At 33.9% G+C, this 241352-nt stretch overlaps 18 protein-coding genes and 1 long non-coding RNA gene across 39 annotated transcripts; 11 read left to right on the top strand and 8 right to left on the bottom strand.

The window, feature by feature from the left end:
- Positions 1–5508: 5508 nt before the first annotated feature.
- Positions 5509–7938, top strand: LOC143917384 (uncharacterized). Its single transcript, XR_013261055.1, has 2 exons — positions 5509–5654; positions 6187–7938. It is a non-coding gene; the product is annotated as an uncharacterized LOC143917384 (long non-coding RNA).
- On the bottom strand, positions 6337–7404 carry RfC38 (replication factor C subunit RfC38). Its single transcript, XM_077438877.1, has one exon. The coding sequence runs from the start codon at positions 7402–7404 to the stop codon at positions 6337–6339; it is 1068 nt and encodes a 355-aa protein (XP_077295003.1).
- A 1894-nt stretch (positions 7939–9832) lies between the features above and the next one.
- On the top strand, positions 9833–12998 carry Cdk8 (cyclin-dependent kinase 8). 4 transcript variants are annotated; one of them, XM_077437553.1, is made up of 7 exons: positions 9833–10176; positions 10312–10563; positions 10631–10820; positions 10892–11105; positions 11186–11354; positions 11432–11602; positions 11697–12998. In XM_077437553.1, exons 1-7 carry the CDS (start codon positions 9973–9975, stop codon positions 11949–11951), a joined length of 1455 nt encoding a protein of 484 aa, XP_077293679.1. In that variant the 5' UTR covers positions 9833–9972; the 3' UTR covers positions 11952–12998. The 4 variants fall into 4 exon arrangements, with proteins under 4 accessions (XP_077293679.1, XP_077293681.1, XP_077293680.1 ...); XM_077437555.1 differs by having other exon boundaries at positions 9860–10176; positions 11683–12998; XM_077437554.1 differs by having other exon boundaries at positions 9860–10176; positions 11709–12992.
- Positions 12999–14705: 1707 nt separating this feature from the next.
- Positions 14706–26766, top strand: Cln7 (CLN7/MFS domain-containing 8). Of its 3 annotated transcripts, none has more exons than XM_077437427.1 (7): positions 14706–14829; positions 16651–16718; positions 17870–18164; positions 24159–24402; positions 24674–24985; positions 25055–25659; positions 25737–26766. In XM_077437427.1, exons 3-7 carry the CDS (start codon positions 17979–17981, stop codon positions 26004–26006), a joined length of 1617 nt encoding a protein of 538 aa, XP_077293553.1. In that variant the 5' UTR covers positions 14706–14829; positions 16651–16718; positions 17870–17978; the 3' UTR covers positions 26007–26766. The 3 variants fall into 3 exon arrangements, with proteins under 3 accessions (XP_077293553.1, XP_077293554.1, XP_077293555.1); XM_077437429.1 differs by having other exon boundaries at positions 14771–14829; positions 16651–16724; XM_077437428.1 differs by lacking the exon at positions 16651–16718.
- Positions 26767–29667: 2901 nt separating this feature from the next.
- On the top strand, positions 29668–33274 carry Snx3 (sorting nexin 3). The gene is made up of 4 exons (XM_077437382.1): positions 29668–30010; positions 31225–31320; positions 31489–31591; positions 31674–33274. The coding sequence occupies exons 1-4, from the start codon at positions 29834–29836 to the stop codon at positions 31799–31801; spliced, it is 504 nt and encodes a 167-aa protein (XP_077293508.1). The 5' UTR covers positions 29668–29833; the 3' UTR covers positions 31802–33274.
- Positions 33275–35639: 2365 nt separating this feature from the next.
- LOC143917306 (uncharacterized) lies at positions 35640–36422 on the top strand. Its single transcript, XM_077438790.1, has 3 exons — positions 35640–35878; positions 35966–36289; positions 36363–36422. The coding sequence occupies exons 1-3, from the start codon at positions 35810–35812 to the stop codon at positions 36420–36422; spliced, it is 453 nt and encodes a 150-aa protein (XP_077294916.1). The 5' UTR covers positions 35640–35809.
- A 651-nt stretch (positions 36423–37073) lies between these two features.
- On the bottom strand, positions 37074–95734 carry LOC143916341 (popeye domain-containing protein 1-like). Of its 9 annotated transcripts, none has more exons than XM_077437376.1 (8): positions 95668–95706; positions 94181–94938; positions 48338–48495; positions 42260–42362; positions 42034–42186; positions 41801–41936; positions 40865–40967; positions 37074–38677 (listed from the first exon to the last, which is right to left on the bottom strand). In XM_077437376.1, exons 2-7 carry the CDS (start codon positions 94760–94762, stop codon positions 40891–40893), a joined length of 1209 nt encoding a protein of 402 aa, XP_077293502.1. In that variant the 5' UTR covers positions 94763–94938; positions 95668–95706; the 3' UTR covers positions 37074–38677; positions 40865–40890. The 9 variants fall into 9 exon arrangements, with proteins under 9 accessions (XP_077293502.1, XP_077293498.1, XP_077293504.1 ...); XM_077437372.1 differs by having other exon boundaries at positions 40929–40967; XM_077437378.1 differs by having other exon boundaries at positions 42046–42186.
- A 5938-nt stretch (positions 95735–101672) lies between these two features.
- On the top strand, positions 101673–141297 carry sev (receptor protein-tyrosine kinase sevenless). Its single transcript, XM_077437666.1, has 36 exons — positions 101673–102207; positions 112704–112742; positions 128982–129041; positions 129117–129204; positions 129298–129518; positions 129606–129848; positions 129921–130068; positions 130150–130266; positions 130340–130667; positions 130743–130952; positions 131030–131219; positions 131345–131547; positions 131625–131722; positions 131795–132135; positions 132214–132400; positions 132488–132603; positions 132688–132895; positions 132968–133134; positions 133216–133412; positions 134615–134813; positions 134934–135206; positions 135295–135509; positions 135583–135896; positions 135977–136492; positions 136568–136735; positions 136820–137075; positions 137162–137367; positions 137440–137811; positions 137985–138206; positions 138284–138612; positions 138685–138879; positions 138964–139183; positions 139260–139467; positions 139546–139709; positions 139882–139962; positions 140100–141297. The coding sequence occupies exons 1-36, from the start codon at positions 102079–102081 to the stop codon at positions 140690–140692; spliced, it is 7821 nt and encodes a 2606-aa protein (XP_077293792.1). The 5' UTR covers positions 101673–102078; the 3' UTR covers positions 140693–141297.
- A 1855-nt stretch (positions 141298–143152) lies between these two features.
- On the top strand, positions 143153–144601 carry Tbcb (tubulin-binding cofactor B). The gene is made up of 4 exons (XM_077437641.1): positions 143153–143412; positions 143498–143841; positions 143913–144074; positions 144151–144601. Exons 1-4 carry the CDS (start codon positions 143311–143313, stop codon positions 144266–144268), a joined length of 726 nt encoding a protein of 241 aa, XP_077293767.1. The 5' UTR covers positions 143153–143310; the 3' UTR covers positions 144269–144601.
- Tango4 (transport and golgi organization 4) lies at positions 144593–146785 on the bottom strand. 3 transcript variants are annotated; one of them, XM_077437638.1, is made up of 7 exons: positions 146505–146785; positions 146155–146291; positions 145832–146080; positions 145664–145750; positions 145312–145592; positions 144916–145236; positions 144593–144846 (listed from the first exon to the last, which is right to left on the bottom strand). In XM_077437638.1, exons 1-7 carry the CDS (start codon positions 146615–146617, stop codon positions 144655–144657), a joined length of 1380 nt encoding a protein of 459 aa, XP_077293764.1. In that variant the 5' UTR covers positions 146618–146785; the 3' UTR covers positions 144593–144654. The 3 variants fall into 3 exon arrangements, with proteins under 3 accessions (XP_077293764.1, XP_077293765.1, XP_077293766.1); XM_077437639.1 differs by having other exon boundaries at positions 145832–146071; positions 146505–146720; XM_077437640.1 differs by having other exon boundaries at positions 145832–146065; positions 146505–146720.
- A 1362-nt stretch (positions 146786–148147) lies between these two features.
- LOC143916375 (uncharacterized) lies at positions 148148–155083 on the bottom strand. The gene is made up of 5 exons (XM_077437448.1): positions 154997–155083; positions 151640–151914; positions 150496–150725; positions 150275–150401; positions 148148–149698 (listed from the first exon to the last, which is right to left on the bottom strand). The coding sequence occupies exons 3-5, from the start codon at positions 150716–150718 to the stop codon at positions 149017–149019; spliced, it is 1032 nt and encodes a 343-aa protein (XP_077293574.1). The 5' UTR covers positions 150719–150725; positions 151640–151914; positions 154997–155083; the 3' UTR covers positions 148148–149016.
- Positions 155084–181069: 25986 nt separating this feature from the next.
- On the top strand, positions 181070–188776 carry LOC143916371 (potassium channel subfamily K member 1-like). 4 transcript variants are annotated; one of them, XM_077437443.1, is made up of 6 exons: positions 181070–181133; positions 181757–182346; positions 186080–186220; positions 186764–186973; positions 187059–187247; positions 187320–188776. In XM_077437443.1, the coding sequence occupies exons 2-6, from the start codon at positions 182025–182027 to the stop codon at positions 187613–187615; spliced, it is 1158 nt and encodes a 385-aa protein (XP_077293569.1). In that variant the 5' UTR covers positions 181070–181133; positions 181757–182024; the 3' UTR covers positions 187616–188776. The 4 variants fall into 4 exon arrangements, with proteins under 4 accessions (XP_077293569.1, XP_077293567.1, XP_077293568.1 ...); XM_077437441.1 differs by having other exon boundaries at positions 181070–181137; XM_077437442.1 differs by having other exon boundaries at positions 181113–181211.
- Positions 188777–192251: 3475 nt separating this feature from the next.
- Positions 192252–200410, bottom strand: LOC143917419 (uncharacterized). Of its 2 annotated transcripts, none has more exons than XM_077438925.1 (7): positions 198939–200410; positions 197559–197674; positions 197306–197472; positions 197060–197230; positions 196535–196863; positions 195481–195598; positions 192252–195403 (listed from the first exon to the last, which is right to left on the bottom strand). In XM_077438925.1, exons 1-7 carry the CDS (start codon positions 199929–199931, stop codon positions 195306–195308), a joined length of 1992 nt encoding a protein of 663 aa, XP_077295051.1. In that variant the 5' UTR covers positions 199932–200410; the 3' UTR covers positions 192252–195305. The 2 variants fall into 2 exon arrangements, with proteins under 2 accessions (XP_077295051.1, XP_077295052.1); XM_077438926.1 differs by having other exon boundaries at positions 196565–196863.
- Positions 200411–202094: 1684 nt separating this feature from the next.
- Positions 202095–204484, top strand: LOC143917418 (protein PBDC1). Its single transcript, XM_077438924.1, has 4 exons — positions 202095–202146; positions 202279–202431; positions 202512–202610; positions 202910–204484. Exons 2-4 carry the CDS (start codon positions 202429–202431, stop codon positions 203291–203293), a joined length of 486 nt encoding a protein of 161 aa, XP_077295050.1. The 5' UTR covers positions 202095–202146; positions 202279–202428; the 3' UTR covers positions 203294–204484.
- Positions 204485–204505: 21 nt separating this feature from the next.
- RpL26 (ribosomal protein L26) lies at positions 204506–206013 on the bottom strand. The gene is made up of 4 exons (XM_077438922.1): positions 205910–206013; positions 205520–205695; positions 204986–205126; positions 204506–204728 (listed from the first exon to the last, which is right to left on the bottom strand). Exons 2-4 carry the CDS (start codon positions 205685–205687, stop codon positions 204579–204581), a joined length of 459 nt encoding a protein of 152 aa, XP_077295048.1. The 5' UTR covers positions 205688–205695; positions 205910–206013; the 3' UTR covers positions 204506–204578.
- Positions 206014–208196: 2183 nt separating this feature from the next.
- egh (beta-1,4-mannosyltransferase egh) lies at positions 208197–214964 on the bottom strand. The gene is made up of 3 exons (XM_077438921.1): positions 214663–214964; positions 212787–213596; positions 208197–212703 (listed from the first exon to the last, which is right to left on the bottom strand). The coding sequence occupies exons 2-3, from the start codon at positions 213585–213587 to the stop codon at positions 212131–212133; spliced, it is 1374 nt and encodes a 457-aa protein (XP_077295047.1). The 5' UTR covers positions 213588–213596; positions 214663–214964; the 3' UTR covers positions 208197–212130.
- A 2349-nt stretch (positions 214965–217313) lies between these two features.
- Positions 217314–228765, bottom strand: ZnT63C (solute carrier family 30 member 1). 2 transcript variants are annotated; one of them, XM_077437586.1, is made up of 9 exons: positions 228429–228765; positions 222766–222949; positions 222466–222688; positions 221445–221678; positions 221164–221339; positions 220971–221083; positions 220113–220236; positions 219912–220016; positions 217314–219843 (listed from the first exon to the last, which is right to left on the bottom strand). In XM_077437586.1, the coding sequence occupies exons 2-9, from the start codon at positions 222940–222942 to the stop codon at positions 219679–219681; spliced, it is 1317 nt and encodes a 438-aa protein (XP_077293712.1). In that variant the 5' UTR covers positions 222943–222949; positions 228429–228765; the 3' UTR covers positions 217314–219678. The 2 variants fall into 2 exon arrangements, with proteins under 2 accessions (XP_077293712.1, XP_077293711.1); XM_077437585.1 differs by having other exon boundaries at positions 217321–219843; positions 221164–221354.
- Positions 228766–229650: 885 nt separating this feature from the next.
- Positions 229651–231633, top strand: LOC143916488 (mitochondrial inner membrane protease subunit 1). The gene is made up of 2 exons (XM_077437619.1): positions 229651–230039; positions 230115–231633. Exons 1-2 carry the CDS (start codon positions 229947–229949, stop codon positions 230463–230465), a joined length of 444 nt encoding a protein of 147 aa, XP_077293745.1. The 5' UTR covers positions 229651–229946; the 3' UTR covers positions 230466–231633.
- A 685-nt stretch (positions 231634–232318) lies between these two features.
- LOC143917305 (post-GPI attachment to proteins factor 2-like) lies at positions 232319–236959 on the top strand. Its single transcript, XM_077438788.1, has 9 exons — positions 232319–232373; positions 232987–233038; positions 233088–233112; positions 233186–233332; positions 233878–234009; positions 234136–234297; positions 234443–234548; positions 234628–234834; positions 235589–236959. The coding sequence occupies exons 1-9, from the start codon at positions 232319–232321 to the stop codon at positions 235723–235725; spliced, it is 1023 nt and encodes a 340-aa protein (XP_077294914.1). The 3' UTR covers positions 235726–236959.
- Positions 236960–241352: the final 4393 nt, after the last annotated feature.

Below are 241352 nucleotides of genomic sequence, written 5' to 3'. Positions count from 1 at the left end.
CCTGTGACCGGTTCACATTTGACTAGTAATCGCCGAACCCAATTAATATCCACGAAGGCATATACATACATATGGTCAGATTTGTAAATTTTCAGCATTTTAAAAAATTCGGTAAATACATATCAATTAATATCCACAGAGACATTTATGGTCAAATTTGTAAATTCGCAGCATTTTATACAATTCAGCGAAATTCGAGATTACTGAAAACTCGAGATTTTGCGAGAAAATGGGTAAGGTTGCAAATTTACTGGAACCGTTTCAATGAAAATCAGATAAATTGGCAAACTCTGATAGGAAACGATCGACTTCACAAATCCATGGTCTGGCTAGCAGAAACCAGTGGGATTTAAGCCCGTGACCACTCTTCAAAGCATTTTATACTAACCACTAGTCTATCCTGCTGATTATTTATAAATAAATAATCTTCGTGCACTATAATCTAAACTCCTCACCTACATAATATTCAGTGCTTTATTTATAAAAACTATGTCGAAAGTTACTTTTTATTTCACTACTCTGTTCTTAAGATTTATTTATTTTCTAAAATTGCCCTTTTGTTCTCTATTTTTTTGTCAAGTCGACTATCGGTGCTTCACTAAAACGATCCTACCGGCGAACCTGAAAATTCGGTTCCGTTTCTTGCTATAAAAAAAATTAGAAGATCGACAATTGAAAAGATCGAAGAATGACGAGCCCTGCCAACATGTGGGGGTCAAAATTTTTGGATATTTCACAGATAAAACATTTATTTTAAAAATCGTTGAATTTTCCTTATGTCTCCCTAAATTTAACACCCCCATTGAACGAATATTTTCATTAGTTATGCATATACATATGTACATCAGGAGCATGCATTTATACCAAATGCAACTTTGAAATGAGGTGTATACATTTTTTTTTAAAACACGAGCCCGCGTTTTTAAAAAAAAATCATTCTTGTGCAAGATATCAAAATTAATGTCAATGAATAGTAAATATGATTGTATAAAATTCTAAATTTTGTATGCTAACATTTTATAATAAATGCTATAAACTTTTTTTAAGTTACAAAACGATTCTTTATATGTCCTTTATTTTCACCAATAAATATGTTCACCGTACTTGTAACACAGAGCGCATAAAAATTAAACATAATTTATTTTATTTTTTTTATAAAAAAGTAAAAAGATGCTTGTTCCAGTGCGTTACATCCAGAGAAATGTTATAATAACATTTCTCTGGTTACATCGCAAAAAAGCATTTCTATATCATTACATGAAAATCCCGATGTCCGGTTGGTTAGAGATTTGAAAGATTTTTACCATGTACCAGGGTTACATTATAATGAAAGAGATAGATAACCTCGACCTACGTTAACGACGAATCGACAAATCAATTTAAATTTTTTCCATCTTTCGACTTTCCATCAAGTCACTTTCCTTGCAGTGACCCAGACCCGTTGATGATCATGATCATATACACATATAAGTAAATATTCGTAAATTAAAATCGATTTAATTCCGCCATTATTTCCATTATTCTCTTACTGCTAAAAAATGAAAGTGAAAAAATAATGTTTTATGTAACAAAATTATCAGATATTCAAATTATTGTTTAATTTCAGCATTTAATCGAATATACAATATTCGGAAAGCGGGTAACTACCTATAACACTACACAAAAACAAGAAAAAACATTCTGCGACTACATATCTATTGATGAGATAATTAACTCGAAGCGTTCAAGGTGTTCTGCCGTCGACACAATTGTACATATGTACGTTTGGAATAATATTATACGGTTAAACATAAACATCAATTTCGAGATAGTATTATATACGAATTCGGCTTTTTTGGTCTAAAGATAAACCGTTGACCTATAAAATTACATACATCGTTTACTGCAGCCAGTTATTATTAGATGAATTTGTATTATACGCCAGTTGCTCTAAAAACTGCTATTATCTATTATGATTTTACTAATTTCAAATTTATTATATTCATATGTTACACTGAATATTAATTTTCCAGTGAAATTATATTTTCGCTAGTGTAAAACTTCACTATGTCAGCCAATGAAAACGTATCAAATAATCAATTTACTATTTCATAAGTCAGTATCCGTGAAACTTATCTTGAAAATCATTTTTGTCACAATACTGCGCTTCAAGAAAACGGACACTTAATGAGTTATTGAAGTGGGGTGGGGCGTATTTTTGTTTGGACGCAATTTTATGGACTAAATCAAACACTGATTTTCAAATCAACACATATTTGAGAATAGTTGAATCACACAGATTTGTAATTGAACTACTATACCTACCAGTGCTGTGCTGTGGAAATCTCTGTTGTTATCGCACAGTCTTACTTACGTGTGCGCAAACAGGATACAAGGGGACTCGATATGACGGCACCTAGCCTCCTTGTATCCTAATCTTACACGTACGTAAGGCTGTGCGATAAAAATAGAGATTTCCACGGCACATGTACTTGTACTTACATATACGGTAAATGGCTTATTAGTCATATTGCGATCACACAAAAGACAATTTTTACCCTGAAAATCGCGAATACAGAATATTTGGCACTCGAGTTCTTGTTAGTATGATAGTTATCGTTAGTATGATGGACTTTTCGGCTGCCAAATGTTCCGTTATAGAGATTTTAGTGACTTTTAGGCGAGCGCTTTGTGACCAATAATCACCGAGCCATAGGTGAAACTATATTTTCACATGTACGCTAACAGTGAAAATGTATTTAAATGAAATGAAACTATAAATATAGTATTACTGGAAATACAATTCTACTATATGCTATTACCAAATAAAACGAAATAAATGTACCGATAAATTTTATTTAATGTCTTAAGAAAAAATGGAATTGTATCCAAACGATCAATCTAATAAAAATTTATACATAGGACAGTAAAATTATTATGACTAATTGAGACTATAATATTTCCAATTAATATATTCTAGTATTTTTTTCTTGCAAAAATACCTATCCAATTTGAATTTCGTTTGTCGATGGCACGTTAATCATGCTAGTCACGAAATATGTAAATGTTTTGCACTTGGCTGTTTATCGATGTATGTAAATATATTGATCAAACTTTTTAGTCTCATAAAATTTGTATTACATAATATTCGCGTACAAACGAATGCTGAAAGTTCAAAACTGTAAACCTACGTACTACAATAATAACAACTATTTATTAATACATTTTAATTGCCTGTATTCTATATCTATTCACACATGTATTGTTGAATAAGAGAACAATACGATTTTAAGTCGTTTGACATACGACGTTGAATATAAATTTATTAATTTGAAGTCGTACTAATAATTTGTATCAGCGCATCAAAACGACTTCGTTGAGATGTCATAATTTTTCGTTTTGAAAGTAAGTATGTATGTAGATATGTACATACATACATATGATTGAGCAAGCAAGCTTATGTGTCGTATTTTGAATTTTATAATACAACGCTTTGCAATAGTGCAATCATATTTTTATTTATTTAGATATATGTATGAATACATTAAAATATTTTATTTTTATTTTAATAAACATATACCACAGTGTCTTCACAGATTAGCCCAATATGACACTGTGGCCAGATAATATATAAATAACACACATTTTATACAAACATAATATTGAAATTTTTTAAAAAATGAACAAAATTTAGTAGGTTTAAATTGAACTAAAAGTAAAAAACAATAAAAAAGCGAATAGATTATTTGATGAAGTATTGAAAATATCAATGTGATTGCTGGCCAAATTCAAACAACGTAAGGTCCGAGCAATTAGTGAACAAGTAAGAACATTAGTTCTCGCTAATATGGTATGGAACAATGGGCGCAACCGATAATCAATTAAGTGAGATGGAACCCATAACTTAATTTCTTCCAATATAGTTGGGTTTCAAATATCACCACTTAATAATTTGAAAAAATGACACACAAGAAGCATATCCCTCCGACAAGATAGGGAATTATAGCTAATATATCCGAACTCTCTCATATATACAAAGATAGCGGAGGAATTTTCTTTAAACTCTTTCAATTTTTAGAGAGTGTGTCACTTCCCTGGGACTCCATATTATGGAACCAGATTCCAAGATGCTTCTGACTAATGCGTTAAAAAACGCAAAACTCTCATATTATTAAAATTATAAGCATTGCGCATAACGAAACCCAACATCTTTGAAGCCTTATTGCAAATATTGGAAATATGGCTAGCAAACTTCCATCTATTTTCAAATGTAATACCAAAGTCATTTGTGGATAGTTTTCTGCACAACGTAGTTCCACCAAGGTCTTACTGAAATAATATGGGTTTAGAAGAACGAGAAAAATATATAATATGGCATTTACTAACACTGAAAAGTAAATGATTATATCAGTCGCCCAGCTTCATAAAGAGTTCAAATTACTCTGAAGTACCTCACAGTCAGAATTATTTCTAATTTTCATGAACACTTCATGCATATATGTATTAAAAAAATCATCAGCATTTATGTATTAAAAAAATTGAATCTGAAATTACCGTGCCGATATCATTTATAAAAATTAAAATTTGCAGTCGTCCCAGATTAGAGCCTTAAGGCACACCAGATGTGAGGTACTCATTAGAGTAATGGCTATCAAAATAAACAAACTGACGATGATTACTTAAATAAGAATTTAAAAAATCGGTGAGATTATTTGATAGACCAAAATTGGCTAATTTTTGAATAATTATTAAATGATCAACTTTATCGAATGCTGCATCCAGATACTTCGTAAGAAAATTCGAGAAAGACAAAAGATTAGTAGTCGTAGAGCGTGCTGAAATAAAACCAAGCTGTTACTACCCCCATCGTCGTGAATACACTTCTTAATTCAGTTAGTTAATAAATCAAGTCTCTCCTATTAATAAAAATGGATGAAATATCTCCCAGCAGCTTTTTTTTACCTTTACTTTAAATGTAAAAATCGAACGACTTATTAGCAAAAATAGTACGAGTAGATGAAACCAGTTTCTAACAAAATATTCTTCCATTACTAGTTATGACATTTACATTTAAATTAAATCACATCAATATCACGATTTATTATTGGTTCGGTGATTACTCCGCACAAAGCGATCTCGCATACGTCCCTAAAATCTCGAACACGGAACATCTAGCACCCGAAAATTCCACATACGCTACTATCATACTAACGAGAATTCGAATGCCAGATATTCGGTATTCACGATTTTCGTGGCAACAATTGTGTGCATGAAATAAGGTTCGGTGATTATTTCGCAAAAAACGATCTCGCGCACGCCACTAAAATATCGGTAACGGAACATCTGGCACCCAAAAACTCCATCAATCGAAAACCACAAACGTGAAATATTGTACTAAGGAGAACTCGAGTGCCAGATCTTCCGTGATCGAGATTTTAGTAATCCGTTTACCGTGAAATAATCCATTTGCCCGATTTATTATATGTATGTATATGGTCGTATTTTGTATTATATAGACCGTAAGTTGGAGCTAATATTATACTGACAGCTCAAACGTCAAGTGTATAAATCGAATCGTGCACCATGGATCAAAGGCACTCTAAGGCTGCTATTTATAGATATCCTATCGTTTTTGGAAGCTTTTTTGTGTGTGGGGTTATTGCTTTCGTCTATAGGTTATTTGTTTTTATTTTCCGCTCTTGCATACTTTAAAAAATATTGGTTATGTTCTGTAACTTACGACGCACTCTCTTATCTAACCGTCATGTATACATCTAATTTGAATAGATTTAAAAACATATGTCCTGTGCCTCCCACCAATCGATTTATCTCGACAAATATACACACTGTCTTTGGATATACCGTCTTTCCCTGAAAATAAGCCATACCATAATATTAAAGGATTTGATGAGAAATCAGTGTATATATGTACCTAAAGATAAGAAGATACACTCGAAAATAAACCCTAGTGCAGTTTTCGAGTGAAAAATTAACATAAGACGGTCTTATTTTCGGAGAAAGACGGTGTTTATGTACAATATATAGATACATGTGTTATATAGATATATATATTATATGGATATTATTTAAATTAAAAATTATTATATGTTTGAATTCAACTAAGAAATATTTATTTTTACACATTACATACAACACAATATTGTCAAATTGAAATAAAAAATAACAAAATACGCTTTTATTTTACAGACGTTCCTTATTTAGCGACACTGCTGTAGAATATCGAAAGCTACACAAACAAGATGAAAATGGCTTGGCATTATTTGCACAACACATGAAAAATCCTAAAGCATAATTTGTTATAAATTACTAGAATGTTATATTAAATAAAAAAAGCATTTACATCATATCGGCCATACTTTCTTCCATGAACTTTTTATATATAGACATAAATTTAGCTACAAATGCCTCCAAGTGGAAAATCAACTTTGAACCCATACGCATGCGATGTTCATACAAGGCAGCCAGACTGACAACTTCACTTTTAATCTGCATATCACAATTTTTGACCAACTCATCCAATAGTCCTTTGAAAATGATGTCTGCTGGTATTCCGTGTGCCAGCAATTCATACAACTGCGTCCTGATTTCACCGAGATTCTTAGGGGTTTGTTCGAGCAGGATAGCTTTTGCCATATCTCTGATGAAAACTTGCCACTCCGGTTCTGATATTGGTTGATTTGGAGTGAAGGGATACTGTTGAACTTTGCATGCTTCACACATAAGGAGAGCCCTTCGTAAATTTCTAGATGAAGACTGAGCAATTCTAACAGCTAATTCGGTTGGTATAGCCAACCCTTCTTTTTTACAAGTGCTCTGTAAAATGTTGACTATATCATCTTGGCTAGGGGCAGGTATTCTTATGCTCAGGCAACGAGAGCGTATGGCAGGAATTACTCTGGAAGTAGAATTAGCACAAAGGATAAGTCTGCACGTTGACACATATTTTTCCATCGTACGCCTCAAAGCGTGTTGAGCGTCTTTAGTAAGTTCATCCACCTCGTTGAGGATGACGACTTTGAAGTCTCGTTGGCCTTGGGAGTCCAGCTGGTGTGTTTGAGCAACATTCTTGATAAGATCCATTATGACAACTCTGTCGTAAATACCCACGTCCGAAGGATTTACTTCAATGTGGTAATTGGAGCTGATGGTGACTATATCAAGTTTTTTGTTGGAAGGTGTGGTAAAGCTCATGTGTTCCTGTCGTAACCTTTCGACTCCGGGTCCGTATAATTCTCTCAACAAGCACATGATTCTTGTTTTCTTACCAGATCCACTGGGGCCGTAGAACAGAAGGTGTGGGAAGTCACCAAGTTTGATAAGCTGCTTTAGATGATCAGCTTGTGGAAGATGATAGTCCAGCTTGGCTAGCTCTCGAGGTCGATGTTTGTCTACCCATAGACTCATTTTGATCAATGTGTTATTTGATTAACTACAGCGACGAGTCTAAGCCGATCGAGTTTGACAGTTGACGTTTGGCGCCAAGCCGTCAAATTACACCGGTGAGTAAGCACCGCGAAATCCGACCATTACACAATACCGTGTACATTTTAAGTGAAAGAATATAATGAAATGTACTTATTTTATTTATATTGCATATAGTGAAAGTATTTTTCTGGAAAAAAAAACAAATATTTGATTTGGTTTGATTAGTAGATACATAGAATATACATATGTAGTAGTTATAAACTTTTGATCCAAATATATATACACAAAACTAATACTAGTAGATATTAAATTGGTTTTAACCCAATTTATCAAGTAATAATGTACTCGACCATTTCATCAATTAATAATTGTTGATTTTGTAGTCCTAAACTATGCTGATTACATCTCCAACTAACCAGACCAATATCAAAAAACCAAAATTATACTTGTAAGACTAGTACACATGGTTACATTCAACTATAAAAAAGTTATTTATTTGGGGATTATTGTTACAAAAAAAAAAATAAAAAACATTTTTTATGCGGGGACGTTATTTGATTGGTTCGGTGATTACATTCCAAATGTGAATCACCACCAGGATAACCACCGCTACGAAAATTGCTAGTGCGGTCTCCTGTCGCACAGAAATATTGCCGTACAGAAAACTGCCCAAATATTGCAATTTTCCTGTGTGACGAATGACCATTTATATTATCCATATATTGTTTATATTGATGATAGGGATTGCACTATTCTCCCTATCGTCTAAAATAAAAATTATTATTAAATCGATTATTCGTAACCAAAAGTCAAAAGAAACTGTAACAAGTTTAAACATGTCTATCAAAAGCTTCTTAAAAAAATGGTATTAGAGTACAAACACAAAATAGTCAACCCCCCCCCCCACCCCACCTGGGAAAAGCTGAAATGACGTCCATGTTTTTAAGGCCCATATTTATAAAATATTATTTTTTTTAGCGAGTCATGAATTAGAAATTAAGATAAGAAGACGTTGTGAATGGAATATACATAGCTTGCATTAATACTGGGTTCGGTGATTACTAGTCAAATGTGAACAGGTCACAGGACAACCGGTCGCTCTAGATCGGTCACACGTGATCACCCGTCACACAAAAACTGGTCACGAGAAAACTGGTCACAACCTTGTAGGCGGGGTAGCGATGTGTGTTGACAGCGCTGTTGGATGATCAGAAGGTTGCGTAGATCACGTCGGGGTAGTACCAATGTAGGCGGGGTACATGTGTGTTGACAGCACTGTTGAATGATCATGTTCGGAAGGTCTCTGGATATGGTAGTGTCGCTGGCTCGGCATTCAGCTATGTTCGGCAAGTCGCTGGATATGGTAGAGTGTCGCTGGCTCGGCATTCGGCTATGTTCAGCAAGTCTCTGGATACGGCAGTGTGTTGCTGGCTCGTTGTTCGGCTATGTTCAGCAAGTCTCTGGATACGGCAGTGTGTTGCTGGCTGGTTGTTCTTCCAAGTCCGCGTAGTGAAGTGGTGGCTGGTCAGGAGCTGGATGTTGACTGGTCTGCTGTTGTGTGTCGACGCTTGCTGCTGTGGGTCGACTGGTCTGGTGCTGTGTGTCGACGCTTGCTGTTGTGGGTCGACTGGCGTTGTTTGGGTTGTACCTCCTTTTATAGTGTTTCTGGAATCGCCTGACCGATGGTGGTGGTTTGTTGATGCGTAAGAAAGGAATGCACTGTTGTCGAGGCGTAGTATTTTCTGGAATGCTTGATGGTGTTCCGCTCGATGTATTTTGTTGTTGCGGAATATTCTCGAAGGTTTCGATGACGATGACGACGACGAGACTAGTTTTTTCGTGACCAATTTTCAGTTGTGACCAGTTTTTTCATGACCGATTTTCAGGTGTGACCAGTTTTCTCGTGGCCAGTTTTAGGGTGTGACCAGTTTTAGTGTGACGGGTGATCTCGTTTGACCGATCTAGAGCGACCAGTTGTCCTGTGGCTGGTTCACATATGACTAGTAGTCCGTTTACCTTAATACTGTATACACACCTTACAATTTTAATTTCTTAATACCTCCAGGATATTTAAAAATCCCACCCCCACCCTTGTTTCAACAGTGATTGATTGGGGTTTTGAACAGATATATTTATGAATAATTTTAATCATTGCAACGAAACGGTATTCGTCACATTGGGGTGGTCGCAAAGACAATTTTTGCCATGAAAATCGCGAATACACAATCTTTGGCACTCAAGTTCTTGTTACTATGATAGTTATCGTTAGTATGATGGACTTTTCGGCTGCCAGATGTTCCGTTATAGAGATTTTAGTGACTTTGTGACGAGTAATTTGTGACCAGTAATCATCGAACCCAACGAAACACATGTCTTTCCTTTTGGTTTTGGCCCATAACGTACGTTTGTCGTCCACAAGCGTGTTTTGACGTTTAGTGCTGTAGCGGCATCCCCAGCGTTTGTATTGAGCTCGACGTGTCTCACGTCGATCTCGATTCAGCTCGAGTTTTAAAGTAAAAAGCAATCATTGATCAACACCGCGGTGTCATGATGGACTACGAATTCAAAATGAGGACCCAGAGCGAGCGATGCAAGGTGGAGGAACTGTTCGAGTTTGAGGGGTGCAAAGTGGGGCGAGGGACGTATGGACACGTATATAAAGCTAGACGTAAAGATAGAGAGCAAAAAGATTATGCCCTCAAGCAGATCGAGGGTACAGGATTATCCATGTCGGCCTGCCGAGAAATCGCTGTTAGTACACCTATTCTATATATAAATATATGAGAGTTTTGTATATAAAATACAATTATTGTAAATTAGATGACAATCAACATTAATTTTTATTTATACAATAAAAATATATCGAAATTTTCGTATGTATTTCAGTTATTGCGTGAATTGAAACACCCCAATGTGATCAATCTAATCAGAGTATTTCTATCCCACAATGATCGGAAGGTTTGGTTGCTCTTCGACTATGCGGAACATGATTTGTGGCACATAATCAAATTTCACAGAGCTGCAAAAGCTAATAAGAAACCTGTGATGGTTCCCAAAGGAATGGTGAAAAGCTTACTGTATCAAATATTGGACGGAATACATTATTTGCACTCGAATTGGGTGCTGCATAGAGATTTGGTAATTTTTGTACAAAATTTTTTTTCTACATTCTATATGGTTTTAATTTGAATGTCATTTTCTTCAGAAACCTGCTAATATTTTGGTGATGGGCGAAGGTGTAGAGAGGGGACGAGTGAAGATTGCAGATATGGGGTTTGCTCGGTTATTCAATGCTCCTCTAAAACCATTAGCTGATTTAGATCCTGTTGTGGTAACATTTTGGTACAGAGCACCAGAGTTACTTCTTGGTGCTAGACATTATACAAAAGCTATAGGTATTTAATATGATATTATGTAATTTATTCCATTTAAATTTTGTATTTAAATTTCAATGATTTTCCTTTAGATATATGGGCTATTGGGTGTATATTTGCTGAGCTTCTAACTTCTGAACCGATATTCCATTGTCGACAAGAGGATATCAAAACTAGTAATCCGTATCATCACGACCAACTAGATAGAATATTTAACGTAATGGGATTTCCTTTAGATAAAGACTGGGAAGACATAAGAAAGATGCCAGAACATCCTACATTGATGAAAGATTTCAAAAGATCAAAGTTTGTAGAATATTTTTTAATGTTTTATTAATTATTAAGTTTTATCTATTATACGTATTTCAAATGTGTTTATATTTCAGTTATCAAAGTTGTTCTTTGAGTAAATATATGGATAGGCATAAAATAAAACCAGATAGTCGAGCTTTCCATCTATTACAAAGATTGCTATTGATGGATCCTGCTCGTCGTATAACTTCCGAACAAGCTATGCATGACGCATATTTTAGTGAAGATCCTTTACCGACTCAAGTAAATTATTGTTTTGATAATATTCATAATTTGTATTAGCTTTTAAAAAATACTATCACCATTTTATTTTGTATAAGGATGTGTTTGCTGGTTGTCCAATTCCGTACCCCAAACGAGAGTTTTTAACTGACGATGATCAAGAAGACAAGTCGGAGTCTAAAGCGAGACAGAATCAACAACAACAGCAACAGCAGCAGCAGCAGCAACAGCAACAGCAACAGCAGCAGCAGCAACAGCAACAGCAAAACGTGTGTTTTAAATTAATATATATAATTTTTATTTTTCATTTATAATAATGCATGGTGTGTAAATATTTGAAAATTGAAAGAAATTAATGTTCAGGCACAACAACAGGCAAGTTCACAACACGATCATCATTCCGGCGGAAGCTCTGCGAAGAGGTCCAGAGTTGGCAGTGGACAGACGAGTGGTCAATCATCGCAACAGCAACAACAGCAGCAGCAGCAACAACAGCAACAGCAACAGGACTTTCACCAGCATCAGCAGCAACAGCAACACCAGCAGCAACAAATGATGTACAATTCTTCGCAACAGCAGAACAACAATCAGCAGAATAACTTTCAACAAAGATTTTAAGTCTGTTTTTAGTGAACGTTGTTCGTGTGTTCGTTGCCTAAGTCTGTCTGAACTTGCTCTATTAATAGCAGATGTTGTGCATATTTATTTATGAATTTTTTAGATGGAATGTCTTAGATTTTGCATTTTAATATTTTAGTGATTGTCAGTATTAATGACAAAATATGTACTTGGATTAAATTCATTTTATTTGCTTTATGATGTACTTATAATAAAGCGTGTGTTAAATAACAATAGCAAAGTGAAACTAGTATAAACTTTGTAAAAATTTCCGATACTACATACAATAAATTGTCATTATAACTACCCATTATTCCTGATTAATATAATATATACATATAATTAAGGAAAAATCAATGTTTAGCATCCATATATGTATGTATATTGTGTCCTAATAAATATTTTACTATTGTGTTTATCATTAAAATATTATTAAAAATAGTTTGACTTCAGCGGGTTAACCTAATTCATATAAAATGTGATTTGTTTACATAAATTTTTTACAAATCCTTTTTTTTTGTCATATATGTATTTATTTAAAATACATATAAAACATTTAATACACATAAATTTAACAGACAGGTATTTAATTCTGATAAACAAAGGGTATTTATTGTATATTATCAGTGTCCATGGCTACTCATTCTATAACATAATATTTGTGTAATATTTTATATATTTTATAGAGTTATTGAAAGCGAGTAGCAATGATATAATACTAGCAATTCATAATATCAAACTATGCCAACTTTGGTTAGTAATATTATTTTTCTATCAAAGTTTGATTAATGATAGGTTATACTTAATTAATCAGTGCCTATCTACGGTAATTATTCCATCTCGGGCCATTTTTAGTCGAAGTCATCATAATAATGCTGACCTGTTGAAGAAAATGTGCAGTAAATCGAACATTTAATTTAGACTGAGATATTGAAAATTGAACTAAACAATTTTACTGTAACTGAATGTATGTACTAGATAAATAAACTAAGAATCCAGTACTATTTTATAATAATCAGTGTTTACATATATTAAAATATAAATTTTAAAACAACTTTATTTCATTTTTACTCGGTAATAAAATGGTTGCAATTTTGAAAAAAAAGTGAATATAAAGCGAGTTGAGTTGAATGTAATTCTTAGCTCATTTTTAAAAATTATATTGTATTTATCTTTATAGAAAATATGTAGATAGATATGTATTTGTTATAAAAGAGTATCATGTTTATTTTTATTTACATGAAAAATCTTTACGAATAGATTTTATCTATCATGATTTTAAGCATATGCTAATATTTTCTTTTTATTTTTAAAATTGCTCTCATTGAATTCACTAAACCCTATATGAAAATTGATTATGAGAAGTGTTGATAAAATAATTGCGATAATAAAATACTTATGAAGGAAAGTTTCATAAAGGTATTTGTGTAATCCATTCGAGATAACTATGCATTAATTAATTAAAAGTGAATTTGAAAATTTTGTTCATAACAAATATATTATTGCGATTATTTCAATGTCAATGCAATTAAAATTAATGTTTATTGTATAATATTGAGGTTTTGTATTACATATTCGATAAAAACTGAAAAGTAATATAATTGCGTGTGTTTCGCATGTATTTATATCAACAAGTATGAGGTGCGCGCAAGTGTTCATGCAATGAGTAATTGTCATACAGGACGGGTTTTGAAAAGCGAGAGAAACCAGAGTCGATTGAGTAAATTGGGTAAAAGAGCGATAACGCTATGAGAAGCGTGCGTTAGACAAGGATAGCTATTGTTTGTTTGTTTCGCTTGATGGCCGTTAGTAAAAGTTATGCGGTATAAAAAACAATTGAACGGCGATCCCATATCTGAAGATATTTTTATTCAAAAATGTAAAAGATATTTTAAAATTTTTATGGCTGCTTTTTTACAATACAAATTGACCAACTTTTGGTTCAATGGCCATCATAGTTTGACATTGACCTAAGTTTTGCAAACTTGATTTTTAAAACTGTATTAGAATACTGTTGTCTATTACTTGTAAAAAGTATCTTATTCAGAATGGCAAACAACACTGGTACAATTTTTTGATTTACAAAATCCAAGTGAGCAATTTTGTACTATAGTTATTTTTTGTTAGAAAAAGTAGTAAGCTAATACGGATTTAGACGAAATTGGACAACTATAAAAAGGGAAATGACTTGAGATGGGGTCTACGTGACGAGCCAGAATGTTAAATTACAGAAAACACAAATATCGGAAGGCAAAGATCGAAAATCGAAAGATCAAAAAAAAAAAAGGGTGCATGGTAAACGGTACATACTCACTTAATTTGCGCGAGCAGGGTACAACAGGAACAAGAGGAACAGGCTTTTCCTCCCGTATTCTGCGCGCGCACATTTATACGTGCGCACTTACACTAAGCGAAATCTACCCGAAGTCCCGACATGCCTACCCTGTATACGTTCTGTGCTTCTGATAATTTAGTTCCGAATTTTGCCTTATTAAATTATTAAAAACTCGCCAGAAAGATCCAACTCAATTTTAATAATTACCATTTTAATAATTGCATCTGTGCACATCGAAAGGTTACTCGTCATCTGATGTGCAATCTATCATTCGTGAAGTCGAGAATTGCGTTTAAAGCAGCCATCCAGTTAATCTGTCTGGCGCTTTTCGATCGTTTGCACCAAACCCACATTTTTGACACTTCCGTGATTTTACAAGTATTTCAGCATTGCTTAAAAAAGGTTTGCTATCCCCCGCCATTCCAAAAGTCAACGAGCCAGCCTACAATACAGCTGATGCATCAAAACAAAGAAATTCCACATTAGTTGAGGGTTGACTGCGAGCTGGATCGGTCCTCCATTCATATATCGTAGATCTGACTGGTCAGTTGCCAAACAGTTCGTGTTCCCCAAACAGTGTTGCGCGCCACCTTTCCGTTTAAAAGTGGGCCGCGAGCCAATTTCGATGACGACGCAAACACTGTTGTATGTTGACAATGAACACAAATTCACGTCAACAAACAACTTTGAGATGCATAATACAAATTATGCACAATTTATTAATAGTGCAACGACTATGTTGCATTCGATGCTGAAACCGTGCTTATGCTTTCATTGTTCCGTTTGGCCTTCGTGTGTGCTGCACAAAGGAATGGGATTTGTTTCAGAATGACTCACTTCGTGTGATTACAGTTCGAAGGGTTAAAGTGCTCGTTTTATCGACTTGCTGAATTTCTCGTTATATTGCGTGAAATTGTTGTGGCAAGTGACAATTTGCAGGAATGCTTAAATTTGTGGCTGAAATTACCGGTGACACATTCTCGTTATGTACATATTTATTGGGTTAATTTAATGCTTTCCAGACTTCACGTGTTGAATGCTCACTCTTCTTTTAATGTTTTTGTTGTAATTTTCGGTTATATTATAACTACAAAACTTCAGCTTCCCTTTTTTTGGAAAATATATATGGAAAATATTCTTTGATGCAAATATTTTATCGATTTTCTTCGCTCATTACCAGAATGTATACGAAAAATATGCGGAAGCTGGATTTTTTTAACAAAAATAAATTTGCATATATGTAGTATATTATAAAAAAATGAAATTTTTTTCCTTAAAGCCTATTTCTTAGCTTGCATTTGCATGCAACCTTTTTTTTACTTTACTAGGCTATTTTTTTATTTTATTATTAGTTTCACTTTGCTAATCGGTCAAGCAATATTCCTACATTTTTCCGATCGATTTGAAACATTGCTATTTTGCGCGGTTTGGCTACCGATAGAAATTTAAAAGCGCTTCCGCTATTCGATGGTGAAAAATAATCGTAATAAACACGTTTAAGAATCCAAAAATTTTGGAGACGATGACAACTCATGGCCTTGTTTTTTTGACATTCCGCCCCCCACTCGTATTGTCAGATTTCAATTGTTTAAACGCCTATAGCTTTATCTTTTTCACACTATATCTTATTTGAGTCTGCATCTTTAAACACATACAGACATTTTTGTTTTTAATCAATTTTATAAATAGGGATGCTTCCAGTGGAGTCGAAATGAAAATGATCAAATTCCTTAATATTTCATAGTTTTGCTTTTTTTTTTGTAAAAATATCGCCATGACAACATTTTCCACAACTCATTTTAGGGAAAATACGCTTATAATTTTCACGGCGTTCTTTCCTGAAAAATTATAGCGCTTAGTTTTAAAAATTATTCGTTCGAAAGCAAGATATGGAGTATCCATTATATTAGTGTTTGGTAAAATAATTCGAACAAATACGTAATGGAAAGCGGCATTTTCGAACAAATTCTTTGACGTTGTGAAAAAGAGCAACCGAAACTGAAAGTATTCACTGTTTCACAGTCAGCGTCAACCTTGTCAACTTTCAAATTCAAACTGAATTCCTATTAATACGTCCTTCAAGTTTCTAGAAAATTTTCATAAATGATATAACGCCTCTATATACTACTGGTGTTGTGCCCGATGAAATATCATCGCATAGGTGTTGGCATATCAAGATATTAAATAATAATAATAAAAATCCGCACGCGGTCGAATTTTTTTCAAATACCTTTTAAATATATTTAATTTAATGTTTATATTTAATTGTTTAATATGAAAAAAAGGTAAACATACCTACCTTCCTACATATAAATAATATAAAACACCAATAGAAAAATTAATAAATAAATAAATTTTCAATAGATGGTGCTAAATGCTCAGAGACTAATACAGACTTATACTACTTCTAGAGGAAACATTGATCGCAAACGGTATATGTATATAGAAGTTTTTTGTTGATTTGTTATTATGTTCGTATTATATTAATACGTTTTGCTGGCAGTGTTTTAACTGTGACGTACATATTTCGAATCTAAATGACTATTATAGTACGGTGAGCGTTATCTTACACAGACACACAGAATAGCGCTATTATCTGTAGATATAACAAAATACCTAATCGCTTAACTTGTTTTTGATTGGGCTATTTGCTATAGATAGGTTGACAAAAAAAAGGTCAGTACCAAGTGGTCAGCTGAGCAACTATATACATACATCTTCTATATATGTACCTATATATAGAAATGAATGTATCTTCGTCTGTTTGTCTGTCTGTCTCGTATAGGCTCCTAAACCACTCAACCGATTACGATGGAACTTTCAGGATTTGTTATATACATGTCCGAAAAGCTTACTGTAAAAAAAAATCGCCCAAAAACAGGAACGGAAACGGGAAAAACGGGAATGAGTGGCATTGCAACGCAATAATTTCAAATGTTTTCGCGTTGCGACCTGCGTTGTTGAGGTAAAATTAACAACCAATTGAATAATTTCAAATGTGTTCGCAGTTGTTGCCTGAATAATCATTAGTCCATATTTATGGTCACATTAATTTTATCTGTGATTGAAACATTGTATTAAATGTGTAGTGTTTAAACATTGGCAATAATATATATGTACATAGAGCTGCTTACATAAATCACAATGAAACATACAATAATGTTATATAAATTGTGTATTATAAGAGCTAATATTTTATCTGCAATATTCTTTCTCAATTAGAAATGAGTCTTCATTGGCAAATTTATATTGTACATATATACATATAATACTGATTGTTTTGTTGCCGGAATACGATCATTATATATGTACATCTGCGATGTACGTGTTCATTCATAGTGTCGATCACAACTAGTCGAACATTTTCGTGTTATTTTTATCGTTGCGAAAAATTTGTGCGATTGTGTATTATAATATTTATATTATATCATCGAGATAAGATGCCGTCCTTGGAGCGGATCGTGTAATGTGTTGTAATTTGTCGTAACTTTCTAATCCGGTTCGATGTATTCAGAATAAAATTGTATATCTCTCGTAATGCCCCGTCTATTCTCATCTCGTTATCCAAAAATTTGTTTTTCAGTCAAACTCGAATATATAAAAATAAATTCAACATGCGAGGCGACAGCGGCATCTTGACTTGTTGCTGAATGATGTTGGCTTAAAACGAAGCCACACCGAAAGCAAATCAAATGGCGAGCTTCAAACAAAAATTTGTTAACATCATCAAATCGTCGACAGAAGATGATGACGAGTTGGAATCACCGCAAGAGACGAAGGAGAGGTGGATGAGCATCAGAGTCATCTATTTCACCATTTTCATGATGTCGCTCGGCTTCAGCATCGTCCTCACTGGAGTATGGCCCTTTCTAGACAAGGTAAATACAAATATTATTTTGGATTCTACACTTATCTCGTAAGATTTTAATAGGATTTCGTGAAAATTTGTTTATGTAGGACTAACATTATAATGTTGTGTTTATGTAGGACTAATCTTATTCTGGTGATTAGAAAATAAGACACCCAATAAGGTTAATATCAAATTAAAACATTCAGCCCGGCGCATGATTTCATACATTTGCCCGTGTGGCGATACACTGTCACGCGTATCGGCACCCAATTATGCGTGACAGCATTAAATCACTTTATATAATGAGTTGTCCCTAAATCTTTAGAGCTTTATAGGAATTTTAGTGTTGGGGTGCTCAATGAAGTGGAACCGTAAAATTATAGTCTGCTATAGCACTATCCGCGTGGCCACCGGTGGTACACGCCGGGTTGAACGTGTTAAGTAAGTTTTTAGACTAAAACAAAATATTTTTATAAAAACCAAAAATTTGCAAAAAGTTTCACTTTTGGAAAGAAAATCTAGTCTATCGCAGCTATCAATTACATCGGTCTCCGAAAACGCAAATATCGGAAGGCAAAGATTGAAAATCGAAAGATCTTAAGTCGAAAGATAAAAAAAAGGGTGCATGGTAAACGGTACATACTCACTTAATTTGCGCGAGCAGGATACAACAGGAACAAGAGGAACAGGCTTTTCCTCCCGTATTAATGTGCGCGCGATGAATACTGTATGTGGTATTAATGTGCGCGCGCATAATAGTATATGTATATGTAATTGGGGTCTACCCGTGAGGTAAACCCCAATTACATATATGTATGTATACTTTATTTTTATACCAACAGTTCATTTTAGCTTTCAAAGAAAAAAATCTAGAGGCCAATGAACCCACTTGCATTTTTTATTGGGACCTTTTGTACTCATTCGAATGATACGTCGGGATCATTTATGAATGTTTCTACATTCTATATTTTTTTTATGTTTCGGTGATTATTCCGCAAAAATCGATCTCGCGCACGTCACTAAAATCTCGATCACGGAACATCTGGCACCCAAAAACTTCATCAATCGAAAGCTACCCACGCGAAATATTGTAATAACGAGAATTCGAGTGCCAGAATAACTAAAATTATTCGCAATTTTGTGGCAACGATTGTCGTGCGCGCGATTGCAATTTGCGCAATTATCCGTTCACCCAATTATATATATACTTTATTTTTATACCAACAGTTCAATTTTAGCCTTCCTATAAAAATCAAAAGGCCATTGAACCCGCGTGTATTTTTTGTTGGGACTTTTGTGCTCATTCGAATGATAACTCGGGGTCATTCATGTTTCTATATATTTTTTATAAGATGTTCATACATATATCCATATTCTGTTTCACGACTGTTTACATTAAAGAAAAAATACGCGATTCCTATCGGTCAACTAAGATTTTCTCACTAGTAGGAATCGCGGAAGCTCATAACAAAACTCTTCGATCAATAAAAATCAAGATTTGAAGCTGGTGGGCCACAAGCTAAATACTAAAATACAAAAGCTTTATCAAAACGTCCAAAAATCCTCACAAAGCTGACGTTTGGTAACCTTAACTTATGCCACCCTTCAATGTGCAACAATTTACAATAGTTCGACAGTAAGGGTGAAAGCACACTGAATAGTACGGAACATCATGTCCTTGGCTCTACACCGTGATAGTGGATGTTCCGCAAACCGAATTTGGGTGTAGTTGCACGTGAAGAGTGCAAACGATTGATAAATTCTGTTGAATACATTAAATTTAGCTAATGGTCCACAGACAAACTGGTTTTGAGATAAAATTTTTGATATGCCTCATTTCGTGCTAACTTTTTCAACTTTTCAGAAACATATAAGCATAATAAAGTCTACATATGCGCCGTTATATTTGAAATTGGAGTAAATCCACTTTCCTTCATATCTCGCAAAACATTAAATTTATTTTTTTGCGTTTTCCAATATTTACAAATGCTGTTGGCTTGTAATAAGTTTATTCTACCTTTCCGAGATTCTGGACGGTTCGGCGATTATTCCGCACAAAGCGATCTCGCGCAAGTCACTAAAATCTCGATCACGGAACTACACCCGAAAATTCTATCAACCGAGAGTTGCGCACGCGAACTATCGAACTAGCGAGAACTTGAGTGTCCGATATTTTGTACTAGCTGTATTACCCGGCTTCGCTCAGTGTTTATAATATAAACCGCTTAAACATGACTAAGCTAATTTAATTAAAAAAAAAATAAAAATAAAAAAAAATTTAAAAATTAAAAAAAAAAATAAAAAAAAATAAAAAAAAAATCAAAAAAAAAAAATAAAAAAAAAATTAAAAAAAAAAATTTTAAAAAATCAAAAAAAAAAATCAAAATTTTTTTTTGCCTTCTAGGGCTTCGCCCTCGGCGCCCCCCTGAGCCTTTGCCTTCTAGGGCTTCGCCCCTCCACGCCCCATGAGCAATTGCCGTTTAGGGCTTCGCCCCCCTTAGTTAATGCCTTTTAGGGCTTCGCCCCTCCGCACCCCCATGATTAAATGCCGTCTAGGGCTTCGCCCCCCTTAGTTAATGCCTTTTAGGGCTTCGCCCCCCGCGCCCCCAAGATTAATTGCCGTTTAGGGCTTCGCCCCCCTTAGTTAATGCCTTTTAGGGCTTCGCCCCTCCGCGCCCCCATGATTAAAAGCCGTCTAGGGCTTCGCCCCCCTAAGTTAATGCCTTTTAGGGCTTCGCCCCCCGCGCCCCAAAGATTAATTGCCGTTTAGGGCTTCGTCCCCCTTAGTTAATGCCTTTTAGGGCTTCGCCCCTCCGCGCCCCCATGATTAAATGCCGTCTAGGGCTTCGCCCCCCTTAGTTAATGCCTTTTAGGGCTTCGCCCCCCGCGCCCCCAAGATTAATTGCCGTTTAGGGCTTCGCCCCCCTTAGTTAATGCCTTTTAGGGCTTCGCCCCTCCGCGCCCCCATGATTAAATGCCGTCTAAGGCTTCGCCCCCATGATCAGTTGCCTTTTAGGGCTTCGCCCCCCGCGCCCCCAAGATTAATTGCCGTTTAGGGCTTCGCCCCCCTTAGTTAATGCCTTTTAGGGCTTCGCCCCTCCGCGCCCCCATGATTAAATGCCGTCTAAGGCTTCGCCCCCATGATCAGTTGCCTTTTAGGGCTTCGCCCCTCCGCGCCCCCATGATTAATTGCCGTCTAGGGCTTCGCCCCCCTTAGTTAATGCCTATTAGGGCTTGCGCCCCATGAGGCTGGGCCCCCCGGGCCCCCTTCGGGGCCCCACGGGGCTGCGCCCCTTGTGGCGCCCCCTTTTGAGCCTCATGGGGCTGCGCCCCATGAGGCTGGGCCCCCCGGGCCCCCTTCGGGGCCCCACGGGGCTGCGCCCCTTGTGGCGCCCCCTTTTGAGCCCCATGGGGCCGCGCCCCATGAGGCTGGGCCCCCCGCGCCCCCTTCGGGGCTTCACGGGGCTGCGCCCCTTGTGGCACCCCCTTTTGAGCCCCATGGGGCTGCGCCCCATGAGGCTGGGCCCCACGGGGCTGCGCCCCTTGTGGCGCCCCTGGCGGGGCCCCATTAAACTACTCGCCTTGCGCCCCCGCGGGGGTGAATCCATTGAATCGAAAAAAACAAATCGGCGCCCATGGATCGAAAAAAAAAAAAAATCGAATCACGTGTTCGATGACGTCACCGATCTACGGACGACGACGACGACCAAGGATACATACATACATACAAAGTCTCTTTCCAAATTATAGATTAGATTCGCGATTCGCGATTTTCGGAACAACTATTGTCGTATGCGCGATTGCAATTGACGTATCCAATGAGAAACTGTGATAACAATTTGTGAATTAAGTCAAACTGAAATAATGTTTTTGGAACTTAAAATTGGAGTTCCGCAACTTTAAATATAACGGCTCATATGTACATATATATAGAGGTACATATATTTTTATTTCAATACCGGTATAACGAGTGGTGGTTTTTTTTTTTTTGAGAAATTATTGTCAGCCCTCTGTTTCTTATAATAATAATTCAAGTTCAATTATATAAAATTAAGAAATTGTAACAATAAAATTTTAAAAAATATCACTTCTCATTCATCAAGCCTTGAAGCTTTTTTATTCAGTTATCATTTAGATATCGCATTTCGAATTGTTTTCTTATCGGTGTTTAATCACAATCAACGAAAACTGTAGAATAGAACATACATATTTATTTAAAACGTTTCGGTTGAAACAAACTTTAATCATTGCTAGATATACACAATATGTATGTACGAAATGTATATGCCTATAGAATAAATATGATAATAATAACGGCAATTTAAAATTCCCATTTAAACGTGTCGTATATTTGGTCTGTCACACTGGTGTGACTGATAAGGCTTTATCGTTTGTTTGCTGTTTGTTTGAGTTCTACATAGACTGTCATTTTATTACAACTAGACCTCTTTTCCCCTTGCAATTTTTTAAAATACATATTTTTTTAATTATTTACATGTATCAGTAGCGTCGCTAGGTGCGTGCGGGGGGTGCGGGGGGTGCGGTCCTCACCGGGTTACACCAAATTGTTCAAATTGAAAAACCCTAATTCGACATATTCGTTGTATTACGGTCCTCGAGTGGCTACACGCCTCATTGCAATTTCTGTATATATACAGCTTTCTATATTTATACAGCTACCGCGACATCCGTCTAGCTATATATAGCATAAAAGAGAACGGGAAAAAATAGAAAATAGGGATTAAACATGGAAAAATTCATCCACGAAAATGTTTTTCCCGGAAGTAAATTGGGAATTTTCCCATCCTTGCAGAAAATGAATGTGTGATGAGTAAAGAGCGGACCCAGAGCGCGCTGTTCATTGTTCACATGTTGTAAATGCATTGTTAAAGGTTTGCCGAACCTTTTTTAGAAACCATTTACAATAATGGAACAATAGACGGCGCGCTTCCGGTCCTACCTCTAGTGATGAGTGATGACTAAACACGTTTTAAACATATAAAACACGTGTTTATCATTTTTTCTCATTGGTCGTTTGTTTAGAGCTCCTTAAAAACAACGAATGTAATTTACCAAAAAAAAGGTCTAAAATGAAAGGATTCCATGGGGAAGTTGATAGGGGGAGACACAATTGTTTTACCACACCAGGTGACACCACCCCTAGTGACGCCAATTTATATTTTCAATACCGTGTGTTGAGGTTTGTACGATATGTATACAATATGCAAACATAAAATGTAAATCTCAATTGCAAATTAATTGCATCAGAATTTTATAATATGCAGTGGTGTCGAGTACAATTTATTATAATTTATAATTAACGTTATTGAAGTTCGCCTTGAATCGAATAAATGACCAAGCACTTGAAAATCGCCTACGAGTTCTCTTCCTTTCATATACATATGTTTTGCAGTTTATATTCCTAGTTAGGGCAATCTGTACTTGTTGGAATTTAATTTAATTTGTGTTGAGATGTGATTATAATAAATATTTTGTTTTTTTCTAAATTACTTATGTACAAATTTAAAATTTCAAAAAATATAATGGATTTGTATTTTTTAAGTTCATGCCATTAGTATAGTACATACATAACTATTGTCCATTGTGTATTTTTTTTTTCTCATTGTATAATCATGATAGCGTAGCGTATTTAATCTGTAAATCTAAATCTGCATTGTGCAATTGTTAGTCAACTGAAACGAGAAGAAAATTAGAATTTTTAATCATGCTATTGATCATGAATTAGTTTTAGCATACATACATACATATGTAGCTGGTCAAAATAGTAAAATTCTAATTTAAAGTTTATCTAGAATTTTTGTCTAGATTCTGGACAATACTACCTTTGATATGTGTACATATGTATGTATGTATAGGTACAATGTGTGATTCAACAATACAAATTGATAAGCCTCTTATATTATGAAATAAATAAGAACTATTCGTTTATAAATATTATCGGACTTGCTTTTGTTAACATTTAGATGTGATAATTCATTTTCAATTTAAATTATGATTTCAGTTGGATCCCACGGCCGGAAAAGAATTTATGGGTATCATAGTAGCGGCGAATCCTTTGGGACAACTTATGTTTTCTCCCATTGTAGGTTGGTGGGCGAACAAGGTCGGTTCTATCAGATGGCCAATGTGGACTACTTTGGTTGTTTTTGTCATTTCCAGCGGCGCTTATGCTACTTTAGAAGTGTTCGATAACAATCAGAAGTATTGGATGCTTGCTAGTAGATTTTTAGTTGGAGTAAGTTCAGGTAGAATGAATTTGTAATTTTGATACATCATATTGATTATACAACAATTTAAGACGGTTAAATTTGATAATAATCACTTGAAATGAGCACATAAAGAGAATTTTTAAAAGTGCTTTTAATCAGATTCAAATTGTAATTGTCTATTAACGTGGCAAGTCAAATGTGAATCATGTGCACATTCAGTACAAAGTTCACTAAAACTCGTTTATGCATATCAATTGTTATTGTGTTTAGATTTTCTGTGTTAATTAAATTTAAATTATAATTTTAGCTAATATTGCCGCTGCTCGTTCGTACATATCTGCTGCAACTCGAGTCAATGAAAGAACATGGGCCATCTCAATAGTCTCGCTAGCGCAAGTTTTGGGTTTCGTTGTTGGACCAATATTACAAGCTGCGTTCACAATTCTCGGAGAAGATGGTGTTGAAATAAGCGGACGGCTTAGATTCAACATGTTTACTGCTACCGGTTGGCTTAACAGTGTTTTGGGTTTGGTGAATCTCATATTATTCATGCCGTTCATCTTCAAGGAGCATAAGATAGCTGTCAAGGAAGCTATGATATTACAAGGAAAAACTGATGGTATGCTTCATCCATGATGCAAATTTTAGTTTCAAATATTTGATAGTAATATTTTTGAAATATTTTTAGAAAAAGAAACATGGCAAGCAATAAAACCTGACTATGTCGCCAGTTGGACTCTCATATACGCATTTTTTGTGTTGGTTTTCAATTTCGTCCTGGTCGAGACTTTAGCAACATCTTTAACGATGGATCAATTTGCATGGTCGAAAACTGATTCACTATTCTATATGGGTATTCTCATGGGTGTCGGAGCTCTTGTGGCCATTGTTGTATTCCTATTTACCGGAAGACTGACTCATATCTTTAAAGAAAGGAAACTCTTGCTGTGGGGAGGATTTATGATGACCAGTGTAGCTATCGTATTGCTGTTACCATGGGGGCCAGATCCTCCGAAACTTGCAATCCCTAATAATCTTACTATAGAGTCTTTGAGGAACTTAAGCCTCCAACTTAATTTGACTGACATTACCTTTGACGAATTGATTGCTAATTTGACCAATGAGGGAGAACAGTTGCTGGGTTGTCCACTAAGCCAACCTTGGTGTGAATATACTCCAGCATTAACCATAACTCAATTTTTGCTGTCGTATTTCTTCGCCTCTATCGGATATCCATTGGGTGTGACCCTTATTCAAACCTTATTTTCCAAAGTATTGGGACCAAGACCACAGGTAAATATTGAAAGTATCTTTATATGTATTCACATGCATTCAATTGCAATAAATTTTAATGCAAATTTTTTTTTCAGGGTGTTTGGATGGGTTTTTTAACGGGTAGTGGTTGTTTGTCGAGAGTTATGGGTCCTGTGTTCGTTGGCTACATTTACAGTCAACTAGGAACTATTTGGACTTTTTCGATAACACTGTTTTTAGACATTATTTCGATGATTTTAATATTTATAGTTAGCAAAAGACTGATTCCCGCCAAATTGGAAAAACCGCTAAAGCCGACTGAGACTGAGTTGCAAGAGTATGTTTGCAATGGTGAAAATGGTGGAGCAATGTACATTAAAAAATGATGATAAAATTGATGAAAATTCAATTATTAATAGTCTAGATATTATATAATAATATGTTGTGCGATATATGTACTCGATGAGACCAATGATTTTTGAAATTAGTGGTCAGTAGATGTAAGACGGTGGTCCCTCCGATAATACGCCCAACCTGATATTGTATTTGTGACGTCTTTTAGATGAAAGGAGAGTAATGGACTTATAAGTATTTGGACCATAATTATTATGGATGTTGGGACTTTTGATTGGGGCGTAATTTAATATTATAAATATGCCGTGGTGCCCACTGCCATTTTAGATTACGAATTTTGTCCAAGAACTGACTTAAACCATACTTGGATTTTAAGATATTATTTACAATATGTTATAGTTTTGTATAGATATAATATTTTTCATATGTGCGAAAAAATATTAGAAGTTTTCAGGGAATGTGTAATCAATTGGAAGCTTATTTTTTAATAGTGAAAGTTCTATATTTTGAAATTTTATATAAATGAAAAACAATTTATTATGTTTGAAATGTTTATAATTATGATACATATTATATATTGTGGTTTTTTTATGTTGTTAATTGGTGTAATATAATAATAATTAATTCGAGTAGGAAAAAAACATTCACTTAAAATTGAAAATTGAAAATTTCACTATTAAAAAATTCGCTCTCCAATTTTATGATGGATGGTGTGATGCAATGCAGTAAAACTTTTAATAATGTGTTATTTTATAATCAAAGAATGTTTTATACAATAAAAAAACGGAAATGAATATGTGGTGTTTATTTTATTCCGCTTTAGGTTTTTCAAAGAAATGTACGCTTGTTTTATCAACAGGTTCATTTGCCAAACAAAACGTTTCCGCTATTGGTTTGGCAGATTGAATTTTTTATCTGTAATAAAATGTAGAACCTATTTACATACATGTCGAATCTTTCAAGCCACCCACAGAATAATTTCCATTATTTTCACTGCAAATTTATATTGAAATAAAAATACGTGTGATATTGACTAGTGGCTTCGAATAAATAAAATTCAGTATAACAATTGACTTGAATGTAATAATAATATTTTTATCTAACTTAATATTTTAATAGACACTTATCTTAATATTTTAATAGCCACTTATCTTAATATTTTAATAACCACTAATGTGTCATTTTTATTTTATCTATGTTTTAAATATAATAATCCGTTATATAACTCCACAGTCACTTTTCTATCGAATTTGTTGGAGCCAATTTCTTTTTTTTTTAGTTATGAAAAATATTCATATTCATAAATATGAAAAGTAGGGTAAATTATTTATGCAAAATTATTGTGCAAATTGCGAAATATTTATGAAATTTACGAAATATTCAAAATTATTTATGAAAAATATTCATATTCATAAATATGAAAAGTAGGGTAAATTATTTATGCAAAATTATTGTGCAAATTGCGATTGCGCAAGTTGCCATTAAAATCGCCAATACGAAATATGTGGCAATCTCCATACAGAAATGAAATGACTAGAGAGTTTCTTAATAAGAATAACTGATTACTTTCGAAGAAGTTAAAGAATTTCTGCTAATGAGAAACCTTTTGTATCCCATACAATTTCATACAAAAAATATTTTGGACGCATTACGTCGCTACAGTGCAGTGTCACCTAGTGCAGTCTAAGCTTTAGAACACATTTTTCTTGCATAAAATCAGGGGTGTCATTTTAGCTTTTCCTGAAGGGGGGGGGTGGCAAAATTTTTGACCAGTAAGGAATGACTTTCTAGGAGGGGGGGGGGGCTGAATTATATACTAAAAAAATGAATTTTAACTATTTTAATATTTTTTTTTGTTTATATATTTTTATCAATAAAATTAATAGTCAAATAATTAAAAAAAAAAACCTATAAAGAGATTTGGTTTGTTGGTTTAGTATTTTAGTATTTTAATTCATAATAATACATTAAACAACGTGGATAGCCCCGTTCAAATTTAAGGGAGGCGGCTGCCCACTCCATCCCCCCCCCCCCCCCACCAAACGACGCCCCTGCATAAAACGTTACTAAAAATGTATTAAGTGAATTTGTTTGGAAATAAAATTTTGTACAAATAATATTTTGACCTTAACGTGCCTCACCTGTTTTTGATGTCACGCACCACTCCTGCTAACTACTAAATAATTACTATTTTAAAAACTAACAGCGTTACGAACGGTAAACGAATTTTTTCGCATATTGTGATCGCACACACGAACGACAATCGTTGCCGCGGAAATCGTAAATACTTAATATCCGGCACTCGGGTTCTCGTTAGTATTGTTGCGTAGGGGTTTGGCGGAGGATCCAAGTAGAAGGCCAAAGTCGTGTCACAGCAGTTATTGATGATTAAGGAGATACACACACCGCCAGTGCTCCGTCCAGAATGTCTTGATATCGCCTAAGTGCCGCCTTATAAGGGGCAGGTCTCTCAGGGCATCCGGTTACTTCCCTATTGTTTAGGCATGTACCCGGATATGTATTCCCACGACACCCAGTGCCATGGTATCGGTCACTTCTGCGACGGGCAGTGGCGTAGCGAAGGGGGGGGGGGGGTTCTAGGGGGTCTTGACCCCCCCTTGGCGGAGTGCAGTCGGCGGCAAAATATCCCACTCCTGTCATAATTGATATTTGTACCATTTTTGGATAGTTTTCTATCCCAAATCCAAGACAGATTTTTAGGACGTAAACATATAAATTTCCAATGTTTGCTTCCTGATGGAAAAAGCTCTCAACCATCAAGTGTTTTAAAAAATAAGATAAAGACTTCGGGGGAAATTTACAACCAAGATATATTTTGTGGGCCTTGCATTCTAACTGGAGAGTTGGAAATGTGGTGGCAATATATAAGTACTAGTGAAAATCGACCAAAAAATGCACTAGCTGCAATTAAAATTTGCAATCCTTTAATATTTACATACTTCTAAAAATTCTAGCAACACTTCCGGTGACAACACCCACAAGTGAACGGAGCTTCTCCACACTACGATGACTAAAAACATATTTAAGAAATACGATGTCGGAACATCGACTAAATTTTAGTGCAGAAAAAATATTAGATAAATACGCGAAGATTGGATCTGTGAATTTCGTACTTTTTTAAAGTATTCATTATTTTTATTTTATTTGAATTTTGTTCATACCATATGTTTATTACGTATTTACTTTATTTTTATATGTTGTGATTTTATATTAATTAAATATAAATTATCTTGCCTTTTTTCCTGTCAAACCCCCCCCCCCCTTGACAAAATCCTGTCTACTTCACTGGCGACGGGACCAAATAGCGGCCATTGTTTAGCCTACATGCACTTAGAGTCTAGATATAATCCTTGAAACCAATTATGACGGTCACACAGTCTCTGGGATGCTACTCGGCCTAATCCGATTGCAACTACTCGGCGGTGTACGTAACAGTATGATAGCTCGGGTGATGGAGTTTCCGGGTGCCACATGTCCCGTGATCGAGATTTAAGTGACGTGTGCGAGATCTCTTTGCGCGGAATAATCGCCGAACGGCTACGAACAAGTACACCGTAGCTGTCAGTCAATTGTCCTATCAATCAATCAATCGAGAGATAAAAGTCGAGAGCTAAATTTCGAATTTCGAATAATCGAATAAATGCGCGAACGTACGTTGCGTGAGTGGGCGGTGTAGGTGTTGGTGTAAGTGGAGGTGCGAGTGTTGGTTGCAGAGCTGAGAGTCGGCTGTCAGTGACAGTGGTGTCGAAAGCCTCGTCCACTGGTGTCGGTGTCGGTGTCGGTGTCGGTGCCGGTGCTGGTCGTCGGAAGTAGTCGCACTCCACTCCTCGGCAGAAGCATGCTGGGCGGCAGCGAAGGCGCTGCAGACGCCACCCGACGTCTGCACGTCAAAAAACAAACCCTGGATGACGCGTACGCAGCGCCGGCCAACTTCCTCGAGATCGACGTGCTCAACCCCCTCACCACTTGTCCCCCCAACAAGAAGCGATACACCGACTACGAAGTCCGCATGAGGGTCAGAACGCCTCTTCCCTCCCCACCCCACCACACCGCAACGCACCACTCCCCCCCGCATGACGCATGCACTCTAATGCAATTGTCAACGTGCGCTTTGTATTCTAGTCTAATACTACTACACTACACTCGTTGGATGCACTACTAGCCATTGGGATATCAAACCTAATCAAAATATGAATATTGTAACATTTTCGAGTACTTATGATGCTGCTGTTCGCCACTAATTGATTCCAATATATTCATTCTATTGCGCTATACATACATTTCCTCTCAAATTGTTACCTTTTATGACTAGCTTTCTGTTAGAAGAAGCTCTGGCTGATTTTCCTATAATACCACATACGTATATTAGAACATTGCCTTGTGAAATTTGATATTGACTCAAGTAGTGAACGTTGACTCGGAATGGTTTTTCTCCAGACCTACCCGAAAAGATAAATAGAGTTGATTATGTTATAGAAATTAGTTGTCTTTCAGATGTACGTATGTAAGGCTATGTTTTTGAAAAATTTATGCATCGTTTCATTTAGTTTGTTAATTGGATTGACAAATTATGCAATTCCTATTAGTCTGCTAAGATGCTCTGGCTGTTTACCGAACTTAAAGTTCGGTAAAGCTTACCGAGCTAACGGTCGGTAAAGCTTACCGACCGTTAGAAGTCGAAATTTAAAGTTTGCTTACTGCCAAGCTTTAAGAAATGGAATACAGGATTGTCTCACTATATAGGAAAATAGTTACTCGCCTTTCTATTCACTGCACTTCATTTTTTACATTGTGGACGCGTTCTAGAAAATTCCATATATAAAATGCTTGTAAATAAAATACAGTGCGTATATGGAAAAGAAACAAAATGACTGTTTTGTATCAAAATTTTCCGTTTAAAACTAAAATTAGATGTATATTTATGTTTATTATTTAATAAATTGCGTAAATAGCCTTGTAAACATTTAGCCAACTGTAAATCTAGTAATCTAACGGTGGTTTAAAATATGTATAATACTCGAGACGATTACCAAGTAATGCAAACGCATCCGATGATGAACTCGGTGTTTAGAAACTACAACTTTAGTAAATATAATTTATTTGAAAATTCACTTTCACATAATTTTCTAATCGAAATGATTTTAACTTGAAAATTTACATTTTGTACACGCGTATATGTTTTATTAATCGTATTATGTTTCTAAATCTTTTCAACTCTTGACCTTTCAGACGAATTTGCCCGTTTTCAAAGTTAAAGAATCCACTGTTCGCCGTCGATATAGTGACTTTGAATGGCTTCGAAATGAATTAGAACGAGATAGTAAGGTAATGATGTTTAATAATAATGACTTATTACAATGTTCTTTATAGTGGAAATTTTATTAACAAATGATTGGTACTATTGAAAATAATAAAATTGTCAGGGAAAACGTTGATGTGACCTTCTATATAATTGATATTTTTATGGTTAATTATCAATTTTATTGATTTTAGATTGTAGTACCGCCTTTACCTAGTAAAGCTTGGAAAAAGCAACTGCCTTTCCGTGGTGATGATGGTATTTTCGAAGAAGAATTTATCGAAGATCGCAGAAAAGGTATGTTTTAATGATAAAAAAATAGTTTTTAATGTTGTTTGAAGTTATGTTGCTAATATATGATTGTTTAAAATGCTTTTAGGTTTGGAAATATTCATTAATAAAATAGCGGGTCATCCGTTGGCCCAAAATGAGCGATGTTTGCATATGTTTCTTCAAGAGCCGATCATTGACAAAAATTATGTGCCTGGTAAAATCAGGAATACATAATTATTGTTTTGTGTTATAGCTACAATGTCCAACAATAGATATTGAGTTTGTGCCGATCTATTATGTATCTCACAGGGTAGTTATAAATTTGAAACGTGATCTTGAAGGGTTGACGTTATTATACTTTGATTTTTTCGTTAAAATTTAGATAAATTTACTATTGAAATTTTAAATTAATCTTTTTCAATTATGTATATGAAGTTTAAATGGACGATGAACTTTTCATATTTGAACTTGTAGAATGAACGACGAGTTTCCGTTTAAATTTTAACTACCTGAAAATGCAATTCTCTTTTCTCTATTGGCAATGTTTTCCAATGATTATTGTTATTTTTCGAATGTATTATATATTATCAAATTTGTCTATATATTTCAGTTTATACATACATATATGATGCGTAAATATTATAATATACATAATACATATTTTAATTATATATGTTTCTCATTAGTTCTGTATAAGATAATCGAGTGTATCACAATGTGACACTATGCCTATTTACACCGATGTAATATTATTTAGTTCTAGTTTTTAAGTACATAATCGCGTACAATTGAAGAGTACGCGCAACATTTGTATATCGGCCCAAATTTCACTATCATTTTTCGTTAACATAAATACTGTCTTATCTGCAATTGAGCGGTTTGTGATTTTACAATTGTCATTTTTCTCAATAATTTAATTTAACTGTGAGTATTAGATAAACTATATCACCCTCTTGTTTTGATTTAATTTTTGAAATTGTTAAAATCTTACACTTTATCGTGTTAAAAGCTGTAGCAGCATGACTATAAGTCACATTATTCGATTTACTTTTAATTTCCATATTAATTCATACAAATATATCCAAATACGTATATATTATTTATTTAGAATAAAAATTTTATGATATTTTTATAATATATCTCAATATGCCCAAAATCTTCCTTTTTCGTGATGATAATGTATTACAAGTTTATATTATAAGCGCATATTAATTTACATTGCATTCATTTTGGATAATTGTTTTGATATGTAGTTTCATTTTTAACTTGTGTCAAAGAGCAAAATTTTTATAAGCACCGAATTTTGGATTAGTATGCATATAATACATACGTACGTTTCGTTTGAAATCATTCCTTTAATAATTATTTTAACATTTGTAAATATGCTGTCGATATTTTAAGTTATTTTTAATGAACTTTTTAGAACAAATATCCACCTTGGTTCGTTGAAAATGCAGTATTTTTTTGAAAATATCATATTTTTTTTTCGACTGCATATTTACTTACTTTATATTATTATAAAACATACACATGACGGATAAATACTTGTCGAAATCAAAGATTTGTTTTTCTTGTTATTGATTTTGATAAACATCAAGCAATTTATGTATATACATATATGTAATGAAAAATCCACCCATTGTGTAAAATCTATACTTGTAAAAGTACTATGTATAATTATGTTAATTAAATTTATCTGATATATTTATTCTTTTAATTATTATTCATTTCGATTTATGTAGTAAGAACACTTCTGATTTTTTCTGACATTCAGAATGTTAAAATCTCTTCCCAGTCATTCTTTGGGCCTTTTATTTAGCTACTAACAGTCACCAGGAATCGAGTGATTTCTTTCTCAAATGGATTATTTTTAAATTTTTGCAACCAGCTAGTTAAAGAGAATCGTTTCTATTAAAATGAAAGTATTTCTTCCTCTCTGTTCGGAACATTTCCAATAATATTTTCCTTAATATGTAAATTGTAATACGATATCTACATTCATTCATCCTTTTGATTTCAAAATCCATATTTTTAGTACTGGGAACAAAAATGTACCCATATATAATTTACAATGGTATTTCAGAGTAAATAAAAAGTATTATAAATTACCCCAATATTGAAATTTGTGTTTCACTGTGGTATATTGATTGTATTATAAAAAGTACCATTCAGTAATAAAATCTTTTTTGTTCGTTCATTGTAAATGAAACTAAATATTATCAAAGCGAAATTCACACGAATACACCCATTTTCGAGATAAATATTTATGCATCACGATTTATATGAAGATTAAAATTTATCATCAGCGATTCCCAACCCGAGTACGCATATTCCCAGGGCCTAAGGAGTACGTAAAAATAAATTTGTTTTTTTACAAGTCTTCTATCTTTCACTTCGCTAACGATTCAGTATTTTTTCCTACAAACTTCCGATCGTTTTGAAACTTTGCCATTTTTATCTAACTTTGACGAATTACACTTGTGTAGCCTGTCACGCGTATAGCGATTTGTATTGATAGTGTAATAGGGCTGTGGAATCTGAAAATTAAAAAAATAGCTGAAAATTGACATGTAACCCAATTTATTGAATTATTGGCAATGGAATAAGAATAAATAAAAAGTAAACGGATTATTCCGCAAAGAGCGATCTCGGGCAAGTAACTAAAATCTCGATCACGGAACATCTGGCACTCGAGATCTCGTTAGTACAATATTTCGCGTGGATAGCTTTCGATTGATGGAGTTTTTGGATGCCAGATGTTCCGTGACAAAAAAATCAATTTATAATAACAAAAAAATTAGAATAAAAAAAGTATGAGACGGAGAAAACAAACGGCTTTGGCCATAACACTTTTAAGTTAAATTCATGATTTTAATGAAGAAATTATTAAATTTCAATTAGTGGATTTACTTCAATAAAATTGGAGACCTAGTTGAAACATCTCGTAATAAATAAAATAGGAAAAAAAGGAGTCGGAGTCACTTGATTTTTGCGACTCCCGACCCCGTTTGTAATGCTCCGACTTCACAGCCCTGGTAATAGGTCAGTAGCGAATCCGGGTTGTTTTGAAATCCGCGATACTAGAATCACAATCCGTATTGATAGTGTAATAACCCTATTGTCTTAGTCAAACTCAACGCGTCAATTTACAGAAAAAATGACAACATTTGTCCGTCTTCTTACTATTTTACATGTACAGAATGGGTTCGGTGATTACTAGTCAAATGTGAACCGGTCACAGGACAAACCGATCGCTCTAGATCGGTCACACGTGATCACTGGTCACAAAAAAACTGGTCACACCCAAAAATTAAAAATTTTTTGATTTTTTGATTTGCCGAATTTTTGGGTGTGACCAGCTTTTTCGTGACTAATTTTCGGGAGTGACCAGTTTTCTCGTTACCAGTTTTAGTGTGACGGGTGATCACGTGTGACCGATCTAGAGCGACCGGTAGTCCTGTGACTGGTTCACATATGACTAGTAGTCCATTTACCTACAGAATGCGGATTTTATTACAGAGCGAGTAAGATATACGTTGGTTAGTTTCGAATCCTTTTGATTAAAATTATCAATCAAGGAAAAGAAAAACTCGAAATTTTATGTGATAACACTAAATTTTGATTAAAAAATACTTGTAATTTTCTGGTCAGATGTTAGTGATTAAATATGGAAGACATTAGAGGAAATAGAGGAGACATTAGTGATTAAATATATACCGAGCGTGTAATAATCATTATGTTTCAACAAATAATCTTTTTGTATCAAGTCTTTACCAAGGATCAGAGCCTTATTTGCTTGCACGCTCCTTACTATGCAAAATTCTATATTTATATTATAATTAAAACAAATTTGAAATTACAGCAAGTTTGTACATGAAATACAAATATTTTTGTAATTTGGGAAGGGGAGTACAGTTTGGCAAAATTGGCTGCCAAGAGATACGCGAGTTAAAAAGTTGGGAGCCGCTGTATTCTACCATATGGTAAGAAATACACTGGCTTGCATTTTTACGCATTTAGGCCAACATATTTTGACAGCTAACTGTTATGAGCGCGCTGAAGAGATGTGACCGTTGAGTTTTGATCGTGAATTTGAAATTCGTCTTTTTATATTAAAATGACGACGCCCATCCTTCATCCTTACTCTTCAACGTTTAAAGAAACGCATTTGACAAATTCAAAGAGATCAAGTCTCCGATTATCGACAAAATTTTCACATTACGCGCAGTACGAAACATAAACATGTCTTCGATTAATCTATTATATCCTGAACTTCTAAGTACTGAAACTCTTCTACAAGTACTGCTAGAGGTAATGTATAGATAGTGTGGATTTAAATATTTTAATTCATTTGTTTTATTTGAATAGTTTTGTATATAAAAAAAATATATGTTCCAGAGACGAGTGAAAGTCGAAAGACTTGAAAATATGACCAGAGAACGGTTAATAGAAATATTCACACAATATTGCCTACCATATGGACAAAGAAAATGTAGAAGGGCAATGCAAGAGAACGCTATTAAAAGTAGCGAGTCGATTGTTGGAAATTTGAATGAGCGTTCGACAGATTTCAATAAAAATATTAATAATAAAAAGGAGAGTGATCAAACTGAATGTGATTTACATTTGAGGAAGAAGCCAAAACTTGACGAGACCAATTCAGACTGTGTGGACGTCAATGGTGCTGTAAATAATTGTAAACGAAAAACTTCCTACAGTCTCGTAAGTGAATTTGAACAGTCGTTACTTCTCAATCAATCTTCTTAAAATAAATTTGGAATTTTTTATGTTGCAGGAAACTATTGAAGATGTACCTCCAAAAAAACAAAAATGTACATTGGATGTTCTGAGATAGTCAATTAATGGAAGAATTCTATTCGATGAAATTTAAATTTTGATTTAAATTAAATACCATTTATTTTTATGCATATGAATGAATTATTTTTGTAATTTAGTTTATATTATAATGTAAAAATTTTTTTTTTGTAAATATTAATGTATAAATGTATGATATGTGTATGTATTATGAATTTTATAAATTTAATATATTACATACATGCACACTTCACCATAACAAATTCTTTACTGCTTGTACACTTAGTCACATATGGCGGGCTGACAACCAGACTGGTACAAGTGACATTTTTCAAAAAACCTGTTTTAAGTGCTAAAATAATATGCTATTATTTTAGCACTTAAACCAAATTTCTTTAAAAATGTCACTTGTACCAGTCTGGTTTTCAGCCCGTCATATTATCCCATGCTTTCTTGAACGGATGGAATTAAATACATATAGGTATATTTGATGAATATTTGAATTTCCCTTGCTTGGATCAAATTGAATAATTTTTCTTAGTGTCATGGGTTCGTAGTTTGTACCCTTAATAGTGATCCTATAGACCCTGGTATTCCACTTACCGAGTTTTTGCTTTTGTTTACAAAATATATATGTATTAGGATTAGGATAGAAATAACAGAAGAGTTGGTTCGTTTTTATTTAATTTTTATATATTCAATATACTTCCTTGATTTCGTCAAATCACAAATGCAATTGACGTGCAGCAATTACATTACAATTAATCTTGATTGTTATTATATAAATTTCTTATACAACACTTTCATAAAGATATTGTCCGCATTTGAGATGCATCATTTAATCAACATGTACATTGTATAACAAATATATAGATATATATGTATATACATTTTAATTTACGCAACAACACAAAAGCAACAGCCCGTTCAATTTCAAAAAGGAAAGGAACAACTCCCATCAACAACATCACTCTTAACTTTAAATACATCTCTCAGGCAAAACATATTCAAAAAGGCAATGCCGCATCATAACATACATACAATATTTCGTATAAATATATCAAGAGAATCTGAATAAATACAGCAATTATCGTTGCAAAAAATGCAATATGTGACACTCGGCCATTAATAATCAGTTTAAACACGTGAATATTTATTTAAATTATATAGCAACGATACATAACAAAGTTGAAGGTTTAACGTTAATGCTTTAATGATATTCTTAATACAATATTAACCGGTTAAATCACATCTGATACAATCTATTATCAGGCTGTATATTATATAATATAAACTGGACCCTAATGTTTAGCTTGTACACTTGTGGTATCTTTTTTTATTATAAATTTGTATTAAAAAAAGGCTTTGATGAAACTCTTTACTGAAGATACGTAATAGTGTAATTTTCGATTTAAAAAAAATCTACATGTAAATGATATTTGTATTTACAGACCTAGAAATAAAATAAGTTTGTGTATATTTGATTAAGATTCAAGATGTAGTAAATATTTTATGTATGAAATATGTAATTGAATTAAGATTATATGGATTTTTGAGGTCACTTCAACTATGTATGTATGTATATATTTGCATTACATTATTCAATTTTTTTTTAGTATAATGTATATAACTTTAATCGAATTCAAATTACACGATTGATTATTGTACGATTCATGTATGAAAATAATCAAGCAAAATTACAGCGTTTTGCGAATAGTCACTTTGTAAATCAATAAAATACAAAAGTACAATTTAAAATTTAATAATTTCAATTGGTAATATCACAAAAAAAAAAAAAAACGCTTATCAATTACATTAGTGATGGTAATATGATAAAACTTCAAACTCCGAGTAATATGTATATAAAAGGCGTAAAAGTGGATCATCTAGCCCACTTGCGTCTGAAGTTTGATCTCACGACCAACACCGAGTTTAGATCAATGTAGATATGATTTGTTTCGTCTGATATACAAAATACAAAAATTTCCGTTGTAAATTTAAATAAGCAATCGAGCAGTAGTGATATGCTCACATCAATATTTTTACTACAGTCAGATTAAGTGCCATCAGATGAGCATCAGAGATTATACTATTGTTCCGTATTGTGCATATTCAGACTCGTAACGCTATACATATGTATGTGTGTATCATTAACTCGACTAGATATTGTAATATTGATAAGAGTCTTAGCACTGTCGATTATATGTTATAGTCTTTCTTTGGTTTGTCTTCAAACGGGGGTCTCATGATCGGCCTCCTCTATTCTTCCGAGCCTCCACGCATTTGGATCACCTGCTGTTAAAAAAGAACCGTTATACAAAATGATAAATGGACAAAACTAAATATTGAAAAAAGTATTGTAATATTGAAACAAACGAACGTGTACAAAGCTATGACAACAAGTGATTGTCTGTAATATAAAGTGAATATTGTATCATAAAATAAATAAATATCGTCGATGATATGAATCATTTTAACGAGAAAATAACTATTGGATCATTAAAACAATTGTAAAATGACAATGATAAGCGAGGGATGTGTACATGCACTACCCAACATTTTATTTTACGTAACGAACCATCGAATACATAAAATAAAATTTATCAAAACTATTCAACAGTGCTAATATATATATAACATATTATTTATCATAATTCGTAATATGGAATTAAATGTGTGTAAAAAATAAAATGTTTTCTATGTAAATCTAAATGATCAATTTATATACTAAATATCATACATATATATATATATTATTGAGGACTCTTACCGCAGTAATAATATTTTGTGATCCGTGGTAAAGCTACACACAAGACAGAAAGGTAATGCATTGTAATCTACGAGTAACACATATATGACAATTCTATGTACACGAATATCTTCAATATTGGAAGTTGTTATTAAAATATGGCATTAATACGGGGGTTATATACAATATATACGAAGCAGTAGCATTTCGTGATGGATAGATGTTTAAGTAAATTATATAAAATAAGTATTTAAAATAACTATACTTCGTTTAACTTTAATATATAGTGCTGGTCATACGAGCGAACTACATATGTACCGACAAAAACGAGAAATTTTGAATGAAAACTGTATTTCTTAAGTCAGAAAATAGCAGCAAGTCGTAGAAGTAATTACTGATGGTCAGATATTGGTGCAACATCCTTACAACTTGTAACATCATCGGCTTCTGACGAGAGAAAGACAGTGCAATAAAGTTCTATCAAAACAGCATAATGAAGAACAGTCTAAAATTCGTATTATACTTTTACGAATGAAAGAATTCGAAAAATAGAAAGGTAATGTGAAGTAAAGAGGTAATAAATAAAAATATATTTATTATTCAGTTAGTAAAAAAAAAAAAACAACATGCGAATAAGTCAAATAGAGAAATTGTTACAAGAACCAATTGATGTGACCAAAATGCAAATTATGATATAGGAAGCTACAAGGTGAAATTTTGAATAATGTTAGTTAAAGGAAAATATGTATAAAATAGAACTGGACAAATTTTAAAGTAAAAAAACCCATTCATATTATATAAAAATTTTATTAGTATTGCATTTAATATGATAACTACATATTTGCATTATATTTGTCCAGCTCTTGACGATAGCATTGATAGATGAAAATGTATAATTTCTTATTGTCAATTGATTTTTTATATTGTTTATTAAAGCTTGCATATGATTTTAAAATAACTGACGAATTTTGCATGTGATACTATTTTATTATTTAAATTTCATTACAATTTCTGCATAAAAAAAAAAGTTTTTAAAATATCTATGTATTTTATTATTGTGAGGCTTAAATAGATCTTAAATAAGCAAAAATATAAACTTACCTTGAACTTCTTGAAGAATTGATCATGTTAGTGTTTTTGTTTTAAGAAAATAGAAAAGAAATGACACAAAAATCATAAGAACATTCATTCCATGAAAATGCACAGTTACTATTTATTAACATTAATTGATTTACAACATTTAAAAAAACATGCCGACATAAATGACTGTACACAAAATGGGATATTCGCTTAAATTTAATTTTAATAGCACAACTAATATGAAAGTTAATTATCATTACTTAAAAATTAAATTAAAAATATGATATGATTGTTTGAATTGAAAACAGTTGAATAAAGTTTGACTTGTAAAATACTTTTTTTAAGTATTAAAATCTAGTATAAATAAAATAATTTCTGAATAAATAAAATCTTACAATGAAATGTGAATAGAATTCAAATTAACAAATGGAATTTTTAGTCATATTAGTTATGATTAATATTTTATTTTAATTGAGTTTTAGTATGATTAATGAACACCAAATGCAGATTAGTAATGTTAGGTAACATCTAATTAAATAAATAAGTAAAAGAAAAACACATTACAAATACATAAGATCACAATGCAATGGATTAGTTTGTGTATGTTTAAAATGAGTGGAAGCAAATGATTTCATAACACATGTCTGGCATACTGAAATATCATGTCTATTTGGTATGTTTAGCAAGCAGATGTTCTGATGGGCGAAGGCGGCATACCGAGCGCAGTCCGAGGGTTTAGCAATGGCGCATGCTCCTCTAGTGTTACCGACCATTGTACCAGTAAATACGGCAACCAGCAACGACCAAACACAAATACGGGGAGGGAAAATAAAACAAAAAAAGAAAAGAACAAAATATTAATGGCAACTAAACAATTTTACATGACAAGAATAATGATACGGTGTGGTATTTCATTGAGAAAATGAATGAAACGCCGTGAATACTCAGCGGCATATTATCGATTCTTCTAATTTGTAACGAAAATATTAAACATCTTTCAATGAAAATAAGCCATGAATATTCACAGCGTAAGTTACTCCAGAATTGAATAACTTTCATGTTTCATTTTCACTAAACAAAACATACAATGAAATCAGTGATGTAACTAAGTATATTATCAATGAGTTTGCCAAAAATATTGCAATTAGTTACGCCACTAAATGTAGATAAAATGAAGCACATATATTATCAACTGCATTTTACAATTTATGTATGACTATTTAATCATGTCTATAATCAAAAAATTAATGTGACATCAAATTTAGACGGTAAATATGTATGTATTTTACACCAAAAATTTATTTAAGAAATCTCAACAGAAAAATTAAAAAAGCCCCACAACGACTACATAGAACATTATTAAGTTGATTATATTTATTAATGAATTATTTTCGATTAATATAAAAAACTATATATTTTGACTATATGTATATGATGTACATATGTATGTATCTATATATTCACCAATAAATATAATTCATTAAGAAAATTTTATTAATCACCAACAAGTTCACGGATATCCATGGTAGATTTTATCATGTATGAAAACTATTTTATAAGTAGTAAATAATATTAACATTATAATTTACCTTGCAATTGTCTATTGATAAGTGCAGTTATTCCAGGACCATCGCCTGATTTTTTTACAATAAGCATAGGTTTGTCTTCTCCCTCTTCATAGTTATTAGGCAGATGACCGTTACTAGCGGCCATTGTTTCACTGACCTAAGCGTTGAAATATAGAGTAAACTTATCAAATATTTCATAAGTCAAATTTCAATTAGTTTATTAATTTTATGAATGTTACGCAACGATGACTCACAACACAATTTACCTGCATCAGTTTGTGAACGACGTCCCTACCGAGTATGTGATCGAACACGGCCTGAAGAAACTGATCGGTCATTATCGACAGCTTTAATTTGTCCCTGTGCCATATCAATACCCTAGAATCTTCCATAGACATTATGGACACCTGAAAAATGGTCGATCGAAACATTAGATATCGTATGATACATGGCGTGAATGTTGATATCACCGACACTCACTTGAAAATATTCATCTGTCGAAACTCCAAACCATTCCGGTGAGTCGAGGAAATGGTGAGGAAAAACAATATGCAGCGCCCTTTGGTTTTGTGAGACCACGAGTCTGAAAAGAAATTTAATTTTGTGTTAATTTCATATAACAAATTCACAACGCATAGTAGGAATAAAAATATATTTGTATCATAAGATATTTTAGTTTCATTAAATCAGTGTTAATTAGCTCAACGATGTTAAGTAAATAAAGAAGTTTCTCAATCTAATCTTCTTCTCACATCTACATAAATATGTACATACATTTGCCATTCCTATTAATAATTGACTTTCAGTTTAGTAAAACTTTTAGAAAGAGGAAAATATTCATAGCTAGCCAAAAAACAATGGGAATATGTCAATAGATTCAATAAACCCTAATTTATAAAAGTGTCTGCAAGAAAAGAAAAAGAGAAACCGTTAGTTTATTTCGAAAGAAAAAGAAACCGAACACAGAAAATTGAGGTAAATTTGTATATAAATATATATACGATATAAATTTTGAACAAAATATTTATAAGAAACGAAAATTAATATGTAAAATATGTAGTGCATTACCGAGTAAAAAAAAAAATTATAGAACAGATGTTGAAGATATTTAGTTACAATAATATATGTAATGCAGTCATATCAAAACTATTTAAATAATTCGCAGAAATGCTAAATAAGATAAATCATAAAGAAAATTCCACAAATCAACCAACAATAGTCATGACAAGACTTAGGGCGAAATCACACAGGGAAGAACGGCACATCGTGTGCTTGGCTCCCCTCTGTGGGGGTTCTCCTACATTTCTTCAAATATGGGATGCACCGTTATCGATCACTGTCAAGCAAGGATAAATACAAGGGTAAAATTTTACCGAAAACACTCCAGGGGGTGATTTTGGGATGGTGTGTGCTGGGCGTGCCATGAATATGTGCAAGGAATGCCACATTTTTTCACATTTTCCTTCCTGTGTGATTTCGTCCTTAGACTAGGGATCAAAGCACTATTGTTAATTTCTTAGAAAAATCGTTTATTTACAAGTTTTTTTGCTCTCTCGCTTTAAACACTGATTTTAAGCAACATGAAAATGGAACACTTAGAGCTGGGCCACACCGGGTGACTTTGTTGCCCAAGTGTAATTGCTCGTGGTCACTCTTGGTCACCCAACTCAGGCAACCAGAACCGACCAAGAATCCGCTTACTAATACCAATTAAGTGTTTTCAATACGTGACAATACAGTCACACGCGTTCATAGTTTTTTTTCGCTATGTAGTCGCCGGCAACTAATCACCGAACGTGGCACCTCCCATCACCACGCTCAAGTAATAAAATCACCGTGACCAGACCCAACGCCGATAACCGATCTCGCTGCTCGGGTGACTTTACGACTTTGACAACCAGTGCGTTGTCTGGTGTAGCATGATCCATACTGCATACATTTGATCTGGTCGTGCAACAAAGTCCCCGCTTTTGCACAGAGTTGCCCGCAAGTCACCCGGTGTTGTCGGGTTCTTATACACAATACGTTGGTAAATTTATACTAAACTTTTTAATCAAATCCTTAAAAATTCAAGAGAATTTCAATTATGCTAAGAACGTAAATTTTTAACAAGTAAAATTTAAATTTATACGATGACAATATTAAAAAATCAAAACGACGCAGTCAGGTGACGCAGAGTGGGAAACCAGCCGCGGCGGCATAGGGAGAGGGAGAGACCCCTTGGCATTTTGCGTGCTGGAAAAGGTCTTGCGCGCATAGAAGGGGTATTTAAGAAAAAAAATAGTAAAAAAACAAAATGAAATAAAATTGACTCTCAATATGCTAAACGGAATTGCTGAAAAAGTCCCGCGAGATATAGAAATCCCGCACCGTGACGAAGTGGAAAGGTTACAACGAAAGGGTAGAGTTGCCAAGTGCGTCAACACACGTACACCAACTTGACATTACATTAGAGACTGGAAAGCCGCTAAACGACACTTGAATCGTAAAATCGAACTAAAAAGTCTTAATCGCGAGCAATGGAGTAGTCATTAACGCGAACTCGAGCCAAGACAGAAGTGCCTCTAGGTTCCAGAAAATGCCAGACTACAATAAACGAAGATGGCGAGATAAGAGAGAGACACCAAAGCCTGAACGCATTCTACGAGCTAAACCAGAGTATTTCTCGCTGGCCAATATGACCCAGTACTGGTGACTCGCACTCAGTAGTGATGACTCACGCCAATAAAAGAAGCATGCATTGTGGCAGGCGATATTAAACAAAGGGGTTAAAACTGCGTTCAGGGTCGTCGAACTAAGTACGACGCAACTTACGATCCCCCTTTATTATAATCTACTATACAACTGCTCGTTTGTACATATGTACAATGTACTTCTTTAAAAAAAAGATATACATACATATATCCAGGGCCGAAGTGAATTCTCAGACTGTGTTTAAACGTAGAATTGTGTACATATGTCCTAATTTAGATTTTCTTGAGTAAATGAACGTAGTAGAATCGCACTAACAACTATTCTTTCTTGTAGATTTGCTATTATTTTATTTTACATAGATACATATATATCAGGAAGACCCGATGCGCGGTTTCTAGACAATTAATTACAAACAATGCAGCATTTTTATTATTACATAAATCACTGAAGAACACGAAATTAACAATTAATTAATTAATCCATTGAGACATCTATGAATTTAGACTTGTACATAATTTTACAATTTTAATAAGTACAGAAGATTTGGCAGTAGATGGAATAATTTTTTTTTTGCCAATTTTTTGAGGAACCGTTTCAACAATGATCAGATAAAATTGGCAAACTCTGATAAGAAACGATCGACTTGGAGTCAGAAATATCCAAGTCTAACCAGCAGTATTAGAGATTAGCCCGGGATCGAACCCAATAATCTCTTGGTGCTAAACATAAACGCAACCACTGAGCCATACTGCTGGCTATGTGAATATCATTGAAATTAGCAATAGTTCCATTTACTTTAGTCATTTACGGAACTTCATATATTCGAACTTCATAAAAGTTCTGTATAAATATGTGCTATTTTAATAATAAAAAATAGTTCAGAGTGATATTTTAATAGACACAAATCAGAATATTCTTAGTGAAAATTCCATAAATGTTTGAAGAGACGAGTAAATTAAAAAAATGTCTTCGACGGTTCGCCTAAAATGACCGGAACTGAATTGGACGGCGAGTCCGTACAAGCAAACGACGCGGCGGACCATACCATAACAATACCGATAACATAATAATACATAGTGCCGATTTCGGTGTCTGAACTTCGCTAATGCGAGTGAACAATATCAATATGGAAAATGATTAGAATTTATTGTAATTAAATTATTGATATTTAAAATTTTTAGATAAAAGATTTTAGGAGACTAGCTTCGTCCATCTAGTCCAATGACGGCACGCCACTGCTACGTATGTGTGTAATTATTGTTATGCAAGATTGTGTGCTACCGTTTAATATTTACTTTCAAGAATATACATATGTCAAGAATTGAAGAAGTGAAGAATTTTAATCCAAGCATAGCATAAATATGATTGCTAGAAAAAGTCTCAATATTGTTACGTACCTACTCGTAATTATGGGTACGAGAAATGAGCCACCGATTATTTTTTTATAAGAGAAAAGCATAATTTGTAAAAAAACATGAAAAATGTCAAAACTTTTGATACAACATATGTACTTTCACGATAAATTTTCCACATGTGGCAATCGGTTTTGATTGCCTACCCCGAACTAAATAATTGTGTACAAACATATTATTTTCCTGTGCGATTCAAAACTTCTCATATGCTTTCCCAAATATTACAATATATTAATTACATAAGTCAGCCTTCTGGCAGAAAATAATGGGGAAACATTGAAGCTTGAATAAGCAATGTAAGAACTACGATAGTTTACCGAACGCTTTTATGAACATAAAAATTAAAGACCTAAAGTAATAATCCTAAAATTGTGAATATTCACCAAATGTGAACGTATTCATTTAAACAAATATTTCTTAGTGTTTTTTTGAATCCATTTTATTTTTAATAAACAATCGAACCATATAAATGCCTTAGAAATGTGGTGCTAGAAGCGGATGCTATATATTTCATGGACGCACGAACATCCTCAAAGAGCTGGCAATTTCAAACAGACCTTCCACAAAAAGTAGAACAAGGATTATTTCCTACTTTGGCCACGTTATCACCGGAAAACTAGACAGAAGGCGAGCGAAAGGACGGTCTTCTATAAGATGTTCAAAATAAATTAAAAAACTGACAGGATCATCCCTAAACGCTGTTTTCAAATTGGTACAGGATGGGAAGAATGGTGGCAGATTGTCCACCGGATCACAGATAGAAATAACCACGAATCTCTGCACTGAGCAAACGAGAAGTTCCTCCGACATAAAATCGTGTTCTGTCTTAAGTCAGCAAATACATCATATGTAACACTCTCGCTAGCATCTTATGACTAGAGGTAGGATAGCCAAGGGGCCGCTCATTGTTCCATTGTTGTAAATCCTTTGTAAAAAAGGTTCCGCAAACCTTTAACAATGCATTTACAACGTTTGAACAATACGCGGCACCTTCTGGGTCCGGGCATTACTTATGACAAACTTACATATTAGCACTGCATTAGCCACAGCGTAGTGCACTGGTTATTGCATACTAGTAGAGAGGTCGTGGGTCAAGTCACAGCTAAATACGCTGCTGGCGTGATCCCATTGGTTATTAAAATATAGATCGATCGTCTCCTGTCAGAATTTTCCGATTTTTATAGCTTAATTATTGTGACGGATCCAGTTGGTATTCTCTACCCCAGTCTCTCGCAAATTCGAGTTATAAGCATCTCGAATTTGTTGAATCTTATAAATGCTACCTACATAATGTATTTCTCGCAAATTTGCTGTCTATAGATGTCTCTATTGTATTATATGTACTGTTGTTTGAAAAATTGTTATTACTTATGTACAAAAATAATCTAACCATATGTGTCACCTTGGCGTAATTCCTGTCATGGCACAAATGATGTATGTATATAATAAGAATAAAATAATGAAATATGTACATATATAAAACGCTTATTTCGTTACACTGATTGTTCGTACAACAATGTGCAGTTTTTAATCGGTGCTCACTTTTAATCGAGTGCAGGAATGCGTGCACCTGGTTACTAAATACTCGGTTTGACCAAATGATTTGGAAATTTTCAGTAAAAGAATACTGTAAGCACACCGAGTAAACACCTAAAGTGAAGAGTGAACACCCAAAGTAGTACTTTAGGGCGAAAACCCACCGAGCGGTACGCGGTACGCGTTTTTTTTTAGATACCTTTAAACATGCGAAAAAACGCAACCCTTCTAGCTCATATTCATGGTAAAATTCCCAAAAATCACCCCCTGGAGTGTTTCCGGTGATATTTTATCCTTGTTTGACAGTGATCGATAACGGTGAATCCCATATTTGAAGAAATGTAGGAGAAACTTGTCGGATGTATATATATGGATATGCATACACGTGCGATTTTCCAGACATATACATTCTACACGTGCAAGAACACCCGAATTCGGTTTGGGGAACGTCCACTGTCTATGATTACAGCGGGAAGCCAAGGACAAATGACGTCCCATACTACTCAGTGTGTTTTCGCCTTTAAAATCATCAACAAGTTGTGGGTTATGAGTAGACTTAGGCATTGGCTTGGTGCTCGTTAAATAACAATAGAACGCTCCATCAAAATGCAAAGCAAGAGAGCAAAAAAGCATGGTTGACAATAGTGAACCATTTTTGTACCAAAATCATCGTCCCAACGCTGATCTTTGGTTATGAGGAAAAATGATGAACGTTGTAGCTTTCTTATCTATTAAAACTACAACCTGAACTGCAGGGCCAGACTTGGCAACTCCAGCAGTCAGAAGCATTATACCTACATAGTTATACATGATGAAACACGTATTTGCGAACAATACCCAACTACTGTTGACGAGGTTTATTTTCTTGGATATAAAACGAAATGAAGTTTAAACATAATGCATATAATATACTGACTTGCCGCTAAGCACGAGTGAGAGGCTGTCAACCTTGGTGACCTTCTCCATGGCGTAGACCTCCTGGCACTTGAGTCTCCTGATGGAGCGCATACACGATAAAACTCTCCGGAATTGGTGGCGGGACACGCGCAAAGGTTTGAACAACGCTTGGTATACCTAAAACAAACAAAACCCAGAGTAAGCATAAAACGTAATCAAAGTCAATTCAAAAATGTTAAAGGGGCTCGTATCGATCATCCCCCCTGGTTAAACTTCCTTTGTCTTCATTGTTTTCATGTCAATTTGGCAAGAACACTCCCCACTTCGGTTCGATGCTCCTCAAGGATATGTACATACACCCAGTTTGACCTCTGACATTTATAAAGTGTATTTACCGCTCCAAGGACCTCTCCAAATTTCAACATAAAAAATATATGTATTTCGCAACATCGGTAAACAAACGCTACCTTTTCGATTAAGGATTGGGATATGAATTCGTTGTGAATTATCGATTTGAGAGTCATAATCAGCGAAGAGGCCTGAACTTCTCAAAGTGGGTATTTCTTTTATCAGGATTGAGAGCAAAAGTTACACAGTCGCACGATCAGATAAAGAAACTATTTCTGATTCCGAATATTGTTACTATTATTTTGTATGGGAAATAAAATAAAAGTACGTGTGAAGTTCTGAAGTCAAAAAGTAGCAGATGAAAAAAAGTTCAAAGGTCCTCAAAACTTGATTATTTTGGACGACTTGCGTAGAATAAAGCAATTGCTAATCCGAGTGTGACTAACGTGGATTTCTTGACTGATAAGTTTGGAAAACAAAAATAAAAACCCTAATTTCAAGCAGCGGCGGTCTAAAATTATCAGTCAAAACCTTGAGGTCGCATTTTCTTTGTGTACGTACATCGTAACAATAAATGAAGTTTTGTAAAAATTCGACCTCCAGATTTTTTTTAGCGTCTCACACTTTGAAAAACACTGAATACGAATCTTATTATGCAAACGATATATCGACCTCTTCTTTCCAGACGTTACGCGAAATGACTCATCGAAAAGGGATCTCGTCAAAAGATTAAGAATTCTCGAGATATCGACAATCAAAGAGATGAACACCATTTGAAATTATAATTTGGCTGACGGCAAGAATTTTTTCTATGCATACATAATATAGAGTACTCAAATGAAAATTATTAAAGCGAACCCAATATGTACTAAGTTATTACATAAAATATTAAAAAACAAATTTATTATAATATAATTACGATAATATGAATAATACGTACATAAATTCAATTTCTAATTTGCATTCATTCATTATTCATCATGAAGTTTTATTTTATTTTACATATAAACTATGTATATACCAGGAGGCCTAACAGGTACATCCCAAATGCGCCCTCCTGACCAATTAAAAACAACGATAAACACTTTATAGCAAGGCTGTGGAGTCGGATCAAAATTTACCGACTCCGGCTTTATTTTATGATTCGACTCCGAATACGACTCCAAACTCCAATCCCAACTTGAACAATTTTAGTAAGATGATCTTTTCATGCCGACGAATAAAATTATAAGTAATAAAAATAATAGCGATTTTCAAAACATAAAAAATTAAAGGAATTCGAAAAAAATCACTAAAAATTGACATGTAACCCAATTTATTGAATTATTGGTAATGAAATAGGTATTAATAAAAAGTAAGTACATTCATAGTATATGTATATGAATTCCATATACAAACAAATCAATTTCATAAAAAAAGAATGAGACGGAGGAAACATCGCTTTTGGCCGAAACACATCAAAATATGTGCAATTTAACCATTTTTATTTATATAAAGTAATTTAAATTCACGATTTTTATAAAGACATTATTAAATTTACTTCAATAAAATTAGAGACTCTAGTTGATGAATACAGTAATACTATTAATTAAAAATAATAATAAAAAAGGAGTCGGAGTTGGTTGATGTTTTACGACTACGACTCCGTTTGAAATGCCCCGATTCCACAGCCCTGCTTTATAGAGTAATTTTACAGAGCATCATATAGATATCTATGGATGAATTTGACTAATAATTATTTTTGAAAATCAGCGAATTCGAGATGCTAAAAAATTCGAAACTTTCGAGAAACGGCTCAAGTTTGCCAATTTGTTGAAACCGTTTAAAAAAAAACAGATAAATTGGCAAACTATAGATAGGAAACGACCACCTTGAGACATTTACTAAAAATATTCAGTGAGTTATTAAAAAATATTCAGACAAGTCAGAACATCTGACATCTGACATCTTTATACACAGTTCTACGCGTTTCTCAAGTTCATCGTTTCAATATTAAGTTCGACTTTCAAGATCAAGTTCAAAAGCGCTTTTCGAATTTACTAGAGAAAACAGTAATACGTATACATTTAAAAATTTAATAAAAGATTCAGTGTTAAAATAATCTCTTTGGTTATAACTTGTAGAAAAATGTAATTAAATAAAAATAAAGAAGTATTGATTGGGATGTTGCCTGAGTCGACCATCATGCTAATCAACTTTTTGAAAAGACAAACAACCCCTGGAACGTAACAATACGTACAGCTTCACTTATTTATTTGTATATTTATTTGCATTAAAGGCGATAAATGATGCATGCATTCCTTTTATTTTTTTAGATAATTTCAAGATTAAAACCATATATGTACATATCTGGCTTTACGTATCTTTACGCGATATTTTACTACAATGTTTACAAGAAGATAACATAGTGACGGATACTGGTGAGAGATTAGTCCCATATTTGCATATACACGTGCACTCTGACCGAGTCGGATATGTGCACACCCGGTCGACCCGCTACGGTGTGAGGATCCGCTTTCACAGCTGGAGTTCCTCCACGCATTTATCTCTATCCGTTTATCACGTAAAAACTATCCAATTCGCGGAACAAAAACACAATTAGTTCATTCAAATAAACTCGTTAATCATCAACTAATCTCGAACTGCTTTTTGAACAATACAAATTCGTTAAATTGAACGTCACACGCGAAATGTTTGTCACACTGACTCTCGAAACGCAAACTATCGTATGTTATTATGTATATGTACAACCCGTCATTTTTGACGGGGCGTTACACTTATTTTACCATATTTCTTGTAATACATAACTCGGCATAATTCCTACATCATAAATCACTGTCTAGATTTGATAAGAGATTGAATTGGAATCGTTTTTTAAACCAACGGCGATTCGTCTTCATAAAACGCCACAAGAATACAACGACCGCTCGTTCACGAACCCCAGTAGATTCACATTACGAGACAAAACGACCATGTGCAAATTTTCATTTTACGAAGCGATGCACTACAAATCGATCCGTTCGATATATAATACATATGCACATAAAAATTGCGAAGTGATTGACGCGTACCACTTATTTATTTCACTTTCGTGCCATTAAAAGCCGATGGACGACTTCACTTTCAGAACAATTTTGAAGAGTTGTCATATCATATATACGTCGACCTCGTTTTTTTTTTTCAATACGTCCACTTTTGCCGCTTCGTGAAGAAAGTGTGAGGGAAAGAAGTACGAAATTCACGGTCGAACACGCGATTAGAATTTTCCACGTGTGACCGAAATACCGAAAATCGCGTGAAAATGTCACAACAATACCAGTAGTTCAATTATAACAAGAATCAAAGAAACCATTCATTATAACGTGAACATATACGTATGTATGTGTTTAAATTTCAGCTGAATTTGTACGACACGCCACTAATCAATATAATACATTCTGTTACAGTGTAAGCGTGGGTCTGGGATCGGAAAGAACCAATGTTTCATGGAAATTGTTACAAGCGATCGAAAACGTAAAAATATGACTTCGTCCTTATCGGTCGATCTTTTCATCATTCGCCCTGTTTACGGGCAGGATCAAGAATACTCAGTCGTCGCAATGGTGATGACTTGGGTGCGAGGATGAAATCTTTTTGGGACAATGTATTCAAGGCCGAGTTGAATTTATTGAATTTTGTGAATCTTACAAGTTTTGATATTATATGCATAATACATATGTATATATATGTATATATATATATATATATATATATATATATATATATATATATATATATATATATATATATATATATATGTATATATATATATATATATATATATATATATATATATATATATATATATATGTATATATATATATATATATATATATATATATATATATATATATGTTTTCGTCCTAGTAAATATTTTTTCCTTTAGAAAAATTATCTATAAATGTACTTAATATATGTATGTACATATGTACATATGTAAAAGCAACATATGTACATAGATCAGTGGTTAGCATGCAATGCTTTCGATTGTGTTTGCGACAATAGCCTCGGGCGTGGTTCATGTATCAATTCCTTTCGAAACCACTCGTCGAAATATCAACGGGCACAACACTAGTTACATACATATATTAAGTACTATAATAAAAAGATCGAACACGCTAGTAAATAGAATTATTTTATTACATTATTTACAATCGTCAAAATTTTATTGTTTTCAACTTAATAATCCCTCCCGACCTTGTTCGCAATCACATACAAAATTTCAGCTGAATTTAAAATCTTGAAAATGCGACATGCCACTAATCAATAATCTGTATTGTATTTTATGTCGTAATTGGATGATCGCTGGCGTGTATTGAAACGACTTTTGACAAGAGAGAACAAAATTGACGCTTTAATTTTCTCGATGTAATTTCAGGTGGGCGGATAATACAAAAGCTGAAAGGTAAATTTTCAGATTTAAGTGAATTACTTATTATTATTTCGACATTTTAACTTCAATTAATACGTGACGAGAGGTGAACCGAGCAAATTGAATCGGTTCGATTTTTCACACGTTTAACTATTACGATTAACTTAACTTATCGATTAGAAGTTAGCTATACATAATAAAAAAAATGGATTTATTCGTGACGTTTCATATAAAACTAAGATCCAACTACTATTTATGAATATAATAGTTAGGGGCGACATTTCAGAAAATTAATAGTAAAATAAATTCAAAAGATAAACGAGTTTTATAAAATGTATTTGGGAGTTAAAATTATTTTATATGGGAAAAATCGACGTGTTTATTACGAATTTCAATATTCTATTTTTGTTGGTTTAGTATTTTAATTCAAATTCATAATAATACATTAAACAACGTGGATAGTCAGGTTCAAATCTAGGAGGGGCGGTTGCCCACCCTAGACCCCCCCCCAATGACGCCCCTGATAATAGTCTATTCTGCTGGTTATCATTATGAACAAAGTGGTCACGGGTTCAAATCCCACTGGTTTTGTGACTCCAGGTCGATCAGGGTTTGCTAATTTATCTGATTTTCATTGAAACGGTTCCAATAAATTGGCAATCCTGTCTTATTTCTAGAAAAATGAGTTTACAGCATTTTGCAATTTATAGATAATAAATATTGATATAAACTTTCTCAGAAATCTGGAGTTTTCAGCAGTCTCAAATTTCACTGAATTGTATAAAATGCTGCAAATTTACAAAAAACCATAGATGTCTCTGTGGGTATTCATTGATATGTATTTACTTTGTATAATACTAATAATACTTGTATCAAGTGTACAATGTTTCTCGCCAGGAAAATGCATTGGGGTTACCTGTTGGGTATAAATGAAAAAATAAATGAAAGAAAATTATATATTACATCTACGTCTTCTTAATCGCATTCCTCATGAATTATAATTAAATATTTACATACATCGTATATGTATAATCAGTATGTAAGTTTGTTCATTTTTACACCGCATGACCATATTATATTTTCGTGTATCTATATTTTTAATATCTACATATTATACATTTGAAACTTCTCTTTTCTAAGAGCAAAATTTTACGTAAAATAACAGTTTGAATTATAGCTGCGATGATTAATAAAACTAATTATTTTTAATACTTCGCCAAGAACATTTTTCAAAGATGCTACCATTATTTTACGGAAAACATCTTCATATTATCGAGCGTTCGGGGATTTGAGTTTGAAAAATGTTAATAAAAATTACAGCGCAGATAAGTGCGTAGTGATTTATGAACTGAAATGTTAATCGTTTGGTCTCTCCTTGAAAGCTTCAATAGAAGATTTCATTCATTCTTTTTAACGATTATTATATTCCAATTCAAATTTTACTAGAATTTACATACATACATAAATAATGGATGTACTCGTGCGTATCAGTTTTGTACGAAGTTTCGTTTTATATATACTAAAATATCATTCCTTTCACTTTCAAGGACGAAATGTGACATCGAAAAGTTGGGAATTTCATTTCAAAAGTTCGGCATCATCTGAAAGGACCGAATTTCGTACGAAAAAGGATGTATTAAGAAGGAAATTTCGGGTTTGGGATTAGAAATGATAGAAAATTACAATTTTCTCAGACAACTACGGCAGATATTAAATTTGAAGTATGATTATTCAATTCTAAAAAACAAACTATAGAGAGATTTAAGCACAGAATTTCAAAATAAACATGGATTTTGTTCACTTTTATGTTCAGAAACAGACATACATATACTGTAACAATAGTAAAACGAAATAGAAACAGCACAGAGGAAGCCAACCAATGAGACGTGGGTAGAACAGGAAGCCTTCCAGGCACGGGATTTTATTCAGAACGGGTAAAATAGAGGATTTACCTGCATACATACATATGTATGTATAAAGTACGATATTCGGCAACATGTCGACAATTGGCTCCACGGACGAGTTAAAACACAGAAGCCTTTTGATCAAAAAAGGCAACCGGCATACTCAATGGCTGGAATAATTTACGATAGCACTTACGGGGAATATTAGCGAAAGAAAGGACAGGTAACGAGCTCGACCCAGGGTTGTAAATTTATTGCCCAAGCGGAATTCTCATACGTAATATTTTTACTTTTTTTTTTTAGAGCAAACGTATATCAACAGCGAGGATTACGACCCGAGAACGAATATTTGATGACCTGCTTTTTATCCCATTTTCAATTTTTTCTAGATCAATTTTAAATTCGGTTTTTAATATTCATTTGAAAATGTAAATGCTCGATTTGATTTGAATAATTCAAAATTGACTTTGTACCATGTTAGGTCGATGACTTCAACTTCTTTCTCCTTATCAATTATTTTCTATGCAATTTTCCTTAAGGAAATTTCTAACAGGAATAATATACATAAAAATCAATCAAACAATATAAAGATAGACACAAACTGTACGTATATGGTAATCACATTCAACTTTTTATTTCCTGAAAATCAACTTGTACGGAGAAAATGAAATTTAAGAAGCTTTCGCTCAACAGTAAATTTACTCGCAATTTATCAATGTCATCGAACACTTTAGGAAACAATATTTTGTATGTGTATACATTATTATTAAAATGAAACTCGGTCGTCAGAGAATCTAGCCGAGAATAAAATTAATAACATTATGTGTGTGCGTTTTAGACGAGATCCCAAAATTAGAATGCTGGAAAGTAATTATTTCCTCAACGCCGAATGCAGCGAATGGGGTGAGAAGATAGGGTGTTGCCGTCAAATTTAATTTCAATTGAGGTCACGAGCCAATTAGCAATCCTATTTACATAGTCTAAACGTGTACGTATAAAACTAAACGATTGAAAAATATTATTTTTTACCTCTTATATTATGTATAATATGTACTACTATACAAATATGAAAATCTAAGTCGAAATTACCATTCCCTATTCTGGAAATCACCTTGGACTAAATCCTCCCTCTTAGATAATATAATCAGTAAAAAGTAACCACACGCATTCGATTCCTTATAAAGTATTATAAATTATATGTTGCAAATATATATTACAAGCCTTTTATGGAGATGTGCAATAGTTGTTGCATAGCTAGTTTCAACATGCATATACCGTTTGAAATATTATAAAAAATTCAAAAACGCCTATTGGCAAATCAACGACTAGTTTATAGCACATTCTACAACTAAAGAGCCAACTTAGTCTTGTTATAATAAAAACAAAACTAAACTGAAACGAACTGCAGGCAGTTTTGAGATGTTCAAGAAAAGCACTTAAATGGAAAGTTAAAAGTTTGGCAAACCACCCGATGAAATTCCATAGTAAAAGTTCACTAGTCGAATTATAGTAGTATGAGTGACAAAGATACATATATAATTAAAATGTTGAATTCCATTCATACATACATATACATATACATAACTGTCTTAAAATGTTAGCAATCTTTATCATAATCTTACTATACTCAAAATTACAAATGGTCTCAGACTGTATTTTTTGAGGGGTTGGTGGCCTCATGTCGAGGGTTTTATAGATTGACTTCGTTGACCTTTAAAATGGCTTTAATTAACGGTATAAAAATTGATTAAACAACTCATTTGTACAGTGGTGTAACGAGGGTAAATGGCGCCCGAGGCTAGCATTTTTTTCATCCCCCCCCCCCCACCCTCCTTTTGTCATATTTGTCGACTATAAATAAAATTTGATAATAAAAAAACCATAATACATATTATAACGGTACATGTCGATGTCCTCTTGGCTGAAGACAACGAAATGACCTCGATCATATTGAACATTTTGAAGTGAACCTAAGCTACTACAAAATATGTCATTTCGATATTTTGAACATAAATTAAATATATCGCCTTTCCGGCATCGATACTGAAATATATTGCCCGGGACATCGATACTCTTCATTACCCCCCCCCCCCCCCAGCTTGTTACGTCATTGCATCTTCTATTAGATAATTACTAACAAAAACAAACAGGAAATGGAATCCATAGATATCTCTGCTTTGAAAAACATGTAGTTACAAGTGGGATGCGTTGAAAATCTCCCTGTTTTTATTGCACAGCCTTACTCACATGTGCGCAAGCAGGATACAAGGAGACTCGGTATGACGTCACCTAGTCCCCTCGTATCCTGCTCGCGCACATATAAATAAGACTGCAACAAAAACAGGGAGAATTTCACGGCATGCCACTGGTAGGTGAAATGTCTTTATCTCACGACGGCATATTTCATATCACGATTCACACTAGTAAGAGAGACATATTTTCTCCCATCAAAAAAGTCTGCATCAATGTAATCAATGTGATTTTTTTTTAAATAATTGATCACTAATACATTTTCAATATATGGGCATGTAAATATTGATCAAAAAAATTTCATATTCATGTAACTTACACATTAAAAAATAAACGTTCCGACCTGAATAAAGTAAACGGGTTATTATGTAAATAAGTAAATGAAGATATCATCTTGAACGAGTCGGGTCATAATTTTGTAAAAGCGATATTAATTTGCAAAATAAATCTTCACAACTGTGATGGTACAATTCGGCCGAACTGGCACGGTGAAATGAATTACACACAGACACATACAAAACAAGATTTGCATATTGCAGCAGTGCGGCCTACTTTCAGCTGAAAGAGCCCAATGCGGCCAAATTGTGGCGGCAAAGCGGACTTGGACAAACACGCCTTCCAAATCAATAGACCACACCGCATACGAACAGTTCCAATCCTCAATCAACGAGTATCAAATAGGCGATTTTGGATTTGGATCTACAGGCACGAACAGATCAGCGAGGTGACGTACATATATACATATACATATGTACACAAACCCCCCCCCCCCTTGTCCCATTGAAACGCGGACTCTGCATTCAATTATTTGTTCTTTGAGAATGTCCCAATGGAAAATGAAAAAAAAAATAAAAAGAAACGGTTGCACGATACGGTTTAAAAAGAGAATGCCACCACTGAATGAAAACGTCAAAGCAAAAATGTATTGAAGACAATAAAATATGTAAGCCTTTGATCAAATTAGTGTATAGATTGATGATCGATCATGCGAAACTATCAATATTTAAGATTACATAAATGGTTATGAAAAGGTTGGTTATAACTGGAGCGATTTTCAATGCGTAACGTTTTATATCATATATGTATATGTATAATATCGCTGTTCTGTGTGTCTGTCTTTCTGTCTGATATAACGCTCGCCATACTATAATAGTCGTTTCGATTTGACATATATATTTACATATGTACGTCACAGTTAAACCACTGCCAACAAAACGTATACGAATATGATAACAAAAGAAAAAAAAGCTTCTATATATACTGTTTGCTACCAATGTTTCCTCTAGGTAAATGGACGGCGCAAAGTCTCTGAGCGTTTACCACCATATACTGAAAATTGATTTTAATTAATTTTTCTATTGGTGTTTTATATTGTTTATATATAGGCAGGTTGGTAGTTTTTACTTTTATTTGCATATTAAACAATTCAATATAAATATTTAATTAAGTATATTTAAAAGGTATCTGAAAAAAATTTGACCGCGTACGGATCAAACACAGTACCGATACATTATGTACTTCAAGATTTACCGACTCCGACTCCGATTCCAACTCCAACTTGAATTATTGGTAATGAAATATGTATGTAGGTATAAATAAATAGTAAGATTCTATTTGACGCATACCGTGATACTATTAATTAAAAAAAATAATACAATTGGATGATTTTTTTTACGACTTCGACTCCGCTTGATATGCTCCGAGTCCACAACCCTGAAAATTACTCCTATGATACAATCTACATAATATTTATTTATAAATTTCGGTTATGATGATCTGATTGCTAATTATTTGTGATGTAAAAAAATCGCCTGTAGCAAATTTTCTTATTTAATATTTAAGAAATCGCATCCCACGTCAATTTGCAAAAAAAAAAAAACCATTGAAATTGCCAAGTTATGGTAGTGAGATTAGATATTTCTGCACTGTACTACATACATACATACATACATATTATAATACACTTTATGCACCAAGTTTGACCATATGGACGAAGATTTTGCAATGCGAATTAAAATCAAGGACATGTTTCCTACGAATGATTATAATTCCCATAAGAATTAGTTGCGTCCAAAAACAAAGGCATTTTAGAAATGGCAAATTTGGCAGACGGCTTTTAGCAAAATGAACAAAACAACACGTGCGAAATGGATTGCATACAAAATGAATGAAAAATTCAGTTCGTACCAGTTTGGAACAAATAAATTAGATTTTTATTCCATTTTTGGGGCGATTGCCAGAAATCGGCCGAAGGACTTTGCCAGGACGAAAAATAAAAACTAATTTTAGCAAACATAAAAAAAGGAAACAAAGGACGTCGATAAATATGAAACCATGTAACCCAAAAATGTGTATAAATAATATTATATTTATTATACTTCAAACGATATAAATAATCCTTTGCCCTTGCGAACGTAAAGGTCAATTCACATAGTACATACATAATATGTACTACAAAGTGACGAAATTAATTCGTTTTTATTATATTTAAAATAACACTATGTACCTATGTATGTAGATATGTACATATGTTCATCTGCATTTTCATAATAAAACGATCTGAACATAATAATTATTAATAAAATACCAAACTTTTCTTTCCAGTCTACTAGTCTAATTTTCAATTGAAATTTTATCAGATGGAATAGAATTGGAATACAAGCGGTCAAGTTCAATTTTTTTCGACCGTATAAAATGTATACAAATTTCTCCGCTGCTAAATAAAAACATACCGCAAATTGAAGCGCGACAGTTGAATCGTTTAAAATTTGCACATTTAGCCATTTACACTATAATACGCTCATTCGACACGCAATCAGTGCAAAAATGTAGCGTGTGCTCGCTTTTATTCCTCCTATTTATTTTTTTGTTACTATATAAAACACATAATATTTGCGCGCGAAAACATAATTGCGCGAATTAAATTTATACGTTTTCGTACAGTTAAACTCGCATAAACGCCCCATTTACTTTTCATATATACAACCTGGCCCCTTCCTCCCCCCGTAATGTTAAATCCCGACGAGTTGCGAGTTTCGCGATTCGATTTTATTTACTTATTTTATTTTATTTTATCCGAGTTGTTTCGCTAACGAGGGACACACACACACCGGGAGCAAAATATCAATTTGAATTCGAGGGCAAATGTGAAACAGTCGTAAAACGTACAAACGTATGTATGTGTATGTATGTATTAGAAAACAATCTAGCTGTAGAAGTCCCTTTACATTTGTACGCAAACATGCAGAAAGGGAACATACACGTGCTACTGTTTACCCCCGAGACGAAAATATAATCCACCTGCTTGTAAACAAAGTCGTATAAGCAGGGTTTTCCAGCAGGGCAATTTTTTTTAACCGATTCCTTGCTTATTGAAGTGGGCTCCAGAACTCTACATACTCTGGAACATGACTCAAATATGATCGTTGCCGTTTCATCACGATAAAGGCATTTAGTGGTTGGGAAGAGTCCCTAGTGAGCGTTTAAGAAAATTTACTGGATTGAAGAAGGGTGGGTGGTTGAATAATGCTGTCAAATGATGAAAAACTACGCTAGTGATAAAGGTAATAATTTTTCTTATACCGAAAATATTCGCTACATTATTGAACAGAGGAAAATTTTTTTAAGAATAAAAATAGCTCGATGAAGTTATTCATAAATTTGTGAAATACCATAAATATCCGTAATAAATTATTAATTCCAAGAGTGTTCATAAAACAAATGTACCAAACAATTATTATAATACTACAAAATAAAAAGATCTTTTTAATATAAAAACACAAATTTTCCAAAAATATACATATTTTTGGTTTCATTAATTGCTTTTAATTGCAAAAATACAACCGAAAATTTCTTTTAATTTCGTTTCTTCTTTTGTTAAGTAATATAATTTTTAACAGAACGCACATTTAATGTAATATGATAGTGTTTTACAGTTATTTAAAAATAATTATGATGAAAATAATAGCACATAGTGATTTTTTTTTTCCAGAAACATGTAACAAAATATTCATGCAATAAAATGTTGTAAGAAAAACAAGGAAAATATGGAAATATATCTATGTACATATGTATAGTAAAATTCTTATGTGCATCAATGAACAAACAAAACGGAAATTTTACGAAAATGACGGGACTTTCCCGGCCTAAACGGGACGCGTGGTCACCCTACTTTTAACCTAACTGAAGAAGCATACAATATTTTTTGCAGAATGAAAAATGTTTGAATAGTAGTATATGTAATAGTTTTATACCAAGAGTTGAGTATTTTATTAATAAGAAAATAAAGCAAATAAATGATTCATACTAATCTGTGAATATAAATAAAACAACCACACTTTAGGTAATACAGCTTTCGCTGATGAGTAATATTACAATAACCACAATGTGACTAACCCAAGAAAGAATGTGCACAATGACCGGTCGACATGCGATTTTTGATGCAGCCGGTTTTACAGCTTCTCAAAGCGTGTAACCGAAGCATTTTTTATTTAAAGTATGCAGGTTTATATTTTAATCACTTTAATATAAATTTCCGACGGTAGAGAGAGAGAGGGAGAGAGAAGGTAATTCGATATCCATTCGGGGGTAGAATTTCATCAGGACCGTCCGTCCCAGAAGCGATGAAAAATGAAACGAACCGGTATGAAACTCCGCAGAGAGTATGACAAATTGTATTAAAAGCTACGCACAATCGTATCTCTCTTACATTTTGTATTTCAACAGGAATAGCAAACGAGGGGGGAAGACACTAAAACATTTTACGAGTGCTGAAACGGTGAAAATTTATTATATTATGCATACTTGTATATACTCCTAAGCTGGTGTTTGCGCACTACGGTAGAGGAAATTCGCAGAAGCGACACTACACAATTTAAAACAGATTAGCATTATATTATGCCTTGGAATTAAATAACATTAGTGCGGACTTGAGCTCATGCCGTCATCCAAGTCATCCAAGATAGGCAAATGTGAACTGAAGATTATCAAATAATTTTTATTATCATCACATGCACATCATAAGAACGATATGTAAGTACTCAATAATATGAAGGTTCCAGAATATAACATATGAATTGGAATTTGTTCAAAAAAGGGTACAATCGGAACAGTTTTCCACGAGAAGTGTTGATGGCATTATCTTCAACTGTCTCATCAGTAACGAAATTTTCAGTTGAATTATTTATGTAGATAATTTGAATACAGTTGTATTGCATATATGTATTTACATACATATAAATTCTGAATAACAGTAGGAATACTTTATTTATTAAAATTTATATTTTCCCGTGATACCATTCGGGTTGCCCTTCAGCGACACCTATGGTATTAAACTTTTACATACATATATAAATTTGTAGATTAAAATTTTGAAATAATTTTATAATAGTGGTGACATAGTGGGTAGGATGGTGTTGCAAATTTGAAGAGGAACCGTTTCAACAATGAAATCAGATAAATTGGCAAACTCTGATAGGAAACGATTGACTTGGAGTCACAAATATCCAAGTCTGACCAGAAACACTGAAGAATTACTTCCGAATAAATTCTTGTCAATCGAGGTCAACCTAGGTCAACCTCGTATAGGCTCCTAAACCTCTCAACCAATCGGTTGAGAGGTTTAGGAGCCTATACGAGACAGATAGACAAACCAAAAGATGTTCAATTATATATATATATATATATATATATATATATATATATATATATATATATATATATATATATATATATATATATATATATATAGGTAGTGTGAAAATGATAATATTAAAAGCTTTAAACGACTAAAATCTGACAAAACGAGTGGGGGGCGGAAAATCAAACAACCAAGTCTACTGGAAATTGACAATGGCTTAGCCGTCACCGTCTTCAAATTTTTTGTATTCTTAAACTTTTGTAAACGTGTTCATTACGATTACATTTCACCATCGACTCTAAATTGAAATCCCTATCGGCGGCCAAACCTCGCAAAATGGCAAAGTTTCAAAGCTTTCTGAAGAGTGTATGAAGTCTGCCAGACAAACTGACGAAGTGAAACTGATAAAAAAAACCTTGTAAAAATAAAACATAGCATACTTTATAAATTAAGAATACCTACTTTTCATTACAACAATTCGAACATGATACAAGAATAGATCTTGCACCTATTGAACTCGGTTTAATTTTGCGTGGAATGTTCGTCGCAATTAGAACAATTTGTCGAATTGATATTTAGTCATTCGCTCTCAATAAAAAAGTGATAAATCGTCAATTATGGTACCATTTTAAAACATCGACTTGCAACGTAACCAAACAGAGGAGAATTTATATGTATGTATGTATGTACATATGTATGTATAGGTCGAATGAAGAAAAACAAACGGCTTGTATGAAATGACCCAGTTCAGTATTTGCATCGAAACGAATAATAATACAGATATAATTAAACTTGTACGTCAAATGTAGAAGAGCAAATCAATTTAACAAAGGCGAAAATATATCCGTTCGCAATCTGACATTTAATATCGTTGATCGCTCGCTTTCAAAGTATACAACATCATTATAAATTCTAAATTACTTGCTCTCTCGAGATGAGTTTCATTGTTTCCCGTTAACAAAGCATACAAGTAGTTAAATATTATCACAAAATCCAACGGGCGAAATTTTGAATTTTAATATATACAATACATAATATTATAAATTTAAACGACGACAAAACATTGATAAAAAAGAATGTGGGCGATAAAATAAAATACAATATAAATACACAAAGAATACAATCCCGGTTCGAATTCTTATATTATATTATACCCACACTTGTTGAAGATCCCATTGCTTGAATAACAAAAGGAAAACAAGACCATTCGCTGAAAACATACATATATACTCGCATATAAAAAAAGAAACTATTTCCATAAGTCTCATCCATATTTATAGACGTTTTGGAAAATGTGAAAGATACACAGCTTGAATATTTTATCATATTTTATTTTGTTTGTTCGACAGTCCGAAATTGTAATTAACTCAACGGCCGAAGAGAACTTAAATATTTACTGAAAGACTCTCGGTTCAATCTAAAAGGCACGAGAAGTTTTAGAATACCAATTATGGGTACGGAAGTTGAAGTTTAATCAACCCCTTATCTGCGGTCGATCGACGTTAAATTGACGGAAAATTGAAGGAAACTTTTATATATATACATATATATGTATGTATATATACAAAAAAACATACGAAAAAAGTAGAACAATCGATGAAATATACTCGAACACACTTAATGTATCGACCGACACATTAAAAAACATTAAAAGTTAAAACTCCACTAAATAATACACATTATCAACGAATATAAACCTCTTTTAAGGGGTGCCCCTACAATGTAAGGTTTTGCTTTTCCAGAGTGCCAAAATGAAGTGTGGTATATTAAAACTCGTTAAAACTGCGGTATCCAGCAAAACTTTTGATAGAGCACGCCTCGATTAACTAAAGCTAACAAGTACACAGGCACAATGTACAAAATTGCGTGCGAAACGAGTCAACCTGTATACCCAATTAGTGTGACACGAAATAAATATAGAAAAGTTGTGAAGCTTTTTCTGGAAGATCAGCGTCCTCTTGTCACTGTTTAGTATCGTGTAATTGGACCAAACAACATTGGCACGCAAGTGAAAAGGATTCGATTCCCCACAGAGTTCGAACTGACTGGACCTATGCAAATATATCGACATTGTACGGATTTCCTGATAAAAATAAGAAGATGCACCTGTGCTACTCCAAATGTTCCCTTGTTATTTTGTGTTTATTTTTTAAGTATTTGTACATGTATTTGAACAACCTTACCGCACCACACAAGCTGAAGTGTCTTTGAAGGAATATTCCCAAGGGTTTCCCTTGGAAGTACATATGTACATACTTATGTACCTACATATGAGCCCTTATATTTGAAAGTAGCATAAGTCCACTTTTCTTCATTTCGAGAAATATTTCGCAAAACATTAAATATAACGTTTTGCATTTAACAATATTTAAAAATATTGGTGGCCTGTAATACGTTTATTCTGCTTTTCCGAGATTCTGGACATATCGAATTAAAATAAGTGATAACAAATTATTGTTTCTTTATATTTCACTTGTTTTGTTACCCAGCTTCGCTCGGTATTTGTAATATAAACTGCTTAAACATGGTCAATCTAATAGTAAACATTTTATTAAATTTATTTGAATAGTTTTATTTTATTTAAATTTATTTTTTAATATTCGTTTGTTTTTTTTATTAAATTGAACGTCACGGATTCTACGAAACAAACAAACATACAAAGTCTATTGCGAAATTATATATTGAATTATTGCATATTTAAATTCCAAACATAAATATTATTTTTGGAACTGAAAATTGGACTTCTGCTACTTTCAAACATAACGGCTCTATTTATATATACATAGTATATGTATGTTCATAGTATAAAAAAAAAACAGCGTAGGAATTATATTAGCAAATTACTACATAAATATTATATGTACATTGTACAGCAAAAGCTTTAGACCCAGCAAATGACAAAAGTCAACATTTTGAAGGTCGCTTAAAAATAAAAATATTTTTAAAAAAGACGAGAATAAATGTGATTGCTAGAAAGGCATACTCGTCTGTCATATTATATTTCAATTACTTAGTGGAGTTTTAAATAGTTAAAAAACATAAATATTTTTTTACATAAATAGTATCTTTAATCTTATAGATTTTATATGAAAGCAAATCAACTTTATAAAAACTGACACTGTCGCGATCTAAACATAGCGTAGTTTAGAATCTAGGATTACATAATAATAAAAAAATTTCATTCCAGATGATAGGGAAATAGTGCAATCCCCATCCCATATGATAATAATAATATATTTACATATGTACATACATATAATAGATAATAAATAATACTAATTAATTGATCAATTGAAAGTCAATTTATGCGGCAACAAGAAAACAATTGACGATATAAATACACGACGACGTAGGGAGGCCGCTTCTACCCTGAGAATGGCCTCAAAGTGAGGCACGTGCCCTTCTACAAGCATCTCCGACGCGCTGCAACCCCTTGGTAGGCCAAAGGTAGCAGTTTTGTATCGTAACTTTATCCTCTACATTGTCTCCTGCCTGTATTTCGTCCATAGTTCTCCAATATAGAAGCTAGCATAAAAGCACATAAATAATTGTCTCTTTACCTCTATGTATACTGGAGAGGTAAAACCGTCTTGCTAGCATTTTTGATCTTACACATATTGCTCTTATTTCGAGATATTTCCACCTACTAGCGGAGGCCGTCCATTATGCCGACTATTGTCATTGCATCTTATATGAAACTAATAAGATTCACTGAATAAATGAAACAATGAAATTTAAGTTTTGCTTTTGAACTTAATACTAGTTACTAATACACTACTAATGTAGGTCATTGACTAAATTTATATACAATAACTGTATTACAAAGTTTGTGAAAACATCATAACATCCGACGGATAAACAAACCTGACCACATACATGATATGTGCAATAAATAATAGAAAACGGAGAATAAAATAAAGCATTACGTACTCATTGCGGATACGAAGCTTTTCATTCGTTCATAAGAATAGAAAATTTCCACATTGGTTATTATTGACTGAACATTATATGTATGTATTTCCTTGAAAGAATATGGCGAATGCGTCACACGCAACACATAAATCAACCTTTGGAAAATTGAGTTATCGACAAAAACGTCGATCTTATTTTAACCAGTGGGCGGAAGTTGGCGCGTTTTTTTTCCTGTTCGTATGTGATGTTCAGTACGCGAGCGAACCAGGTTTTTCAGCAAAAGAAAAAAAAAAGTTCAAGAGTTAATTATCTTGTGTCTATCAGCATGAAGAGTGTACGAGTTTAACCCTAAAACGAGCCGAGGCAACGAAAAATATTACGCAAATATACATAGAAAACTATATAAATTTCGGTGTGCTGAAAATATTACGTCGTTTCATAAACGCGATAAGTCGGACAATAATTTAAGCAATAAAAATAATTTACAACACGAGACTTTACGAGAAAATAATGCATGAATCTGCATAGTGACTCGTAATTTAAAAAAATGTTTGCTGGCAGTTTTAATGGCGTGGGAGAGCGTGGGAGGTGGAGGCAGGAAATTCTGTAACGAATTCTGAACCATAAATGGACACCGTTGTATGTACTAGCGTACGTAAATAGCGTATAAATGTAATATATAGAAAAAATAAAGTGAAGAGCCTTCGTATTTCCATATACATATAATGTGTAATACTAAAACGTAAAATGACAATCGATAATAAAGAAGCCTGAAAGATGTTGAAGGATCGAGTTTCAGACACGCAATATTAACATGTCACATCAGTCTTTAAGACGTATTACTTACAAATTAATTCCTTCGAAATAAATTCGTTTAGGAAAGTATCGTTATACATATAATATAAATATATTATAGTTAAGTGCGTCAGTTTATCTAATTATATAGAAACGATATCAATTTATCTTCGACATTTACGTACATATTATGTATGTTTTATCATTAAATAATTATGAGTTTATGTATCAATGTAGATATTTATTTATTTATTTTATTATTATAATAAATACATAAAAATGAATGAATAATAATAATAACATTAACAAATTAATTAATCAATTAATTGTATACCATATTATATTCACATATGGTATACAATTTCTTCATCATTTAACTAATCAGAAAAAAACTTTATATATGTTTTTTGTTTGATGTACTGTTGAGGCAAGTTCAATTTAAAAATAAAAGAATAAACCGAAAAAATTCTATTTGGATGAATTTATACATATGTACAATTCATCCAAATAGAATTATATGTATAAGCACATACATATGGAGGCACTTTTTTACCTATGTATGTACCATATAAAATACATATTTTATTATTTATTTATTTATTTTTAATATACAAGTATACCAGTGTCTTCACAGGTCACCCCAATATGACACTGTGGCCAGAAAATATACATAGGAACATGTTTTACTTTTTTAAAACAAACAAACACAAAGCGTTTTCCGTGTACGTATGTATGTATGAACATACCTATTTATATTATTTTTCTTGGTCTGCAGTGTCTTTTTTGGGCATTAGCAATTTCCCGTATAATTTGGCAATTTAGTCATACCATTTGACATCAAACTCTGTGTACTATTACATGATTGTACGTGATTGGTTATAAATAATCATATAGCAGAAATATATGTAGATGATAATTCATAAACAGCCACAGCGTAGTTCTGTCTCGTCACATAGACCCCCAGAATATACATATGTTCAAGTCCCGGCCAAATATGCTGTTGGCGAAGTCTTGTGGTTATTAAAAAATACAGATCGATCGTCTCCTACTGGAATTTTCCGATTTTCCTGGCTTAATTATTGGGACGGATACAATAAATAAATCGGTATTCTCCCCCTCAATTTCTCGCAAATACCAATCAGTTTTTCGCGAGTTATTAGCATCTTGAACTTGTTGAATCTTATAAAAATATGCTACCTTCATAATGTATTTCTTGCATATTTGCTGTGTATCAAAAATAATGTTGATTGTCCATAGATATCTCTATTTTTATTCTACTGTACGATATGTATTATTATGTTTGCAAAATAGTTTTGCCGCCTTGGGGAAATTCCTATTATTGTACATATAATTTATGTACGTAAATAATGTAAAATAAATAAAAATCAAATGATGGAAACTGTCACAAATCGAGACACATTTCAAGTACATATCGTCTGCCTTTTTCACATTTGAGGAATGCCACTGCGAAGTTTCAAAATGTTAATCAATCAAAAGTTAAATTTAATTATATAGTCCGACAGTCATCAAGAGTTTTACCGACAACATGTACCGAAATATTTATTTCATAGTAATAAAATGAATATATTCTCGGTATTAATCAATGTAACGAGGAACATTTCCAGCTGAAAGTTACGACAACGATAAAAAAGGGACGCTGAAAAGCTTGCATACGTGAGAGGCCAGAGAACGACCCACGAATTTATTATGTAAAAGGGGTAACAAAGCGTGAAACGCACGCGAAATCCAGCACTGAGGGGTGTAGGGCCCGAAATAGGTTTGGATGCGACCGCTATCACTTTTTAGGGACCCATCGCAGAAACCAAAGCTACATAAGTAGGTCGTTATAATCGACAAAGGGCCATCATTTCGAATTTCTCTCGAAACCGGACAATTCAAACTATAATACAGGTAAAAACGAACAACCCGGCCAAACTATTCCGCAAAACCGCAACTCCGAGCAGTAAGTGAGTTGGACGACAATGCCAAAAGCGGGCAAATCGATTAGGAAGTGATAAAAGTATCGGCAGATGTGGAATCCATTAACGATGTCACGATAAAACATACCATACATGGCATGTTGTCAAAATCATGATGTTGCAGAAACCATATTATCAATAGGCTAAAAAGCAACAGTGTTCTGAATTCATATTGGACGTTCGCCAGCGCTAATCCCTTTAATCTCCGTACAAATCGAAAGACCCTCATCCTGTGTGATATGCGAGGATGAGGGCCGATCGAAAGGACCATTAGAACGTTAAGTCTACGATAAGGTTATCGGGTTTTAATGTCGTCGAAAGTGGTCGTTGGAAAAAAGTGACGACGAGACCTGAGTGTTTAGTGCCCGGAAAAGTGCTGACATTGTATAGAGTTTTATTTGTGCTCAAGTTTGTTGACTGCGAGTTTTAAGTGTGTACTAAATTATGAATCGAGAGTGCCACAAGTGTGCTCGTAATCAGTGTGAAAATTTCAACGTATAAAATCATCGGAGCATAAAATTAAAATCTTGTTTGCGTCGAAATTTTTTACCTACTTATCTCGTTCAATTAACAGGTTGTTTACGACGCCTAATATTATCGTATATTTTTCACGCTACGAATAAAGTCCCCCGTTACAATTTTAGGTGTCGTCGACGGTGTTTCTGAAGGAAAATAATAATCAAAAAAAAAATGTCAAAGTCACTCTCTAGCTACGTAAGCCATTTTCCAAGATTAAAAGGAGGCAAAGTCGCGTTTGACGAGCTTACGCCTGAAAGTGCACTTACACAAGTCACCAAAGCCTCTTACTATTTTGATATGGAAAAGGGGATGTTTCTCAAACATTACACGTATTATATATTGTATAATGTTGGAAAAACTTAATATTTTAATCTTAATCGTTAATTATAAAATCAAAGATAATTATTATATGTATGTCAGAACTACATATTTTACAAAATTTTTATTAGTTTCACTAGATGTTTGTTTTCACTGGATATTCACAAAATTTGTGAGCTGATTTTGAAACACTTCCATCCTTTCGATAACTTTGATATTTTACCAAAATACGGAGATTAGCTATCACAAGTGAGCAAATGTCATTATATCAAATCAAATCAAATCATTCACCAAATCGTCTGTCAGATCGACGTGATGACAGCCGGCTTTACAGACGACGATCTCGCCACCCTTTCAAGAGATACGTATTTGAACTTTATTTCATATAACCTATATTTTTAATTTACACGTAATTATTTGTGCTACTTTGTATTGGAAAAATGCGAAAAATATTTCAAGTTAACAAACCATACATTTATTTATAATCGACTATTTATAGCGCTCTACATGAAAATTGTATCAGGGTGAACGTATTTTTCACATTGTATGTATACATACATATATCATATAAAACTCTTTCGTTATTCTGTTAAAACATTTCTTCCGATTACGATATTTGTTAATTGCTAATTTTGATCTTGTTCGAAAATCTTATGTATGTAAATATCACCAAATTAAATATAATAAAAATTGTGTGATCAAACTAAAAAAAATAACATCATAATATCAGGATAATGATAACATAAACATTTCCAGAGATCCGTGGATGTAAATTATATACATAGGTAGATTCAAAATCTCACGAACTCAAAATTTAGATTTATGAAACTTCAACAATACAAGTGACAACCGAATTAAAAGTATTAAATATAACAATATCAAATACCCATTTAGTTCATAAACCTATATAATCAGTACACAAAAAACAAACATGTGCGTGTATTTTGAAACCGTATCATTGACAAGTAATTGTAAGAATCTTATAAATTACGTACACCGATGGAGACTTTTTAAAGGAATAAAATACGTCTCAATCGTGATAAAAAAAAAACATACGCCTTCATGAGATAAAAATAGTACGTCTTGATTAGAAACTTGAAGAGGCGTTGTACATGAGATTCTACAAATACATGCTATTGAAACCAACACAAATAAATTAGATCAAAAAATATCACATGTACATAAAAAGCAATGTAAACATATAATAATACATATGTATGTATTATGTACATTTTAACCGTGTAGAAATTTTAATTATGGACGAAGGTTAGGAACATACATAACCGCATTATGTAAAGCTAATATCCCGGATCATAGTCGAATTGGAATTGCAGCCAAAGGAGGGAAAGAGGACTTTAGAAGGCTTCTACGGGAGTTGGGTGGAGGTGGGGTAGTATTGTGTTCCAAGAGGACCAAACCTAAATTGCGAGCCGTGTGCTTCCGTTTTAGAGGGGAGGGAGAGCGGCCATTAATTAAAATCAGGGAGTAGGGACGCTTAAACGTCAGGTTCAAAAGCAAATTTATTTAACACAAGTGTTGCTTGCACAAGGTGTCTCGAAAACCGTGCAACATTTTTGTGCCAAACGAAGCAAACTAATATACTGTAAGTGCTGAAAATATTGCCACGTTCTCTTCGACGGGGAAGTACAGAAGGGAAAAAATAGAAACGCGAACAATTGTGTTGGAAAACAATCCAGAAAGCGGAGACGGAAAGACGTCATTACCGCAAGCTGCAGCGTTTCATTACCGTTCTGTGGAAATGGAAAAATTCTTTCCATGGACCATGACGCGTTCACAGCAATATATTAAACCTATGAAACAACTTCAAACTACCCCAGAGGCTAGAGAATATAAAAAAAAACCCCTTATTCACATATACCGACTTTATTTTCAATATGAAGTTTGAAAACCGTTAAAACTATATACATACATACATAGTACGATTTCGTTTTTAAACCATAATCGTTTACGTGCCCATTTAAGCATGAGAAAGATATGGAAAACTCAATACAAAGCAGCTTTCAAATGTAATAGTATATGCATACTCAAACAATATTCATACCCAAGAGGAAAAACTAAATACATGTGTATTAATTTTTTTTGGGAACGATTTCTTTTTATTAAAATCATTCAATGAAATTATAATTTAAAGCAGTAGTATAGCTCAGTGTTTGCGTTTAGAGTTCCTGGGTTGACCTCGATTAAACAAAATTTATTCGGAGTATTTCTGCAGTGCTGATGGTAAGACTTGGATATTTGAGTTTGCCAATTTATCTGATTTCATTGTTGAAAAGTTTTCTCATCAAATTGACAAAACAATCTTACCCACTATGACACCACTATTTGAACAAGTTTAATACCATTGGTGTCGCCCAGGGGTAACCCGTAATGGCATAATGGGAAAATATGTATATATGTACATACTACATACATCAAACCCAAAACTGTACGTAATAATGCTTCAAATTTTATCGATTTTATACCGTTTTTGCGGAGCATTTCATATTGCGGTTAAGTAATTTCAGCTTAATTCGATATCGATGCACTTTCCCAATATCGCCGTAGCCGCACAATGGGGGGTCACATGCTAGGCAATCAATTTTCTCTCATCCCAGTAATAACGACCTGATGGTGCATGTTTGATCAATATATAAATTATATATCTATATATACCCAGATATAACATAGACGTTTCCAGCTACAGCGGGGGTGAATAACGGGGTGTATTACCCCATTAGAGTACGCGTCTACAGTTGGCAAACCGAGGAATTTCGGACGAGATCAAGTCTGATTTATAACATAATACTAACCGTGGAGATTTAGCTGGAGAATGACTGGTATAAATAACATCGAGGACATCATGAATGGTTAATTAGCGCCGTCCGAAATCATCCGGAATTGAGTCGTCTGATGCCCGACGGTGACATAAATGGACGATCTCGCGAGATAAGATAACACACAGTGTCCGTGATTACGTCAACGGCTTGGTAGGTACCCTCGTCTCGCGGTCCCGGATAATATGCAAATCAAAACTGGATCTCTGAGGGATATTTTAACGTTTTGTTGGGGGATAGCGTGTCCGAAAATGGCGGGAAGGTTCCCACAGAACCGAGGCTGGATTCACACGGGAAGAATGAATCGCGAAGAAGTTAAGGTGGCCATTGACCCAGAGATTTGTCTGCAGACGAGTATCTCGAAGGGTATCTGACTACGACATTTGTCGTAGTAGCTCGAGACACAACGGCAGACTGCACAAGAGACAAATGGAAGAGCAAATTTTCTTAATCTTCTATCATTGTGCTGACAAAAAAAAAACCTCGACTAGAATCACCCAATTGATTGCAATATGTTGATTTATTGTATTGCATATGATAAAAGACGAGTTGTTGATCGTTCAGAAACAGCTATGACAGTTACTTTTCTGCCAATTTGTTAGCAAAAAAATGCCTACGTCAATGGCTACCTTTATAAGACTTTGAGAAAGTCAGTTTTTAATGCCTGCATTATTGTAGTTGAGTATCGAGGCGCGAACAATGGAAGGATACGCGAAACTCCCACGACAGAACAGATCGCTCTTCCAGAACTCGATTACATACCCAACATTTCAATGTCGAACGCTCTTATAGTGTAAATATTTAAACAGTACGCGTTATAGATAATGGTTTCGATTTTCATTTGATATATATCAGTAGTTCTTGGCATTTTTATTTCGTTAAACAAGTAGACTTTTTTTTTAATCTGATAAAACGACATGAATTTCTTACTTTTATAATAGTATACCAAATAACTGCAGCTTAGATGATCCAGTTAGCAGGTTTGCGTGACTAGGTATTGCAATATGGGTATAAATGTGTAAAAATTTCGCCGTCGGTAAATACCGGTAAATTTTAAAATTTACCGGTAATTACCAGAAAGTATTTTATCGCAAAATAAGTGTGTACATATACACTCAGTATTGCATAATAATTTAATTTTAATTACATTAAAAGTCGGTGCAAATAGCGAATTGTGGATAAGGTTGTCTGGAATTTGTTTATTTTCAGTAATAAATGTGGCAATTTCAAATTGGTAAATTCACTGGCAACACAGACCAACCAAATCGAAATAAATACGATCAGACGGTTGTTTCAATTATGAACCAAACTTTCAAATGGTCGAAATTTTAAATAAATAAGTATAATTGGTTAAAAAATAAAAATAAAAGATTTATTCAATCTAGCTTAACGTTATGAGGAAAAGTAACCATATATGTACAGTTATGTAATTCACGTAAAAACATGTTTTCATTTACCGGTAAATACCAGTATACCGGTAGTAGGAAAAGTCATTTACCGTTTACCAGTTTATGAAATTTGACGGTAAATTGCAATCCCTAGGTATAATTAATTTCATTAAGTAAATTAATTAATTATTAAATATTTCTTTATATTAGATATGCAAATACTCGTACAATGTTAACTTGTTACTATTTAGTAATCACTAAGCTACTTATTGATAATATTAATAGGCCACGATGACTCAATTAACTTGTAATAAATAATATACTTCATATTGAAACGATTTGAATAAATTTAATATATTGATATATAGCTATTCTGTTCCTGGAAAAAGGTAAAGTTAATGATTTATAGTTTAAAGCTAGCTTATAAGCCTTAGTTCAATGTAGTACATACATACATACATACGTATACCGTTTTCTGAAAAATCGGAAAAAAAATCAACGCTGCACTGCACTGGCAAGACTTTCTAACATACGATGTAAAATATAATTAAAAAATACTGAAGCTGTTTTATTTTTAAAAACTTCCTTATACGATAAAAACTAATCTACATGTCTACAAACATTCTACATATGTACAAACATACATACATACGTATATGATTACTCATTAGGCAGAATTGAAAACTACATAATAAGTTTTATAATAAATGAAGTGGTAAACTTTAGTAGACTAAAATGTTAGCTTTGAACGAACTGCAGTAATAACGCTCGAAGTTTTATTTAATTTTAAACTTTTTAATGGCACCTGAGATACGTAAGTATAATAAAATAAACAACGCCTCCGCATAAAATTTAAATAATTAAAAAAGGTCCAATTCCAAAAACCGATAAAAAAGTTTATCGTGACGTTCAAGTTTAAAAACGTTGTAAATGCTGAAATCCATTTTTAAGCCAGTGTGAAAAAATTAGCAATTGTGACGTTTTTACTGCACTAGGCATTTCGTCACATAGCGTGAATCGCATTCAAAAAATTAAGCACATTTACCCCGTAACTACTCAAGTGGAATGAACCACTCAAGTAAATAAGTGGAGTCTGCAAATTTTCTATTCTCCATTAGTATCAACACTATTTAAGCACAGTATATGTACATAATACGTATGTATGTACATATTACTACTTCCAAGAGTAACATAACACTCGTATAAATGCTAAACGGGTCGTAAGTTTCATACATTTTACATTCATATGTACATTCGTATGTATGTACATACATTCACTGCAGCAATATGTGTTCACGAAATATGTATGTATGTACATAGTAAGCGAGAATAATACGATCTAAAATATGCCAAGTAATGATAAATTCGCAATACACATACAATTTAATATGCGTGTAAATGATTAAACGCAAATATAATACGCAAATGTCGGGCGAATACGACTTAGCATTAAGGTCACGTTGAATCTAATGTTAACCATAGAAAAGTTGATACAAATGTTCATGATAAATTACCGGCATTAATTCAATGATGACACACACACGAATTATTACGATACACATAAAACCGATACATATTTGGCTATACAAGGTGTAAAAATATTGGCTGAAATTATTTAAATATCGATTAAATATTTTAGGCATGTCACGGTGTTCTTGAATTTTAAATATTTGTTGGTTTCGTTACCATGCCAATCGAATTTTTTTTCTTCATAAATTTCATTATTTAATACACTTAAAAATTGTGATATATTTTATTTCGAATATTGAACAAAATTTACTTTATTTATGTATTAAAATGAATACCGTAAGCAATAGAAATTCTTGTGATTAAATTATCTTAATTTGTTCAAAAATATTTAGTCAATATTTCTACGTATGTATGTATGTATTAAGTATATAGCACAGAGATCTGGAGCGGATCGTGGAGCAGGAGTGCGGAGCAGTGGAGCAACGAGTTGGAGCAGTGGAGCACTACAAATTTCCGTGCTCCGGCTCCGCTCTTGCTCCGCTATTTTGTTTTATTAGAATTTCATTCAGAATTTAAAAATGAAATGAATGCGTTTTTTTTTTCAATTAGTTTTTCAATTTATAATAAATTCAATAGTTGACGGTTGATTATCCCGGAATCATTTGACGTGTGGCGCGTCATGTTGTTTAGTTATATTATTTGTATTTAATATAGGTAGATAAAGTAAAAATATAATAACTAAGCAGACAGATCTATTCCAATTACTATACATATGTATGTATGTACATACATGTATTTTCTAAAATTCTACCTGAAATAAAATTCATAAATATATGTATGTACATATGTATATATATATATATATATATATATATATATATATATATATATATATATATATATACATACATACATACAAATATTATCTTCATCATCATCTACAGCCATTCACCATCCACTGCTGGATGAAGGCCTTTCCAACACGGTTCCATTCGTTTTGCGTAACTCTCATCCATATTACCCCACACATTTTCCGAATTTTATCTACCCATCTTTCCTGCGGTCCCCTTTTGCCCCGATAGTAAGTGCTAGAATGGTACCTCGAATTCATTCTAGCACTTCTTTTCTTCACCTTTCGTCTATTCTTCTAACCACGTGACCCATCCATTGCAATTTCAATCTCTTCACTATATCCACTACCCTTTTAATACTTCTCACCCACATATTCCGTTTCCTATCTTTACTCGTTATACCAAGCATACAGCGTTCCATACTTTTTCGAGTGCATTGGAATTGGCGTTCTATGTCCAAGTTTCACATCCATACGTCATCACTAGCAAAACACATTGATCGAAGATCTTTATCTTATGGCAAAGTGGCATTTTTCATTTAGAAACAACATTCATTCGTCCAAATGCACTCCATCCTAATTGCATACGTCTCTTTATCCCTTCATCTTTACTACCGCACATAACTATTATTTGACCTAAATATATTTAGATAACATAGAACCGCCCAATTTAATATACTATCACTGAACTTATTTCAGTCTTGAACGGGTTCTGGATGAGGTCGGGGCATTTTTGACATTTTTTTTATTCATAATTTTCATCAATAGAAATAATAAAGTGAAAATATAAAATACACGATGCGATTAAAAAATTCCAGCAGGTAGGTATGATGAAAACCCTTTCACATCATCAAGTACTGTTTTTTGCGAAACGTTCAAAATTGAATACCACTGGATTTGTAAGTGACGTGCGAGTACGGATCAATTATTTGGCGACTGCAATGCGAATTGCATTAAAATATAACGAGGGGAACGACGCCTAGTACCATCGATCTGTCGTCTATGAATGGTCGTGCCGAGCTTCTAAACTTGGGTTATTTGCAACAAAGGAAATATTGGAAATAGTGGTGCACATAAAATATGAAAGAAAACGCTCGTCACGACTTAATAATATATTAGGCATAAAGGGGGAGTTCACAAAATATTATATTTTACGAGGGTATACCGTGCCAACGTATTCAATATATGGTTCGCCATGAGACATATTATATATGAATAAAACTTGATAGTACCGTCGTCATTGCTTTTGTACACATAATATAATATTACATACATACATACATATATGACTATATTTATGTATGTACATGCTTAGAGCAAATACAGGGAAGATTTACATAAGGGATAGGGGTGATATAAATATTTGAGAATGAACAGGTTGAACAACCTTTAACCGACGATTTCCTTCGGTGAGACTGAATAATTGAGACGGGCTCGTGTGGGGTCACCGTTCTAAGAACTTGCGACGTTCCTCATATGCAAGTGGAAATTCAAGATTTCCGATTTTGTACACAAACACGGTTTCTTAACTCAATCGCCTAAAAGAACACACTCTCGAAATAAATAAAAGATAATAGAAGAGGGACTTGTTGAGCGAGATTGAATCCCACTTCTGCCACCATTTTATTTTGATGAATCGTATTATAGACTGTATCAACTTTGTATGTTGATGCAAATTAATAGTTGAAATTCTGAATAACGTTTCCGACAATATTTAGTTTTCCGACAATATGACCTGGAGTCACAAATACTAAGGTCTGGCCAACAGAAACTAGTGGGATTTGCATTATATGCTAACCACTAGTCCATGCTGCTGGTTAGAAGTTATTATCCGGAGCAATTTAAGGTGGAGTTTGTGGTGAACACAATTTGTGGGAAATACAATTTCTGGGAAATTCCTGGGCTGTTTGGACTGCTGCGTATCCGAACACTCGACCACCTGACTTTAAAGGAGGGACAGACGATGGACTAAACACTCCGAGCGAGCGGCGGATCCATGTTGTAGAATAAATGCTGTGAATGTAAATGCCTATTATTTCGATCCCTAAACCTATTTATTTATTTACATATTAGCCAGTGACATTACAGAATACTCTAACGCGTCACTGTGACCAGACATATAAGTATAATACAAATACTATATAATATGTAAGAAAATTAGCGAGAAATCTATGTATTTTATATACAATAATTTTTGAAATCATATTAAAACAGTGGTGACATAGTGGGTAGGGTGTTTTTTTGCCAATTTGATGGAGGAACTGCTTCTACAATGAAATCAGATAAATTGGCAAACTCTGATAGGAAACGGTCAACTTGGAGTCACAAATATCCAGCAAAATGACCAGCAGCATTGAAGATTATACTCGGAATACATTATTTTAAATCGCGATCAGCTCACAGGATCGAAACCGGCGAACCTCTCGGTGCTTAGTATCAACGGAACCGCCGAGCCATGTTTTGATTATTGATTACTTGTTGCACACGATTTTGCTGGGTTGTGATAGACTTTGATGGTGCCAATTTTTTTTAAAGAACCGCCTCACCAACAATAAAATCGGCAAAGACTAACGAGAGACTATAAATCTTTCTAGACTTTTTTTTTAATTTCAGATCATAAGATTTGAGTCCATTATCTCCCTATCGACTTTCAGTACATTTATGTACATATCTCAGGTATATGTAGGTACTGGTATGAATTCGGGAAAAGTTATTGTGTGGGTATTCGAGGCGGTTCAAATGTCGGTTTTCCTTTTCGATAAATATAAATTGTAAGGGAGTATTTTTCAAGTTAAATAAATCTAGAGTGGTTCGGTAAATTTACAGGCGAGTATTTTCGGTTGGGTGCCGCTTAACTCCCGACAATTCCCGCGGGATTTACAATTTACATAATGTCGCACTTTCGCGACACGAAAATCGGGTTCGGTGTTTAGGCGAATAGATTCTCCCCCGCGTGAAAATTGCGGACTTTTTCATTCGAAACGTTTTAACGAAGACTTTTGTGCTATCGGCAAATTTTCAGAGCAAAATACATAATAATGAAGATATGTATTTTAATGCTCGACGAAATGAGGACAAGCTGACTGTTTAGCATTGAGGGAAAGAGTGGAATTTGCATTGCACTCTACCGTAAATCACAAATTAATTCAAAAACATTTTAAAAGCACTCGCTGGCAAACGATCTATGTACATAAATATGTATGAATCAAATTAACGCCATTCATAAAGAGAAAAAATAAACACGGATTTAATTCAACAAGTATGTTGTTAAATTGCCAGGAAAGTTGAAGAATCCGGTCGTAATAGTTAGTTAATTTAGTATGAGAAGATTAAGTATTATTATATTTACATAAAAGAACATTAGTAATGGAAGCATCAAATGTGTATATGGTAATAGCTAATTAATAATGGTGTAATGAAAGAAATGGTGTAATGAATGACTATTTGTTTTACCCGGCTTCGTTCAGTATTTGTAATATAAACAGCTTAAACATGGAGAATCTAATAGTAAATATTCATTTGTTTTTTTATTAAATTTATTTGAATCGAAAAATATACATATATGTATATGTACATACAAATCTCTTTGGAAATTATATATTAGATAAGATTTAAATACATCACATAGTATTTTGACAAGACAGATATTCATTCCGATACAACATAATTGATTTATATAACACTATGGAAAACGATTTTTTTTAATGTAGTATAAATAACGCTAACAAAAGTAATATGAAACTTACCCGTTATTGAAGATGTACATATGTAATATTGAATTTGAAAATAAATAAATTAATTCACAATAATTTACATAAGGGGGGTTTGATTGGTTAAATAGTTGGGGGTTGGTTTCTACGAACTTGTAACTTTCTAATAAAATATCGAAAGAAAAATCAACAATGAAAAAAAAATAGAAACAAAAGAACGGATTTTCACTTGGGTTTAAAAAAACAAAACATTGAAATAGAAAAATAATTAAAAATTGAACCTTTTCATAAATTTTTGTATGGATCTTGACCTTTAATCTTTTTCAAAAACAAGATACTGTAAATTTGATGGTTCTAAATTGAAAACTGCGGTTTGCATAGCGATTAAACAAAAATTAATCTTTATATATTATTACAGGTGTTAATTACCGACTAAATAAACAACAATAAATTAAAATAAAATAGTCAGTTTTTTATACAAGTTGTAAAAATACATATGTAAATTATTTCTAAACACATTTCTAGTCGTAAATTTTGATTCATTTAAAAAAAATTAAATCGAAGTCATCTATTTTTTTATTCGATATACATACATACATACATATAAAAAAAACAAAATTCAAGATTCCAGAGCCCCGGTTTTCACATACAATTTGTAAAAAATTGGTAATAAACTTAAACTCATTTTTCAGGGATTCATAATTCGATAACAACTGGTATGAAAAATTTATTATTACGTTATACTTTTGCGCAAATATATAAGCCGGGTTTGATCCATTCACTCCACACTTACCAATGCAGTGCTTTAGTAAGCATACTTTTTTCATGCAACTTAAAAGGAAAAATTTAATTTCACACCCTGTACAGAATCCTCAGAGTGTGACGAAGCTTCTGAAAAGTTCAAAGGTAGTCCTCCTAAGACCGGAAAGAGTGTGTGTTTTACGAGGAAAAGAGGGCGGAAAGGTGGGATAGGGTAGGTGCCGTTTAATTGCGTTCGAGGCGTAAACGTGCGCGGTGACCCAGCGATAAAACAGTTTGCGCACCGCTGATTAAAAAATATATGTAAAAAAAAAACAGAAAAAAAAATCACCAATGGTTTGCGAATTGACAAAAAAAGCGCGAATTTCACGATATGTCGCGGTTAACACTCTAACGGCAGGCACTATCGATTTTAAAAAGGCATTACGTAAAACAATAGCAATTAGGAGGAACGTAACTGGTGGGGGGGGGGTCACGGTCTCATCACGCTTGTTCCAAAGTGCTATTTGGTCGAATCGATATGGTCAGTGCACGGTTATATGATCGTACTGTTCGTACTCAACCTCGGTATTTAACGCGGTGCAAAAACCGTTTTATTGCGTCATCGGCGCAAAGCGACCAATTAAGGCGTCCGTCGCACAAAAAGCAAAGACAATTCGAGACGTGCTACTACTGTAAAAGCGCACACGTTTTCAATATATGGATGTATGTATGTATATACAACTCAAATGAAAACACAACAAACTGTTTTAACCTTTTGGCATTTCTTCGATACCGGAACCAAGCCCATTTTTTATTATTAATACTTTCTCCTATTGGTATTTTAGTTATAAACAATAAGCAATTTGTAAACAAACAATAAATAATTCAAAGAGATTTCTCGACTCATTTTCATAAAATTTCAGAAGGTGATTCATTTTGACAAATAACTATTAACAAATAACTAGAATACATACACAAACAGCTGGACAGGGAAAGTAGAAAAGTAGGATTAAAATTAACGTAGATAAGACCAAACTAATGTTCAATAGTTATTACAAGCCTGATAGCATTTCATTAGATGATAAAATAGTAGAAGTAATAAATAATTATTTATATTTAGGTCAAATAATTGACATATCCGGTAGTAAATAAGAAGAAATAAAGAGACGTATGAAATTAGGATGGAGTGCATATGGACGAATGAATGCGGTTTATAAATCAAAAATGGCACTTTGCCTAAAGAAAAAGATCTTCGATCAATGTGTTTTGCTGGTGATGACGTATGGATGTGAAACTTGGACATTGAACGCCAAGTTGCTACACAAAGTCCAATGCACTCAAAGAAGTATGGAACATTGTATACTTGGCATATCGAGAAAAGACAGGAGACGGAATATGCGGGTGAGAAGTATGACAACGTTTGTGGATATATTGGATAGAGTGAAGAGATTGAAATGGCAATGGGCGGGCCACGTGGCTAGAAGAATGGACGAAAGGTGGAAAAAAGAAATACTAGAATGGTACCCGAGAGAATGCAAAAGGGCAAAAGGAAAACCGTAGGGAAGATGGGTAGACGAAATTAGGAAAATGTGTGGAGTGACATGGATGAGAGTTGAGCAAAACAGAGACGAATGCTGTTGGAAAGCCTTCATCCAACAGTTGATGGCGAATGGTTGTAGATGATGATGATAATGATGATGATGATGATATACACACGAACATACCTTTAATGTCGCTTTAAATATCTCTCACGTACACATCTCACATTAAATCGCAGAATAAAGTTCCATTTAAATATTATACATATGTATAAACAACAAATGTCGATAAACGTGGAAATATAGTTGGTATGTACATTGTCTATGAGCGTGTTCACATATAACTTTTATTAATGCACTCATAGCAAATGTACAAACTAACGATATTTAAATGAACCTTAAAACAAGAAAAATGCTTTGTAATATTGGTGACTTCGGTCAGTTATGCGAAAAATGTATAAAATTGCATATTAATATTTTTAGATTGAATTTATTCTGTGCAAGTTTTGAACTAAATTTTGTATTTCTCCTTATTAATATTATAGCGCGTAGCAACCCCTACTCCCACTTATTGACCATTGAACCTTTCGGTCTTTCGGTCTCGTGGGTAAAATACTTGAAAGCTACCCAAATCTTTGGAAATCAGTACAATTTCATGCAATGACAATAAACATCATAATAAAGTAAAAGTTACAGTATTATATGTAGAAACCAAACGTTTTCTCTCGCCCAACACTTGAATATTTAAATAGAAAATAAATCGCTTCCAAACCAAGAATGCATTGCGCTTTAAACATAGTTCTATCATTGCGATTTTTAATCACGCGACAGCAAATCGACAATGCCTTCTCGTCCTTGAAGCGTAAGAGCTAACTTGCTGGGAGATTTTGTTGCGCGACCAGATCAGGCCAGTATGCAGTTGTATGGAGCATGCCACACCGGACAACTCACCGGTTGCTCAAATCACCCGACCAGCGAGATCAGTTGCCGGAGTTTGGTCTGGTCACGGGGATTTTATTACTTGAGCAACCATCGCGATCCCTCAAAATGTATAGCGTTGTTTGAAGGGGTGCCACACTCAGTGATTAGTTGATTATTGACCACATAGTGAAAAAACTATGAACACGTGAGACTGTATCGTCACGTAATGAAAACTCTTATAGATGTTAGTGAGCGGATTCTTGGTCGCTTCTGGATGCCCGAGTTGTGTGACCAAGAGTGATCACGAGCAACTACATACGTTTGGGCAACAAACTCACTCACAAGTCACCCAGTGTGGCCCGGCTCTTAATGTTTATAAGAAAAACTCATCAATGCCTTCTTTCTTAAATCTCTCGAGTCCGTGAAAGAATGATATACAAATACCATCTGCTGAATTAACTGGTTAAGCACCAATAAGGCAGAAGTTGTTAAAGCATAGTGAAGCTTCGTAAATAAAATTAAAAAAAACACAACGGCACATGAAAAAAATATACATATATAAAATACAGCGTTTGGAATTCAGAGAAAGCTTTGAGAAGACGAAATAAGGCTTTGATCTTCCATCTGTACTTTCACATTGTGTAATTTTTCACCCCAAAACTCAAATATTATACGTATGAGGTAAATAATATGTATGTAGGTATATGAGAACAGTATATTATTGCAAGTGTTGTTTGCCTAACTTGAATGATCAAATCTTAAAAGCAAAAATGCTTTTTGCGCAAAAAATGGTTCACTATTGTCAACCATGCTTTTTTGCTCTTCTGCTTTGTACACTAATGGAGTGGTCTACTGTTATTTAAAAAGCACCGAGCCAACACCAAAGTCTTTTATATTGTACATAATATATTTGCCAAGTTCTAGATGTCAAAAAATTACTCACGTGTATACAATTAATAAGAACTACATATGTACATATTTACGTGCTATTCTCGAAAATCGTTTTTTTCCACTATGCACTAATCGGATCGGTTGACAATTCCACAGCGGATTTCAACAACAGAACAAGCGTTAAAATTTTCAATAAAAATTTAGCATTCCTCTTAAAATGAATTTTGCGTAAATAAAAACAGTTGTCACATTCATCTCATCCATAATTTTTAGCGGAAGTACTCGACAGCGAGTGATGAAATACATGGAAATACTCGACAGCGAGTGATGAAAACGCACTGTGCGTACGTTTGCTCTCTTTGTCGCGAAAGGGATTTTCAGATTCAAAATTTGTCGGAATTCAAAAGTGGAGTGGAGATTAACTTCGCAATCAAATACGATTAAGGCTCTTTCGGCCAAATTAATTTTATAATTAAACATAAATACACAAATGAAAAAGAAGACCGCGTAATCTCGTCAGCTCGGGGGACTTTTATGCGAGTTTTTAAAATGGGCGAAATTTTTTTCATTCCCATCCACAACTTTTAAAATTAAATATTACGAGAAAACTTTGAATCGAGATCGCTACGCAACGCAATGTATGTATACAAATTGTGTGTAAGTTTGGCGTATGAATATTTGAAATACAACTTGAAATTCGGAATACATACACACACACCTAGTTCCCGAAGTTGTTCTTCAATGGACCGCTTGTACTCAATTAAGTTGAACGTGCTTATGTTTTTGACGTGGGTTATATTGGATCGATACCTACGATTTCCTCGATGACTCCATTGGAAAATTTTCAAAGAAAAATCCTAGCTAAGCCGAAAAATCAAGGCCAATCGACAATATTTTAATTAAGGTCGAACTCATACCAGAAAGTTCGGCACGCAAAATCCAATTTAAACTTCAATTTAGGAATCCATACTGCTCTCGCCAAAATGTAGGGAGCGTGCAAGAAGTAGGGGGAATAAATAAAACATCCCACTTGTAATATTTATGAACTTTATATATAAATCTCGAAAAGAAAAAAAAAAGACATACTCGCTCATACATATTTTCCAAATGGAGCATTTGATTCAAAAGTTTCACGCATTACATATGCATTTGAAAATATTCAAATGCTCACCGTTTCGAATTGAATTTATAACACTGTGGACAAGTGAGTTTTACCTGTTACCCACACAATTTATACCTGCTCACATAAATTATACAAAGCCGTATAAAAAAACGTTCAACGCAGGTAGTTTCGGAGCACAACATCTTAAAATTTCGGAACACAGCGCAAAATTGACCGGTAGATCAAGTTTTCTAATGAAAATGAGAACGGCAACACATTTAATCGGTGCTTCGAACCGCATTATATTACTTATATCAAAACAATCTATTAGAAACGAAGACTAGTTGCAAAGAAACTACATAATTATTATGCACGTGGCGAATCAAAAAAAAAAAAAAAGAACACCGTTGCAAAATAACCAAGAAGCGGATGATTTATGAAGTTAGTCCTCCTGGCTGGAGCTGCGCAAGAAAAGCCGCTATGAATAATACAAACGGCATATCTCCAGAAAGGGGTGAGTGAGCAACCGGTAGATTTGGCAACGGTCAAACCAACGTCTACCAGAAGGGGAATAAAAAAAAATTGCTGGATACGATAGGGCAGTTAGAGCGTCGTTACCCCATACCCACAATCTGGCTGTATATCTTAGTTTTTTAGTAGCTGTAGAATGTGGAATAAGTGCTCTCTCAAAGGGTGAAAAGGAAAGCACCTGACCCGTGTAATTCAATATATTGATTTTTACATCGTTTTGTATGTAGCGGCATATTTCAAAGTCTGCACATATGGGACTCGGTGTTGTAACAGTCAATGATATATGTATGAGGGAAAGTAAATTATTATGTTTTAACGGAAAAATCTTTTTTTCCATATTCCATATAGAGTGCGATAATATTATGTATTAGATGTATTATGAGAATTTATAAGAATTTTAAATGGGTTTTTTAGCTCTTTTTTCTATTATGCTGTACAACATTAGAATAATGTGTATAGTATGATTACTAACAAAATTAAATTAAAATTATAAAATAGAAAATGATCAGTAGATCAGTAGCTATAAAAATAGATGATTAGAAATACGATAAATCGAACTCAATTGTACGTACACACACCAAGCGAATTCAGTGATATAAATTGCAAATGATGTATAGCATGCGGTCCAAACTCCCATAGATTATTTTGTATCAATCATCTGGCTGTTTACGTCCCATTTAGCATTTGTTTTCATCTTGCGCCAGGCCTCTTATTAGTAAAGGAGGCTAATTAGAGCAAAATGCTTTTGCTTTTGTTAACTTCGTCGAAAACCTTTTTTTACAAGCTTTATTTTTGTTTGTTTTTATTTGATATTTGCAAATGCCCTAATTTTTTTTTAACATGGTGCCAATACAGGTTTTACCCCTGAGCGACACCTATGGTATAGATTATATGGTAATAGATTATATATGTATATATCAAATATCCAAGTCTGACCAGCAGCACTGCAGAAATACTCCGAATAACTTATCTTCAATTGAGGAAAACCCAGAGCTTGAACTTAGAACTCCATATGGTGATGATCTCAAATGAGTTAGATTTTCTTGACATTTAATGTTGTAAATTTCTGATCCACAACATACATATGTATGTACATACATACATACTCGTACAATAAAAAAAACTTTTTAAAATATTGATAGAAAATCAAAAAACATGAAAATATTCCTATCTATTTAAAGGTCAAGCTAAACTATTATATTATATCAAAAATAACCTAAGCCAATTGTTCTGTCTAGACATTGCGTCCATATATACACGTTATTTTAATGAAAAAAAAAAACAAATTTTACGACTTTTCCGAGACGTTGTGAACTTTTCCCATTTTTACAAATCAAATGATTGTTGCTATTACTATATGACATGAATGTTTCGTTTTAAAACAAACCACATACATAAAACATGACCACTCAACTTTCCACCGGAATTACAGTACTTAATTATAGAAAACCACAGTGTTTTCAAATAAAACAACCAAATAACAATAAAATCAGTGCGGTGTTCGGTATGACAGGAAAACGCTCCCGCAAAATTACCGCAATACAGAACATAAATATTTTATAGCACTCGTACACACATCTTGTACCAGTTGTAAATATTTGGTTTCTTTATTGAATGAGCTGTGCGAATTTCTATGAAAATTGCATACGAACCGACTTCACATAAATATAATGCGAATGAGCGGACGGATGAGAGGGAAAAAATGGCAAAATCAACTAACAAACAAACTTGACCCAGCTAAAACGACCTTACACGACTATAATAGTCTGTGGGAAGCCTGAAAAGTGCAGCGACTCAGTGAAATTACAGGCAATAAGCGCACAAAAAAAGAGTCATACATCAAACGAAACATTTCGGGCACGCCAACATCTACTTACAGGCGAAACGAAAATATGGAACGCTTATCTGAAAATTGGATCTGCTGCCCAAAAATACTACATAGTAGAGGGATTAGTATAAGGTACCACGTTTATTTGAGTTTTTCTGATATTTCAATACAATAAATGTATTCATTTTCTTATCGCGATAGATGGTAACTTTTGGGTTCGAATTATCAACTTGAGTCATAGTTCATAACTAGCACTTTACTGGTCGAAATTTTTATACTTGATATATTATCTGACGAAACCCCTTAACGGTGTAATTTGCATAAAAGTAAAATGCTTTAAAAATAAATTGTAATATTTTATATAACATGTCGGTTTAAACGGCGGTAAAATTGCTATCCAGTATCGAATTACATATACATAAATACAGGTTTCGCTCTTAAATCATTCCATCCTCATAAAATTGGTGGCCAATAAAAATACATTTGCGGCTAAAATTGAAAGGACTTTATCCCATATAGGACTCCAGCATTTTAATATTTCAAATTGGCATGAATATCCGACAGTTTTAGCAAGATGCAATTTAAGAATGAATAAATAAAATAGATGCATTTGGAGGACTAGTTGTACTCGTAATTAAGAAGAACTTAGGATAACTTGCTAAATTATGCATCAGTCCAATAAGCCTGGCTCGTATAGACAGGCTTTAAGATGTTCTGACCAATAGGAATGGCATATTTGAAGGTTCGTGTGTCTTAAAGTTTCGCAAAAAAACTTATTGATAGTTGGAATCGAGATTTGACTACTGCCCAATTGACTGGAGTGAGGAATAGAACTTATACTTAAAACTATTCCTAACTAACTAACCGTATTGATATGCACCTACAAGTACCATAGTAGTGGGATTTATTCATTCAAAACATATCAAGATCAACATTGCATGGTCACTGTTTAATATCCTGAAATAGGATATTTTCCATCGGATATTATATGTACATAGGTACAATCCTAAAAAAAAAGCAAGGGCAAAATCAGGTTTATTACTTAATATAATGTACATATGTACATATTTTAATTTGTGCGTTTTGATCCATTTCCGTAAACGAGGAATTAATAATATACATAAAAGTTTTTCTGCTAAACTCAAACACTCGTATTAAAAAAGTATATTTTTAGTAAGCGACGGTAGTGAAAATAAAATTGTATTTATTTTTTTTACTCGGAGATTTTTTCTCAAAGCAAAATTGAGGAATATTAAACAAAAAGATAAAAGTTAAAAACGTCTACTCGAGTCTTTCAACGCTTTTCCAACAACGGACTCTAATCTACTTGCCGGTGCGAGGAAAACCTTAGAGTTTTCCCGTCAAAGCGAAAAATCAAAAGAAAATTGGAGAATGGCGTTGACACAAATCACATTTTCACCGCACAAAAGTGATTAAAATATAAATGTCGGATAAACGTGTTCACTTCCTCATCCCAATTCAGTCATTATTCATACGAAAAAAAAATATGTACCTCCAACCTTGAACTCTCGAATCGATTATGTCTTTATACTCGCAAAACCGCACTCGCAGACACGAGCTTCTCAAATAATTACCCTCTTGGCTAAGTATAGAAGCACTCTGACGACGATTTATTATGAACGATATAGCACAGTGCAGCTTTTAAAGCCTTTATTTATACCTATGCATGTATTATGTATACATTGTATGCAATATTTATGGTGAAAATGGATGGTTAACGCGTTGTCAAGATAATACAGGTAGAACGTACGCTCGATTAGTTCTGGTGGAAACTAGAATTATCAGTTCACTTCCAAAACGGCGAGTTTTGCGAAAGTTGGGTTTGTCACAGTTCTGTGCTGTGCAATTGCGCAACTACGCGACACAGTTTAGTTCATATCATTTAAACATACAATACGAGAACTTTAGTTTATGTTATCTTTGACAAAAGTTAATAACAAACATAAGGAATGAATCTACAAAATCAGGAGATTAAAAACATCATCGCTAAATATGGTAACAATAGCTTAAAATCTAAAGAAGAGACATGTTGGCTCATAATGTACTTATCATATCATTCTATTGCAGAACAGAAGTCATCATCATCATTCACAGCCATTCGCCAACCACTGCTGGATGAAGGCCTCTTCAACATGCTTCCATTCGTATCTGTTTTGGGCAAGTCTTATCCATCTCATCCCACACATTTTCTGATTTCATCCACCCATCTCCCATCTAACTGCTATCGGGTACCATTCGAGCACTTATATCTATCGTCTGTTCTCCAAGCTGCGTGACCCACCCATTACAATTTTAATCTCTTTATCCTCTCCATTAAATCAATCACCATTGTCATGCTTCTAACCCACTCTTTACGCCAAGCATGAAGCGTTCTATACTTCTTTGATTTAACTGGACCATATGCAGCATTCTGGCGTTCAATGCTCAAATTTCGCACCCATACTTAATCACTAGCAAGACACACTAGCCGAACAACTTGTATTTTGCAAGGGCGAAAACACACTGAGTGGTATGGGACGTCATGTGTCCTTGGCTTCCCGCTGTGCACGTGCAGAATGAATATGTTTGGGAGGTCGCACGTTTATGCATATGTTTTCATATGTAACCGACAAGTTTCTCCTACATTTCTTCAAATATAGGTTAACCGTTTTCGATCACTGTAAAGCAAGGATAAATACAAGGATAAAATATCACCGAAAACACTCCAGGGGGTGATTTTTGGGACTGTGTACCATGAATATGGTCTAGGGGTGCTGCGTTTTTTTCGCATTTTGAAAGTATCTAAAAAAAAACACGTACCACGTACCACTCAGTGTGTTTTCGCCCTAAGTCCTCTAAGTATGGATGTAGGCAGTGACGGTTTTAGGGTGGGGGGCTGGGTCGGCGCCCAAACTTATTTGGCCCGAGGGCGCCAAATAAGTTTGGGCGCCACTCGATGCGTCAAAGGCGCTTTAAATTTTAAAATTAGAGCGCCAAAAGCCATACAAAATTTTAGATTAGAGCGCCAAAGCCGAAATTTTTTTCTAAGGGTGTTTAGAAAAATTGCGCCGAGGGCGCCATTGGGTGTAAGGCCGGCACTGGATGTATGTATGTATGTACATCTCAATATCGAAAAGGTTTGAGCTAACGCAAAAAAAAACACAATTTCAGTCTTCAATCAATGTAACATATCAACCAGTTTTGACATGTTACATCGAAATGATGTATCTCTGTGGAATATTGGGAGGAAACGAACGTCGAAGCGTAAATACGAATGAACACGTTTCGAGGATACTTTGTAGAATACTGTATCACAAAGAAGGTATTCACATGAAAAGTGCAATTCACATGGGTAGACGTCCAATTCGAAGACCAAAAAGAATCTGGAATTGGCAGGTCCGAGGACCGTTTGTAGACAGACTTCAGCTAAATTGGCACACTGAAGAAAGGCCGTAGTAGTGCTGCAATACCAATCCTGTAGTACAAAAGGTAGAGAAGGCGTAATGAATAGACGAAGAAGTCTCATCTGAAGGAGATTCCACTATGTTATATGTAGAAGTATTAAGTGGTGCTGGTTAATTGTTGAATCTGCCTTTTGTACCGGAACACGTTTCGGTACGAAAAGTTTGAGGAGCGTGGCGATGAATGAAATTCATACAAGATAGAAGGCCTTCTATCGAATCAAATCGATACACAATACCGCTGAGAACTCGCGTATATACCAACAATTTCAAAAAACTATCGCGAATAAGTAAAGACGAATGAATATTTCAAATGGTACACAGGAACTATCATAGTGTTTAATACTTTCAATAGGCCCGTTGTTCAGTGTTCGACACACAAAGGCTTGCGAAAGCAAACTTTTCGCGATTGCTCCTTCCGTTTTTCATCATTTTCCTTCGGACGTGTACGCTTTTTCGCTTTTCAATGAAAAAATGCTTACCTTTTTCGCACACAATAGAAAACGGAGCAGAAATTCGAGAATAGAAACGTAGATAGCCCAGAGCGGAAATCACAACCCAAGTCTCTTACATGCCGTTGAGCTGTTCCCTAGGTATTGAGCGCAAATGCACAATATTCCTTACCGGCCCGAAACAAATATTATACTCCGGGATTTTATTGGCGAGTCGTAAAATTCGTACGGAACGTGCCATCGATACAGTTACCGGAAAAGCCGAGTATAAAATAATGACAAAGCCCGCCGAATGAATGGAGTGAGAGAGATCAGGGAATATTAGGAAACCACACGCGAGATGGGTCGACGAGATCAATACCATGTGCAAAGGGACACGTGGATGCTACTTGCTCAAAATAGGAAAGAGCCGAAATGTGATACGGAAGGTTTTATTTCCGAGTTCTTTTAAACGCATAACTTTTCAGCTCGAAGTCAAATATGCCATAATAACTAATGATGTATTGAATTCATGGTAGATACTCAGACCCGAGAAAAAACTCATGTGTAATTTTCAGAAAAATTAAAAAAAAAATCATCCAACAGGGTAAATGTGTTTATAAAATATAGTATCAAAAAAAGCTGTGCGTATTTAAATTACAATCAGTTATAATTAACAAAAATATATTTGATAATATTACTATTAATAATATTTGATAATACAAACAAGAGTATTATTTTGAAATGCAAAATATCGATTATTGCTTAACCATACTTTCTAAAATAATATAAAATAAAATTTATCGAATATTACGACCGGAACCTTCTCATCAGCCCTGTAACTATTTGCATACACATATAATACTTCTCAAATATAAACTTTCCTCGTATATTCTAAAAAAAGTTGTACATATGTACCAAAAAATACTCATGGGTTGGTTCTGTAAGGTAGACCTATCAATACAACAATGTAATGCATCCGTTACACTAGGATATCTATTAGGGCAATCCCAAAAAAAAATACGCGTAATAAGCAAAAAGAAGTTTTAATGCGAGCTTAACAATAGGAAAAGAATATTGACCTGATAAAGAATATTATCCGTAGTCTAGTCATGAGTAAGAAGGTCAGGTTGCTTTTCCCCAAAAAAAAAGGGTTCACTATTGTCAATTTCTATTTTCAATCTTTTTTTTGCTTTCTAGCTTTGTAGGACAATAGTAGTTGACAATAGTTAAACCCTTTTCTTGGGAAATGAAAACTCTGCCGCCGAAGACTAGTCATGAGTAGAGAGCTAGGCGCGAATGAGCTATTTTTTAGGAAAGAGGGCAAAATATAAAGCGAGAACACAAAAAAAAAGGTTGGCTATTGCAATTGACAATGGTGAACCCATTTAGCGCACTGAGCGCCTATCTCTAGTCATGAGTTTTCAAATTTGGTGTTTTTTTTCGCAATTATTCTCAGTTTATATAGTAGTTAAACACTAAGATTTCAGCCCTTTCACTGCGGATGACCGCTATAGACGTCGTGTGTAAAAATCCAGTAACGCAAATGGCGTAATTCACTGTGTAAACATAAAACTTCAAGTGTGATTCACTATTAAAATAAATACTTCAGGCGTCAATTGACATATTCGGTCACTTGAACAAATCATAATAAATATATTTATGGTCGAAAACTTGATTTATAAATTCGCTAAAAAATATATACGTATGTACTACTATCGATTAGTAGTAAACGAGCACCATTTTGGGCACGCAATTTTTCAAGTAATATTATTTTTATTCTCTCTAGTATGATAAGCATTTTCTTCAATCGATTTCAATTTGTATTTTAATTTGAAAATTCTTATTTGAGACAATTTATGTACATATATACCTCAATAGTGTTGATTTAAAAAAAAAACTATACCTGGAGATAAGTCATGAATATTAAACTAAAGTTCATATATATAAAATGTAGAAAAATTTATAGAATTAAAATAGAAGTTATTTGCATATGGCAGATTTAGAATCAAATGATGTTCATGTTTCAATAAAATATCAGTCATGTGCATATATATTAGCAATATAAAAGTTTATTTAAAAGTGTACATACCTCTTCGACCTCCTTGGAGAACTTGATGGGTCTCAAATAGAAAAGTAATACTGATATATGCACCATATTGATGATTATGAAGACAGCGTTCCATACGACGGCGTCTAGGAAACACTCAATAGTCCACGCCCATAGCGTGGTAAATCCACAGCCTATGAGGAGAGTACAACGCAAAAACAGCAGTCCGTACATGCCGTTGGGTGCTAGGTACGACAGGAAGAAGAAGGCGTTCGCCAATTGAAAGTATATGTGATTCGCCTGTCTCCATCTAGTGCAATAGTTCACACCGAACACGGCCGATATGAAACTCTTGTCGTACATGGTGTAATTGGTCCAGTCGTCTATCGGCGGGATCGCATATGTCTGAGTGTCCGTCAGCCCCATGTCGGAAGTCACCAGGTATTCTTCGACGGTGGATGAGACGGCGTATTCAGTTGTGTTAGGTGTGACTGTCGATGCTGGGACTGGGGTGGTGTACGAGCCATTGGATACGTCTTCCGTGAGACCAATTGTTAAGGCACTTAAAAAAAACATCACCAACTGCACCGCACTACCATGACCAGGCACTCTTACAAAAAACATTAATGCTTAAAGTTTATTTTAAACATTTGAGTACGTTTTTTTTTGTTATCACATGTTGAACAGTTTAATTTTATAATTTATTATTCCTATTGTATATATGAAACATATATTTGTCATAAACGTTGTTCCTTCATCATTTTGTCAGCTGAAGAGGTTCGAGGGAATTTTTGTGAAATCTGTAATAATAAAATTAGGAATTATTTATACATAAGTCAAATTTAAATTTACTCAATGATAACAGGATTTACAAAACATTCTAAGATAATACAACAATCAAATGAAACTATGTATATGAATCCAATATACAAATATGATATAAGACAATACATGATAATATAAATACATAATCTATATTTAAATATTTCTTATACATTATATTTATTAATGATTATTTTCCAAGAAATTAAATGTTGGTGTATAAAACTATTGTTAACTCTGTAATTAAAATTTAAAAAACGACATTTATTTCCCTAATGAAAATAATACACTTGGCGATTTTACAATTGTTTAAAACTTTGTTTAAAATATTTTTTATAAAAACAATTCAAGTTTGCAGGAAGCTTTGACATTTGACATTTTTATCGTTCATTGATCGCAAACCTATCCTATCCCAATACGAATCAAAAACTCCATTTTGCTACAGTCCAATTTTTTCGATCATTATTTTACGAATCTATTTGAATTTCGACCACAAATCGACAGTTGACTGTCAAATTCGTTGATTGTGCAAAATAAACATGATCGATATGCATAGTAAAAAACTTCTGTTTTAGCCTGAATTGCCAAAATTTAAATGAATTATTTATGACGAGGAATCATAACTAATGGTCACAATGTTTAAATTTAAGTTACATCTTTTAAATGCAACATATATTGTTAAAATAAAGTAATGGAGCGCAACTCACCGACACACATCCTAACCATGCACCGCCTAGGCGCGTACTGCCGAAGTGCCGACTGCCGAACGACATTACACTTGGCCTTAACTCATCATTTTCTCGCCAGCACCAAATCGACAAATACAATTTTCACTAAATATTTTAGTTATATTTCTCAAATTACTTAAATATCACTATAAAATTTAATAATTCAAATAATAAACATATTTTCGTTTTTATAATTCAACTTTAAAAGTAGGTCAAATTCTATTTTCTGTAATCACACACAAATTGAAATAAAAAGATGAAATATTTACTGAAACACAATATGCTGTATGATTTCTTAAAAACCACTTAGAAAATTTGCTAAATGATGAACGGATAAACCCAAGATGTTAAAGTTCGAATTAAGATAACATTAAGTGTTTTTTTCATATAAAATCTGTACTGACATCCAATAAATTAGAGTAAATGTATTTCTTTTACATGAAAAATTATTTAAAACATAGATAATAAAGAGATTAAAAACGGCTTTATGTAGAATTTAATGGCAATGCTATGCCATCAATACCTTTACTTTTATAATAAAGTATTAATATATTTTATTAAATAATGATTACATAATTTAATACTTTAAATTAAAAAAAAAACAAAAGAGGCGTAAATCCTTTATATATATATTATTTAAAATGTAATTCAAAATCATTCATATACATTTATTCTATATATTATATGCAAGGCTTTTTTCCCATGTAATGCGGTGGAACGGCGTTCCGGCACCTTTTTGTCTCAGAATTTTTTATCTTTCAAACGAATATTCTATATAATATAATTTGAATATAATCTTTTCCAATAAAAACTTGACAAGAAGTGAGTTCCGGAACCTTTTTTTTTCAAAAAAAGCCCCGATTATATGTATATGTAATTCAAAATCCTTCATTAGTATAATTTAAAATATAAGGAGTTTATTATTAATATAAGAAATATATTGTAGATTAATCAATATACTAACACTCGGTTCATAAATTTTACTAAAATCATGAAATGCTATTAACAAGAAAGAATTTCATGACTTCAATTGATACAAATTAATAAAAAGAATAGGATCCACATATTACATTGTACATATGTATTATTTATTAACAATTAGTACACTATCCTTAAAAAGATAACGCATATTGTTATTTGGCAAACTTATATGAAAATTATTTGTCAAAATTGATATTTACCATGCAAGTATTTCCTATCTATCTTTCCAAATGTTCAGTTATATTCACCTACGTTATGTTGAAAAGAGATTGTATATTTAATTTCATTTACTATTCACAAATACATTTCCTTATTATAAGAATTATAACATATTATGTATGTACATATGTAAGTATATTGAATATAAATAGTTCTAGAATCTATGCATTGTTCCATCGATAACATATTTTGTTCTGAATTAACTTTTGGAAACTTTAATGAACGAGCTAGGTGTAATAAAACTTTTATATAATATAAGTCTTAACAATAAGAAAGTGAATTTAATAAAAAAAATATTATTTGGATATTTTTGCATTACATTTTCATTGTATAGGTATATAAAATGTATCACAATCAAGTGTATCAAACATGATATGTGTAAGGTTAATCTGAAACAAAAAGAAAACATTAATTTGATATAAAATTTAATTAGCAATACAATTTATTTAATTACGTACAAAACTTTTAAATCACTATTTATATAGCGATAAAATGAAAGTATGTTTCAATAAAGATTAGAAATTAATTATCTGCTATTTTTTTTCAATATTTAGTCGTATTTGCTTTAAAATTTGTATATACATAATAAATTATGCACGTCTATAAACAATATTTCACTAGTATGTATTTAGATTATATTTATCTTTTGGTAAAATTAATTTACATGGTATGACAACATTTTTCTTTTTAATAATACATATCAGTTTAAAATATTGTATAAGATTTATACTCTCCCATTTTGTTATTTTAACATATTTCATCAACGGGTAGATCAGGTAGATCCTATCACACCACACCTAATCATGGAGTACAATAAAGTTGCATATTTATTAGATCTAGATATATAAGTTTTATCATTTATGTAAGTACATATTTGAAATTTTAGATTAATGATTTAAGTTTTTTTTTTTAAATTAAGTTTGTAGAATAATTTGTGCAATTTAAATAATTTAATTTATATGTAAGATGTACGGATATGTACGTACGTACATATATGTACGATGTTTTCACTTAACAAAGGTATATTTAAAAATTTCTATTGAACAGGTTTTAAAAGTATAGAATACAAATATACACATATGTGTACTATGTTACTGTAGTTTCTAATAATTATAAATATATATTTAAACATTTTTATGTTGAATATTTGTAAGTGGTTTATAAATGATTTATCGACAAACAGTTTTTTTTTTCATTTTAGGGCTTTTTACTCTTTTAAAGTCCTGTTTACACTTACTCGTCTAATCTAAACACTAAGTATAGAATTCAGAAGAATGAAATGAGCGAGCAAGTGATTAATGAAAACCGTTTCTATTCACTATTCTATTATATTCAGCTGAATATAGGGTTGCCAGATGGTATCCAAAAGGAGGACATGTCCTCCTTTTCCATGTTTTGTCCTCCCGTCCTCACTTACCTACTGTAAGTCCTCCTTTTTGCTAAACATCGGGCGGGACTTATTTATGATGATTTAGTTTCATGCATTGAGTTCTTGAGCATCAGAGGTGTAGAGATTGACGATGGTAAGCTACACGATCAATTTTGTAACTTGATTTCATTTCTTAAATCAAAATCAGATGAAGATGAAGCATATTTTTTATACTTTAGTTTAGTTATGTAATGTGTTTAATCATATTATAGCTTTCATTCTTTTCCTTTTCATTTGTTTATTTTGTATTTACCTTTTTCATTTGTTTTATATTTGTAAATTTCTAAATATTCTATTTTATAACCTTTTTCCAATATTTTAATACTATAGTTTAATTATGCAATGTTCTACATATTTTGTCATGTTATAGCCTTTATTCTTTTCTTTTTCATTTGTTTTCCTTATATTTATCTTTTTCATTTATTTTTTATAATTTTTGTAAAAATCTGTAATTGGACTCGGATGTTACATATATTATATATTTACTATTTTTTTTTTTATACATATCTATGTACATCCCGTTGTCTGTTGATTTTTCTATAAATAAAATAAATAAATATTATGATTTGAAGTTGCACGAGCAGTGGACAATCTACTTCAAAAGTGTTAAAAACATTGAATGTTTCTCAGAACTGCTCAAGATCTGCGAGTTTTATTTTTGTATAAGCGCACATAATGCAAATGTGGAAAGAGTTTTTTCACTGATTAATACTCAGTGGAGCAAAGAGAGGAATAGACTAAGTGTGCAGTCAGTCAAATCTTTAATTCTTACTCAATACAACTTCAAAAACATGACATGTGAAGATTTTTATAATTGTTTATTAAAAAACCAAGACCGACTTTCCAAAATTGGCAGCTCAGCTTAATATGATTAAAATCAAGTAAAATAATATAAAAAATTCGTTTAATATCTGAATGTCCTCCTTTTTTTACAGAAAATCCTCCTTTTTAGACCCATCTGCCCTCCTTTATCAAATTATCATCTGGCAACCCTAGCTGAATAGCTATCCCCACGATTATACTATATATAAAAACGGACTGTCGCTAAATATATTTGTATATTTGTATATTTGTATATTTGTATGTGACGGACGATCAACCATCAACCAGTATGGGGAACAAATTTTTTTTTTTTTTCATATTTTTCAGTTTTTTAATTTTTTTCATTTTTTCAGTTTTTTCATTTTTTTCATTTTTTCAGTTTTTTCATTTTTTTCATTTTTTCAGTTTTTTCATTTTTTTCATTTTTTTCATTTTTTCAGTTTTTTCATTTTTTTCATTTTTTCAGTTTTTTCATTTTTTTCATTTTTTTCATTTTTTCAGTTTTTTCATTTTTTTCATTTTTTCAGTTTTTTCATTTTTTTCATTTTTTTCATTTTTTCAGTTTTTTCATTTTTTTCATTTTTTCAGTTTTTTCATTTTTTTCATTTTTTCAGTTTTTTCATTTTTTTCATTTTTTTCATTTTTTCAGTTTTTTCATTTTTTTCATTTTTTCAGTTTTTCATTTTTTTCATTTTTTTCATTTTTTCAGTTTTTTCATTGCCGGGGGCGCTGGCGGCGCTGGGGGCGAAGCCCCCGGGGTGCCAAAGGCATCGGGGCGCTGGGGGCGCCGGAGGCGTCGGCGGCGCTGGGGGCGAAGCCCACGGGATGCCGAAGGCATCGGGGACGCTGGGGGCGAAGCCCCCGGGGTGCCGAAGGCATCGGGGGGGCTGGGGGCGACGGGATGCCGAAGGCATCGGGGACGCTGGGGGCGAAGCCCCCGGGGTGCCGAAGGCATCGGGGGGGCTGGGGGCGCCGGAGGCGTCGGCGGCGCTGGGGGCGAAGCCCCCGGGGTGCCGAAGGCATCGGGGGTGCTGGGGGCGCCGGAGGCGTCGGCGGCGCTGGGGGCGAAGCCCCCGGGGTGCCGAAGGCGTCGGGGGCGCCGGAGGCGTCGGCGGCGCTGGGGCCGAAGGCCCCGGAGCGACGGAGGCATCGGGGGCAAAGGCGTCAGGAGGTCGGCGATGCACAAAACGTAGTTCGTAATTCGTAATCACTTCGTAATTCGTGCATCAATTTCTTTCCGAAACCAGTCGATTCAATATCTTTAACTTTATTTTTATTCGAGTTTCAATTCCTTTTCGAAACCACCCGTTGAAATCAACGGGTCCAACACTAGTGAACAATGTAATTGCTAACGTACTAAGCCTATCTACCTATATACCCACAACTGAGCATCTAGTGACGATTGGGAGTAGGCCTGGAACAACCATAGACTCAAATGGCAACCTCAGACCACTGGCGGGTTGCCATTTGAGGTGAGGGGGTAGGGCATGGAGCTAATGAAATTACATACTGTACAAAATTATATATTTTGTGTTTTTATACTTCAGTTAAAATAATGCATTACAAATAAATAAGCTTATACTAATAATTTTATAACTGATTTAGGTCTGTTCATACCTATCTAGCACGACCCGTATCCTGCAGGTGTCCTGCAAGTGCGGATAGTATTCTTTGGTACATTATATGGACGAATTCATACTCCATTCGCGCATGCGCATTTACGCATTCATGCGCGTCCATATACAATGCACTAAAGAATACTGTCCGTACTTGCAGGATACTTGCAGGATTCGGGTCGTGGTGGATAGGTATGAACAGACCTTTTAACGTTTTATAATTGAAAAAAAAATTGTGTTTGTATTATAAATTATGAATGGCCCCCACCTTACCAATTTCTTAGATCCACCCCTGCCTCCAACTGGCGGAAAAAATAGCTAAAATTATAAACCGACGCGGAAAAAAATACGTGAAAATCGCGGCGCGAGACTCGAGCTTTATCAATGATCTTTGATCGTTTTTTGTCAACTAATCAGTAAGGATTGATCGTCCTATTTTTATGGTGCCATCACTCCAGGACCGATGAGAAGGGGGGTAAACGGGGTAAAGTTCTAGGTCCGGGACTACTCGAGGGGCCCTGCTCTTTCTTATTAAATTATTTTAAAAATAGCAACCAACATATAGGTATTTTTTTTAATAGTTCTGATAGATTTTTCGCATATTAAAAATGTATTAATAATAGGTATCTGTTTTTATTTTAATTTGTTATAGGGATATTTTTCCCAGGGCCCGGTATTCCTCTCGGCGGCCCTGGGCTATCAGTAAATATCGATCATGCTATAATAGAAATTCAAACTTGTAAGATTATTTTTTTATCATTTTTTTACAGAAAAAAGTTAGTTTTTTTGAGTGCTTTATTTTTTTCGCGACAGGTGAAAATCAGTAAATTAATAATAAACCAATGGTAGGGATATATGTATTTGTGGTCTGGGTATGCACGTACTTTCCACTTACTAGCTAACAACGGCAAGTTGCTAGTTCGTCATGGATTCCCCGCGTGCATCGCGGTTCGCGGATCGCGCGCTATTCAGAATTTGGTAGTGTCGGTTCGCCTGTCGTGGTGGATGGACGCGACCCCTGTCATCGACAGGAAGCTTTTTCTCACTTTTTCTTTCATAATTATAATAATTCGCGGACAAGTTTCCATGTGAATTGCGTATCACGCTAAATTTACTTGCTGTTCAAAACAAACTTTTAAACGTCAACGATAGAATCGAAATTTAAACCAATACACTTTTATATTCATTCATTTGTTTTCGATAATAACATACAATTTAACGGCTTTGATGCGCTTCAGTATTGTTATACACCTGTCAAATCAGTCGGGACTTTTATTCAGAATGGCGCACAATTAAGAATTGCGTATTGCAAAACGCGTTGTGATGGCGGGGTCTCTGTGTCCGAGACTCCTCGTCGTCCTGCTGTTGTGCATATCTTCAGGATGGAGCCAAATCAGCAGCGAGCTCTCGCAGAACGTGGTCGAAGAGTGCGTCAATAAGTGCTCGTTTCAGGTGCGTTTCATTTCACTCTTTTTTACAAGGCTCTTTTATTTCATATTAATATCATAGTGTTTATATTTTGTGTACAATTAATAAAATTTGCGCAAATATAGAACCATGATAATGATAATTGTGCAAATCAATATGTATTATTTATTAAACAATATTTTTAAACATTCGATGATATCAGCTTAATTGTCACGAGTTATAATTTTGTGCCAAAAAATACGGTCGCACAGTTATTTAATTTCATAATATACTTAATTATCACGCAATACATTTATATTGTTTTCGATGTTACTTGTGTTTATAGAATAGTTATTAAGTATGTACATCATAAATATCGATCTGATTATATAAAATGTATATCTTCTTACTCTATTATAATACATGTTAGCCTTTTCTGTTAGTTTTTTTTTTAATTTAGAGTAGAATTACTCTATTTAATGCACAGAAAAAGATGGATTTTTTACTTATAGTCTACTTTACATCTACTACATACTTTATTATTTATGTTTTTGGCCAAAAATAAAAAAAAGTCGATTTCGTTTATTTTAATTTTATATAATTATTAATAATAATTACAACACAATGTTATACAAAAATTATTCAATGTTTCAAAAAGTACTCATATGATTTGTTTACATTTCCAAAAAATAAAAACTGGAAACATAAGTGATAAATTCCGAGTTCAAATCAGCCAAAATTCGAAATTCGAAATCCGAAAAGTCGATTTTTCGAATAGTCACAAAACTTCATAAGTATATCATAACTAAATAGTACATAAAAAAAAAACTCAAAATCTTACCATGTCTGTGTTTAATTTTTCATTTCAAGTACATGTCATTATCATTATTTACAACCATTCGCTATCAACTACTGGATGCAGGCCTCTCCAACACGCCTCCATTCGTATCTCTTTTGGGCAAATCTCATCCATCTCATACCACACATTTTACGAATTTCATTCACACATTTTCCCTATGCCCTTCCTAGCACCCAATTCCAATCTTTCGGGTACCATTCGAGCACTTATTTCCTTCATCTATCGTTCAATTCTTGTGATTCTCATCCCTTAATTCGCATATACGTATTGTAAAATATTCAAAGCGAAAAAGAGCACATGCTAATTGTGTTAAAATCAGTCATTGTATTGGCATCAAAAGAGGACTTGTTCAATAATAAAAACATGTAATATTTCCAGGCAATGGTTAAGTCCAATAAAATTTATATATATATATTATATGAAATTGTAATGTAAACAAATCGAAGTTGAATATTGTTTACGGCAGTTAAATGTATTGGCATACCCAAAAGATCTGACCGCAGTTCGAGATCAAACGTTTCTAAGTATACATATTTTGTATGTGGTCGAATATATTGCATCTTTTAAATTTAGATTGATCTCTATTTGCCTCGAGATCGATGTCCACTTGCCAAAAATGTATGGCTCGTCAGGTCAAGGGTCGGGCCGAAGTGTTCCGGATTTGCGAACCCTCACCGGACAAAATCTAGCGTTCAATTCTGTATCGGAACGGTTGATTACATCTCACAAAGAGCGTTTACCAACATGAAAATTAACTGGATAATGACTGGCTGAGCCAATTGGAGCGTCCTTCGCAGCCCGTTGTGTTCTCATTCAGCTGGTGTGCGACGCTGGTCGAGTGCACCAGCCTCTGTCATTCACAGCCAAAATCTGACCACCGCCTTCAATTTCTCAGATTTCACCGAGGACCATGGCTGGACTGATTCCACACAAACGTCCACTGGAATCGCTCGTTGCATTGGAAGCAATTAGTTGGAATTAGAACTGACTTCACGCTTAACTATGTCGACTGATGTGTGTCTTTCAATCTTGCATGTTTTGCCATTCGCTGTCGAACGTATGTATGTATGTAATCCTGACAGACTGAATCCCAACCAGATACAAACAAGAGGACTGTCATTATATGCAAATATGTATCAGACTATTTAGAATCATGGCGATTGAGGGCTAGTTGAGTGATGGCTTTTTGGCTGGATTCATTAAAAATCGAGCGACTCCGACTGTGTTACGTAATAACAATAGTTGAAGGGCGAAAACACACAGAGTGGTATGGGACGTTATGTGTCCTTTGCTTCCCGCTGTGCACGTGCAGAATGAATATGTTTGGGAGGTCGCACGTGTTTGCATATGCATATGCAACCGACAAGTTGCTCCTATATTTCTTCAAATATGGGATTCACCGTTATTGATCACTTTCCAGCAAGGATAAAATATCACCGAAAACACTCCAGGGGGTGAAAACACGTAGCATTTCCCACTCAGTGTGTTTTCGCCCGAAGTTTTGTGATTATGCGAATATTCAACCTCGTTTCACTTAAAAATGTATTTTTTTTTATTTTTATGTTTAGACAAAATTGAGGAGAGGAACGATATTTGACAAATGCTTACATTTGATTTGTTTTATATACAACTTCATAAATTAAAACAAAAAAGATAATATTAAAATAATAAAAAAATGGTTTAGTTAAAAGTTGAACATTTCATTTGACAGGGTTCAAAATTTGTGTATATGTATGTATGTACACACATTGGTACACTCTATATAGTTTAATATTGTCGAAAATATCGAAAAATCGAAAGTAATCATATTTTGCTTCACCATGTGAAAAGATTCTAGCAACTATTTGGGCTTGTATCGTTGCAGAACATAAAAAGCCAAGTGGGATAATTAATTACGTAACGCCAATATTAAAAAAAATACTTAATTGAAAATATATCCATAATGACAAAATTTTGCAAACCTTAAATCGAGAAAGATAATTTTTTAAAATCGGTGAGCAAAGTTAAATTTTGTTTTTGAGAATTATTATACTAATACATAGTCCCTTGTAAATATGTATCAACAAACAATTTTAATTATTACATCTCATATTTTTAAAAATCAAATTAAGGGGGGGTGAGGGGGCCTTAGATAAATTTTACATGAGGGCTAACTTCGCCACTGCTACATATTTGTACGCCAGAGATATTAGGAAATAAGCTCATTCGTCGTATTGGTTCTTAAAATTACGACTGTTTTGTACCTGGAAATAATCTTAATATAGGAATAAACGTTCAATTTGACATTTTAAAATCGGAATTGGTTGTAGGAAAATGTTGGGAGTCCTGTTTTTTTTTAACAACTCCACTGCCCTGCGAATAACTAACATTGACTATTCCATCTTCTTGGGATCTTTATCTAATTTATCACTTAATTGTGTAAAAAAGTCTGTTGACTACAAGTAAGTATAGGTGAAAAATCTGCTTAATGAATGTCCGACAAGTTTCTATCCCATATTTTTAGAATAATACTAATTAATTGATTACATTTTTTTTTGCGGAATGAAAAAATATACGTTGCATCGAAATTATAAATCGCTCATTCAGTCTCAGAGAAGAATGCCAAATATTATATATAATACATCGATGTGTCAAAGTCAGATAAAGTGTAATAATTATAACCTAACATATTTTCATTTCTATAATGAGTATAATGGAGCAATTAACGACACAGTTTCCATCGCATCAACTATTTACAAAACATATCTAAACTTTGTTCAGACTGACACTGTTTTTGTATTTATTGATTTGCACATTTGAGGTTAAACGATTACTATCAAAGGTCGATCCGTGCAAAAAAAAGCAGCTCAATAGCAAATCAGCAAGATAAGTTGACGGATTTAAACTACATACTACGAATCGACCTACCTACCATTATTTTGAACTAAAAAAGTCGTTCATACTAACTGATATTAACGATAGTATGCTCACGTTGAGAATTGTGCGTAGGCACACGCAAACAGACAGAAATTTCTGACCAAATCCTTCGACCAACGTATGGCCGGCCACGTTTTCGTTTATTTTTAGTCAAATTTTCAACAGCAGCTTTTGTCGTTGCACCTTCATTCAACAAACCGTCACAGAGGTTTCGCATTACGTCCTGGAAACCTTAAAAGTCCCACTGTTCTGTTTTTTACGCACTGCAGCACCTAAACCAGTTCACATCAGTTTCCTACAAGTTTGAATTCTGACTTTAATCTTAAAGCAGACATTTTTCAAAGTACTATGTATGTACCTATAAAGTGGCACCCGTTTTCAGAGCCGTAGCAATGTTTTTGGGGTCCTTGGCAAACATCTAATTTGGCGCTCCTTTATTTTTTACTGCATCATTATATAAAATAAAATAAAAAATATTACAAAAAAATTATATTTATCAAAATTTAAAGATGAACAGTCAAAATAAAATTACAAGAACCAAAAAATAAAACTTTTTTAATATTATAAATACCCTATATTGCCAATTTCGCAAAAACAATCATATTGTAAAAATTATCACTGCACTTATACCAAGTGATGTAGTGCTAAAAAAGGAAATGCCGGAGCGATGAATTTATCCCCCCCCCCTTTTAATTTTTTCAAACTAGCTAGTATTGATAAAAACATTTTTATTTTTTCTAACCTCTTATACGTTTCATTAGAAATGTATTGTGAAAAAAAAAAATGTAAGGTGTATTTCCTTTTAAATTTATTTATTATTTGTACAGTGTAAGGAAGAAAACGCAACGCAACGAAACGAAGTGTTTTCAAATAAATACGTAAGTTTATCGGTTTTTGGATTTTGAGGATTAAAACAACGTCACGAATTAAAAAATGTTTCTGAAAGTGATAGGTAGGTAAAAAAAAAGTATAATAAAAGTGTCGGATTGATGGTGAAGTTCCAAGTTGAGAAGATTTAAAAATAAAACTTAAATATTTTTCCGTATTCTATTATATTAGAATCTTGATGAAAATTCTTGAAAGTTTCAAACGAATAGCTTGAAATGGGGATTCATATTTTGAAAAAATAAATTTACAGCAAGAAGTTATATATTTTTATACTCTTTTAATATCAGAAACGTGAAATATACATTTTAGATTTAAAGCAAGAGAGGCGCTCCCAGGCTCGAAAAAGCCTCAATACATTACTGATTATACCACATTATACCAATATATTATATTAATTATACCAATTTCGTACTTTTTATTTTCTTTTATCGTCTTTAAAGTCTGTTATTATAATATGTTATCAAAGTTTATAGTATTCTTTAAATCATATTATATTGTTAACATGCTTAAATTTTATGTCCCATCTTGACTGCAAGTCGATATTAAATGGTTTTTGATAATTAAAAAAAAATAGGTGAGGGGCACCTAAGGCGCCCCTTGAATCCAGCGCCCATGGCAACCACCCTGTACAGCGCTGCCCGTTTTGCAACCTCTGATGAATTGACCGGATAGTCATTTTCTGCGTTCAGAATTTCAGCAGCAACAACAGATCAGTAGATTCGCTCCGATGAAACAAAGCATGGTTGATGTGTCGTGTATTGTTTTTTGCAATTAAATTGCAACACCATTGATGTACACAATAAATACGACGCGACACGAACTATGTATGGCTGTTATATTTTTAAATGTGGCCCCAGGTTAGTCGAATCGACATAATGGCCCCAGCGCTCGAATTAAATCATCGTCAATGGCCATTGTGATCATTCAGGTCTATCCATTTGCGGACGTTGGTTCCTGTCGACCCAGAAAGTATGCTCTTGTCTACTCGCGTGTCGTTCGTATCAAAATGAATGATTACATGGGTATGTTTCCTGGCTTGTGTATCTTTACAAAAGTCGCACATCCCCTCACTCGACACCAATAATTTCTAGTTTTAGCTAGTTAAGCATATGTTTCGACAGAAGCTCAAATTGATTCTTCCTAAAAAAACATGCGTCACGTTAGCAAAGTATACAATTGAATCAATTTGTGCTACTTCTAAAATATAAATCGGCACAACTTTTCGTTTTACATTTTGTGTGTGGTGAATATTACTGTTACACTACATTTTAATTGAGAACGTACAACACTAAATGTGTAAATTTGTTTTGAAATATTGATAAGAAGGTCTCAATAAAAACCGTTTGCCTATTATCATATGGTTTTTTTTTCATTCGTAGATTTTGACTATTTAATGTTTCCATTCATGAAGTTTCGCTTCAATGTCACTGATATTGATAATGCGGTAGATCATACTTAAGTAAAATTAACATTTACCAGACTAGTACAAAGTACGGGTTGAATCAAAATCTTGCTAAAATAGTGTGTATGAAAATCAAAATAGCCACAGCGCAGCTGACTGGTTAGATAGGTCGTGGGTTCGAATCCCGACTGGAATCGAAAAAATTATTTAATTTTCTCAAAGTTTACGATCACTGTTGGCAAGGCTATTATTAGAGGTAGGACCGGAAGCGTGCTTTTTTCAGGAATCAGGGCGTTTTGGGTCTATTTACAAAGCTAGAGTGCAAAAAAAGGTTCATCATAAAAATGATCAAAGCACGACGAACAATTAACAATGAACGGCACGCTTCCGGTCCTACCTCTAGTTATTATCAGACTTCGGTGGCCAAGATGCTTTTACCCACGAAAAAATGATTTACTATTGTCAACCTTTTATTTTGCTCTCTTGCTTTGTAGGACAATAGTAATGAACAATAGTGAACCATTTTTTGTGGGTAAAAACAATCTGGCCGCCGAATTCTGGTTATATCAAAGATCGGCGTTGGAAGGGTGCTTTTCAAATAACAATAGATCACTCCATTAGTGTTCAAAGTAAGACAGCCAAAAAAAGCATGATTTTTCTAAAAAATTGACAAAGTGAACCATTTTTTGTGCGAAAAGCACCCATCGACCGCCTAATACTGGTTATTACATATATCCAGATCGACAGTCTCCTGTTAAAGGATGCCAATTTATCGAACTTAATTGTTGTGGCCGAACTAATACAATCAGCATCCCCACCCTCTCTCGAAAATTCAGATTGTTGCAAGCATACGTATGCTTGCGGTTTGTAATTAATTTCTGTACACCTTCATTGTATAATGTATTTGGATATTATTATATTATTTTTATACATATGTGTGGGAAATGTTTTATAGCTTAAAATGATGCCCGTATGAATGATAAGGTTGGCATGCATGAGTTAAAAATGGTTGAGTTGGTCATCTTTGCGGATGACGCTTAATGAGCGATCAGTTCGCTGCGGCTCTCCTCCACGTAATATACTATTAAAACTGCCTATCGAGTCTCAATTAACACCACCGTCCATGTCTTCTAACAACTAGATCTTATATCACGGAAAACGGAACGCGCAATATTTTACGATATTTAGGTTTGATCGTCAAAAATATCGGGTTCTTTTTACTATTTCGTTATGTAAATACACACCCCATCTTCGATTTGAGCTCATTTTTTTTTGTGATTTCGGACTATAAACGACAAATTTTCGAGATGTAAATACATATCAATTAACACCCACAGAGACATCTATGGTCAAATTTGTAAATTTACAGCAGTTTTAAAAAATTCAGAGAAATTTGAGATTGCTGAAAACTCGAGATTTGCGAGAAAATGAGCATGATTGTCAATTTGTTGTTACCGTTTCAATGAAAACCATATAAATTGGCAAACTTTGATATGAAACGATCGACCTGGATTCCCAAATCCAAGGTTTGGCCAGCTGAAACCGGTGGGATTTGAACCCGTGACCACTTTGTTCAAAGCATTATTTGCTAACCACTAGTCTATTCTTCTGGTTATATAAATTAATTTAACAATCATTTCAGTCTAATTTTTATCATTTAAAATTTCGTTGTAGAATCAGTCAGTTTTGACGAGCGCTAGGGGCTTCGGTAAAGCAGACTGGAATAACAATGTAGATTTTTATTTTGCCCGACAGGCTGTCACATTCGGAGTCCTTTATATGGATGTTTTACTCTAGTTGTTTGGTATCGTTTTTCGGAGAAATTTTACTGTAAATTTACCTATGTACATGTACAAATGTGATGTGATAAATCGCGATAGTGCAGGAAGTAAGCAATGACCTACCGGTAGACAACTTCGAATTCAACAGGTAACGGATGAGGCAACTTAAAAAAAATTTACCCCTCGTCAGAATGTACGAACGTGAAATTAGTGTGGCGTGTCGCATGAAATATTTGTCGTTTGATTTCTATTTACTATCGGTATTTTAAAATTGAACAAATTCGACCTTTCCGGTCGCCATTGCACCACATCGGAAATTGATGTAGTAATAATTGCTGGAACGGGCTCCGATCTAAAAATAAATCATTCAATCGTATGTTTATTATGGCACTGTACTAGGTACCTACATAGATATGTATGTACGTAAAATATATGTTCATGTGAAAAATATACATATGCACATATGTATAGGGACACATAACTTTGAATTGGACATGGAAGGCTAATTAAAGCTAGAGAATTTACTCTAACTTGATTGGATTTATGTAGATTTTGCAAAAGTTTGGTTTTGATAGTTACGTACGTGACGATGTTTGCGAATGTAAGACACTTGCTGAAAGAAAAAAATAATAATTCTAATGGGTCTACGTGACGAGACAGAATTTTAAATTACAGAAAACACAAATATCGGAAGGCAAAGATCGAGAATCGAAAGATCTTAAGTCGAAAGATCAAAAAAAAATGGTGCATGGTAAACGGTACATACTCACTTAATTTGCGCGAGCAGGATAAAACAGGAACAAGAGGAACATGCTTTTCCTCCCGTATTCTGCGCGCACATTATAACGGGAGGAAAAGCCTGTTCCTCTTGTTCCTGTTGTATCCTGCTCGCGCAAATTAAGTGAGTATGTACCGTTTACCATGCACCATTTTTTTTTGATCTTTCGGCTTAAGATATTTCGATTTTCGATCTTTGCCTTCCGATATTTGCGTTTTCTGTAATTTAACATTCTGTCTCGTCACGGAGACCGATTTACATATATGGTCATATAGTCATCGAGAGCGAACCCGGACTCGAACTAATTTGGATTATTTTAAAAATGAAATATTTCCTATAAAAAAAAATCCTTTCTAAAATTATATATTTCAATGTGAGATATCCAACATTAGTAGACTCGTTATTAACGATCGGTTTTTAATTTTCGTTATTTTTTAATATATTCTAATGATTTTCTCCAGAATCAGGGCCTTTCGAATAATATGGCTTCCAGCAATTTGTCCCTTCACCACCACCCCTTCCCTTTGTCAGCCTTGTTATTTTTCCATTATCATCTGAAAAGGATGCGTGGGATGAACAATCAATGTGGCTAATTCAATGCTAATGTGCTGAAAAGCTTAGTTTTTTTCTTTTACACGGGCGCGGTTCGTACATAGGGAATGGAGCATTGCAGCATCCAAACTAAACTGGTTTTGATGTGAAGAAACTATAAACGGATACGTGTAGTACCTGCAAAAAATATTTTCAAGAGCCGTCACTGTTTTTACTGAATCTTTCAGTATACATGTACATAGATCTGAAAAAAATGCTACAAAAGGTGGTCTAGATTTATTATCATCCATATTTTACCAGCAGCCTTAGCGATTTAGTATATAAATATATGTATATGTGTACACATAACAGTAAAAATGTAATGTACCATTAGAATGGCTTGATTTTTGTTGTAAATATTGGTAGATAGTGATTGTCGTTGGGAAAACAATACAATTTGATTGTGACACACGTGCACCTATACACAAAGCAATCTCCGCTGAACCATTAAACTGGGTATGCTCTTCCTGTCGATTACAGCAATTTTCCATGACGATTTCGATTAATGCCTAACAAAACGGAAAGGGTTCAAAAGGTCCAACCCCCATGGGGACGCGCAGGAAATTGCTACCTGTTCCGTTGTTACTTTAATGCTGTGCAACAAGTTAGATAAAAAAAAAAAAAACATTTATCCGACCCGCTTATTGTCGAAAGTGTTAACAATCGTTCCGATAAAATCCGAGTGTCGACTAATTAAGACCCGCATCCTTAACGGTCTTTGTCGTTGGGGAATCCTTGCAGCAGGTGCTGACCTTTATCGCTCGGTTCATGACTGGCCAAATATCCCTGCCTACCGTCGCTCTGATATTTTATCTCTACTTTGTTTTTGCTTTAAATGGTTTATCCCTTCTGTAAATTGTTCTGGATTATCGGCTTCCGAAAACGTCGTCGTTTGCGTGGAAAAAACTCCAGTTTATTGTCGCATCTCCTCACGTACTCGACGGGAAGATTATGATTATTAGGTTTGCCACGGCTATTTTCAGCTTCCTTCTTTTTATATATATGTACATATGTAGTAGTAATCGACCTCACGACATTATTTCCAGTCGTGTCGTTGATAGGAAGTTTCACTTCCTCGTTTTCGATCAAATCCTGCGGAAGTACAGCGACGATCTTGCACTTCATCCCCTGCGACGATACGACCCGTTGAACTCCCTCTTCGATGCATAAAGCGTGTGTCCGCTTTTTTACGCGAGTTAATTGCCGTTAAATAGATCCTTCCTCATATTTTAACGGTTAAACTGCTATTTTTATGTAACTTGCCAACCTTGAGTGTTGTCTTTCATAAATCTTGTACTCATTTGAATTTCTAATTTTTCATTTCAGAACCGCACCGATGAAAGCGGAAATGAATATATCACTAAGGTGAGTTTTTTTTTTTAAATTAAATACATTTCTACGTAATAAATGTACTACGGTGTAAAATATAAATTTAACCTGCTGATTTTGATACTCAAGTTGTATACAAAGCTTTGTTTTACTTTAGTTGTCAATATGTATGGAAATTTTAGTATAGAATCTCATTTAATGATTTTAATTATTTGAAATCAATGTAAGTTCTGTATTTTTTGTTAAAAATAAGTACTTGTTTGATCTGTAAATTGGTTCTCTTGTTGTAAGTTTACTTTTGCTCAAAGGAGAATTGGGTAAATATGTACTAAAAAAAGGGAATGTTCAATGTATCTTTGTGAGGTTAACCACTAAAATAAACACTTCGACTTGAAGTGTGTGCCGTGTTTGCACAAGAGTCGTTTATTATTTTTCGGTCCTTTATGGGTCACAGGACAGGTACAACTCTTTACGCTGTGATTCCTTCATCTTGGGTGGGCGTAATTCCTAAAAATCAATAGTACTCAATATACATAGATGTGTTTGTTTGGCTTGAATGAATTATTTAAACTCTAAGCTCTGTGACGTCAAAATCAGCGCTAGAGCATATAGTGGAATGCGGCCATTGTGCATATTTCCGGTTCCTGTGAGGCTTTTCACAACGAGTCACCCATCTACCATATTGTGCACGATTTTTTTTTTTGTTCAATGAGTGTTTTGATTTAGTGCGGTTTTTGAAATAGAAGAATATTTAGATTTCATTTCATAAACTGTCAATATATTAGTAGAGAGTAAACAGTGCCTGACTCGAAAATAGTTATGTATGTACATAGTTCCCAGGCTGATAAAGGAAATAGAGTGCGTTCTTATCCCATAGGAGGAGTCAGTAGTAATTAATTCGATACGAGTATTACACTGCTGTGAAGAGGGACGTGTTGGAAACCAGAATCGTCATTGCTAATAATAAGTGTAATTGCTTTTTTCGGAATGCGTTTCATTTGTGGCTGGGGCCGCTAATTGATGGAAGTCAATGGACCAAGCCGCGGATTAACGGCGCTCTAGATCGCAAAGCGTCAATCATAATGATGCCAAGACATAACGACAACAAGGAGGTGTCAAGGAGATTTCATAACACCCAACCACCCCTAAATAATAATAAAAAAAAACTAGCAACTTTTACGCACCCACGTGTGAAACCTCGGCAGTTCCTAAAATGTAAATGTAAACCAACCAAATTCTTTCCTCGCATTTGTTTTTCTTAAATTTACCCTAAATGAAGGGTTGTTTAGTTCAAAACTGTGGAATCCGTTGTTGTCGCCTCTTGACGGTTGTTCTCCCATTGATGCATCTGCTCAAGTGCATCCATCAGGGGTTTGTTTGGGTGCCGACGCCACTCTAGAGACATCAATTGGCGCCCAGACGAGCTGAGCTAATCAACTAGCGTCCCTCTCCAGCGCCATCGTTAGTCCTTCAGTCCCTTTTGGCCGCCATGTCTGGCTCACTTCAACCTTAATTGCACATTTGCGTGAGACAGCTTTTGCATGATATCGCCAATCTTCGCCTCTTAAAATGTCCTTCCACTTCTCTGAAATTCAAGAAATCATTTTTAAATTCATGACCATCAAAAAACCTCTTTGATGATGAATACGATTCTCTATGGTGTGAATGTTGTATTGTGCGGAACATAAGGAAAACTTATTTCATTCAATTTAACCACTCCGGCGTTTAACAGTACGTAACAAGTATGTATGTACATATATATTTTGACTCGAGAAATGAAATGAGCATTTGTATAAACTTTTTATTAACTTACCCTCTTCTTGTTTTTGGAGACTAGCTGGTATGAAATGTTTATTACTGAGCTAACACTGCCGCTGCGCTAACACATCTTCAGAAATACATCATTACTAGACATAAACTAGGGATCGGGGCAGAGGGCCTTTTTCCATTGTTAATTTATTAGAAAAACCATTTTTACAAGTTTTTTTTACCTCTCTTGCTTGTCACTGATGAAACAGTCTATTATTATTTGCGGTTCTGTGATAATTTCGCATTCGTCACGAATATATCGAATAAGAAATATTTGGCAGTCGAAAATCCCACCCATCGAGAGTACCCCACAGAATTCGAGTGTCAGATATTCCAAATTCACGATTATCGTGTGCGAAATTTTTCGATTACCGTTATTTGCAATTGCTCCGACGACTATCCAATGTTTAGTCATTACTAAGTTGTCTGAATGTTGATCATACTATAATGTATTAATACATCCCTTCAATATTCAATATTTTAATATTAACTACTAATTGAATTTGAAAAAAAGTGTCCAATACCCCTTCCCTTAATATTGAACAACAATGGTTTGCATTCAACGTGTTCTATATTTTTATGAGCTCCTCAATATCAAATATCAAACTTAATGTCATAAAAGTTCACGAGGAATTCGCCACTAGGCGATGGGGTTTAACCTCTGCGGGTCTGGGAGTGTCGAGAAGTGTCAAGTGAAGACCAATCGTATCCGTAAACTTTAACCCAAAGTCCAATTTCAATAAAGTCGTCAACGACAACTGTCAACCGAATGCGACGGCATCGTTAGGAAAACGTCAATAGAGTTGACCGCGTGTGAACGTTCGGGCCAAAAGTCGTTTTTCAATTATGGGGTCCCAAGCGCAGGGGTCCCCATCACGGGACCCCATTACCCGGCCGCTTATTCATGTGCATCATATGAATAAACATTTATTTAAATTAAACGTTTCCTTCCGACCGAATCGTAAATACACAGCGTACATGTGGTTGGACACTGCCAGTAGATATCACTCCCTATCGTTCAACCCAATGGTTGATTTTTCACATTCTGCATTGAACACTTGCTAATTTCGTCCACCTGACTGCCTCGAAATGTTTCACAGGTGGGGGGATGCTTACTCGAACAACCCACCCCCTCGTTATTATCCCATGAATTATTCATGATTGAATAGTTAATGGTTACCAACGAATGAACAACGTGTGAATTGACCTGTTCGCCGTTAACGAATTTCTACCCACCCCAACGGGTATCAGTTACATACGCTTACTTACATATGTACATACATACACATATCTCGCTTTTGTCGAAGATTGGCACCGTGATCCTGCGGGTCCCTGCTCCTGCGGTTCTCGCTCCACTTGCGATTTATTAATACAAAACGGTGTATGCAAGTGGTGTGCTCTTTTATGATGTCCCGTGAACATCGCGTTGTTTTTAATGAGGAAGTAGGAATTAGCCCAGCACAAGCGGTGGGCTCGCCAACCATTGGTGTGCCATTGACCATTGACTGTCTAAAATAGTGTGTAAATATAATTAAAACGGATAAAAACACGGTGCGGTAATTTAGAGAGCATGATCTTAACGTGTAGTCAATGGAGTGAGCGATATTTTATATTGTAAAGTAATGGTTTTGGATAAAAGCTGATCGCCAAGTTCTTCAAATGTGCATCTTTTGTTTACGGTCAATGTACATATGTTGGTATGTAGCTTGCTATTCAGACTGAATAGGAACTAACTTTTATGGAATTGGGCAGTTTTTTTGTGACAATTGATATGAAACATAAAACAACGATATGATATGTCCTTTGCAGCGGCGGTTTATCATACATGAACATGAAAATAAGCGCGCGCTTGCGGCCCCTGAATTTTGGGCCCCCCGAAATGGGCCTTTACTACCAAAGTTTACAACTTACAAATTATTATCATTGTCCACAATACGTTCGTAAGCCAAGAATCAATAAAATTAATACATAGTCCACGTATTAATATAGGTTCAGATAAAAATATTCAACAAATATTAGGTTATAAAATTTATAATTTCTATTACATGTAAAAAAATTCAGTCCGATTCAGTTAGCGGCTTGGGAGATAATTGAATTCAATAACTTAAAAAAGAGGACAACTATAAGGGGAGGTACAATTTCCGTTCAACTTTAAAATTTGAAAAAAAATTACGTCGTGACGATAAGAATTTCAGTAACCGATACTAAGTTTCTGTTCGATAGGACTAACGGTGTTCAAAAAATCCCCAAAATACACAGACACACACACATTTTTTTCTAGATCATGGAAACGTGATCAGTGATCGATTCTGAGTTAGAATCAGTCAAAATCTCGAGTTCGAATTTTCTCATGATCACAAAACTTCAACTATTGCTACGTACATAGATAAAGTAAAAACGATGTTAACTTTTTTTTGACTGAAGCGGTCCGCGGCCCCCCATTTATTTGATCCGCCATTGGTCCTTTGCTCGGAGATATGAATTTGATATCAAAATACTTTTGACTGAATGTGTCATGGGACTTGCCGCACTGTGATGGATAGCGAGTGACCTGTACCTATATTTTATTTTATTTCTCCAAACATACTGAATGGCAGGGTCTTCATATTTTATGTATTCCTCATAAAAACCTCTATTTTTCAAAAAACTATTTTAAAACTATTTTTCAAATTATGTCTTTGTTAAATTTGTTCAATATCAACATAAATAAACATTTTCGCGGGAAGGACCTTGTTACACACGCCTCACAGATACGAGAAAGAGTAATGAGTAATTCAGTACGCGCCGCGCTCAACAGTCAGTGTGAGAATGATATCCGTCTTGGAATGACAACTCTGCTTCAGCATTTATTTTTTTCATTTCTTGTACTTATTTCTTTCTTTCTTCGACGTGTAATACACGATAAAGTGATTGTTATAGCTAATTACAATAATTAACCTCGCAGATTTTGCATTATTATAACTTAAAACTAACATTTTAACTGGACGCTCCAGTACAGTGACTAGCGGATTTTTTTAGCCCAGTGAATCAAGTGTTAAACAATAAAAAAATATATATATCCAAACGTAATTATAATTTGTATTTCTATAGTTTGTAAAGGTGTGTAAGGGTTCTACGACATGGTCGAATTTGGGTTGCCATCCTGCGAGTTGGGACCGATTTGACCATGTTGGTGGCTACCGCCTTACTTCCGTCCCGCCCGTCATATTAAACAGCGTATTTAGACAATACCATAATTTCATTCCATTCGCCCCCATAGATATATATACTGCCATCCCTCACCGAAAATAAGCTTAAGCATACGAGCTCCTCGAGAGGCATACCTAAATTCCATACAGTAAAATCCACCTATATCTATAGCTTTTTGATAGTATTTACCTTTTTTCTTCAATTTCCTTCATTAGTTTTGTTTTAATTATATAAGTACTTACATATGTAGTATTCGGACGTGCTTTTATTTTATGCTAGTAATTAATACTTTCTTATATTTCTCAAATAATGTAAATTTATGGAAGATTTTCAGCTTACGTACAATGAATATTTATGTAACACGTGTGTTATAAATTAGAAGTTGAGATTATTACATGCTTGACTCGATTCTTGCTTGTTTTGATCGATCAATTTCAAATCGGCAACAATACATTGCTAAACAAAGTCAATCTGAAGAGAGAGCAAACGTGCAAAATTGCACCGAGTTGCAATTTTCAGAGAGTGCATATCAGTATTAGTCAATAAACGCGTAATTAAACGCACTATCTTAATGTGTAATTTTTTCGCGAGCGTTAATTAAATTCACGCCGATTGGAGTGTTATTTTAGTGTATCACCTTCGAAATGCGTACGCTTAAGCCCGAGATAGCATCTCATTTTGAATTTAATTGAAAGTTTCATGACCTCTCCGTCGAATGGCATGATTAAACCTTTCGGATGAGGTTATCTCTGTTTGTTTTTCATTGTGAAAACAGGCGCCGTAGCATGTCTGAAAAACACAATAATACTCGCAGTTGATGTTTAAAAATAAAAAAAAAATGGCGTACGCACTATTGGGCCGTTCAGACGAAGTTCTAATTAAAATTAATTTGTAATAATTATGCATCCGGCCTATTCGTTGAAACGGGAGCACATCCTTTGCCGATGATTCCCATTTAGTGACCGGAATGGCAATTGTGCGACAATGAAGCTTTTTATGCCCTTCCGTTTTCGCCCTTTCGTACTTCATTGTTCGCTCTTTCCGCACTCGTACATATACATACATAATTGACCACATTTTCGTTTAGAATCCAATTATTCGAGTAAAAAAATCTCGTTCGAATTCCATTCGAATGACTTCTCAAGAATCTCTCTTGGCTAATCGTCTAATCCAAGGATTAAAGCTTAATTGAAGTACATATGTACGTGTTCAGGTTCTTTCAAATATCGGGATATCGAATAATACTCACCTTTTGGAAAATTGTCAATTTTGATATATGTACATATGTATTTACTTACATATGTATATATTTTTTTAATTTTCTTATCAACGTATGACACAGATTGTCAACTGCTGGTCTAGTTTATATCAGGGCTCGAAATGGACAGGAGCGCGTGGGAGCGCCGCTCCCTTTCGTGAAATGCAAAAACGTACTGCTTCCTATAATAAAAAATTCAAAATTTCCGTTAGCTTTCGTAAGTTTTAAAAAAAATTGAAATTCAATAATTATTGTTGAAAGCTGTGTGCACTAATGTTACTTGTAAATAACGGATTCCAAATTTTATTCAATTCGAAGTTTTTATGATTTCGTGTATTTATGTCGATTTTTTTCTTTTAAATTGTCGGCGTTCTTATTTGAACTAAATTACTAAGGAACCAAAATCTGAAAATTGCTCAGTCTTGCAAGTCCCTCTGATGAGAATTTAGCGAACGCAAATCAGTAATGATTAATTTGAGAAACCTTGACTTATTACAAACAAAGATCTCAATGTTTATAAATACATGTGTATAATATATGTGTACATATATATATACATACATGTGAACATTTTTGGAGATACTCTTCTTCGAACAGTGGCCCATTGAGCTCATATTCTACACTAGGCTTTCTCAAACATCCGAAAAAAAATTCTCCGATTAGTGAACATTTCACACGGTACATTCGTTCTTTTGTTTTTGTTTTAATATACGTATCAATTTACATATGTATAGTATACAATATTGGTGCGTAGGGTTGGGTTCAGGGATCCAAATTATAGGCCAAATAAAGAGTAGACTTGCATAGAAAGGAGTAGAAGAAAAACCACTCGGAAAAATTTTGTTCTCGTCGATATTTATCAATAGGATTTGTTGTCTTATCTTGGCCATTGCATACATCTGTTTCAATAACTGTTTAGTTTAGGTGTTGTGTGCGTGTTGTTTTCGATGATCTCTCTCTGGTATTGAATTAACTTTTAGTAATTTCTCAAATGTGCGTGTGCGTACGATCTCAAACAAGTCGCCCGTCGTTATCTGTCACAATAAATTGTAAATGACGGGTCGTGTGTGAATAATGAAGACGTAAATTTAATCTAGGCACGCCCTTCACACCGCCAGGGGGTCCATCAAATTGAGGGATGCAACGGCATAGTTAATAATTACCAATTAGCTCGTGTCAGAATTATATAGAGATTAAATACATATCTCTATTTCCCGAAATTGAACAAAATATGAATTCATAACTGTTTTAATTGACGATCTTATTCGACGCGTTATTTAGATCATTACACGCATGCTCGAATTGGAGGCCCATTAATAAATTCAATTCTCTTACTCAATTTCGGCCAACGGGCAAAAATCAACATGGCCTAATTTTACAACATCCTTACCCTTGACATTATTGAGGCTTTGGTATAGAATTTCAAATTTTTATTTTTGACATAATCATTTCAAATATTGACCATATGCTGTAAAAGCTCAATGCGAAATTCAACTCTATCCGGTCTCCTTGAAAAATTGAGATTCACTAGCTATAATATATCGTCGTGTATATGTTACAGTTGAAGTGTACCTTCCAGTTTTAATACATTTTGACTAGTTAGAATATATTAACTAACCTGGTACCAACTACCGTTATTGTTGAAGTATATTTTCAATTGTAATATATTTTGACTAATTGGAATATACATATTCCGTCTACCCAACGTAAGTTGATTCATATGGCGAACTACATACATTCCAACTGGTCAAAATATATTACTGAACTGGAAATACAGTTCAACTATGAGTTGGTACCAGGTTAGATGTAGAGGTTAGGTTTTCGTGAAAACGTCACCCGACTAGTAAATTGAGTTGAAAAGTTTTTTTTTGTTTTGAACTCATTATTAGAGTTTTCATAACATGGTACTCATTATCTTTATTCGTATATTAAATTATTCAATTCTAAAGCATTCATAAAAACATCACAGCTGTCAAAACTCAATTGTTATATTACAACTGGCGCAAACTGTTGAAAGTGTATTTGTTGTTGTATAGATATAATTTACTAGTTAAATTGTATTCGAATATGAACGACCTTAAACGCCAGTTGGAATATATGCATAACAACTGGAAATACACTTCAACTGAACATATACACTTCTGGCTAATGGTTACATGTATTTTTTTTTACAAACTAGTCTCCTTATAGATGAGTAAGGCACAGACACACTGATAGACGTACAGCACAGCCACACTGATAGACGTACGGCACAGCAGCTGTGTAGACGTATCCTTATGTAATTGCTAATTCGTACGATCTTAGTATTTCGACAAGTTTATTTTACATTTCTTCGAATATGGGAATCATCGTTATCGATCACTGTCAAAATATCACCGAAAACATTCCAGGGGGTGAGTTTTGCCTTGGATGGCCATAGCATAGAACAAACGTGCTAGTATATTTTTACATGTGCAAAACTATCTAAAAAAAAAAAAAAAAAAACATGCCGCTTACCACTCAAATGCCTGCGCCCTATTTTAATCTCTTTTAAGCTCCTTTTCTTGACAAGCATCTTCCACTCGATGAAGACCACAAATACCTATATGCCAATAGTTTCATTTACCTATTTAGTCTACACTTTATAAAATGTGTAATACCGGCTTACCGGTAAATCAAATTACGAGCTATTCATTTTATTTTCTCCATACAGTCTACTTTTTATAACTTTTGCAAAAATGTACTTTCACTTCTTTACTTATCTTCAAAAATTACCGTTTTTTCAGTTTATTTTAACTTCCTAGAAAACACTCCTATATTCCTTCATACATATTTTTAACCAACACTTCAGATTTTATTCTATGGGAGCAAATTTGTTCTTGGAATAAGCAGCAGAAAAACAGTAAATAGTCTATAACTAATCCCCTATTATTTTCTACATACATATGAAACACACTTACATATGTACATACATATAGTATACCAATAAGTAACATTTCCACTAAAGTTTCTAATTCAAATTTCGATTAAAATTGTTAACTCAAATGTTCTCCACATCTTCCTCTCTCACCTACACTCGTACTGTTGTCATTTAAATGACTTCTGAAGAACACTCGATCAAAGATGACTGATGTGGGGTACCACTCTTATTCCCCTTCGGTTAAATCAGATCATCCTATCAGTTGCTCATTCGGCTTCCAGCGCTGGTTAGCCAAACCCAGTGGGTGTCTCCCCAGTTTTGTGTACACGAGTGCTCGTGTTTTTAATCAAGTTTAATTAGGCAACTAGACTGTGGCTCTGGCAACGCTCACCGATCAGTCCGGGGTCTCGTCGGTTAATTTTGTTTTGTCACTTTGCGGATTGCCCGTACACAAAGACCCGCTAGGCAAGGTCATAGTTCAACGACGTGGAAAGCATGCGAGAAGTTTCCTGATTAGCCTCAATGAATCAAGTAAAAGAGGAGAAAAGAAATTAAAGGACTACCGCACACAGGAAAGTGTCGGCATCTTTAATTTTACCAACATGGCCGACTTCGCTTTGTTTTGTAATTGTATGTATAGGTGAACTAACCAATAGCAAAGGTGAACTGGTCTATTTAGCTCTCGCTCGACTTCTGGTTATTTTCGATTTTATTCTAAAGGGGAAGCTGCACGCGTAAACAATGAATTCTAGTTTGCGTTCAGACTGGTAAATACCGGGAACTCGAAATGCATTCGACAAATGCACATTTCCTCTGTGAGTAATGTGTAGTTATTAAAACGATACGATTCAACGTGTGCTAGGTCAGTTCTCTGCAATGCACACATGTACATACATATGTGAATGATAATAGCAATATAATTGAGTCAAAGTTTTAAACAATGTTTCTTAAAGAACAATAATATCCTAAAGTTGTTGAGTCTGTTATTCTCCATCAAGCACAACATCCTGAGATTGTCAAAAGTATAATATGAATTCACCGTTAGTGATGATGCTGCTTTGCTAACTAATATTTATTCAACTTTTTCAATTATATCAAACGTATGTCTACCATATTTAGATTATAAACTTTTTTTGTTAAATATTATTTAAAAAAAAGTACAATCGTAAAAAATATTCGTTGATTTGTGAATGACCTTAAAGTCAACTGGTATATCTGAAACTTAAATTAAATTCGTTTAAATTTTATTGCTATTGTGATAACACATCATCGATGAATTCTCATTGGATCGTATATATGTGTATAGTCTATGGTTTCAAATCATAACCCTCTCGTAGAGACGCTCAACTTGGGAGGCTATTTATAAAAATCTTAATGGGTGAGTATCATATTCTAAAAATTCTGGTTGACCTCAAGCTTGGATGTCCGAGAAGCTGGCAGAATTTTGCTCAGAGAGGCTTCTGACAATTCTGATCAGAACCAATGTGCTTTTTGACTCACCCCTTTCTAAGGTCATTCTACTACTAAATTGTCTGAGCAGCTCGACATTCTCACTGCATCATACAGTTGTGAAGTTAGGCAACAACTTTTGAATGGCTCTAAGTTACAAACCCTTGTTTTACATTCATATACATATGTAAATTTTATGTACAAAGGTACATGTATATTTCTGTAAACTGGCCAAGGAAGGCACATTGGGTTTCCATGCTGGGTCTTTTTGGTAAAAATTTAAATAAAATAAAATGATATTTCACCATTGACTTATCGGACCAATTCTATCGGCGGCTCTATAAGTTTATCAGACTAATTGTCGAAGTGAATGCAAAATGCAATTTAGGTTTCTATAATTTTCGATATTTTATAACCTACTCAACTGACCACTAGTCTCTGAAGGTGAAGTTTAATTGTGCTGTCGTTCATCTATAATTACCGTTTGAGATAAGGCATCTTTTCATTCATCACCGTAGTGGGGGCGGAGATCCAGCAGCACAGGAAATGGTAATTCAAACGCGGTGGTAGCTCGAGGGTGTAGGAGGAGGAGGAGGAAGGGGGGACAGCTTCGCCCTTAATTGACAGTTTTCTGATCATGTTGTCCCGCCTGATTGATACAAATTGGATTTAACGAATGTCGTTAAACAAACATTACATGAAAAAAGAGGAGAGAACAATAGGATTGACTTTGACGAACGGATCATGGGAACCCAATTTACATCTCCGCCGCTCGCATTTAACTCGTTTCCTCTCGGAACAAATAATACAAACTCTTCACATCGATACGTGCGACGTTGAGCGATAATCTCCACTTTATAGTCTTTATTTTTAAACCTAGCTCGTCGACGGAGATATTCGAATTAACCCAATCTCGGAAGGGGATGACTCGAGGATTTGTTTTATTGAACGCGAACAATTTTTCAAGTTTTAAGTTGTCAAGTGGTGCGCACGAACCGTCTATCTTGTTTATCGTATAGATTTGTTTCCCACACCAGGACAGTTTCCACGGTGGTACGTTTCACCACTTGAATGGTGGCTTCTGGAAAATGTCTGCTAGTTAATCTCACTCCTTTTTTTTCGAATGCATGTTATATTGTTCGTATATACACCCTTGTGCATAAATAAAGTTCGATGTTTCAAAAGTGTACGTAACCAGTTGGGTAATGGTGATAAAGTCCTTATTATTAAGCGTGGGACGTTCAACGGTCTCAACGTTACGCATTCGACGATCATACAATTGATTTAATTCAACACGAGTATAATAATATTATGGATTTATTCCTTCAATATTTAATTTCATTAAAAACTGCATTTGACTGGCTTCCAAATTATCTTAATTAATAACTTTATTCACATTCTTATTTATGGATATAATATTTTTAACGGTCACTTTTGTTCGTTATCGGGTAACTGCGTAAACAAGTGCATAATCAGTGGTTCCGAAAGTTACAAGCTAATTACATATTGCGAGTTCATGTAAGCGTAACCCACCCCTTTTAAAACTTTGTCTACATTGGACGAACCAAGGTGTTTTTATAGTGATTTGAGATTGGATCTTTAATATACAAAAATACTCGCAAGCCCTAGGTTCCTTTTTTCTGCTTCATATTCCATGACTTTTAGCAATAAGCATTCCCAACTGGATTTCTTAAATTGGATGCTATTTATTTTATTTTTTTAAGTATAAATTTATATTTTTTACCATAGTGCCATTTTAAGTTGCCCCCAAAGCAACAAAATTTATAGATTATAAATTTGATTTTGTATTCAAATAGTAGTTGCCAATTTTGTGACGAGTCATTTCAACAATGAAGCCAGAGAAATTGGTTAACTTTAATAAGAAACGATCGACTTGGAGTTAGTCTAATCAGCAGCACTGCAGAGATACTCCGAATAAATTATTTTCAATCTAGATCAAATCAGGGCTCGAACCCGATACTTATCGGTGGTTAGCATTAACACAGCCACCTAGCTATACACTACATTTTTTTAAACGACTCAAACATACGTAGAAGATACAATTGAAAATATCGCCATAGCTAGATAGATTTCTGGAATAGTCTTCCAAGCTCTCAATATTTCTTCTTCTACAATATTTATTATTCTTCATTTACTGATGAAGTTTTGCCCACAACTGACGAAATTGTAAATCTTTCGCATGCCAGCAAATTTTTCAGCAGTACATTGCTTCTTATACTTAGCAACAATCATTCATTCATTCCGACATCACTCATTAAGTTGATATAATTGAAAGTATACTTATTTTCACAATAATTTTGTCTGCAACGCATTTTTTGCAGTTCTATAATATTATTACATAAGTATAATATATATTTTGAATAATTTTCGTTTAAAACATATACACTAACTTCATTTGCCGCACAATTCCATGATGCTGTGTTGAAGTTTCAAGCACGTATTGTATCGTTTTGTTTCCAAACAAGTTTCACAAAATTTATGTTCCTTCTACAGTTAAAAGAAAAGGGTGATATGTGGATATATCGTACCTTCGCAAAGTATCGTCACGCATCGTTGATGAAACACAATGAAATCACTTGCACTTGTGGAATCCTCCTTGTGAAGTTTAACGGTCAAGGTGTATCCTGCCGCTTGAGTGATTACAATTACAACCGAAAGCGAATAGGATAAAAAAAAACTGGTTTTAATTTTTAGACGGTCGGTGTGCCCTCCCTTATTTTCCTCAATTTACGTCCCGACTGACTAATGGTTCGAAATGTTTTACGGGCGGAAGTTTTGACTCTTCTCACTTTGGACCCAATAGAAAAGACGATAGACCAGGATGATGACTACGTGGATTCTTACGAGTGTAGGCTGGACACAAATTAGGTTGATGAAAACTGACCTCTTCAAGTGAATTCGTTTAACACGTTCGACCAACAAAGGAAAAAAAGGAAGTAGAAAGAGAGGCAATTTCCTAGAAAAGTTCAAAAGTTCAATTTTTTACTGTGGTCGGATGTCGAACGGCTGTCATACATAGGTGAGGTGGTTGTCTGGTTCGACGTTGGAGACGGATTCAATTTGAACGTCTGGAGTCTGTGTGGAGATGTGTTTATGGGGCCTCATAAAGTTAATTGGCTAGGTTGGTCGCGTGCCTGACGAAGGAGCACGCAGTGTACGCGCACCACAGATCCGGAAGCGGGGGCGGCTATTCTTCTCTGTCATCTTCGAACGTCAAGGAGCGTAAGGTACTTGGATCGATAAATTTATATCATCGTCCGAGTCAATTAATGAACATCACCCATTGCAGGACTGCTCACTTGAGCAATACACCTCAGTGACCGAGCTTGAATTTTGAATTGTAATATATGCATACATATGCTACAGTTGAACTATGTATATCTTCCAGTTGCAATATATTTTGACTAGTTGGAATATATTCCATCTAACCTGGTTACCTAAGTTTCTAAGTTTCCAAGTACCGTTATAGTTGAAGTGTATTTTCAGTTGGAATATATTCCGTCCAACCCACGTAAGTTGATTCATATGTAGGGTTGTCAGGCGTCCCGATTAATCGGGATTGTCACCAGTTTTAAGTCTCATGTCCCGGTGTCCCGAACAAACCTCTCGGGACGCCTAAATGTCCCGGTTTACTACTTTTTAAATTCGTACAGAAGTTTTTAACTTAGAATTAACATAAACTATAAACAAAAAGTCGATGTCTGGACCAGACAGTCTGGTAAAAACCGGTGCGGTGCAAGCGCTCGACAATCACCAGACAGACTGAACGACAGATAAACTGGATGGCAGCTTTAAACGCAATTCTCGTCTTCTCAAATGATAGATTACACATCAGATGACGAGTAACCTTTCGATGTGCACAGATGCAATTATTAAAATTGAGTTGGATCTTTCAGGCGAGTTTAATAAGGCAAGATTCGATAAGTTCCGAATCTTGCCTTATTAAACTCGCCTGAAAGATCCAACTCAATTTTAATAATTACCATTTTAATAATTGCATCTGTGCACATCGAAAGGTTACTCGTCATCTGATGTGCAATCTATCATTCGAGAAGACGAGAATTGCGTTTAAAGCTGCCATCCAGTTTATCTGTCGTTCAGTCTGTCTGGTGATTGTCGAGCGCTTGCACCAAACCCCATCCGAGGGTGCCAACCTTATTTTATGGAATTCTATTGTGTAAGTTATTTTTGAGCGCTGAAAATTAGGACTTCTCGAAACTGCGCTACTGTTCAGTGCAATTTAGTGCATTTTTCCGGGAACCTTGTAAGTACAATAAAAAGTTGAATCAACCATAACTTTTTTTTTTTTTACATATGTGGCTTCACTGATTGTATATTAATTTATGATAAATTGGATCCGATGAGAAACACATCGAACATCATACTTAAAATCAGGTCGCTGTGGTTATTTACATAATAATAATTATAAAAAAAGTCTTGTAAAAACGGTTGGAATGTAATATGTACGTATGTTTTTTTCGTGGACCTGTGAAGAAATTTCAAAAAATAAATATTACATTTATCGGAAGTTCATATGGATGCAGAGGATCACACACGAAAGCACATATGTACATACGTATACACGCATCCACTTTAAATCAATCTAATTTCATGCCTTTGTATGCTTGTCCATTGGAATATAATTGAAAAATAGTTAAATAATTATAACGTCATGTTTATATTTTAAATGGTGTATTATTTTATTACATACATATGTATATATAGCAATAGCATTGAAAAAATGGTTTTTGTAACTATAGAAGTGTTTTTTGTTGAAAATCCGTTGTTACGTAAATCAATGCTAGGAAAGCACTGCAATTTAAACAAACTCAACCGTGAAATACGTATACGAAAAATTACCTGGAACAAATTGAGCGTGTTTGTTGTCTTGCGACAGCAAATGAATAAAATTGAATAATAAAAATACCAGATCAACATAGCATATGTATATATTATACTATATGTATATTAAGACTTCAAAATACGAAAAAAAAATGTTAGCAATGATAAAAAAGTTTTTGAAATACCGCCTCCTAGGGGTAGAAACTTCAAGTAGCAAGTCATAACATCGTAAATGCCTTATTAGTTCCACTCTCACTTCTTGTACTGTCAGTTTAATTTCAACTGGGTGAATATTGCTAAAAAGATGACTAACACCAAAAAGCTGATGATATCTTCAGCCACCATGATCTGAGCGACATCTGTGAGTTGAGAGAGGCGACGTTATAGATATGAGTTGTCCATTTATTATTATGAAAGTAGTACACACAGCATTATGGTGGCTCTTAATTATGACACAAATTATGGCACTTAGAACTTTTTTTTTCTAATATCTAAGATTTATTGAATTAGTGTAATAACTCGTAGAAGAATTATAGTTTATTAAAAAATGCTGCACGAATGAATTTATGCATTATTTATTTAAAAAGTTTTAAGTCTCCTGAAAACTTAATTTTCTGGCACTCGAAACGTTATGGTTTGGCATCCCTCATGTGTACATTATCATTAAGGATGACCAAATGACAATAATAACTTTTTTTAGCACACAATTTTTTTCTTCTAGAATAATAATTTTAATAACAAATAATAATAATTTTAAAATAACAAAATGTATGTAAAATTATAAATATGTTTTTAATTTATTTTTTAGTGTACGCATGGATGTAAATTGTGGAATCGAGCTTTAGAAACATCTTGTGAAACAGTTTGTGTGAGTTATCGACTATTCTTATTTGAATTTATCATGTTTTATTTAAATGTACTTTACTTTTTATTATAATTACAGAATGCTACAACAGACATATTACCGCCAAAACTGTACTGTGTTATGGGATGTAATGAAGCATTCAACAATTATTTCCAGATTTTAAAAAGTACATACATATTACATACACTTGCCCCAAATTATGTCACACATTCATTCGTATAAAAATAGAATATCATTGTTTGATGTTTTAAAATTTTAGTTAAAATTGGAACTCCTCCTGCGCCCGCTCTCGTGGCAGATTCCTTGACATCAACGTCGTTGTCTTTGGAATGGGAAGGTCAGCGACACTCGAACCTGAGCTATCTAGTCCAATGGCACTATGAAGAAATATCTGGAGCTTGGCAATATTGTCGCAATCAAACGTGGGGCGAACATTCGATAGTTCGCGTAAATAATCTCCAACCTTATACCAAATATAGGGTAATTATTCACATTTTTTTTAAATGCCCAAAAGTATTTTTTATTATATTATATGTAAGAAATCGATATATATTCAAATATGTTCAGTTTCGAGTGGCTGTTCTCCTATCAACACACCATACTGATCCTATTGTATCGGCTGCCAGTGTTGTGATAAGCACAATGGCTTATGGTCCGCCTTCTTCTGCACCGGTTGAATTGAGAGTTGCCGCAGTCGACTCTAATCGAATTTCTTTGTCGTGGGAACCAGGTCCATTTCCAAATGGACGGATTTTATCATATATATTGACAATTTCAGAAATTGGCCCTAATAGATATTCTGCTTTAAAAGTATTGATTTTTTTTATATTTTTCATAATTGTTATTGAGTTTATTTTTTTATAACTTATTTTTTCTCTATAGGATCTTCCAGAATCGGAAAAACTTCTATTTTATATGTTTCAAAGTCTTTCACCGTCTTGTACTTACACAGTTAGCGTGGCTATGCGAAATGCTGCTGGAAAAGGTCCTGTTGCATCTGTAAATGTAACTACGCCTGCATTGCCAATAGGTAATTATATATTATACTTATTGTAAACTTGAACCTGTGATTCAATTTGCCAAATATTTTAACACGGTTTATTTATTTTAGCTGTAGCTAGTAAACAGCCAATCTTAATACTAAGTGGAAGACATGCTATTTTTCAACAACCACCCGATATAGTTGCAGAACCCATATTACTTTTTAAGATTTCGCATCGTATTCTAGGTAACTATTACAATATTCCAAACCATTGATTATTATCTTAATAGTACATAGTTTTAACCTGATTTTTTTTTAGGTATCGGCATCGATGTCGATAGAGATCTGTTGTTCATATCGGACTCTAATAATTCCATTTACAAAACTTCCCTTTCTAAAGGTGGTCCTCCGTTAACCACAATTTTGACATCTTCCAAAATAACATTCAAACCGTTGGATCTCTCGGTTGATTGGTTGAATGAACATCTTTATATTTTGGGCGAAGTTAAACGCGATGAGTTGGGAGAAGGTTCGGATGTAACGCGGTGGCAAATTGTCAGATGCGATTTTGATGGAAACTATCAAACCATTGCGTTCGGCGGTTTGCAATTTAAACCGATTCATATTGAAGTTGATCCTTACAATGGGTATTTTTTTTTAAACTATAAAAGAATAAAGTTTTACAGTATGAATAAATCTAATTCGATTTTTTTTATTTTTAGCTATCTGTTTTGGGTGTTGCAAGGTGAAGTCAATGGCGGTTTATATCGTCTGGACTTGGCTGATATATCAAACGGAGTAAAACATAAAATTATACCAAATAATATATTGAAAGATTCCGACTTGGGAGCGTTCACCATAGATCACACCAATTTTAGAATTCTTGTTCCGCATCTTAAAAATAATACAGTACTTTCAGTTTCCTTGGACGGGTAAATATACATTTTATACTTTATATGAATTTACATGATGATTTTTTTCTAATCTTAAATCAAAATTTGACATCCAGACAAGAAGTCGTCAATTTTCGAGCGAACACGCAAAGTCCAATGTTTCATTCTGTCAAGTCTTTATCATTTGTCAATGGATCGTTTTATTGGACTACCGGAGAAGCAATTTTCACTGAAGAATTTCATAATGATGTTTATTACCATAATCAGTTTCGGCTTGCCTCTGAAAAGGAGAAGAGCTTCAATAATGTAAGTTCATTATTTATTACATTATTGTTCATATTCTAATGTAATGTATATCATTCATTGTAGGACAATACTTATGTAATTAATAATTAATGTGCCTCACCGTTTTGATATATTTTTTTTTTTAGATATTGGTAGCTTTGCCAGCTTGTCAACCAATTCCAATTGCTGTGAATCCTCCAATTGGTTTACAAAGCGTAATGGGGACCAATCATGCAAAAATCACATGGCAACCACCTCACTTGCTTGGACATCAAGGAATGGGAGCTTGGCATCAATGGCGCTATCGTCTTCAAATTACTGATTTTGAAAATAATTCAACTATTCATCGGTTTGTACCATTTCACATAACCAGTCATTTGTTATTGAATAATATCCATAGTATAATGTTATCAATAATTATTTTAGATCTGATATTGAAAAAGTGACATCATACACAGCAAAAGATTTAAAAGAGAATACTGTTTATGTAATAAAAGCCGCTGCCGTCACTTCATCCGGGACAGGTTATATTATAATCAAAAATTATTTAGACCCGTTTTATGAAGCTTTGATTTTCATTCAGATTATGTTTTTAGGTCCATGGTCTTCCGAATTCATCGCTAAAACATTATCATCGCCTGAAAACGGCATCAACAGCTCATTGCTCTGGTCCACAAATGATGGTTTGCTGAAATCAGACTTAACTGGCGACAATATCGAAACTCTTGTTTACAAATCGGATATAAACAATTCACATGTAACCGATATCTCGTATTATAAAGATTTACTATATCTAGTAACGAACGACTCGAAAGTTTTCATTTATAACATTACTTCGGGTAGATTGGAAACGATGACGGGTATGAATAATGTTGGAAGTTTGGCTATCGATTGGATTGGAAATAAACTGTATTGGACTAGTCCCAAACAACAATTGGTATTTTTGACACTACATATGTATGTATTACATAAAGTGTGTATATTTATTTCAATGTTATAATATTGTTTCCTGAAGGTAACGAGATCCAATTTTACTGGTGGTAATCGGGAACCCGTGCCAATAGTCACAGTCGGAAAAGAATTGAAAATAGATCCTGTTGAAGGATTTTTGTATTGGAATACAGGTCATGCTATTGAATGCTCTCGTTTAAATGGAGAAAATAAAATAATTTACTACCCAGCTCAGATATTTAGAAAACAAGGTAAATAAAACTGTTTTTTATTACATCTCACATTCCATTTTTGAATGAAACCAAGTGTATAAATGATGACTCGATCAATATTTACAGTAATGGGTCTGACTGTAAACTTAAAAGGAAAAGTACTTTATTGGATTATTCATGGCTATGAAGGTTCCAATCTTTACAGAGCTCCAACAGCCGATCGCCTCACAAAAAACTCCAAAGTATTTTCATTTTGTTATTAAATTCTAAATTGTGTTTGTACATACATATAAAATTTCGATGTAAACATTATTTGAAACGTTTAGATTTCTGCCGAGCTAATTTCTTCGGTGTCCAATGCGGCTACCTTGGGACCATTGTGCTACTTCAGTGACCGTCTCATCTGGCTCCAAGACGATACTCATGCAATCATATCAGACATAACTGGCCGCAATAAAGCCAAACTCAACTCTTCGTCTATGACCAACGTCAATACAATAGCAATTGTTAGCCTTAGCTTAGAAAATGAACAAAGTATGTTGTTTTTATTGATGTGAATAATCAAATTTTTAAGATACAATTGACTATTTATAACTTTTTCAACAGAGAGAGAGATTGGAAACGTTATTCCCGAACAAATAGATCAATCGTCCATAATTATAAACGGCAAACACAGTTTGTTCAATATTATTTGGCTCCCTACCACCATAATAAACTACACTGTTGTGTTTTATGATATTAAAATTGAATTTAACAATCAATCTATTTTAGAGGTACTTCAAAATAATTTTATATATTTGTTTGATTAGATTTATTACGTCACTAATCATATATTTGTTTTATTTTTTATTTAGCTCATTACAAACAACACTCACATAGTTTACACAAAAGGTGATGTACCACCTTTTAGCGAAATCAATGTTTCAATACGACCGTACACATATTGGGGTTCCGCTCCTACCGTTCGTATTTTTTCCCATTCACCACAAGCGTCGCCTTCGAAACCACTCAGACCTCGTATCTTCATTGTTTACGAAAACGACCCAATACGGTAATTATTGTGCATATTTTAAAATTACCAAATACACTAATAAGTATTATACATACCTATACGTTATACATATGTATTGTTTTGTTAGCGACCAAGCTAGAGTGGTCATTAGTTATTAGCTCCTGGTATTCTTTTTTTTTGATTTTCAATCATCATATTGTTTTTTTTTTGTGTCTGGCTGAAAACGTTAATTACACCGAGCAACAAAAAAATCAATTTTTTCTCACCGGAGCGGAGACTTATCAATCTTTACTGAGTTTAACCCACTAAATTCGAATATGACAATGATTTTTGTTGGCTTCTCCTTTATTATGAGATATAAGCGTTTAAAAAAAAAGCGCGATTTTTGGCTTTTACAGTATTAACTCAAAACTTAGTATTGCTGTGTCAAAAGTGAGTATTGAAATTAAAAGTCGAATGCTTTTTCTATTGATTGATTTTTTATTGCTTTAAAATACTTATAATTAATTATCTAGCGAATTTTAAAAGTCAAAAATATATTTATTTTTACAATTTTTTTCTCGAGCTATTGTGAATTTGTTGGACCAGTTCTATATTTCACTACGTTTGCAAGGGTTGGTTTTCAATCTCAAAGTATATTTTTGACTTTTAAAGAATTTTAAAAGCAATGAAAGATCACAATCAATAGAAAAAATATCTGACTATTGATTCCAATACTCACTTTTGGCAAAGCAATACTAGATTTTGAGTTAATTAAAGACTGCAAAACTAAAAATTGCGCATTTTTTTAAACGCTTATCTCATAAATGAGAAGAAACCAACAAAAATCAATGTCATATTCGAATTAAGTGGGTCAAACTTAGTAACGATTGATTAGTCTCCGCTCCGGTAAGAAAAATAAGTAATTTTTTGTTGCCAAGTGTTATTAAATTGCTAAAGATACTCTCAATTGTTTTTTCAACTGTGTTTATTTTTAATATTGCGCGTTGTACTGTGTTTTTTTTTTCTCGTAAAACAAAGCAGTGATATTTTTATTTCACTTTGAATTCAAACAAGTTGTAATATGGAAGAGGTAAAAGCTCTTCATATTAAAATTCAAAGTGAATTATCCCATAATAAAAATATATCAAAGGTCCGGTGTTCGAACATACTTATTGCCGATGAACAGATTGTCAAACTATGTACATATGTACATCTGCCTGTGAAAAATAATCAAAATATCATATAATATCTCTTTACAGATCTGATAATGTGATCAATGTCGTTCTCCGATGGGATATACCTAAATATCCCAATGGTCAAATAAGAGGATACCAATTGTATTGTTGGTATGAAGACGGCGATATGATAAATACAATTTGTATGGATGTGCAATTACAGTTCGATACATTAGAATACATTGTTGAGGATGTGTTTAGAAACGTGACATACTATTTTCAGGTAAACTAATTTCTCGTTATATGTATTATAATTTCACAATTCTGATTTAGCTTGTGAACTATAATTTTTTTATATTAATATAGATATGTACATACATAAATTCTGTATTATCTTTATTAGGTTCGAGCGTTTACAGATGGCGGAATCGGACCCGTGACTGATATAGTTTCAGCTAGTACTAACGACGAATTGCCTATACCCAAACTTGCGATATCATATCGTGACTCCGTTAAAATTATCGATTTAGATTTAGGAGATCACAATAGCAACATCACTGGCCACATTGGAAGACCAGTGGATTTTGCTGCCAATTTAAGAGAAGGAATTGTCTATTGGATATATGATCCTCAAGAAATAGTTTATTCGAAAATAAATGAAGCTGGATTCACCAGAGTAATTTTTTGTAAATTATGTAATGGATATATATGTATTCTTATTTTAATTATTATAATAATGTGTGTACTACATTATTTATATAAAGCTGCTGTCAATAAATGGTACCGGTGTTAGTATAGCAGTGGATTGGATTACTAGAATGTTATACTGGTCTCAAGCTGAAAGTTTGTCAGGTCAACATGTATCTACTATATATCAATTCGACCTTAACATCTATGAAATTGAAGGCTCTAAACAATTCAAAAGGATTCTTTATAGAAATACTCAAATTCAAAGACTACAAGTTTCACCCACCACAAAGTATGTTCAATTATAGTAAATATTGATTTAATTTTATAACATTATATATTTACTATTTAATTGTTATCAACAGATCCCTGTATTGGCTTGAAGTGAATCACGATGACATCGGAAAATTGATGACCGCTTATTGTAACGGTTCCAGCATTCGATTATTTTTCCATAATTATCCTAAAGACAATAATATTTCGCGTACAAATCAAAACCATCACAGTCAGTGCAATTGTCGTGAGAATCCATCAGTCGGTAGAAGTTTTTCTCTGGATTTGACTCGTAAGGATTCTTTTAATGTATATTGGACCGATATTTGGCTTCAACACATCTCTGTGTCTGACTTGAAAGGTTGCCAATGTAATTTAGTGGTTAATTCCAGCAGAGTTAATAGTGGTATGTAAAATAACTTTCAGATGGCTTTGTTTTATACACTGATTTTAATCTACTGATACCTTTATGTCTTATTTTATCAGATTTACCAGCGCACTCTATGACTATTGACAGCAAGTATATATATTGGCTAAGTTCATCAAAAAGAAAGTTGAATTACATGCTTAAAGATTCTTTAAAAGTCGGTGATATACATAATCTTAATATCATAACTGGCCCGAAAATTCTCGCAATAGGAAACAAAACTCAACCGTATCCGCCCAAGAGATGTCTAATTCCTAAACAAGTTCCACTGCAACTGAAATTATTGAATAGCTCGTCGGATAGTTTGATTTTTGAATTGCCAGAACCTATTAAAAATTATGGTTGTGACGCATACGACTTAGCCACGCCATATTACACGATATATTATCAACCGCTTCATAAAAGCGATGCAGAACGTACAATTATAACTACTTTTGATAGGAAATTTTATTTGGATAACCTGCTTGCATTTTCAATGTATAAATTCACTGTTCAAATCAATAACTATTATGGAAAATTATTGAATATAACACCAGTACTTGGACCGCCAACTGAATTCAAAACGAATGCCAAAGGTATTATATTGAATTTCAAAAGAATATCTTAAAACGCTATTTGCTTCATCGCCTTGATAAAATTATATTTTTCAGCCCCAGCACCAATTCGAAGTTTGAAAGCTTTTATATTGTCTCCCAAACATGCTGTGGTGGAATGGATTACAACATCACTAAAAGGCAGTGAAGATAACGTCGATAACGATATATGGTATGAAGTCCATTGGAAAACTGAAGGAACACTGCCCAGTGAAAGATTTAAAGGTATTTTGCAACTTTTTATACTAATGCAATGAATCATAAAATATAACTAAGATAATTACATAAACTGTTTTCAATAAATTTTAGCATACGATAAACTATTCCCGAAAGACAACACATCTCAATCTAATATATTTCAAGCGCACTTAATGAAACTTATACCTTCTCAAGACTATCGGATTTGGATACAAGCTCACTCAAATAATACCAATGAACATACAAACAGCGAGGAAGTTTCCATTAAAACTTATCCTGAGCCAAATAATATTACTCTCATATCCAATTCACCTTATGAGATGCGCGTTTCATGGATGCCTTATAAAAGAAAACACATTATCCATAAGTATGTTTTTTGTGACTAAATAATTTTGATCCTGTGTCATAGTATGCTCCCCACTATGTACTATATTTTTTATTTCGTTGTTACAGATATTCTTTAGAGTTTTCCGACAGAGAATCCAGTCATTTCAAAGAGGTCGAAGATAAAGCTGTAAAAATACTAAACGGCTCCATTGAGTATATCGTTCGAAATTTAAAACCAAAAACATTGTACAAATATAGACTTAAAATAATGTATGCGAACAATTCACATCCATATTATTGGCCTGATACTACGTTCGCTTTCGAAACACCTGGTATTTTTCACTAAAATTTAACATATGATAATATTTATTGTAGCGTGAAGATTCAACATCTTTCTTTTTAAGGTGATCATCCTTCTGCGCCTGGAAAGCCCATAGTTCAACACCTTACAAATCAAGTTTATCAATTACATTGGACTGCTTCAGAACCACACGGCAGCCCAATATTAATATATAGCCTCTATGGTCGTGTTGATATTCCGGATGATGCTAAAATTAGAATTCATAGGAATACTAAGTCTTTCGAAAGATCGAACATGTCTTCTGCGGTGAAATCAAAAGAAGATATATTTTCGCGACATGCACGCAATGCAAATGATACCCAATTTCAGTCCGACATACCATACTCCAGTATTGAAGAAAATCCAGAATCCTTAGTATCGGAAAATGAAAGTCATTCCATTTCAGACGATTGGATAATGCTTTATAATGGATCAGGTATAAACTATATCTTATTATTATCGATTACATATAATTTATGTTACTAATTTTATTTGTGTTTTGCGTGCACAAATGGACTATTGATTGTTTATATTTATAACAGTAAGTTGGGATACTTTTTTAGTTGGAAATATTTTCTATTCATTTACTAATCGGTGTCATTTTTGTAGATACTTACTGGATTATACCGGAAAATAAATTGAGCGACGTATACATATTCAAAATTCGGGCTCAAAACATTTATGGATGGAGTGATTTCTCCGAAACTAGTGAAGGATTTGATTTTTCGGACATAACCAAAATAACACTCACAACTGATATACTCGCTATCATATTGGGCGTAATAATATCTATTACTTTCAGCATTATTATTGTGTTCGTCTGTGTACGGTGTAAGTTTATTTTAATTTAAAATGAAATAAATTACAAAATTTCCATTTTATCAAAATTTGTCACATTATAATTTCAGATATAAAGAAGAAAGATAAAAAAACCACTTTTGGAAAACCATTAGCATTGAATGGAACACTCAGAGGTCCTGACGTTGAGTTAGCTACACTCCGAGAACTACCTCGGTCTCGAGGTGGAGGAGGGATGTTCCAACATTCAACAAATATTTTGTATAATAATGGATTATGTAACCCACCTACGGATGCAGAGATAGCTTTATTACCACATATAAGAAGAGATCAAATTACACTAACGAAATTTTTGGGATCTGGTGCTTTCGGTGAAGTTTTCGAGGGAAAAGCTAAAGATTTAGAGAGCAGTGGAAGTGAAACTCGTGTTGCCATAAAGGTCATTATCTTTTTATTGATAGAACTGTATGATGTTTCAAAATTTGGTGTCTTAAAAACTTGTATCTTACAGACTCTTCGGAAAGGTGCAACGGATCAAGAAAAAACAGAATTCTTACAAGAAGCCCAACTTATGTCGAATTTTAAACACGAGCATATACTCAGTATGCTGGGAGTGTGCTTAGATAACGATCCTCATTTTATAATTATGGAATTGATGGAAGGTGGTGATTTATTGAGTTATTTGAGAGCCCGTCGGCCAATGCTTGTAAATATTTTTTATTAATAAATTTCTTCTTTCATATAAAAAAAATTACAATTTGAAATTTATAGTCAATGTTTTTTTTTTCAGTATACAAATGATTCTTTAACACTGCATGATCTTTTATCGATGTGTATGGATGTAACAAAAGGTTGTAGATATTTAGAAGAAATGCATTTCGTACATCGAGACTTGGCTTGCAGAAATTGTCTTGTGTCTCAGCAAGTAAACGGAAGAATAGTTAAAATTGGCGATTTCGGTTTGGCTAGAGATATTTACAAAAACGATTATTATAGAAAAGAAGGCGAAGGTATACTCTCATTCTGCATACATTCAATTGATAAAATGATTAACATTTTATTGATAATATATTCATATTTTTTTAGGTTTACTACCGGTACGGTGGATGGCCGTAGAATGTCTGACTGACGGTGTATTTTCTCGAGCTTCTGACGTTTGGGCTTGGGCAGTGTTGTGTTGGGAAGTAACAGCTTTAGGTCGTCAGCCTTATTCTGCGCTTCCAAATCATGCCGTGATGCGTTATGTTCGTGGAGGAGGCAAACTGCAGCGTCCAAACAATTGTCCAATCCCACTGTTAGTATTTTTTTATTTGATACAATCGCCTATACGTTTTCAATTGTAGGATAATAAATATGAAAATCTTATGTTTAGCTTTATGCTTCTTCAAAAATGTTGGAGCTACAATCCTGATCAACGGCCTACCTTCAAATATTGCTTAGAGGTATTGGAAGAATTGATCAGCTATGTAGATGAAGATGTGCCATTGGCTGCAACTATTGATGAAGAACCACAGTATATCACAGTTGTGCCAGACGGTGAGATATATAGCTATGGTTTAATTTGCTTCAGCATTATTTACATACATTGTTAATTTTCTAAACATGCAATCTTTATCTTGCTCTTTGCCATTGTATATTAATTTCTACCATTTATTTTCAATCAGTTCTTTGCACGATTCTTTATTTTGCATTTCTATCATTTTGTCAGGTGCATGCACTGAAATTACAGCTAAAGGAGTTACTAACAGAATTTACTTTATGGATGAAAACCAGAATGACGAATGTGCAGGTAAATGCAATGATGCACCTTTTAACATTTCGCTTTCATACTAAAACTGCATTATTTCATATAGATTATTAGTTTATTTAAAGCCAGATCACTATAAAAGTAAATTTTTAAGAAATTTTATTTTTTTATTTTTATAGGGCATACAAACGTTGAAGATATAAATAATCAAGATATATCTGTGGTTTCTGCACAACTTCAAAATGTAGCCATTGCTCAGCCACCAAAATATTTAGAACTCCTTTACGACAGTGATACTCCAACCACTTGTGCCGATGGCTATGAAGTTCCCAGATCTAGTATTAGGAGTAACGCATCAAGAAGAACCTTAGAAAGTGAGAATCACATACCGCAAGAAGACGACGCTAGGATATCTAATAACAATTTATCGTCACCACAGTCGATTCCGGGTGATAATAATATAATCAAAGTGAGAGTGATTGAAAACGACATTAAGTATAATGGGTGTGCGAAGCCCAATGTCGTATTCGAGTCCGGTGGTGAAAATGACAATGAAATGAATAGTTTACAAAAACTCATTCCGAATAGAAATAGTTTTACTAGTTTGGCAAGACAAAACAGTGTTGTGAGTCACATAAGTGATGATGAAAAATTGTCGCAAACCAACAAAGGTGAAGCGAATAGGTTGTTAAATGGCAATGGTTTCGTAAAACGAAATTCAAGATTAAGTTTAAATTACAATACGGAATCCACTAGTAGAACGCAATGCTAATGAGTCACATAGTCGTTTTTATTTTTTAAACATACATAGATGTGGATGTTATAAATCGTAGATAAAAAGTATTATAATGATATTATTTAGATCAGTTATGGTGATAATTCATTTATTTTTATAAATAATTCTTCAGCTGCCAAGTTGTCTTATGATACATGTGCATTTACAAACAAATTTCATATAATAGTTTTAACGAGTCCCAAAAATAATGTAAGTCAAATACCAAACTTGATATACATATGTATTGTTTTAATTTCTTTTCTTGGTGTTGTTTTGTGTCAACATTAATCTATCCAATGTAGTTTATTTGCAGATTTATACAAAGCTACCATGTTAAATTACAATTACTCGAATTGTGAAGGTTCCTATATTAATTAAGTTCAATGTTTTGTTTTTTGCATTAAAAGACTTATTGTATAAGATTTTTATAAATCCTTCATTTCATTGTGTACAATTCACTAACATAAATATATCTCCATTTAATAGTAATGGTTAAATTAGTTTGTTCGATTGGTTTAAAATGAATTTGAATGAATCACAATTAATTGTATATACCTTATAAGAGACTTACTCGATAGAAATTTGTGACATTAATTTTTATCAAAATCAAATTATCATATACCTTAAAATGGTCTTATTTGTGTAAAAGACTTTTATCTATACGACCTAATTACAGTTAGTAAAAGTAAATTTTGCTAACGTTTTTGTGCTAAACTTAGATATTAATTACATACATATGTACGATTTTTCTATGGTGTAAAATTATATACTTTTATAAAAACCACATTTGAGTACACTGAAACGCTTTTAGTGTTTGTTATCAACTTTTTCCCAATCAAATTATTCAATTTTTTTACAAATAGTAACAAATACTATTATTAAGTTATTACTAATTAGATTTTGCATTTATATTTATTTATTTTTTTATATGATGTAATTTTTTGTGCAATTATCGAAAAATTAGAATATCGTTAGATTCTAACAAATTGCACGAGATCATCTCACTGTCTCAATTATCGTTTGTAAGATGTATAGAATGGGATTCAATTATATTTTATAAGACGGATTCAATATTTGTAAATATAAATAATTTTTGAGGTCATTTACAATGACTATTTATTTATTAATGTGTACACTTATTTTTGTTAATTGATATAAAAGTGTGATTTTAAATATAGTTGAAAATTTTATTTGTTAAATGTAGATTCGATATGTGCGAGCAGAAAGTACAAAAAAATGTTAATATTGTTATTGGGTGTGCGCAGCTCTCTATCTATACTCCGTTGTGTGTATAAATTCCTGATTATTTTTGTTGTAAGACTGTATTTTTTTTTTTCGTATTTTATGTAAATAGTTCTTCAATATTTTCAGTTATTTATAGTAAATTGAAAAATTTACAAAATAAAAATGTCATCATTTATATATGAGTTTCATTCTATTCTACTTTCCAGCTTAAACAAAAAAAAAACTATATCTACATATAACTATATAAAACCATAGTGTGGTTCCAAACTTGTCATGAAGAGCACACACAAGGGGTCGAAAAAAAAGCGAAGAGTAAACTGCCCCTTCCAGTAGATAGATATTCACTTAATTTTATATTACTTCGTATTGAGCTTAAACTCATGGATATGAAATATCAGCTTAAAACATTAAAGTTTTCGGATAAACCTCTAAAGCAATAGTACTACTTCTGGTTGAGATAAAAATATTTAAAATAATACTAGTGTATTAAATTTGTAATGTAAAAAAATGTTAGTCCATTCTATTGTGCAGATTAGGTAATAATTTAAAAAAGGAGATATTTGAGGGGAGGTACCACTTCCGGTCAACCTGAAAATTTGGGCTATTTTAAATTACTTAGTTTTTAATATGAAAAAAATTGTCACCTTAAATAACAAAGAATATAAGCCCACTTTAGACGTCAATGAAGTCAACCAATAAAGCCCTCTACATGAGGCCACCCCCCCCCCCCCCATCAAATACAGTCTGATAGACCCTTTCGGCGGAGAATGCGACGGTTGTCCAGCAATATAGCAATAACAAAGAATGACGACATTGACTAATTCAGTCAGATTATCAAGACGGATTCATTACATCGCAATTTATCATTAAAAATTTTCTAGTGTGTCTACAACAATACCGTCATTTTACTCCTACCGTCCTTCATAACATGTTTCCATATATTTTAAGGATGATTCAAACACCATTCGATTTATATTAAATTGAAAAGTGAAATACTGACCAGTAGACGTTTCATTATGTTCGTACTTACTCTAATCATTACACATTCTCTCCACTGGCTTTAATAAATGCTTCACTTCCCGTATAGATTATATTTCTTAATATGCGAACTTATACTACTGTTATAAAAATTTTCATATTAAATAACATGAATGTGCCAAAAAGCTAACGAATACAATGTTTTTCGTCGATGTCCATGTTGTTATCGGTTAGTAGTAAACAAAAGCACTATTGAGGATAAAAATCCATCAGAATTATTTTAAATATTTAGTATAAAATCAGAGTGGCCAAGGACCGTCATATGGTCAATAATTCATCTGTTACGATTCATCTGTCAAAACCGGCAGGACTGAATTGTCAGTGTCAATATAATGTCTGGCTTAGTAAGTCTAAGTGTAACACGATCGGCAGCTGAAGATGCTGCTCCTGTTGAACGTCGGTTTGATACAGATCTGACGATACAACAGCTCAAGGTCACTTATTTCTCGATTACATTATTTTTCTAACCTCAAAACACATAAATTGCGCATCCATTTCGAATTTCTGTTGTGCTTTCAGATGAAGCTCGAATTAGTCACCGGTGGAAATTCAGCAACAATGCAGCTGGAGTTATATGATGCGAATAACAAATTTATTTCCAAACTGGACAATAACGACGTACAATTGAGCACTTACCCGATCATCAGTGGGATGAGGTTGCATGTAATCGATAAATTTCTAATGTTGAATGAATTCTCAGACACGTCTAATGTAGAAAAGTTCACTTTGAGCGAAGAAGAATATAACAAAAAGAGTGACACGGTTAAAGCCTTCTTACTAAAAAATAAGCTCGGTAGATATAACGAAGAAGAAATGAAGCAACTGAAGGAACAACAAGAATTAGAAGAAAAAGAAGAACTAGGGTATTTTAATATGTGCAAAATATGTATCAATATTCCTAATAAGTTAAATAATGTTGGAATTTGCATATCAGGTTAGCTGCATTAATAAATATTGGAACCCGTTGTGAAGTTCGAGTTCCAAATCAGCCATGCAGAAGAGCTACTGTTATGTATAATGGTCCTTTGGAAGTGAATAAAGGCGGCACTTGGATCGGTGTGAAATACGATGAACCACTCGGGAAAAATGATGGATCGTAAGCTTATATTTTAGACATATTTTGTACAATTAATTATACCGCAGTGTTTAATCGATTTTTTTCATGATTTCAGCGTCAATGGGAAGAGGTATTTCACATGTCCACCAAAATATGGCGGTTTTGTGAAACCCGTGTACATCACCGTGGGTGACTTTTCAGTGGACGAGTATGACTTGGAAGATGAAATATGAATCGTGTGCCTTTGAAAGCCAGTAAAATATATTATTCAACTTAACCTAATTTGCTAACTGCTTGGCTTACTCCTAAACGGAACCATCATCTTTGGTGACCATCCAGAGTTGTAATGTTTGCTATTTCACAAACAGAAGATGAAATAGATCTCTTTTCTATACATACTTTCTGTATTTTAAAGAATGTTTTAATCATACTCACTATGTTTATATTTATGCTCAAAAATTTTTTATGTATTTTTTTTAAATACTCTAATATGTATCATTAACATTCCACAATGTTGCCATTTTATAAACAAACTTTATAAAAATAAAAAATCCAAACTAATTTTAAAAATCGTTATTATTTAATTAAAATATCGTACATACAAAATTAAACTTAGAGTCTAGAATTTTCTCCTCTTGATTATATCTGGTTTCCAGTTGACTGGATGCGAGTCTTCTGTTGCAGAATCGTCTTCTTTATATACTTTGATAGTTTTATCAGCTTCTGTTGTGATCAATCTTGTTCCCGAATGATCATACGTCATTGCAAATATACCAGCTTCAGAGTCCATTGAACCAGGTTGTACAGCAGCCTGCATATGACGAATAAATTAAATAAAAATTGAACAAATCTTACCTAATCTTACAGAAGGTTTAATTACCTGTAATCTTTGGAAATTATATCCCGTCCTCCAGTCCCATAGATACATCGTACCATTGTCACCACCACTGACTAACACTCCACTGGGATTGACAGCTAAACAATTGACTATAGCATTGTGTCCTGAAAGATTCTGTATAAACTTGCCCTCCGGACACTTCCATTGTTTGATGTTATCCGGTGAGGCAGACGCAAATGTATATAAAGTTGGATGAATCACCAACGATCTCACCGACTTTTTGTGATTGGTAAGGGTACACATGGACTTTCCAGCAGCTAAATCCCACAGCCTTATAGTGGAGTCGTGAGAACCAGTTATAATCTGAAACAATATAATTTGAATTTAGAATGACGTCTCTCAAAGCCTGCAATATATAACAATAAGTATCATAAAAACCTGAGGATTGGCTGCTTGGCATACGACAGAAGCTATCGTATTAGTGTGACCTGTCAATGTGTGCACATTAGCCTTAGTCCTCATATCCCAGACGCGAGCTGTAGAATCGCGCCCGGCTGTGACGAGGACATCAATAGTCGGATGAAGTGACATAGCGTAAACAGCTGACAAATGACCGTGATAGTGTCGGATGACTTTGGTATATTCTAAATCCCAACACTTGACTTGACGATCTTCGCCACAACTGAACAAATACGGATGTCTCGTAGAAACTTGCAAGCCTGAAAAATAAAACATATTAAAATCCGAACATCATAACGGTAATATCATTGATTTGACATGTTCAGCTAACCTCTGACTGTGCTTACATGTCCCGTTAGAGATACTTTCAGCTTTCCACTTGCTAAATCCCAAATTTTTATTACTCTATCAGCAGCTCCTAAAAAATAAATAATTAATATTTTTCGACTAATCGACATATGTATACTACAAGATATTATATTAAATATAAACTAAGGACCTGTAGCAAACCACTCATTCCCTGGTTCAACCGTCACACAGCGCACCCAACCCAAATGACCTGATATAACTCTATACAGTTTCCAAGGAGCGTGCCACCGTGGCCTTGGCATCACAGGTGCCTTTCTGGGTATCAGAGCCGATGTATTTCCAGTCGATCCTGATAATGGCGTTGATGGAATCAAACTATTGCCTCCCGAATAGGGAACAATCACTCCTTCAGATCCAAGCGCTACTGAATCTCCCAATTCTACAAAAAAGTAAGTTATATTATGACAGGAATAATGAATTGGATGCTTATTTTTTAAGGATTTGAATAGTCACCTAAATTGGTTCCGGGTGGAGGAGGATTGTTACTGGCATCCAGAGCCTCTCGTTGTTTCAACGCCTGAGCCATTTTCACACGATCAAATACTAAAGAATAAGAATCTCTAGCTTTGATGGCTTTCTTCATTTTTTCTCTACAATATAATTGAAAAACTGATAATTATATTAAAGCACAAATAAAAACTTCTATACTTTTATTCACCTATTTATAAATACATATGTATGTATGTATGTATATAAGTTTAGTGTTTCATTAAAAAAATACATACATAAATGGTTTTTAAAAAAACTCTGGTACTTATTGATAAAGGGAAAGAATATAAAAGTGAGTTGGTTGAAATACTAACGCAGTGTCATCTTGAGGTGCTAGCAGCCGCTGGTTAGACAGGAACATGTCGTGTGAACGTTTCAACGAACGAAACACCAATGTGTGCACCGAATGGCGCTGAACTTCCTCCATCGTGTTGGAGCCTCCTCACCAACTCCTCGGATAAGATTGAAACCTGAAATAGTCCCACGACAGCTACAACGTTAACCAACGAACAGAAAAACAACCTGCTAATAGCGCGGGGACGCACGCGTCAACTGACAGCCGGCTAATTTGGCCAAAACGCCAACAATAATGTTCATAGCTAATATTAGTTTATTTAACATTTGCCAACTTTAAAATTACCTCGCATGCAAGCGAACTTTATAAAATTCTCTCATATAATATTTTTGAGTATAAACTTAAATTATATACTTTCGAAGAGTCAAAACACCTCCGTTTCCTCTAATTTAAAAGTAATTTTACCTCGAGTTATCAACTAGTACCTACATATCCCTGTTTTAATTTATTTATCCATTTACCAATAACTTATTAAGGTCTGTTCATACTTAACAGCACTGCACGGCTTCAGCACTGCACGACTCCGTTTCAAATATGTAATTTTATTACATTTCTATTCATATCTACCTACACGTCGCGGTCACGTCACGTTTACAGCAATTTGGCCGAGTGCAAGGCAAAATCGGCTTACTTATACATTAGGGGCCATGACGATACGGCACAATATTGCTTACGTCGTATTGTCGAGTACTTGCAATATGAATGCATACACGTGCATTCGTAGCTACGCGTCAGAATACAAGTCAGCAAAAATGTTTCGACGTTTATCGAACGAAAAATTATGTATAATCGCGCTGTTGTTGGAAGAAGAAGCTCAAGAAGGCAATAAAAAAGCACGGAGGCGTTTTGATGTGCATCCCATGTTAAAAAATAGAAAAACCGAAGGAGAGTTTTGGACACTGTATAAGGAGCTTGTGGATGATGGACAATTTTTTTTTTAAATATTTCCGTAAAAAATTTAATTTTTTTTTAATTATTTGCGCCAAAACCATGTCGAAAGATTGAACAGCTGTCAACTGTCACTATCGATAATTGGTCCAAAACAGCAAAGCGGCAGACTCATGGCACGTAATTCGCGTGTATATTTCCACGATGGCCAAAAAAACGGATACGATACGTTGACGGATGTTGCTGTAAGGTATGAACAGGAAATGTCGGGTACTGCTGTAAGCCTGCCGTGGCGTAAACGTGTCGGTTGGTATGAATATACCCATACAAAATGTACCAAAGAATACTTTTCGTACGGCCGGATACCTGCTGAAGTCGGTACGTGCTGACTAGGTATGAACAGACCTTTACTCTTACTTCCTACATATTTTACAATATTTTTCGAAATATTCTTTGTTTTTTCAACGTATCGACAAAAGCACATATCTATCGAAAGATCTATTGAAATTCGACCAATGGACTCTCTAAATATTCAACTAGTATGCATAGTATTCATAATCTTTTAGTTACATCAATTGATTATTTTAAATTTATTTATATGTACAGACAACAATTGTAATGAATAATAGCAATTTGGTAAAGTTTTCAGCTGCCTTCAGCATTTTTGTACAATTTTAACTAATCTTTAAGCAGAAATAAAAAAAAAACAATCTTGGGGTAAATATGTTATAATTATTATTATTAAATTTTACACGTGTTCACAATTAATTATAACTTAAATATAAATAAATCTACAAAAAGCAATTATTTTACGAATAAATTTACACCTGTTTATTTTTATTGCACATCAATATTTTACAGAGATTATTTACTTTATTTTTCTTAAAATATAAATTATTGATTCCAGAATACAGTCGATACATGTATCTGGACAAATCCATATCTGACATTAGATATGTTTCGTTTTTTAAATTTATCTCCACCATATTTCGAAACTTCTGTACAAAATTTTATACTTAAGTACACATTCGCTTACTTATCTGACTCAGTCTATGATCGAAATGCTTGGATGAGAAAACGAAATTGGCGTGCTGCATCTCCAATAAAAGTTAAATTAAAGCAGTAGCATTCAATATAATATATAATATGTACATATGTATGTAAATTCTTAATATGATGAGTAAGCAAAACTACTATTGGATTTCACTACATTTCAATATAAAGTAAAAATAAGCACATTTCAACACTTTTCGCAGCAAACTATACACCAAATGTTCCAAGTTCGACTTATTAAAACTTTGTATGGTACATATTGTATGTAGAATGCCGAATAGTCATGCATGTTCGTGTTTGAAAATAATTACTCGTCGACCAATGTTTCTCGAAATATGTAAACAAAGGCGTATTAATCGGATGAGATGAAATGGAATCTTCGTCGTTTGCCCGTTATTTCGTAAGCGAAAAATCCTTAGACGTTCCGACCTCTCAGAACGTTCGACAAATCATTGACGAAACGTGGAATTACCCTGCTCTTGTCGTACTTATTACAAATATGGACATAAATGTTCACGTTAGTAACCAATTTATATGTTGATGTTTCCCGTGTAACTGTTACTGTCGCTAACTCGACGAGAGTGTGACGGCTTCCTGAGAGTACCACGATGAGGATACAAGTTCAAGGGCGGAAGATTTGGATTCTCTATCCTAGTCGGAGACGACACGAGTGGTCTGGAAGTGCCTCGTTTCATTGTACCAAGATGCATGTCATGAGGCAACTGATTGACAATACAATAAGGATTAACATCCGGTTCCTGATAACAAGTCTCCATATCGTCCATTTGGTAGCTTTCAATAAGTGGCGCTGGATCTTCATAGTCGTAATCGACAAAACCCGTATTATCGAAACTGGACTTGTCTGGAACTTTCTTTTCAAAGTGGTTTATCTGCATGGGATATGGATTGAATTTTTCATGCATGGCTGCTTTGTAGTTCATCGCCTCCACCGTTTCGTAGTGATTATCTTCCGGGTAGGCTTCCGAAGATACACAATCTTGTGGGTAGATGTCGGCTATGAAGTGCTGGGTGCCTCTTGGTGTGAGCGCTGCCCAGAGTGCTCTGTTATCTGGAGGTGTAGGTCCTGCTGTTGGGTACAAGGTTCCTGTAGGCGCCAAAGGTCTGGATTTTGGCTGTAGGGGACCAGCTAGCTCAGCTGCCAAGGGCCCCTGCTTATTGCCGTTGTTCTCACTAAAATGGAATGTGTATGTTCTTTAGGAAACACACACCAGACATTAACGAACATTTAGTCATGCATCAAATCAAAATAAATAATAAAGTAAATCAACTGCCTATAAAAATGATATGAATGATTTTGATCATGAAAGATTTAATTTTGAGAGCTATTTCCATGTAATAAAAGAGTTCATGAATTGAAAGATTTAAGAAGTGAATGCAAAAAAATTTTGTAAAAAAAGTATCTGTACTTGAAAGAAGGCATATTTAATTTTTTCCCCGTAATATTTTTAATTAAAATGTAAATTATTCATAGTTAATATACATATGTATGTATGTAGTTTACATTCCCGATTGCTTATTTTTTTCATAGTATGATTCATGATTGTAAATTGAATAACTATTTATTATTGATATTCTCTTTTTATTACAATGTAGATAAGTATGTATGTATGTAAATGACGCACTTGTCCACAAATGATCGTGTCACAAAATATTTACATTTGTTAATCTTAAAAAATAATTTAAAAATATAAATTTGAATTCATGCATTATATAATATATTGGTAAAATTTAGGTGCATTTCTAATAAAATGTGAAATAAAAACATACAGAGGTAGAGAACACACGTACTCTCTACATTTGAGCAGAAAGAGTGCCAGCATCGCCCCCAGGAAGAGCACTGCCACGCAGGAAGTTATCAAGACCAAAAACCAAGTGTCGTCAGCCGTAGACGAATCTGTGAAGGTGACCAAAACGGTCGTATAAATTTGAAAATTGAGTATAAAAATTGTATATATTATAATCAAAAAATACGCGAAGGCTATTATAACCGTGGTGGGGTAGTTCGATGTATTCAACGCCGGGAAAAAGTTTGTCTTGGGGTGCTCCAGTCAGAGGGGGGTCGCAAAGGGAGGAGGGTCGACAAGGGCTCGTCAAATTCGCAACGGCTGGTCCTTTCGCTAGTTGAAGAAACGCTGGAAGTGGAGGAGGAGGCATCCTCAGAATACTGTCTGGCGGTGGTCCCAAATCCCAACATTCTCCTGCACAACCCATTCTGAAACTAAATAACACAAAATATTATATATAAAACTGAAACGGCGTCTGTAATTCGTTTCCGATTGGCTGGATTGGTCAAAGACGTTTGTTATTGGTCGGTCGTTAAATAATATTATTATTTTAGATTCAAATTAATTTAATAAAAAACAAATGAAGATTTTTTTCATGGTTTTCATTTAATTTCCATTTGCTGAGCTAAGCTGAACTAGTAATAAATAAAAATAACAAAGAAAGGTAATGTCAACATTTCATTTAAAATAAGTAAAAGTAAATTAATTTGTAATATTATTTTTGTTATTGCCCACGCAAAAATATTATATTAAATTTGAAACGACAATTCGATAAATAACCACTTTTAACACCCCTGAATATCAGGAAGGGGATTATCAAGCGAACGATAGAAAAATCCGGACCTATTCCACTTTATGCATTCTGTCAGCCATCTTGAATTTTAACCCGATTTCAAAATGGCAAAGCAAACAATCCCAAATGCAAAAAAATGCTTAACGACCGGACTAATATTATTGAATTAACTACAAAAAAAATATTATTTTAATTTTAAAATGCGTACCTATATGTTTACTTCATGTTTAAATGGAACTAAATATATTTGTATTTGCACATTTTAAATACTGTCAAGCTGGACAATGCGACCTCTACGTAAATAAAATGTGTATTATTATTTATTTACTAATTTTATAGTAATATTCAAACAACAATCATAAATCATAGTTCATGAATTTTGAAACGTTGTTGATAAATATTACACACATTATTGACAAAACAAAAGACGATCACGTTTTTATTCGATTCAATTGTTTCTGGCGTTGAATTGTGCGTACAGATGTGTATGTAGTGAGTTTAAATTTGGTGAGACGTTTTTTTGTTGGTTTGAATCGAGCACCTCATCATACATACCTTTGCACGGTTCTAATTAGAATCTTCAATGTTGTTTTGCAGGTGACGGTGATGAGATGCGAAACGAGGATACTCCGCAATGTGCAGTCGGTGGCGATAGACTCAGGTGGTGGTGGGAGAGTCGGGGTGGTCTTTGGTTGAGGGGCGGCTGCCCTCTCGCGCCTGCGCCACCCTATCGAACGGGGGCGCACGCATGCGTAATGCGACACCTATTGTAGGGCCCACAGCCACCCGTCTGGGCTCGAAACACCAACACATTTACAAGGGGTGTGAATCTGCTCAAAAAGTTCAATAACATACCCCCTTATCTAAGGTGAAAAACCCAAACACCCCGGTCAACATCCTATGCACACGCATTAGTGAACCCCCGATGAGTTCAAAGTAGAAAAAACATAGAATTCAACATGGACTACCGATACGTATGTATGTATGTAGGTACATAGGATGTTGATTAGTGAGCTTGGTCCTATAAACTAGACAACTTTCTGTCGCTATAGGGCGAAAACACACAGAGATGAACGGAACGACACGCGGTCTTGGACGCGGTCAAGAAAGGACGTTTCCAGTTCATTGTTAATTTGTACGATCTTACTATTTCAACAAGTTTCTCCTACATTTCTTCAAATATGGAATTCTCCGTTCAATCACTGTCAAGTTTATATCAATACAAGGACAAAATATCACCGAAAACACTCCAGGGGGTGATTTTAGGACGGTGAGCATTGAATATACATATGTTAGGGGTCTACCTCACGGGCCCGAATGTGAAACGCCTTAAAACGCAAATATCGGAAGGCAAAGATCGAAAATCGAAAGATCTTAAGTCGAATGATTAAAAAAAGGGTCTCTCCCCCCGTCGTACATACTCACTTAATTTGCGCGAGCAGAATACAACAGGAACAAGAGGAACAGGCTTTTCCTCCCGTATTCTGCGTGCGCACATTAAACAAGGCTGTATGACAAAAAGAGAGATAATTTCACCGCATGCCACTCATATATATTATATATACATAGTACCGTTTACCATGCACCCTTTTTTTTGATCTTTCGATTTTCGAACTTTGCCTTCCGATATTTGCTTTTTCGATCTTTTCACTTTCGGTGCCGATATGTTAGGCGTGCGAGGCGTGGGAGACCGATATGTTAGGCGTGCCGCATTGTTTTTGCATGTGTAAAAGTATCTAAAAAATTCGATGCGCCGCCTTCGTTTCTGTGTGATTTCGCCCATATTTTATTTACTTTATCCACATACATAAAGATGTACGCAGTAACAATACATAGATGATGTTTTGTGATCATGCGAACATTCGATCTATTCTATGGTTTTTAAAAAAGTGTGTGTGTGTGTAATTTAGAGATAATTTGAACCGCTTTGTAATCGAGCGGATTTCATTCACTGCACACATTTAAAAGTTGTATGTTTAATTATATAATTACCAGTGGCGGATTAAATAAATGGGGGGTCCTAAGCACATTTGAAATTTGAGGGCCCTCTTTATGGGTCATGGGTATAGTCCCCGACACGGTGTTGCTGGCCAGACCTTAGATATGTATATGCATGTGTCGCTAGGTTGATTGTTTTCTTTTAGAGTTTGCCAACTTATCTGATTTCATTGTTGAAACGGTTCCAACCAAATTGGCAACCTATCCTTATTTGTCACCATTATTTGAATATAATTTCAAAATGATAGAAATTTTAAAAATTTATAAGAAGTGTATATTTATGTACAAGTTTGACCATAGGTGTCACCTTGGGGTAAAACCTGTAACAGCACTATGGTAAATATAAATAAAAATAATCAAAAATGGCAAGAATTAAGGATTTGTTAATGCGTGAAGCTTTGAGTTTCTCGACTAACGTTTTCATTTTCTGTTGATTTTAAAAAACATGTTGTGAGCTTTCAAAAATGAACAATTTTAGTCAAATCTAAAACATTACATTTAAAAAAATATTTTGGTTAAATATTATAATACACATAAGGCTACCAACTATTGAAATTATTCGAAAATCGAATAGTAAGCTTTTAAATATTTATAGAGGTCAAAATATTATTCAAATTTTATCATAATTCTAAGCTGGTATATCGAAAGGTCGATCGTTTCCTATCAGAGTTTTCCAATTTTTATTGAAAGGGTTTCAATAAATTGGCAACTCTGTCCCATTCCTTTCGCAAAAAATCGACTTATTCAGCATCTCGATTTTCGCTGATTAGAAAATGCTGCAAAAATTTGTCCATAGATTTCTCTGTGTCTGTCAATCGTTTGACCATAGATGTCGTATTTAATAAATGGCTTTATACCTGTTTAAATAATTAATACATCCTTCTTAATATGTACATATAGCACACTCGTTGCGTTGAGCGTTGCACAGATATTGTATATCCATTTTTGAATTTTAAGTTTGTAGATGCTGAAATAATCCAGATTTTTTTCTTTTCAAGGTAAGTTATGTATATCACGTGAATTGTCTTGAAAGGAAAAACCTGAATTATTCAAGCAACTACAAAATTAAAATTCAATACAAATTCAAAAATGGATATATGTACAATATCTGTGAGCCAAGCCATCGATATATTGATACAGTTTAGATAAATTGGTCACGGGATCAAAAGTTGTTTCGTTAGATTTACACCGATTTCTGAATAGAGAAATCATTCAAACAAGGAAACTGATTTTGAATAGAACACTTAAAAGGAATATTTATAAAAATTCACCTGTTTGATCAAAGCGAAACTAGTCCCTAAACTTTTTGATTAATTTTCGAATGTATGGGTGTCCAAATCAGTCGTACACACTCATTACATACATACATATGTAGGTATATACCAGTCTGGATCATTTTAGAACTTATACCATTATATGCGACCGTTTAATATTACAAACATACATAAACGCTTCCTCAACTTTTTGCACTCTGCACTTCCGTATTTATTATTATCTCCCAACAAAAAGAAAATATTATATGTAGTATTATGTACAACAACGATTTCAGAATGCTTAATAATGCTACTCGCACATACTTCATTATATTAAATGTTAATAGACATAAATTTTATAGTTCCTTTCTACTTTTTTTTTTTTTGGCCTTCGTGTTAACTTGCCATAATTACATTTCGAATAATTTGAAGTACATACATATACCACGCTAATGCATACTTTCATGACAAAAAAACATTTAAAAATCCATGCTTGTATGTATATAATAATAATAAATTGTAGTTCGAGAAACGTACATGTTTATATGTGGATGTGTATGTATGTATGTATATAACCAGTGTATTGAGTGGTTTGTGTACGGTTTCAGGATTTCGTTGGCGAGATAAGGTTTCAACTGGGATAAGGGTCTTGATGTCTTACGATTAAGCAGATTGAATGGGAAACGCCGGTATAATTTCGGCAAAATCGCCCCGAGCACAACTTCTGCGAAATTGCCTCCGGCACAACGCAATAAAATTGGTACAGACCAAAAATAGAACGGCGATGTAAAGAAAATATTTATCTCGTGAATGTGTAGCGTTTGTATTTTATGAAGCGATATAAAATGAACTCGAATTCGGCGGGGGGGGGGGAAGGTTTATTTTGATAGAGTTATGAAATTTGTGGGGGTTGAACGAGCGTGAAAAGGGATGATCGATTGTGAACGATGAGAAACGTGACGAGATCCACTCTTTAAACATTGAAATACATATGTATGTAGTGTATGGTGGTCGCAATATACATACATATTATGTGTAAGAGTGTTTATACGTGTTATTCGTTTGTAAATTATGAATTCCCAGTATTTTAATCGTTGACGTATCGCAATTTTCTCGTTAATCTGCGGAATTATATGTGTATAATATCGTGGTGAATTTGCAAAGCGTGTAGGTGTATGTAGGTGTACGACGAACAAAGGATTTATTTTTGAATTTTGCTATTTACGTGATCTCAATTGTGATATAAAAAACGAATGAGTGTGAAAAAAATCAATATTCGGATTTGTTGAATTGAAACGAAGCGAATAAATATTCTGAAAGAACATTCGTGCTTCTAACATATAGTGTTTCTTTTTAAGTACAAAGGCTCCTTTTGAAATTATAATAAAGCAACGAACCCCTACTTAAAATATTTGTTGTAAAATCGCACTTCTCCTAAAATGAGCTGCAGTTGATTTTTGGCCGGTACATATTTTTGGCGAAATTTTTTATATATGTACCTACATACTAACTGAACCCGGCATGCATTTCAATGCCAGAATAACGCATGCAATTCCCGTTCTCGTTTCAGGTGATTCAGCTTAACTAACGTCTCTTCAAAGCCGTCATAAACCAACTGGTAACTTGGTTACCAACGATCAAATTTCCTTAACTACACAATGGCGCTTCAAACTTTCGCGTCGGTAAAATCGTAATTACGAATATTATTATTAAGAGGTTTTTTCCCGATTTTTTTTTCACAGAAAGCTTCCTGGACATGCATACAACAAATCCTGAAAGTTCCATCGTAATCAGCTGAGTGGTTTAGGAGCCTATACGAGACAGACAGACAAACAGACATTCAACGGAACGGGAAAATGGGAATGAGTGGCATTGCAACGCAATAATTTCAAATTTGTTCTCGTTGCCACCTGCGTTGTTGGGGTAAAATAAACAAACAACTCAATAATTTCAAATTTGCGTTTTTCCGACAAATTATAATTACTGTAATTTAATTTGATTATTAAGTATTAATTTGAAACTAAAACATTTACTTATCGAATCACATCGAAAAACGGACAACGCATGCCGGGTTTAACTAGCGTACAATAAATAAATTACATTGTATGTACGTACGTAGGCATATGTAATTTATTTATTTATATAAATACAATAGCCACAGTGTAGCTCACTGGTTAAAGACAGTAGAGAGGTTTTGGGATTCAAAATCGCTGCTGGCGAGATGTGAATTGTTAATTAATCCAAATCGGCCATCTCCTGTTAGAGTTTACGATTTCAATCCAACTTAATTGTTGTGGCGGCTGCAATAAAATCGGCATCCTTCATCCCAGTTTCTCGAGAATTCTTAGATTCATTTTATAAATTAATATTTCATAAAGGACAAAAAAAATATGATATTTAAGTCAGACGTCGTTAAAGAAAATATCATTGTGTATTCATACCATTTTCATCAAAAAAATCATTTCCTCTCTCACAATTTCTTTAGTTATTTCTTCTTCTAAGTAGGTGTCTTTCTCAAACTGACTTCAATTTTATTTCTAATACTAAACTAAAGCCTTTATTTTACTGATAACACACATTTAATCGAAAATAGAAGTACTACAATATCATCATCAGAATCTGAAACTGATAAATTTCCTATTTTTTTCTTTTTATATCCGCTCTACAACTTCTATTATTTTCATTATTGTATATTTTTTCCCTGGGTGAAGCGCTGGGACGGACCAGTGTTGCCAGAAGATGAAATAAAGGAGAAGAATTTGATAAAACATAGCTAATGTGTTTTGATGATTTACCGGCTAATGTGATAATTTACCGAGCTATATTTCTGGTAATTTACCGGTAAACCGATATTGGACTCCCTAATACATACATACATACAGGTATATGTATATTTATACGTTTCACAATATATTTAGCATAAATTTTTCGTACTCGCTCCCAAAATAAATACTCCTAATTTCACCTGATGAAAAGCCATGGAAATGTGCTTTTTCGGCGAACTCAATTCTTATATACTCTTTTATCGAAATAGATCCCGAGAAAGAATAATAAAAAAAGATACAGATAATAAAAACGGAGAAAGTAAATGATCGAAAATAGAATGCGTGATATACCAAACAGAATATGTAAATATACACAGTATTTGTATCCTCTTGTTCAATTTACTCGTGAAATAATTCAACACAGTGATTTATTAAAACACGCAACGTATAAATACATTTATAAATATTGTGTCTATATAAAAAGCGGAACTCTTAAAATAGGCATTAAAGAGATAAGGCAAATTCAAATTCGCTTGACAAAACCCCCACTTTTCCTCACCCTATATCCATCCCCCAATCGGGGTCGCACATACCCCATTATGAAAACATTATACGCGAGAGCAATTAAAATTAACTTGAGTGCCTATAAAGCACAGATATATGCACGCATAGTGTATACGTGCATTGTCGCCAAAATTAGCTCCCAACTCAAACATTTACATGCTTTGTTTAAATAGGGGTGTGAAAGTTTGCGCAGCATAAAATTTTTGTCGTCACCCACAATATTGTAACGTAAAAAAAATTCAACGAAAAACCAACCCGGTCATCAACTATGTAGACTCCTAATTAAGGACTTTCTTCCATGGTATGTAGTTAGAGATTCCACTTAATTGCTATGAAGTGGTTATCCGTGCTCGTTGAAATTAAAGGACTGCGGGGGTTTTTCAAATTCTAAGTAACCACTTCAAAATGAAAATTGTTCTTGTACATACATACTTGTATTGTACTTGCTTGTAGGTGATGGTAAAATTTTAATTGGATTTGAGATTACATCGACGAAATTAAAGTTTAGCTTTAGAGGCCATTGTTGTATAGATTTTACGTATTCGACTGAAACGACCTATACCAAGATAATGTCTGTCGTAATTGTTCTAATAAATCTTTATTGGCTAATACTGAATGTTTTATGTGGTGCTAGGCAAAAAACCTTGCAGTTTATGTGTCAGAAAATAGTTTCGTCACTGAAATGAGATAGGTACATTTAAAAATTAATTACCTCTTTGATATCGTTAACGGTGTATGGTGACGTTTCCTGTGATAATGAAAGCCAAAACAAGCGATAAATAGCAATTAGGCGAGAATTTGCGAAGAACCTATCCTAATGCGGGATTTTCCGAGTTTTCACGATTCGATGCACGTTTCACGCGAGAGGCTTTTCCGAGCCCGTCTGTGTATACAACGATAAGTCGTGACAAACCTTTTATTCGAATCTAACAATGCAAGTGAAAGAAGCCGCTATGCAATGATGATAACGTTTTACATTACATATGTAATATGTTTAAATTCAGCACGCGCCCGCATATCCCCTTCACTCAAATGACACACGCATACTAATTTTAGCATATTCTGATCGCTGATATCAAATTAAAACCGTATAATTGTACGTATGTGTATTTTAAAATTTTAAATTATCTCAGAAATCTCATCTCAGAACATACTATGTATTAAGGGAAAATTTAAAAAAAAGCTTGTCGGTACATATATTTTTATTATTTTTATTTTGCTATGGTCTGCCGTTTTTAAAATGAGATTATGTCGTGATACGACGTAATACGGGCGCACTTTTCCGAAAAACTAGATTGATTGAATGCGATGTATACAAGTGTCGTTATGGCCAAATGAAGAGAAGCCTGTAATCAGCGAAGTTGGAGTGTTTGGATTTTTCTGGCAAGTTCATGAACTGCGTAACTTCGCGTAATGGATGTGACAGTCACTAAAATGGTCCGGAAAATGGTCAAGAGGGAATTCATATTCATATAATTCGTTTATATAAGCTTAGTTCGTCTATCTGGAGGGGTCGTAATAAAAACGGGTTTGGTGCATCCGCTCTAAAATCGCCAGAAAAACGAACGACAGATTAACAGAACGGCAGCTTTAAACGTAATTTTCGTTTTCTCGAATGATAGATTGCACATCAGATGACGAGTACCCGTCATCTGATGTGCAATCTGTCAATCGAGAAGACGAGAATTGCATTTAAAGCAGCCGTCCGTTAATCTGTCGTTCAATTTGTCTGACGATTTTAGAGCAGATGCATCGCATCCAATAAAAGCAATCATGCAATTATGTAAAAAACGTATTCTCCCAAGATAACTATGATGTACAAAAATAAAAGTGTGAAGAAGTCTGACTCTCCGGCTGACACCCGGCGCCTTCGAGGTTCCAGGTCTCACGGTGTGAAATTGGCTACTGGCCACATGCATGTGACTCACCAGGCATCATGTGGAAAATATGCGACTGGAGAAACTTTACGGAACAAATCCAAAATAGGTACTTGGAACGTTAGAGGACTCCTGAATCCTGGGAAAACACTGGTTGTTGAGAAAGAGATGTACAGTCATGGGCTAGATATACTCGGAATCTCGGAAACGCACTGGAAGAACAACGGCCATTATAAAACTTCAAATGGAAATACGATATATTTTTCTGGTAACCAAGATTCGTCACATAGCGGTGTCGCGGTGATCTTAGCATCTAAATTAACCAGTGCACTAATTGGCTACAACCCCATAAGTGACAGACTTATACACTTAAAACTCAACACGCATCCGTATAAACTAAACATCCTTCAAGTATATGCTCCTACTGCAGATGCCGAAGATATTAAAATAAATGCGTTCTATGCTTCACTACTCGATACATTGTCAAATATCTCAAACAAAGAAATGACCATCATTCTTGGTGATTTTAATGCCAAAGTCGGTAATAATAGCAACATTGATAACATAGTAGGTAAATATGGATTGGGTATTCAAAATGAGAGAGGAGAGAAACTTATAAGTTTCTGCATTGAAAATAAAATGTCCATTATGAATACTTGGTTTCAACATCATCCTAGGCGATTGTACACTTGGATATCTCCTGGGGATCGTCACCGCAACCAAATCGATTATGTATTAATAAATTCTAGATGGAAATCATCGATACATAACGTCAAAACATATCCAGGTGCAGATTGCGGATCGGACCATAACTTACTTGTTGCTAAATTTCGACTGAAATTGAAAATGATTAAAAGACATCAAAATAAAGCAATTAAACTCACCAATGATGATGTAATTAATTTTGGCAATGTAATCAGAGAAAAAGATGCAGAATTCCAAATAAATCCTAATGTAGATGTAGAAGAGTCTTGGAAAATTTTTAAAGATCTCATAATTCGGTATGCCAGAAAACATCAAACACCGCAAAATGAACATCGTAAGTCTTTTATCTCTGATTCAACTTGGGTTAAGATAAAAGAACGTAAAAGACTTAAACAAACTGGCATAACATCGACAGAATATCTTGAAAGGTATGCAATATTACATAAAGATATTCAAAGGAGTTGTAGGCGGGATAAAGCTAAATATATAAATGACATATGTGAGGAGATAGAAAAACACGCATTAAAGAATCAGGCAAGGGATATTTTTCACAAAGTAAAAATCGTCACTCAAAAATTTTCACCCAAAACTTGGACAATAGATGATCAATTTGGAAACACGCTTACAGATATTGATGTGATACTCAACCGATGGAAAGAATACTGTTCGGAATTGTACAGTGGTAGTTCGTCGACCTCAATTGTTTCCCTAATTGATGATGTCAGGGAGCCTGACATCTTGACATCTGAAGTTGTAAATGCCATAAAGAAACTGAAATGTAAAAAGTCTCCTGGCAGCGATGGTATACAAGCTGAACTTCTGAAAGAGCTTGGTGAAACTGCGATAAAGGCGCTATGTAATATGTGCAACAAGATCTGGGTAAACGGAGTATGGCCGAAAGATTGGGTCAATTCAATATTCATTCCCTTACACAAGAAAGGATCTACAAAAAAATGCGAGAATTACAGGACCTTAGCCTTAATATCGCACTCTAGTAAAGTATTGCTGTATATAATTAAAGATCGTTTGAGCAGTTACCTTGGATGGCAAATACCGAACGAACAAGCAGGGTTTGTAAAAGGCAAAGGGACGAGGGAACAAATACTGAATATACGTCAACTCATTGAAAAATGTCGGGAGTTTCAAACTCCAGCCGTTCTTTGTTTTATAGACTATAAAAAAGCTTTTGACTTTGTGAACTGGGACTATCTGTGGAAAGTTCTACTGGACATGGGAGTCCCCATGCATCTTGTAAAGATAATACATAACTTGTATAATGATAACAATGCAGTAGTTCGAATCAATTCGCTAAACTCGACAAATTTTCGAGTACAACGTGGAGTAAGGCAAGGGTGTATATTATCTCCAGACCTATTTAATATATATGGAGAGTATATAATGCGTAGAGCACTGGATGGTTGGAAGGGTGGAGTGTCCATTGGTGGAAAAAAACTATCCAATCTTCGGTATGCGGATGACACAACGCTCATAGCTAATAATCATGAAGAAATGGCCGAACTGATCCGTCGTGTTGAGACAGAGAGTAATGTGCTTGGCCTCCAGATAAACCGCCCCAAAACAAAAATTATGATAATTGACCGTCACCAACAGCTGCAAAACAACAACTCAGCTTTAAACGGTATAGATGTGGTTGATAATTTTGTCTATCTGGGGTCACTCATATCTAACAACGGCGGCAGCGAATTGGAAATACGGCGCCGGATTACATTAGCAAAATCGGCAATGTCACAACTAACGAAGATTTGGAAGAATAGAGCCATTACAACTGCTGTCAAAATCCGTCTCGTGAAGAGTCTCGTTTTTTCTGTCTGCCTTTATGGTGTCGAGACGTGGACCATGAAGGCGGCGGATAGACGGAGAATCGATGCCTTCGAGATGTGGTCCTGGAGACGGCTACTGCGCGTGCCTTGGACCGACAAACGCACGAATGTGTCTATTCTTGAAGAATTGAAAATCAAGGATAGATTGTCAACAATATGCCTGAAACGTATATTGCAGTTCTTCGGCCACATTGCACGAAGAGGTGAGGAGAGCCTGGAGCGGTTGGTTGTGGTTGGTAGCGTCGAAGGCAGAAGAGCCAGAGGCAGATCCCCCGCACGCTGGACTGACCAAGTATCTGCAGCGACGGGCGCTTCCACGGTAGCAAGTCTTCGCCTGGCCGAATTTAGAACTGAATGGAGGCAGCTGGTTGACCGCACATCATAGTCACGATCCTCAGTGATGAGGGAACCGACAGCAATATAATTATGTAAAATTAAAATAGGAACTAAAATGTATTTATACAAATAAAAAATCTGTTGTGAATAATTAAATTTGGTAAAATTAGAAAAAAATTGTATGTATATCAGGATATTTTACAGTGAAACTCTATTCTCCGGTGAAATTAAACCTTCACTAGTCGAATTGTACTCACCAATTCAGTCGGTGAAAGCACATCACACAAATCAGGACATTGAAAATGTGCTGTCAACTTGGATGGTAGATCATTACAGCACCAATTGAAAGAAAGGACTGAGGACTGTCCAATGTACATATGAAAAACAGGGCTTTCCATTTAAGTATCAAAAGGTCCCCATATTCAGAAAAACTGCAAAATTTGGTCTAGCATCGTTAAATTTTCCTTTATACATTGAAGAAAATATCGAAAAACTTTTGATTCATATTTAGATGCATTTGTATTGAACCACAAACGAATGCGTGTATATTCCATTCGCCCGAAATTATATGTGAACCAGGCAGTATATGTCTGAGTATTTCATCAGGTAAAAGTCGAGTTAATTCAGGGCACGGCAATACTATTGGCATCGCAAAGAGTAGCCAATCACAGGAAGGAGCGGTTCCACCGAGCCTCCCTTCCAACCTAGCAGAAGTACCCACATAAATGTAAAGTATTCGGAATATAAATTGCCTAAAACGCCAGTGAAAGTATACTTTCACTGCTAGTATGAAATCACTGTAAATTAAATTCGTAAATCCCCTCGGATCTGCCTATGTTAACAGTGATATAAATTAAATGTTAATAAAACAGTTTTATTCTCCTTCCGATTTATGAAAGGAGAATGGAAACGGGAAATGAAGGGAAAAGAAGATGTAAAATAATATTTATTTAAAAGTATATACTACATATGTATTTAAGCACAACATTAATTGTATGTTTTACTCCCCAGCTGCACTTGTTTGATGACAGTGAAAATGTCTTTTCGGAGAAAGGCTTGAGAATGAGGGTGGTCGTTGCCGTCTGGTGGAGGGTGGCTGTCTGAGACGCTTCATTCATGTGGCGGTGGGGGCGCGAGGGAGGGGTTGCGGGGGGGGGCGCAGGGGGCGGCGGCGCGCGCGCCCCTTGCTGGCTGCCGCTCTCGCCCATTGATGCGGCCGCATATGTACCTGGAGCGGCGAGGGGCGCACACACCTCCTCCACTGCGAACTACCCCTACTGCGAACAAACACAACTCCATTCACCCCATGACTAAAAACTGATTTTAATCGTTTGATTTCTATCGAACCCAAGGTGAGCCTATTTCACAAATTTTACTTCATTATTTACTGTTTTCATTTTATACATATGTGATTTTTTAAATTGAAGTTCAAATTGTACGACATAAATTAATTGTATTCGATAAAAAAAGTTTTACATTTGTTGTGACGCGCACGTTGACAGTTGCCAGCGTTGAAAAAGTTAGTGCGTATTGATAAACAAATTCGAACTTATTTTCAATGCTGGTATTACACGCTAATTGTAATGCACGAAGTTCAATTATTTTAATGAATTTATTCAAATTAGGTTGTTTTTTAATTATAATATGCGTTGTTTAAAATTTTGTTTTTTGTATACTTACACTCATATTTAATGAAGCGGGCAAAATATAATATATGTTTTTATGAATATGAGCTTTAATTAAATGGTTTGGAGCCTTGAGTTTGATAGAGTATTATTAAGTTTCTGTCAAAAGCGTGAAATATTTATAACGCCAACATATGTAGTGTTCGCGTGTGCATAACTATTTATCATTTAGTTGATAAGCACTATGCATGCATGTACCTGATAGTTATATATGTAGAAAAGGGTAAAAAAATAATATAAATTGTAATTTACTTTCATTAACCACAGTATAGGCAAGGATATTAATGATACAATAAGTATTATTATATTTTTATATATATTATATATATCCACATAATTGTAGGAATTTAATATGCGAATGTAATTGTAAAGAAGAGAGACTGAAGTAATTTGCCTCATCTGCGGTACAAAATTGGCTACTTAATTTTTTTAATTAAAAAAGTAACATCAACTTGGGTTCATACTAACAATAGTGAAACAAAACGGTGTTATATATGTAGGTTTTTCATTCCAAATTGACCCTTTTTCATTTCAAATTGACCCTTTTTCATTTTAAATTGTCTCTTTTTCATTTCAAATTGATATTGTAAAGGTTCAATTTTAAATGAAAAATGTTTAATTTTAAATGAAAAACCTGTATGATTTTTTTTGCTTTAAAATCTAGGTAATTATGAATTATATATTATGTATGTATGTATGTATGTATATATGCAGATCAGTCCAATTATGTATAATCTTATCCTAAATTTTATCTATCTAAATACCTATTTATATCAGCAACAACGCATATACGAATATGAAAGCTTGCGCTAATCTTATTAAATATTTTTGTAAATAATATGCTTGATATTTATGTATTCTATATATAGATATATATATATATATATATATATATATATATACATAATACAAATGTGTTTTTAATCCAAAAGTCTATTTTTAGCTCGTAATTCGATCGAGCGGTTGTGTTCAAGTGCGCGCGAAATTGACAGCCACTCGATAAAGTGTCCATAAAATATTCATAAATAAACAACGAATCGTTTGCATTCACATTTGTGTCAATCCACCCTTTCATCCCTCACACCCACACCGACGGATACATATACGTTATTAGTTGTTATTGCAACCGGTCCGTGTAACGACTCTCGTGTGCCACTGGCCCAGTGACGTCATTCGCACAAGGGGGAGGACTCTCTCTCCTCCCATGGAAAATTCCACCCCATTCGCAGCCTCACACCCACGCGAAAAAATCGATGCGCCGTAGCAGCTCACCCGGCTGCTATAAATCAACCCTAAGTTGGGCCAAGCACAAATAAACATATAGCTTGCTCCTATAGTACCAGTCAAGATTGGGATGTGAGACTTGAAGGGGAAATAAAAAAAAGACAGTCGTTCGAGTGACAGAATGATATAATTAAACTAGATCACATGATATCCGTCTATGTTTTTTTTTTTGCCAATCTATAGTCCAATCTATCACTCGACCCGCGTTAATGCCACTTTATCCAGGAGTAAGATTTTTTTGGTTACGAATTCATCTCCCGTTTAGGTCAACATGATTTTGACAAATCGTTCTGCTTTTTTTTTTTTCAATTTGAGCATTATTCTTGTTCTGTTTTTCCTTGGGGCGTACTTGAGATTATCTCGAGCACGCAACTCAAAACGACAAGGTAAAACATTGTATGAAAAATTCTTGTTGACTTGTTGCTCGGCATTGTGGACTATTTGTTAACATCTGAAGTGACTCTTAAAACTGCTTCCACATAAATAATAGGCAACCGAAATTTGACACAAAGATAAGCCAATTTTATGGCATCATCTTATATAAATATTAATAATAAATTAATTTAAAAAGTCTAACTAGATTCTAGTGAGAATTTTATTCCTAATAAATTGTTTTACCGTATAAAAATAACTTTTCTTCTGAAAATTCGTAAAAAATAGTGTGGGTAAATACACAGTAGTTTCCAAGCTTACTTTTTTTTGCACGAGTGACCTAAGGGCATCACTATATACATACATATGTACATATATACATATATAAGAAAGTCGTTTGCATGTGACGTCACGTCAATTACGCGTGGTCTCGTTGGCCTGAAGTTGACACTTCAGGTCACCTTACGCAAGTGAAATGATCCAAATATATACATATATGTATGTATATACTTGTAACATTAGCAGGTTTATTTCTGGGCATATTATATGCAGGATAGACTTGACAAACAATGCAACATCCAAAGAAATTTGCATACCAATATATTACATTTACATATGTATTACATTTACGTGTCGCAAACTGTCGTTGACCACAGTTATAGACGCTATGTCACATGATCCATTACTTTAATAGATCAAAATTATTAAAATAGTTTTCCTTTATAAATAACGAGCAGCATAGATCAATGGTTAGCATGCAATGCTTTCAATTGTGTGGTCACGGGTTATATCCCGTATGCTGCTGGCCATACCTTGAATATGTGACTCCAAGGTTGATCTTTTCCTATCGGAGTTTGCCAATTTATCTGATTTCATTGAAACTGTTCCACCAAATTAGCATCCCTGTCCTATCTCCCTTGCAAAAATTCGAGTTATTTAGCATCTCGATTTTCGCTGATATGTATAAAATGCTGATAATTTGTCCATAGATGTCTCTGTGGATCTTAATCAGTGTTTGTATTTGCCTTGTAACTTACAATACTTTTGTACAATGTTTGACCATTTATGCCGTGCTTAATGTAAAAATATTTATTTATTCATTACTAGTTTTGGACCATTGTGGCAATACAGGAAGAACCTAATGTGCAATATATAATTAATACGAATTCTATATAGCATACTCGTCGCATTAGAGTATTCTGTTAAGACGAATGTGCATGATTGATTGAATAAAAAATAAATAAAATAAAGCAATGACCATTATGATGATATTTTTTTCAACTTGCCCTGTAAACTGGACTTAATTTAAAAACTCAATGTAAAATATCTCAAATTGAGAAAAATTATGTATGGGAAAATGTTGCCTATGAAAATGAAAAACTTACAAGAAATGAGTAATGGTATATTCATACTAGCACACCACGTAACAGCAACTACACATAACCAGCAGTACGGAAAGTATTATTTGTTATAATTTATATGGACACATTCGTGTCTAACGTGGCGTAGACGTAACAGCAGTAGCCGACAAAACTATTCATACTATACAACAGTACATGTCACCGTAATGTTTCAAACAAAAGCGATTTTCTTTTTCCACTGTGGAAATATTCACGTATGATGTGATGTAGCGAGTGCACGCGTAATAACAAAAATGCACATGTGCAAATGAACATTTTTGGAAACGTTATATTGTGACAAAATTGACATTACAAATCGACGCAATTAATATTGTGCCATATCTTCAGTTTCTGTAATGTATATGTATGTAAGCCAAGTTTGCCTTGCACTCGGCCAAAACCTGTCTCAATGTGCCGAAGCGTGCGTTGCTGTATAGTATGAATAGAAACTGTAGGTTACGTGAGCTGCTGTGCTGTGCTGTGACCGTGATATGCTGGATAGTATGAATAGACCTTAAAGGTTTTGATAGCACCGATAAGTAAGTGATGGTTCTATCTGTGCGTAAAAACTTTCGACTTGTAACCTTCTAACTGCTGGCGATACTTTAGTAAGATGTACTTTAGAATAAAATAAATTCCGGGAAAAGGCTCGATTTGGAAAGGTCTGCTCACCCAATTTGATAAGAACTGTCCAACAATCTAAAAATTGACTTTGCTATCAGCGTTAGGTATTTTAGGACTCCCCCTGGTCGTGTTGAATCGATAAGAGATACAATAGGTCGAGTTTGGGGAGGAATAATAAGTGAATCGGCCATCTTTGATAACAATACTAATTCATCGTTTATTCTACTATTTTGATTAAATTTAGGTATATATATATATATATATATATATATATATATATATATATATATATATATATATATATATATATATATATATATATATATATATATATATATATATATATATATATATATATATATATATATAGTATATAAATACATACATACATAATGCATTATTGATGGCAACTGTCGGCTCGCTTGTGAAAACATGATCGATAGTCCTTCCGAAAATAAGTCCACGTTTCGCTCTGTAGTCTATTATGCTAGGCGTATAAATTGTAAATGTTATTTTTGGCATTTGCATCCAAATTCGACTACTGGAATATTTGATCTGAAACACAATTTTCGGCTTTCGTTTAATATTTCACGCTATTTCCTTCAGATGTACGCGCCGCCGATATTCTCGCACCCCTCCGTGAGGACTCTGGCTTTCGTCGGATTTTATCTCATCTACTTGGTCCTTGGGGCGGCCGTTTTTTCAGCAATTGAAGGTCCCGAAGAGGCGCAGATGGGCATCAACTTGCGTCGCTCCAGGAGCATGTTTCTCAGGAAGCATTCCTGCGTACCAGGTAAATATGATTTTGCGAAAAATTATCACTATCTTTGTTTCACCTTGCATATATGTATGTACATAAGCGGTGACCGTCACCGCTTCGAAAAGTCGAAAATGTATCTATATCAGTGAATATATATCAGTGACGTGCGGTAAAACTCTCTCTTCACCCGTCGTACAGCCTCACTTAATTTGCGCGAGCAGGATACAAGAGGAACAGGCTTTTCCTCCCGTATCCTGCCCGCGCACATTAAGCAAGGCTGTACGACAAAAAGAGAGATAATTTCACCGGATGCCACTGATATGTATATATTATATATACGTAGTACCGTTTACCATGCATACATTATTTTCGATGTTTGCTTTCCGATTTTTGCTTTTTCGATTTTTGATGCCGTGATGTAGACAGGGCCACCGCTCAGCAGGGCCGCTGAGAGGGGGGGGGGGGGAAAGCTGGGGGTCAAAGTTCCAGGGCCCAGACTACTTGGGGGGCCCCGTGTTGGGCCGTTCGACTGATCGATATTGATATTTTATATTATTCTACATAAAAATACATATATTTATTTAATGCTAAATGTTTATTATTTTTCGATCCGCGCATTCTTTGTATCCATGTGAAATCGTACCTGTTATATCATACTTTCTTATTGAATTATTTAAAAAATAGCATATAGGTATTTTTCTAATAGTTTTTGCTTTTTTTTTTTTGGTTTATCATAAGGTATGAAATTATTTTCCGGGATTCCTCTCGGCAGCCCTTTACATACATTTAACTCTGCTCATTGTTCGTCAACTTCATATCTTTCAAAATGAGTATGCTAATATACATAATATCTACAAATGGTCGCCCTAATTTTTAGCTACATAACTTAACGCGTTCTCTTCAAATTGTTGCACGAACGTTGAATACTTAAACAAATTACATGCGTACGTTGACTTAACTAACAATTTTTTTCTCTTTGTTTTCCCACTAATGAAAAAATAAAATTTCGAACAAATAATATAATAATACATGTGTATATATAAAAACAGAAAGGAAGTATGTGGGTGTGGGTATGTGGTGAGTGCATCAATAAGTATGGATATTTTAAAAATAAATTTTAGAATTATCAAGAGTTATTACAAATGTCCGATTTCAAAATCAATTGCGATTTTGGTTGCGACTTCGGTTGCGACTTCAGTTCTGACTTCGGTTCTGGGTGCAAGGACTGTGTATGCTGAAACCTAAATATAGCGACAATATCCTCAGATGTGGCTCATGCATCAATTTCTTTCCAAGACCACCCGTTAAAATATTAACGGCCACAACAATAGTACAAAGTCGCAGATAGTTTTGATAGTTTTTTGTTTTAGATTATAGATTGATTTTCACATGTAAAAATACACTTGCACACCTGATCTATGCAATGGAACCCATTGCATAAATCAATGTGTTTTTGGTGATATTTTATCTTTGTATTGACATAGGTTTGAGAGTGATCGATAACGAGGATTCCTATATTTTATGAAATGTAGATGAAACTTGTCGAAATAATAAGATCGTATGAATTAACAATTACCTGAAAAAACGACTTTCTGACTGTAAACTACGAGCACGCGTGCATGGAGTACGTTTCAGTATGTTGGCGCCTTTGCGATTAAAAGGATAATATTTAAATTCTGACTATATTGGATTATCTCCTTAGTCAATCAAATATACATATATGTACATACATATATCCAGGGCATTTTTTTGAAAAAAAGTTCTTCTTCTTAAGCTTTTACCAAAGAAAATCATATTCATATACCATTTAAATGGAGCTCAAGGCAGCTTACAATAGTAATACAAAATTAAAAAAAAATTATATTTTTTCATATATTATATTTTTATTTAAGATATGTCAAATCTACAAAAATATGATTTATTTCAGCAGCATAGATTGGTCATTAAGCTTCTGCTTAGCGTCGAGAGGCGCCGGGTTCGATCCCATGAGCTGACCTCGATTGAAAAGAATTTTTCTAAATATATCTAAATATATCTGTAGTACTCCATTTCGATCATTTCCTATTAGATTTTGCCAATTTTCTCTGATTTCATTGTTGAAACGGTTCCCGGTAAAATTGGCTAAATATCCTTCCTACCTACTATGTCACCACTATTTGAGATAATTAATGTAGAATAAAATTTATTTACAATTCATAGATGTCTCGTTAATTTGCGAGTTTTTCAGTGCCTCGTAATTCAACGACCTGTAAAATAAAAAAAATATGCTGCAATGTTTGTAATTGGCCAGGAAGGCGTATTGGGGTTATCTGTAAGGCCTTCCTCTTATATATGTAAAAAATAAATAAATAATAATAATAATAATGTAGAGTTCGAGATATAGGGAGGATTGCAGGAGAGATAATCGAAGGCGATGTTGAGTCAATCAACATTACTCATTACATAATTCACTCACACACATAAAATCCCACAATAATATCCATAGGTCATACTAGGTTGTTTAATATAAGCGCAAAAATACCTTATAATATCATAAGATTAAGATAAAACGTCCCATATCAATTATTATCACGTCTCTTTGACAGACGCAATCGTACCAACCTTCACTCTATAAAATAAAAACCTAATACGAGACACTGGCGGACAAGTTAGTTGCGCTAATGACACCAAAGCAGATTCGAGTGGCATATTTTTCATTTTAATGCTATATTATTATTTTTCATACGAAATATAAACATATATCATGTTTAAACTTGCCATAGGCTCACTATGAAAATAGACAAACAAAACTTCCTATTAATAGACCTATATATTTACATAGACAGAATCTTAATTGGTATATTCAAAATTTATACACATTTCACTGATTCGTTTGAAGTATTATACCTATCTATATATAGAAACAAAGGCTTTGACCTTTTACGAATTAAGTAAATGGCGTTTAATGAGAACGGGTTATATTCAGACATTTTCATTTTGTACTTCCTGGAAAACTCGTTACATAAAACGTGACCATCACCACAGGATTCAGCGGAAATTCGAAATCATCCCTAACAACTTAGCACTTTGATCTTGTATCGTGATAAAGTTGTACTTTTGCGTGCTATTAATTCGTGTCTCGCAATTTTAATATAATAAATATACTTACTGAAGTTTCCTGTTTTTATTAGAAACACGCCAAAACAGCCAATTCGTGATGAATCGATTTCAGCTCGACACGCATTTTCTAAAATCGATTCGGCAACTTTTGTAAGTATATGTTTTAATGGTATCCTTGGAAACATTGGTTCCTGAATATTTCATTTAATATATGGATAGTCCTGTTGTTTGAATATTGTGTGTACTTAGATACTTATGTACCTATGTATGTACATGTAATCCTACTGATATGATCAAATACTTCTACATATACATATATATGTATGTATGTATGTACAAATTTTAATACCTAGACCAATCAAAATTCAAAAATAAACCTTATAATTAAATGATATTGACCGGAAGATTGTTCCATTAAAGTAATTGCTTCTCATTGAAAATTTATACCCCACTAATGTCCTACAATCGCATCAAATTATATTGATCAAAATCGAAGTTCTAAAAATAGTTTAAAGTAGCACATTTTATATGTATGTAGACGTCATACTTTTTTTTAGATATACCTACATATTTATATATGGCCATATTCATTATTCTTTCATTTTATATAAGATTTGATCCGTTTCCTACAGATGAACCTCTTGTCCTCTTGTTGTTGTTCCTAACCTTTCACAGGTTGAGTTGAGTTGATCGTTAACCCTCAGCTCTTGCAGGATGGAGGCATTGGTTTTTCTCGCTGTCCAGAAGTTTCTAAGCATCCGTCTCCAACACCATATCTCAAAAGCGTCTATTCTCTGCCTTTCTCGAGTTCTTACCATCCATGTCTCCTCCGTATAGAAATACGGAGAAGACCAAAGCTCGGACCAGACGCATTTTCCTAGACAAGGTGATGCCTTTTATTTTCGTCTCACATCCTTCTTTCTCGTTTACTCTTGTATTTGTCATCTTGATATGTCATCTTGAATTTGATAGACGATCCGCCTCCACTCTTCCCGGTTCTGTGCCAATTTAAAGACAGCGTTAAGGGACGATTCCGCCAGTTCCTTGATTTGGGTCAGACTATCTCTTGGGAGACCGTCCTCTCGTTCGCCTTCCCTCCAGCGTTCCGGTGATAACCAGCTTCTCCACATTCTTCTTGGCGATGTCGCCAAAGCAGGAAAGAATCATTTTCCTACATGTTGTGAAGAGTCTCTCTGAAAATGCTAGCTCTTTGAGGATGGAAATTTTCTTGAGGTTCATGATATGCGCAGCATCCGTCTCAACTGCATTTCAAATGCATCTGGAATGTCCCTTTCTCTCTTTTTTCAGGGTCCATGTTTCGACTCCATACAATGCAATGGAAAACCCAAAAGATCGCACCAGACGGATTTTCCTTCTTTTCAAATCCGAGATAATTGATCCATTGATACAACTCAATGCACAACTAAAAATTTATGAAGAATTATTTTGTTGTTTCGGATTACCGTGAAATTCCAGGAAAAGTTTTGTGTACTTGTCGAATAATTTTAATGGAAATCGACGATGTTTTTTTTTTTTGATAGCTGTCCATTATTTATGAGACGCGAAACAAATTCAAGAAGATTGTGCGAATTTCCCGCGTCGATTTATACATAATTTAAGACGCTCTCTCTCTCGTCGGAAAATTAAGCCGGGAAAGCGGTCCCGCAAAATTCACTCGTCAGTATGTTTTATTTAGAAACCGTTTCAGAATAAGTGCTATGTGGTCATTCGCATAATTTCACGCCATTTAAACCTCCATAATGCGAAAAATTCGCATCTCCCTCCATCACCCCCTTCGCAATAATGGACTGACAACGGTGTAGTTATTTAATAATAAAACCGAAGTGAGATGATTATGACGCTTTTCTTTCGAAAAATTCCCAACGGCTATTTACTCGACCGCACACTCTAAACGTGAGATAAAAAAATATTATGTATGTACTAACGATAGCTATAATGATTACACTGGAAAGCTTCGAAAATGTGTAGTATAATGTTTTTTTTGCTATAAAAAAATCCATTTTCTATCTCATGCGTTAACTTTTGATGATGATGTACCGAGAATCTAACGGGCTTTGACACAATATTATTACAGATAAAACTATGCTTATGATGTACATATAAGTTTGCATATAAACGGTTACCATTAATATTATTTTGACAGTTTTAAGAATGTTATTGAGCCCCAAAATTTATCATAAATAATATAGCGAAAAAATTAATGAGTACTGGTTACGTAGAGAAAAACAAAAAGTGATGGGTTCTAAAAGTACATATACATTGACGTAAATGTTTGTCGTCAAATAAGTTCCGTAGAATCTCTGGCTACGTAAGTTATCGTAGCTAGAGCCAAACCCTATGAGAGACAAATTTTGTAGAATAAAAAATTATTTTCACAAAAAATGGAATTTTGTCGTTTTATATTATACCTACATACATATGCCACCCGGACAGAAGCGCGCCTAAATAAATGCACCGACATAAACGCGCAAGAATAGATAGCGCAGTGGAGTACACCGACAAACGCGCGCCGACATAAGCGTGCAACACAAAACTATAAAATAATAAAAATTTACAACCCCTAACCTACAATGTGAAATATTCACCATTATTTCGAGAATGAGAAAATTGGAGGTTAAAAGCCACCAATTTACGCTGAAATTCCTACAAAGAATAGAATTTGCACCATTGCTTCTAGCACACCGATCAAATTCTACTTACTAGGAATCGATTAAACTCGTGGGTAAAGGTACTATTGTACGTATACATATATTGTAAAATTAATAAAGAATAAAGTAAAATACTTAAAAATCGGTTTTAATGTCGACTAAAAATAGTCGTCTTTTTCTTTTCAAACGACCTTCTTTTTGTGATTTTTTTCAAATAAGTTTTACTTCAACATACTTTTTAAAATACAATACACGAGAATCCTCGTTTTACTTCATTAAATGTTACGCGCTTGTGTCTGCACACCCTACATTGTACATATGTATAATAAATAAAAAATCATACAGCTCGTTGTTAAAATTGTGCTTAAATTATCTGATACATTGTTTTTAGTCTTATAAAGAAGACAATGGCCATAACAAATAGGATCATCTGACCTATTTTATTGATTTTTCTTATTAACTAAGGCCTTATTTGTTGGTAGACAGATTGCTTGATGTTGTTACAATGTACGTACATATGTATTTATGTACATACATACTATGTATGTCGTTGCTAAACAGCTACGACAAACAAATCGCTAGTCTGCCGATTTGTTTACATACAAATCTGTTTCAGTGGCCGATTTAACACGGGTAGTGATATTTTTATTCTTTATGTTGGACAATTTTATGTTTTTTTTGTATGTATTGTTTCAAAATTGTTTTTTTTATTACCGCTTTATCGAGGTCAAGCGACAACGTTTGGGTTAATCGTAGCAACATGTTTTTAATTACAGAATCAATTATTCGCATGGAAATTAATTTAACTGTCTCGAACAATATAAATCGAAAATAATGTGACAAGATAAAAATTATTTTTCATTTAAGGTCACAAACCCCTCAAAATCTATTCACTGGACTTTAATCCTCAAGATATTCTTGTACAATAAATTAAGAACCCCTGATCTAGATAGATCATGTATAAGAATAGTATAAAATACACGTACATATGTACTTATGTAGGTATACAAATATATTTTTAACACCTTTTGACTTATGTTGTCCTATAAAACGTCTCCCAGCATCTTTCTGTACGGTTGAGATTTTTTCTGTCGTCTTTTTATGGTGGCCGTTGACGGATTTACATATCTATAGACGAGTCATCAAAAAAGTCACTAGCAATGTGTGTCGAAGCAGTTTCTCTAAAGATTTGTAAATAGGTTTTTGAGCTCTTTTTCCTATTATGCTGTACATTAACATTAGAATAATATAATACTATGATTACTAACCAAATTAAATTAAATTGTAAAATAGAAAATGATCAGTAGATCAGTAGCTATTAAAATAGATATAAGAAATATTGTGAACATAATTTCGTAATAATAAAAAGCATTTAAAAATCAAATCAAGCAGTTTCTCAGAGACTAGCAACATTTTTAACAATCATATGGGGAGCGGCTTTGAGGTTTGAGACTCCACCCTACAATTTAATCTCTTTTTGAGTACAGTGAGTTTTAAGTTTTCGTATCAAACTCTTTATTCCCATAATATTTTATGTATATTATAACAAAGACTTTGCTATATATGTATGTATGTACATATGTAAATAAAATATTAATTTTAAATACATATTTCTTTTAATATCTTTCTCGGCCGCATCATCGCATATTAAATATACTTTTAATGGAAAATATACACGCCGTTCGTATTAAAACTTAAGCTCTTAAAAGCTTAAAAGCGTAAATTCTCACATTCAATGTTGATCTTTTGGTGCTGGCAGTGGGCGTCAACGGGTTAATGTAATATAAATAAATATGTATGGGGGCGTAAATGGGCTAAAGCGTATTACGCACGTCTCAGGAGGCTTACGCTGCCCTTAATTCGACAATGAATACGTAATAATGTAATATTCGTTTATATTAAACTACATGCTTAGCCCGTCATGCGACGGCTGATGCTTAAATTATTCACATTTTTTGAAAATTCGGTATTTTTTTTGTATTTGACTTTCTATCTACACGTAAAACATTGTTGGTACAATCTTTTTAGAAAACCAGTTTTTTTATCTTATTAATATAGCATGACTACTTTATTTCAGCAGCATTTCTCGGTGGTTGCGTTAATGCTAACCACCGATAGGTTGCTGGGTTCGATCCCGTGGTTTGACCTCGTTATTTGACTCGCTAATTACTATTTGTGACTCTAAGTCGATCGTTTCCTACCAGAGTTTGCCAATTTATTGTTGAAACAGTTCCTCCATCAAATTGGTTAAAACCAACTTACCTATTATTTAAATATAATTTCAAAATTTATAATCTATAAATTTATAAATGTTCAAGTTTAATACCATAGATGTCACTCAGGGGCAACCCGTAATGTCTCCATGGGGAAATATAAATTTATAAAAATAAATAAAAAAATTGTAGAATCTGGTTGACAGTACATATAGTGGTAGAGTCTATAATGAGACTCGTTGAGCGGTTGACAACATTGTTTATTTCACGGAACGCCACAACGAACTATTGTTCGCCCCGTTACATGTACAAGATGACAACTTAACCATTTTTCAACTCAAGCACACCAAACTAATGCAACCATTATTTTAGGTTAGAAAACTAGATCCTACATATGTATTATAATATTATACCTATAATATGTACATTTCTAATGAAAAGAAATATAATTAAAAATATGTTTTATATAAATTTAAAACCTTAAAAGATAAAAATACGTTGGCTTGAACTTGAAACTTTTATAATTTATCTAAACTCGATAAATATGAGGTTGACTTGTTCCGTCTGTAGGCGTACGATAACCCTCAAGTTAAATGAACTGTTAGACTGAAATTGTACAACTCGCTAAAGAGGTCACTTGCGATTGCTGTAATAATACCAAAAAAAGAGATAATACGCATATTTGATGATATGCTGAATAAGTTTCAGATAAAGCTGGAACGTCACGTCTGATAGTACATTTCTAATATTGCACGTACGAGTGCATAATCCAGGTCATAAGAATGAATCGTCTGTTTGTATTTGTAGGCAAACTATGCTATTTGTAATTGCATATTTTCCAACGATGTTCAATGTTTTCGCATTTTTATTCGTTGCGCCCAGTTCACAATTAAAATCGCAAAAGGCACTGTCTTAATCATTGTACATTTAGTATTAATTTTTCATACCATAGATTTTCATACGTGTATATAAATTATCTTTGTGAAAAATAAATTTCCATTCTCATTGAATGTACTTACACATATGTATGTACGTTGTATGCAGTATAATTTAAAAACTAATACTTTTGTGAGATTTCATTCGAAAAGAAGGCTATGACTTGATATTAAAAATTGTTATTAAAAAAAATACGTCTCGTAGATGTATTTTCCGTTCGAATTTTCCTTTGCCTTTCGTTTGATTTTTTGCGTAACCTTTCTTCGATTTGACACAATATGACTCGTCAGAAAGCCGATAGCAAAAAAATTTTTTGAACGAACGTTTACGAAAGTAAAACGTTAAAATTGGACAATTCTCAAAATTAAATTTTTCCAAACGGAATACTCCGAAATTGGATTTCGATTTCCATATAAAAAAATCGCACGAAATAGGAAATAATTCGATCACTCAAGTTTTTCACAAAATTGAACCGTTTTAACTTATTTATATATAATATAAAGAATCGCTGACTCTACAATTACTTCGCCTGTGATGCATTTGCACGTCATAAATGACGTTATACAAAGCGATTCATAGATTTTTCTTGTTCGCAAACTTGCAAAAATTGCTTTAAACGGTCTCCCAAATCTATCAATTACTCTCAATATTATTACGTACACCGCCGAGTAAGTGCAATCGGATTAGGCCGAGTAGCATCCCAGAGACTGTGTGGCCGTTATAATTGGTTTCAAGGATTATCTCCAGACTAAGTGCAAGTAGGCTAAAGAATGGCCACCGAATTGGCGTAGTAAGCGGCACCCGATCCCTTCTCATAATTGACCGATAGCGTGGGACTGAGTGTCGTGGGAATACATATCCGGGTACATGCTTAGACAATGGGGAAGTAACCGGACGTCGAAGATACACTGAGCGGCCTGTCCCTTTATAAGGAGGTACTAAGATCATATCCAGACATTCTGGACGGAGCACTGCCAGTGCGTGTATCTCCTTAATCATCAATAAATGCTGTGAAACGACTTTGACCTTTTATTTGGATCATCCGCCCACCCCTACGCAACAATATTTTGACATGACGACATATACATATGTATAGGTAAAAAAAATGCCATTTTTCTATATCTAATAATCTCCCCATACAATTGTAAATGTATGTAAATATTGCAATACAAAATAAAACTTCAATATTTCCATTTTTCTTCAATACTAATTTCGATTGAAACTAAAACACTGACAAATCGATAAAAACTTTTTATCCAAAATTGGAAAATATCTCAATGCATGGAAAATATATGCCGCACTTTTATTATTCTGCTCAACTTTTCATCGTTCGTATTAAAATGAATATATAAATAAAGCGACTATCGATTCTCCTTTTCAATGTCAAGTTTTTCCCCTGTTGGCATGTCGATTTATCTGTCGCGTAAATTGCGTTTCTCCAACTATTAACCGATGAAATTGTTGTACGGACCATCGTTTTAGCACACTTATCTGTCAATTTTAAATGTCAAAATCATCCGATAAATTTTAGCTGTCGAGAATCGTCCAGGAATAGCCCGACCAAAAACTGTGCGTGTGTTTGTACCGTCGCTTTAGTACTGATAACGATACATCATTTCGAAAATGATAAATAATACAATGAAACATACTATCAGCAAAGATAATTTCCAAATTCAAAGATTCTAAAACCTAAAATTTTAATCATTTATTTCAAATACATTACTGTACTTTTTCTATAGAGCAATTGTATTTTTTGATTTTGAAGCATATTTCTATACACATACATTGCTCTCTATTCCAAGCCCTTTCAATCCAGCTAGTTGTACAAAACATTATTTTTGTACAACTAGCTGGAAAAAATACTTTTTGTTTCTATGTCTATTCAAAAAACTCTTCCATAAGTAAAACCTTTTTACTCGGCGGCAATTTATTTAAGTAAATATCTGAAAGACCCTTTTTTCGTGACAGGTTCAATTGTTTCGAAAATTGTCCTTTTACTTTCAAGGTGAATAAATATGACAAAAATTAATTGGTAGTTAAACTTTATACAATTCAAACACGGAGTGGACGTAACTTTTTCAAAATTCTGAATGAGCTTAATATTCCCGTAGTAATTAACATAAAACTTGTATTCCAAATGAGATTTGTCGTGCTTTTAAGCATTTTAAGCTTTGGATTTAAATATACATATTAAAAAATATATATACAGATATATGTATGTACATAAATAATTTTGAAAAGTGGTAACTATTTGGTTTTAAATTTTAAAATGCTTATCGAATAGTTAATCAGTAGGTATGGAAACAGTTTCAAAATTGAATTTTGATTTTTTACAGCTTCTTATTGTTCATAAGGCTCACATTATTCTAATAATTACTAGTCCATTTATTTAATTGTTAGTTTTCAAAGCACAAAACTCAAAATTCTATAAACGGATTGAAATATTCTGTACACAAGTTACATACATAATATACTGTAAGTCGTGTCTCGACGTAGAGTATATTTGGGAAAACATTTCAATAAGTTATTGGTTTTTTGATTTTTAAATGCTTTTTATTATTACTAAATTATGTTCACAATATGTACATCTTATATCTATTTTAATAGCTACTGATCTACTGATCATTTTCTATTTTACAATTTTAATTTAATTTTGTTAGTAATCATAGTATTATATTATTCTAATGTTAATATGTACAGCGTAATAGGAAAAAGAGCTCAAAAACCTATTTACAATTATAAGGTTGGTTTAGTGAGCAATCTTCAAATGCTTGCAGAATTGAGCTTTAATCTTCCCAGCCAGTTTTTTCTCATCTCCTGTGGCACGTACCAATTTGATGGCTTCGTCACCTCTCGCAAGGGGCATCAAGCTCCTCAACCAAATTTCTGTTAGCTTGGATTCGCTTTATCTGAAATATGTTTATCTGGTTGAGGGATTGTTTAGTTTGAGATCGTAAACGTGTACTAGTATTATATCTGTTTATTTTATTTTGTTTTTGTATCCGTATTTATTCTTGTACCCTTTTTTTTCCTTGGCCATAATGATGCTGAGTCGGATAATTATTTGTCAGTATGGCAACATTTTAAATAAAATAAAATTTAAAAAATATGTCCATTAAGACAAAGAACATAATTTGGCAAACGGGTTACTTGTCAAATGTTAATCGCTAACAGGATAACCACTCGCTTGAAAATCGCTCGCGCGGATCTCCCGTCGCACAAGAAAGTTGGTCGCAAACGCAAAAACAATATATTTACTTGAAACGATAATAGTTTTTGGAATAAAACACTTACTATTTTAAAATACTATGTAAAATGGATAGTAATTTCATTTATTTTTGGCTTACGAACGTATTGTGGACAATGATAATAATTTATAAGTTGTAAATTTTGGTAGCAAAGGCCCATTTCGGGGGGCCCCAGGTTTGGGGGCCCCAAGCACGCGCTTATTTTCAATGTACCTATAAGATAAACCGCCGCTGTATCGAGTACTCAACTTTTGAATTGAAACGGTACATATGTGCATATGTATGTTTACATATTGGTATAAAAAATGTTTGAGAACGCCTGTTGAGAACAAAGTTGGCCAGAAATTCGATACGACAATCGCAGTATTATTTTACAACTAAAAAGTCCACTGTCACATCAGTCATGTCTTAGACTTGAGTGTAGGTTTGTCGACTACATTTGATTTGTAGCACAGTTTGAAAACTAAGATTATATTTACAAAAGTGCCATAAAAATGAGTGCATATAAATATTTTTGTTTGTTTTAATAAATTTTTATCTCGAATTGTGTCATAACGTGACTTAACACTAATTACTTACTCGATGATTAATGGAGAACTATCAAACTATTATTTTATATATATATATATATATATATATATATGTACATATATGTACACGTGTAACAAAATGACGGATTGACGTAATCATTTTCTCGTGATAGATATTGTCAATTGTTAAAATAATAATCAACATTGATTATCAACAAGGAAGTCTTAATTATTTTGATTACAAAATTAAGTTTATTCCTCCAATACATATTAAGGTACATTGTGAACGTAAGGTGTTTTAATTTGATATAATGTTTTCATTGTTTTTAATTTTCAAAAGATTACAAGCGCCTGGTAGCACTCTTTCATACTAAACGGCAATATATGTAATACATCGATGAAGTGTATATGTATATGTATATATGTATATGTAATATAACCCAAGTGGAACCTCCATAGATACTCATCGAACTGTGTATATATTCGATGTTTACCAATGATCATATAATCTAGTTCTAGGTCGAAGAAAAGTGTTTGCTATCGATAATAACCAATATGTGTTTATATAATTATAACATAAAGACAATTGCTTCGAATTGCATATTTAATATGATATAGACATTGTATGTATGTTGTAGCTACATACATATGTATATATGTTTCATATTATTAAATTGCACAGACTCGGTGCTGCTTTTGCGTACGAAACGACCGTACTAGTGCTTCTTTCGTTCGTTCGAGGGGTAGTTTTCCGGTGGTGTTCAAACTTCCGGTTCGTAAAATGAAAGAAATCAGAACACCGTCTGCTTACGGAAGTCTCGATTCGGCCAATCAACATATCAGAGGACAATATCCCACGCAATCGTCAGGATGCTCCAGCAGTTCGTCTGATACGACTTGCTCTTTGCACAATTGTGATAAGACTTTCTGTGGAATTAGGAGGTGTTCGTTCTTACTATTCTTCTATGTATTACTCTACGTGGCTTTCTTGGTGTCTGGAGGATTCGTCTTCTCCATTCTGGAAGCTCCCGAGGAGAATAAGGCGCGATTGAAGTTGCTCAGAACTAAAGCTAACTTTTTGGACAAATATCATGATGTTGATGGTTAGTATCCACATTGAAAAGATTTTTTATAGATGTGTTATAAAATCAATACGCACATATGTTCTACACCTCACTTTATTATTCATTTGAAGGTTATGGAATATAGAAAAAATACTCATAATCAATAAGGACTTAACTAAGAGTCTGTCATATACAGTCTACAAACGCAATCTGAAGAGAAAAAGGAAATGTTTTGATTTTATTTTCTGAATGGAGAAATTTATAGGCTTTGGCTTTTTTTATTTATTTTTACTCAAGGTTTTTATTTGCGTCTTCGATAACAAATAATAATAATATATATATATAAAAACGGATGCCATGTATGATTCTGGGTATGTATGTGGCAGATGCTTGGACAAGTAAGGAGATTTCAAAAAAACAAATTTTAGAATGCCGGGAGAATATGCTGTGCATATTGATATGGCTTGACGACCGATCGTGTCGAAGAGACGCGGGAAAGCGGGGGGGTGGAGCGTCTGATATGTGCTCCTGATATTGAGTGAGTTGGAACGGGTGGCGTCAGCGTCTGATGCGCTGCGCGGGAGCGTACACACATATACACATCCACGAATACACACACACATACATACATTCATTCATCATTTCGAGCGTTTAATGAGCGCACTCGATTTTTTACTTATTAATACGCGAGCGCGCCTATAAATTACCTTGCACCATATTTATATATAACTTTATTTTAATTCGTGTATCAATTCCTTTCCGAAGCCACCCGTTGAAATAAACGGGCACAAACTAATCTAATATAATATATAATGAATCGGTAGCAGTAATGTCGCCATATACATATGTATGTATGAATGTACATAAACTGTGACGCATATGGAGAAGGGAAATATTTACTTTTTATTTTATTTTGTTAGATTGATGAATCCATACTAAAACTATTATCAAGGACTTTGATTTCTCAAATTTTTACCCGAAAAATTTCATTTCGTTAAGCATACATAGTAAATGTGTATGTATGTAAATAATACATATGTATTATTAATTTGATAAATTTAAAATTATGTCAAATATTAAATGCGTATGGTAGATTTCTATTACTTAGGGATTCCAATACCGGCACTACCGAAACCGGTTCTACCGTCTTTTTTGCCAAAATTCTACTTTCGATACTATCGGCAGTACCGAATATAATTATTTTAATTTTATGTATATTGAATTACTTTGAATTTAGAAGAAAATCTTCTATCGGCTAGTTTGTAACGTCGAAGAATGAGTAAAAACTCAACATCCTTCTTGACCTGCTATTCAAAGGAGCCGCTAAGTGTTTCATAAATTCAAAATCAAAAATAAAGAATGCCAAAAATATCGCACCTATACCTTAGACAATTTCCGAATACATATGAATATAGTATATGTATGTATGTAAGTCCACTTTTCTTCATTTCAAGAAATATCTTGCAAAAAATTAAATATAATGTTTTGCGTTTAAATAGTGAAAGAAATAGTGCTTTTGGAACTTAAAATTGGGCATCCGCCATTTTCAAATATAACGGTTCATATATTGATTTAAAACTGACAATGAAAAGCCTCGTCGCCTCGTTTTTTATACTAGAATTTGATAACTATTTTTACTAGAATTGTAAAGTGTTAACATATACATATAATATTTCAAAGCTAAAACCGTTCCTTCAACACAAAAATTCTTAAAAATATTTATTTTTTATTTTTTTGACACTCATTGATCGGTAATTCGCGCGGCGTATGTAGAAGAACATTATTTTGTAATTAAGAAAATATTTACATATAAATAAATTAAATAATGATAGACCGAAAGCTAATCACAATTTTATTGGTAATTGATTAAATTTGATTGCACAAATTAAATAAATCAATACCAGTAGGCACCGGTACTACGGGTGGTGGCCAATTTTTTTCGGTAGTACCGATATTGATAAATGTCGGTATTTTTGGAATCCCTACAGTAAGTAAGTACTGTATTTTCATTATAAGATCGAATCGTTTGGTAGAAAATGTATTAAGTAGTATTATACTTAGCCATCTGTGGAAGTAACCATTCTAACAATGTACCAATCCCACTTCAATCTATGTAATTGAAACAGTTAGAATTACTTTCTAATTCAATTTCCCCACTCGAATCAAGCTTCGATCTGCCATCCGCAAATCGAACTGAAACTTCCAACTCATCGTGTTTTAAAGCGTAATACACACATATAGAAAGGAAGAGTAACTCGTTAAATCAACAACACCGAGTACGTGTACGGTAGTTAAACTTGAACTCCATCCCAAAGTTACATAAATATAATATGTAAATATATATGTATATGCACACATACGTAATCTCTCAATATTGAACTACCCAAAAACCGTGAGCTTATATTGCAATTTTTACGTTCGATTAAACCCCATAGTTCGCACACATTGGGGTCGAACAAAGTCAACATGCCCATTATGAGATTTATTAATTTGAGCCGAGCCAAACAACTGTTGCTGCTTCGGCAAACATGAACCGTTGAAATTGCGTATGATCGTTTAACCTTTAACGGAATTGCATAAAAGCGATACGGGCGAGGCATCTTATTGATTAGGAAGTTTGACCCGGTTACCCAGCGTGATGCACTGGGTGCATCAACCCCTGCCAGCTGCCGACCCAAATCCGGAAAATGCACTGGTGTTGACGGTTTAACGTGTACACCCCTGGTCCCCGGTAGGCTTGAATTCAGGTCAACAGACACAATAGGAAATAATATATTTTATGATAGTGATCGGGGTATCGAAATAAAATCGAATGCTGATTGAATCGATCGGGTTAATGTATGTATGAAGTAGGTCAGAGACGATTAACACGTTTTGGATCGTTGCCTTGAACGAGGGGTGGAAGCCATGACGTAGCCGTATTTCCAAAAGATGTTAAGCTGCCAGATATTATCCTTGAAACATTGGCACTTAACGTTTTAATGTGATGTTTCTTAACGACCCGACGTTAATCTCAAAGTCAAGATTGACGTTGGAATTATGTCCTTTTCATAATCTCAGACGGATGCACATAGCACTCGGATTAAAATTCTGTTCGTCGCATCAAAAGGAATATTATCGATAATGAAAATGCTGAAATATGAACTTGTGTTCATACTTCAAAAACCAGGCTTCACTCCTCGTCATCAATTCGGTTATCCTATTACAATGGCATTTAAAATGTAAAATTTCGAAGATGTGCAATTGATAATGTCTGCAAATTCTCAATCATTACTCATTTCCAAACTCTTGTGCATGACTTTTGGGGGTGAAAGGAATGAAATGACGATGTGTCCTTGGCTTCATGGAACGTCACGTGTCCTTGGCGGTGACACGACAACTCGTTCACAGATTTTCCGTAAACCGATGATGCGCTCCAGGCATTACGTATACGGCCATCTCTTTCTCACCCCGTCTGTTCACCATGATCTCGTTTACTCTGCCATTATCTCTTTCACATACCATTTTTTCACCGACAACAGACGGTCTGTGAAAGAGATGGCTGCATACGTCATAATGGCATAGTAAACAAGATCATGGTGAACAGACGGGGTGAGAAAGAGTTGGCCGTATACGTAATGCCTGGAGCGCATCATCGGTTTACGGAAAATCTGTGAACGAGTTGTCAGGTAACCATAATAGTTAAAGGTCCCTTAGATTAAAAAGTATTCTAATAATATATCGATAGCTCTGGGTCATACTTTTCAATATTTCCTATCATTTTTGTTCACAGAGGATGATTTGGAATCCTTAATTGAAGAAGTCGTCAAAGCTGGAAACAGAGGGGTATCAGCTTCGAAAAATGTATCTGGAGAACCCAATTGGAGCTTCGGACAATCGCTGTTCTTTTCGAGCACGGTTGTTACGACTATTGGTAAGAAATTTCCTTTCAAATGTTTAATATTATAAAGAGTAGTAAAATTCTAGAATTTTATTCAATATATAATATAATACGCACAGCTAGATATACATACAGTATATATAAGCTCAAGAGGAATAAATTTCATAGCTCTCCCGCTAGTCGTAAAGGGGTAGTTTATTTCTACAACACAGTTCATTTTATCGGATATATTTCTTTATTGCGTTCGAACATAAATATGAAAACGCAATATAAAGTGACCGTGAGGCTTTCCATAATTTAATATGTATTCCCGAGTTTATAGGCTATTTCATGAAAATATAATACATGATTAATACCTCCCTCATTACCCTAATATATATTTTATTATGTCTATCATAAATTGAAAGCATTAATTCTCCATAGAATCACAAACCGAAGCTGATAATCATTGTATTATATAATGTAATACTAAACATAGTGTAATCTATCAACACAAGTGAGGGTTTTTAACCCAAATACAAATCTAATCTGATTATTTTCATGTCTAATTCTTAATCTTACACTTTTTATTTTCAGGATATGGCCACGTGACACCACTATCTCGCATGGGCAAAATCTTCTGTATAATGTATGCGGCTATAGGAATCCCCATGACTCTTGTGCTGATGGCAGCATTGGTAGAAAGGCTTCTGTGTCCGGCCACGGCATTCTTGAGAGCGTTGAACGCTCGTTTGGGACACTTATATCAACCATTTACCATCAGATTGTTACATTTGTCTATCCTCGGTACACAATCATCACCTTATCTCGATCAAAACTATTTAATATACCTTTATAAAATTGTAGTTTAATGTTGTATTTATTTGTTTAGTGACACTACTGTTGATTTTCTTCTTGGTCGTACCGGCATCAATCTTTAGCATATTGGAACCGGAATGGGATTATTTGGATTCGTTATACTATTGCTTTATTTCATTGACAACGATTGGTCTTGGTGATTACATTCCGGGAGATGCTCCGAATCAACCTCTTCGTCCTGTTTACAAAGTGGCAACTACTTGTCAGTATAAATAAATCTTTTTTTATATGTTTAATTCATGAACATTGAATAATTGAATGATTTCTTCAACAGTCTATCTTCTGGTGGGATTAGTTTTCGTCATGCTAACATTGACCGTATTCTACGACATACCTCAACTGAACATCGGTGTTGTTTTCTCATCACAGTCTACAAAGTCTGGTTATGATCCGGAAAAGATGCGTTTGAATGATGGCACAATGATCGGACCCCAATACACCATAGGACCCCTTACGATCCCCGAGTCATCCACGCGCCGTTCTGTTGTGAGGGTAAAGCCACACCGAGATGATAGTCCCAGCCCTGAAGATACCACTCCAGTGCACGCCAGGGATATCAGGATTCCTTAAATCGATTCTCAATGATTATTGCCAAATTTCACACACACAAAAATCACCTGACAACGTATATGTTTAATTAAAGTCCTGTGTATATCTTATTTAAACTAAAAAAAAAACCATTTGTAATTAATGTATGTATACTTTATCGAAGCACATCTCTTTCTTGTATCATTTCATGTAGTGCCTAAATTAAGGTTGCCAATTATGAACCTACTTTTATATAATGAACTTTATTCCAGATTTCAATTACCTGGGCGTTTTGACTAGAAGAATCAACAAAATGCAAAACATATTTCAAATTTGAATACTTTTGTCATTTTGGAATACATATTAATAATCGACTGATTTTTAACCTTAGGTAAATCCAGGCGAGTTGGCAACCTTGAGCCTAAGTTTGCATTCAAATGGTTCAAAACATTTATCAAATCGTGTACAACTATTTCACTGCATATTTAAAATATAAAATGAGGTATACGAAACGTTTAATGTGATGAAATTTCTTTTGAAGTATAATTACTAATAGTTTAATACATAAATAGATTATATTAGATTCGATTTAATACCAAATACAGTATATAAGAGTGTTGGCCATGGAGTCAATTATTGACTTTTGATAATTGTTTAAAAAAAAAGTTTTCTCGGTAGTTCTTACAAGCATATTTATTTATTTTATGGCCAACACTTATGTAGATCATGCTCTTAGGAATGAATTTCTATTGTTTATAAACATGTATTTTTTAAGAATCATTTTAATAATCTATTATCATTTCATCCAACTTACTAAAAAAATCGACACAAATAATCGGTGTGCTTTTCAGTATTTTTTATATATACAGAAAAATAATTTTTATAATTTTATATGTGTACGTGTAGCATATAATGCATTTATGTAAATATTTACCGTCCTTTACCCACATACATATTATACATTTAATGTTTTTGATTGTCTTTCTACATTTTGCACTTTTCCAATGGATGTTTTCTAAAAAATGTGAATGAAGTTTTACTGTAGGTTTTAATGAGCCGCTCTTCTATGAACATCAATGTATAATAATAAAATGATTACTATACGTACTAAAATCATCATATATGTATGTAGCTTAATGCAATTCAATGTATCATACACACACATATGTTTGTATTGAAATTGGTGTTTGTCTTCCCTTTTAGAGAAAAAAAAATGCATCTATTATATGTATTTATTAAAAAAAATATATACCTATTTAAAATTGTTCGTGGGCGTAGAGATATTAATAGTAAAATTATAATATGTGTATGTCAATGTGAATTCACTTTAAGAAAAAAATATAATAATGCTTTTTATTTATTATATATTCTAAAAACATTTATCGGTGGTTGACGACCAATGGACTACACGATTTTGGGAAAACTATCTCACTTTACCAATCCTATATTTGGACTTTTAACATATCATGAACTAACCCGCGTTGTAAATGGGCTATCGACCACCATCTCAAGCTTTTACTTGATATATCGTCTGTAAACATATCAACTAATTCTACAATACTACAGCTGATGCATACATACACCAGTGCATTTATCATTTATTCATTATATATTAATATATTTTTTACAGCTTCATACTTGGGGTACATAACTTCTTCACATATTGACAAAATTATTTTTTATGTGTACCCTCAAATATGCACAATTATGAAAGAAAAAATAATTTATATCAATAATATTAGGTCAAAGCATTTAGTAAATTATATTGTTGTATTCTTAAAATAATATTAATATATGATTTGAAAGAACATAGACAAAAAATAAATACAAATTATACGTAGGAGTTTCTAGAACGTAGAAGAGGAAGTTTACTCTAATGATGAGATCTGTTTTTGACAAATAAATTAAAGGATCTACACACAATTTTAATATTAAATAAATGTATAAATCATGCGTTGCTCTAAAATGAATAAAATCATGTGAAAATAAGATTAAGTGTAAAATATCCAATACTGCAGCAATTTGCACCTGCACATCACACATCACTGCAATGTCATTAATTTTATAAAACTGCACTCATCTGGATAGTCTTCTAAATTTGTTTTAATGCTCCGCTAGAGTGGGTTTCTCAACCAGTGCACCTGAAAGTTGTCCACAGCTTTTTAAAGATGTAATAAGCACCATTATGATCAAAAAACTCTGATAAGCAATAAAGTATAAAAACAGACATCGACATGTTTATAATGTAATATTTGTATATTGGCTTTATTATGAAATGAAGGTGGGTTTTACACTCGATATTAGATCCATAGTTAACTAGTATTATATCATCGCTACTAGCATTTAAAAGAGTTGAGAAAACCTGCACTAGTGTGTAGACAATGACAATGAGGAGCACAGCTAATTTATCTCCGCTTACATCCACCGTTTTAGCGATTTAACGTGATGTAGAACCTTACAAGTGTCAATTTCATGTGATAGAAGACCAAAAATGTATATGTACAATTTTAGAAATATATATATTTTTATTTGCTAGTTATTGATGATGATATATATATATTTAAGATTATAAATAAGAGGGAAATTGATCGATATAGTATGAATATGTTGTTATGACATTTTATAGAGAATTTTAACTTGTTATATAGAATGGTGATGTTGATTTGCACCTTCATGATGACAATATGTTACGAGTGCTATTGATATATTTTTATTTTGTGGCTTTAAATAAACATCTCATTATTATTAACATTCGTGATGTAAATGATGACTGGATCAAATATGATTATGTAGGGAGAGAGTATGAAAAGAAAAAAATTAAATATATTATATCAATATTCAATTGCTTGAATTTAAAAATAAATAAACAAATGAAAAATTAAATTTAAACTGTAATGTATTTTAAAATTTTCACAAATCATCAATAGTAGACATTGTAATGTTTCAAATGTTTATATTATTTTTACTGTTTAGATGAAACAAAAATAAAATCCCTATATGGTTTATTAACTTGTTTTATTTCGATACTTCCTGAACACACAATGTTTGCCCTATGATTCAACTATTGTACAATGCTTCAAATTATTTCAGTATCACTGTAAATATTTACATTTGTTGCCCTCAGTAACATATTGTTGGGTATAGGGGAGTTCGGGATCCAAATGAAAGGTCAAAGTTGTTCTTGACTCGGCTACTCACTAGAGAGTGTTACTTCATCTACTGCGTATACCTTATTTTAAAGAACAAGTTATAGAACACAGCAGCAGCAATTGGTGATACTAATCTGGCATTTCCATTATCTGGACACGCACAGATCTTGTGGCCTTGCCTATTGTGCACACATGAAAACCAGGTTCGGTAGACTACTCCAGCATGTTCAATATCTGGACACGCACAGATTCAATCAGGCTAGTCTGGCATATCTATTATGTATGCACATATGTAGGGCCAAGACTTGTTCGAAATGCTACAATAACAAATTATTGCAAAATATATTTTGGATTATTAAGCCGAGTACACAACCAATTGAACATACATAATATATACATATTTGTTGTGAATGTTTCAGGCATGTTTGGCTACTAGAATTTATATGATATGTATAATTTATATATATAGAGTATATAAAATTTTTATGAACTAATATTGAATCATTACGACTGAATTAAAATCCTATTCTTTCGCGTTTGTTCAATGCTGAGTGTCGTGGTAAATTCTATCATCTGAAATCCAGTGAACGAACCACCTCCACTCCTTCCAGTCCAAGTTATTTACAAACCCGTCAATTCTTTTATTTGATCAGATCATCTTATGGGATACCGTCCTCTTGCTCGTCTTCTGTTATCTACCAGCTTCTCCAGACTCTCCACATCCTTCCTGGCAATATGGCCAAAGTAGGAAAGAATTATTTTCCTACATGTTATGAAGTCTGAAACTGACAGCTCTTTGTGGATGACGTTCGTGCGTCCTGTGATCCATGGAATACGCAGCATCTGACTCCAGCACCACATTTCGAAAGCACCTTCTTCTTTCCCATCCTTTCAAAATGGTCCTACAGCTCGCAGTGACACTATTTTCTTAGTACCAGCCATGGCCTGGTCACTCCATCTAGTTGGGGATCGTCCTTCCGAGAATGACCGATATGTCCTTGCCTCACGATGTGCCCAAAGAACTGAAGGACACACCTAAGACAAATGGATGAAGGCTTATCGCCAACCCTTAGCTCTTGCAGGATGGAGGCATTGTTTCTTCTCGCTGCCCAAGAGATTCTAACACATCTCAAAAGCTTATATTATCAGCATTTACTATGTTCCTTTCTACATGTATTTTTAGCATCCATGTCTTGACTCCATTCAACGCAATGGGGATTTGTCTTTCAAAAATACTTAAACTAACCAATTGATAAGTGTTTTTTTTTTTAATCACTTAACATTACAATGTATGTACATATATGTATGCAAACTAATGTACAATACATTACCGCTGAATGAGATTTCTTTAGTACCCTAACGGAAAGATTAAATACGTTCATACATAAAATATGAATTCACCATTCATTTCTGTTGCATTTTTTATAGCGCAAAACCACCAAACACACATTCAGTTTCGTAAAAGAATCAAAACTTAGAAAAAATCAAACTCGTATGGGTTAAAATAATAATGAAAAAAAAATGCATTTCAATGTATTTTTATTTTGAAACATGGCACATGGCATATTTTGAATTAATACTTAAATAAAACAAAACACTTTTCCAAGATATGCATCATTTTGTGACAAATAATATTGATAAAATTCATAAAAAATTACAAGTCACAAAAACAATCGAAAAAACTTGTCAAAATTTTTCTACACATGTAAAATCAAAAAAACCGTTGCGGTCGATTCGTTCATAAATAATATCAATTGACATAAAATTGTGTGCTTACATGTTTCTTTATAAAATACGTAACATTTTTTTGTGTAAAATACGAGATCTACATCAACAGGATATTTCCAAACTATGGAAACGCTTCGATACATCCTCTTATACAAAAAAGCCACTCCAACCCGATGTAGTGTTTCCAAATGTATTATAGATACATTTCATTTCGACAATGTTAACGCTATTTGTGATATATGTGCAGTCGATCGAACAAAACGGGGGTTTAATCATAAAACACTGAAATGTGTGTGAACGAACCAGTCTATCGTTAATGTGCGCGAATACATACTGCTTCAACGGAACAATTTACATATTGACATGACGGAAAGTGTAAGAATATGTAACCGGGCGAAATGAAATGTCCGAACGTTACGTACTCGAAATATATTCTAACTCATTTGCCTTGACTATTTTATAAAGAAAAATAAAGTAATAATTAAAAATGAAGTTATTAATCATAATTTTAGTATAACAATTATATACATTATCTATATTAAACTTACTCTGTTTATAATTATATGTGTCCGTGTCCGTGTGTGTGTGTGTTTGTATAAATGTATTTATATATACATGTGTTTGTTATTATTTGTGTTGGTAGGCACATATATAAATTGAAATTCACTGAATACTATAATACGAATTAAAATATTTTTTTTATTAAATAAAAAAGATTGCTTATGTCCAAAATATAAATCACAATTCACAAAAAAATATATATATAATATATATGTATCGGACAAAAAGGAATTGCAAAATCCATTCAAATCGTCACTTTGTAGGCAAATACTTCACAAAGTAAACATCAACAAAGTGGAAAACTAAAAACAAATGAATAATTTTTTCAATGAAATATTATGCAATAAATAAAACATTCCCTGGATCGTAAAAACTAAATTACTAATACAATACTCATCGTAACCGATCGTTACAATTGCATAATCCGATGGAGCCTGACCGACGGCAAGATCGAAAGTGTATCGCAGACACATTTTTAGATATATTCGACTATGAATGTCAGCATTTTAATGTTCTGTTGAGATTTTTTCAAGCTGATTACTACTACATAAATCGCACAAACTCTTCCGAGCGTGCTGTCGGTCCGAATCAAACACCCGTCGAACATATCTTTCGACACCTGCAGACAATAAAAGAAATGCAAAATTGATGTAAATCTTACTTTTATACCTTATGCCTCTTATGTTCTAGGGGGAAAAAAAAAAAAAAAAAAAACAACACTGCACAATACACAATCACTACATCGCTTCAACATTTGTTAAAATGGATGATTCACTTTATTTACTATTATATTATTATTATTTATTTAAAATTTAACATTTTAACACACCAGTATTTGTGAAATGTTCGCATCAAATGACCTAATTATAAACTAATATTTTTATATTATCTAAATTCAATCGTATCGTAATTATAAAGAGATTTGAATTTTATTTTTATAGTTCACCGCAATCATATAATCTTATATAATCATCTATTTTTATTAAAATGTACAATTTGTGTGTAATATGTGTAACGTCATTACATTAAAACTTGCGTGATACATTTTTTTTTTTTAATTTTTTATTATTTTCTTTTGACAATTTCGTTAAAATATCTTGACTGCAAATATTCTTTCATATTATATACATATAATCAATGTATATATATATAATATATCTAAAAACAATATTTTACGTTGCAAATTGTGAATAGAAATTTTGTCATATGTCTAATTCGGTTTGGCCGATCCTGCACATCAACGCGCAGATTTCAAACTGCAGCTGCTCCGAGATTTTCAATATCTAATAAGAATTATTCTTAACATTAATCAATTTATTATATTGGTTCTGGCTGCGGTATTCAAGATACAGCGTTGATAAAATAAAACTATTTAACTCACGCATATTTAACTTCGCCATGACATATCCTGATAATCCTTTCACGCACGAGATGCTCTTCAATAAAATAGCAGCTATACTTGTTAAAATGTAAACTTGCACACAATACACAAGTACACGCACATTAATCCGCAACCACATAGTGATTGCAAAAAAGATATTTCAAATGGTTTTTATCAAATTTTACAATTAATTTCTAATGCCGAAAATAAATTGACTTCAAAGTCGAATACTTTTTCATTTTGAACAATGAAATTTGATCACTAAAAAGTATACATACATTATTGTATATAACATTTATATTGCATTTTTTTTGTATATCTTATAATTTGGATATGAATTGAGAATATTAATCAACAAAGAGAACATTATATCGGAAACGTGCGATCAAACAATACATTTTTTTTTAATTAATTGTTATGAGCATCTTATTGTTATACACCCTATAAATATATTTATATATATTTTATTCAAAAATAAATTGCCACGCTAAAAATCCTGTATTCTTACGTCTACACCATTAAATGATTTGTACCGATACTGCAAATGCACATTTCTAACATTCGACTCGTATACCCCGTTGATTTCCAATGTCAGATACCTTGTAAAGAGATAGGACACAATGGAAACGAGATAAACAAGTTTAAATGTCGCCGAGAAATGCACACAGCATTTTTTTTTTAAATACAGAAAATTTGATAATTCTTAGTCAGATAGATAAGGCTGTGTTTCATTATGAATATTCTCTGTTGAATAATGACCATTCCAGATATTATATTTTCATAAACATGCAAATTTTCTTATCTAATTAACATACAACTCGCAAATCCCGAATATATGAATATGCATGTTCACGCAACAAGTTTGGATGGATATACACAATTGATGTCTAAGTCAATAATAAACTTTCACATTCTACTTCTTGGAAGGCGGTTTTCTCGGAGTTCTGGTAGTTTTACCCGTCGACGTTGATGGTGTTGAAGCTAATTGTGCTGCCTTCGCAGCCGCAGCAGCTGAAAACACAAATCGTAATTATGAAATATTGAACGATCGATAACGATATGACGAAAAAATTTTGCCACAAATTTACCTTTAGAAGGAGTACTCTTGGGTGTCTTTTTCGTCCTGGTCGTAAAGTTTTTCATTGAAGTACTCTTAGGTGTAGATTTTTTTGACGTTTTCATAACTTTTCCGGGAGTTGTGGCTGTCTAATAGATAAACAAAAAAATATTCATCGCGTTATTAAATGCAAGATGCGTATAAATGTAAAAAAATAATTAGAATTAAAGAAAAAACTACTAAAAGAAGCAGGTTTAACTTTAGTTCATATACAAATATTATCATTTAATACCCAAAAAAATCATAACGGACACACTTTTCAAACAGATACATATATTTCAAGTTCAAAACATGTTTAGGCATCGGGTCGGGCACACAATGGTTAAAAACTTAAGTTACAACTGTGCTGTGAGGTAATCTAAATACATAAAAGATAAGTTTGCACACTCTACACACTATGTACAAAATGAATCAGCTTTGTTAGGCAAATGTTATATTAAAAAAAGCAAGCTTATAATGAATGTATATATGCCAGCTCGGGTTTTTTTTTTACATAAATCAAACATCCAAAACAAATTTATGAATATTTACATGGTTGTCATATATTGAATGGGTCATTCGAGTAACGAAAAAGCCTCATTGAGCAATTTGACTTAATCAACCATTGATATTGATAAATAAATCAAACGCCACTGCTTTGATTTAAATAGATTTACCGAGTTGCATATTCAAAGCCAAACAAAGATGAAATGATGAAAATTGTGCCGATGATAATGGAAATGATACTTTTCTTCATATACATATACTATCATTATTACTAGTTCAAAATACCCAATTCATTTAAAAAAATGTTCAATTCACAAAAGTGAAAGTGCAAGCCTCAAAATTAAGAGCTAAAATCATTAAAATAACAAGGATTCAAAATAGACATATTAATCGTAGTACAAAGCAAACAAACAATTTGACATTGTGCAAATTTCAATGTAAAGTGAAATCATAATAAAAAGAATAAAAAAACTAATTCAATAAGGATACACTATATATGCGTATAATGAAAATGAAATGAGTAAATGAATGATACGTACATTCCCATAAATCCGTTGGATCATGCCTACCTTGTTAGTGGTGGGAGCACTAATAGGAGGCAGACTGTTGTTAATGATTGGCTTGTCTTTTGCCGGTGTTTTCTTGGCAGATTTGGATTTGGACAGTGATTTTGATTTGGAAGGGGTTCGTGTTTTTCTCTTTTTCGGAGAAAGAGTTTTTTGCTTTCTGGGCGACGATTTTGAATCACTCAAACTACTATTCGTATCACTTTTAGGATGTTTGGGAGAGGATTTGGAATACGGTCTCTTGCGAGAGCTTCTTTTCTTCGTTTCCAACTGTGACTCATCTTTATAAAGTGAAAGATCAACTGAAATAATATAAAATAAGATTATTAATCAAAAAAAAAAAAAACATCACAGCTCCTCGACTGTTTTATGAACATATCATAAATATGAACAATCTGTAACACATAATAAAAAAAAAAAAATGAGTTTGACAACACTGTTGCATTGATTAAATTTAAATATAACAGTGCATTCGATCAGTTAACGTTAACAACATACGTCCGTCGGGATGCTCTTCCGTCACGCTGGTGTCGGGGGCTGGTTCTCCTCGCTCTGCGGCCAACGCTCTACCCAATATACTTTGCGTGCGAGCCAATTCCGCCGCTCCGAGCTTAAGTCCTGCACTACCGGCACGTTGCAATGATAAGGTCGTAAGAACACATTCAATATCTGCAAAATTACAATTAGCGTTAAACACCACCTCCGCCGATCGACTTACAACATCGCTTGTACACAAACAATTACCGGTTATATCATAAAAATCTGGTTTATAGATCTCCCCGGCCGGATCTCCCGATTTGTCTTGCGAGAGCCAACGTATTTTAATTTTTCTCGTCGAACGGTAAACATTCTGCATCGTTTGACACACATAAAATCCTCCTTCTGCATTTCGTACGGCCAAAAATTCATTTCTATACATAAAAAGAAAGCAAAATATTATTATAAAAATGTTTAAAATAAAAAAACACGTCAAAATTAAGCGAAAAATATCACTCACTTGTAAAATACAATTAGTTTATCATCATTAGGTTTAGTAGGTGTAGATCTGCCTTGACTGACGGAAAGCTTTGTGACTATAGCCAGTTCTGGTGTTGGACTTTGATATGGTTGTACCTAAAAGTGCAGAACATTTTAAATTAATTCAATGCTAGTTTAGCTTTTCTGTGAATGAACATAGCCGATTTTAGTTTCTATAACCTGAACGGTCCAAAACCCTACATACATACATCGAAATCAATGTTTGACAATATTTAAAAATACTGGTGGCCAGTAAGTATGTTTATTCTGCTTTTCTGAGATTCTAGACATATCGAATTAAAAGAAGTGAACAATTTGTGAATTAAATCAAACAGAAAATGTTTTTGGAACTGAAAATTGGACTTTCGCTACTTTCAAATGTAATGGCTCATATATTATCTCCTTTTAAAAATCATTTCCTGGCAGGGATGCCAAATTACTCGCATTTTTACAAACCTCCTTTACGTTTCACTTATTAAGTATTTGGGTAGTTTGAGTACCTGCTTGAGTAAGGATTCATTATTTGAGTTGAAAGTTAGTCTAACAAATTTCTTGTATCCATTCTTACCTGAAAAGGTAGTTGCACTACTAAAAGTCGAGTAATTTGGCATCCATACTTCCCAGTGTTGTCAATGAAACAGTTTAAACAGTATGTCGTTGGCTCAGTGGCAGAAGTAAAAATTTGGTATTTTAACCTAATAATGCAACTCGGTAGATTTCAACATGTTGTTGTTTACAAACCAAGCTAAAGATTTAAAGATTTCAATACGTATTAAGTTAGTTACCTCCTTGCTTGTTACTGAAAAAACACTTGTTTATACTTTAATCGAAAACACAAATGATTTACATATTTCATATGGTGGTCAGTTTAATTAACTTTATGGAAAAAGTCGATTTTCTCAGAACAAGGATTTGGAAGATGATTATATTCTGAGAATGTTATTCAAGGTTTTTCAATCCAAATTGACCCTTTTCAATGTCAATTTGAAATAAAAAGGGGTTAATATGGAATGAAAAACATGTATATATGGAAATAGCAGTACAAATGAGATACTTTCAATTAGATTTAAAAGATAATCTATCCGTGATGAATTTAAATGTCTGAATTTTTTGCACCAACAGAAAATCATCAATAGCATATCTCGCTCGAATTGATAAAATGGTATGTTAGCAACATACAAGCATCATTCTTAGTGTATGAATAGATGTAGGCATCGTTTCATTTAGACGATACGACAGTTGAAATGAAATATTATTACAATATATATCAAAGTTGTAAACATAAACATTGCATAGCTTGACAAGGTGAGATTTGTTTACAACGTCGATTATGACGTGACGTGGCTTTCGGATGGTTTACCTTCGTCCTGTTTCTTTTGCTGAGGCGACCGTCGAGGGTGGCTTTAGAGGTGGCGGCGGCGGCGGCCGCCAGCGGAAGCGGAGTCGACGCGCTTTCGTTGGACCTCTCCTTGGGGGCGATGGCGGGCTTCTTGGCGGGACTCGGGCCCTCCTTCTTCAGCGTCTGCGTCTTCGTCGGCGACTTGGCGTCGCTCTTGCGTTTCCTCGACAGCGTCGGCGTGACGGTCGCCAGCTTCAGCGTCGACTTGGGCTTGATCTCGGTCTTCTTCTGCAGCGGCGAGCTGGCGGCGGCGGCGGCGGCCACTTGCGGCGCGCGCAGGGAATCCTCCGCAGAAGCACCTTCGCGCTCGGGGGGGTCCGAGGGCGGGAGGCCGTTCTCTGGCGCCGGCACCGTCGGAGCCGGAGCCGAGTTGGGGACTGCTGGTGCTGTTGCTGGTGCTGGTGGTGCTGGTGGCGGCTCGTCTCCGTTGAGGTGCTCGTGCTTGGGGGCGATTTGGGGGTCGTGCTTGGGGGACGGGGATGGGGATGGGGGTGCAGGGGCGGGGGCGGGCTCGTCGCGCTTGGCGTCCACGTTGTTGTGGGTGGGGGCGGCAGGCTCGGGGGCGGCCTGCGGGGGTTCTGGAGGGGGGGTGGGGGCGGCGGGGTCTTGTTGACGTTCGACGGGAGTGGGGGGTCGCTCAGTGTTTGTTTGTGTGAGTTGGGGGGCGGCCGAGTCGGGGGGCGGCGGGGGGTCTGGAGAGTCGCCAGTGCCGTTCGAGTGCGGGGGAGTGGGGTGGGGCGGGGGCGGAGGGGCCAACTTGTGCAAGTGTTCGTCGAGCGAGTCGGCCGGCTTGGTGAGCGCCAAAGCCAGAGGCTTGGAGTTGTGGCCATCGTCGTTGTCGTCACTGTTGGTGTTGGTGTTGGTGTTAGTGTTGACGCTGACGAGGTTGGTGCTGGTGTTGGTGTTGGTGTTGAGGGGCAGAGTGGCGGGCATGGTGGCGGCGGCTTCACACATGCCGCGGCCGGCAGAGGCAGAGGGGGGCGTGGGCCGAGGGGCCCAGGGGAAGAGAGGGGGCGTCCCTATACAGGAGGGGGGAAGGTGGGGGCCGCTAGCACGAGCGGAGCCCCGCGGTGTCAGTGGCGTCGACGACGACACTCTCACTACTAGCACCGGCAATAGCAATAGTGGCGATCGTGGAAAACGACACTGTCAGAGTGAAAGTGGGGTGGGGTGGGGTGGAGTGGGGTGCGGTGGGGTGGTGGTGGTGGGGGTGAGGATAAAATCGTAGCGCGGAAGTGGTCGTGCTGGAGCTGGTACGAACGGTGGTACGAATAGTGGTACGAGTACGAGTCGAGTACAAGTAGTAGGAAGAGCGGTGTAGCGCTGGTGGGAGGGTATGGCGTCCGGGCGCGCGCGTGCGCACTCCGCCACCAGCGCCACCGCAGCGACGCGCCGCGGCTACCGCTCACCACCACTACCAACCTCCACTCTCCACTCTCTGCAAAACCGATCCAACCCCTATTGCTGCAGTCTCGCGACGCCGATTTTCAACACATTCCACTAAGCTAGGCCAATGTAAATAAGCAGCCCGTGATGCCTATTTACTAATTGGATTATTAAGAGGGCTGGACAGCAGCGCCTTGTCCATAGAAACGTACTATACTTCTCCCTTTCTCAATTATGGCACTAGAGAAATTATTTTTTAATATGCTATGGATATCCACCATTGGGGTGCATCTATCGTTTTATTTTTTTTGATTAATTATTTTTTATATGAGCTAGGAGCCACCAAACATCTATAAAACCGCCTCTTTTTTACATCCACGAAAAGAATCCAGCGTGCTTATTTAACGGTCGATTTTAAAAAAAATACGCCGATAGATGCACAGAAAGTATCTTTCTCATACCGATGATGAAATTTTTTTTTAAAATTGGTCCAGTTTTGGAGGAGAAAATAGTAAAATACGAAACCTCGATTTTGTCAATTTAAAATACGTTTTATGTGGTCGAAGCGCAACTGTCGCATTCACTCAATATATATATATTGATATATATTGTCGCATTCACTCAATATATATATTGATATATATTGTCGCATTCACTCAATATATACATACACTCAATATATATATCGAAGAAAGGAACGGTAACAAAATTAAGGTTTCAGGTGTACAGCCCTCTTAAGGCAAGCCAATATTGGTCTCGTCTAAATAAGCACCCCGTAATGCCTATTTACAAGAGGCCAAAATTGCCTTGGCTTACGGCTAACGTGACCATACGTCCCGTTTTTAGGTAACCTATCCCGTTGTCCGGTGTCGTAGCTACCTGACGGCAAGGTCATGCAAAACATGGGGGTCCAGCTCTAGGCAAGGAGCAAAATTTCAAACACTCAATATGAAAAAAATTGTTATTATCAATCTAAGAATATCAAAAGTTAAAACAGAACATACACCATTTAAATTTGTTGAACATTTGCATAGAAAGTGAATTTTCATAAGTTTATGTTCTTTTTTACTCTACCAATAACAGTGTCGAGTATTAAGAGATCTTTTAGTAAGTTAAAAATTATTAAAGACTACAAAAGAAACTATGTATGTAGCTACGCAAAATAAATTGAGCAGCCTCTTTTATTAAACTTATAATTTTCAGCAATAAATACTGTCGTTAAAACTCAACTCAACGATAACAGAACCTCTCCAATACAGATACGTACTTCCTCTTCCTACTACTGACAGTAAACTATCTCCATGCGTTATAAAAACAACTCCGATTCCAATATTTTCCCAATCAGATTTAAAAATTTCTAAAATGTAATAATTAAATTGTTGGAACTCTGCAACATGTAAACTTTGGGGAAATGTGGTATAGGAAAAACTCAGCAGTCATCGATCATGCAATAATCGTGCTTAGCTTGTATAGAATATTAATAAATGGCTTGTATATTGCTGTCGAGTGTTTTAGTCTATTTTTGTCAGTATTTAAATAAGAAAGGTCAGAATTGATATTAAGTGGCCAGTATTTATGGTAAACGGCCAGTATCCATCGTTCAGTATACAAGTGGTCAGTATAAATAATAAAAGTTCAGTATTTAAACATAAATGGCCAGTATTAAATTTTAAATAGGAAGTTTTATTTTGACGAATGACCAGTATGTCTTTTTGGTTGGTATCAACACATAGTTACAACGATTCCATCCAACAGGCATTACTATTTGTTCTGGCGAATGTATGTATGTAGTACGTCAGATTTTAATACTGACCATTTTGTTAATACAATACTGGCTGAAAATTGATTTATATACTAACCGTAATTAAAATATTCGCCATTTAATTTCTTGTCCTAATAAATTACCCAAACGTAGGGAAACAAATAAATATTATTGGTCGTGAAAAAAGTTGTTTTGGTTGTAAAGCACCAAGCGAGAGCAGCACGTGTACCGACAATCAAAAACTGTCAGTGTCAGAGGTGATTCTTTCGATTCGGCGTAAAGAATATTTCTGACCACCACGTCATGGTATAGATCCATTTCTGACGTCTCGATTGTATTTTGAATCTATATATTGAATGATTCTTATTGTATTACGATTGTTACAGGACGTTTTATCGCGCCCCGCCGAAGAATTCGACAATGATGAATCCCTCGAAAAATTATGGGCAGCTAAGGCGATAGAACACGGAGACGTATACTTTAACGTTAGTTGACATATTTTTTAAATACTTATAATGAACGAAATAAACACATTCACGTTCTATACCTTAAATTTGGACCTAACAAATTTGCAAACGCAAACGGCGAATTTGAATTATCTGAATTTTATCAAAGTGATACAATCAATAAATATTTCATCCAAAGTAATACATAATATAAAATCTGTTGTTTCAACTCAAATATACACATATTGATTTTATATTTCTTAACTATCTATTTACTCATTCATATATCTGTAATTTTTTTTATAACAGTTGCTTTAATGAAAAATTAAATATTTCAGATTTTACGAGCTGTCGATCCAAAAATATTAAAGTTAACACCGAACGACGATCTTATATATATGCATTTTAGACAAGACTTTCCAGAAGTCAAGCTCGAGTATATTGATGAAGATGAACTGAAAAGCACGAGTGGTAAAGCGAAATGGCGACCCTTCTGTGAAAAATTCAAAAATGTCGTAGAAGATTACAGCTTCGGCACACTGATGAGAGCCAATGCTAAAGAAGGCTACACAGATAAAAACGTCATACTCGTTACTAGAATTCAATTTTATGCTATAGAAATCGCCAGAAATAGGGAGGGTGTCAACGATGATATTCGAAAGCTCTTCCGACCGACAGAAGAAGAACTTCAACAGAGAGTAGAAGAAAAGAATGACGGTTGATGGAAGAATCGCAGCCACTCATGCAATAAATAATATAGCAATATAAATCAATTTTTTTAATGTCGAATAATAGCAATTGTTCAATGTTGAATATCTTGAGCGCATTTCTTTTATGGTAATTGTATCAATACTTACGTTATGAAATTGCATACATGCAACTGGAATTGCGCTTACCAGCTATCAATCTGTCATTAGTTATGCACCACTATAATGCAGTTGTGATAATGTATGGAAATCTTAGTCCTTAGAACCTAGTAGAAATGCGTATCATAACTACTCAATTTTATATTTAAACATTTTAGCATTTAAATTTTGTAATTTTGATTAATAAACTTTGTCATTTAAGTATTTAATGTATATCAATGATCTCCTTTTAAAATTCACTATACATTAAAATATGTACATATCTATTTGTTGAAACACTTCATGCCTGAAAAGCAGATGTATTAACCTTCCGTCAGGCGCCATATGAGCATATGTGATGAGCACACATTAAACATAAAAACCTAATTCACCATCACCATCCTGTCCCCAGTTCCTCAAGACTGCAATTTCCTTTATGGTCTTATTTCGATTACATCCGTGAGATGTCCCTCTCACTAGTTGGTGTATCATGTTTAACTAACACTGAAATCTGCGTCGTAAAAATCAACAGACTCCTCTTTATCATTTTCTTTAATGGTATTATGTCAACTAGTCTGATTTTATCAAGTAAATCCACTGAAGATTTCTTTATAAAAATCACGAATTATCGGAGATGGTAAACTTTGAAGCGATTCCACAGCCCTGGTATATAGACAACAGCAGTTTTGAGCAGTCGTCACGTTCCCATTTAATGAATAACCAAGTTGAGAGATCCCTATGTACATTTCTCAAAGTGCGATAAAAAATGTGACCAGTCCAGGCGCAATGAGGGAAAATTGTAGAGCACGTCAAAAGAAGCAACTATTGGGGGGGCGCCACGTGCCAACGCTGCTTAGCAGTAGAGCGAGGTGGCAAAACCTTTGCACTGTGCCCTTCAGATCAAATGCGCCCGACTGAAGATTAAACTACACCATGTTTGATTTAGTTTTTGTTGATTAAAATTCTCAGAAGAATTATAATTTTGTAGCTTTTGAATACTTTGGTCATACTAATTGCCACTTCCGTAAATTCATTAGTGGAGAAAATGTTCCTCGCCTTACCATCATCAAAATTAAAAAAATAAACATTGATCTAAACAAACGCTTTGACTTATGTAAATAAATTTATTTTTAGTAACTTAATTACAATAGAAATTGTCAGTTTAAGATGCTTCCATGGCAGTCGCAGCTGCTGCAGTGGATTCTTCTGTGTGTTTGCCCTTATCTTTGCCTTTAGCAGCCAAGCGGCCCTTGGCTCTACGATCGATAATCTTTTTGCGATCCTTGTCCATCTTTAATTTAACAATCACGCACTGAAACAAAACCCGAGCATTAAGTTATGAAAATGAAACAGAAAAATTTTCATCAGACTGAATATATGTGAATAGTCAGAGCCAAGTTTTTTAGCATCCAATCGGTAAGAAACACCACAACCGTAAGCTTTAGGAAAACCCTAAAGCCGCAAGTTAATGATAAATCTTGAAAACCAGTTGTCAAGGAATGGTTTATATCATCATTAAATTCACATATAAAAATTGTGTACAATAGAATTTATTTTTGATTTCAATACCTTTGAAGGGTGAATGCCGACGTATACTGTGGCACCGTTCGCTTTTTCTCTTTGAATGCGTTCAATGTAAATGACAAACTTTTTGCGGTATACTTGGACAACTTTTCCTACTTGTTGACCCTTGTAGTGACCACACATTACCTAAAACACAAAAAAACACAATTAAATCATCCATCGACAAATATTATTTCATAAAAATTAGTGAATATTTACAAGTCCAAAAATGGAGCTAGACAAACCAAAGATTGATGAAGAACATAAAAATTTCGAAATGTATGCTACGATCGTATTTATTACTCATTATTCACTTAAATATTTAACTTCAGAAAATATTAACAAAAAAATGGGTAATCGGTTAGGTAGCATAAACGTTCACATAGCGATATATCAGACTTTAGAATCAATACTTATAGAATCATATTAATCAAAGAAATCAGTAAAACATGTCCGACCACAAACATCGGGATTAATATACAGTAACATGTGTGCAGATAGGTTATGTTGAATGAAAATTGAATGAAAGAATGCAAGTACCTGAACTTCATCGTCTTTCCTAATGGGCATGGACCTGACATTGTATTTCTGGCGGAGCTCTTTGGAGAGGGGCGAAGACATGAGCTTGCGGCGGATGTGCGATGGAGCCGTGAAGTGACGCTTCCTGTTCTTCCGGCGGGAAGCCGTCACCAGCTTGTTGAACTTCATCGCTGCACCTGCAACACCAACACCACCAGTCAGACAAAAAAACCTAACCTATACGAGTGCGAGTGCGAGTGTGAATTCGAGGGCGACGGCGGCCGAGCGGGGATTCCGCCCTCAAAACGGGGCTCCGGCCTCAAGCGTGAGCGAAGAAGGCCCCCTTCGTGAGTTGGAGCCCCGTCGCCCTCGGATGCACTCGATATTTTTCGATTAGTTGACGGGACTGACCGGCTAGAAAGGAGACGTGTGCCGAAAAGGTACGGCCAGAGACAACGCGGTGCGCTATTTACTCGCCATAGACAAACTGCTCCGACTACGCCTCTCATGACAATACCCGTCAATAAATAAACTTTTTACAACGTTCAGTAGCCAAACTATTTCTAAAATGCTTAAAATACAAATTTAATGTATCTCTTATCGATATTAGCACAGTTAATTGACAAAATTCAAAAAAGTACAATTTAAGAATAGCTTATACATGATTGAGGGGGTAATTTTGTAAACGGTAGCATCTACTATGTTTATGGAAGCAAAAATCGCAGAAAAGAAAACAAAAACTGTGAAATCGAACCGAAGTTTTTGATAATTTTGGAACAAATAATAATTTATCCTTAATTTTAAAAACATCGAATCGTTAACTCGACAATAATTTTCAAATTTATCAAATAATTAATAATGACATAGCATAAATACTTATATTACATAATATCTCACCAATACATAATATCAAGATTCTCACCTTCTTCATAAATAGTATAATCTAAATTATGAAATATGTATTACTATAAAATGTGGATTTTCCATGTGTTAAGAGAATTGTGGTTTCACTGTAATTTTTAAACATTCGTCGTATTTTACTTAAATTTTATTTGTTTTTTGGGTTGTTGGCCGCAGTATTGAGTATCATTGTGTAGCAATGGCACAAATTAAATTTACAAGTTTAGTTTGTGTAATTTTAAATATTATGTAGTATATATTCAATATTTTTATTAAAAAAAAACTTTGAAGGTTGTCGATCTTTTTTTAATTTTTTAATATGCTCCCTTTTCTTAATATGCGAACTTAACATTATCGCGCCATAAGATGTTACAACAAAAAGCTTTGACGTTAGCTCGAGTCTTTTATTATTTAATTATTGCTTCTCTTTACTACTAACCAGAGCCGTAACGATGTTTTTGGCGCTCTTGGCAAATATCAATTTGGCGCCCCTTTGTTTTTTCATTAGATTAAAAGAATTTATTTCATTTAAAAAATACATATTCTTTGAAATATATAAATTAAACATTTTAAAATAAAACAGGATTATTTTTCTTTTAAATAATTTTTTCTTTATCTAAAAACATAAATCTGTCTAGACCGGTAATCTATGACATTGTGGCTATTTGCAGGTACTGCATGCTCGAGGTTCGGTGATTACTACTCAAATGTTAACCGGTCACAGGACAACCGGTCGCTCTAGATCGGTCACACGTGATCACCCGTCACACTAAAACTGGTCACACCCTAAAATCGGTTAACCAGTTTTCTCGTGACCGATTTTCGGGTGTGAACAGTTTTAGGGTGTGACCAGTTTTAGTGCGAAGGGTGATTACGTGTGACCGGTTGTCCTGTGACTGGTTAATATATGACTAGTAGTCCATTTACCATGCTCGATACCCCTCGCATCGAGCGCCCTTGGCACTCGCCCGTTGGCCATAGCCTCGCTACGGCACTGCTACTAACTGAAAACAATATCGATATTATGTTGTTTTCAATTCGTGTATTATTACTAGACTGCGGATAGACACCGTGCTTTTTCCAGGAATCGGGGTGGTTTAGCTCTATTTACAAAGCGAGAGTCCACAAAAAAACGTTCAGCGAACCTTTAACAAGGCATTTACAACAGTTGAACAATACGCGGCACCCTCTGGATCTGGGCTTTAATTATTACGATCAAATGACCAATATCCACATACTGACCGGATGTTTCAGAAGTACTTAAATATATGTAAAAAAATGAATCTTCTTTACATACATAATTCTTCATTTCTCACAAAAAACTGTTACATGTCACTTCATCAGTTAGAAGCAACTGTATTCGCAGTGAATCATCGTTTTCATTTATTTGAAAAAATTAGCTTATAGGACACCACAATAATTGGCCACATGTGTTTTGAAGTCTCAAATAAAATAGTCTCGTGTCTATAATGGTTCGGTGATTATTTCACACAATGCGATCTCGCACACGTCATTAAAATCTCTATACCAGAACATATGGCATCCGAAAATTCCATCCGTCGAGAGATACCCACGCAAACTATTATACTAACGAGAACTCCAGTGACATATATTCCATATTTGTGGCAACGATTGTCGTGTGCGCGATTATAATGTGCGAAATAATCCGTTTACCGTCCACAATATTGCATGAGAATTTATTTATTAAAATCTGAAGTAGCCCTATTTATTTACTGTTTACGATGATTGTAAGGAAAGATAGGATAAAGTTAATAGTGATAAATTAAATTCAAAATTTGAATGAAATATATTTAAGCAATCATATAAAAAAAATGTATACATATACGCACACAAACAAAGCTATGCATACATACTATACACAAGCCATATACAATACCTTAATGATATATGTATAACACAGAGATCATATTTAAATCATTGGTCTCCAAAATATCATTGGTTACTTATAGTAAGAGCGTTGTATTAAATACAATACTTTTACAAATTTAACAAAAAAAAAAACGTAACCAGTCGTATTATTTACACCCTTATTATTCCTAATACACAAATTAATTTGAGTTTATTTTTTTTTTATAGAATTATACAAATTGAATATCATAATCATTGTACTATGTATATATACAGTAATCCCCGATTTTAGGCAAGCAGTGTTTAGTTGTATACCACAGCCCGGTGCATAAAAATTTTGCAATACAAATAAAACACGTTTTACACGCCAGGTAACAAATAGGTTAAGTTTTTGAGCTAATTCTTAAGGAGGGGGAGAAGAACAATGTTTCAGGGTTATTACATCAAAGCAATTCACTTAACCATCCCTAAATAACTTTTATTTCAAAAGAGTGCTTTACTAGCAAAACAGGACTGGCATATTTTTGTATATACATATGTACACACATTACTGTTTATTACTATTCGCGTGAGATTGAATATAGCGTGTAAATTATTTTATTTAGAATTTATTAGAACGTGAGTAAAAACGGGAAATACTGAATTTGTTACGGTTTGTATACATACGGTATGCAAAAATGAATTTTTCTTATTCACATTTACAAACACAGCCAAAACACATTTTAACAAAATATAATTTCAAAATTGTATAAAAATGATTATATTCAATATGAAGTTTTTTTTTAAATATTACAGTAGTTATTTCGTAATTATTATACGGGGTATAAAGGATTATATCGAAAAGGGGGAAATTATTTTATTTGGAAAACAAACAAAAATAATATTTTGTAAATTGAAAGCATAATATATGCTGAAAGTTACAGATACGACTTTTTTAAAGCTTATTATTCTCTGTTGAAAACAAAATATTAAGCTACTTATTCTATCTTATAAGATGTATTCCACACTAGAAAATTTTAATTTATAAATTGAATAAACTATCTAAAATCTTATCTATAATAAAATATAGGGAACACTCTTCCCCATGAACTTGTATAATTGCAGCAACTTGTAATAACAAATTGATAAGAGAAAAAAATAATACTATACTGATATATGCAAATATTGACACTATAAATTGGGCAGAATTCCACAGAATTTTAATTTAAGAACCCAACGAATTTCTTCAATTTGATAACTTTACAATCGCATGACATGATTCGCTACTTCAAATTTACTAACAATAAGTACTAATTATGGGACTGAAAAGGAAAATTATGTACACCTATGTAATTATGCCACTTTGAACACAAATTCTATGCTTAATTTTATAAATTGCTTAACAAATTTATTTTTCTAATATATGATTATATTGAGCAAAAGAAGTATAATAATGGGTGTGATTATGCGTATTTGCCACGTTATAATAATAGACAAAAATACTGGGTTGCCATTGATGGCCGATTTTGATCTTCAACAAAAAATACTGAATAAATAAATCATTAAAATATACAAAAAATAACTTACAGGATGACTAGTTTTACATTATAAAAGATATTATTTGATAATAATAATACTACACAAATAATGGACATTCTAAAAATATACGTTTTGTGTTTGCTTTTCTGTATAGCAGTTTTGTATGATTTTATTAGTTACAAAATAGACTAGAATAATTTTTCAATTAATATTTCACTGTTTTCACCTGGCAGACTATTAATTTCCAGTTCAATGATTAAAATTGAGTGAAAGAGAAAAATTTGTTCTAAAATTTCAAACTTAAAATTGATAAAAATGTATTTTCATACATATTAACAAGAAAAAGTATTTTCAAAAAGTTTCAATTGGTGTGTAAATAACATAATAGCTTTTTTAATCACAAAATATGTAAAAAAAAAAATTTTTACTAATAAATATTGGTATATTTAATTTTAATTTTTCAACTTATGGCCAGTAGAAAAAAGATTGCTTCATTATAAATATTTTCTTTTGTCATATTACTATGTATATATAGTTTTCACAGAGCAACACCTAAATTGGAAAACAATATAAATACATTTACAAATAAATCACATTTCAGTTTCTAAATCCAATTAAACTAAGGAACAATGGTGTATAACTTACATATACATATGTTACATAAATATAACAAAATACACCACAAAACGGAATTAAATTAGTTGTTCATTATATATGTATAATGCAATTAATTGCATTTTTAAGAAGTTGAAAAATCACACATGACCACAAAATATTAATTTGGTTATTTACTTCATTTAAAAATCATGTACATTTAAACATTTACAAAAGAAAAATGTAACAGTTAAAGTTCGAAAATTTGTTTAATCGGGATGTTTAAAAGTGCAAGAAATACAAATTACAAATGAAATCTATAATACATACATACATAACAATTATGAATTATACATAAATTTTAGCAGCTCTATAAAAAAATAAAATTTCGTTAGATCTGTGGTTTGGTGATGCGAGTTTAACTTATATTATTATTACTGTAATAATTAATATTACTCTGATCGATTGCACAAATATTGAAATACAAAAATAAAAATAAATGTTAAAATGAAATAATGAAAAATAAAATAAAATGTAAACAGCAACTTATATGTATGTACAGTGAATACTTAAATTTAAAAACATATTTCCTAGGATTTTTAATCTTTGGTTGTGGAATTAATCAGACTTTATTTATAATCAAAATAAATAAATATATACTTAAAAGTCACTTAAAAATATTTTTGTTCAATATGCACATTATTAGGACAAGTTTATAAACTTTAAAATAATTCATTAAATTTAAAATCTATCTATGAAAATTTTTGCAAACCACTTGTAACTATTTACCGAATTAAAAAATTGCTGTCTCAAAATTAAGAATACTAGATTTTAGTATTAACACTATGGTGGCCGCTGACTCATATTTGTATCATGTTTGGTGCAAAACGCTTACTGGTCGTTGACACATATATGATTCACGACTGCGCGAACTGTCAGTCCGCTGATATATTTTTGTATCACGATTTCGTCAATGGTTTGTGGCAAATGATACAGTTTTCGTTTATGGCGAAAACGTGATACAAAATCATATATGTATTAGCGGCCAGTAAACGTTGTGCACCTACCAAGATACAAATATGAGTCAACGGCCATCATAGTGTTAACGGACAAAATGTGATAGCAATAGCCAGCTATATAAAACTGTAATAGTTTTATTAATTATTACGTGCTGCTCTCAAATCCAAGTTGGACCACAAAAATTAAAAATACAATGAAAATAAATTAACAATAAAACATACTAATAGCCTGGCGGCAAAAACGTTTTTACTTCATTTACTTTACATGACACAAAATAAATTTATAGCATTTTTAATACACATTTTCATTGGAAAAATATTTATATAATTTAATTTTTAATGCATGATTAAAAATCAATGAATACACATTCGATTAAAATCATTTACTTTACTTACTGTTCATTTGATGTTGCCGCTTTGCTATTGAAATATGTATATATACATATAGAGATATTTCTTGAGAGTATATGTCACTATGAAAGTAATTCACTGGTCAATATAGATTAAACAAGCTTTTAAGGAACAAAGATATATTTTACAGAAAGTTATTATTTTTCAGGTAAAATATACCCATTCACTGGTGCTGCCGCTTTTTAAAAGGACTATGACCTGGAGTATTATGAAGTACAATTCAATTTCTTTTTATTTGAGTAAATTCTACGAAGCACAATGTTAATCTTGTAATCTTGAATTAGTATTAAACAATATTTGTCGGTAGTAAAATAAAGCAAATTAGACAGTGATTGGTGGTCTAATATCTTTATTTACTATATAAAATTTGTGTTTTTTACCAATTACACCCCATATTACGGCGACATTTTCAATCAAAATGTTAAATGGAATGGTTGAGAGTGCACCGCAAATGCAAAGTAAAAACCTAATTCGTCCAAAACGATAGAAAGAAAATGATTTCAACACGCCAAAAATATACATATACATATTCACAGCGCCAATAAAGGCACACACCAAATCAAACACTTGTGGACATGGAATTGGACATATAACCGCCAACACAACATTGCTTGTGGAAAACGGTAAAGTAACCCACGAATAACACGATATGGCTAAGAGTATTTTATAACGCAAAGAGATGCAACGAGAATGAACAACTAATAGAATTCCTTGTAACCAACGTTTTCTTTGCTGCACGAAATCCCATAAAGTAAATGGGGATTTTTCCCACATTTCACCCTCTATAAAATTGAAGGTATATCCTTGTTGGAATGCCTTCATTGCGAAAAAACAATCTTCCGCAACAGAGCCATCCAAACCGTTATCGAAAGAAACTTTCTTCTCGGCTCCAACCTAGAATCATAAACAAAATAAGGTAAAAATTCACAATTAAATCAATTTTACAATTACACAAAAATGCACATTCTGATGCTAACCTGAGTAACAACATAAGAACCCTTCCAACTGAATAGTGGTTTGTTGAAAAGTTTGAATTGAAGTCTCAGCTTTCCCATATCATCAGCAACTCTGAAGCTGTCAGCCAAAGTAGTTAACCAATTAACGACATCCTCGTTTGCATATGTAATGAGTCCTTGACCGAACTGATGTTTTCCATCCATGACAAAGTTCAATATGCCCCTAACAGAATTTTCTGTGAGCAATGTTTCTTCATCCAGATGGACGATCCAATCAGTATCACCCAAATCTTTATTTATGGAGTCTTCCAGACAGTACTGAAGAGCCCTCGCTTTGAATAAGGCACCCGTTTTGGTTGAATAAGATGAAGGAACCACTATTTCACGGACACAACCCTGTTTAGATAACCCTAAAGCCTTATCGGTGACAACTTCAATTAGAAAATTCTCCAATCCAGCATCGGTGCATGTATTAATGTTCCTCGCCACGTTGGTTTTCACCAAATCGGGAAAATCTCCACGAGTCACAATTCGGATGCATATAAATGGAGCCAACAAAGGAGATCCCTTCAATTGAACTTTGTCAGGAAAAGCATTATATAAAACCAATCCAGCAAAATTGAATAGCACTTGTGGTAAAGTCAAAAGTGTGAAGAGTCGCAGTAAATAAAGTACAACGGTCCCGACTGTGCCATATTTCTCAAATGGGTCAAACATGTACTCATCTTCGCGCCATAATGCTCCAGATATAGATTCGATAAAATAAATAACAAAAAATAAAGAAATACAATGTAAAAAGTGTTTCAAGTGGCTATTGAACATCTTCAGTTCCTGAAACAAGAAATACATTAAAATTAAGTTAAATTGCAAAGTCAAAAATATATAATCTTGAGATAATATTATAAACTATTAACTAATGATTGACATTCATAAACGAATGACTGATTCTAATTAACCTTTGAATTAAGCCCAAAGTACATCGTTCTATGGAATTTGAATATTAATAATTATATACATTTAGAAAATGTGAAAGAAGACAAAAAAATTATGTCCAATGTTCAATATACACATATCTATGTATTTACATACATATACTTAATCATAAAGAGATTTGGTATGTCAAATAGTGTTCGTGAATAGTACATATATCACATGATAGTTAAAGTGAGGTTTGATCTCTTTACGCATGTGTGATTACACTGTATTCGTATTAGTGACTGATAAAAGTTACACGAAGATAAGTATCACTTGAACAAAAATTAATTTGAATAGTTAACGATAAGAGATCTGACAAATCAATCGTTTTGTTTTATACTTACTAATTAAAATAATTTATCGATAGCACTGTTTCCACCACAAATTATTTATGTCAGCAATTTCGGGATGCTAAATTCTAACTGCAGTATTACTCGGAGCTGCATGTAGATAACAATGCTCTATAGATAAACATTCGTCACGGAATGATTAATTCCGACTGATGCGAAAATTAAAAAAAAAAAAGTTTGAAATGTCACAATGTATATTATATTGAAATTTGAGGCCAAAACTTAAGCGATAATTCGTCTTCAATCAAAGGGAAACACACAAAAACAAACATTAGAATATCGATAAATTATTCTATATATAAAAGTTGATGGCTTTGTATCGTATATTGCAAAAGCACGTAGCAAACGTTTGTCGGGTTTGATATTTGGTACAGTACTAAATGGTGACGAAATGAATGACAGATATAGATAAGCAGCTTTCCGATATGCGAGTGTGGAGTGTGACTGATAGTTATCGATGAAATTGTGCAAGGTTATTTTGGCGGGAAAGAAGTGGTCGCGCAACTCCTGGGTGCGCGATGAGACGAGGACCGTTTCAGGGGGAAGTATGGAGAGTGATGGGTGGGAGATACCTGGTGGTCGTAGTATTGCAGAGGTTATGTGGCGGGGGCGGGGCCACTCCCCGGTGAGTCAGACGCAGCGAGTGGCGAAGGGGTGGGGCTATCGGGGCTTCGGGGGGCGAACCGTCTGCATATTCGCGTCGGCGCGGGGCCGCTCGTCGCTCGCCACTCTGCCTTGGTCACTTGTCACTTGTCACTTCAGATGTCAGACGACAGACGTCAGATGTCACGTTACCGTCGACGATTGGAGCGGCCGCGACACCACACAAGCGCAGGTCGCGCCGCCCCGCGCACGTCTGCCAACCCACCCATCTGCCAAACGCCAATCCGCACCGACACTTTTGCCAACTCGGCGTTTGCACAATATTCTCTCCATTTTTACGAAGCCGTCGCGATATAAAATCACATGTCTCGCCTACCAGACCATAACCTGTAATAAAATCCACAGTAAACGCGCTAACTCTGCCTAAGTGCACGCTCGACTTGAGCGTCGGGCGGGGCGGAGCGTGCAGCGTTCGTGTCAAACACATATAAAGAGATGCGAGCGTCCTGAGTGGCAGGCCAGCGGCGCGGCGGCAACAGCGTGCGTGTTTGCGATGAACGGGGCGTGTAGCGGGGCGTCGCGTGCAACTTCAAACCGGTTTGTGATTTACGAAAACAGTGACCAGCTCACACGAACGCTGTGAAAAAGCGTGAAGCGTTCAGCGTTGCACTGAGGACACTGCGCGAACGCTCTTTCGCCGCTTGCACGCAACGCTAAACGCTCCGCTGCACGCTTTTTCACTCAGGCCGTGCACTTAAGGTCTGACCGCACTAAGGTCTGTTCATACCTATCCAGCACGACCCCTGCAGGTGCGGATAGTATTCTTTGGTACATTATATGGACGTGTGGCGGCTCGCTTATACGACATGGTCGAGTTTGGTTGCCTTCCTGCGAGTGGGGACCAACCCGGCTGGGTTCGGAGAGCCACTACTCACTCTGTCTTCAGCTGTCATATAATAAACACGTGCATTAACATGCCAGTCGTCTCATTCGTTCATCCTCCATAGACGTATGCATACTCCATTCGCGCATGTCACATATTTACGCAATCATGGGCGTCCATATAGAATGTACCAAAGAATACTATCCGCACTTGCATGACACCTGCATAGGGTTGACAGATGGTATCCAAAAGGAGGACATGTCCTCCTTTTCCATGTTTTGTCCTCCCTTACCTACTGTAAGTCCTCTTTTTTGCTAAACATCGGGCGGGACTGGCGGGAGGCGAAAAAGGGGGCAGGGCATGATGATTTAGTTTCATGCATTGAGTTCTTGAGCATCAGAGGTGTAGAGATTGACGATGTTAAGCTACATGATCAATTTTGTAACTTGATTTCATTTCTTAAATCAAAATCAGATGAAGCATATTATGATTTGAAGTTGTACGAGCAGTGGACAATCTACTTCAAAAGTGTTAAAAACGTTGAATGTTTCTCAGAACTGCTCAAGATCTGCGAGTTTTATTTTTGTATAAGCGCACATAACGCAAATGTGGAAAAAGTATTTTCACTGATTAATACTCAGTGGAGCAAAGATAGGAATAGACTAAGTGTGCAGTCAGTTAAATCTTTAATTCTTACTCGATACAACTTCAAAAACATGACATGTGAAGATTTTTGTTAAAAAACCAAGAACTTCTTTCCAAAATTGGCAGCTCAGCTAAATATGATATAAATAAAGTAAAATAACATAAAATATTCGTTTAATTTCTGAATGTCCTCCTTTTTTTACAGAAAATCCTCCTTTTTAGACCCATCTGCCCTCCTTTATCAAATTATCATCTGGCAACCCTATAGTACACCTGCAGGATACGGGTCGTGCTGGATAAGTATGAACAGACCTCTATGCGACCGCGACGCGACACGGCAATGCTCGACCAAATATTGTTTGTATGAAATTGTATAAGATAGAATGCACTACGCGTCACCAGTGCCGATTTTAGGGGGGGCTAGGTCGGGTGGCGCCCGAGGAAGCCAAATAAGTCAGGGCGCCGAACGATGCGCCAAAGGCGCTTTAAAATTTAAAATTAGAGCGCCAAAAGCCATTCAAAATTTTAGATTAGAGCGCCAAAGGAGAAAGTTCTTTCTAAGGGTGTTTAGAAAAAATTGCCCGAGGGCGCCATCGGGTGTAAGGCCGGCACTGCGCTTCACGTGACACAGTTGCCGTTTGTATCAACTTTGCCGTGTCGTATCGCGCCGCGGCACGTAGCGGTTGCATTGTGCGGTCTGGCCTAAAGTGCTCTAATTAGAGACTGACGGACAACATGCTCGACGACTAAAAAAAAATGGTTCATTAAGGCCAGACCGCGACATGACACGGCAGTGCGCGGCCACATTGTTTGTATGAAATTGTATGAGATAGAACGCACTATGCGTCACGCGACAAAGTTGCCTTTCGTATCAACTTTACCGTGTCGTGTCGCGCCGCGGCGGGTCACTGTCGCATAGTGCGGTCTGGTCTTTATTGTCGACCATTTTTTTTGCACTCCAGTTTTCTCGGACAATGGAGAAGTCTATTTTTTTATGGTGGAAACCTGACCGCCGCCCTTTAGTAATTTCTGGTTAGTCTAATAATTAAATAAACATTTGAGGAAGAGTTATTGTGAATATTAAAAAATATGGAATTTTCACTAACATTTTATTCATACGTTTGTTTTTTTTTCTTTATATATGTAGCTCATAACAAAAAAATAATTGAAATTTAAAATTAATTAATCTATACATAAAATGTGGACTAGGTCCTGTAAAAATGAAAAATAAGAATCATACTTCACTTCTTTTGGCTCTAACTAACTAGATTGTCATTTTCCTTAAAAGCATTTTCCCTTCGAGAGGTGACATGAGATTAAAATCGATTTGCACAGCCTAGCACTTATGAACATACGTAGGTATAAATGTGACTTGCTTTTCATTTTCATTACATTTATAATATAATAAAAATTACAAGCAGCAATAGTTCATTCCAATTTGAAGTCAAAAAATTATCTTCCATTAAAGTATTAATAAAAATTATACAAATAAAGCAATGAAATCAAGTACATCATTTAATATAAAAAAATACATTGTAATAGTATACAGAAATAAAAAATATATAAGAAAATAAATCTGTATAAAGAAATCAAACGTACGAAACTATTTTCAGAAGCTACAATTTAATTGCATGCATCATACATTATTCTAAAATTTAGTCTTTCGAATATGTTTTAAGAAATAGTAAAATATGCTATTTATAATTATTTCGGTTGTATTAATAATTATCTCTATATATCACCATGTGCGCGAATGCATGTGCATCTTTGTTTTCTAATTTATAATTAAAGTAATAATAATATAAATTTCTATATTGTTGTACTGGGAAAACGTTACCAGTTTTGTTTGGAATTTATTTACTTATTGTTTTTTACTTTCATAATTCAGCCATAGACTTGGTTGCAATTCCAAATTAAGTCAAATATTTCCACATCACATTTTATAATATTTATCGTACTTTATTATATTATTGTATATCAGAAATTTAAATGACATTATATTATAATACAATTTGAATAGAATAACTAATTTTATTATATCAAACAATACCGAATCAGACGTGCTTTACTTTATTAAATTATAAAATAACACACAGACCTTCATTAGAGATATTTTATGTCAAAGTTTCAATACTGATAAATTATAATTCCATCAATTATTTCATAGAATTATTTAACATACATATGTATAGTGTAAAAACAGAAATTATATATTATTTTTTCCAATGCACATTTGATAACTTACATATATTTATTGAAATCAGTGAACACAAAAAATAGGCTCCATGTAATAACAAGAATTATCTTATAACCTAATACGTTCATTTGAGATAGTAAAATATCTGATTAATTCAAATGATTCTTGTTATTACACATTTTCTAACTTCTATGTTTATTAAAAGTTTATAACAATCGGAAAAAATACTTTGAATGAAACTAGTAGTTATAAATATTTTAAAAAAAAGTTGGATTAATAGTATATAAACACGTAGGTATGTATGTATATAGATGATAAGTATGTATATTTCTAAGATAAATTTACATACTATGCAAGGACATACTGGGACATTTTCAGATGCTGATTTAATACTAATGCATTAAAAGTAATGTTGGTCCAGAATATTTTCTAAGTACACTAGTACTGCCCTTGAAATCTAGACGATTGGGTGTACAGGCCCATGCAAGTTTTTGGAGTTTGTTTTTTAAATACATTTTTTGTATAAATACATACATATATACACCGATAATGTTTTCGTATATGGTATTTGTGAAAAAACACAAATAAAATTAATAAATACTTCTGAAAGAGATATTGACTAATAACTTTTAACGATTATGTAGAATTAATCATAAACACTTACACGTTACATTCTCTTCACGACCGCCTTATCTCAAGTTGAACTGTCTGAGTAACAACTGAATTTACATACCAAATGAAAACCTATAATTAATACTACTCAGTGATCATTGACATGAAATAAAATGTCAGATAATAAAAATATTATTACATTCACCTATATATGAAAACCAATGTTACACTTCACCAAAGAATGTTTCGAGATAAAAAATATTACACAGCCAAGATTACAAAAGAAACGTTCTAAATGAACTTCACACAACTTCCCATCAAACGAATACCGGTTTTAATTCAAACTGGCACATTAAAGTAACAGAGCCAAGAAACATTGTAGCGCTAAAATTGTCCAACTACTAAATTATTAATAATAAATGTTGTTAGAATCCACCTCTAGTTTGGATGTTCATACTCGTCTCACTTCACGAACGTTACTCGAATTCAATAAGCTTGTAGATTTATCTGGCTGAAAATTGCTACATTTCGATCGAGCAAATTTTCAACTGATGAGGCAGCATTCAGAACAACTTTGGTATATGTAGTTAAATTGAATAATATATAACTATCATAAGGCATACTGGTCATTTTGTACAAGTGCGTATGTCAAACGCAGGATTCACGAGATACTGGCACTATTGATGTATCCGTGGGGGGTAATAACAGAGCCCCACTTTCGAGGACATCGGGTTGCTGGCAGGAGGCCGAAATATTTCGTTGCCTGCATAAATAAGGCGTGTTTGCAGGCGACGGTGTTGGAGTATCACGACCCTAAACAAAAAAATTATAATTTAATTGAAAATAGCTGTGAAGTACAATCTATGTGCAATCATGCATACCTGTTTATTTGTGCCACAACATGTAGCATTATGACAAGGAGGATCAGTCGTCGGACAATGTAGAGCACACGGTGGTTCCAATATTCCATTAGGACCCGTTATTCCCTATATAAATATTTATGTATGTAAAATTAAAAGACTTTATATAGAATTACATATGTATGATATTCACATGTATTGAATAGACTTATATACACTGACCTCGTAGCCTTCACCCGGTATCTCGACAAATTCTGGTTGAATTGTTGTTGAATGAATACCTTCATTATGGAAAAATTCTTTTACTTTTTCAGCAATTTTCATATACTCTGATAAATTTCGGCATCTATAAATCAAAAGAATGAAGATTAAGCGTCACAAATTAAATATGTATTGTATATTTCAAATATTTAAACAAGAAATATTTTATTTTATACATATATTGGCAGCTCGTGCATAGTAGCTGCAGCACTGCAGCACCCTCAGAAAAATTACTAAAAAAACGTATTTTCAACTTGCATTTAGATATTTGACATACTCATTAATACAAATGAATATCTTAAATATATAATCATTTTTAATTTTATTTTATTCCGAAGCTGTAAATGTATAAACATGCGATTTTTTCGTAATTTTTCTAGGGGTGCTGCAGCGCCCTAACTCCTATGCACTAGCTGCCACAGTAAGACCTAACTGGCCATTTATAAACATCGATAAACAATTTATCGAACAATTTTATAAATCATCATAGAGACATCTATGGATAAATTTGACAAATACTTAATAAATCAGCAAATTCAAGATGCTGAAAACTAAAATTTTACGAGAAATAGGATAAGGTTGCCAGTTTATTGGAGCTATTTCAATGAAATTAGATAAATTGGCAAATTCTGATAGGAAACGATCGACCTGGAATCATATATACAAGGTCTGGCCAACAGCATCGGGCCAGGGATTGAACCTGTGATCACTCAGTTGAAATCATAACACGCTAACCATTGATTTGTGCTGCTGCTACTATATGATATATATGTATGTAACTAGTAAAAATTTATCAATTAAGAAAAAAAAATTATATACCGTATATGTGCAGAAGCGATAATTCTGTCTCCAGCTAATTGCCACACATGGAACTCGTGCACAGCGATGACTCCGTCAACTCTCTCCAATAACCTTCTTTGAATAGCATCCACCTAATAATATAAAAGAGAAATAAAATACCAACCAAAATATAATAAATGTGTTTAAACCATCACTATATAAAAATTCGAACCTGGATATGCGTAGGCACAGTTTGCAATAAAATCAGCGCAGACTCTCTTAGCAGCGGCCATACGGAATGGAGAATCAACAAAACGAGGATCACGCTCAGGGCAGGATCAATAAAATATTTGTATTCCCATTCGGTGAGCCACACTACGAGCGCAGAACACACAACGATAACTGATCCTAAAATAGAAACGACTAATATTAATTCAAAATATACACACACGTAAATAAAAAAAATAAAAAATAACGTACAAAAATAAAAAGGTAGGAGTAAAATATACATACCCAAGGCATCAGAAAGCACATGTAAAAAGACACCACGCATATTCATTTGTGACGCGTCGTGAGAATGACCGTGCTGTTTTATAGGAACAACTGGAGCTTCCATGGGCACAGTTCTCACAGATCTTGGATACATCGCATCATTTTCATTGTCATCAGTTACATTCGTATCAACCAGTTTTGACAGACCGTTGGCCACATGTGAATGTCCATGTCCAACTAGTCCATGTCCGTGTTCTAGTAAAAAAAAATACAATTCGAACCATAAAAATCAAATTAAAACAACTTTCAACGAAAAATCGAATCGAATGTAATAATAAATTTCTTTTTCTGGCTATCTAATCGCAGATATACATATGTACATATTTTCATAGTACATATATCTTTTCATTCGATATCCTTTGAACTCAATATAGGCCGCCCTAATATTCCGAAAACTCTATATGAGAGGCTGCATATTTTTCGGAAAGTAACGGTAAAAATAATAGGCGTTGTAAATTATATGATCATATTAGTATTTATCAAATTGTAGTGTTTGCTGTATTCAATTGTGTATAAAATTTATATACATTTCAATACATGTTCCCATAATAAACGAAATTTTTTTTTTTAGAGCATTGTGCTGTTTATTTGAATGAAATAAGCTTATTTGCTAAACATACTACGTCAATGTCAATGTCGATATCCAAGGATTTGAAATCTTTTCTGAATTTTATTAATAAATTCCTTGCAAAAAAAGTAACACTAAAAACCATAGAAATATATGTATATATATTTTAAAATTTATTTATCGATATTTTGGATAAAGATATGCTAGTATGAAATCTATGAATGCAAGTTTGAAACTAAATATTTTAAATAATTTTTTTTATATGAAGTTTGGAGGATTTAAAAACACACGCTGTGTTGATGGCCTTTGAATGAGATTCTATTAAATTCACAGCGTATGTCTTTACGGCCCATAGTGAGTTAAATGTACATATGTAGACATGAATACAAAAAATTAATATATCTTCAAAATTACCATGGAACAGAAACAGTCCAATTATATTGACAAGCAATCCTAAAGTTCCAACAATGACTAGAAGTTGAGGATTGTGAATTTTTTCAACTTCGATGAATCTTTTACACGCTTCGACGGTGATACTGAAACAGAGGGCAACGAGGAAAACGGCGTTGACCAAAGCTCCGAGCACCTCAGCTCTCGCCCATCCAAACGTATTCTTCGACCACTTCTTGGGCGACATCTATAACCAAAACACAATATTTGTAAACAAAAGACTCGACAACACTGCGGCTCAATGTCGCAACATATCAAATATACCTTGACAGACAAAAACGCAACGGCCAAAGCTGCAACATCACTAAGCATGTGAAAACTGTCGGCCACTAAGGACATGGAATTTGTTATGTAACCGACTACGATTTCAACTATGAATAAAATCGCAGTCAACCACAACATTGACAGAAGGCGACACTTTTTTCCCGTGTACTTCCCCATGATTGAACTGAAACAACAGGAAAAATCTTGTGATAATAAAATCGTTCAATAAATTACAATAAACAGATGCATTAAAAAGAAAAATTTAAGTTTAGCAAACGTTGCCAGACACTTATGTATGTGCTGTAAATAAATGTTGTAATTGAATGTAATACGTTAACAATTGAATACCAATTTATCACTTAACAAAGTATAGTTAATAGAAGAATTACTATTAGTAATGTTTGATTTGTATTACATCTGCCTTGTACTTGTATAGGCATGAAGAAATCATTATAAAAAAAAATATGAACACATCTGGAAATACCATTTTTAATTCGGATAATATACACCTACCTCGTATACTTTCTAGAATTGTTTGGAATGAGTGACAAAGAATTCTCGAAATTCCTGTTATGAGTCATAATCGCGCGATCACCTTCACAATATTCTTTACCTGTCATGATTCTCTTCCAACAAGGTCAATAAAAATCCATATATGCATTCGAACTATACCATCATTCACGATGCACATATATTCCGAGAATCAACGACGATATGCAGTCGAATTAAAAATAACGCAGAATGTTCAGTTATTTTTACCGTGGAATTAGTAATGTGTCTATAAAAGAAACTTACCGTAAACGAACTTAAAATGTGAAAGTCATGCGGCATTTAAAATATACGTTTTTAACTAATTGTTAATTATATTCATTAAAATTTTTTTAGGAATTGAGCAACCTTCGGCTTTCAGATTTTAATCAAATTTTACCTAAGAATTTACCCTATCTGCAAAGATTAATCACACGAATAGACTACATTTTTTAGGGAGCCTTTTGTTTGAATTGATAAAATCAAACTGATAACATGAAATTTTCGACTTGATAAGTTCCATTGGTCACTAATGTCAGAACATCACGTTTGAAATGGGAATTGAAAAGATAAAAATGAACCGATCGCAAACTAATAAATAATCGATCATTATTACACAATTAGGGTTATCGTTGAGTGGATCCGTTCAATGCCAAAGTTGCAACGGTACCCGACAATCAATTAAACACACATTTAAAATTATATTTCAATTGACAGACACATCTCGGAAAATCTTTCCGTGCGCATATAAATGTAGTACGTTGACCAATTTATACCAATACCAATTTATCACTTAACAAAGTATAGCTAATAGAAGAAGACGCTTAGTAATGTTTGACTTTTATAGACATGAATAAAACATTTAAAAAAATATATGAACACATCTGGAAATACCATTTTTCATAACACTGTTCAACACGAAAAATGATTCAGAGACGAGATATGACTTTTCTTATAGATCTATGCCCAGTAAACACGAATCTGGTACTAAAAAATGTTGATTGGCTCGAGATTCGGAGATATGTGTTTTTTAAATCGCGCGATTTTTCTATATCTTGGTGTTGTTCGGTCGATGTTTCAAAATCTTTCATTTGTAGTACTTTTCAGCTTTCAATACTATTTTATATTGAGTAGTTTCTATTGAAACATGTTTATTGGGATAGTGTTCTGGCCACACTATTTTTTGTTTTCGTTTAAAAGGGTTAATTGGAAGTGTGTTGAATTTTAAATCGGTAAAATTGCGAGCTAAAAGCTCGTACTAGTATTCACTCGTATTTACACGAATCTGAATTGAATTAATAGGGATAATATATTAAATTGTCTTTATATGAGAATTAAATAAAATTCCACTTAGAAAAATCAACTATTCTTGTGGATTAATAACAAAAATCAATAGAAGTGAAAATACGTACTTTTGACTTTTGATTTAAACTGGACGACTACTTAGAGATATTTGAAAGCTGAAAAGTACTACAAATGAAAGATAAAATACCCGACTATAGATTCCAATATTCATTTTGAACAGAAAATTGACAGATTTTGAGACATCGACCGAACAACACCAAGATATAGAAAAATCGCGGGATTTAAAAAACACACATATCCCAGAATCTCGAGCCAATCAACATTTTTTATTACCAGATTCGCGTTCACTGGGCATAGATCTATAGGAAAAGTCATATCTCGTCTCTGAACCAAATAAAGTCGTCATTTGTCGAACAGTGTAATTGAAGAATTCAATCGAAAAATCTTCACGTGCGCATATACATATTTACATATAAATACAACATCAGAATGCACATTCGTGTTATCTTTGTTTGTTCAAACTGTTAATAAGGCTGAGTTTAGTAATAAATAATAACTTGAGACAAACACGATACTTAGATAACGCGATACATATGCTAAATGCTGAATTTGAAATTCGAAGTCAAATCGCATCTATTCAAAAGTGAGAGTGGAGAAAGCGATTCTAGCAAACGACGCAAACTCGCGTTGGCTTCTTTCGAATTATCGCGTCAAATTAATCAGAAATCGGAGTGACAAAATCTGAAATAAGATATCAAACTAGGCCACGAGTTGATTGACCCAAATGCGACTGATCAACGTCGTCGTTTGATGATTAATTGCACATTTGTTAGAATATGAGTGGCATACTTATACGCAAATTATTAGTAAATAATTTTGTTGGAGGTATATTGTTGTTCTGCAGTAGACGAGTGTGAAAGAAAATGTCATCAGTTGAAGTGTTTTAAACGGACAATTAAAATGATTGAAGTATAGACAATATTATACATTGATAAGAGAATATTATTCATTGTCATCAATGCGTATAACTTATGGTATAATCATACTTTAAATTAAATTTATGAATGATGTAAAGCAATATTGATATAAAGTACATATGTACATATGGATTTCATATTAATTACGATGTCTTTCGAATTTTGTGGTCATATAGACCACTCAAATATGATGTTGAAGATATTCGAAGAATGCTAAAAATTTTAATGATTAATATTTTAGTGTTTTTTTTTTATGTCACAAAATCTATTCGTGATTAATATTTGTAAAAATCACTATAGTACATAGAAGTATTTTTATTTTTATTTGTTTGAAAATCCTTTCATTTTTGAATAGAAAACATCCATATGATTTCATTGTATGTATGTATGTATTTACTTCGAAATATATAAACACAAAGCAATTGATAATTTTCTGTTGAAAATGATTTTCAATGAAAATAATATTTGTATCACTCTATGTATGTATGTATGAATGTACATACATATGTAGTACATACCAGAACTCTGGATCACTTCCAATTATTCAGTTTTTATTTATATGCGTTTTCAAAATTTACTTCCATTTCATACAAATATTTCAAGTATAATAGAATTACCAATATTAGAAGCTTAAATATAGATATGTATGTATGTACAAGTCTGATGAGAAAAAGGGGGAGCCAAGGTCAAGTTCAAGGGCCCAGGCCACTCAAGGGGCCCCCGTATCGGAATACTAAACTGACCAATTTCGGAGAGTCATATTAAACATATATTTTTTATTAAAAAATGTTGTGGTGACTGGTATCTGCTATAATTCAGGGTTTCCCAAACTGTGTTCCGCGGAACACTAGTGTTCCACGAATCCTGAATAGGTAGGTGTTCTGCGAAAAATTTGCAATGGTTTTATAGGCTGCAACACATTTAAACAACTTCTACCTTAAATTAAAAGGCGAGTGATGGTCAATCCCCACTGATGTTTATGAAGTCAAGAATATAAATACATACAGGCGGAGAGTTTGAAAATAAATTGGATACGTAAATAAAAATTGTGGAAAAAGTATTACAATATAAGGTAAAAGTAATAAAATTTTTAATACAAGAGATAAAATTCAATTTTGGATTTCATCAGTTGAATCTAATAATTTTGATTGCTTTCCTGCATTAGATGAATGACTTAAATTTTATAGTAGACGAAGAAGTTTCCATATTATTTTTAGAGCACCTACATAACTTGAAAACAACTCTTTTGCAATATTTTCCGAAAACTAGTAAGGACAATTTCCTGGGATCGTAATCTTTTTTCCGTGACAATAAGTTTGAGCGCAAGAGATTATGAAAATCTAATTGATTTACGCAGTGACTCTGATTTGAAACAAAAAAAAAAAAAAATACAAAGATTAGCCATTAAAATGATTTCTGAGCGAGTTTGTCAGAAGGATACCCCAATATGGCAAAACAAGCTATTTTTGTCATATTGGGGTAAGAGCTTTGTTTAAAAATATTTATGAAATAGATAATAAGTGTTTTAATAATATATTTACCCAACTCTAAAAATAAGCTAAATGTTCCGTTAAAATTTCTGGGTTTCTAAAGCGTTCCATTGTAGAAAAATTTTGGGAAACCGTGTGCTATATACCGATCTCCGTGACGGGCCGGAATGTGAAATTACCGAAAACGCAAATATCGGAAGGCAAAGATCGAAAATCGAAAGATCAAAAAAAAAGGGTGCATGGTAAACGGTACATACTCACTTAATTTGCGCGAGCAGGATACAACAAGAACAAGAGGAACAGGCTTTTCCTCCCGTATTCTGCGCGCGCACATTAATACGGGAGGAAAAGCCTGTTCCTCTTGTTCCTGTTGTATTCTGCTCGCGCAAATTAAGTGAGTATGTACCGTTTAAGATCTTTCGATTTTCGATCTTTACCTTCCGATATTTGCGTTTTCGGTAATTTCACATTCCGGTCCGTGAGGTAGAACCGCTTATACATACATAGTTATGACCGAAATTCGAAGAATTCATTCGACGTATAGTTATATGTATATTGCGGAATGACAAAATAAAACCCTTTTATAGTGGCATGGTTTATTATGTCAGCAGATATAAATTAAAAGACGTTTCAATGAACGAAAAAAATTTATAAGGGCATACATTTTAAGAGTTAGCCTTGAGCATCATTAATCTGCATGTTGCTAGTCTATGAAGAGATTTTCTTAATTTTTCAAAGTTCTACGTATTGGGAGTGTCAATGACTTTTATCACGTTTTCCATAAAATTTCTGTATGAAAATCAATAAGTATTTTTTTTTTGTTTGTCATAGGGTCTAGAATTATTTTTCCCAGAGCACGGGATTTCTCTGGGTGGACCTGCATATGTATGTTATTTAGAATTCTAGAATATTCCTAGTACAAGAAACAATGGTGAAATTATCGCGGTTTTAATAAGGACAATGTGGCAACATTTTCCCACTGATTAAATAATTGATGGGTAAACTCCGCATTTTCTAAACACGAAATTTCATTTTCATCCAAATAAGATATACATGTGGATACATTTGATTAAAATTTTAAAACAACCACATGGACGAAACCTACTTTGGAATTGTGTCGAGATCATCAATTGATAGGTACAGTCAGCTGTGTCAACAGTGTGTAAAACTTCTCGAGACGAGACAATGCAATGACTGGTAGTTCTAAGAGTGGGAATATGCGTAAAGTAATTTAGCGACGAAGAGAAATCAGAAAGTGGGGTGGGTGGGTGGGTGGGTGGGTGAAAAAATAAAAGTGGAGCTTTGTTGCGGACCGGACCGGACCGGACCGGACCGGACGATACGGTTGAGCACGGTTGTTTACCTTCTGTCGTTTGGTGTCCTGGCGAAGAGGGGCGGCTGCGGGGGCGGGGGTGAGGGGGGCGAGGGTGGGCGAGGGGAAGGGGCGGGGCAGGGGCAGGGGTCAGCGGGGGAGTCTCGCGGCGAGGGCGAGGGTGAGGGCGAGGGCGATAGCGCTCTCCTGCATTACGGGCTCTTCTGCACGGTGCAGAAGCTGCTGAGGGAGCTCGATCAGCTCGATCAGCTCGGTCGGACAGCCACCGCTACTGGCACGGTCGATGGCTATGAGCCACTTTGTCACCGACTGTCAATTGACACCACTGGAAATCACGTCCGCTCAATTATACGTCGCCAGACACACTGAGCATTCTAGTCTACTGAGAGAACCACTACTGCCAACATATCGAATGAATCACCACTAAACAAAAATTATTCTACGAAATCACCACGGCCATGGCGTCAATGACCATCGGTCATTTGAACTGAAACCATACGAAGACTCGGATAATAAACGGATTATTTCGCACACTTTTCAATCACAAAAAGGAAATAAAGATAATTCCTCAGAGGACAGTGATTTTGAAAAAAAAGAGCTATACAGAAAAAACATCAGCTAGCTCCTTTAACTAAAATACGTCATTTTAATTGCAATACGCTGAAGGGTATAGATAGACTCGAGTAAAATCAGTGTTTGAGGATATATTGATGCTTACCCAGAATTAATTCAAGCTGTATGTTGAGTTGTATCAAGTGGTAAACGGATTATTGCGCAAATTGCGATCACGCGCACGACAATCGTTGTCACAAAAATCACGAATACGGAATATCTGGCACTCGAGTTCCCGTTAGTACAATTATTTCGCGGGGTAGTACAATATTTCGATTGATGGAGTTTTTGGATGCCAGATGTTCCGTGCTTTTAGTGACATGACATTTTTATGAGATTTTAGTGACATGCGCGAGATTGCTTTTATCGCAATAATCACCAAACCCACTTCTCAAATGAATGTCCAGCAACTATGTTCTGAGCGGAGTTGAAGCAAGTACTTTCACAACAGAGTGGAGCGATGCAAAAAAATAGTCTGCTACAATATTCATATCCAATTGTCTTAGGCCATAGCATTCATATTTTTTAACTGTAAAATCCAAGTGAGCAATAAACACACATTGGCAAGAACTAGTCTGTAAAATAAAATTTTATCTGATTCTAAGTTGTCCAGTTATCAAATTTTTAATACAGCATGATTACATTTAATCATTTTCAGCATACATATATGTATGTGTGATAAAAAATTGACTGATTACATATAACTTTTTCCTCAGAAGAAGATTTAAAAAATTTCCTCTAGATACCATATTTTTATTCGCATTATATTTTTCATAAAATAATTTGTTCAGTAAATTACATTTTATTATGTTTTGGGATACGGTTATGGCGCGAAAGCGAAGGTTCCGAGAGTCATTGACTTGACAGATTGGAAGTTGAGAGGTGAGGTGTTCGGAGGTCGAGGGCTGCGGAGCTGAGGATCGTCGGGATCTCATAATGTGGCGACGTGCTGTTTCCGGTTCTTGGCTAACACTCAAGTGCGGATGCGTCGCTCATTGCATCTTTCAGTTTATAGGCGATTTTGTTGTGGTAATTTCATTGTGCAACAACACATTTATTATTTTCATTTAATATCTCTTGATCACACTTCGATACGTTTTTCAGTGTGCAGGTCCTTCGATGGAGCCGACGTTGCAATCTAATAACGTCCTTCTAACTGAACATATTTCTCCAATATTGAACAAAATACAGAGAGGCGATATTATTATTGCAAAGAATCCTTCCAATCCAATGCAAAATATATGTAAGCGTGTCGTCGCTCTGCCGGGAGACACAGTGAAGGGTCCATTCTCTATAAGAAATCAAATAGTTCCTAAAGGACATGTGTGGTTAGAAGGAGACAACTCATCCAATTCTGCAGACTCTCGAGTGTATGGACCCGTGCCCATAGGCTTAATTAGAAGTAGAGCCGTGTTAAGAATTTGGCCTCTAGACTGTATAAGATTGCTTGTTTGAAGCAGTATTCGCGAATTAGGTTAATCGAATTATTGTTTGTATAAATTTGATTTGTTATTAAAAACGAAGGTACTTACATGTATAAAGATTTTATTGTTAATACGAAACATCTATTAGTAATTTCTCTGTTATTTATTGCCCCTAGAATACGATTTAAGTAAACGAAATTGTGGTTTGGTATTCCATTTTAAGAATTTGTATATACATATGAATGTTGATTTGTTATGTATGTCGTTATTTATTTTTAATATGAAATAATTAAAAGTTAAAATTACTATTATCATTGTTTATTTTAAATTTGTGTGAGAATTCAGAAAAAATGTAACACCCAAAAGTAAAATTTTAAGACAAGCTGTCTCTGAAATACATTCTTACAAGACAACATCTCTTAAATATATACGATGTTTGTAATCTTAAACACCAAGTTTAATAAATTGAGGTAAACTTTGAAGCGTATACAACATCTCTTACATTTTATCACATTTAAAGATATGTCTACTAGATTGGGAGACATAAAACAAATTATATAATTATACTAACAAAATGAAGCTACGAACTACTACGATGGTCTTATCGTCCAGTAATGAAAAAAAACTATGGTAATAAAGGAAACACTGCTGTTGTTGACCATTTGGATTAAAATAATACATCAAGCATATATTGTTACCAGTTAAGATTATATGTACATATGTATATGTCACAATGAAATTATATTTTCACTGGGGTTTCAGTGAAATCATAACCAGCTACATTTTCAGTGTTGGTTTTATTCATTTAAGATTAGATTGTTAGGGTTGGTATTGTTACGTATACTAAAAAGAGCCGCCGAGTAGTTGCAATCGGATTAAGCCGAGGCGCATCCCTGAACCCCGTGCGACCGTTATAATTGGTTTCGAGGATTATCTCTAGACAAAGTACTGTCGGCTAAACAATGATTGCATTTAGCGATACTCGTTCGCATTCCCGTGGAGTTCTCAGAAGTGACCCATACCATGGGAATACATATCCGAGTACGTGACTATAACAATAGGTAAACAAATTAGACGGCGAAGATGTCCTGAGAGATCTACCCCTTATAAGGCGGTACTTGGGCGATATCATGTCATTCTGGACTGAGCACTGCCAGTGCGTGTATCTCTTTAATCATCAATAAATACTGTGAGACGACTTTGGCCTTTTGCTTGGATCCTCCACTCACCCCTACGCAACAGTATTATTTAAGGGTTAGGTTAGGTAAGGGTTGGCCCTATTTATTTAAGATTGGGTTGTTCGGGTTAAATTTATAGAGTTAAACGTTGTAAATTCATAGTTTGATACATTTTCACTGCTTGAATTGGTGAAAATATATTTTCACTTGAAATATGCTTTCACTGTAACATATATTTAACACATAAAAGATAAGTCACAGCCTTAGACAGAATTCTTCAAAACACAGGCGGGTGCCGCTAAGCATTTAAAAAAGATTTTTTCTGTTGTTTTTCATATGAAGGTATGTATGTATGTAAATTCAAGGCTTTCAAAGAATTCATTCGCGATCGTGCGATATACCTCGACATGATTAGTCATTATCATTATTTATGTATATTGAGGGGGGGGGTAGAATCCCCTTGCCCCCCCCCCCTGGATACGACCGTGAGATCAATGACCTCAGCATGGCCAACAGTTATAGTTTTCTCTGATTTTTCTGCATATATATTTAATATTTGTCTGGAATCATATAGGAAATTATTTTAGTACTATACTGGGACCTATCACGCCTATCGCGATCCGTATCGATAGTGTAGTAGGTCAATATCGTGATAATCAGTAGTGATTGGGGCCTTCTGGGCGACTGTGGCTGATGGGAGCTGGATATGGATGATACTGTTAGAAATATTGACGAAGATATCGAAGACCCCAATCTCTATTGTGAGCACAATTAATCAACCTTTTAAAATATTTTCCATTTTTGAGTATGTACACTATTTTAAAACTGGATAATACCGGTTCATTATTTCGATTCACGAAAACGAAAATCAAATTGAAAATGAAAAGCGATTAAAAAGCCGCCATTTGTGTTCCACAAAAACGCTGTAACAATATACATAAATGTTTTGCTACTGTATTTTTTTCCGTTAAATTTTCACAACTAGTAGAATAATGGGTTACATCCCAAATGTGAATCGCTACCAGGATAACCGCCGCTACGAAAATCGCTCGCGCGGATTTCCTGTCGCACGAAAAATCAATGCACAGGAAATATTGCTCAAGAAAAATGATTTTTTATACGAGATTTGGGTAGTTTTGAGGGAGAGCCACGCGAGCGATTTTCGTAGCGGCGGTTATCCTGGTAGCGATTCACATTTGGGATGTAATTGTTATCACCGAACCAGTATAATGATTTAAATAATTCGCTTACATTTTAGTACAAACAATACACGTATATTGATATAATAATTTTAAGCTGTATTGTTAAACCGTTTTCACGGAACCCAAGTAATAATTACATAACTGAAAGGGAATTTTTCCATTGTTAATTAAGTTATGGGTATTGCTAAATCGTTGGATTTGCAGTTTGAATCGTCAAAAAGAGAGTGAGATGTGTATTTCACTGCCCTCAATGAAATGATATATCATAAATAGGTGGGGGTTGCCGCGTCAGTGGGGGGTGCGAGTGTGGGGGTGGGTGTGGGTGTGGGGGTTGGTGCGCATATTCGGTGGCGATGTCGGTTATGTAAGAGGGCCGGGCGGCGCGCCCTCAGCGGCCGGGCGCCCTCCGCCTCCGCCCTCCGCTCTCCGGCCACATGAGCGCCCCCCAAATAACACCCGCTAACATCGCGGAAAATACCCGAGACGTGCCCTCGCAAGAGTTACACCACGATAATCAGGTAAACTGTAAACCATCATGCCTTCCCCACCCTCCCTCGGCCACGCTGCGCTAAACAATGCTTAACCTATGGCAGGCCTCTGCTGAAAATAACCCGACATTTTCCACGACCTAATTTTGATCGATCGACCATGTGTCCGCGAAACGTCTTCAAATCGATCATTTCATTGGGATTTTTTAGCGCTTGTAATATTTTTTTTAACACCCCATATGGCAACACTAATGATCCCATTGATAAATCAATGAATGAAATCGACTATTTTTCAGTAAGCGTAATTTGTATCAATTGTGAAAGTGATCACATTAAACGAATGAAAATTATATGCCGATTTCAGTTCATTTACAATAATATCGATATTAATTTCTTATTTAGCATTATATTTATGATTAATTTGAAAGTTTGTAAAAAAATTCATATAATTTAAATACGATAACATTCCTTTTCCCAATTTCACTTCATATCATTTACATGAATTCAAATAAGAATTATAAGGATTTTTACTATTATTTTATTGTGTAATTTAAATGATTTTATCTTTAATATAGACGCCGATTTGGCGTTGTGGCCTTCGCAACGTCTGCGTTGTTGCACTGTGGCTTCCACTTGGATCTTTGCTGTTCTGTTTTGTTACCGCTTCAATATTTCAGCAAGATGATATACATGAAACACATTGCAGGGTGAGTAAGAAGCTAGAAATGAATCGTTTATGATTAATACTATGTAGGTATAAAGTACCATACATACATAGATTGTGAAATACAATTATTTAATGTACATAATGTGCTTTTTTTTTATAATTTCAGGTTTATAACATAATACCATCAATAAGTGCCATTACAGGTATAAGCCCTCAGAGATATTTATGGCGAATCTGTGTCGCGTTACATTTAGGTCCTCGATTTTTGATAGGGTCTTTGTATCACACATATCATACACAACGTTCAAATCTCATCACCAATTTAGAGGTAATACAATATAACATTAGTAACTAACATAGTACTTTTAGTCACTAATTTAGAACATATTTTTTGACCAACTATATATAACTATAATGTTTGAATTGCCGAAATATTTATCATTAATATGTATATATATATGTATGTTTTTCAGCATCGAACGTTAGCGAAAAAACTAACAGAAGCATGTTATTGGTTAAACTTGGTCGAAGTGTGTGCTCTTACAGGAGTTACTTATATCTCTAACAGAGAAAACTACCGTTAGTATCGAGTTTCTAGACTGAAGTGTGTTGATGTTGGGCAATTTTGATTATGCAATTATTTCAAATTATGTTTCAGCTGTTCATGAAAAAATATTCATAATATTTATGATGTCATCGCTATTGCATATGTGGTGCAGGGCGAAAGTTGGGAGCATGGGCAACATGGGAGATAGACCACTTAAAGGCAATAGAACTGTTTGGATTTTATTTTTCATATCTGTCGCTTCAACAATTGGACTTGTGGTATTTTTTTTACGACATCGTCTACTTTGCAGGCCAATGTGTAAGTTACATTAAGATATGCTTAATTTATTATGTGAAATGAATGTGAAACGCCGGAAAACGCAAATATCGGAAGGCAAAGATCGAAAATCGAAAGATCTTAAGTCGAAAGATCAAAAAAAAAAGGGTGCATGGTAAACGGTACATACTCACTTAATTTGCGCGAGCAGGATACAACAGGAACAAGAGGAACAGGCTTTTCCTCCCGTATTAATGTGTGCGCGCAGAATACGGGAGGAAAAGCCTGTTCCTCTTGTTCCTGTTGTATCCTGCTCGCGCAAATTAAGTGAGTATGTACGTGAATATGTACCGTTTACCATGCACCCTTTTTTTTTGATCTTTCGACTTAAGATCTTTCGATTTTTGATCTTTGCTTTCCGATATTTGCGTTTTCCGGCGTTTCACATTCGGGCCCGTGAGGTAGACCCGCTTAATTTTTATACATATATCTCAATCAAAACATAATTATTATATTAAAGTTTTTCAAATGCGCTAATAGGTTTAATATAAAGTAGTCTTTGACTGTATACTGTAAAAGGTATTATTTCAAATCATCTCTTTTTTTTGTTAGTAATAAATTTTGGCTCAATAGCTGTACTAACGATCGGGCTATTTTCATTCACATATTATTACATATTAATTGTATGCGGTAATGAACAGTATAAACCAATACATGCATAATATTGAAAATCTTGGTTATATTGAAAAACAACTGTTTGTATACATATTTCACCATCTATTTTTACTTGTTTCAGCATTTAGTTGGTTTTCGCTGTGTGAATATATTATAGCGTGTGCAAATATGGCATTCCACGCCACCGTTGTCTTGGACTTTCCTAACCATCAAATTCAAGTGGCACCATTTCTATTAAACAATCAAAAACAAGATTAAAGATTCACGAATTGGACGAAAAAAAACCGCATGCATATCGTGTAATGAGATTGTGTTTTACTAACCAGTTATGTTGTGCAATTATTGTTTTATTATTTAATGACAATAAATATATGGATTGCTTAATTTCTGTTCAACATGAGATTGCCATTGACTCGTTAACGTATCTCCATATTTTATGGGTTGTATGTATGTATATAGTATACATATATAAAGTCTTTTCTTGTCAATCACGAGGGCAGTCATTAACGACCCTTATATAGTCAATAAATATACACCCTTGTATATTATAATATCGATATATATTATATATGATTTTAAAATTTATTTGCAAAATCTGCAGTAGGAAAGGAAGACTAACTCTAAGTATTAATAATTTAATTTTTAAAATGTGATTCATATGCATAGCCTTTGTTTGTTTTCGTTATTATTATTTAAGGCACGCAATATTAAATATTTATTATTTGCGTTATACACTTAATAAATTTTTTTCGGTATTTCAGTAAAAAGATATACATATACCCAAATTTGATACTAAAACATATACATATACATATAATGTATGTATTGGTGATTTCAATTTGTTACGTAAATTAAATTTTAATTTGCAATCAGTGACTGTGATAACTATAAATTTATACATACATGAATCATTTTTGAAATTTGTTAGTATCAGTTGTAATTAAAAAAAAAGTGTTTGTTAGAATGAGACGCCAGCTTTATAAATGCTACATATTGATTGTCTACCGGTAGATCTTTAAGTGGTGAATGTTTTTAATTTAAATCTACGCACAATCTTACAATTTACGTTTTTTACGAAAAGGGCTTGAAATCATGAATTTATAAAGCTGATGTGCAAAAAAGTGATTTTTCTATTTTGGGTCCAAAAATTTTGACTATTTTATTCAGCGCACGTTTTTACCTATATTAAAATTATTATATTTTTGAGCAAGTTATTCTCTATTGAATATGTATCTATACAAATACATGTAAATATGTATTAAATTTATTGTGAATTTCACATGATTACTGGCCAAACTTTATAAAAGATTATTCTATTCATATTTTTTGTCTGCTTGATTTTTTCCAACGTTGGTATATTTTTTTTCACTTATCATTATGTATTCAATTTCCACAAAACTTAGATTGTAAGATATAAGATTGTATCGCTTTCTTCCTAGTTTCCAAATCATGCTGAATTAAATAAATTTATATGCATAATGAATATAAACTCAAAAAAAATTAAAATTATAATAATTGAATTAGAAATATAATAGCGTATTATAAAAATTCAAATTACTTTAAAATTGCACTGTTTGAATTTTCATTGTTAAACGTTTTCGGACATTCCTTGTTTTATTAAGCTTAACAAAATATAATGACAGTTTGACACTAAAATATACAAACTAAAACATATTATCAAATATTTTAATTCTAATTTTAATTGCAAGATTACATGTTTTACTACAACTATTGTAGGTATGTACACATTTCGCTATGAAAGATTTGATGGTAAAATGACAAAACTGCATATCTAGGGCAAGTCTATATTCCCAATATGTAATGACAGGTCCTAGGTAAGTTGCTTTATATATATACATACATATATATATATATATATATATATATATATATATATATATATATATATATATATATATATATATATATATATATATATATGTATTTTGTGTAATGTATGACTATTATAATATTTGTTATATTTGAATTTTGTGGTACAGAATTGTAACAGTTCAATCTAAGAAACAATGTATCTAGTCAATTCAAATTTATTACTGTGATTAATATTTAACTTTTTTAATTTGTATTCATTTATAAAATGTGTCTTGAGATTTTTGAATTCAATTTATATCCAAATGAAATTATTGAATTTGCGGGGCTAAAAAATGAAATAAAATTCTTGTTTTTATTTTTACTAAATTAATCCCACACGTTTTTGTCACTTTATATTATATATCATGTTATACATACAATACACAGTATTATTATAAAATATTACAAACTGTTAACGTAATAAATATGTCTTTTTTTCGATATGAAGGTTCACGTGATGAAGGTTTTAATGAAATTTTTTTGTTGTATATATTATTATGCATATTTTAATAGATGTGTCAACAAAAGTGCAGACAACAAATATCTACATTTTAATAATGTTTAAAGTACCGCCTAAATTAAATATAAGGCCTTCTAGAAATTTTGCAAAATTTTTCACTCCAGTAGATTTTAGTCAGATTTTGTACCTTATTGTTAATTTTTTTTTGATGTGGTACTAGAATATTTTTTGTCAAAGTATATTTTATAGTTGACACAATATAAAGTGTGAATATTATACACACTAGATTTTTTTTAATATTTAAGCAACGTATACTTTTTGTTTTTTAATTAAATGCAGACTTATTAATCTCCAGTTGTATAATCACATGTCTTGCCGTAAAGTTACTATTTTCAAAATATCTATAATAAGGATACATTCGTTTGGCAATAATTTTTTTGTATTATATTATTATATGTAGTGAAATATTTCACATTTAGATTTTTTTTAATTACAGTTCATACTGTCGTTGGTTTTTTTGTGAAAAATTAATCTTTTGATATTCTAATGTGAATCATATAAGAATTCTTAGGTACAAACCATCAAATTAGATAATATAGCATACAGATTTTTAACATCAAGGCATTCTATGAAATCTGTAAAAATTGTTAAATTATCGGCATTACCAAAATTGATATTGTTGAAGCTTAGTACGTAGTTCTTTTGAAAGATTCCTTTTTAGTCATCGTGTGTACACATACATATGTATTTACTGACATAAATATTTGAAATAACCAAACCTTATACATATTTATAGAATCTATATGAAACTTGGTTCATTGTGTTCAAATCAGGGTGAAAATTATTTAATTATTGTGTCAATGAAAACTGTTAAACTGAATTTAGACTTTCAACGCTTTATTTTAAGTCTATAAATTATGCTTGCGATTTCATAAAGTTTTATTCAAATATGAAATCTCATCACCTTGTTTGTAATGAGATGAAAATGTAAAAGTAACAACAAATCCCACCCGGAAACACTTGGACCATAAAATGTTAAATTGTTGTTATTTAATTTTATATATATGAAACTTCTCACACATATGAAGGTATGTTCATTCTAAAACAACTGAGAGTCTTCATATTTGAATAGATCTATTCAACTTCAATATTGTTTATTAATGACAATTTCAGAAGCATACAAACCCAATCAGTTTTGGCATTGACGTGCTGTACTCCAATATCTCCCAATCTGTTGAATTAGACTGAAGGTAAAGTTTCATTTCAAATTTGTGTATACAATAAGACAAATTTTCTTGTAAAATAACGTGTAATAGCAGAGTTCTTCTACATTTTGAAACATCCCCTTGAAATTTTCATGAATCAAAACATGTTTACTGAAATGGTATGCGCCTTGTGCCTTGTTATGAATTATTCACAATAGACAAAAATTAATGAAACAGTAAATTATTTAAGTTTAATTATTTAGGTAGGCTAGTTATTACAATTTGATAATTACATATGTATGTATCGTAGTTTTATTATATACATATACACATTGGTAATACTCGATTTCAGTGATCTTTGATAAGGATGCATCTGTGAATTTTTTTCAAAATTGAACATTCCATAATGGTAATTTATTGAGTGCAGCTTTATTTGATTCAGCACTTGTTTGTTTTCTTTTAAAGTATGTATTATATCGGTGGCGGTTATTGGAGGGTCTTGTTAATTCACCGTTGGATAGATTTAATAATCTGTCTATAATAGTGATTTCTTATATTATACGCATAGACTATATCTAACTAAATAAGTGAATGGCGTATATTGCATCTCACTCAAATTAATACCTATGGTTAGTGATCGGTCATTAAGTTTATAAAGCATACGCTCCTGTCCCTGCCACTGGTTTACATTATAGTTACATATGTACGAGTAATGATAAAACTGTAGATTCGATAGCAAAACACTGCATTGATCATTCTGAAAGATTCAATATAATGTAAATACATATTAAGAAATATGTATATTTTGAAAGAATATACTGAGTTGTTACCTAATCCATCAGTATTATATTTTAATTCATCGATTTTAATAAGCTTCCTTATCGTTACCATTAGAAAATAAAACCGCATGAATTATATGAGAATAATGAAGCGTTATTATACTTATATTAAGCGACAATGTATTTATGCGTTATTCTTAAAGCGGTGCGTTACATACACATGATATTTTGAAAACGAAATAATTAAAAGTTGTTTTAACTTATCGAATTCGTAACACTGGTGGAAGGTATATCTGATCTTATTTATTTTAATATACTACATAAATCGAACTTCGAATAAGTACGTTGATATATACATATATTTCCATTAAATTTAGAGTGATCATTGCAATTTGAAATTTCTGTTGCAAAAGATTATTTACTTTGCAAAGCAATCAGGACATAATGTATTATTGTGTTTATGAAAGTATAAACATTTTTGCCTTATATAGTTGTTCGTCTTTAAACTTTTAAGAAATAATTATTAAAATTAAACTTGATATGTTATAAATCTGATTCTTCATTGGAATAAATAATACACAAAATACTAATACGATTTTTCATTTCCTTTATAATCCCTTACACCAAAGATTATAACAAGTAACAATGGAATAGACAGTATGTACATACCACTATTTTTTTCGACCCCTTCAACATGTGTGCTCTTCACGAAAAAATTCAATTATAATTCCTGTATCAATGTGATGAAAATAAATAAAAAAAACACAAAATTTAATAAACCGGGAGTGGGATTTTTTCCTCTTAAAGTGTTCGCTGCTTGCATTGTTTGACAAATGGGAACGAGAATGAGAACGGGAAGCATCGGAAACGAGAACGGGAACGGGAACGGGAATTGTATGCGTTATTGTGGCATTGCAACGCATGCCGGGTTCAGCTAGTAATTAATAAAAAGTAAAATTATTGTCTGCGATAATTTGATAAATCAATAAAAGTAAAATGTTACCAAGTTCAAGGCGAGGATCCTTTAATTCCTGCTATAAATAAGTTTTCGACAATAAGTAAAATAATATGGTGCTTCTCCAGTGGCGTAACTACTATGTAGCGGGGGTAAGCAATGCTTACGAAGATCATCATTTACAGCCATTCGCCATCCACTGCTGGATGAAGGCCTCTCCAACACGATTCCACTCGTCTCTGTTTTGCGCAACTCTCATCCATCTCACCCCGCACATTTTCCTAATTTCGTCCACCCATCTTCCTTGCGATCTTCCTTTTACCCTTTTGCATTCTCTCGGGTACCATTCAAGCACTTCTTTGGTCCACCTTTCGTCCATCCTTCTAGCCACGTGACCCACCCATTGCCATTTCAATCTCTTCACTCTATCCACAATGTCCACTACCCTTGTCATACTTCTCACCCAAGTGTTCCGCTTTCTGTCTTTCCTCGTTAGGCCAAGCATACAGCGTTCCATACTTCTTTGAGTGCATTGGATTTTGGCGTTCAGTGTCCAAGTTTCACATCCATACGTCATCACTGGCAAAAAGCACTGATTGAAGATCTTTTTCTTC

Source organism: Arctopsyche grandis, chromosome 9 (assembly GCF_051622035.1).
Source record: "Arctopsyche grandis isolate Sample6627 chromosome 9, ASM5162203v2, whole genome shotgun sequence".
Classification (NCBI taxonomy): Eukaryota; Metazoa; Arthropoda; class Insecta; order Trichoptera; family Hydropsychidae; genus Arctopsyche; species Arctopsyche grandis.
Note: the sequence above shows the minus strand (reverse complement) of the source record. Positions and strands in the feature narration are given on the sequence as shown.

Excerpts from the sequence above, each read along its gene's own strand:
- Cdk8 (XM_077437553.1), top strand. The coding sequence starts at position 9,973 with ATGATGGACTACGAATTCAAAATGAGGACCCAGAGCGAGCGATGCAAG. Across the intron at positions 10,821-10,891 it reads ACATTATACAAAAGCTATAG|ATATATGGGCTATTGGGTGT; the intron begins GTATTTAATATG and ends ATTTTCCTTTAG. Across the intron at positions 11,603-11,696 it reads AGCAACAGCAACAGCAAAAC|GCACAACAACAGGCAAGTTC; the intron begins GTGTGTTTTAAA and ends ATTAATGTTCAG.
- LOC143917306 (XM_077438790.1), top strand. The coding sequence starts at position 35,810 with ATGTCTTCGATTAATCTATTATATCCTGAACTTCTAAGTACTGAAACT. Across the intron at positions 35,879-35,965 it reads TTCTACAAGTACTGCTAGAG|AGACGAGTGAAAGTCGAAAG; the intron begins GTAATGTATAGA and ends TATATGTTCCAG. Across the intron at positions 36,290-36,362 it reads GAAAAACTTCCTACAGTCTC|GAAACTATTGAAGATGTACC; the intron begins GTAAGTGAATTT and ends TTTATGTTGCAG.
- egh (XM_077438921.1), bottom strand. The coding sequence starts at position 213,587 with ATGTTCAATAGCCACTTGAAACACTTTTTACATTGTATTTCTTTATTT. Across the intron at positions 212,704-212,786 it reads GTTCTTATGTTGTTACTCAG|GTTGGAGCCGAGAAGAAAGT; the intron begins GTTAGCATCAGA and ends TTATGATTCTAG.
- RpL26 (XM_077438922.1), bottom strand. The coding sequence starts at position 205,687 with ATGAAGTTCAACAAGCTGGTGACGGCTTCCCGCCGGAAGAACAGGAAG. Across the intron at positions 205,127-205,519 it reads GGAAAGACGATGAAGTTCAG|GTAATGTGTGGTCACTACAA; the intron begins GTACTTGCATTC and ends TTTGTGTTTTAG. Across the intron at positions 204,729-204,985 it reads TCGGCATTCACCCTTCAAAG|TGCGTGATTGTTAAATTAAA; the intron begins GTATTGAAATCA and ends GTTTTGTTTCAG.
- LOC143916341 (XM_077437372.1), bottom strand. The coding sequence starts at position 94,762 with ATGTTTTTTGTAAGAGTGCCTGGTCATGGTAGTGCGGTGCAGTTGGTG. Across the intron at positions 42,363-48,337 it reads TCACTCGTGCTTAGCGGCAA|ACTCGTGGTCTCACAAAACC; the intron begins GTCAGTATATTA and ends ATTTCTTTTCAG. Across the intron at positions 40,968-41,800 it reads TATCAATAGACAATTGCAAG|AGGAGCATGCGCCATTGCTA; the intron begins GTAAATTATAAT and ends CGGTAACACTAG.
- sev (XM_077437666.1), top strand. The coding sequence starts at position 102,079 with ATGGCGGGGTCTCTGTGTCCGAGACTCCTCGTCGTCCTGCTGTTGTGC. Across the intron at positions 135,510-135,582 it reads CAAGTTTCACCCACCACAAA|ATCCCTGTATTGGCTTGAAG; the intron begins GTATGTTCAATT and ends TGTTATCAACAG. Across the intron at positions 139,184-139,259 it reads TTATAGAAAAGAAGGCGAAG|GTTTACTACCGGTACGGTGG; the intron begins GTATACTCTCAT and ends ATATTTTTTTAG.
- Tbcb (XM_077437641.1), top strand. The coding sequence starts at position 143,311 with ATGTCTGGCTTAGTAAGTCTAAGTGTAACACGATCGGCAGCTGAAGAT. Across the intron at positions 143,413-143,497 it reads TGACGATACAACAGCTCAAG|ATGAAGCTCGAATTAGTCAC; the intron begins GTCACTTATTTC and ends TTGTGCTTTCAG. Across the intron at positions 144,075-144,150 it reads CTCGGGAAAAATGATGGATC|CGTCAATGGGAAGAGGTATT; the intron begins GTAAGCTTATAT and ends TCATGATTTCAG.
- LOC143916488 (XM_077437619.1), top strand. The coding sequence starts at position 229,947 with ATGTGGCGACGTGCTGTTTCCGGTTCTTGGCTAACACTCAAGTGCGGA. Across the intron at positions 230,040-230,114 it reads TTATAGGCGATTTTGTTGTG|TGTGCAGGTCCTTCGATGGA; the intron begins GTAATTTCATTG and ends TACGTTTTTCAG.
- LOC143917419 (XM_077438925.1), bottom strand. The coding sequence starts at position 199,931 with ATGTGTGAAGCCGCCGCCACCATGCCCGCCACTCTGCCCCTCAACACC. Across the intron at positions 195,599-196,534 it reads TCCAACGGATTTATGGGAAT|ACAGCCACAACTCCCGGAAA; the intron begins GTACGTATCATT and ends TTTATCTATTAG. Across the intron at positions 195,404-195,480 it reads CAAGAGTACTCCTTCTAAAG|CTGCTGCGGCTGCGAAGGCA; the intron begins GTAAATTTGTGG and ends TTGTGTTTTCAG.
- LOC143917305 (XM_077438788.1), top strand. The coding sequence starts at position 232,319 with ATGGATGATACTGTTAGAAATATTGACGAAGATATCGAAGACCCCAAT. Across the intron at positions 232,374-232,986 it reads CGAAGACCCCAATCTCTATT|TTATGGGTATTGCTAAATCG; the intron begins GTGAGCACAATT and ends TTGTTAATTAAG. Across the intron at positions 233,113-233,185 it reads GGTTGCCGCGTCAGTGGGGG|GGCCGGGCGGCGCGCCCTCA; the intron begins GTGCGAGTGTGG and ends GTTATGTAAGAG.
- RfC38 (XM_077438877.1), bottom strand. The coding sequence starts at position 7,404 with ATGAGTCTATGGGTAGACAAACATCGACCTCGAGAGCTAGCCAAGCTG.
- LOC143916371 (XM_077437443.1), top strand. The coding sequence starts at position 182,025 with ATGAAAGAAATCAGAACACCGTCTGCTTACGGAAGTCTCGATTCGGCC. Across the intron at positions 186,221-186,763 it reads CACGGTTGTTACGACTATTG|GATATGGCCACGTGACACCA; the intron begins GTAAGAAATTTC and ends TTTTATTTTCAG. Across the intron at positions 186,974-187,058 it reads GTTACATTTGTCTATCCTCG|TGACACTACTGTTGATTTTC; the intron begins GTACACAATCAT and ends TTATTTGTTTAG.
- Cln7 (XM_077437428.1), top strand. The coding sequence starts at position 17,979 with ATGGCGAGCTTCAAACAAAAATTTGTTAACATCATCAAATCGTCGACA. Across the intron at positions 18,165-24,158 it reads TATGGCCCTTTCTAGACAAG|TTGGATCCCACGGCCGGAAA; the intron begins GTAAATACAAAT and ends TTATGATTTCAG. Across the intron at positions 24,403-24,673 it reads TTTAGTTGGAGTAAGTTCAG|CTAATATTGCCGCTGCTCGT; the intron begins GTAGAATGAATT and ends TTATAATTTTAG.
- LOC143916375 (XM_077437448.1), bottom strand. The coding sequence starts at position 150,718 with ATGGGTTGTGCAGGAGAATGTTGGGATTTGGGACCACCGCCAGACAGT. Across the intron at positions 150,402-150,495 it reads CATCGAACTACCCCACCACG|ATTCGTCTACGGCTGACGAC; the intron begins GTTATAATAGCC and ends TCACCTTCACAG. Across the intron at positions 149,699-150,274 it reads TACGTGTGTTCTCTACCTCT|AACATACACATTCCATTTTA; the intron begins GTATGTTTTTAT and ends TGTTTCCTAAAG.
- ZnT63C (XM_077437585.1), bottom strand. The coding sequence starts at position 222,942 with ATGGGGAAGTACACGGGAAAAAAGTGTCGCCTTCTGTCAATGTTGTGG. Across the intron at positions 221,355-221,444 it reads TGTGCTTTCTGATGCCTTGG|TCGTTTCTATTTTAGGATCA; the intron begins GTATGTATATTT and ends AATTAATATTAG. Across the intron at positions 219,844-219,911 it reads GTTGTGGCACAAATAAACAG|GGTCGTGATACTCCAACACC; the intron begins GTATGCATGATT and ends TTTTTTGTTTAG.
- Snx3 (XM_077437382.1), top strand. The coding sequence starts at position 29,834 with ATGCTGGGCGGCAGCGAAGGCGCTGCAGACGCCACCCGACGTCTGCAC. Across the intron at positions 30,011-31,224 it reads ACTACGAAGTCCGCATGAGG|ACGAATTTGCCCGTTTTCAA; the intron begins GTCAGAACGCCT and ends TTGACCTTTCAG. Across the intron at positions 31,321-31,488 it reads AATTAGAACGAGATAGTAAG|ATTGTAGTACCGCCTTTACC; the intron begins GTAATGATGTTT and ends TATTGATTTTAG.
- Tango4 (XM_077437638.1), bottom strand. The coding sequence starts at position 146,617 with ATGGAGGAAGTTCAGCGCCATTCGGTGCACACATTGGTGTTTCGTTCG. Across the intron at positions 145,237-145,311 it reads GCCAAGCAGCCAATCCTCAG|ATTATAACTGGTTCTCACGA; the intron begins GTTTTTATGATA and ends ATATTGTTTCAG. Across the intron at positions 144,847-144,915 it reads ATAATTTCCAAAGATTACAG|GCTGCTGTACAACCTGGTTC; the intron begins GTAATTAAACCT and ends CGTCATATGCAG.
- LOC143917418 (XM_077438924.1), top strand. Across the intron at positions 202,611-202,909 it reads ACGGAGACGTATACTTTAAC|ATTTTACGAGCTGTCGATCC; the intron begins GTTAGTTGACAT and ends TAAATATTTCAG.